The sequence below is a fragment of the Pantherophis guttatus genome, chromosome 3, assembly GCF_059756535.1.
Source record: "Pantherophis guttatus breed Tessera chromosome 3, ASM5975653v1, whole genome shotgun sequence".
NCBI classification, from domain to species: domain Eukaryota; kingdom Metazoa; phylum Chordata; class Lepidosauria; order Squamata; family Colubridae; genus Pantherophis; species Pantherophis guttatus.
The window spans coordinates 23,885,075-24,143,753 of record NC_142065.1 but is presented as its reverse complement, the minus strand read 5'-3'; the positions used below and the strand labels follow the sequence as shown (position 1 = coordinate 24,143,753).

At 39.6% G+C, this 258,679-nt stretch overlaps 5 protein-coding genes, 2 long non-coding RNA genes and 3 other non-coding genes across 31 annotated transcripts in view; 8 read left to right on the top strand and 2 right to left on the bottom strand.

Annotated features, from left to right (window-relative positions):
• Positions 1 to 41,624, bottom strand: part of PREX1 (phosphatidylinositol-3,4,5-trisphosphate dependent Rac exchange factor 1) — a 231,675-nt gene extending 190,051 nt beyond the window's left edge. The window contains exon 1 of one of the 2 annotated variants that reach the window (XM_034413827.3): positions 41,121 to 41,624. In XM_034413827.3, the coding sequence (XP_034269718.1) occupies positions 41,121 to 41,312 (192 nt within the window). In that variant the 5' untranslated portion in view covers positions 41,313 to 41,624. The remainder of the gene's footprint in view (positions 1 to 41,120) is intronic. The other variant, XM_034413826.3, reaches the window with a different exon arrangement.
• A 42,342-nt stretch (positions 41,625 to 83,966) lies between these two features.
• Positions 83,967 to 142,414, top strand: ARFGEF2 (ARF guanine nucleotide exchange factor 2). Of its 5 annotated transcripts, none has more exons than XM_034413823.2 (39): positions 83,967 to 84,345; positions 93,908 to 93,938; positions 95,542 to 95,665; positions 96,145 to 96,291; positions 99,434 to 99,613; positions 101,093 to 101,312; positions 102,709 to 102,777; positions 103,074 to 103,237; positions 104,569 to 104,699; positions 105,561 to 105,795; positions 109,985 to 110,084; positions 110,716 to 110,855; positions 111,219 to 111,327; positions 111,983 to 112,184; positions 112,729 to 112,840; positions 113,971 to 114,176; positions 115,237 to 115,321; positions 115,410 to 115,581; positions 116,935 to 117,086; positions 117,469 to 117,597; positions 118,022 to 118,180; positions 119,685 to 119,832; positions 120,711 to 120,810; positions 121,554 to 121,594; positions 121,680 to 121,849; positions 122,534 to 122,685; positions 122,789 to 122,961; positions 126,329 to 126,489; positions 127,009 to 127,139; positions 127,242 to 127,371; positions 128,595 to 128,730; positions 130,054 to 130,192; positions 130,280 to 130,334; positions 130,609 to 130,717; positions 131,662 to 131,792; positions 132,012 to 132,180; positions 136,178 to 136,316; positions 137,497 to 137,614; positions 138,072 to 142,414. In XM_034413823.2, the coding sequence occupies exons 1-39, from the start codon at positions 84,207 to 84,209 to the stop codon at positions 138,246 to 138,248; spliced, it is 5,385 nt and encodes a 1,794-aa protein (XP_034269714.2). In that variant the 5' UTR covers positions 83,967 to 84,206; the 3' UTR covers positions 138,249 to 142,414. The 5 variants fall into 5 exon arrangements, 4 of the variants coding, with proteins under 4 accessions (XP_034269714.2, XP_034269713.2, XP_034269715.2 ...); XM_034413822.2 differs by having other exon boundaries at positions 102,706 to 102,777; XM_087889117.1 differs by having other exon boundaries at positions 83,976 to 84,161; positions 102,706 to 102,777.
• Positions 142,415 to 145,429: 3,015 nt separating this feature from the next.
• CSE1L (chromosome segregation 1 like) lies at positions 145,430 to 173,146 on the top strand. Its single transcript, XM_034413814.3, has 25 exons — positions 145,430 to 145,755; positions 149,738 to 149,830; positions 150,480 to 150,622; positions 151,525 to 151,626; positions 152,917 to 153,062; positions 153,187 to 153,277; positions 153,597 to 153,704; positions 155,085 to 155,177; positions 155,374 to 155,541; positions 155,635 to 155,764; positions 156,520 to 156,585; positions 156,814 to 157,016; positions 157,907 to 157,991; positions 158,286 to 158,347; positions 159,007 to 159,143; positions 159,505 to 159,608; positions 160,121 to 160,218; positions 161,870 to 162,020; positions 163,004 to 163,212; positions 163,747 to 163,844; positions 164,053 to 164,138; positions 166,597 to 166,678; positions 168,004 to 168,150; positions 169,806 to 170,037; positions 172,664 to 173,146. The coding sequence occupies exons 2-25, from the start codon at positions 149,746 to 149,748 to the stop codon at positions 172,751 to 172,753; spliced, it is 2,916 nt and encodes a 971-aa protein (XP_034269705.1). The 5' UTR covers positions 145,430 to 145,755; positions 149,738 to 149,745; the 3' UTR covers positions 172,754 to 173,146.
• A 1,463-nt stretch (positions 173,147 to 174,609) lies between these two features.
• On the bottom strand, positions 174,610 to 177,012 carry LOC117663579 (uncharacterized). The gene is made up of 2 exons (XR_004590748.2): positions 176,874 to 177,012; positions 174,610 to 176,787 (listed from the first exon to the last, which is right to left on the bottom strand). It is a non-coding gene; the product is annotated as an uncharacterized LOC117663579 (long non-coding RNA).
• Positions 177,013 to 177,029: 17 nt separating this feature from the next.
• On the top strand, positions 177,030 to 210,445 carry STAU1 (staufen double-stranded RNA binding protein 1). Of its 16 annotated transcripts, none has more exons than XM_087889110.1 (18): positions 177,072 to 177,596; positions 182,719 to 182,789; positions 186,244 to 186,335; positions 188,724 to 189,002; positions 191,000 to 191,124; positions 192,507 to 192,663; positions 195,545 to 195,683; positions 197,722 to 197,887; positions 202,023 to 202,121; positions 203,609 to 203,821; positions 204,246 to 204,383; positions 205,069 to 205,215; positions 205,574 to 205,646; positions 206,575 to 206,891; positions 208,205 to 208,327; positions 208,674 to 208,759; positions 209,294 to 209,349; positions 209,439 to 210,445. In XM_087889110.1, the coding sequence occupies exons 4-18, from the start codon at positions 188,798 to 188,800 to the stop codon at positions 209,444 to 209,446; spliced, it is 2,052 nt and encodes a 683-aa protein (XP_087745236.1). In that variant the 5' UTR covers positions 177,072 to 177,596; positions 182,719 to 182,789; positions 186,244 to 186,335; positions 188,724 to 188,797; the 3' UTR covers positions 209,447 to 210,445. The 16 variants fall into 16 exon arrangements, with proteins under 16 accessions (XP_034269710.1, XP_034269711.1, XP_034269709.1 ...); XM_087889108.1 differs by having other exon boundaries at positions 203,591 to 203,821; XM_034413818.3 differs by lacking the exon at positions 186,244 to 186,335 and having other exon boundaries at positions 177,046 to 177,596; positions 203,591 to 203,821.
• A 3,013-nt stretch (positions 210,446 to 213,458) lies between these two features.
• LOC117663575 (uncharacterized) lies at positions 213,459 to 218,009 on the top strand. Of its 2 annotated transcripts, none has more exons than XR_015732982.1 (5): positions 213,459 to 214,044; positions 215,131 to 215,251; positions 216,585 to 216,654; positions 216,785 to 217,371; positions 217,906 to 218,009. It is a non-coding gene; the product is annotated as an uncharacterized LOC117663575 (long non-coding RNA). The 2 variants fall into 2 exon arrangements; XR_004590747.3 differs by having other exon boundaries at positions 213,913 to 214,055.
• LOC117664420 (small nucleolar SNORD12/SNORD106) lies at positions 213,713 to 213,807 on the top strand. The gene has a single exon (XR_004591048.1). It is a non-coding gene; the product is annotated as a small nucleolar SNORD12/SNORD106 (small nucleolar RNA).
• LOC117664419 (small nucleolar SNORD12/SNORD106) lies at positions 214,966 to 215,056 on the top strand. The gene has a single exon (XR_004591047.1). It is a non-coding gene; the product is annotated as a small nucleolar SNORD12/SNORD106 (small nucleolar RNA).
• Positions 216,417 to 216,508, top strand: LOC117664421 (small nucleolar SNORD12/SNORD106). Its single transcript, XR_004591049.1, has one exon. It is a non-coding gene; the product is annotated as a small nucleolar SNORD12/SNORD106 (small nucleolar RNA).
• Positions 218,010 to 235,627: 17,618 nt separating the features above from the next.
• Positions 235,628 to 254,632, top strand: LOC117663574 (somatomedin-B and thrombospondin type-1 domain-containing protein-like). Its single transcript, XM_034413813.3, has 5 exons — positions 235,628 to 236,485; positions 242,838 to 243,032; positions 246,264 to 246,342; positions 248,300 to 248,476; positions 252,886 to 254,632. Exons 1-5 carry the CDS (start codon positions 236,248 to 236,250, stop codon positions 253,001 to 253,003), a joined length of 807 nt encoding a protein of 268 aa, XP_034269704.2. The 5' UTR covers positions 235,628 to 236,247; the 3' UTR covers positions 253,004 to 254,632.
• Positions 254,633 to 258,679: the final 4,047 nt, after the last annotated feature.

Sequence of the window (258,679 nt, the reverse complement as noted above, 5' to 3'; positions counted from 1 at the left end):
GGAATGTTAAATTGTATGTATGTATGTATGTATGTATGTATGTATGTATGTATGTATGTATGTATGTATTTATTTATTTATTTATTTATTTATTTATTTATTTTTCTTCAACCGGGTATTTTCCTACGTAACCAAGTTTGCAGCCATAGCTCAGTGAAATCACATCCACTATCCTAGGCTTCTTCAGACAGCAAGCAAGCATTTCGCTGCCTATTGGGAAACTAATATAGATCTATTTCAGAGTGATTGGTCCTCATCAGTTAGCCACTGGTGCTCATCAGTTAGCCATATATATATATTTCTGTATTGTAAGCCATCCAGAGTTGTTCTTCATAGCGAGATGGGCAGCATATATATTTAATAAATAAAAATAAATGATCTGTAAATAATTAATGGTTTAGCATGTGCAAATCAACCCAACTGTTTATTGATTATTTAATCAATTATGATTAAACAAGTCATGGTATTGGGGCATTAAACTCTCTTCTGGTGATGCTAAATGTAGTTTACTTTTAAGATTAATAAAATTTGTGAAATTGGTTAAATTATTAATAGCAGTTTTAAAAGATCACTTTCTGCCATTTTCAGAAATTGTTTGGAGGCATCTTTTAGAGATGCTGTATGATGGACATGGCAAGAGTGTGTCCAAACGGGCAAGTCAGCTGCTGCAACCACACAAAGCCAGACTGCATTTTTATATGCATCACATGATTTTTTTTTTAAAGGAGGGGAAGGGAAGGCCTTTGATCACAAGGTCACAACCATCTCTTGGGGTTTTTTGTTTTTGTTTCTGCTTTGAATGCCCAACTAATCTCTAGTGGAGCATCATCAAGTATGCATACTGTATATATGTATATTTGTAGGTATGTATTTATTTCACAATATTTTTACAGTGTTGCAAACTCACTTGGGGCCACGTGTAGACTTGCAGTCTCTGTTGGCCACTCTTGGCTTAGTGCAGCATATAAACACAGGAAATGCCTGGGTTCACGTAAGAGATAATAATGCTAACTAACTGTAACATGTTAGATTTCTACTTCTGCTAAATACACTAAATGATTTGTAAGAATAATAAATGGGAGATGGATGGATGGATGGATGGATGGATGGATGGATGGATGGATGGAGATACATTAGACAGACAGATTCTGCAACACCTATGGGTTACAGGGGGATAAAGTTATACAGACACAGAAAGAGAAGCTTCTGTTAAAGATTCAAATTAGCAACAACTTTAAATGTGCCTAGGCTTTAAGTAATCACTTTGAAGTTACAACTTGTCTGCCCTTTCCCCCACAGCTTGATATGTATTCTCCAGAGGACATATTGAAACAACTGCATTAAGAATAGGGACAAAATTAGGAGATTTGTGAAAAGTTGGGAGACAGTGATTGATGTGTAAATCAACACTTTCATCATGTTCTTCCAGAGGGAAAGCAAGCTTTATTAAAAGAAAGGAGTAAGACTGGCTCTAAGCCATTATACTCTTTTGGAGGGAGAAGGTGGATGATACAATCTTGGAAAAAAACCACAATTTTTCAGAAAAAAAAGGAGGGAAAAAAACCACAATGTATTTCTCTCATTTTTTTTTCTTAAACTGCAAATATTTTGAACTATCCAGCTAAGATCACGAATAGAGAAAAGGCCAATATGCAACCTATTCAAATCTAACCTGATTTAATAGTCTAGTTCAGTGATGGCTAACCTTTTTGCCATCGCGTGCCAAAAATTGGGGGGGGACCACGGGGGGGGGTGTCACGCACGTGTGTGCCCACACCCATAATTCTATCCGCCCCACAAAATGGAGGGAGTGGGGGGGGGTCGTGCATGTGCATGCTCAGGTCCATAATTCTATACGCACGCACCCCCCTGTACCCCCCGCTTTTGGCACTCGATGGCACAGTGGGCCTGGTAAGCCTGTTTTTATGCCCTCCCCAGGCTCCAGAGACTTTCTAGGAGCCTGGGGAGGGTGAAAACAACTTTCCCACCCCCCCCACCCCCAGAGGCCCTCCGGAGGTCAGAAATGGCCCGTTTGCCAACTTCCGGTGGGCCCAGAAGGCCTGAAAATCAGATGGCCAGTGCACGCATGTATGCCAGAGCTGAGCTCGTGTGCCCACCGATATGGCTCTGCGTGCCACCTGTGGCACACGTGCCATAGGTTCGCCATCATGGGTCTAGTCCTCTTTTGTCTACAGAAAGCACGTGCTAAATTAGGTTGAGGCATGTGCTCTGCAATAAAGCCAAAATATGATTTGCTTAGGTTGCCATGACATGTACCGTACAAACTCAACTCTAGCTTTTAAATCATTATTTAATTATTTAAGATGGTTATGTACAAACATAACCCATTGTAGCATATTCAAAAAACCCACAGCTTAATGTAGTGCAGGAACCCAGCTACCATGAATGTCTTAGATAAGCAGAAAGCCCTGGCTACATTCATAACCTTGTTAAGCAGACTACAGAAATGCCCCCTTTATGGAAGAGCACTTGAAGATCACTGGAAACTATAACTAATGCAAAATGCAGCAGGCAGCATATTACTTGGGACAACCTGGTATTGTCATACCAACCCTGAGGGAGCTGCATTCGCTATGGGTTTCATTCCAGGCACAAGCTGGAAAGGTGGTGATGATCACCTGGGACACTGTTCCAAAGGACTAAAACTGCCACTGAAGAACGATACCTTGACTGCCCTACTTCTCCTGTCTATGGAGATTCTCAGCCATCCAGGCTGTCCTAAAGGTGTTATTTTCAAGAGGCAATTGGACTTTCTGGTTTTTCTTTGAAGACCTTTCGCTTCTCATCCAAGAAGCTTCTTCAGTTTCTGACTAGATGGTGGGGAATGGAAGGATTTATACTCCTTGCAGACAGCTGGTCATTTGCATTCTTTGAGTAGTTAAGGCCACCTGGAGGTTTATCTATGTCATCAGAGTCACCCGAGTAGTGCAAATGGGTGTGGAGCCTTCTTGGAACTATGGAAAGGGCTGTATTGTAGACTGGAAATAGATGTCGTATCCCTCCCCCTCTGTTGAGAAAGGTCTGTTCAATTTTGACATAGATGGTCTCTTTTGCCCTCTTTCAAACCAGCAGTCCTTTCTGTCCAAAATGTGGACTTCAGAGTGCCCTTTGTCTTTTAAATGCAGATGGACTGCTGAATCTAGTCCTGATGGGTTTGTTCTCCTATATTGTGCCGTGTGTTTATGATGTGGTTGTTTTGTTTCCCCAATGTACAGATCTGTACATGGCTCACTGCATTGTTCTGCATATACCATGTTGCTCAGTTTGTGTCTGGGTGTTTTATCCTTGGGATGGACAAGCTTCTGCCTTAGTGTATTCTTGGGTTTGAAGTATGCACGTATGTTGTGTTGGCTGAAGATCCTCCTGAACTTTTCCGATATTCCTGCAAAGTATGCAATGACAACATTGCTTCGTTTATTGTTCTCTTTGTTGTCTGTTATGGAGGAGCTCCTGTGGCGTCTTTTTTGAGATTTGATGAAGACCCACTTGGAATAGCCACACGTTCTAAGTGCTTCCTTGATGTGTTTTAGTTCTTTTTCTTTCCTTCAGCTCGGTGGTGTAGGGTTCTGATGACTCCTATTTTGTGCTCCAGTGGCTAGTGGGATACACTGAAATGGCTCAGCCAATTACAATTTGCAGGACAATGAGGTCCTGCAGATAATATGCCAACCATCCCATATAGATTAGTTATCAGCACTCTAGATTGCAGTTGAAAGCTTGCTGGTGAGCATTGTAAGGCCTACCACACTGGCATAATATGTTTCTACCAGATAGGTTGAACTTTGACCCTACTGCAGCCTCTCTCTGACTGATCCTGAAGGGCAGTCCCTTGTAGAGCATGTTGCAATAGGATAGTAACAATATTCAAGATTATAAACCACTGGTCTTTAGATGTACATTGAGAATGGAAATTGAGATGAATCTGGATGTTCTGGTGTTATAGGGCACTACAGTTGTTAGGACAATATGAATACATTGAAGTTATGTTAATACTATTTATTAGTAGTAGTATCTGATATATTTGAGAAAATTTTGAATTATTGTGTCTTGCTGTATGCTGCTTAGTGTTAGATGACTACACTGGCATAAAAACATTTGAAAATAAATAAACGAATATAACATTTTTAGACTTTATTGTGCAGCTGTAGTTCTCCTGCATTCCTTGGAGAAAGGAATGAAGAAGAATATTGCTTCACATTTCTGAGTATTTTACAAAGCCCAAGATGATGGAAGGTTCATTTGTCCACTCTGCTCCCAAATAGGTTGCTGACTCAAAATTAGCTCTTCTGGTTACACACTGAACTAGAAACCAACCAACCACATTTTAGACTAGCACACTACACTATGCAAACCCTCCTCGTGTGTTTATTTGTGTCTTAAATTATCATGCTGATTCAAAATGTTGGCTGACTGTGTCCACCTGAGTAAGAATAAGATAAAAATAGAGCAACTAAATATATGTAACCTATAAATAAAACACTTAGGTATCATTCTCAAGTAACACAATCGAGAGTTGCAGGTATACACATATCCTATGTTTAGCTGGATACTCACCTAATCTAAAGAAAACAAACTTTTAGTTCTCATGAATTATATTACTCTTTATTGTGTCCATCTAGAAATGGGACATATGTCAAGCTAATAACTTTGAAGAAGCAGTATTCTACCAGTTGAAAAAATAACTTGCTCACTCTTTCCTACTCATTTTTAGTATTTCTAGTAGCACAGTGTATAAGTGCAGTATTGCAGGCAAACTCTGCCCACAACCTAGAGTTCGATCCCGACGAGGCTCAAGGCTGACTCAGCCTTCCATCCTTCCAAAGTCGGTAAAATGAGGACCCAGATTGTTGGGGACAATATGCAAATGATGCTTACATTGTAAACTGCCCAGAGAGTACTGTAAAACACTATGGGGAGATATATAAGCCTAAATGCTATTGCTTTTGCTATTTTTGGGGGAAATGTAGACTTAGGCTACTGTTTAATATTAATCCTTATGTCCATACATGACTCATTAATTGCTTTGTCAGAAAGTAGCCGGAACTGTGAATTAAGATTGCAGTCTAATTCACACTTGCTTGAAAATAATGGAATTTGCCTCTGAGTAGGACTAAATTAAGATGCATCCTTTCATACCTTCCAATTTTTATTCCAGGGCTATGGGCAAGGGTTCCGTCCAGTTCTATTTTTACTAAGCAATCTTTCCAGCATGCAGAGATGCAAACATCAAACCTTATTCTTCTCTATCTTACAAACAATGCCCTCCAAAATATGCACTGACTAGGTTTGCACATTGTGTTAGGCTTTTGTTTGTTTGTTATTGGTTTAACAGATTATGGAAATCCAGCCACTTGTGGTTCGTTCAATAAATGTTTAACCTTAGCTGATTACAATATAGAAACATGGCCATCAAGTCAGTGGTGAAATTCAATTTTTTTTTACTACCAGTTCTGTGGGCGTGGCTTGGTGGGCATGATGTGGCTTGGTGGCATGGCTTGGTGGGCATGGCAGGGGAAGGATACTGTAAAATCCCCATTCCCACCCCACTCTGGGACCAGCCAGAGGTGGTATCTGCCGGTTCTCCGAACTACTCAAAATTTCCGTTACCGGTTCTCCAGAACCTGTCAGAACCTGCTGGATTTCACCCCTGCATATTCTACAGAATTTTACTTCCAAGAGATATTAAACTGTGGTCTTTCTTTTCAGGTACTAATCCAGAGCCACACTGCAAAATAAGCTCTACCTGGAATTAGAAGAGAAGTCAATTCGACATTTTTAAAAATTAAAACCATGCAACTTTTATTTCCACAAATTTCAGTTCCTCTCTCTGATGATGACATCCAGTAAGCTTTGATTCATACTTAGCTTACTTCTTGGTTGTGTTTTGCAATGTCTTGAGAAAGATGCAAAGTTTCTGTCTTGGACAAAATCCTGCTTTTAGAACAGGAACACAAGACAAGCTTACCTAAACAGCTTTTGCTTTTTCTATATTTAGAAGTAATGAAAAAAGATAAAAAATGTAATAAAAGTTGTCAGCTGGAAAGTTGATCAGCTCTTAAAAATTCCACGGTGCCTTGATCAAAACAAGACAACAGTCCAGGATCTGCTCTTCAACTTCTTCTATCGCTCAAAACCCTTCATGGTTCTTACGGGGCTGCTATAAGGTTTTTCTCTTTATTTCAGCAGCAGGGAGTTCACAGACTATAGTTGATCCAGGCCAGGGGCATCAAATTTGCATTGTCATGGTGGTGTCACATGACGTATCGGGACTTTTTTTTCCCCCCCTTCGCTAAATCGGGCGTGGGCGTGGTCAGCACATGATGCATCCGACCCGCGACCTGCAAGTTTGACAACAATCAGTCCAGGCAATCAGTTTAGTCCCAAAAAATCCTGCTGTTTGGGGCTAAAATTAATCCTTTCCAACTATGGCACAAAATGGGTGTTCATATAATATGCTAGGGCCCACTTCCCAACTCAATTATTTGTGTCTTGTGAACTGAACCGTTCTCTATGTCTGGTAGCAATACTAACTCAGCAATGCCATGTTGTGTCCAAGTCACTCAAGTCACTGTGCCCAGAGTTGCAGGCCCCAACCTTTGGCTACAGCTATCAAATCAGGCTACAAAATACAGACCACCGGTACATGGTGGCAAAGAAATTCTAACTCTATCCTTAGTTGCTATCTAGTTCTTGCTCTTTAGAAGGCCAGATCCTGAAGATGAAACTCAAACACTTTGGCCACCTAATGAGAAGGAAGGACTCACTGGAGAAGACCCTAATGCTGGGAAAGATTGAGGGCAAAAGAAGGGGATGTCAGAGAATGAGGTGGCTGGATGGAGTCACTGAAGCAGTCGGCGTGAGCTTAAATGGACTCCAGAGGATGGTAGAGGACAGGAAGGCCTAGAGGAACTCTGTCCATGGGGTCACGATGGATCGGACACGACTTTGCACCTCACAACAAAGTTCTTGTCCAGATTTTTACAGCCACATTCAACACTCCCATTCTTAGGTTTTATATGCTTACTCTTCCAGGCCAGGCTTTCGATTCCTTTCCCCACTTCCCATTTTCTTCATTTCTTTTTTCCCCTGCCGGAAGGTTTATTTTTTTAATCTGTAGTGATGGAAACAGGGTTAGTGCATTACAAAAGTAGTCATCCTCAACTCACCCCATGTTGACATGGCTAGCCAGCAAAATTAGTTCAACTTTTTTAGGATTAAATAGTTGGGTCCCCTGACCCACAGTTTTTTTAGTTCATTCATACTAACGAAGCCTCCATAAGCCAGTACCTGTCCTATATAAACATGGCCGTTATGTCCTAATGCAGGGGTCACCAACCTGTGGGCCATGGCCCACTAGTGGACTGTGAAGGATTTGTAACCGGGCCATAGAAATAGCCGGTGAGTGCACGCAAGCACATCCTCATTTACACAAGCAGCGGGCGAGCGTTCCCATGCTCCATTTAAGTGAGCGGCAGGCGCACAGGCGTGCTACTCACACAAATGGGAGATGGGAGATGTGTGTGCACTTGCTGGCTGCTCACAAGGAACCATTCCCTCCCCCTCAAGTTGCCAAGCATCCTAATTTTATTCACGTGACCGTGGGAATGCTGCAAAGGTCGTAAGTGTGAAAAATGGTCATAAGTCACTTTTTCGAGTGCCATTGTAACTTTGAATGGTCACTAAACAAACTGTTGTAAGTCGAGGACTACCTGTGTGTGTGTGTGTATATAAATTATTTATTTATTTATTTGTCAAGCATATATAAGATAACAGGTAAAAGTATAAACATAATTTGAATACATGAAAAGAGTAAGAGTAAAAAGGAATATTAGGACAGGGACGATAGGCACCCTGGTGCACTTATGCACCCTTACAGACCTCTTAGGAATGGGGTGAGGTCAACAGTAGACAGTAGACTTGCAGGTTTTAAAGTGATAACTGTACTATAGGCATATGACGATAAAAACTAATAGACTCCCAAACTGCACTTATGGTCCCACCAATTTTGAACTGAACCCAAAATATTAAGTTGTCCACTCCAACATTAAGTGATAGCTTTGTTTGATTTTGGCTTAGTGTGCTATGTGCAGTAAAACTAGCCATTCTGGTTTGTGAACCATGTTTATGGTGTAACACAATGTGAACACAAATTACAAATTATCTGACAAATCACTGTTAAGGTAAGCAATGAAGATCCAACCATAACTGTATATTATGACTGAGTGGTTTGTAGTCAGCAAGCATTGTGACTGAAGAGATACCTTAACAAAGTGACTGATCTTCATGGCTCATTCACACATGCAAAGCAACAGGTAGTGCTGTAGTCGTGAAGCAATAAACACCCATATGACAAATAATTCCTAACTAAAATCAGGAGGGCTGGAAACAATTCTGTCTCCAAATTCCTCACTCACCCCCAACACTCTACTCCTCTGAATAAATGAAGATCCTTGAAACACTTTCAGATAAAGGATGAATATCTTCTTGAGCAGAAAACAACTGTGAAGTCAAACTATCACTCTTTAACTTCAGTTATCACTTCCTTCTTAGTTTGGGAAGGAATATCAGTTAAAATCACAATATTTTAACTGGAGCCAGGTTTATCCAATCTTGAATCATTATTCTTATTTTTTATTGGTTTTTTAAAAATTTTGTGTTATTTATTCTCAGTATTTTACTTCGATTGTCATGAGTCATTCTGAGACTATTTTGAGGAGCAACCTAGAAGTCAGTATATAAACAGCCACCCAAGAAGTAGCTTATCTTCGTCAAGACATTACTAATTTCTGTTTAGTGCCCAAGAATCTGCCTGTCTCCTCTATCTGATTGCACATCCCTACACACTAGAATGCATTTAGTTCACAGATCAATACACAATACATTCAATCACAGCACTCATCTATGTGGCATGCTATTGCTTTCTCTGTTGTTTTATTGTGCTTGATACTGTCTGACCAAGCTAGGTACGTGACACTAAAAGTGTTACTTTAAATTCTATTAGTGTTTTTACATCAGCAAAGAAGTGAGCATGATTAGAACCAATGAGTAAAGTTTAACTCTTCCTCTTCTATCATGGCTAGCAAAAACCTCCTTCTCATTCAAATACTGGGAGAAATGCCAACTGGATTTTTATTCCAGTGTGTAAGCACAGTTTTAGATGGAACAATTTCCATCTAAATTATAGAGTCACTTAGGTGAGATGGAATAAAACCATTTCCACGAAGGGCAACTAAGAAAATCAAGTTAAAATTTGTCCCGTGAATCCTTTCCCTTGAGAGTCCAAATCCTGGTCAGATTTCCCTATAGCAGATCTTTACATTTGGAAAAACATATGTTATAAGATTATGGTGATATAGTATTGATAAAATAAACCACTATAGGCTGTTTCATTTAACAGACTAAACTGTAAGCCACAGGTTGAAAACAATAATAGCCACATTCATTATATATGCTAAGACCACATTTGTGTGGGCTGCTAAGAAATGGGTCTTCCTTGTGGCCTCACTCATAGTTTGATACCTGGAAAACTAATCTTCTCTTGCTAATTTCATGAAGCAAAAGTAATTTCTAGGGGTTGTAAGCTGGAAAGTTCTATGTATTAAGGAAAGACATGAGAGAGATGGAGACATGGAATGTTTTTTATTCTTATAGTTCTCCTATAGGGCATCTGAATGAAAGAAATTGCAGCCTGACTGGCAATATTATTATGGAAAGAGTAGAATTTTTGGAAGTAATGCAGAAGTACCAAATCTGTGGTATCTCAGTAATTATTTGAGTAAACCAAGTAAAGATGTTGCAAGGAGAAATTGGGGAAATCCAAATTTCACATGCACAAGGAAAGTCTGCTGCTATTAGAAGCATTTTAAGAAAGTGTTCTTGATTAGGGACCTATTCAAATCACTCTTGCAAATAACCCTCCAATGAAAAGGTCACCATCTCTTACTTGTGATTTATGGTGGATTATGTCTATGATTCACGATCCCTGTGACATTTACTCAAAAGATGGTTTAAATTATGCACAATGATAGCAATTGCACATCTCTAACGTGCTCTTCAGCAATGCTCACAGGGAAGTTACATAAAGTTAGTTTACTGTTGTTTGTGTCTCACTACAGATTCAGCCAATACATTTCATTTATGGCTCAAAATGTTGCATAAATCTGTGTCACCGAGTTAACTGAGGAAAGTACAAGTCACCAAATGAAAGCCAATTAAGCAGGGTGTTTTTGGTCAATTTACTTAACCTAGTGAACCTTTTACCCAGTCTTAGCAATTTCTTACCGGATCTGGCAATCCAGCAACTGTGGCAATGGATCTCTTTGTTTTGAGAAATGCAAAGTCCCACCTACTTCCTCAAATTTTGTCATTTATCTCTGTAAGCTCTTCATTACATTATGGGCCTCTTCCCCACTGACAAGACAAAAGTCAGTGGCAACAGCTTGGGCAATACAGCAGATCAGTTTGAGACACAAGTTCTGTCACTGTCAGGCTGGGTCAACAAGCTTTATAATGGAGCACCTTGAATTCTCATTTCTTTGGAAGACTGACAAGAGGGTAATTACACTTCTGACCATGGGAAGGGATTGTGGGATTAGAATGGTTTTATGTCCTAAATTGCCTAGGATTCTAGTTTGCATTCTAGTTTTTGGACCTAGAAATGGCCTGGTTAAATAAATTATGCCCATCATATTTTAGCCTTACGTGCTAGTTTATGGAATTCGCTCACGTCAACCACACAAGAATAAATTTAGGAAGCCAAGGGTAAAGTATATAATGCAAACACAACCTACAATCCAGGAATGGGTTCTACTTACCTTTACTACCGGTTTGCAGTGGGGCCGCGCGCATGCGCTCGCTTTGCTCGTGTGCGCTCTCTTCTGCGCATGCGCAGAAGCATTTTGATGACATTGGAGTCGGTGGGCGGAGCCTCCCACCAGTTTTACTACCAGTTCTATAGGGGCAACCCACCACTGCTACAATCAGAACTTACGGTAACTTATGTCAGTTTATCTGAACCCTAGGGTAATGTATCATCTGATTCAAAACAAATTATTATTTTATATTTGTAAGCATTCGTTATTCTTTTAAGGAAATGATAGGAGATCCAGAGATACCCAAAATTAGAAACGGCATCCTTGCAGCTCCCAGACAGACCAAAATCCAGCCTTCCCCCCAATCCTACACTGAACACCACAGATTTTCTCACTTGGTGTGCTTAAAAAGAAAGTCCAAGCCATCCATTGGAAAAGGAGATGATCAGGTACTAACTAAATGGAATGACTGAGAAAATAGGACTACTTGTTTATATGCTAAGAAAGTATCTTATCCACTGTTAGTCCTAAACCACAATGGTATTTGATGCAAATACACTCCTCATGTAACAATTCAAGTAATGCTACTTGTTTTTCCCCATAGAAAGCCAGGCCAATATGTTATATGTAATAGTGCTCAAATTTCCTTCATATGCTTTTGTTTTGCTATACTGGCTGTTTCTTGTATGAAGAGAAATCTACAGCATCAGGAAATCAATTCACACACTTCTGCAGCTTTACAAATAAAGGGAGAAAAGGAGAAATGAATCTGCTGTGGTAATTATACTTTTTTGGTAAGTAGTGGTCAAACTACATTTTACACTTACTGCCTAGCACAACACTTTGCTTTTTGAATTTCTTTCATATCTACCCTCTAGTGATGAATTTATGGTTTACAGCAAGCAAAAGATGTCTTGCATCCTTAGAAATATACCCCATCCCCAATAATCTCTGCTGATCAGTTATGAGTAATATAAAAAATTAATCACAGAGCAATTTTTAGGCTAATTGCAGTTGTTGGCAAAGAAACGGATAAATATATTCCCCACAATCCACTTTTCTGCCCATGAAAACTCTTTCATTGCCTGTAAATTTCTTTTTTAAAAAATCAAAAGGCAAGGTTGCCTGGCATACAACCTTTAATGTTTTGTAAACATGATAACTGATATCAAAGGACTGCATGCAGTTTTAAGTTTTAAAATAATTTTGATGCGTGTTAGATGATAAATACTTTCTAACAGACTACCATATGAGTTAGTTAAGATATGATAGCAAAACATGGTTCATCACTACAGAGAAACACCCTGTATTAACCTTGCCATATCCTGAACATACAGTGCCTAAACCTATATACATTTCTGCAAATATAGATTTGCCCCAAAGATAACATTCAACTCTTAGGTTGCCTCTGCAAACTATACAGGAATTAACCACCAGTGATAGCTTCTCTTCTAATTTTCTTAGCTATAAAGTTCCTCTGTCAAATTTCTACCTGCAAATGGGTTGTGGTTGAGACTGAAACTGTTACTTGTATACAACCCTATTTAACCTATTTTTAGTATGCATATCGGGTGTGACCAGGAACATATGGTAAATTAAACTTGGTCAACAGGACTTTGTTGGTTTATGCATACTTCATAAACTGCAGATAATACTGAGCATCACTATTACACATTTTACAAAATATTTCTAAACATTTTAATGCCATATTTAGCTATTAACAAATCAAGTATGGCAAATAGAAATACATATTTATAATTGTAGGCTGTTTTATTTATGGTTTGTTTAATAAGGCCCAGTGGCTGACTTTACCCATTAGGCTAATATGCAACATTAAACCAACATCAAGCACAATGCATCTGGAATGTACAGGCAGATGGGTTACTATACGCATTTATCATAATAGAAAACCCTTGGATCTCTGAGATTAGGATCCTGTCATTCTCGTGTTATCTAGCTATAGCAGAACTGCAATTCTCAGAATTCTTAGCCAACCCCAACACATTTGGGATGGAATCAGATTGAGGAAAGTTGTTCTGAACCACTATTTAACATTATGGATGGCACATTGCAGAAAATCTGAGATCGCAGTCTTGTATGAGAAGAAATCTTTAATATGTTAAAAAAAAAAAAGAGCACCCTAACTTGCTTTTTAACCACAGCTGTCAATCAAATGACAGTTCTGGCTCCTAGACTTATCAAGTCATTTAAAGAAAACATCTGAGAAAAAATTTTTATTTCCTAAACAAAATATCCACATATTTGCTAAATTACCACCATCGTTCATTTATAGATAAAAACTAGGAACTGCATTTAAATTGTGTTTATAATTTAGCTTGGAAAGCAAACAATGCAGTGTCTACAGAATACTTAATTTGGACATCACCATTTGTGATGGAGAAGAGTCGTTATCACAAAAGCAAGGGTTATCTCACTCTTTTAAGTCTGGGTTGAGGTCTGGTTTTGGAACAAAATCCTATTTAGTTGGTCTGATAGATAATCTCCTGCAGAAGAAAATACAGGAAGTGTATCTTGATTAATGCTAATGATCACTTGTACTGGTGATACTGTTCTTATTGGTGGGATAGTCTCAATAGCAAATTCAGACAACAAGCTTAATCGGGACAAGCAAATATTCAGTAATTTCTGTATTAAAACATGCTAACTAAGTTAATATTAATTTGGGTTACGTTTTTTATTCTTGGTTAATGAATTGCATGAATTCACACTGTTCATTTAATTCAAGGTAGAATATATTGCACAATCCAGAAAATAAGTTAATTCACCAACCTTGTTAAGTTTTCTATATGAATGCAAGAGGGGATTCATACTGTATGTTTGTGTCTCTGCACCCTGGCAGCCATGCTATGAGGTGCCACAAGACACTATATGTCCCTTATGACTTTGTCTACAAAGCTGCTGGGGAAGATCATCAGGCAATAGGCTGAAAACAATTTATCTATCCATTACTTCAGAATCAAGAGAGGTTACATGTGTGCTGAATCATGAGAATGCAGAATAGGGGGAATTGATAAAAGTCTTCTGAGTGGTTTTTCCCAGGTAGCATGGTCTAAAATATTTTTTTTTCTTCCTAGAGTTTTCCTGCAAGTATACGCTCCATTTATTTATGTTTTTGCTTCAACTCAGAGTTGATCCTTTAGTTATCACAGGAATTGACTGACCGGCCTTTTACCTGACCATGACATCATGTCCCATAGTCACCCAGCCAGCTTTCATGCCCAAAGCAGGACTAGAACTCACAATCTCCTGGTATCTAAATCATTAGACCAAATTGATGCTCTTTGTTCTAAATGGATTGTCCTTACTCAAAAGAGCAAGTCTGGGATATCCCTAGAGTCATCATGGTCACTGGAGGCCCGGGTAATATTTACAGCCAAAAACCGTTACCAACTTTGGTTGGTACCTCAGCTATACCCTAAACTGGAAAAAGACAACTCTGTTCAGAGTTTGGAAACCTCATGTTTAGATCACTCTAATATTCTGTATGTAGAGCAGGACTGTCAAACTCAATTTAATTGAGGTCCATATCAGGGTTTTGACCTCGGGGCCCCGAATGGGTAAGGATGGTGGGCATGGCCAGCTCGAAGTCCTGCAGCCCTCTGCCAGTGAAAATGCAACCTGGGAGGACCGTGCATGGCCCTCCCGGACTCGGTTTTCATTGGCAGAGGGCTGCAGGAGCCAGTCGCAGCCAAAAACGGAGCCCGGGACAACAGGGCGAGACCCTCACGAGCTCCTTTTTTGCTGGCAGAGGCACTGTGTACTTCACTGTTTCCAGGGCGGCCCTGCGGGCCAGATCTAAGCACCCCGCGGGCTAGATCCAGACTGCGGGCCTTGAGTTTGACACCCCTGATGTAGAGCCATAGGCACTTGGTATGACACATGTGATGTCACTTGCATTCCATGTGTAGAGTGCCTCTTGCACCTGAATCACAAGCTGCAACTGGATCAAAATGCAATCAGATTGCTTATTGCAGGATTTGCCCAGGTACCCACTACATCTGTATGAACCCATGTACTATTACATCTTTTAACCATCCATTAATTTATTTCTATATTTATCTCTTTCCTATATTATGGATTATTTGCAACCCGTTTCAACCCAACTTCTAATACATTTGTTTTTTTTTTTATTTTGCTTCGTTCATTGTATTGTATTACATTTCTTTTACTCTAACCCACTTTGAGATGCAATGGCAAGAAAAAAGGTATAGAAATATAAGTCCACAGCCCATCCAGAATTTGCCCATGACAAATGAACTAAGCCTGTAACATTTTTATTGTAGACATAAGAAAGGACTGAACTAGAGCCAGCCAGCTGCCCGTTGCAAACTTCATTTATGGACAAATCTCAGAGTCCCACAAATTCTTTCTAAAAAAGTTTGGGGAGGGGAGGGGAGGGGTGAGTGTTGATAAAGGACAAATGTTATGAAAAACATTGTGGAATATGTATTTGTAGAGAAAAAAAAAGAGCAGATTTTTAATGATGTTACAGTTACCCTTGTTCTTCCTTCAAAAAAAAAAAAAAAAGTGGCAGAACTTTCTGTACTGAAGTTAGGAATAAACACAGAAACATCTGAAGCAAAAGGCTCCTAAAAGGAAATGACCCCATTGCCATCTCTAGCAAGGGTGAAATCAGATCTTTGGGTGATTTGCAATCCACTGAGAGGGATTGCTGACCATCTTTTTCGAGCAGTGTTTCTCAACTTCGGCAGTTTGAAGATGCATGGACTTCAACTCCTAGAATTTCCCAGCAAGCCACATGCTGGCTGGAGAATTCTGAAAATTGAAATCTAGACATCTCCAAGCTGTCAAATTTGAGAAACATTGTTATAGAGTGAGTGTAAGACATATAGAAAGAGCATCCATCCTCCTCCCTAAAACAATTTGATGCATGTTTACAAAGAAATACATTCCAGTGGTCAAGTGCAAACACTGCACTAACCCATAATGTGATTTGTTTGGCCTACCTAGAAATTTGGAGATGAACACCCCAAAATATTTGGAGAACACCTGTTTGGAAAGGACTATTTAAATCAGGGGTGTCAAACTCAAGGCCTGGGGGCTGGATCCGGCCCGCAGTGTGCTTAGATCAGGTCCGCGGGGCTGCCCTGGAAACAGCAAAGGACTGGCCTGTGGTGCAGTGGTGGGTTGCACCCGGTTCAAACCAGTTCACAAGAACCGGTAGTAAAACCGGCGGCAGGCTCCACCCACTGACCCGGATGTCATCAGAAGTGATCTGTGCATGCGCAGAAGAGTGTGCGCATGGACACCATGTGAACCGGTAGTAAAGGTAAGTAGAACCCACCCCAGCCACAGTGCCTCTGTCAGCAAAAACGGCCAAAAACAAAGGCCTCCCGAGCTCCGTTTCTCTGGCAGAGGGTTGCAGGTGGCTGTCGCAGGCAAAACAGAGCTCAGGAGCCCGTTTTCACTGGCAGAGCACTCGGGCCACCACAGGCATGCCCGATACTAGTGACACCGAGCTGGCCACACCCACCCTGGCCACGCCCACCCAAGGTCGAACACAACCCTGATGCAGCCCTTAATGAAATCGAGTTTGACATCCCTGATTTAAAGGGATCATAATGCTACTTTGTGATTGTTTGTTAGCCTCTTAAATATTTGTAAATGGGAAAATGGGAGATATATATATATATATTCCCTGAAATAAATTTTGTAAATTAGAGTCTTTTTCTTTTCACTCATCCTGTTGCAGCAGTATTATTTGGAGCATGGTAGTAACTTATGTGTGATTTTTATGACAGGCAGATGCACTTGACATTCCAAAATCTCTGAGCACAAAGTAAGTTGGGTGGCCAGTAATAAGGAAAAGAGTGGGGCTTACTTGTTAAATCAAGAGGTGACCTAAGGCCACATCATGGAAGCTTCAGAGATTAACTATTTGGTCATGCTGCTAATTTAGTTCCAGCTGCCTGACAAGACAGCTGTTCAACTCACTAAATGCAACACAAACTAGGTCTCTAACAGGTGGAGTTGGCAGATGCCAAGTGCAACTGAAGCACTGATTTTCAGCAAATGAAGCCACTGTCAAAGTTGCAGGAGTGGCAGATGTGGCAGAGTGCTAAAGATCAAGTTTACACACACACACACACACACACACACACACACACATTCCATTTTTAAAATAATAAACAACCACATATAATCCTCAGCAATTTTTCATCCAGGCTGACCTCCAAAAAAACTAAACAGGAATAATAATTGGATGAGAGATGCCTGGTCTATGAAGATAAGATTTTAAAAAAAAAAACCTTAGATGAAGACATTGCCAAACAATTTACTATTGTCAAAAACACCAAAGATGGACTAAGGGTTGCGCAAGGAGGATAGTATCATTACATAACACTTAGTGTACATGTAATATTTGGGTTATTCAAAGTGTTTTACAAAGAACATCTCAGTAATCTTACAAGTTTGTAAATTGGTCTGGTCCATACACTGTGCCAGACTTTGTTCATGGTTTAGCATGCTGTGGGAACACAGTAAAATACAGCTTACGTAATAGACATGGTTTAGCAAGTAGTATTAAGTATCATGTACGGATCCAGTTTTATTTCCATGCTATATTGGGGGGAGGGGGGGATAAAGCCGAGAAAGAAGAGTTGCCAGAGCCAAGTTAATTAATTCACATCCAAAGCAATAACTAAACCCAGAATAGCATCACAATCTTATTTATTCAAGTATCAGTTTGATCAAATAAAGTGGGTTTATTTCACCACAATTACACTCAGAGCTACAATCTTATGGCCCTTATAGATTACTGGGTTTGAAAATAAAAGTTGCTGTGGAATTGGAATCAGCATACAGATACCAGTAGTGCCTGTCAACAACTCTTTAATTCTAACACACCTTTTCTCAGGCTGATGCTAAGCTGAGGACATGGGGGAAAAATATGGTTGCTTTAAGAATCTGCATTTGAATGCCAGATATACATCACACAGATAAACATCAGCTAATGCTAGATAAACATAGCACACAACCTAAAGTACCTTTTTTTCCCCCTTTGAATTCAAAATGATGTCCAGCTACTGTTTGGAACACAACAGAACAAGTTAACATAGTTTAGGCATTTCAGTTTGACTCTCACCATCTGGAGATTCTAATTATGATCCCCTTTGAAAACAACTTATTTTTACATCAAAAGGTACATTATGACCCTAACCTGAGTAGCAGCCCATATGAATAAGGAATTGTGTGGTGTGATCTCCTTTTGCTGGAACTTAAGAACCTTCCAGGGTGAGCTCCCATTACTTGTCCCAGCTTCTGCCAAACTAGCAGTTCAAAAGCATGTAAAAAATATAAGTAGAAAAATAGGGACCACCTTTGGTGGGAAGGTAACAGTGTTCCATGCGCCCTTGGAGTTGAGTCATGCCAGCCATATGACCACAGAGACTTCTTCGGACAGCGCTGGCTCTTCGGCTTTGAAATGGAGATGAGCACTGCCCCCTAGAGTCAGGAACGACTAGCACATATGTGCGAGGGGAATCTTTACATTTACCTTTATAAGAACCTTCAAGACACATGAACAGATCAGGAGTATCTTACTTCTGAAAAGGAGCACCTCTATGGGCTCTTAGTAGGTCTTCCCCATTACCTAATACCAGACCCTTAGAAAGGACTATCTCAGATTGCTACTCTAAGTTCATATGCCATTGATGTTAAGATTTTGACATTAATCAGATTCTACATGGCTACCAGCTCTTAAATAACACAATGCTTTGCACTTAAAAAAAAAACTTAAAATCTTTTCCTATACACCATATTTCTATAGAATCTTCACATTTTGGAAAATGCAATTCCAATACAACTAGAGAGGGTTAGATTGAAGAAAAGTATTTATACTTTTTATTAGACAATGAACCAGGCAAATCGCTGTCTGAAAATGAGAAAAACCCAAGTTCAAAAATGATGCTAATCTACGACACATCTCCTTGAATGTTTCAGGTTCAATCTGAAACCAGAAAATAAAACATTTTAGATACCAACTATAGGAAAATATCTCTCCCAAAACCACTATAGTCCCTATGCAATTAGATGGGCTATTCAATTTAATATAAAAACATTCCCATGTGTATTCTGAGTAGGCGGTCTCAATTAAATAACACTCCTGGTTCCTGGGAAGGACTGCAAACCTGTTACAATTCAGCATGTCTTCACTTGAATCTAGAAAATAAATTATGCTATGCATATTCACAAGACACCGGGCTTCCATTCGAAAGTCAGGTGTTTGAATCATCCTGCAGGCAAGCTAACTGCCTATCCAGCCATACCTAACTCTTTTTGGATTTTCCCAATGTTTGCATATCTTTGTTACTGAGTGTGGATATTGACTGATTGATTATGCACCATCAAATTGGCATCAACTGTTAGAGACTACATAGATTTTCTACATGATGATCACTCCCTAATCTGGTCCTTCAAGTCTTTCAATCGTAAACCCATTGCCATTGTAACAGAGTCCATCCATCCTGCTATTGGTCCTCCTTCTTCTCTTTCCTTCCACTTTCCCTAGCATTAGAGTCTTTTCTAGAGAACTATCCCTTCATATAATGTGTCCAAAGTAGGATCGTGTTAGCCTCATTATTTGTGCCTTGCGTGAGAACTCTGGGATTATTTGCTTGATCAACCATTTATTTATTTTCTTGGCTGTTCAAAGTATCCTCCTTCTCCAACACCAAAGTTCAAAAGTGTCAATTCTCTTCCTGTCTTGCTTCCTTAAAGTCCAACTTTCCCTTCCCTAAAGACTCACATGGAACACCATATCTGATCTTTATATGTATAGAGATATCATGAAATTTAAATATTCTTTCCAAGGCTTTCAAGGCTGCTCTATCAAGTTGTAGTGTATTTCTTGTTCCTTTAAAGGTAAAGGTTCCTCTCGCACATATGTGCTAGTCGTTCCCGACTCTAGGGGGCGGTGCTCATCTCCATTTCAAAGCCGAAGAGCCAGCGCTATCCGGCCACATGTCTCTGTGGTCATGTGGCCGGCATAACTAAACGCCAAAGGCGCACCGAACGCTGTTACCTTCCCACCAAAGGTGGTCCCTATTTTTCTACTTGCATTTTTTTTTACGTGCTTTCAAACTGCTAGGTTGGCAGAAGCTGGGACAAGTAAGAGGAGCTCACCCCGTTACGCAGCACTAGGGATTCGAACCGCTGAACTGCCAACCTTTCGATCAACAAGCTCAGTGTCTTAGCCACTGAGCCACCTTGTCCCTGACATCTTGTTCCTTTACGTATTACAAATATATAAAGACAACCTTTATGAGGTTTACTTCATTTATTCATTTATTTAGTTCAAAAATAAAGTCATCCAGCATGCATGATTGAACCACCTTAAGCTGTAATTATAGCAAATAACTATTTCATGTAATTAGGGATTTATCTGTCACATTGCTCTGTATGATGTTTGGCCATTTCTTATTAGCAAAGTCAGCTGTATAATTTTTCTAGCATGATCAGTTCCTTTCTTGTCACACCATGGGAATTTAGCTCTGCTTTTTGGCTTGGCTATTCCAAACAGTACATTTGTTCATCCAGTCTCGTAGAATTATTTATATATTTAGGACTATTATCTTGCTTCCTATGCTCCATTCACATGCACGTCAGCTGATGGGCAGAGGACATGATACCCTTCAACAGAATCCATGGTTCCTATAATGATAGCAAGTCACCCAGGTCCTGAGACATCAAAGCAAGATCCCTGGTGATTATTAATAGAACTTTTGTACTATTTAAGTGATATTATTCTAAGCATTTAAGAGTGATTTTTGAAAGAATGATTGGAAAGATTTATGATTGTTTCAAATCTTTTGCATTTCAAGGTATGGGTATGATTGTGGATAGGTGGAACGCCAGATCTTTGGAAAAGAAGTTCAGAAATGTTTTTGTCTAAGGCATAACATGCCTCTAGAATCTATGTAATGAGAACCTTGTGATGTGGGAAGTTAAAATCTGCGAGAGCAGGATTGGCTCAAATCAGTCCCAATTGTTTAATGAAATATTCATACAACTGGTTATAGTTATCTCTTTAATTGAATTAATTGAACTGGGAAGCCTATTGGTTTTTCATTCTGGCAAATTATGTGTTGGATGATTTTGTTTATGGAATGAACAAATGACTAAATTAAACAAGCCTCACATTTTGATGCTATTTTTTCACTCACGTTCTCATTATATATTAGTAGGATCCACGTGAAGCTGTGACCACATTTGGGGACAAAATTCAAAGATTCAGAAAATCCTAGCAAGAAGAAATTCTTTTTCACAGAAGAATACATGCAAGAACTCAATTTTTCTGTCTAATTCCCTGTGATCTACCAAAGGCTAAAGATCAGTTGCTGATACTCAGCATCTTGTAATTTGACACCTACCCCTTTTAATTAGCAGGGGTCCACATTTTCCAGAGGGAAAACAAAGAAGAAGCAAAAGCTATTTATAATAACTATGAAAACATTCTTGATTTCTAGCTTGTGCATTAACCACTAGACCAAACTGGATCTGGTTGAAGGTTGTTCTCTCCAGGTCAATCTTTTATTCTTCCCTTAACTCGTTTTTCTATTGTTTTAATTGTTACGTGGCCCCCAGAATCACCTGTGGTCAGGTACCCTTAGAAATATAATTTATAAATTAATAAATAGTGGACCTACAATTTGCTGCTTCATCCTCTTTCTCTTTGATTTTTTTTTTAACAGAGAAGTCTTGTTTACTTCCTTCCTTATGATTTCTCTTCTAGCTCTCTTTAATTCAATTGTTTGGTTGATCTTTCTCCTCCAGCATCATGTTCCATTATAGGTACTCATACCATATCTCACACCATATAGTACTTGCCTTTCACTTCTTCTTATAGTCATTCTGTTTTAATGTGTTTTTCTACTTTCTCCACAGTATGTATATATTTTAGGTTTTTATCTTGCCCACACACTTATATTTGCTTTTCACCTTAAATTCTAATTTCAAACCATATAATTTTTCTTGCTTCAAGATCCTGAATTTATTAGTTGCTTTGTTCCATATTTTTCCCATTCCACAATATTTTTTTGAGGTATAGTTGAAACTCTATGAGACAAGAGCAAACAAATCACTGTGCAGAAAATCTGGATAACCACTTAATGGCAACTTAGAGGAAGGAAAATCTGATCCTTTACTGCTATCTCGTAGTTCCCCAGAATTTTGCACTCCACATATGATAGCTTTATTTCAAACTTCAAGAGGCCCATGGATAGGATGCTGTTTCATGCCTGTTCCACTTTCTTCTCTTTGCATCTACATAATACCTGTCTGCACCTATATAATACCTGTATTTTTTTCTCACATTGGGATTGTCCATTGAAGTCAAATGCCCAATGAATAAAGAAAGCCTAAACAGTAAAAACAAAATAAAACTTTTGAAACACATTTCAATCAATTCGTGCCCTGATTCAAAAGTAATGATCGGATCAGTTCAAATTCTCCATCAATTTTTACATTCCTTCAACTATCTGACTCCTGGCAATTGCCCCTATTCCCTCTTCTCCAAAATGCTACAGTTCAATGACAAAACTAAGTACAATATTCCAGATGTGGCCATGCACTATATCATATCCTCCGCTTTCTTCCTCAGCAAAAAGGCCACCTTTGAGATGAGATCTGAAGTTCTGTTTATAAAGCTGACCTTGAGAGGGGCTCTTGTGCCTGTCACAGGCTCAGTGTAGTAATGAACAGTGTTGCTGGTCCAACCAGATTTTTCCCTACTAATTTGCAAATAATAGAAGCCAGTTTTGGCAGCACAGCAGGCATAAATGTATGGATTTTTGGTTTTTTGAGCAGAAGGAAGTCATCTATAGCCAAAAGTTACAAAGGAAAGGAAAGCTATCTGCAATGACTGCCACACAAGAGGAAAAATGGATGTGAAACACACAATGGCAGTGTACATTGTTTGTTTGTTTTTAGCATTTTAGACTAGCCACTCCATATATACCCTGAAACTCTAATACTAGGTGAATATATCCATCCACAGATCTTCTTGTCAACCAAGGTCACATAACAGCACTATTGCTGTGTAAACACAGATTAAGTGTTCCAACCCAGTTCAAGCAATCACCAAGCACTAAATGAACCACATATTCTTCTCTGACACGCACGCACGCACACACACACATGCACGCACACACATAACAAAATGCTCTGGGTTTTGTGTGACTAAACCAGCACTGTGGAAGGGCTTATCCAGACTCCCCTTGGGGAAGGAAATGACCCCAAGTGCTGTGAAGAAAGGTCAGCATCATGATGGACATTTTTGTAACAAGACTAAGATAGACAGATTCAGAAATATGAAATAGGATTAACAGATGTTAAACAAAGGGGATCTGAAGACTAGTGTAATATTTGGGCTAACCTGTTGAATGTTTTTTTTTCCTTTTATTATATATTAGAAGTTGAGTCGATTTGATTATTAGATAGAGATCTCCTCATCTGAAATACTTGTTTATATATTTTTGTTGTTAAATAAGAATGCAAAATTTTATAACTATAACACATTATGTAAGAGGAGAATTTATCAGGCTTTTTGATTTTTCTTTTCAGCATCCAGTCAAGATGATTTTTTTTTAATATGTTTAATGTCAGATGTTTCTGTTACTTTTTTTCCCCTTTATGTATACATTTTTTCTTCTTGTTGTTGTTACTGTTTGATCTTTTTTTCCTGTTTTGTATTTTATTTCTATTGATAAAACATAATATATACCGTATTTTTCATACTTCTCCCCTCCCAAAAGTGGGCGGAAATGTCTGTGCATCTTATACAGCGAATGTTGCTGAAGCCCTGCCCACCCGCCAGCCCCCATCTGCTGGCCTCTGCCTCCCAGCAATTTGCCTCCTTGCAGCAAACAGTCTGGTCAGCTTCAGCACAGCCTGATTTAGCACGAGCAGCTGATTTGCAGTTGGATCGGCTAGCCCATAATACCGCTAATCAGGTGTTCCAGGCTGCGGGAATCACCGCCGTCCATCGCCGCCACCTATCACCGCCTCTGCATACCCCTTTTTGGCCTCCGCGCATCCCATTTTCATCCCATTCCAGGCAGCAGGGATCACCACCGTCGCTGCCTATTGCCGCCGAATGGAGGTGGCAATAGGCGGCGGGGATGCCTGCCACCTGGAACAGGCCAAAAACGGGATACACAGAGACCGAAAATGGGGCGCGCAGAGGTGGCAATAGGCGGCAGTGGCGATTCCCGCAGCCTGGAACAGCTGATAGGCAGTATTCCAGGAAGCTGATCCAACCGCCAATCAGCTGCTTGTGCTAAATCAGGCTGTGCTGAAGCTGACCAGGCTGTTTCCTGCAAAGAGGCAAATTGCTGGGAGGCAGAGGCAGATTTTTTTTTCTTGTTTTCCTCCCCAAAAGCTAGGTGTGTCTTATGGTTCAAAACATCTTATAGTGTGAAAAATACAATACATTAAAAAAAAATGAAATAGGAGAAAATAAGAGACGAATTCCAGATGTCAGGCAGAAGAGAAGCATCTCAGTAGCCTACTATCCAATCCAATGAACTAGATTTCCCCAAGCTTGATGGGTACTTTCTGCATGCAAAACATGGATCCAATTACAGAATAAAGGTCCTTTCCTAAAATAAGAATGACATTTAATATTGTAGAATGGTATGGTACTACATAGTAGTGGTGGGCATCTTCTCATAGGAGGAGGATCCCACTTTGCATTCAATGGGAACAAGTTACTTTGAAACAAATATGGGTGTGCCCTTAGTATCTTCTCTGTAAGTCCTTATATCAAAAATATTTCCCTCTTGGATTACACTGCTGTTGAAGAGACCCATATAACCCTAGGAAAAGGTGCATTTGATTCAAGAAGTGCAGACAGGTATTATGTATGTGGCCTGCATGCTCTGAAGCACCTTTGATGCTCTGAACTGAACCTTTGACTATGAAAAGCAATGCAGACTTAATGCATAGTATCCACTAGTTGTCATAAAGGTCATGAAGTTGACTGGCTTTTAAATGGAAAAAAATGATGTCTATTTCCAGTAGGAATGTAGGTATTGGTGGGCTGTCAGGAAATTAATTCTGTGGAATTTTGTATGAAAGACTGGAATATATTTCTGGATATTGCTACACTGGCTTTATATGCTGTGGATCATTAAGTTAGGAGAAAATGTATTTCGCTATTTAGGGTCAGAAATGTGGCTTCTCACTTAAAGTCATAGCAAGAATGAACTGCAATGGTGTTGCGAGCTGAGCTTAGCCCTGGGTGTGACAACTTGCATGAGTCTGGCAGCCGTGCCAAATCTTGTTGATTTGGTTAAGCATGTTTTATGAACATAGCCAATTTCCAATCTTAGCCAAACCAGGGAATTTCTCTTTCAAAATAATCTTGCCTGGTACCAAAGTCTACCTTCAATATTTCCCAATACTGGGATTCCATGGAAATGTTTGTACTTCAAATCCAACCTATGGGCTGCTGGACCAAAGCACATTAAATGATGCTAACTACAAAAAAGAAAGAGTAATATTAATTCAGCTGAAAGACTGAAACCTGCCCCTTCCATTTTTTTTTACATGATACTCGGCATGTTGAATATTTTAATGATGGGTCCCTGTACTTCCTGTGGAGTCTTGATGAAGCTTCTGCAAAACAACATCCACTGCATTGGCAGCAGGGTGGCAGCAAAACAGCCAATGACTGAAGGGAAGACAGAAAAGAAACAAATATCAAGCAAATATCAAAGGCTCAAAGTTTTCTAAAAGTCACAATCTTTTACTTGGGAGGAGCTTTTGCAGCAATTTCAGGTAAGGAGGAAACAGATTGAACCTTGATCACAGTGGCATAAAACTGTGAACAATCTCCAACATATTCTTGTTATAAGTCATTGTTACAGGGTGGAGATTTCCTGTGCACTGTTTACTCGTTCTGTTACACATTATGTAGGTTCAAAACTGCATTAAGCTATTGCTTGTATTAACCTCATTTGCTGAAAGAATTGCAATGGCGGATAAATGAATTTTATTTATATCCTGTGTTTATTATTTTTACAGATAACTCAAGGTGGCAAACATACACAATACCGCTTCCACCCCCCTATTCTCCCCACAACAACAATCCTGTGAGATGGATTGGGCTAAGAGAGAGTGACTAGCCCAAAATCACCCAGTTGGCTTTCATGGCTAAGACAGGACTTGAACTCACAATATCCCACTTTCTAGACTGATATTTTAACCACTAGACCAAATGGATCAAAAGGCATGGTTTATCAATCACAACTGCCTCTTCTTACACTTCATACTGGCCCACAATGTGATTTAGTTTAGTGTATTATTCAACTCCAGGCAACTTATATTATTTCAGAAAATATAGTTAAGAAAACATTGGCCTAGCACACAGGTGTCAAACTTGCCACATCATGTTGCCATCACGTGATGTTTCACAGTATTTTTCCTATTCGGGGAGCTGGGGTGGGCGTGGCCTGCACATTATGCATCCGACCCGCGGACCATCAGTTTGACACCCCTGGCCTAGCATAACATATAAACTCAGCTACTGAATCTTCATGAAAGGGCAAATGGACAACCATTTTATACTGGGAACAAAGAGGAAGTGAAAGTTAGATCCAACAGACTGACCCAAGAAAAATTTCCAAACTTTGCCCCTTATTTGGCTAACTTACTATCCAACCCAAAGTGAATATTTTTTTAGTAAACTGCAGGTCTGAGATTTCATGCTCAATTTCCAATGTTTCTAATTTCTAATAGTACCCGCCAAACACTTCAAACCATTTTTAGGCATGGATTTAGAATTAAATGACAAATGAAAACACAACCTACAACAAACCAACCTCTTTTGAGTCAAATTTCATTTATAAAGGCTAAGATGAAAGTTTTGAAGATGAAACTCACCTTGTCTTCCATGCTAATTTTCATCAGAAGCCTCAAAGCACATCAACGTACAATATCTCTAATTACAGCTGGCCCCAACAGTTTATCTTTGGTGCATACGTTGTTTTTCCTAGCTGACTTTGTCTAATATCAAAAAATCCTGAGCAAGCTCAGGCTTGGTTAGTATCGGGAATGATAATCAGGAAATCCCAGGGCTATAGGTTAGATTAAGAATTGAAAGAATATTCCAGAATAGGGAAAGGGCAAAGTACTTCTGGATTGCTGCCAAAGAAAGAACTTGGACACGTCCATGAAGTCACAGGAATCTAACACAATTCAAGGGGAATTTTACCTTTAACCATTTCTCCCTGTTCAAAATGTTAATTCAATATGTCCATTTATTTTAGTGTGGCTAGTTATTTCTCTGAAGACAGGCTTTGGCCTGAATAGTTGTACACTCATTCAGGACAAAATAATAGATTGCAAATTTGAATTAAATAGATGCCTCTCATTCACATCAAGTGTGAACAGTAGTTTAGCAGGGGTGTCAAACTTGCGTCGTCATGGCGTCGTCACGTGATGTATCGGGACTTTTCCCCCTTCGCTAAACTGGGTGGGGGCAGGGCCAGCACGTGACGCATCCGGCCTGTGGGCCATGAGCTTGACACCTCTAGCATAAGGTGTTATGGTGCTGGACTAGAAATCACAATTTCAATGTCCTACCTTAGACATCGAAAGTTGGCTGGGAAATTTTGGGCCAGTCATTCTCATCTCATCTGAATCTACCTGACAGGTTGTTGTTGTTGTTGTTGTTGTAGAAAAAAATAGAATGCAGAAACATTACATATACTACCTTGAATTATATAAATTAAAGGCAGAATGTACATCTAATAATAAAATTGCATTGTACATCAATAATTGATAAATTAGACTAGAGCTCAGTGGTTTTTGCATATCTGCAATTTTAGCCTTTCTTTTTGAGACCTAAAGCATGATCAAAATGGAGAGTGGGTGTTTGCATATCCATATAGTAAGTTTTTTCAAAGGTTACAGTTAGTTCATCAGGGCAATACACCTGTATTTTCTCTTCCTTCCTTCTTCACAGCAAATCACTTGGGTAAATGATGGAGGTAGTAATCTATGAAAAAATAGCTTCTGCTGGATCCTCTACTCCATGGAGCTTTTTCACAATCTCAGTGGAGGAGTCTCTTAATCACACAATCAAATGCTCATGCTGCCTACAGGTATCTCACTGACTAGAGTACTGTGGCACAAATGGGAGATTGCCATGAGCAGGCACAATGCTAGTACTGCGCACAGACTCTCAAGAACACACTCTGGTCACCACACAGACGGCAGTAGCTGTCACACCTCCAAGTTAAGAAGTCACACCTCCAAGTTCATAAAAGAGTGACCCAGAAAGAGAAGCCAGCATGAGCAAATGTGATACAAATCAGAGCAACTCTCTCCATCATCAGCCCAGTGAATTCATCTGAAGGAGCCTTGGTGGCGCAGCAGACTAAAGCACTGTTAAGTAATACCAGCTGCCTGCAATTACTGCAAGTTCAAATCTCACCAGGCTCAAGGTTGACTCAGCCTTCCATCCTTTCGAGGTAGGTAAAATGAGGACCCGGTTTGTGGGGGCAATAAGCTGACTTTGTATAAAAAAGAACACCGTTTAGGAGGGGCGAAAGCCCTACTAAGCAAGTATATACAAAAGTATGAAGGCTATTGCTTAACGCATTGTAAGCCGCCCTGAGTCTCCGGAAAAGGGCGGCATATAAATTGAACCAAATAAATAAAATAAATAATAAGATTGGTAGCTGCCAGAAGGACTCTCATAATTCGGCTGACCCACCATAGCCACACAAGAAGGAGAAAGAGGTACCACTATGGAAGGAGGCACTCATGAGAGGAAGACAATGACATGGGCCAGGAGTCTCCAAACTTGCCAACTTTAAGACTCGTGGACTTCCCAGAATTCCTCAGCCAGTCATGCTAGCTGAGGAATTCTGGGAGTTGAAATCCACAAGTCTTAAAGTTGCCAAATTTAAAGACCCCTGACAGACTATGGAACCTAAACCTTTAATTCCCCTAAACTCTAAGTCTCATTATTCAGTTTCATTGTCTACCATTTCTATCTGAACCTCTTAACCTTTGAGAATAAAAACAGCACCTGTATAACATTTTCCTCAAGGAAACCAGGAGTGACAATTTTACCACTTAAACTAATTTTATTCCGTCATAGATATGGCTTCCTTACGAAGTCCTTAAGTAATTTACTACAAGTCAAAGGCTAAACAAGAGCAAAGCCTTTTCAAATAACTGACAGAAACAGAAATAAATTATGTAATGGGGAAAGACCAATGAAATCTCTTCCCCAGGCTTTAAAATATCATGGAGCAACCTGAAAGAAAATTGTCAAATTTTACAAGATGGTTCTACTGTTGCTTCCCTACATATCTACAGACACATTTATGCTAAATATCACTCGTTCTAATTTAAGGCAACTTTGAGGAAAAGGTCTTGTTAACTGAGGACACAAACAAGAATTCACAGAGGCACAAGCTGAAAGGCTGAATAGAGCTCTGAGCAGATCACTATAAAACCACAGGATGCATCACAGAGCTATACAGATAATTATCTTGCTTGGAACGAGGCCTTTTGCTTGTTGTGAGAAGGCAGTTATACGAGACTTTATTACAGAACAGTAATTACCTGACTCCTCTTTCATCTGGATAACCTACAGCATTTTTACAAACCCTAATGAACAAACCCTCATAAACCTGCATGAGGTAGAGATTATAATCTATCCCATTTGGCAGATGGGGAGGAAATCAGCTCAAGTACCAGGAGCAGATTCAAGAATGAAGCCCAGGACTTCTGCGTTATCTGCTTTCAGAAGTGCTCAGATGCCTTCCGGCCAATGCGGCAAAGAGAAGGCATGAGAAGTGGCAACAGCACTGGAAACCAAAACTGTAATTATTACTTGGCCTTGATCAATCCAAAAAATACAAAGCTCCACGGTGAATGCAGAGGTCAAGGCCATTAACATCCACATGGATTGATTGGAGCATAAACAAAATGAAAGCTGTAGCACTCAGGACTGACTACAAAGGATATGCTCCCTAATAGGAAGTAAAAACATAAAAGGCATGGAAATACCAAGGGAAACCTTTATTCCAGTCTAAGGAAGGGGAAGAGGCAGGCATGCTTGCTCTGATAGCTGATTTGCATTCTGTTTCCTCTGCTTTCTCATTAAAACAACAACAACAAATCATCTTTAAAAAACAGCTCCAGAATGTCAACACTCAGTTCAGATCTCACTGAATCAACTGGACATAAATACTACACACCAACCTGAATTTCAAAGTCATTCATTTGATTCCTTTAATATTAACCAGTTTTATGGTGATGGTTTGATTATTACAATTATTTTAATTCGTTCATTTGAGTAAAATTGGCATTGACTGGTTTTATGTACTATGTTAAGCCATAATATGGCTTGATTTGACACAATGTCTGGTTTATTGCAATTTACAGATTATGGTTTAATTCAGGGCCCCCAATGGACGAGCATCACTCTGGAGGTGGTTAACAGACTAAGATCCCACCTCTCCTTTTATGCACCTTGCTCCCTTCCTCCTCATCTTTGTCAAATTTAAGTCAATGTCACTGTTTATTGCTTTGATGTTTTAATGTTTTTATTAGTTTAGTTTTAATTATTCTAATTTGCCTAGTTGACTCCTGGTAAAATGGGTAGCATATATGTTGAATAAGTAAACAATATAGCTAGTATGTTTGCATGATACATGGGCCCTAGAAAACTGATTTAATTAAATTCAGGTTAAAACATCATGGCTTATTATGTGTGAGATCAGGTACAAGCCCCTAAAAACATGACATGATATGCAAGATAACATCCTCCAAACAGCTTTCAGCATCCAAAAAACATGGGCTAATCTATAGAGACTACAATTCTGCTTATGTTGTTTTAAGAAATCTATGAGTGTCTTTAAAACACTAATAACCTGGTTGATCCACAGGAAGAAAAATCCATAGGTACTATTTGGGGGAAAACAAAAAACACACTAAAGAACATGCAAGCATTCAAGAGTTTGAGGACAAGTGTCAAGTGTTCATGATAATTAGGATGAACCAAGGTGTTGAGGGATACATAGGAAAATAATTGTGTTTCCAGAGCTCAGGAAACAACCATCTGTTTTCTTCCCCAAATACTAGGTATGTCCACAGTTATTTTCCTATGGCCAACTTTGAACTCCAGATACCATGGCTGAAATATCTGATGAAGCTGTTGGATTTCCTTGCATCTTCCTCAATCCCTGTTTATTATAGTATCTTTTGTTACTAACAGCATGAAGAACACAAAAACTTACATACGCTGGTATGCCTTTCCAGATGCTCCTAAAATATCCATGCCAGAAAATCCTATTTCTAATTAAAACACAGAAATAATTCACTGTCCTCCAGAACATCATTATCATACTAGTAACACATCCCTCAGCCATACAGCAGAATCACATCAGTAATAGTGGACTGAAGCACGAGGTTGGACTAAGTTGGAGTTGATAATTTCCAAGATACCTATACTACAAGCCTTTGTATTTACGATTCTATGACAGCCCTTAAGACATTTATACATTGGATTGCAGACATTTTAATCTGTGTTCATCAGAGACCTACAGCATCAATAGCTTCAATGAAAGAATGAGCTGTGAGGGTCACCAAGTTTTCTTGAGTATTTAAGCAAGACTGCTCTGGAAGGGAAGATGCTTGTAGGAAATCAAGCATTTTGAACAAAATAAGCCACGCTTTCAGAATAGGAATATATGGTCCAGCTGCCTTTCAGATAAATGCCCTGTGGCAAGTGCCAGGCTCATGCATCTGATCTATACTTCAGCAATAACAAAAACAGGAAAGTACATTTCAACCTGCCCTTTTCTATATTTTACTCTCCTTTCCTCCCTCCTAAAGCCACCGTGCACACTTGTTTTATACCAATGTTTTTCAAACTGGCAACTTTAAGAAAAGAATTTTGCTGGCTGAGGAATGCTGGGAGTTGAAGTCCACACTTCTTAAAGTTACCGAGTTTGGAAAACAATGTTTTACAGAAACCAGATGGTTCGCCTTCTCTGGACAAACAGCTTTATTATCAGCACCTACTGAACCTAAGAAGAGAGACAAGAACTGTAAGGCAGGACACAGGAAATCACCACCAAGAAGTGACCAAGACAAACATTCCTTGTAATGGTTCAAAGGCCAATTGCAGCAGCTAATCGCAGATGGGAAAAAGAGCATCGGGCCATGCACAGAACAGCTGCTCCAGATTACATAGCATCCTAAATACCAAGAAGCTAAATACTCAGCCGAGTTGCAGAACAAAATATTTTTAAGGCAACGGATGTGGTTTTTACTTTATCTGATAGCAGGCATGTGTGCTAACGTTACACACTTATACAACAGGGAATGAAAGAAGTCAGGCCCCAGTCTAGCACAAAACGTCCCAACAAAATAAAATGGCAACAATTTTTTTTTTGCTTTAATTTATATGCCGCCCTTCTCCGGAGACTCAGGGCGGCTTACAGTGCGTTAAGCAATAGCCTTCATACTTTTGTATATTTATACAAAGTCAGCTTATTGCCCCCACAATCTGGGTCCTCATTTTACCTACCTTTGAAAGGATGGAAGGCTGAGTCAACCTTGAGCCTGGTGAGATTCGAACTTGCAGTAATTGCAAGCAGCAGATGTTAATAACAGTGCTTTAGTCCACTGTACTACAGGCTCTTTAATTGATTTAATTTAATTGATGCAAACCAAGATTTCTGTGGATGCTAAACTCAGCGTTATTTACATCAGTCTAACGTGATGCTTGGAAACAGGAATACATGAAATGATTGATTACGTATCAACAGAATTGATGAATGTTTGCGTGGGGAGCAGTGTGATCATTTTCATATCCCAGATCTTTCATATCTCTATCTTAAAATATCGCCTGTCAATAAATTTCGCCAAATAAAGATTAAGTTTAACCTTTCATGTAATAATCGCACACAGGGCAATAGTCAGATGACCATGATGAAGTGCAATCCACCGTGCTTTAGCCAGAGAAATGTTTGCCAGAATAAAATTCACTGCCCTTCTTCTGTCACAGTAACACAGTTGGCAAGTAGTGCTCACTTTTAATATCAGACAAGCTAAGGAAAGCATTGCCTGTTGGCAGAAAACAACTATCATTCATTCTCCCTAATTGGGCAAGTGTAGGTGGGTTCTTGGCAAAAATTGTGAAAATATTGTTTTAATACTGGAGTAGCTTTTTAAAAAAAATCAAACCGTTTTTGTTGTGAGCTAGGAAGGAGACAAAAACTATGTCATAAGGCCAAAGCATTAAAAATAGGGGTAGGTTGCAGTTGTAGCTACAAGTATAATTTTTTGGCAGCTAGGGACCTTCAATAGCAGGCAGTAGCAGGGCAGTAATGCAAATGGGCAGACCTAATACAGATAGTCCTCGAGTTAAAACGGTTCATTTAGTGACCGTTCAAGGTTACAACGGCACTGAAAAAAGTGACTTATGACTGTTTTTCACATTTACCACCGTTGCAGCACCCCTATCATCACGTGATCGAAATTCAAATTCTTGGCAACTGGTTCATACTTATGACATTGTTGTGTTCCAAAGTCATGTGATCGCCTTTTGCGACCTTCTGACAAGCAAAGTCAGAAAGCCAGATTCACTTAACAACCAGGTTATTAATGTATCAACTGCAGGATTCATTTAACAACTGTGGCACAAAAGGTCATAAACTGGGGCAAAACTCACTTAACAAATATCTCACTTAACAATAGAACCTTTGGGCTCAATTGTGGTCGTATGTCAAGGACTACCTGTACTTTGTGCTAGTTTGGGCAGGAAGGATCTTTCAAGGGTTTTCAGAGAGTTCTAGTTTAGGTATTTTAAGACTGCAGATTGCTAAAAAGTTCTGTTAAATTTTGGCAATGTAATCCTAACAGGCTTTGGCATTTATAAAATACAGTAGAGACTTGGGGCATGTATACAGGCCAGAGGCTATCTTTAAAGATATAGATTAGATTTTTGCATTTGTGTGTGTGTGTGTGTGTGTGTGTGTGTGTGTGTGTGTGTGTGTGTGTGTGTGTTTGTGTATTCCAATTGTTTTCAGCTTTCCAACTTCTGCTACAGTTTTGTACTCACTGAAAATCTAGTCCTGAAATTTAGCAATTGGAAGCAAAAAAGTTTGGGGAGATGAGTATATATACACAGTGCTTCTCAGTTTGTTCATCAGACACTAGAGATCCCAGCCACTGAATTCTTCAGAATCCATCAAAAAAGAATAAATAAAAATGGGTAAAGGGTAAAAAAAAAAAAAAAAAAAAGAATGCTGCAACTTTTTGAAATTCTGTGATTTCATAATCCAAAGGAATCTAGCAGCCCTGGATTCAACTCAGATTCAAAGATGCAAAGCAGAACACGGTCAACTGCCAAGCCAAGAAAGAAGCATTTTATAATGCGTTATTGTAAAATCGTGTTAATGCATGGAGCTAAAATTGCATTATATTCCACAGGCTCAAAAAAGAGGCTGCACAGCTTTCTTGCAGGGAATATGGCAGCTTCCTTAGGGAACTCAAAAAATGTTGTGTATACTGTAACTTTCAGGCTGGCCGCTCCTACCACCCCACCCCCACACCTCTTGCTCCCCCTTTTGACCCACAGAAGTAAAATAAAAGTGGTGGGATCTGTCCAACAAAACAAATAAAAAAAGGGGCCTTTTGTATCTGCAAGAAGACCCCCGCTCAGCAGAGGGGAAAAGGTCTCCAGGCATACACACAGAGAAACCTTTCCCTTCGCTGCTATATGGCCACATGCTATTCTTCTAAGAAAAGTTTTTTTTTAAATCTGCAATTAACACAGCCTGATTTATAGGCAGGTCTATAGCATCAAACACAGAAAAGGATTCTTTCCCATTACCACGGGAGCCCGGAAGTCCTTGGAAAACTCCTGACTCCCTACTTATTGAATTGGGCTCTTTGCTCCTTCGGAGTTATTTATGGAGACAACGAGACAAAATCTGGGACTTGTATGGTAAATGTTTAACCAGGGGGGCCCAGCCCCAAACGCAAAACACCAACTCCTTCGTTCATCCCTGTGGTATTTTGTTGTCACAAGTCGAAAAAAGCTTTCTGGTGTTGTGTAAAGCTTTCTGGCATTGCGCTAACATCTTATGCTTTTTTTTCCCCTCCAAAGCGGTTTCCTTTGTTCCCAATTTCAAGCATTGTGATAAAAGGAGGAGTTTCTAGATAATCTGAGGAAGGAGCGTCCACAAACTAAATCTGCTTCCTACCAAGTTGAGGGCAATGTCACATTCTCATGTATTAAACCAGGCAGAATAATATAAGCATCAGTGGTATACTTGGACAATTTTGAACAGTGGACTTGGTGTCCAAAGGTGCTTTTCCAAAAGGCAACTGGACTTTCTTGCTTTTTTTTTCTTTGAAAACATTGAAAACCAAAGAAGTCCAGTTGCCTTTTTAAAAAGCATCTTTGAGTCAACTATGACCTGGATCAGGGGTGAAATCCAGCAGGTTCTGACAGGTTCTGGAGAACCGGTAGCGGAAATTTTAAATAGTTGAGAACCAGCAAATACCACCTCTGGCTGGCCCCAGAGTGGGGTGGGAATGGAGATTTTGCAGTATCCTTCCCCCAGGAGTGGGGAGGGAATGGGATTTTGCAGTATCCTTTCCCTGCCACGCCCACCAAGCCACACCACGTCCACCAAGCCACGCCCACAGAACCGGTAGTAAAAAAATTTGGATTTCACCACTGACCTGGATGATTGAGAATGTCTGTAGACAGCGGACAGGCAATGGCTCTCAAGATCTCATGAATTTCAGTCAATTTATAATTCAAAACTGAGATCCGTGCTCTGTGAAAAGTGCTCCAGAGAAGAGGGGAGAAAGAGAGGTTTTCCAGCCAGCATTTATTTCTCTTTCCTAAATTAGGCTGTGAGCACTCAAAAGAGTTAAATACTGATAGTGGGTTTTGAAAAAGCTGTCTCATACTGTTTCTACCATTTTCTGTGGAAAACACAGAACATAAAAATATGTCCTTGAGGAACTGGTCTGGTCAATGGATTTTTGCTTTACAGCTCCAGGACACCAAAAAACAAATCCCTCCGTGAGATCTTGTCAGCTTTGAAAAAATATTCTACTCTAGAGTCTTCCAATTGAGCAGTAGCAAATAGCATTTTCTTGGATTCCTTCTCTGCCCACTGATACAAACTTCAATTGTGCGAGACTCGGAGTATAACCTGACATGGCTTGTGATTTTTTTCCCTGAAAACTTATCAACTACAAACTTAGGACACATGATTTTACTATTCATAGGCAGAATTAGCATGCTTGAACTGCATTTCCCAAGCTCTTCATTTCTGGTAGGCTAAAGCACACAGGGCTTAATTGGTATAGCCAGGTATTTAAATATTGAAGGTATACACAGCGCTCTGAAGCAGGATTACCATTAGCCATCACCAATGTACCCATACAGCCATGTACCAGTATAGCACTACTGGGCTGCATCTGCATGACATGCTGAATTACAAGCTAACCAATCCTATTTTAGCCTAATAGGTTCTGTAAATAGAGGCACTGTCTATAATTTGTCTTAGGTACTCAGGATAATTACTATAAATGTGTAAAATGTGGCCTAGTTAAAGATGTGAACACAGCCACATATCTGTTCCCCAACTCTCTATTTTTTTCCACCAATTCTTGAATGATAACATAAATGTAGGTTCGTGTTCAGTACCCAATGATATTCACAATATATTGTGGAATCAACCATTGGCTGGACTCCCACATTATACTAAGGATAAATTGCTTGAATTTGGCTAACTATTTACACAGACCCAGAAACACAAACAAAGGGAGCAAAGTGCCCATTCTATTCACAACAAGAAGAACGATTCCATACAATAAAAAACAGACACTTATTAAACTATGATTTGTCAAAACCAAACATGCTGCTCACATTACTCCTGGCAAAGAACCGGTGGCAAATAACCTGATCCGCGAACAACAAAACTCTCTTCTTCAATAACCAGAATACTGACGGATGATTGATTTGTTTTGTCTAGGCAGGGCAGAATAGTGATGGTTGAGTAACAAGTGCTTTTTATAGAAGGACATTCCACTGAAACAAAACATCAATAACTTGAAGCCAAAAGCCACTTTAATTGACAGTTTTGGAAGATTACATACTCTTGATGTCTACAAAAGAAAGCCAAGATTTCAGTTGCTATTGCCCCTTCAAACAGCCATATCCTTTTCAGCCAACAATAATACTGCTGAATTCATGTATTGCACTTATAGAAAATATGTATAATATTTTGCTTTGTGCATGGTGGAATAAGTCATGATTTAAACTACTATTAGCTAGAGTCACACAGTACCTTTACGCCAAAACATACCATGTGATATTGTGACAATGTACTGTGCAAATCAGAGAAACACAAAAAATAAAAATAAAAAGAAGAAATATATAACCTGCAATCTTCAATAGACACAGCCATTCATTTTAATTTTACCCCCATCTTATTTCAGGTTCTCACAGAAAAATGAGGGATTACACAAAAAACTTTATCCAATTTTATGCAGTTAATATTTTTTCTGAGAAAAACACGTATTTAAAATATTCTTATGCCACATTAAAATTATCTGAAGATTAACAACATTTGTAAGTTTTCCATCCTTCTTACATGTTTATATTGTTGTTATCCTGTATAATGAATAGTTATTTGTATGTTGCATGTTTACTGTTCTTGCTTTTATGGTTTTGTTGATTGCTTGATTTATCAAATCTGTGAAACTGCAACTGTTTCCCCACAATCTTAATAGTTTCATTATAGATTGAAGATAATTATGTAAATAATTCAAAGAAAATGGGAAGATAATATCAAAACAGGGGCTACACACTGTCATATTATCTATAATCATACTGTGATGGAATCGTATTCAATTGTTACAAATCAGCCTCTGATGAAAATGATTGGGGAGAATTGCCTTCTGCACTAGCTTGGAGGGTGTACTAAAACTGTAAACTGGAAAGCATAAACTGAAACTACTATATTGGATTGCAAGTTACTGAACAGTAAAAGATTTATCGTCACAATTGATATCACTTTAAAAGATTTTCAGTATAACAAATACTAAATTTAAGAGCCAGTTTGGCGTAGTGGTTATGACATCAACTAGAAACCAGGAGACTGTGAATTCTAGTCCCAACCTAGAAACCAACTGGGGCCATTCACTTTCTCTCAGTCCTAGGAAGCAGGCAATGGCAAAACGCTTCCAAAATCTTACCGAGGAAACTGTAGGGACTCATCTAGGCAGCTGCCAGCAGCAAACAAAACAAAACAAAAATGACATGAAGGCACACATACAACCTCCTCCCAAAATATAGCTTTTGAGAAATGGAAGTTCCAAGAACAAGTTTCTAGCTCTTATGATTGCAGACAAGTTCAAAAACACCTGAGCAAAAACTAGAGAAAGTTATGAAACCAGATACAAATTTAGGCAGAAGATATATTCCAACATAATGAACTCATTGTAACTTAGCTGCAAATGAGCACCGTTGTGCATCTCTTGCAAATAATAATGGCTTGCAAATTATGGACAATGGATAGGAAATTGTTCTTGTTATAAGAATGTTGAAGTTCACTTGAATATTTGAAGATAAAACACAAAGATTTCTCTGGTGTGTCAAGAAGACAATATCCCTATTTTTTTAAACCACAGGAAAGATACACTACCTCCCTACTCGTTGAAACTGGAATGGGTCACAATTATATTCATTTGATGCATGGACACAACTGGAACCAGAAAAAAGAAATGTGATAGTATGTACTCTTGTTAAGCTGCCACTTTGTCCATGCTACCAGGAAATACTGTTACTATTAAGAAAACAAATATTTTATTTATTTATTTGTCCTCAATATACAATACATTTGACAAATGCAATGCAACAATATAGTATATAATAGAGTATACAATAAAAAGAGTGTACGATAAAATTAATATTGTATTACAAATTACTGTGAAATCCATTTGCTTAGGAGTAGCCAGAATTTTAGACACAGAATTTCAAAATATTAGGCCATGGTTTCCACAAACCTGATCCAACTTAAAGCAAGCAAAGAACAGAGCTTCTTCCATAATTTGTAAAGATTCAGGGACTTTCATGTTGATATTGATGGTTCTTCAGACAACTTGATCTCTTTCTGGGCTCTAAGTAAGGTAACAATAAACTCACCCTTGAGTGAAGTATGATTCATGATGACTACATAGGCGCATGTAATTTTTTGGGCTCAATATAGAAATAATCTGTCAATGCCTTCTCCTCTACAGTGCTTTATTGACTCTACGGTCTATCCCAGATATCCTCAAATTTCCTGGTGGTCTCCCATCCTAACTAAGAATTAGGTCCAGTCCAGCTTTCTAGCTTAGCTTTTTGAGAACAAACATATCAGACAGCCAAGTGTCGTGATCTGCAGTAAATTAAAAAATTAATAGTGGGAGGGAGGCAGTAACAATGAAAACGAACGCAATAGGAAAAGATGTCTAGCATTTTAATGACTAAACGTTGCACCTGACTTGTTATGGCTTTAAAAGAGCTCACTGTAGAAGCTTTACCAATAGTTAGTCTGAACAGAACCAGACAGTGTATAAATGCAAACATTGCAATAAATGTTTCCTTAAAATTATTCCTTAAAGATGGGTTGCTTTTGCAGGACATATTGTTAATTGCAGATGAGCCACACTAATTCCAAGTACACTGTTGTTGCTAATGAAGAGGCTTTCCAAAACTAACACCATTATAGATGTTTTTAGGCAGTGCTCAAAGCTAGCTGTTTGTTCCCACAGTTTTAGAAGAGCATGAGGATAGAGTTAGCCACAAAGCAATTGGGTGCAAAGACAGAAGAAATGTTTCGGAATGCTGATGAGTTTCAACTGCCACGGCTGCAAAACTAAAAGGGAACGGTTCACGGAAGTACTAATCTGGCCAAGAAATAAAAATGACCCTGACATGGATACAAATAGCTGGATTAATCCAATAAAAGTACATAAGCAATCCAAAATTCAAGCAACAAAAGACCATTTCTAGTAAGACTACAAAGGTGCCTGGAATTACTTTTAAAATAAAAGGCAAAAGAGTCTCAACATAAGCCAAGATTTTACTGCTGAAAAAGTCGCCCAAGTCTAAACCATGCACCAACAAGCTTCTCTTGGAAGGGAACAAAGTCAGGGGGGAAAAAGACAGCGCTTTAAAACAACCCTTCAGACAAGAAAGGGTTTTATCACTCCACTTTTAAAAAAATCCATTAGTAATACTATATCACTGTTGCTTGCAAAGGGCTCCCCCTTACGCCGAACCAGGCACCTGATGAACTATATGCCAGACCAATCAACTGCCTGTAAACATCTTGAAGGCTTCTGGATCTTGAAAGGGGTGATTTAAAAACCACACCAAGCCTCCCTGCATCAAGGGTCAGTTTTCCCACCAGGAGGCAAACGCTGTGTCGCTTCTTTACCACCCACTTAGAAGCCCACCAGTAGCAATTTTCCAAACGCCCAAGTGTGCCGGCTGCGCATTCTGCCAGGAGCCTAAAGGTGGTGGTTGGGGGGGGGGGAGGGAGGGGGAAAGCCACATGATAGATGAGCTCTCCCGTGTTGACATCCCGGCTTGCAAATCATCCCCGCCTCTCTCTCAACCCAAGACCGACGACGGACCGTCGTTGCCCCGTCTTCAACTTCTGAAGGCAACACCCTCTTGCCACCCAGAATCCAAGACCTTCTTTTTTTTTTTTTCCTTTCCCCCTTTTGGGAGACCAAAGTCCGCTTTAAACCAGCAGCCGCAGGAACCGAGGCACACGGTGTCCTCAGCTGCCCCTCCAGCCCACTTCGCCCGGCTGGCCCCCTTTGGCCAAGTTGGCCGCTCCAGGCCCTACAGGTGATGCCTCCAGGTCACCACGGGAGCACGGAGAGCACACAATCTGGCGGGAGGGTAGACTCCAGAAAGCCCCCGAGGCTCCGCATCGCCTTTCCAAGAGTACAAGACTGGCGCGGCTACACACGGCGCCGGCCAACTTCGCAGCCCCATTTCGCAAGGCGGCGAGAGTCTCCCCCGAGGTTGGCACCTCCGCGTTCGCCTCAGCGGGTCCCACCCGCCGCAGCCGATCCACAGCTGCCCTTCCTCCTCTTCCTCGCCTGCCCCCCCCACACACACACACCCCAGTGACCCTCTTCCCCCACCCTCCCCCCGGTCTTTCCGTGCCCTCCGTAGCTCACGGCGCTTACCGACTGCAAGAAGCGCAGGGTGCCCACGTAGTCCCGCTCGGTGCCCAGGATCTCGTTGAGGACGCAGAGGCGAAGACGCAGCTGGCGGTCCGTATCCTTAGCCGGTTCCGAGGGGAGAGCGCCGGTGCCGGGGGCCGCTGCCGTTGCCGCTGCCGCCACCGACGGACTTCCAGACACCGACTGCACTTCCATGGCTCCTTGCCTGCCTCACCTTCCCCGAGGTCGTCCCGGCTCCGCTCTCCTCACTCCGCGGCCGGCTTTTTAGGCGCCCTCCATCCCCCGAGGCGCACGGCAAACGCAGTTCCGACGAGTCGCCCGCTCGCCTTACCAGCCGCCGGCAGGAGAGCCGCGCTGGGACATGGCAAGAAGAAGAAGGAGGCGGCGGCGACGTCGGCTAACGAGGAGAGGAGCGCGAAGAGCGCTTGAATGGGAGAGAAGCGAGCAGGGAGTGGAGCGAGCGCGCGAGGGGGGCGTGACCGGGGCAGCGGGGCGGAGAGGAGGGTCGGCTCCGTCCGGGCCCGGAGGCAGGGGCGGCGCTCTGAGGCGAAGGAGGGACGAGCCCAAAACAGAAGTCTTTGCGGCGAGGAGACACAGAGAGAGGCGCAAGGCCGGAACAAAGAAGAGCGGCGGTCGGGGAAGCTGCAGGCTCGGGGAAGATGCGGGGATTTTTTTTTTACCATCCGATGCAAACCAAAAACCAAGAAAAGCTTCGGCCTGCCTTTTGCCCTTCCCACCCGAGGAGGAAGTCGCCTTGCAAACTTGTTTGTTTGCGGTCGGTTTCTCGTGCACTTATTCTTCGTCTTGCCCACCTCCACACACAAACACACACACATTGGAGCAAAATTGTTGGCCTATGGTCGGCAGGGATACAAAACGCCCGCCTTGCGGTACAAAATGATACCCTTTTTTTTTTTTGCCCGCTTTTGCTGAATGAAAGGAGGGAAGCCTTCCCTTCCCTGGCGGGATGTTTGCAGCGTGCGGTGCTTGTTGCACACTGCCTGCTTCTTCTGCAGGGTTGGGGCTGCATTTGGCTGCGCGGAAGTCTGGTTCCGCAAAGGCTTGCATGGAGAAGCAGCGGCTGCTTACTTTGCAAGCCAGCCAGCCAGCCAGCCTTAAGACCTGGGAGTCTCACCATTTTTGTTTTTCCTGCAAGCAACGAGCAAAATCCGCCTCGCGTGGAACCTACAAATTCGGGAGGTGTTTTAACACACTGAGAAATTGTGAGAAATTGAGGCACAAAAGTAATTAAGGGCTGATGCTGCTTTGAGATCCTTGACGCTCAGAGATGGATCAGCAAGGATTTTGGACTCGTTTGTTTTTTAACAAAACCAACTGCAAAGTTAAGGTCCGCTGAAATATGAAGCTGAGAGAGTATACCACAAATGGGCTCTTATAGTAAAACTCTGATCAGTGTGGGTGCTCTAAAACAGTTTCCTGGGCATAAAACCCTTTCATTAAGCACTTCATTAAGTGCCAAAAATGTCAAGATAGTGGCCACAACCATATAATTGGAAGGTCCGCCTTTTTATATGTAGAGGCGCTAATTTAATTTTTTTTTTAATTTTAAAAACCTCAGCAAACATCCCTGCTTTAGTGACAATTATGCTATTTGATCTGTACAGATGTTGACTTGGAAGCACAACATTATCTTCATTTTCTGAGCAGATTCAGGTAATGTCAAAAGAAGGGGGGAAGCAGCAAAAATGCAGAAATCCAAATGATGCCACATTCTTTATTCCTACAGACCCTGTCTAGTGCAGCGGTCACTAACTGGTGGTCCACGAGAAAATTTTGGTGACCCGCAGAAAAATTGTTTGCATTTTTAATATTGCACTAAATCAGGGGTCCTCAAACTACGGCCCCTGGGACAGATATGTGCAATGAATATTTGTTTTGCTGCAGAGAGCTTCCCCCTTCAGGGTTTTTTTGTAGGAGTTGGGGGAGAAATTCAACCTCCTGGTGCGGGGCTTTGGGTGAAGGCTGGAGGGAAGTGCCGCTGGTGGCAAAGAGCTGGAGGGCCTTGTTCCAGTGGGACTGCCTCATGGCCTGGAACTGGCTGCCCATCTCACCCCTCTGAGCCTTCTGGCGACAGTACCTGGCCTTGCACTCCCGCAGGTCTTCCCTCTGCTGAGCCTCCTTCTCCATCAGATCCAATTTGACCTGAGCCAGCTGTTTTGTCAACTCTTTTTCATGGTGGCTGCTTAGCTCCAACAACTGCTTCCTGTAGGGGGCCTAAGGAGCCCGGGTGGGGAGGGGAGGAGTGGCTGGGAGGGGAGGGGCGAGTAGAGGCCAGCAAGGCGCCCCTCAATGTGAGTGACATCGAGTGACATGCCTACCCATTCACATGATCACCTAGCCACACCCACCCAGCCAGTCATTAGGCAGATCATATTAGTGGTCCACGGGATTTAAAATTATGAATGTAGTGCTGAGATCCGAAAGGTTGGTGAACCCTGGTACACTAATTTCCAAGTGCCCAAATTATGACCACATTACTATGAGAACACTGCAACAGGCACAAGTTCCAGGACCAGTCATGAATGTCCTTTTTCTGTACTATCTACCATATTTTTCGGACTATAAGACACACCTACCTTTTTGGTGGAAGAAAAAAAAAATCTGCCTTTGCCCATTCGCCGCCATTGTTTGCCTATTCACCACGACCCATTCGGCGCTGTTGCAGCCCGTTCAGCACAGCCCGTTCGATGTAGCCCATTCGCCACAGCCTGTTCGCCGCCGCGGCCCTTGCAGCACAGCCCGTTTGCTGCAGCCCATTTGCCGTAGCCCATTCAATGATGATGTGGCCTGTTCGACGATGACGATCCCTGCCACCTGGAACCAGCTGAAAATGCGACGCACGGCCAAAAATGCAATGCGTGGAGGCCAAAAACAGCCAAAGGGGGGGCAGTGAGTGGGCGAGGCTTCGGCAACATTCGGTAAGACATACTGCAATTTTCACCCACTTTTAGGGGGGAAAGTGTGTCTTATACTCCGAAAAGTACAGTAACTTTGAACCGTCGCTGAGTGGTCAATAAGCAAGGACTACCTGTATTGCTCTCATATTATTCTTGTTTTTTCCCGTTTTTATCTTTCTACAATAAATATAGGAAACATATTATGTATTTATAGTAGTGCACAAATTTGATCAACAAACAAATACATACAGCCTAGTACAGTATGAATGCCTTGAGCTTGGTTGTCACCTGGATTTACTAGAAACTATAGGAAAGTCAGTTTGGTCTAGTCTAGTCGTTAAGGCACGAGACTAGAAAGCAGGAGATCTTGAGTTCTAATCCCACTTTAGGCATAAATGCCACCTGGGTAACCTTGGTCCGGTCATTCTCTCTTATCCCAACCGACCTCACAGGATTGTGGTTATGGGGAAAATAGGAGGAAAGTGTATGTTTGCTGCCTTGAGTTATATAAAATCAATCAATCAGTCAATCTCAAGGGCTTCATTTAGGGGTGAAGTCCAGCAGGTTCTAACAGGTTCTGGAGAACAGGTAGCAGAAATTTTGAGTAATTCAGAGAACCGGCAAATACCACCTCTGGCTGGCCCCAGAGTGGGGTGGGAATGGAGATTATGCAGTATCCTTCCCCTGGAGTGGGGTGGGAATGGAGATTTTGCAATATCCTTCCCCTGCCACACCCACCAAGCCAAGCCCACAGAATCGGTAGGGAAAAATTTTGGATTTTACCCCTGGCTTCATTCTGTGCTTTACTGAAGTGCTTCCAGTTAATCAACCCCTGTGTTGAATTTTGAAACCATGGGAAGAACACACTCCCTGCGGGGAGTGACATATTTCTAGGCTGGATCCCTGCTATATCTTCTGATGCAGATTTCTCCCGCTCCCTGGAAAAAATGGCTTTTAGTAGTATTTCCTCACCTGGTGTTACACTAGCACAGTGATGGCTAACCTTTTTGCCATCATGTGCCAAAAGAGGGGGTAATGGGGGGGGATTGCACGCATGCGTGCCCACACCCATAATTCAATGCGCCCCGTCCCCCATGCATGCGCGCGTGACCCTCCCCGCTCCCCCCCCCCGCTTTTGGCATGCAATGGCACAGTGGACCTGGTAGGCCCATTTTTTTGCCCTCCCCAGGCTCCAGAGCCTTTCTAGGAGCCTGGGGAGGGCGAAAACAGCCCTCCCAACTCCCCTGGAGCCCAGAAACAGCCTGTTTCCTGACTTCCGGTGGGTCCAGAAGGTCTGAAAATCAGTTGGTCAGCGTGTACAGTGCGTACATGCACGTACATGCTGGACTGAGGTAGGGCAACGCTTGTGTGCCCACAGATATGGCTCCGTGTGCCACCTGTGGCACCTGTGCCATAGGTTCGCCATCACAGCAGTAGCACTTGTTAGATTGCACTTAACCATCTTTAAAGATTGAAGGATCCGAAGCATTGCTTCTGCACTTGTGTGAACATTTCTTCCTCCTTCCTTCCTTTCGTTGATCTACATCCTTGTCAATCAGAGAGTTAAAAGACGGTTGAAGTACAGTTGTAAGCCAAGAGGTGATAAATAAGTGATCCTTGAAGAACAGGTTTGATTAGACTCTTGATGTAATGGTTCGTTTCATTAGAGGTTTGATTGCATTGAACACCCTACTCTTGATGACATTGCAGCAGCGCTTCAAATTATCTCCCTTTCATCTTTGCCACAGGTTAAAAAAAACAACTACCCAACCCCTGCAGAGACACACAGATGTATTTCATGAAATGAAATGCTAGTATCAATAAGATTTTAGCAACACCTCACACACGTCATGCATCCTAGAAATATGGTTTGTTGATTTTGGATTTGGGTTCTTTAGCTGGTAAACAATAAATGGAAACATAGCATGGGATGGGATGTAGTGTTTTGCGTCAACTTGGGGATCCACTTTTCATTTAAATCAAATGATGCACTTCAAAGGACTGATGCAATATGAAGAGAGAGAAAGTTGAGAGAGATTTGGAGAGTAATTAAAGACTAATACAGGTGTCTCGGAGTAATGTACTGACTTTGCACCTGAAAACCTGTTCAAAATGGGAAACAGCTAGATTTAGGGCTTATTTTAGGGAGTGAATTCAAGACTTAAAATATGAATTTAACTCCTTAAAACAGTTCTCCCCCCCCCCAAAAAAAGGAAGTTAGGGTATCAGGATATGACCTATAGATATAGATATACACTATAAATAGAGAAAATCTCCTTTGTCCAAGTAGGGGGTGATAGAAATCATGTAAATTGTTGGCAGAACATAATAAAAATCTATATCTCTGCTTGTGAGCTAAAGAGGAGGTGGAGTGTATATATCATTCTGAGATCCTCCTATTTCAAAGATGTTTTAGATATACTCCGGCAAGTACAAGTTGTCCTCTCCAGAGATGTTAGCTGGATTCAGACAACTAATGATCTATGACTAAGTTTACACATGCTACTATGCAATAACATTGGTTTGGTTATGGTTTTATATAACGTACGCAGCCAGTCCACTATGGACTCCTGGGGCTACCCTTGAAGTGTATCCGGATTCCGGAACTTCAGCTGATGCAGAAAGTAATTGCGTAAGACGTTATCCAAAGTTGTGTTATCTTTTATGAAAAGATAAGTAACAATTGGCAAATATCTTCCATATTGATCCCTATAAAATTCCTTTTCTTGCTATTTTCTTGCTCCATGCACTGGGACAGGATTGCAACTACATCAACAGCCTAGCCTGGGATAGCCATATAAAACTGACTATCATTGGTATATTGGTGATTCTGAACCCTAAACTATTGGATGACCTCTTCCTGTGACTTTGGGTGGATGTTAAATGGAGGGAGGAGCTTATCCTTGAAATACGTGATAACGAATCAACCACCAACTCCAGGCTCTCTTTCCACCACCGCCCGTCAATTGGAACTGACCACTGAGGAAGGAACAGAACCACTGCAAATCAATACCTTGCCTCAAATCTCCAAACCCTACAGATCTCCCAGAGGGATATTATGGTGGATGGTATCAAAGGCTGCTAACATCAGAATCGGAATCAATATACCCCATTCCAGTCCTGAAAGAGGTCTGCTACTAACAACCAATTTTGTTTCCATTCCATGTCCAGGCCTAAAAATCAGCTTCTTCTAAAGAGCTCCGTAGTTGACTCTTCACCATGGTTCTCCATCACCACCTTCTCTGATGTTAGCCATTTGAGGTAGAAAACACCAAGTACAGCATAGATTGAACTAGAGTAGAGTTTCGTGGCAGGCAGGTGGATGACAGGTCTGCCTTTAAAATTTGTGAAAAGAGGGTGGGTGATGCATTATACCCCTGGGGGAGTTGGGTCCAGGTGTATTGTTGCTCCTCCCACATAAAGGCAACCAGATATTGGGAGGTTGGATCCTTTTCACTATTTTGGGGTAAAATAATAGAATCTAGAAAATCTGATAGATCTGTCCCATCTTACACCAAACAAAATTAAGGCAAGGGTATTTTATATGCTTTCTTCTTTTTCAGGACTGAGTAATTTTTCATGAAAGTCTCTGCTTAAGGATTCACTTATTTTTCTCATTTCCAAGGCAGCTCTATATTTTTTTAACATCTAAAAAATAAAAGTTTGAGACCAGGCAGCAACCTCTGCACTACTTCCTACAACATTTTGAATCTCCAAAGACCTACGCAAGGGTCCTCTTTGTAGACTTTAGTTCAGCATTTAATACCATCATTCTGGACATTCTTCTAACTAAACTAAATCAGGTACCTGAACACACTTGTAAGTGGATCATAAGCTTCCTAACAGACAGGAAGCAGCAGGTGAAACTAAGCAGAATCACATCAGATATCTGTACAATTAGCACAGGGGGGCCCCAAGGATGTGTGCTCTCTCCACTTCACTCTATATACCAATGACTGCATCTCAATCCCATCTGTTAAACTACTGAAGTTTGCAGACGATACAACAGTGATTGGTCTCATTCGAGACAACAATGAATCCACATACAGACGGGAGGTTGAACAACTAGCCTCGTGGTGCGATTGGAACAATCTGAAACTGAACACACTCAAAACCATAAAAATGTTGGTAGACTTTAGGAGAAACCCTCCCATATTACCTACAGTAGACAATACTACAGTAGACATACAGTAGACAATACTACAGTAGACAACAGTATCAACAGTAGAGACCTTCAAATTTCTAGGTTCTATCATATCTCAAGACCTAAAACGGACCCCTAACATCAAAAACGTCATCAAAAAAGCACAACAAAGAATGTTCTTTCTGCGCCAACTCAGGAAGCTCAAACTGCCCAAGGAGTTGCTGATAGAGTTCTACAGAGGAATTATTGAGTCTGTCATTTGTACCTCCATAGCTGTCTGATTTGATTCTGCAACCTAACAAGACAGACACAAACTTCAGAGGATAATTAGAACTGCAGAAAAAAAAATTACTACCAACCTGCCTTCCATTGAGGACCTGTATATTGCACGAGTCTAAAAGAGGGCTGTGAAAATATTTACAGACCCCTCGCATCCTGGACATAAACTGTTTCAACTCCTACCTTCAAAACGACGTTATAGAGCACTGCACTCCAGAACTACTAGACACAAGAATAGTTTTTTCCCGAACGCCATCACTCTGCTAAACAAATAATTCCCTCAACACAGACAACCTAGTTACTAAGTCTGCATTACTATTACTATTCTTCTCATCGTTCCTATCACCCATCTCCTCCCACTTATGACTGTATGACTGTAACTTGTTGCTGTATGCTAACGATTTATATTGATTGTTTCCTAGTATGATTTGATGGCTTATTTGTACCCTATGACTATCATTAAGTGTTGTACCTTATGATTCTTGACAAATGTATCTTGTCTTTTTATGTACACTGAGAGCATATGCATCAAAGACAAATTCCTTGTGTGTCCAATCACACTTGGCCAATAAAGAATTCTATTCTATTCTATTCTATTCTATTCTATTCTATTCTATTCTATTCTATTCTATTCTATTCTATGCTAATTATCTAACATTCCTGAGTCCAATAAGGGTTTCTTAAAGAGGAAAACTTGCCATCACAGTAGCAGAAGAGAAATAAAATTTCATCTCTATTCTCACTACAGACTAACCTGAAAGGTGGGTACATACCTGTCCTTGGTCAGTTTTGTTTTCATTTACATAATTACATGATTATGAAGAAATGTTTAAATGTTTGCAGCAATATGCAAAGTCTCTGAATTATGATCTGACACAGACACAAACAAACAATCAGAGCAAATTTCTGTCTGCCTTTTTATGTAATAAACAAGGATGACAGGTATAAGTATATGAAGATTTACAAGCATGTAATATTAATTTGGATTGAACAAAAACATTACATTTGCTCAATTTTTTTCCATACTCAATATCTACATTTCTTCCTTTTATAAAGGATACTCTTCCCCTAAGCACAGTACAGTTTAGTTTAAGGATGCGCTTAATTTGTAGAAAATGTGAAAAGTTTTTCACATTAAAAGAGAAAAATCTATAATTTGCCAGCATGAGGTTTTCAGCTGTAAAGCCAGACTGGCGGCCAACATCTATTCAGCTATTGAAGTTCACAGTGCCTGGCAACAGACGAACAAAATGTACTTTTCATTCTTTTGCTTTTAAAATCAACATTTTAAAGATTATTTCATATAGGGTAGGTTGCTAATGGCATAATGCTTGCAGAAACTGAAAGCCATAAGCATGGCCTTTTTAAAACAAATACCCTCTGTCAAGTTTTTTAAAATAAAGAAAATAGAATAAAAATGTTATCCTCTTATTTTTCACTTTTGTTTCAGTTTTCCAGGACTGGTCTTCATTCTTCTAGGAAAATGTTGCCAAAACATATTTTTCCACTGAAAATACAGCTTGGAAAGGATTATTGGGGGGAGGGCAGGGAAGTAGCTTATTTTAACGTATTTATGTGCTGCCAAAGAAGAGGAATGCATCACTTCAAAAGAGATGAATTCTAAAAGATAGAATCCAGATATGCATACAATTTGAATATATTAGGAATAGAGTGAAATGGAACAATTTGAATATATTGGGAACAGAATGAAAAGGCGTCTCTGCTACCAATGTATTTATATTAGAATACAGGTGGTCTTCGGCTTACAACAGTTCATTTAGTGACCGTCCAAAGTTACAACGTCACTGAAAAGAGTGCCTTATGACCATTTTTCACACTTAAGACCACTGCAGCATCCCCATGGTCACGTGATTTACATTCTGATGCTTAACAACTGGTTCATATTTATGACGGTTGCCTTGTCCTGGGGTCATGTGATACCCTTCTGACAAGCAAAGTCAATGGGGGAGCCAGATTCACTTAACAACCGGGTTACTAATTTAACAACTGCAGTGATTCACTTAAGAAATGTGACAAGAAAAGTTGTAAAATGGGGCCAAACCAGGGGTGAAATGCTTCCGGTTCGAACCGGATCGCCCGATCCAGTAGCAATGGTGGCAGATGGTTCGGAGAACCAGTAGCAAAAATCCTTGCCCCCACCCCTCATGCCCAGCTGAGCCATGGGTTCATCAGAGGCTTTTTTTTTTTTAAAGCATTTTTTCTTCAGCCGAAAAAATGCTTTTAAAAGTAAAAAAAAAAGAAGCTTCTGACGATCCCGCAGCTCAGCTGGGATCGTCAGAGGCTTTTAAAAGCATTTTTTACAACCTCTTCTGCTGAAGAGGTTGTTAAAAATGCTTTTAAAAGACTCTGACGATCCCAGCTGAGTTGCCTGATCGTCAGAAGCTTTTGTTTTCTTTTAAAAGCATTTTTCTTTTTGCTTTTAAAAGAAAAAAAAAGCCTCTGACGATCAGGCAATTCAGCTGGGATCGTCAGAGCCTTTTAAAAGCATTTTTTTTACAACCTCTTCGGCCAAAGAAATTGTAGAAAAAATGCTTTTAAAGGAAAAAAAAAGTTGGCCACGCCTACCCAGTCACATTACACCCCCACCACCAAGCCACACCCACAGAACCGGTAGTAACAAATTTTACATTTCACCCCTGGGCCAAACTCACTTAACAAATTTCTCACTTAGCAGCATAACTTCTGGACTCAATTGTGAGCGTAAGTCAAGGACTACCTGTAATACAAAATAGAGTAGTAGCAAAGACTGTTTAAACAACCTGAGTGCCTGATCATTTTGCAGTCTGATCAGACAATTGCCAACATCAAGAACTCTTGTTTTCTCTTCTTAATTGGAAGGACTGTGCAGTTTAAGTCTATTTTAACTATAAAGCTCATGATATCTCTTCAAAGTAAGAAGCCTGTAGTCCCAAATAGAGACTACAGGCTTGTAAAAAGGGAGAGTGGTTTTCTTTTCAGATAGAAAGGAGTGCATTATACATGGCCATTCTATAGAAAAGTCACTGACTTTTTCGTCAAAGAGTCAAAAAAGAGAACAAAGCTTTTTCTCACAGGAACTATACTCCTTATTTTATAAACTCCCAACTAAATAGAAATCATGTATATTAATTTGTTGTTCCAGCTATTAATATCTCTCTAATTTTTTGCTTCATGATGACATTCTTTTGCTGCTTTTCTAAGTGCAAAAGCGGCTGAGAGACCATTATATGATTCTAAACTACCTTTGGATCTTGGAGTATAGTTGAAATTAGTCCTGTTGCCACAATTCAGCCTGAGACAACTTTACCTGGACGATAGAGAATCGTCATCAGCATCCTGGAATATAGATTGCTTATGTTCTAAGATACAAAAAGAACTTCCTGACGTAAAGTACAATTGCATTATCTTCCAGTAGATAAGGGGTGAATGAAAGACTGCAGATTCCTTAGTAAACCCTATTGTATTTAGCTTCCAAATTCAGATGGTTTTTCTGTAGTCCAGTTGGAAAAGAGGTAGACGAATAAACTACCAATGAAGGAGCAGACGCTGATGCATTACATATTGTATTAGCAGAAACTTTTGGATAAGAGGATGCTTGGGAAGTTCCCCAGTGCCAGGGAAATCAGAAGATTCCGTCAGTTCAAATGAGTATAAAGATGTATTTATTTATTGTTTATTTATTGGTTCAATTTATATGCCGCCCTTCTCTGGAGACTCAGGGCGGCTTACAATGCGTTAAGCTTGCAATGTATTGCAAGCTTAAGCTCTCTACAAGAATCTTACCAACTAACGGTCAAGGGAAATGAGCGGGAGATAAGAGAGGCATTCAAGGTGGGTGACACTTAGATCTCTTGCGAGCACGCAGGGACTGGTGACTTATGGCACATTTGACCTCTCCCTCAGGCTCAGTCTCTTTCATCTACACATGTAAGAAGTGCTTCTTCACGGTAAAAAGTAACAAGTATAGTGCTCGACTTACAACCAAACTGGGATCAGAATTTCCATTACTAAGCAAGGTGGTTGTTAAGCGAATCACCCCCGATTTTATGACCTTTTTTCCACAGTTGTTAAGTGAATCACTGCAGTGTGATTCAAGTGAATACAGTGAATCAAATGATACAGTGATACAGTGAATCAGGTGCAGTGATTAAGCAGATTTGGCTTCCCCCATTGACCTTGCTTGTTGGAAGTCTGCTTAGGGAGGTCTCAAATAGTGACCCCCAAACCTTACAACTGTCATAAATACATGCCAGTTGCCAAGAACCCGGATTTTAATTATAAGACTCTGGGGATGCTACGACAGTCATAAGTGCAGGGAACAGTTATAAGTTAGTTTTTTCAGTGCTGTTGTATCATGGAACGGTCACTAAACAAATGTGTAAGTCAAGGACTCTCTGTATAATCCCAACCATAAGAGCATAATCATTTGCACATTTGTGCAACTGACGTGAACTGGCCCCTAGGGAAACTGTCACTGCTGTAGCATGTTATTTAATAAACACTAATGAGTCAATATTAAGGAGCTATTTTGAAACCATGTTGTGCAAATTGTAGGCAGGCTGAGCTATAGTATCCAATTATTAAAAGCATCTATTTCAATTTGACCTACAATTGCATAACAGAGTAGGACGGCAAATGTATTTATAAACAGTATTACGAAAGAAGCAGGTGTGTGGTCAATTCACATGACCATCTTGGCAGGAGACCTTTTCACAGGTTGCTCTATGTTTCTCTATATATACCTTCCTAGTAGAATGATAACAAATATCTCTTTAGTATTATATTACTAAATAAATATAGCTCAGTCCTGGCTTATCACAAAATTGTGTGGGAAGGTAGGGTGGGGAAGATATATTAATGTTGATATGAGACACTATGACTATTGGATGGGGGTTCACATACCACACTTAGCCATTATTTTTAACCATGGTTTGTTGTGTGGGATACTTAGTGCTCATGGTTTGTTGTCTTAGTTGGAAATGCCATGTGAACAAACTTATTAAGTCATAGAGAATTAGTGTATTCATCATACGAAACCACAACCAAGCCACATCATGACATAGTACAATGCATAGTCTGCATATGTCAGTTTGAGTAACAAAGCTAATAAATGATCAAAAAGAAACAGGAAGGCAAATCCTTCTGGGGACCTGCAAACAAAGATCAGACATCAAGCTGGATCTGTTTCACTCTCATAGTCCACTCTGAAACCTCTAGGATTGACTGCAACTGAGAAGCCATTGCTATCTTAATTATCTTATTCAACCATGGTTATAGGTCAAAGACCATCCTATAATTATTCCACTGCAGTTCCTTCTCTGTGTATTATGCTTAGTGTGTGTGGATAGAAAAAAGTGCCAATAAAGATAATCACCTCACCTTGCCCTCCCCTCCTCTCCTGTTCCCTCCCTGCTTCTCTCCTTCCACCTATCCAATCCTATCCTATCCTATCCTATCCTATCCTATCCTATCCTATCCTATCCTATCCTATCCTATCCTATCCTATCCTATCCTATCCTACCCTACCCTACCCTACCCTACCCTACCCTACCCTACCCTACCCTACAGCACTTAGTAATAGTACTTAGACTTATATACTGCTTCATGGTGCTTCACAGCCCTCTTTAAGTGGTTTACCGAGTCAGTATATTGCCCCCAACAATCTGGATCCTCATTTTACTGATTTTTACCTCATTTTACTTGGAAGGATAGTAGGCCGAGTCAACCTTGAGCCAGTGAGAATTGAACTGCCAAACTGCTGGCAATCGGCAGTCAGCAGAAATAGCTTGTAGAATTGCATTCTAGCCACTGCGCCACCATCTATGTGGTGATGCTATGCTATGCTATGCTATGCTATGCTATGCTATGCTATGCTATGCTATGCTATGCTATGCTATGCTATCCTATCCTATCCTATCCTATCCTATCTTATCTTATCTTATCCAAACTTGTTAATTTTTCAGTTATGCCAAAGTTTTGCTTGGAAGCACTAAAATATTCCTGGGAACACTAGCTACAGTATTTGCAGATGAGAGCAAAACTCCGCATAACACAAAGTAGTGCTATAAGCTAATTCTCAGACTTCTGGTTTAACAGGCAGCATCTGCTTTCCTTCTCTCTTGCTATCCTTTGCTTTTAAATGTTTGCGTGCAAGAGCCATGTGCATTTGCAGTCCAAAGGAGAAGTCAGCGATTTCCCTGGTTTTCCTCTTCACATCAGCATACTTAGAATGGTAATGAAATATACAACCACATAAACACAAGCAAATACATGAACATCTGGTCAATCAAAGTTCTCATTTGCACCGGTTTTGCAAGGAGACAGGTTCATTTAAAGAGTGAAAAATTATTTAGAGGAAAGTGATAAGCAGGATGATAAATCAGTTAAAAATGACTTTAGTAACTGAAAGTCTGTCTAAATAGTAACTTAGCTAACCGAAGCGGTTCCTCCCAGGAAGGATGCCACTTTAAAGCAGAAATTCTGTACAACATATGCATCCTGTCTCTAGTCACATGAGCTGCTGAAACCCAGATGAACTGACAAAAGAAGACAAGGCACCAATTAACATCCTAGTATCCTAAATCTTTCTCCTGATCTTTGTTGTTCGGATTCAGCTAGCAGGAAAGCTAGCAGGAAAACTAATTTTTTAAAAAAAATCTTACTTCAGTTTTCGTAGTGAAGTCACTCCAGTTTTGTTACCGATTGCAGAAGTCCAGCACAGCATATGGCTCTCTATGTATCTACTCCATTACAAGAGGGAATTGATCTGAGATAAGTGGAGAATGTGGTTTACCCTGCCTACTTCATGTAAGATGGTGTATTTCTTCCTAGTGAGATGTGCTTTTTTCTGAGTTGCGGTACAGTGTTTGTATTTCAATATCAGCGGTTTCATAAAACAATCAGCACCAAAGTCCTAAATGTCTTCTTTAAAAACAGATGAAATCTAAATTACAGTAAGAGAAAAGTCAATGTGGAATACGCCTGGAAACAGGAGCTGTAATCATTATCTTAGCCTTTTAAAACCATTCAGTTTCTTCCAGAAGATCTCCAGCAAGGAAATTAATTAGTTCTGTTGTCAAACTGCTCTTATTGTCAAGAGCTTAATTCCCATGCTCTTAATGTCCAATTTAGCAAAGTCTAATTCTGCCCTTTGGGGCAGCAAGGAACAAGCTTTGCTCACTTCTCTGCTTCATCTATTCAGGCACTGAAGAATACTATCATATCTCTTATCAGGGTTTTTTGTGGGGGTTGGTGGTTTGTTTGTTTTTTATTTTAGATGAAATAAGCTCTGTTCCTTTCACTTTTGTTTCAAAAAAGATTTGTTTTCCATGATGTTAGAAATCTTTGTGGGTTTTGTCCCAGCCCATTCCAATCTCTTTTTGAAAATGTAACTTCAATCAGAATACAGCTGGAAGGGATCTTGGAGGTCTTCCAGTCCAGCCCCCTGCTCAAGCAGGAGACCCTATAGCTGTGATGGCGAACCTATGGCATGGGTGCCACAGGTGGCACGTGGAGCCATCTCGGTGGGCACGCGAGCTCAGCTCTGGCACGCATGCATGCGCTGGCCAGCTGATTTTCGGGCCTTCTGGGCCCACCAGAAGTCAGGAAACACACTGTTTCTGGCTTCCAGAGGGCTTCTGGGTGGGGTGGGGAAGGCTGTTTTTGCCCTCCCCAGACTCCTAGAAAGGCTCTGGAGCCTGGGGAGAGTGAAAAATGGGCCTACCGGGCTCACCATGCGATCACGTGCCAAAAGCGGGGGGGAGCATGGGGGGGCAGGGTGCATAGAATTATGGATGTGGGCACGCATGGTGGGGTCACACACCACGCTCCACCCGCTTTTGGCACGCGATGGCAAAAAGGTTAGACATCACTGCCCTATACCGTTCCAGACAAGTGACTGTCCAGTCTCTTCTTAAAAACCTCCAGTGATGAAGCACCCACAACTTCTGAAGGCAAGCTGTACTGGTTAATTGTCTTCACTGCTAGGAAGTTTCTCCTTAATTCCAGGTTGCTTCTTTCCTTGGTTAGTTTCCATTCATAGTTTCTTGTCTTGCCTTCTGGTGCTTTGGAAAATAAGTTGACCCCCTCTTCTTTGTGGCAGCCCTTCAAATACTGGAATACTGCTTGAGTATGTCACCTCTACTCCTTCTTTTCTCTAGGCTAGCCAAACCCAAATCCTGCAACTGTTCTTCATATGTTTTTGTCTCCAGGCCTTTAATCATCTTAGTTGCTCTTCTCTGCACTTTTTCCAAAGTCACAACATCTTTTTTATAATGTGACCAAAACTGGATGCAGTATTCCAGATGTGATCTTATTAAGGATTTATAAAGCGGTACTAATACTTCACATGATTTTGATTCAGATTCTATACTTCAGTGGATATATGTTTTCCCTCTGAGTTAAATATTTTTGAGGGGCAAAAAAACCACAGGATAGTTACTAATAAGAAATGCTTATATCATGCCACAACTGCTATCTGCATAAATTTTTATGAATAAGGCTGAGCACTTTTCTGTTCAAGCTACAACCGGAAATATGAGCAGAGTCAAATAACTGGCCCATTTATTGTATATTTTCTATCCTGACTTAAAGCAGGAATCTAAGATAGCCAGGTTTTTAAAAAAGTATCCGGTGATAGAAATAAATGCTTGGGTCCTCTGTATGCTACGTCTATTTTTCAGTCACTGGATTGCAGCTTAATAGCAAAATTAAGGGAAAATATGAGAGGTCCTCTCTGTGCTTGGTTGTTTTCATAAAGATATTTCATTAACAAACTAGGTTAACATCCAGCAGTGAAATGCACCTACCTTTGCTACCGGTTCGGGAATGTGAATGCGCGCACCTCTTCTGCACATGCACAGAGCCTTCTGAACATGCGCAGAGGGTCAAAAAGGGGATGTAATGACATCCCGGCGGGTGGGCGGAGCCTCTCGCCGGTGCTACCGGTTCATGCGTGCCAGATAGATCCGGCCAGATTTTACCGCTGGTAACATCATCAGTGCTAGTGCTGAAGGGAGTAGGGTTTGTTCTTATTTTAGATATGAAGCCACTATATATAACTATATAATTTGAGAAAAACTCACTCGCTTCTAGCACTGATGATGTTACCTAGTTTGGTAATGAAACGCCTGCATGAAAACAACCAAGAACTCCATAGTTTATTTTATTACACGAAGTTGATGGACTACTCTAGAAAAGCCCCCTTTATACTAATCTTCAAAATAAAAAATTGCCAAATAAATATTTTAAAGTCACAATTTTAGAAAATAACCTAAAAATAAGAGATAAAAAATATCTGACAATGATTATTAAAAGAACAAGAAAATTACATTTAAAGGTATCTTTATGGAGAATTCAGTATAGTTCTGATATGTGACCTGAAAATCCTAAAAACCTTAATTTTGTCCTCCAAGTTTGTTTGCAATTTTTAAAAGTAATATAGAAGACTGGAAAAGAGGAGAAGGGGGCTCCATTTTTAAAAAAACAAAATCATTTTTATGATGTCACTAACACTCACAAGGTGATCTCAAACAGGAAATATAAATACACATCTGTAGCTCAGCTGGCATCATATAAGTATGAAGAGATTCCCTATAACTCCTCACTCTTCAAGTGAGAAGCTTTTCAATTGTTTTAAATTTAACTTTCAGAAGAAATGAGCAGATCTCCAGGGTTTTCCAAAATGGAAGAGTATCTGAAATTTCATTTTGAATAAATAAGAGTATTAAATTAAAGTGTTACATTAAGCACAGAATGCTTTATCATAAAAAAGCATTTGCAAGGAAGAATTCAGTAATCTCATGAAAGTAAATCTAATTTTATTATTTTACGATACTATTAATCCGCTTTCATTTTCCCTTCCATAGACATTTCCCTGAAAACAATGGAATCCACGTATTAAATTTATCTTATCAGTCAGAACATGACAAAGCTTTCTCAGAGCAATCATATTTTGAAATATCACATAAGCTTTAACAAGATAATTCTCAGTTGATAAATTAAACTGTAAGGAAGAAACTTGCAAAGCCTGCCACAGTATGAAGCATATGTATTTCTGCAGAATAGCAAAAGAGATTAGAAATTATTAAACCAAATAAGAGAAGACTTTTACTGTTTTTAATCCTTTACAGTTTTCTGAAAATAACTAACACTATTATTTGTCTCAATAGTACAGTTTTCTAATTGAAATTATGCCTCTCAGGAAAAATATCCTTTTTGGATAAAGCTTTTTGTTCCTGGGTTTCTCATTAATTTGAATGACATTGAAACCCAAGCTTTTATAAGATTTTAAATGCACTTTAGTATTTACCATGGATTGCTTTAGTATTGACAATAAGGGTGAAAATGTATTGTAATGTAGTTACCAGTTGGCATTCTGGATCTTAAAGCATTCCTGGTCTTCAGAAGCTGAGTTTACATTTATTTCTTAAGTCTAGAAGATTTTTAAAATCATATTCTTCAGCCAAAAAGGAAAAAAGTGGAAGGAGTCCAAAAGCTGTTTACAAAGATCAATAATCAGAATAAATAAATTACAATCTAAAATAATGAAAAGAGAGAGTAGAGATGAAGAAGATTGAGGAGAATAGTTGTTCTATGAGAGATTAATGGTTTCCAAATTTGATATACAAGCAAAGAAACAAATTCAGATGTTGAGTCAGTCTGGGGAAATGGTTAAGATATTGGACTAGGAATGGGGGATCCCAAGTTCAAATTCCCCTACTTCCTTTAATTATGGAAGTTTGCTGCCAAGCTTTTATCCTGGCATTATTTTATGCCACGTCACATCACTTCACGGAATTGTTTTTGTTTGGAGAAAAAAATGTGAAAAGAGTGTGATAAGACCTTGACCTGCTGCAGGAAAGGTGAGATACCAGCTGAATGAATGTCTACGATAACTTTATACTTGTGATGACAGACTTCCAGAATGGAAATCTATTCAAAAAGCCAGGATCCCAAAATTGCTTATCTCTCTGTGGAGGAAGAGATATGATTCAAAGGGCCAAATTCAAAAGGCAAAATGTTGCTTGAGAAGTGAGAGCCCACATAGCACTGGATGTGAATACCTTAAGCAGGTAGGTCCTTTCCTGTGCTCAGTAGCTGCCCTTTGCAACTGACACACAAACTTGAGGAAAGATACTGAAAAAAATTTTGACCTTTCAAATTTGACTTGCTGTCCAGGCTTCCATGCAGTGACTCTGCTCCTCTTTTTCTGCCTGATGGAATGAAAATTAATAGTTGAGGAGGGTCAGGTCAAGCCTGTTAAAGTAGCTTCTTGTTGCCTCCCATTTCTTTACTGGAATTCTGCAATGTTTTATCTCTGCACACACAAACAGGCATTGTGAAGATTAGGAGGAAAAGGGATACAAAAATAAACTGAAGCTATTGAAAGTTGTGATTGCATTCATTGTATTGATTGTATTGATTCACTTAACAACCAGGTTACTAATTTATCAACTGCAGTGATTCACTTAACAACTGTGGCAAGAAAGGTCGTAAAATGGGGAAACTCACTTAACAAATGTTTCATTTAGCAACGTAAAGTTTGGGCTCAATTGTGGCTGTAAATTGAGGACTACCTGTACTGTACACTACTCACGACATAAAAAAACAAAAAAGGAACAGCACTGCTTTCATGGACAGGAATGATAGAGCAAAGATACTGGATACAACATCTGCACACAAGTAGTGAATAAATAAATAAATAAATAAATAAATAAATAAATAAATAAATAATTTTATTTCTATACCGCCCTTCTCCCGAAGGACTCAGGGCGGTGTACAGCCAATTTAAAAACACAACACACAACAATAATTAAAAATTAAAATAATTACATAGATTTGGCCGATTTAAAACCCCAAACATTTAAAATACCCCAATTAAAATTATTAAGTTGATAGCCCTGCCTGGCGGAACAACAGGGTCTTCAGTGCGCAACGAAACACTCGGAGGTCGGAGATCTTGCGTATTTCCGGGGGCAGTTCATTCCACAGGGCTGGGGCTCCCACAGAAAAGGCCCTCCCCCTGGGTGTCGCCAGCCGACATAACTTGGCTGATGGCACCCTGAGGAGACCCTCTCTGTGGGAGCGGACTGGTCGGTGGGAGGCTATTGGTGGCAGAAGACGGTCTCGAAGGTACCCGGGTCCTATGCCATGGAGCGCTTTAAAGGTGGTAACCAACACCTTGAATCGCACCCGGAAGACCACTGGGAGCCAGTGCAGCTCGCGCAGGAGGGGTGTCACGCGGGCACAACGAGTTGCGCCCATAACCACCCGCGCGGCTGCATTCTGGACCAGTTGGAGCCTCCGAGTGCTCTTCAAGGGGAGCCCCATGTAGAGAGCATTACAATAGTCCAGCCGGGAGGTGACAAGGGCATGAGTGACCGTGCGCAAGGCGTCCCGGTCCAGAAAGGGCTGCAACTGGCGGATCAGGCGAACCTGATAAAAGGCCCCCCTGGCCACGGCCGTCATATGCTCTTCTAAAGACAGCCGTGTGTCCAGGAGGACACCCAGATTGCGAGCCCTCTCTGTGGGGGGCAAAGATTCACCCCCAATAGTCAGTAATGGCACCTGCTGACTATATCGGGACGCCGGCAGCCACAGCCACTCGGTCTTGGACGGGTTGAGTCTGAGCCTGTTCCTCCCCATCCAGACCCGCACGGCCTCCAGGCAGCGAGACATCACATCAAGGGCATCGTTGGGGTGGTCTGGGGTGGAGATGTACAGCTGAGTATCATCAGCGTACAGATGACACTTCACCCCAAAACCACGGATGATCTCACCCAGTGGCTTCACATAAATGTTGAACAGAAGGGGCGAGAGGACCGACCCTTGTGGCACTCCCCATGCGAGATGCCTAGAGGTCGACCTCTGCCCCCCTGCCAACACGAACTGTGAGCGGTCGGAGAGGAAGGAGGAGAACCACCGCAGAACGGTGCCCCGTATTCCTAACCCTCTTAACCGCCGCAGCATGATACCATGGTCGATGGTATCAAAAGCCGCTGAGAGATCTAATAGGACTAGGACAGAGGAGCAACCCCTGTCCCGAGCCCTCCAGAGATCATCCACCAACGCGACCAATGCCGTTTCTGTGCTGTGCCCCTGCCTGAAGCCCGACTGGCACGGGTCTAGATAGATAGCTTCATCCAGGTGCCCGGGCAGTTGTCGTGCCACCACACTCTCAACAACCTTCGCCACAAAACGAAGGTTGGAGACCGGACGGTAGTTAGCTAATTCAGCTGGGTCCAGGGAAGGCTTCTTGAGGAGGGGCCTCACCACCGCCTCTTTCAAGGCGGCGGGAAAGGCACCCTCACTCAGAGAAGCAGTTATAATCCCCTGGAGCCAGCCTCGTGTAACCTCCCGGGAGGCCAGTACCAACCAGGAGGGACACGGGTCCAATAAACATGTGGCGGCACTAATCCTACCCAGAACCCTGTCCACATCCTCGGGAGCCACAGGATCAAACTCCTCCCAGATAATATTCTCAAGGCCTGCCCCTGTCTCCTCCCCTGGACTCATCCAATCGGAGTCCAAGCCATCCCGAATCCGAGCGACTTTATCATGCAGGAATTGCACAAAATCCTCAGCGCGGCCTTGCAAGGGATCTTCCCGCACTCCCCCCCGAAGAAGGGAGTGGGTCACCCTAAACAGGGCGGCTGGGCGGTTCTCTGCAGATGCGATAAGAGCGGAAGAATGGTTAGATTTCGCCGCTTTTATCGCCACTAGGTAGGTCTTGATATAAGACCTCACCTGTGTCCGGTCGGAATCAGATTGACTAGTCCTCCAAATGCTCTCTAGGCGTCTTTTCCGACGCTTCATCTCTCTCAGCTCCTCAGAGAACCAAGGAGCCAATTGAGATCGGCATCGGGTCAGAGGCCGCAAAGGCACGACGCGGTCCAAAGCTCCGGTGGCCGCACTCTCCCAGGCGGCCACCAGCTCTTCAGTCGAGTCGTGTGCCAGAGTCTCAGGAAACGGCCCAAGCTCCGTCAGGAACCTTTCGGGGTCCATCAGGCGCCTGGGACGGAACCATTTGGTCGGTTCCGTCTCCCTGCGGCGGGGGAAAGCGGTAGGAAAGTCCAAGTGAAGGAGCGAATGATCTGTCCATGACAAGGGTTTGATGTCTAGGTCCCCTCTACCAAGATCATTCAACCACTGACCAGAGACAAAAATCAGGTCCAGAGTGTGTCCCCCTATGTGAGTCGGGCCTTGAACTAACTGGGTCAGGTCCATGGCCGTCATGGAAGCCATGAACTCCCGAGCCGCCTCTGACGCCTCACCCGCAGACGGAAGGTTGAAATCCCCCATGACAATAAGTCTGGGGGTGTCAACCGCCACCCCGGCAATGACGTTGAGTAGCTCGGGCAGGGTCGCTGCCACGTGGCAGGGAGCCAGGTACGCAGTCAGCAAACCCATCTGCACCCCACGGCCCCACTTCACAAAGAGGGACTCACATCCGGCTATCTGAGGAACAGTGGTCTCCCTCGGACAAAGACTCTCCCTAATAATCACCGCCACTCCCCCACCCCTCCCCTGGGCCCTTGGCGGATGACGGAACAATATCAGTTAGACTTTGTAGATAATCCTTTAATATGACGGTTATCCAAATTTTTGTTCCAAACACTGACACAGACTTCAGAGGCTAATTAGAACTTCAGAAAAAATAATATTACTACCAACCTACCTTCCATTGAGGACCTGTATACTGCACGAGTCAATAAGAGGGCTGTGAAAATATTTACAGACCCCTCGCATCCTGGACATAAACTGTTTCAACTCCTACCCTCAAAACGACGCTATAGAGCACTGCACACCAGAACAACTAGACACAAGAACAGTTTTTTCCCAAACACCATCACTCTGCTAAACAAATAATTCCCTCAACACTGTCAAACTATTCACTAAGTCTGCACTACTATTAATCTTCTCATTGTTCCTATTACCCATCTCCTCCCACTTATGACTGTATGACTGTAACCTTGTTGCTATCCTTAAGATTTATGTTGATTGTTTCCTAATGTGATTTGATTGCTTATTTGTTCCCTATGACTATCATTAAGTGTTGGAAGTGTGGTACCTTATGATTCTTGATGAATGCATCTTTTCTTTTATGTACATCGAGAGCGTATGCACCAAGACAAATTCCTTGTGTGTCCAATCACACTTGGCCAATAAAGAATTCTATTCTATTCTATTCTATCAAGCTTTATGGTCAAGTTCAATCTGAAATCAACAAAGCAAGCAAACAAGATAAGTTGCTTGTGGTTGGTGATTGGAATGCCTAAGATGGAAATAGTAAGGAGAAAAATGTAGTTGAGCTATAGAACCTAGAGTGATGCAGAATAATGTTTTATCGATTTATGCCAATCCAATGATTTCTTCAATGCTAAATCAGACTTCAAAACAACCAAAATGATTCCTATATCATGGATGTTCCCAGACAAAGCATACTGTACAGAACTCAAAATGATTCTGTTATTGACATAAGAAGGTGGAAAAGCTTCATTATAACAGCAAAGAGGGGGCTGACTATAAAAAGATCATGAATTGCTCATGTGCAAGATCCAAGTCAAGCTAAAGTTGAAGAAAGCCAACCAGTTTCTATGATCTTGAGCATATATCCACCATTCTCAAGAATATCAGGAATCACTTCAAAGACCAGAACTGATGGCAGAGAAATAGAGGAACTGTGGAATGAAATGAAAGAGAAATAAACTGGATATAAGAACAAATGATGGAGACTGCCAAAAACTGAAGAGATGACAAAACAGAGAATGATGAAGATCTCTAGAAGGAATTTAACAAAGAATTTCAAAGAACTGTTACCGTAGAAGAAACAAAAAAAATCACCATTAAATGATATCTGTAAAGGCATAAAATATCAAAACAGTCTGAACTCAAAAGGATTTTCCAATGCAAATTGGTATGTTAAAGAATGCCAATAGATAGATGGTCACTGGTTTAAAGAATATTATACAATGGAAACAGTATAGTAAAATTATATACAGTAGGGAGGTCAACATCCAAGATACTTACAAGAACATTCAGTACTAAAATATGAAATTAGATGAACTTTCTGATTATTATCAATTTGCAAGGCTACAAGAATTGATGGAATATTTAGAGAAATATGGCAAACAATAGAAGAAAAATCAGTACCTCTGGTGAACATCACAGTAGATCAACAATCAATGCCTATTTCTTTGCCAATACCAAAGAAATGAGACTGTGATGGAATGTGCACTTGGAGAAGGAATGGCGAAAGGGAAATCTTGGTAGCACTGTGCTTTCCCAGGGAGGAAGCAACACATTCTAGAAAGAGGCCCAAAATAAGAGATTGCACAGTTCCAACCTCAATGGGGGAGAGAGGAAGAGTTTGGGGGTAGCCATACCCTAGCATCTCATATATCTATTAGGTTAGAAGGTTATAGCTTTAGTTTGGCAAGATTCGGTCCATTGGCATAATAATTTGACTTGATTGGATTTCACTGTGTTCTCATTGCGCTTGGGCCTGACAGAGACTTAACACAGTGTGCATACTATCATATAATACCCTTAATTATACTTGCTGGCAAATTAATGTTCGGCATCATCCAGAAGATATTAGACTAGAGCCTTACATGGATGGAGAAATCTGAGATGTTCCAGCTGGATCTAGAAAAAGATGAGGAATAAGACTTTTGCTGATGCATGCTGGATAAGAGGTAAATATTATCATAGGATAATAGGTGTTTCATTGATAGAAAAGTATTTGATTATATCACTCATGTCAAGCTGCAGAATCTCCTTAGGAAAATGACAATCTGAGAATATTTCATTGTCCTCATGAAACCCATACATAGCTACAATTTTGACTTGGCATAGCGAAATAGACTACAGTAAAAAAAAAGAAAAAAAAGAATCATGATTATTGTAAATATAAATAAGGCCAAGCTAAGGGAAATAGGTTCAGTATCAGTCTTAGAATGGAGAGTAAATATATTGAAATGACAGATGATTGTTTCTTTTAGGATTGCCTATCAATTGTAAAGGAACCAGAAATGAAAAACACAGGTTCTAAAGCCAAGCAAATGTTCTCTCCAAAGAAGCTAATTCCTTCCTAAGTTGTGTATATTTTAGAATCGAATTTCTTGCTCCTAGCCAGCAGTTACATAGAAGCACTTGCTTTGTGCAAATAGTTTGCTTAAATAATACATTAATCTGGGGGCACCGACAGACAATTTTAGGGACAGCTTTAAGGATGGGAAATTGCAGCTTGTAAATTTTCTTCATTTTTCCGATTTCATTTTTCCAACTACATGGTTTCCCTCAATTTCCCAGACTGGAGCAGACTCTTATCAGTAATAGAATTTATTTCAGCAGTGAAATTGAATGTATAATTCATTGTATCAGGTGGAACTCATCCTATCTTTATTTCTCCCATATCAAGGGAATAACCCACAAGTAGTAGAATGTAGTCTGGATTCCCAAGAGGGAGGACCCACATTCCAGAAGAGCAAGAGGCAGCAATGTTTATATAGTTAGGTTGGGAGGAATTGGGTCAAGAGAGCTCCTCCCTAGAAGTTCTCAGAGGTACATCTTTAATGATGCAAGTAGTAGCTTTAATGATGCAAGTAGTTTGGCAAGATTTCTGCCTATAGGCAAGGAACAATAAAGGAAACTGCTTAGAAGTAACTTTAGCCTGCATGGCTTTCTTGGTTTTTGGAGCCTGACATCACTTTTGGTGTGGGACATTACTGGGGCAACCCCTTTTGATTCTTGGATTTGGATCATTAACTGAAGGTTAGTATCTTTTTAGTAGCATTTGATCCTATGAATCTGACAAGTTTCACTTGCTTCTCAAAGATACGTGCAGAAAGTTGGGTTTCTCCATCCTTCCTATAATAGTTTTTTGAGGGCAGGAGGGAGCTTCCTTTTGATGATGGGCTGTTTCACTTGTTTTTTGTCGTTCATTGCTATTACTTTTGCTTGCGAACTATAGTTAGTTCTTAGAGGAAGGGAGATGCTGCCCCAGATGTCTGCCCATGGCTATAATAAGAAATAGAATAAGACAATAAAAGTTTTTGCTAAATAGGCCTTATAGGGAAATGATGGAAGGGATGCCCTTCTTCTTTATTGACTTCCTGGACACTTTAAATAAAAGGTGTTTCCTGTTTTCTGGTCTAAGAGCAAAAAATACTAACTGAATGGAAGTATTGCCAACCTGTCTAGGATTTCTGTCTGAGCTAAAGAACATAAAGTGTTTTAATTCAGAGTGCTTTTTTAATTTCATTCTTAAAAAGGCATTGGTAGTTGTTGAATGTTCAGTAACATATGTTATGAGTGCCACCTTCATTTTATTTATTTATCTGTCAAACGTGTACAAGACAGCAGGTATAGGTATAAACATAAACAAAGGAAGGAAGTACAGATAAATGGGGACAGTAGGACAGGATGGTAGGCACACTGGTGTGCTTATGCATGCCCCCTTTACGGACCTCTTAGGAATGGGGTGAGGTCCACAGTAGACAGTTTGAGGTTGAAGCTGTCAGGGTTTGAGGCTATAACAACTGAGTCGGATAGACCATTACAGGCGTTGACCACTCTGTTGCTGAAGTCGTATTTTCTGCAATCGAGTTTGGAGCGGTTTACCTTGAGTTTGTATCAATTGTTTGCCTGTGTATTATTGTGATTGAAGCTGAAGAAGTCATTGACAGCACATCGATGAACAATTGGCTGTGTTACATCTTTTGTGAAGTCCCCTGTCTGAGCTTTGGGCCTCCATCGCTGCATTTTGGGGATGTATATGACTGCAGATCTTCTTGCGCTGCGAGATTCCCCCTTCTCGCAGATGTGGCCCTCCTCACTATCGAGGGCCCACCTCAAGGAAGGGTTTTGGGACCCAGAGAGGTGGCATGTGAAAACGAGGGGATTGAGGGGTTTTCTAACAAAATTTTTAGTCAAATTTTTAAGGGGTCCTAGGGAGGGGGAGGGTCAGATTGGAATTCGGGCTGTGGGTATGGGGGATAACCCACAAGGGGGAGGGGAGGGTCTGGCAGTGAAGCGTGGCGTGGGGGATGGGGGACCCGGGATCGAGGGGGGGGTTAGAGCTTGGGGCCATATCGTGTTAGGGGAGTGCGCACTCGCTGTCTACGAGCGGTGGCGTGCTCCGGCCCCCAAGGCTCTACTCGCTCCTCAGGTTGCATAGATCCTCAGGACCCAGGCCTTCGGCTGATGCTGTGCAATGCCAGGTCCGTAGTAAATAAAGCCCCCCCTCATCTGTGATCTTGTTCAGGAGGGGGGTGCGGACCTGGCAGGTATTACGGAGACCTGGTTGGGCCAGGAGGGGGGGGTTCCCCTTGTTGAAATGTGCCCGCCAGGTTTCCAAGCATTCCATCAGCCGAGGTCACAGGGGAGGGGCGGGGGGGTAGCGGTTATCATTAAAGAAGGTCTGAGACCGAGGGAGGCCACTGTTCCTCAGATGGCCGGCTGTGAATTCCTTTTTGTGAAATGGGGTCATGGGGTTCAGATGGGTTTGCTGATCACGTACCTGGCTCCCTGCCACGTGGCAACAGCCCTGCCCGAGCTACTCAACGTCATCGCCGCGGTGGCGGTTGATACCCCTAAGTTTATGGTCATGGGGGATTTCAACCTGCCGTCCGTGGGCGAGACGTCAGAGATGGCTCGGGAGTTCATGGCTTCCATGACAGCTATGGACCTGACCCAGTTAATTCATGGCCCTACCCACACAGGGGGAAACACACTGGATCTGGTTTTTGTCTCTGGACAGTGGTTGAGGGATCTTGATATAGGGGATATAGTTACTGAACCCTTGTCATGGTCAGATCACTCTCTCCTGCATCTCGACTTTCGAACCGCTGCACCCCGCTGCAGGGAGGCGGAGCCGGTAAGATGGTTCCGCCCCAGGCGCCTGATGGAATCTGACAGATTCCAGACGGAGCTTGGGCCATTTCCTGAGGTTCTGGCACACGCCTCGACTGGAGACCTGGTGGCCGCCTGGGATAGGGCGGCTGCTGGTGCTCTGGATCGGGTCGTGCCTTTGCGGCCTCTGACCCGGCGCCGATCTCAATTGGCTCCTTGGTTTACCGAGGAGCTGAGGGAGTTGAAGCGCCGGAAAAGACGCCTAGAGAGTAGTTGGAGGGCCAGTCTTCTTGAATCTGACCGGACACTAGTAAGATCCCACATTAGGAATTACTTAGTGGCGATAAAAGCAGCGAAATGTAGTTATTTTGCTCCTCTTATTGCGTCATCAGATAATCGCCCGGCCGCCCTCTTTAGGGTGACCCACTCCCTGCTCCACCAGGAAGCGCGGGAGGAGCCCTTGGAGGGTAGAGCCAAGGATTTTGTTCAGTATCTGTATGACAAAATCACTCAGATTCGGGAAGATTTGGACTCCGACTGGGTAGTCTCAGGGGGAGAGACAGGGGCAGGTCTTGAGAATGTTATCTGGGATGAGTTTGATCCTGTGACCCCTGAGGACGTGGACAGGATTCTGGGTAGACTGAACGCGACCACTTGTTTATTGGACCCGTGTCCTTCCTGGTTAGTACAGGCTTCCCGGGAAGTGACACGAGGCTGGCTCCAGGGGATTATAAATGCTTCGCTGAGTGAGGGTGACTTTCCCGCCGCCTTGAAAGAGGCGGTGGTGAGGCCTCTCCTCAAGAAGCCTTCCCTGGACCTGGCAATGTTGGTAAATTATCGTCCGGTCTCCAATCTTCGCTTTGTTGCGAAGGTTGTTGAGAGTGTGGTCGCGCAACAGCTCCCCCAGCACCTGGATGAAACGACGTATCTGGATCCGTTCCAGTCGGGCTTCAGGCCCGGGTACAGCACGGAAACGGCATTGGTCGCGTTGGTTGATGATCTCTGGAGGGCTCGGGACAGGGGGTGCTCCTCTGTCCTGGTCCTGTTAGATCTCTCAGCGGCTTTTGATACCATCGACCATGGTATCATGCTGCACCGGTTGGAAGAGTTGGGGGTGGGAGGCACTGTGTTGCGGTGGTTCTCCTCCTTTCTCTCTGACCGGTCGCAGTCTGTGTTGACAGGGGGACAGAGGTCGACCCCGAGGCCCCTCATATGTGGGGTGCCACAAGGGTCGGTCCTCTCGCCTCTCCTGTTCAACATTTATGTGAAGCCGCTGGGCGAGATCATCCGTGGTTTCGGGGTGGAGTACCATCAGTACGCTGACGACACCCAGCTGTAAATCTCCACCCCGGATTACCCCAACGATGCCCTTGAAGTGATGTCCCGGTGCCTGGAGGCCGTACGGATCTGGATGGGGAGGAACAGGCTCAGGCTCAACCCATCCAAGACTGAGTGGCTGTGGTTTCCGACGTCCCGATATAATCAGTTGACGCCATCACTGACTATTGGGGGCGAATCATTGGCCCCCACGGAGAGGGCTCGCAACTTGGGCATCCTCCTGGATTCACGGCTGTCTTTAGAAGAGCACTTGACGGCCGTGACCGGGAGGATTTTTCATCAGGTTCACCTGATTCGCCAGTTGCGTCCCTTTCTGGATCGGGACTCTTTACGCACGGTCACTCATGCCCTTGTCACCTCCCGCCTGGACTATTGCAACGCTCTCTACATGGGGCTCCCCTTGAGGAGCACCCGGAGGCTCCAACTGGCGCAGAGTGCGGCCGCGCGGGTGGTAATGGGAGCGACATGGCGTTCCCATGTAACACCTCTCCTGCGCGAGCTGCACTGGCTCCCGGTAGTCTTCCGGGTGCGCTTCAAGGTTTTGGTTACCACCTTTAAAGCGCTCCATGGCTTAGGACCCGGGTACTTGCGGGACCGCCTACTACCACCAATAGCCTCCCACTGGCCGGTACACTCCCATAGAGAGGGGCTCCTCCGGGTGCCGTCAGCCAAACAATGCCGACTGGCGGCCCCCAGGGGGAGAGCCTTCTCTGTGGGGGCACCTACTATCTGGAACGAGCTCCCCCCAGAGATACGGAGGATCGCGGATCTGCGCACCTTCCGCCGCGCCTTAAAGACCTTACTATTTCACCAGGCCGGCCTGGCCTAATTTTCCCCCTCTTTTATAAAAGATTTTTAAAATTTTAAACATCTTTTAGTATTTATATATTCAATTTTAAATTGGTTTTAAAAGTTTGGGGTTTTAAATTTGTCGGGGCCAAAATTATTTAATTTGATTTTATTCTATTTTTTAAATTTTGTATTGTATGTGTTTTTATTGTTTGGCTGTGCACCGCCCTGAGTCCTTCGGGAGTAGGGCGGTATAGAAATCTAATAAATGAAATGAAATGAAATGAAATTGACAGGTAGGACGTTGTAGCAGATAATTTTGTGTACTATGCTTAGATTATAGAACAGATAGAACTGGCAGATAATGCTTCAGAGGTTGGTTTCAGCAGGTTCTGTCCAGTTCTGTAGAACCGGTAGCGGAAATTTTTAGTAGTTTGGAGGACCAGTAGTAAAAATTCTGACTGGCCCCACCCCCATCTATTCTCTGCCTCCTGAGTCCCAGCTAATGGGGATTTTGCAGTAACCTTCCCCTGGATAGGGGAAGGAATGGAGATTTTACAGTATCCTTCCCATGCCATGCCCACCAAGCCACACCCACCAATCCATGCCACGCCCACCAAGCCACACCCACAGAACTGGTAGTAAAAAAATTTGAAACCCACCACTGCTTTGCTTGTCTATGATCCTCTCTTTCTAGATAGATTACTACATAATATGTAAGCTTCCATCAGCTAGGTGTTGGTACAGTGAAGAATATATTTTTTCACAAAACTAGACATGACTTGGAACAGTATAGTATTAAACTGTTGTAATCTTTTCTTTTGTCAGATAACTCATTGTGGTTTTGTCTAGTTTGACAGATTTATTCCCTGAGATGCATGTAGTGAATCTAGTCTTACTTCCATTATGCATCATTTTTTTTAATTGTTAAATTTATGGTCTTTCTATCCAAGAGGCTCGAGGCTGCTATAAATAGTAAAATGTAAAATATAAATCAGGAAGATAAAACATCAATGAAACTAGTTCACCTTTATATGAATTACACAATTAGGATTGGCATAATAAATCAGTTTACGATGCCAGAAGCTTTTCTAAATAACTGTGACTTTTTCCAGGACTCATACTAAATCAGATGATTGGTTCTATGAAGCCAGATCAGTTCTACACCCTGGATTTTCAAAATGTTTCTTGGTACTCCTCAGGATATCTATTCCACCTATATTTGTTTCCGGGGGGGGGGGGATTAGGAAGCAGGAAGCAGTGCAAAGCAAATCTGTATTTTCAGCAATGCCTCTTGGCCTTACGAAGCCTCAGAAGATAGTTGATTTTCCTCCTGTCTAGTTTTTTCATGGCCCAATTTTCATGACTGTTGGTAGCTATGGGAAACATGATAATGCAGACTAACCTGCATTTGGTTGCCAGACTGATATCCTTGCTTTTTTCATGCTCAATTAATGCTCATCATTGCTGTGTGACCCAGCACTATTCAGCACTTAATTTCTGGACTGCATTCACTGCTTTGATCAATCTGCAATCCTAGGAAAGTGAACTCTTGCATGCATTCAATCTCTTTACCATCAATTGTTATTTTGACATTTCCATTCCACACATTGGTCACTGTGAGTTGTTTACTAGAAAGACTTCAAATGGTCCTCTTTTTCTTAAAAATAACCAGCAGTCAATGCAAAATAACCTTTTGCATTGACTGCTTGCTTGACCTAAGCTGGGTCATTTGCTCTGCAAAACTACAGTATTAACGGGTTTATATGTCATTACCCAAAGAAAAACCACTTTTACAGATACCCTTGACTTACAGCTGGTCATTTAATGACCATTCAAAATAAGATAGGTTTTTAAAAACGTACGAACAGTCCTCCATGTTATGCTTGCTTGCTTTCCTCCATAGTCATGTGATGGCATTTGAGGCACTTGGCAATCAGTTCTCGTTTATGACAGGTTGCAGCATTCCAATCATGTGACCACAATCTGTGACATTTTTTTTGGTGTTTGGATATGCTGGATTTGCTTAATGACTACATGGTTCACTTATTGACCACATGATTCACCTAACAACCCTGGTGTCAGCCATCGTAAAAACCATCATAAAATCGAGTCCAATCACGTGGTGTCTCGACTTACAAGCACAATGACTTACAACCAAAATTCCAGACTCCATTGTGGTTGTAAGACTGTCTGAACCCAATTTGGGGCAATTTACCCGTATTTGGAGTATATTGCTCTAGACTGTTTCCTACTTAATACAGCTCGAAACCAAGAAACAAAGCAATTACAGTAACAGTAGAAACCTTGAGTCTCCCAAAGACTCAAAACTCAAAAAAAAAAAACCCTCAAAAAAAAGAAGAAGACTCAAAGACGCCTTTGGTATGACCTAAGCGTACCTCATAAAATTATCTGCTACAATGTCCTTTCCTGTCAATGACTACTTCAGCTTCAACCACAATACACGAGCACACAATAGATACAAACTTAAAGTGAACCGCTCCAAACTCGATTGCAGAAAATACAACTTCAGCAACAGAGTGATCAATGCCTGGAATGCACTACCTGACTCTGTGGTTTCATCCCAAAACCCCCCAAATTTTAATCTAAGACTGTCTACTGTTGACTTCACCCCATTCCTAAGAGGTCTGTAAGGGGCATGCATAAGAGCACCAGAGTGCCTACCATCCCTGTCCTAATGTTCCCTTTATTTGTATTCATTTTATGTATTCAATTCATACTTATACTTATATATATTATCTAATACGTATTTGACAAACAAACAAACAAACAAGCACAATATACCTGACTTCCCTTGTTTACCAACTTTGGGTTAATGATGTCTTTCTTTCTTTATGAAAGAAGCATATAATCAGGGAAATTTAATTCAGCAAAAGCCAAATATGCAGAACTGAAATGACAAATGCTTCTTAGTTTATAAAAAGGAGCAGGTTGCTGGTGATGGGGAAAGAATAGCAGTGGGAAGTCATGCAGTGAGAGCACTTCTTGGCATTGTAGGAAGAATTTCCTCTTTTGTGTAATTGCCCAGTATCTGCTACTCTTGCAATACTGGAAATATTCTTGAGTGAGCCGCTCAAGTCACAATATGGATGCCACAAATGCTGTTGACTGTAAAACACACACACACACACACACAAGCAAAACTAGGCACTTTCTTCTACACCCAGAATAATTTTACCTTGACTATAAAGTACTTTGCTATCTAGGGTTGCACAACCATCAGCGGGACTATTATAATCTTAGGTGGCAGATTCTGGCAGTGGGTAGTAATGGTAGAGCTAGTCCTCATGAACAATTCAGCTATTTCTTTCAGTTGAAAGATAGAACCTGCCTTGTCCTCTGCCCTCAGTTATCCTGCTGCTTTAAGTTTTAACTGCCAATCCACTCAGCAAAGCTATTCAACAAGGTCATCCACGGGGAAGATTTAAAAAAAAAAATCAATATGGTGGCCACCGCTACATAATTGCCCCCCACCACCACCATTTTTCTACATGCCTGTCAAAAGAGTTCGGGTTTGACCACACATTTGTGACCATCATCTTGATATAGCAGTATCAGGACAGTTAGGATTTCCAGTAATCAGTTTGATAAAGATCACTAAGTCACAGATAGTATACATAGCAGAAAAGCGGCAGTGTTTTAATTTTGTTTCCGCTACGTCAGGGCATGTCTAAATAGTTAGGAAGCAAAGTTTAAAGCCAATCACATCTCCTTGAAGTTTTTTGAAATATTTCTTAGAAATGGTGGATTGCAACATTGAAGATATTTTCATTTAGCAAGGTTTATTCTCAGCAATAGTGCATTGTTTTCAAACTCAGAATAACAGAATAACAGAAGGGATCTTGGAGGTCACCTAAAACTCCTGCTCAATCAGGAGACCCTATACCCTTACAGACAAATGGTTGTCCGATCTCTTTTAAAAATCTCCAGTGATCTTATCTGAATAACGGTAAAAGTAAAGGTTCCCCTCGCACATATGTGCTAGTCATACCCGACTCTAGGGGGCAGTGCTCATCTCTGTTTCAAAGCCGAAGAGCCAGCGCTGTCCGAAGACGTCTCTGTGGTCATGTGGCCGGCATGACTAAATGCCAAAGGCGCACGGAACGCTGTTACCTTCCCACCAAAGGTGGTCCCTATTTTTCTACTTACATTTTTTATGTGCTTTCAAACTGCTAGATTGGCAGAAGCTGGGACAAGTAACAGGAGCTCACCCTGTTACGCAACACTAGGTATTCGAACCACTGAACTGCCGACCTTTCAATCGACAAACTCAGCGTCTTGGCCACTGAGCCATCGTGTCCCTGTCCTTATCTAAATAATAAACCCTAAATTGATATTACCAGGAGCCTAATAGCTATTAGGTCTTCGTATTAGTGTTGTGTTTCCTTAGTTTGGAATAAAATTTTGAGCATTAGAAGCTCAAATAAATTGTTTCATTATTAGTAGCACTTTCATGACCTAAAAAGTATTTGCTGCTAATCCTGCAGTCAACCACAATCTATCTAATCTTTTTACTTGTAAAACTTTTAGTTTGGAAATTTTAAAAATGGAGGATTATTTTAGGTAAGGGAAAATTCTATTTCTGCGTAGTTCGTCTTGGTATACGTCATCAGTGTGAAGGGAAATTACTAGCAAGGAAGAGATGGCCTTTGAAAAAAGTGTAGAGCATATGAAAAAGAATTAACTTTCCAGTGCTTTGGATTAAGACATAAGCAGCTGGAGGAAGCTGAAAAACAGAACAGACTCATTTTTACAAAGCAGAAATAAAACACACTTCCTCACACTTTAAACTACTCTGACAAAGCAGGAAGAGAAGTTACTCACAAGCTGGTTTTTTTTTTTTTTAAAAAAAAGTTCATTAATGGAACAGTACAAGGAGTTGCCAAATCTGAAAAACACTGCACTAAACTATAGTACCATTTGATAAGGTTTAGCCCAAAATGTTAGATCGTGGTTCAAATATTATGGGAATCCAACTATGATGTTAAACAAATCTGTGACTGTTTCCAGATGAGTTTTTTTATAGTGGAATTATAATATCTTGCCACCAATTTGTACAGGACATCAATTTTTCTTGCATCCAAATTAAGGCCAATGAAGTTATTTATGCAAATGAGACAGAACAGTCCAAAACTCTTTCTTCCATCTTTTACACACATATATACATACGTCTTTGTTTATTATTATTGATATGTTTATTGCTCACACTTAGGTCATATTTGATGTGTATCTGTGCTTGTAGTTGTAATCACATGTGTCTCAACTTTAAGGCAGAAATTCAAAACACGTTTTTCTTCAAAGAAAATCCTAGTGTGTTTGGTGGCTTATCATAGCCTTTATTGCTGAATTGGTAAACAGCTTTTGCAACTCTTGAAATTAGCGGAACTATATGAATGAAGAAGTTGAGAATTATGCTAGAGCAGGAGTAGTAGGACAAAGCTGGCTATCATAAATTGTTTAACCAGTTCAATGGTGCCCTCATATGGAAAAAATAGGAATACTGGAAATTGTTTTATGTTGTTTGTTTTTCTGAATAATGTTAAACCTTGGGGTTTTTTTTTAAGCATGAAGGCAATGTCATGAGACCATATGAGGAGAGCCTTCTCTGTGGGGGCACCTACTATCTAGAACAAGCTCGCCCCGGAGATACGGAGGATCCCGGATCTGCATACCTTCCGTCGCGCGCTCAAGACTTTCCTATTTCATCAAGCTGGCCTGACCTAAGTCTTTCCCCTTTTAAATGGAAATTTTAAATTTGGTTTTAAATTATTGGGGTTTTAAATTTGTTCAGCCAAATTATTTAATTTGTTTTAGTCTATTTTAAATTTTGTATTTATATGTTTTATTCTATGGCTGTTCACCGCCCTGAGTCCTTCGGGAGTAGGGCGGTATACAAATTCAATAAATAAATAAATAAATAAATAAATAAATAAATAAATAAATAAATAAATAAATAAATAAATAAATAAATGACAGAATAAAAATAGTTCTGTGATATTGAATGCTGAAATATAGGGCTAGGATGTGAGCCTGATTTAGTGGAACTCTTTTTCAGGGAAAAAAAAACCCCTTATGTTTAACTCTTAGGACTCTAAGAGCACATCCTCACATCCCACTAACTTCAGCTGAAAAATGCCTCACTGATCTTCCTTTCAAGACACAGCCAGATGACACAGCCTTCCTTTCATCCCCAGATCACAGGTAAAGCCAGCTAACTTTGGGGTTTCTGATCTGATGTGGAAGTGGTTTTCCATCGTCTCCCAACACACCTTGGCATGATATTTTAGTAGTGACTAAGGTGATGACAGGGTCCCAGTGATATCAGGAGCTGAGATCTGCCCAAAACCTATTGGCCAGTTTCAGCAAGGGAGGGTGTGCTACTCCCTAGTGCAGTGATGTCTAACCTTTTTGCCATCGCGTGCCAAAAGTGGGGGGAGTGCGGGGTGGTCATGCTCGCATGTGCCCACACCCATAATGCAATGTGCCCCACCCTCCTGTATATGTGCGACCCCCTCCCCCGTGCTCCACCCGCTTTTGGCATACAATGGCCCGGTGGGCCCAGTAGGCCCATTTTTCGCTCTTCCCAGGTTCCAGAGCCTTTCTAGGAGCCTGGGGAGGGCGAAAACGGCCTTTCCCACCCCCTGGAGGCCCTCCGGAGGCCGGAAAAAGCCCGTTTGCCAACTTCCAGTGGGCCCAGAAGGCCCAAAAATCAGCTGGTGGAGCTGAGCTTGCGTGCCCACTGATACGGCTCTGCGTGCCACCTGTGGCACACATGCCATAGGTTCGCCATCACAGCCCTAGTGATTACGAAGGAAGAGTATGATTTATATTTGGTAAGTTCTCAGTGAATTCCTGCAAGAACAAGAAAAGTGGCGGAAGACTTGGAACATAGAGAAGATTGATCTAACAGAGTTGGAAGGGACCTTGGAGGTCATCTAGTCCAACCCCCTGCTGATGCAGGAGACCTGTACTAGGAATTCAAACTGCCGAACTGCCAACCTTTCTGATCGACAAGCTCAGTGTCTTAGCCACTGAGCCACCTAGTACTGGGTTTGTTGGTTCTTCCAAAAAGCTCCAGAAATATAGGATCATTTGGTAAGCGTCATTCTCTTGGAGTCTGCAGTGAGTCAAAGTAATGTGAAAAATGAGGTGATGCACCTGAGAAATAATTTCTGCTTCCAGATTCCCTGTGACTTACCAATATTCCACACAGGACAGCTAGTCTGGTATAGTGGTTAAGGTATCAGGTTAAAAACCAGGAGACTGTGAGTTCTAGTTCTGGCTTGGAAAGGCAGTTCGGTGACCTTAGGCCAGTGAGGCGTAGGAAAAAGGCAATGGCAAACCACTTTTGAAAAACCTTGTCAAGAAAACTGCAGGGATCTGTTTAGGCAGTATCTGAGAATTGGATACAATTGAATGGAAGAAAAAAACCCCATACACACATGAAATCTGGGCAGGGAGGATATGATTGAAGGAGTCATGTTTTTCTTTCCAAAGTTGGCCTGTGACTTATATAACCAAGCAGGAGGTCTTTCTTACTTTAGCAGAGCTACTCCATATGAATGCTGACATGCCTGCAGCCTCGTGTCAAGCTTCCCACCAGGGAAGCTTCTGGGCAGAAAGAAAAAGGCACACAATGATGCTGTAAATTCCAATATCGTGTACAAAAGCTAAGAAGTCATAAAGGAGGAATTCCAGTAGTTGCTGGATATTGAATAGGAGTTCCATTTGTACTGCAATCAAAATTCAAATTCTTGCATCATTCCATGCAAAGGAAGCAACTCTTCATTGGATGAGAGGCAGACTTTCCATTATTCCTTGATTTGGTAATGGGTGGATTTACTATTAAGACTGTTTGCCTATGTTCATGTGAGAATTCTCTCACAATCACACAGAGAATCTCGGTGCACCTACCCTCCCAGATCCCCTGAATGACAATGATGCTTGTCTTTTCCTCTTCCAGCTCCAGTCCATTTTAAAGGCACTGACTGATGGATGGTGTCCCCACTGACAGAAAATGTGTCAATTGTTGTACTTTGCTTGTTTTTCTGTAAACAGAAGAATGCCATTCATCAGCTTCCTTAAGAGGCAGAGCAGAGATAAACCTTGGGGACAATGAAAATACCATTTCAGACAATCTCTTCTTAAAAGCTTCCAGTGTTGGGAAATCTCTGGAGGCAAATTGTTCGAAATTGTTCTGGCAGGAAATTTCTCCTTGGTTCTAAGTTGCTTCTCTCCTTGATTAGTTTCCAGCCATTGCTTCTTGTCCTGCCTTAAGGTGCTTTGGAGAATAGCTTTACTCCCCCTTCTTTGTGGCAACCACTTAGATATCGGAACACTGCTATCATGTCATCCCTGGTCCTTCTTTTCATTAAACTAAACATACCCAATTCTAGCAACCGTTCTTTATATGTTTTAGCCTTCAGTGTCCTAATCATCTTTGTTGCTCTTCTCTGCACTCTCCTTCCAATGCATAGTCCAGCCCATCCTTAATTGCTTCTGGACAATCCCAATGATTAGAGAAGGATTAGAAGAGTGCAACAACCAAGTAATATGATAGCTGACTTAGGAGGAGCAATGGAGAAGAAGGTGATGTAGCTCCTCCCTTCTTCCATCCTTCCATTCATGATAACCCTCTATAATAGCCACTATTGGGAACCCACATGATCAGGCTTATAGAAGGCATGAGGTAAAGGGGAACTTTACACTATTTGTGGACAGAGGTTCCAAAATGATCTTGCGCTTTTCTATTTTTGTGTCCTATAAAGAAAATCTAGGTGCTATATCAGTGGTGGGTTGCCCCGGTTCGGACCGGTTCTATAGAACCGGTAGTAAAACTGGCGGGAGGCTCCGCCCACCGACCCCAATGTCATCAGGACGCTTCTGCGCGTGCGGCCCCGTTGCGAACCGGTAGTAAAGGTAAATAGAACCCACCCCTGTGCTATATGTTATATGTTATGGAAATTCATATTCAGGGAGCATGAAACTAAGCTGAGTGGAACGATATAAAATTACTTTGCATATCAGAACCATCAATTATTTCTGTACAGTAAAATTTTTGTACTTCTGTTTTCACTCCTTGCTTTTATAACATGTTAAATTCCTGGCTCCTTTGAAGCTAATTTTCCCCAGTCTTATTTCAATATTCCAATCAAGTCTCCTCAAACATTGGAAAACTTTTTCCAGACTTTGTAGTCAGTATGGTTAATGGTCATTAAATTCCAAAACATATACTAGATTTAGTAAAGCTATTCAAACCCATACATTATATTGAGACCAGGGAATAAACTCAATGTAATCTTTGGAACTTAATTCTAAATAGGCCAAAATCTATTGCATTAGAATTGCAATAGAAATTGGTATAATATTTAGGAATATATTCGGTGAAAATGGCACATACATATGATAGCCCAAAATTATTAGAAGGTATAGCTAGTAAAATTAGGAAATTTGTTACTCCATCCATTTTTTTTTTTTCTGAAGCAGTTTTGGAATCTAGAGAACAGACAAATGCTTGGAGAAATATACAGTACTTTAGAGCTGTTTCTATAATCCAAAAGATATACTTTAGAAATTGAAAATCATAAATATATAATGATGTACTCAGCTCTATAGCTTCTGGCTCGTATAAATGGAAACACTAAATTGATTCCAGCAAGGATGAAAGGAATTCAAGTAATTTTTGAATGAGCACAATTTTACCCTTGTACAGAATCAGTTATCAGATAACTGTTTTACATTAAAAAAAGAATCTTGATATACTGTAAAATCTGACACAATATTCTATAATAGTAGAATTTATATAGCCAGATTGCACATACCTTTATGTATTTAGCAATTCACATTTTAATTTGGAAGTGTTCAATAAATATGTATTTCCCATTTCAGTTAAATTGCAAAGTAATTAATCTTTTGCTATGTTATTTCATATTTTTTTCAGGGATAATACACACCCCAAATGTAGTATTTGGGGTTGAAGCATTGCTTCCATCCATTTCATTTTATTTATTTTGAAAGTAAACATTTTCTTGAATTGAGGTCCGCTCCTGATAAGTACGTGAATGTATTTGTATTTATTCTTGGCAATCATACAGAAGTTATCTATGGTTTTTATACTGCCATCCATTGGTCATCTCAATTTTTGCAGCCCAGATATATGGTAGTAGCTCCATAAGGAACAATTCATTCTATTTTTCTTACTGTAGTTCTCCCCTCCTCCCATTTTTCTCCTATATCTATATTCTTTTCTATATTATCTTGTGTAGTGGAACATCTGATATACATACATATATGCATATATAAATGAACAACATACATTAGACAGAAGATTAAACGTCTCAATGCCCTCTCTCAGAAACCCTATGGATCTTCAGTTTGGCCCTGCTTCTTGATTTGGGATAGTGGCTTGGCAGAGCCCACTTCCATCGCTTTCTCTACCTGATCCTGATGTAATAATTTATAGTGTCACTATAAATGTGGCAGTTCAAGCCCTTCCTTGGCCATGAAAGGCATCTGGATGACCATGGTCGAGTCACTTTCTCTCAGCCAAATTCACCTCAGAGAGTTGTTTATTTATTTTATTTATTATTCGTATTTCTATGCCGCCCAACTCTCCGGGGACTCGAAGAGTTGTTGTGGGGAAAATAGGAGAAGGAAGGTGTGTTGGATATTAAGTTATTTCTATAAATAAAAATATGGGCTATAAACAAACAAACAAATAAAACATAAATAAAATATGATTAGAAGAAAAAAACACTTCTTCCTACCTCCTGGATATCCTACTTCCTAAAGAGTGAGGGGGCAAAAATCAAACTTTTTTTTTAAGAAAAAAAGAAGCCTATAAAAATATATTTTAACTTTAAATATTAAAATGAAACTATTTTGTACTAAAAAGGATTAAAGCACTTTTCAGGGATTAATGGCTGGAATTTAAAAAATAATAAAACACAACGGATAATAGAATATTCTGAGAAGACCACAAGATGGTGCTAGTATGTTACAAATGGGATTTTTCTGTCCCAAAATCCCAGTAAAGAAATGGGAGACTCCCAGATATTACATCAACATCACCAGAAGATATTAGATTTAAAAAAAAAAAAAATCATCAGGCACATGAGTGAAATATGAATCAACACTGATATTAAAAACCCACTTTCTTAATTTATATATAGTTTTAAAGAATCTTAAGCTAAATATAAACACCATAAAAACAAATCAGAATCCTAACATAACTTCCTCACTTGACTGTTATTTATTTCTACAGAAATAAAAGACTAATTAAACAGAAATTTCCTGTAGTTTTTTTTTTCTCAATATACCTGGGCTTCCCCCAGATTCCTAGATATTCTGGCTGTTTATCAGAGGCTGTTTGAAGTGATGACGTACCTCACTTGTTTTCTGGCCTCTCTCCAACAGTTTCTTTTAAAAGGAACAAACCCACGTTTTTTCCTTACCCATCTTTACAAATAAAATCTCTCACTATGTGATAAACAGTATTTCTCCCTTATGAAGACGTTGATTCTAAGAACTCTTCTCCATTGCCTTTAATGTACTTTCCTGCCATCCTTGACATGTAAGGAAAGTGGAAAATGTATACCAACATTATACCAACGGTATAATGTATGCAAGGTAAACACTTAGGCAAGGTCACTTTTTCCTACTGTAGGAAGAAATATCCTTCTGGGTTCGGCTCCAAGTGGGGAAAAAGACACTGGAAACATGGAGACTGCTTGGAAAGATGGTTTAATGGTGGACAGGATCACGTGGCTTGAGTTCCTGAACAGAAAAGGGCCGAGATACAGCGAGTCCCCGGGTTTTATGCTCTCTCTGGCTTTGAACTTCCTGGGGCCCCGAAAGAGTATTCTGATTGGTTGTCAGACTCCCAGGGGATGGGGGGGTCTTAGCTAGCCTTGCTGGCTGATGAAAGCCATGGCAGGTGCCATGTGGCGAGTTTCTGTTGCTATTGTGTTGCAGATGGGTCCTATTGTCAAAGATTGAGTTTCTGCCTCAGGCCCATTAACAAAGGGGGGGAGGCAGGAAGGTGGGAGTTGCTTTGTCTTTAAAACATGCTTCTCCATTTCTCCTCCAGGGAAACATAATATTCTGCCTTTTTAATATTTCTCAAAATATTTAATTCTTCTAGGAAAGGGGTGGGTGCTATCTTCCTACACTATGGTTAACATGGAAGGTAATACAATTGATGTTTTTACATTAACCATCACAACTTTTTGTTGGGTCAATTTGGCTCTCATGTGATCTTCTGCCTCTAACAATGAAACTCTAACTGAAGCTCTAATAATGAAGAGAATGGACCACTTGACTCTTTTCAATACAGGCATCCTATTAACTCTTGTTAGCTATTGTCCCAAAGATTTGTTGGAAGAAATCTCCGTCTAGGTTCTGCTCCAAGTGGGGAAAAAGACACTGGAAACATGGAGACTGCTTGGAAAGATGGTTTAATGGTGGACAGGATCACATGGGTTGAGTTCCTGAACAGAAAAAGGGAGGAATACAGCGAGTCCACGGGTTTTTATGCTCTTTCTGGCTTTGCATTTCTTGGGGTCCCGAAAGAGTATCCTGATTGGTTGTCAGACTCCCAGGGGGTGGGGGTCTTAGCTAGTCTTGCTGGCTGATGGTCACATGTGCTTCCCAGGTCACATGTGGTGAGTTTTGGTTGCTAGATGGGGCTCATTGTGTTAGTTTCTGTTGCTATTGTGTTGCAAATGTCCTTTGACAAAGGATTGGGTTTTCTGCCTCTGGTCCATTAACAAAGGGTGGGGGGGCAGGAAGATGGGAGCTGCTTTGTCTGTAAAATATGCTTCTCCATTTCTCATCCAGGGAAATATAATATTCTGCCTTTTTAATATTTCCCAAAATATTTCATTCTTCTAGGAAAGGGGTGGGTGCTAACCTCCTACAGGTTCTCCCCCCCCCCACAAAGGAAATTGGACTTTCTTGGGTTTTTTTTTTTCTTTAGAAAATGTTTTCACTGAAGTAAAAAGCACCTTTGGGACATATCATGTTTATACTTTTGTATGTTATCTTATATATGTTTGACAAATAAATAAAATAAATAAAAAAGGGTGTGTGTATGCATAAGTGCACCAACATGCCTACCGTCCCTGTCCTAATGTCCCTTTTTATTCGTATCCATTTCATGTATTCATAATTCATGTTTATACTTTAATCTGTTATTTTACATATACTGGACGAATAAATAAAATAAATAAAATAAACCATGATCTGGATGATTGAGAATCTCCATAGACATTTGTTAATAATTGCACAGCTATCTGGAGATCCGAACTAGACCTCGCTAAAGAAAAACATGATGATGATGATGATTGATGATGATGATGACTGGACCTTTTAACTCTTTCTGTACAGCACCCCCACCCATTTCTTTCGCGCGCGTCACCACTTCGCAAGGAAGAACGCGCCAGCAGCTCATGAGCCCCGCCCACTGCTCCTCCCTGTTCTCTCCCTCCTCCCAAAGCCCCGCCTTCTGATGTCACTAACTCGACAGGGCGAGAGAGGCGTTCCACAAGGTGGCTCCCGAGGAGGGAGGTCACGTGATGGTTTCAATATGGCGGCGCCGTGTTGCTGTCCAACCTCAATACCTCCACCTCTGAGGGAATCGCGCTCCTTCCGGCTCATGGAGTTCCTCCGCGGCCGGAACCTTTGAGCGCCAATCCCGCTCCGGTAAGGGCAGGCCGGGACGAAGGTCTTTTTAAGTGCGAGAAAGCCATGCAGTTCCCGGCCCGCGAGGAGAACACTCGGACGAAGAGTATGTTCGTCTCACGGGCCCTCGAGAAAATCCTCTCCGAGAAAGAGGTGAGGCGGCCCCCTCACGGACAGCTGAGGAGAGCTTGCCAAGTGGCACTTGGTAAGTTGAAGGAGCGAGCGGAGATCGGCCCTTGGACGTAGGCTTGATTAATTCGGTTTCTCCACAGCCAGCCCCGCCCGCTGCCCTCGCAGGGCTCCCCGGAGCCTGTCAGGTGTTGGAAGCGCAGCTGACGGTAATTGGCGCTTCCATTTCCAGTCCTCCTCCTGCGCCCAGCGACTTCCCCCCCCCCGGAAGGCATTCGAAGGCAGCAGCGACCAAAGGGCGCTAGTTGAGCCTGAGGAAGCTTTTCTGCATTATCAACTCCCAGGCTATCTAAAGCTCACCTTTAAACGAGCCAGATATGAAACTCCATTAACTCTTGTCTCCGGTTATGAAAGGTGGTTCTCCTCCTCAAGGCATCCTCATACGTGTCTTGCCCTTTGGTGGAATTCCTGGCTCAGTCAGCTGACAGCTTCTGTAAAAGTTTCACATCTTTGGGTGTGAATTTGCAGATTTGCTTCTATGGACTCTATAATAAAATCCCTCTATAATAACTACCAGCTTGGGACCCGGCTCAGGATTCTAGAGTCATAATTCCTCAGGCTCAGTAAAAAAAAAAGTCTAATTGAATGGGTTATTCCTTACACACACACACCACACACACACACACACACCACCATATAGTGAGGATCTTTATATTTACAGGAACTCTGTCAAGTGTCTGGGGATTCATAGATAGATACCTACATGCAGAATTTTCCTCGCTGCCTAGTTGCTGTGTAATAATGTCAACAAATTAAGACAGTTGGTGGAGTCAGGACTTGTCATCATAACCTGCTCTGTAAATTAACCCTGCCACGTTGGATCCGCCCTGGTTTGTAAATAGCTGACTGTACTTCAGATCTGGCAGGAAGTGTAAAATTATTCTCTGATCAGGTTAAATTTGTACAAGAAAAGATTTCTCTTTGATTCAGGAAATGAAAGCAAGGTTTGCTTTGCTTATCTTACTGTAGCATGTGGTGCTGCTTGCTATGAAATTCCTGGAGCTAAGCAAAGACCATTTTTTTCAGTTTCTGATCAAATGGATGGGCTGTGAGGTTTTTTTTTTTTTTTTTTTTACAATTTTTATGACCCCAGTAATATTTTTTGGAATTCTGATTGGACAATATCTCTTAATTCAAAAACAATGAATTTACTAAAAAAATAATTCATTGGGGGCAAGAAAGGATAAAAGAAATCCAGATTTTTTTTTCCAAATAATTATTTGGAGTTATTCAGTGAGACTTTTATTAAAAAATTCACAATTAGTATGCATTATATTATTGTATGGTCACTATTTCTGGATGTTTTCAATCCAAATATAAAAGACAATCTGACAAATTTTGAATGACAGTTAAATTTAATAAATGTATGTTTTAAACAAAGTGATCATTGAGATTTTTTTTTCCTGAAAAATATGTCAACACTGTTTTTAACAGGCTGTCTTTATAAAAATTGCACAACCCTGTGGATAATGTTCAACTTAGCCTTGAGATTGATTTAAGCTGCATTTTTTGCACATATATTTAGGAGTAAGTCCACTGGACTTGCTAATCTGTTCTCATATTGCACTCATTTTTTAACTATGAATCATATTGCTTTTCACATAATTCACTAAGCAATCAAGCAAACATAACTTAGTGCAGAATTTATAAATGTGCAGGTTTAGCCATGGCCAAACGTAATTGTCTGAATTCAATTTCTGCTTTCAATAAACTAGTACATGAGAACGGAGCAGTGTATCGCTAAGCAATCTGCTTGCTTAACTAATCAATTATAATTTATTTTCCACTACAGTTTTATCTTTTGCATAAAAATAAATTGTTAAATTTATATTGTATGCTCAGTTTTTGTATATTATTGTCTTTTCAGCTACTTATTATAAAGCTGTCAATCTGGTATTCAATTAAAATATTGGCCTGTTCATATTGCATTTGTGCAGCGCTTTGATTGTTATATAAATACTATGTATTATAATTATATGAATGAGAAGGAGAGAGATCACTATCATAGAGACTGAAGATACTAATAAAATTTTGTATTAAAATTGAGTATATCAGTGTACAGGGTACTTGGTTGTTTCCAATAGTATACATAATATTCTTTATCTTTTCTGCAGTTCAGAACTGGTGATTACTGATACATTTACAGGTGTAGTGACTATATATTTCAAACTGGCTCCAAAACTGTTTATGAGATAGTGACTGAATTAATCAGTGATGTGAATACTGGCAAGGAGTGTTTTGATATGGTGTTCTTGATGTTGCAAACCTGTTTGCAAATTTCTAAAACTTGATTGTATTGTTTTACAATGACTCAGTCTCATTCCTTTTTGAAAGGATAATTCATAATAGTTCTGGGGCAATATATCTTGTTCATGGTTGTCATGTTTCACATTTTATCTTATCCCATGTGCAATTCTGCAAAAATGTGAAATTGTTAATACAAATTGTATATTTGGGGGGATTTTTATCAAGAGTATGTTAATGATATCTAAATCTCTCTCTCCCATCACCCAATTTGATTTCTGAATTAATGTTTGATATTTTTTATATATTAAATTTATCAATTTATATGCCACCCATCTCCCTGATAATGCAACTCTACAAATTAAAAATGGAAAACTATGCAATGGATATCAGCAATGGATTGGAGGAAAATAAATTAGTAAAACTTAATTTAGTCAGACATGGTCTTGATTGATATTAGATGTATCAGAAATCAGATCAAACACAAAGAATTCATTTTCTATTGGGTAAGGTTGGTTATTATTTTCTTCCAAAGATTCAAGTTTGGACCTACTTCTACATTGATCCCTGAACTTGGATCCTCAAGTTCTGAGGTGATCTTAGATATTTATAGAACTAAGACTAGTGTACTAACAGATCTGAACCCAGAACAGTAAGGAGGTAGAAGTTAGAAATGTTAATATATGGAGATGATTTAACATGTTAAAGGACTTAAATCTTATTTTAATGAAATGAAATACTGGCCTATCCTATGAAGAGAGTGTTCTTAGGAAGCTCAAATGCTATTGTTTCGTACAGGTTATGCTAAGGATTATGTTGAATGAACAATCTAAGTAGAGCTAGCAAGACAAAATTATGCTTTTCAGTGAATCAAGGCATCTATAATGAATCTAGTTCATTAATGGTAGTTAATTTACTTATTATTTGATTACTTATTATTATTTGCATGTCCATCCATCTTGCCAAAGAGTTTTTTGCTGCATGTAATTTTGAAACTCAAACCAAGATTTCATGATAGATTAAAAAAACCTGTGATACCTTTGTAGCACTTGTCTTATTTGAAGATTATTTGAGAGTCTTAGATATAACATTACTTTAGATCAAGGGTGTCAAACTTGCCTCATCACGTTGCTGTCACGTGACATTTTGTGACGTTTTCCCCTTTGCGGAGCTGGGGTGGGCGTGGCCTGTGTGTGATATGCCCGGCCCGCGGGCCGCTAGTTTGACCCCCCCTGCTTTAGATAGTGAGATGGATGGTGTATAAATTGCATAAGTGGTAAATGAGTAAAATAAAATAACTCCTTTTAAAAGAGATATGTGTAAGTACAGTATTAGACGATTTACTGTAGAAGTACCAAGTGCTATACAAACCACTATGCAAGCTGAAAGGCTTCAGCTGCAACGTGATTTTATTAAGCTGAAAAATATTCCTTAATAATGGACAATAACTATATATTATTGAAATATTCTTTGAAAGCCACTCATTCTTTAATTCAAAAAACTTGTTTTGACTGCCAACATTGTTTTGGTATTCTGTAGCAAATAACACTATTTGCAATTTGCCCTATTCCACTTAACTGCCTGAAGTTCAGAGAAAACAATGAATAACTTCCAAAACATCTATGAAACTAGATGAAACCATGGTAAGAATCTTACCGCAGCTGACAGCATACCACTCAAACTGGTGGCTCCAACTGCCATTGGTCACTAAAACTGTTCTTATCTGCAGTTCTGCAGATACAGGAAGAAAGGAAACATGATAGAAGATTTCTTTGAATTTTTTTCTGGTAGCAACCACATACTGAAAGTACGTGTTCCTTTTGTACTGAATACATTGTTGATCCAAGATTTACTATAAAATATTTATAACTTTTTAACGGTGAATGTAATGTTTTCCCCAAAACATACATCAAATTATATCCTAATATATTTCAGTCTGGAATTGAAACAATCACCATGTGTTTTCAACTCCTGAACTAGTTAGGTGCATCTGAATTTTGCATCACAAGGAACATGAAGTTTTAATCTAATTTAGAAGTAATCATTCTAATATTGCCAAGTACGAGTTGTTAAAATACAGCTGTTCATTCTTTTCACAAAATAGTTGTTGTGATTGAGTTTCCAGTGAGTTTATCAGCATTTAGAATTAGAAATTGAGGGTTCTGTTCTAGCTTTCAAGTGAATCATGTTGGCTTTCTTTTCCATTCCTATTTTCTCCACAAATTAAAATTAACTGTATTATGATGTTTAAAATTGCATAATAGAAACTATGTGGAATTAATAACCTTAATAGTAACTTATATTATTTATGGCTCTGAAAATAGGCTTATATCCAATTACGCCGCTTGTCAGAACCACCATTATGAATTATCACCATGAAACTTTAGTAGTCATTATTTATGCTTTATGCATGTCATATTCTTTTGACTGGACATAATTTCTGCAGCTACTCATCTATCATATGTAAGTTAACATACCAGTTTTTTTATTTGTTAAAACGTATGCTGATCTATGATATATTTCTTACTTTTACTATATTAAACAGGCTGCTCTTTGAAAACAAAATGACTGTGTGCATTTAGACCGCTCAGATCTGAGAATATTCCAACTTCCCCATTCAAAGATGGTGCACAATTTGGGAGGGGGTGTCTTGTATCCTTATGATTTATATTGACTGTTTCCTAATATGATTCGATTGCTTATTTGTACCTTATGCCTATCATTAAGTGTTGTACCTTATGATTCTTGATGAATGTATCTTTTCTTTTATATATACTGAGAGCATATGCACCAAGACAAATTCCCTGTGTGTCCAATCATACTTGGCTAATAAAGAATTCTATTCTATTCTAACCTGTTTCCCCCAAAATAAGACATCCCCTGATAATAAGCCCAATCGGGCTTTTGAGCACATGGCAATAAGGCCAAGTGTTTATTTCAGGGTTCAAAAAAAAACATAAGACAGGGTCTTATTTTCGGGGAAACATGGTGTTCTATTCCCAGACACACAGCTCCTGTCTAACGAGTAGGTGGCAGCTCTGCACAGGAAGGTTTTTATCCAGCTTCATCTAATGTGCCAATTGAGCCAGTTGCATCAGTTCTTAGAAAAGGGGCCCTCAGACAGCCATTCATGCCTGATCACCGCACAGCTGGACTATTGCAATACTTTCTACATAGGATTGCCCTTGAAGAGCTGGTCCAGAATGCAACAATGTAAACAAAGATGGGCATTCCTCAGTATCCTCATGTAACACATCTGCGACCTGCACTGCTTGCCAGTTTGCTTCTGGGTGTGATTAAAGGGTGTTGGTTGCCACATATAAAGCCCTACATCAGGTGTGTCAAATGTACATCGTTACTTTGTCATCACATAATGTATCACGACTTTTCCCCCCTTAGCTAAAATGGGGGTGGGCCTGGCCAGAGTGTGATGCATCTGGCCCACAAGCCGCAAGTTTGACATTCCTGCCCTACATGATGTAGAGCCTGCCTGTCTCCAACAGTATCTGGTCAGTTCCATCTGGCAGGATGGTGCACTCCCAAGTTCCATAGATAAACAGTGCCATTTGTCTGGGCCCTGGAAGATGCCTTCTCTGTAGCAGTACCTACCCTGTGGAATGAGATTGTCCCCAAACCTTTGGAGAGAAGGCATGATGGCCCTTTCTTCCTTTCTGTTGCCTTCTGGGTTTGATTTCTTTGCCATCGTTGTTCTTTTCTGTTATGCTGTTTTTGTATTTTTTAATTTGTTCTTTGTTTTTAAGTGTTTTAAAAATTGTAAGCTACCCTGCTTTAGGTTGTGTTTAGCATTTTTGTCCTATACTGAATGCTTCCCAAGGATCTGGGATAAGCAGATGATGTTGTATAATAATATTAAAGATATTGTTGAAGGATGTAAGCTGCTTCAAGTAAACTTCCCTTTGCAATTGACTGATGATGATTTTGTCAGTGCTGAATGATTTGGATTGCACCCAAAGCACCTACTGTATTACTATCTTTGCTTTCTTTTGTCACCAACTATTGGCAGATCTTTATATTTTGTGATTTTTCTCCAGTTCTTTCTCTTCTGTTCTGTTGTTGCAGGTATTGCAATGTTCACTATCCAGAGTTTTTTTTTATTTATCTTATCAACAATTGTTAAGTCTTTGGGTGTTGTGCAACAGATGCTTGTCTGATTGAATTCTGTAGTCCCAGAGCACTTTAGCTTCTTTATTTTCTATTATTTTGTCTATTTATAGTCCCCCCAGGTTTTTCATCCAGACAAGTTATATTTCTTGCAGAAATATTATGGTAGATTACAAGATCAATCAGATGTTTATACTGGATTTGGCATTCGTTATTATGGAAGGCATTATCTATCATTTCATTTTTTAATATTATTTTTTAATAAAGCAAGCAGCTTCTTTAAAAACACTGGTTCATAATAAAGCAATATGGTTCTTAGAATCAACATAATAATCACAATATGGTAATCACATTTGAGGTATTTTCATTACATTGAGAAATATAGGGATGTGGAAGCAGAAAAGCGGAAAAGCTGATGATACTGCAGTCATAAAGCCTTTCTGGTCAAAATCCTAAAATTAAATAGAAGGTAGACATACATTTAAATAACTTAGTTTCTCTGCAAGATTTAGGTTAGAATTTGGACTTCTGGGACAAATAAGCAAAACAAACAAACCCCATCTGATTCTCTCATTTTTCAAAATATCTAATCTAGTCTAACAGAGATGAAATGTCTATGCATGTGTACAGTTTGTGTGTGCGTGCATGCGTGTAAGGAAGAATATGATAGGTGAAGCAAGAAAAAACCAACATTAGGTAAGAAAGTATTGTGCAATGCCTTCTGGCAAATATGGTACAGTTTTCCCTAATCAGATTGCCATGCTGCAATCATAATTTAAACAAATCTGTCTTGGAAAGTAGCCAGTTTAGATTTTTTAAAAACTAGACTTTCCAAGTACAGGCATCAGTGAAATGGTATGAAAGTTCAGTGCCACGTCATCATATTATAAAGTACAGTAATATGCAGAATATATTTCTGAAAGTTTTTAAATGAGTATTATAATATTAGAGCAACAGCATATTAGTTACTGGCTTCTCAAGCAGATGCCATTTAAAAGTTTAATGGAAACAGATATGTTAAAATACCATGCAGTAGTATAGTTCAAATCTTGATATTATTTGCAGTTAAACTTTGCAGCAGAAGTTGCATAAAAAAATATGGTTGGGCAAATATAATGGGTCATATTGTTTAAAATTATAAATGTACAGAAGGATAATCTACTTATAATTATACTGAATACCAAAACATTCTTAACTAGCTTACAAAGCCAATAAGGTTGTGACTCACCTCATTTTAGAAAATAGTAAAGGATTGGTAATTGAAGGGACATTGATTTTTAGATAACTTGCACTGGAAGTTCAGGACATACTTTTTAAGTGTATTCTGGATGATTACATGTTGTCTTTACTGTAAGACACTTGTCTTAAGATTAAGACAGATGATTTTATGTGTGACCATAAGACTAGATTAATATTTTCTAAATTTTGGTTTCCTATTGTTTTATCTGAAAAAATAAGGCCCAGTCCTCATATCATATGAGATAAAATTCTGCCTTTTTTATCAAATGATAAAACTGGGGACTTGCAATTGTGAGCAGTTTCAATATATGAGGATGAAGGTTCGTTCTCCAAGCTTGTGTGTTGGTTTCTGAATGTTTCGTTACCAGGCTAGGTAACAAGCTAAAATGTTAAACTCTGCTGAAGATGTTACCTAGCCTGGTAATGAAACGTTCGGAAACCAATCCACAAGCTTGAGAACGAACTTTCACCATCATCCGACACCTGAGCTATAGATATTCGCCATTGTTGCAAATTTCAATATATTCCTGTATTGCTGGCATTGTATGTGTGGATGGGACAATGCCATTTCAAGGCAGCAAAAACTGAGACACAGCAACATCTTAGTGCTTCTCTGCAAGAGACAATCAGGGCTCCCACTGGAGAGGATTCTTGGCTTATCCTACCTCCCACTTCCAAGGATCCTGTGGTAGTTGCATGCTGGCATGATTAGGTAAGGAGTCCAAATGCAGAACTGCCAAAGTACCAGCATTGAGATTTTGGAAGGCAATTGAAATCAGCCATTGTGGCAAGCTCAGAAATGTGGAAAAGTACTAAAAGTTTATTTTACTTTTTTGTTAGCCAAGAGAAGAAAAAGATATATGTGTTTAGGCATAGACCTATGGAAGCAGACAAGGCAATTTCAGGCCGGAAAGTGAGCTTCTTATTAATTATTTAATCTCTTGGGTGAAGAGATCCATGAACTTAATTAGCTCATAGTTCTCTAAAAACTCTGGAAATTGGTAAATGCATAAAAATACCCATGCTTAATATCGGATACATTTTACACTAGCTTCAGAAGAATTAGAGGACAAAGAGGTTGGTAATTTAGAAGTGTCCTTATTAAGTAAATTACATGATAAACAAGTTCGATGGTGAAAGAAGGTAGCTTAGATCTTCAAATACATATTATGATCTATATTATTATAATTAAATCAGAGGTACTTGCGGCACTTCAGAGATTACATTTATTGTCTTATAAACTTATAGGGGTCACAGACTGCTAATAAAATACAGTATAATCTGGGCAAGGCATATGATGTATGCATTCATTTATTAATATTAGATTTATTACTCTTAAAGTTTTGAGAAGACTTTCCTGCTTTCACTGCAAAGCATTAAATATAAATCCAAATGTGTTTCCACAGTTGTGATACTGAAATGTAGATTGTTTGCTTTGTTACTGTGTGTATTACTTAAATTGTTTTGAGAAATCTAGGCAAACACGCTTTCCCCACAATCTTCAACATATAGCTAGGAACCTTACCAAAGTAACAATTTGCAGTTCAGAAGCTAGTATTGACACACCCATTGTAACATTGAAGAAAGCATATAACTATGAAAATAAGCTGAGATTTTCATCCTCCGTATCATATCTTGTACACATTGAATATTATAGCATCACCAACTCCAGTGGTCTCGGTATGCAATCACATGGGATAGATATAGTTTCTGGGATCCAGTTGACATGTTCAAGAAAGTCTGGAAGCATGTGAATAGTCTTAATAGTCATACAACACCATAACAAAACTGAGGGCTACTATACTCTATAATTTCTAGAAAAGTGTTGATAAAATTAGCCTAACACTTGATAAAATTAGCCTACTATTATGTAGAGAAATCTTTGTTGGTACCATTTATCTCAAAAACTCAAAGTTATTTCATCAGTATCTTAAACTTTCAACATATAAAACATAGATTTCTTTTTTTCCTAGATGAAATAAAAGCAGAATTAGAAGAACAAAGGTAAGTAAATTTTCTGACAAGACAATATGTTAAAGACTATTGACCATCTCATTTGAGGTATTTGTACCGTTTGTTAAACATTGCAAATAGATTGGCACTTGGCATACACCAAAATGTTATTTTGTTATTTTGATAAGCTATATAAAGGTAACACTTTGATAATTCCTTCTGCTAGTGATATGTTTCCTTCTAGAGGTAGATGTTTCCCATTTGCATCGAGACAGGGAGGAGCAGGTGGACAAAAATAGTTTGGGATGCTGAAGAAACTTTTAGAGTTTCAGAAACTTATTTGCAACTATATAGAAAAAGTGAAGGATTTGAGGAAGGGATGCATGTTTAAGCAATTCTTGTGGCTATGTATGGTCTACTTAAAACTGTCATTCTGTTTCAGTTACTAGCAACGACTTCCACACTTCTGAAAGATAATGCATACCACTTCCTTTCTTTTCAACTGGAATTTCTTTCCATACTTACAATTTATCTATTTTCTGCTATTCCTTTTCATCATTTTTCATATCAGCCGTAAATGGCAGGGACACAGCTAGATTCTGTTTATTATATGTATATGCCTTTCCAATAATGTTGGTTGTTAAGATTTTCTGAATTTCAGTTTGCCTAATGATATGTTTTGCTTGTCATTAACATAAATCAATGATTTTAGGAAGAATCCTAATGATTTTTTAACAGTTTTATGTTTTAGTTGATCATTATTCATTTTTTTAGTGGTTTTCTATTATCTTAAACTCCATAATCATATGAAAAAATAATTTTGTAATAATATTACATAAACATGTTATGACTTTCATGTTTTTAATTTATAATTTTGAGGTTGACAAAAATTTTACTTTATCTGCTTGTATGATGTGAGAATCAGTCCCTTTAAAAAAAAGAAATTTTAGGCACAGAAGTGATGTCTAATAATAGTCTAAAAGACTATTTTAGTGGTAGCAGTATCTGTTTGACATTTTCTCACCCGAAACCTAATGATTTTGTAACGATCAGTTAAAGTACTTGAACTTCTAAGTTAAATACAACAGTGAAGAAATACTATCAATTGGTTTGCACAGCAAAAGTATACCATATTAACATAACATATTTGATAAATGAGAGCATAAATTGAAATCTTGTTTGTCTTCTTGAGACAGGTGTTTATTCTGTGCAGCTACAAATTACTGTCTTCCAAGAATGACTCTGTAAACAAATTTTCATCAGAGAACAACCCCAATTGTTTGTATTTGGGGTGGAGTTAAATTGTCATCTTGCAAAAGGGAACTGGTAGTGACTTAATGTTATAAGAAGACAAAGATTCTTTGTCTTTGTGCTGAGTTTTAATAAGCATGGATGTTGAAGATTATAGCCCTAGGCTTCAGTATTTCAGTTGCCTGCTGACAAACTTAATTCCAAGCAGGTATGAAAAAGTGTAAGCTTTCTTACTCCAAGTAAAAACAATTGGGGTAAATAATAATTGATGAAAGTATTGAGCCAGTTAGATATATTTAACATATAGAGGATAGTCCGATACAGAACTGGCACTAACTCTAATGTGAAAGTAATGGATCAATTTATCACATCAAAATAATTTTCTTTAAATTTTTCTAATTAGCCAAGGCAGTGAAACCATACCAAAAGCAAATTTCATTGAAGCTGATAAATATTTTCTCCCATTTGAGTTGGCCTGTCAATCAAAATCTCCACGGATTGTCAGCACCTCTTTGGATTGTTTACAGGTATTTTTTAAAAATTTAATCTGTTATTGCCTTGAGGTAAATCGGTTTTACTTGCTGAGTTTATGTTGTACTATTGTGTGTATGTGTGTATGTGTGTATGTGTTAATATGTATGTTATTGTGCTGTAGAAGGAATTAAAACTTGATTATCCTTTCCTTTGAGCAATGTTTTGAACATTCCTGTTTGATATCTGTTGGTTTAGTTTTTTAAATGCTTTATTTTCCCACACCTGCTTAAAATATTTTGCCATTTATGCCTGATGTAGTTTTTTTTTTGGGGTGGGAAATAGAAGCAGATTGATTTTTTTTCTCAAATTCCCTCTTTCCCTCTAGCAGAACTTTAATAATTGTAAAGTTCCATCCCCTTCCCCGATTTATTCATGAAGATGTTCTGGTATTTTGAATACATTAAGAGATCTAAGGCATTGAGGGCCTGAAAATGAGCTTAATACTGTGGGCATATATCTATTTCTTGCCTAGAAACTCATTGCTTATGGACATATCACTGGCAATGCTCCAGACAGTGGAGCTCCTGGAAAACGTCTGATTGACCGCATAGTTGAAACAGTATGCAACTGCTTTCAGGGTCCTCAGACTGATGAAGGAGTACAGTTACAAATAATAAAGGTAATGTCTTATTGTACCTTTTAGAAAATTGGATATTTTGTTAGTCTCAGTCTTCTGTTATTTCAAGAAAATCCTTATATTTATTTCTTTTTATATTCCACAATATTGATGTATCTCTTTGTATTTATGACTATATGCCTTATTTAAGAAGTAAGTTCCTTATGGAATATAATAAAACAATTTTTAATATTTTCTGCCTCCTCAGTTATTTTGCTAATTGATGTTGCATTCTATGCATTCACTTTCATCTCATTTAATTCGCTGTGTTTCTCATTTGACATCTCATTTACTACTGCCTGTTTTTAAGTGACTAATTGCTGCATCAGTGCCACCACTGTTTTAAGATTATTTTCAAATTAAAAAATTCTTGTTGTGAACGATCTTATTTGCCTTGATATTATCAGTATAATAGATGAATAGTTCTTGAAAATATTCCATATATTTCAAAATGTTTGTCAATGTTTTAAATATGTATATATATTTTCAGCAACATTCTCTTTTAAGGACTTAAAATTGAATTTGAGTTACATATAACATTGAGCCAAATGTTATTTTTCTGTATGTAAGCAAAAACAAATTGGTAATGGGAAGTATTGAGAAGGAAGGTATTGGGAATAGGGAGAAAATCTCAGACTTAAAATATAGTCCTATATACAGTGAGCTGGAAAGTTAAGTTCCCATTGAAATTTTTTGGTCTTGCGTTTGAACAGGCCAAAGTATATGGGTACTTTCATCCAATGTGCTAATTCATATAAACTGTAATTTACTGGCTTTATTCATCAGCATGGCAGTTCACTCAAAATGCCTCATCATAATCAGATCACACTATAACATAAGATGATTTGAGAATAGAGCCAAAGATCTGTAAGAATGTAACATTAATTAATAACAACCCCAACGATGCCCTTGAAGTGATGTCCCGGTGCCTGGAGGCCGTGTGGATCTGGATGGGGAGGAATAGGCTCAGGCTCAACCCATCCAAGACCGAGAGGCTGTGGTTTCCGACGTCCCGATATAGTCAGTTGGCGCCATCTCTGACTATTGGGGGTGAATCATTGGCCCCCACAGAAAGGGTTCGCAACTTGGGCGTCCTCCTGGATTCACGGCTGTCTTTAGAAGAGCATTTGACGGCCGTGACCGGGAGGATTTTTCATCAGGTTCGCCTGATTCGCCAGTTGTGTCCCTTTCTGGATCGGGACTCCCTACGCATGGTCACTCATGCCCTCGTCACCTCCCGCCTGGACTATTGTAACGCTTTCTACATGGGGCTCCCCTTGAGGAGCACCCGGAGGTTCCAACTGGCGCAGAGTGCGGCCTTGCGGGTGGTAATGGGAGCGACATGGCATTCCCATGTAACACCTCTCCTGCGTGAGCTGCATTGGCTCCCGGTGGTCTTCCGGGTGCGCTTCAAGGTTTTGGTTACCACCTTTAGAGCGCTCCATGGCTTAGGACCTGGTTATCTACGGGACCGCCTACTACCACCAATAGCCTCCCACCGGCCGGTACGCTCTCATAGAGAGGGGCTGCTTCAGGTGCCGTCGGCCAAACAATGTCGACTGGCGGCACCTAGGGGGAGAGCCTTCTCTGTGGGGGTACCTACTATCTGGAACGAGCTCCCCCCGGAGATACGGAGGATCCCGGATGTGCGCACCTTCTGCCGTGCTCTAAAGACCTTTTTATTCCACCAGGCGGGCCTGGCCTTATCTTTTCCTTCTTTTTAATTATGCAAATTTTAGTCTGTTTTTAAATGATTGGGGTGTTTTAATCTGTCTGGGCCAAATTGTTTAATTCGATTTTACTTTGTTTTTAAATTTTGTATCTATGTATTTTTACTGTTTGGCTGTTCACCGCCCTGAGTCCTTTGGGAGTAGGGCGGTATATAAATCAAATAAAGTAAGTAAGTAAGTAATTCCTGTTTAAGTGGATAAGATTATAATAGTATCATTTTAACAACACACAAGAGTACAAGTTCCTAGATACATACAAGTTCTTAGATACACAGTTCTTGAACATTTACTTTTCCACTAGTAATATAAAAGCAGTACTATATGAGCGTAAGAAACAGAAAATGCAAGCTATAAACATATAAGGATTGTCTTCTTTCATTTATAAGTCCTTTATCCATAAGGTAAAATAGTAATATGATTTATTTGAAAAAAATCTGGCATAAAATAGTTGCTACAGATCAGATGGCATTTTCCCAAGCAAGAAATTGCTTCTGTCTTTGGGGTCTACTTCCTGTCTTCTAAAAAGAAGGATTCGAGATACATATACCCTGTTTCCCCAAAAATCAACTCTAGCATGTTTTTACATGCGCCTAATATAAGCCCTATCCCCAAAATAAGCCCTACTTAAGAGCCTGCGCAGCTCCACCATCACGCAGGGGTGGTGGTGGAGCTGCCCCACGCGCCCTGCACCGGCTCACCTCAGGGTCTCTGCAGCCAGGCCATCCACGCCTTGTAGTGGCAGCACCGGCAGCCATGTGCAGCAAGAGCCCACGTGGCCGTTGGCCCACTTCTTCTGCTTGCTTGCAGCCACAACGGAGCAGAAGGCCGAGTAGTGTGTTGGTGCCGCGGCCGTGAGGTGAGGCAGGTATCACGGCGTGGATGGCCTGGTTGTGGGGGCCTTGAGGTAAACCAGTGCGGAGCATATGGGACAGCTCCACCACTACCCCCGCCTCACCTCGTGGCTGCAGCACCTGCATGTCACTCGACCTCTGTTGTGGCCATGAGCAAGCAGAAGAAGTGGGCTGGTGGCCACACGGGGTCCTGCTGGACAGGGCTGTTGGAACCACTGCTGCGAGGCGAGGCAGGTGTCAGGACATGGGTAGCCTGGCTGCGGGAGCCCTGAGGTAAGCCGGTGTGGGGCAGCTCCACCCCTCTCTTCACAGTGGCGGCACTAGAAGCAAGTGGGCCACCTGTACATGGAAAAAAAATAAGACACCTTCCAAAAATAAGCCCTAGTGCTTACTTTGGGGCCCAAAAGAAAATAAGACCCAGTCTTATTTTGGGGGAAACACAGGTATTGTCTCTTTTTTAACCCTTATTTCAAAAACTATTTAAAAGTGCCGAGTAATACATATTTAAAAAAAAGATTTTGCCAATTTTCATTATTACAATGTCTATGTGCCTTTTTTCTCTAGGCTCTTCTCACTGCTGTCACATCTCCATATATAGAAATTCATGAAGGAACAATCCTTCAGACCGTTAGAACTTGTTATAACATCTACCTGGCCAGTAAAAATCTCATTAATCAAACAACTGCCAAGGCTACTCTCACTCAAATGCTGAATGTCATTTTCACACGGATGGAAAACCAGGCTGTATGTAACAAATGTTTCTCTCTCTCTCTCTTATATAGACATCTTTGAGTACCGATATATGCTACTGTTTTTCTTTTTTTATATTCATGTTATACATTATTACTCAGTTGAGAGAGTTTGTGGGGTTTTTTTTATTTGCAATCTGCTTATTTTAGAATTTGCACCACAGTTATCATCTGTTTGCCTCATAATGGTGGGATATTGTGCTATCAATAGCAATCCTAATTAGAAAGGATTCCAAGGGTGGCAAAAACGGAACTTGGTAATTAAAAGTTTTAGGATTTAGGATAAACCTTAAAACTTCTGCTGTTTTCTTCCCCTCTTATTTACATAGTATGCTCACTTTTTCTTTATTTGGCATATTCACAAATGTGATATCGTCTGAATCAGTCAAAAATCTAGTTAGTAAAATTAAAAAATATATCTTTGAGTCTTTAACACTTTAACCTGTTGTTTCCTATCCAAGTGGTTGATAATTATGTTCAAATTCATTTTTATTTTTTTTTTGAATTTGATTTATATGCCGCCCTTCTCCAGAGACTCAGGGCGGCTTACGATGCGTTAAGCAATTTAGACATGATGACAAACTATGAAAAGAGTTTATGATTTAATTTGGATGACTTATCCTCCAAATCATGTATCCCATCAAAGCTAATTCTCTGTTGGCTCAGCTCTGTTCCAAAATTTACCAGAACAGATGCAATTTCTTTTCATTTTGTGATGGAAAATTAAAATGTAATCCTAAATAGACTTTACAGAGCTTAAAGAGAAAAGGGAAACCAACCCTGCTCCAAAATACCTAAGAAAATAAATGATTAGCTCTATATCTACTGTATGATACAACCATATTCACTCGTGTCTTGATCGTTTCAGCCTTCACTATTTCAAAAGCTTTAAGACTAAAGACGGTCCCTATTTTAGCTTACATGGTTCTGGAAGATGCAGACTATAACTAATGTTGTTTTTCCTATGTTGAAGATCAGATTAAAAGGGCATAATAAAAATCAACCCCTGATTTCCTTAAATTGAGAAAATACTTTCTCTTGGCTCTCTTTCTTCTTCTTCTTTTATCTCATATTTCTATTAATTTACATATTTCTATTAGTTTGCATTAGTTTGCATTTTAAAAAATGTTTTAATAAGACAATGTATTACAAGAAAATGTATTACATATGAATACATATGTAATATGAATTTAACTGCCTAATGACATAGACTTTGGGTATTATTTTAAGCAATTAAAAACATACAACACCCAGGTAGCCTGGGCTAAACACACCCACACACACACACACACCCACACACACACACACTTTTCATACTGCTGTTGTCCTGGAACATTAAACAAGGCATTTAAATATGTGGGAAGACCGAAACATTTGGAACCACTTTACAGAATTTAGTCAATGTTTCTTTCTGTTAAATATTTTTGGTAACATATTTTGATGTATGTTGTGGAAACACTTTCATTTTTTTAAGATACAAGAGACAAAAGAACTAGAAAAATCAAATCAACAAAAATCCCAATCTCCTATGATTCATACCGTGTCAGGGTCTCCTAAATTTGGCCGACTGAAATATAGTCAACAAGAAAGCAAACCCTCAACTCCTGTGAAAGCAGACTTGACTAATGGAGAGCCTGAAAAAAAAGAAAACGGAGATGACAAACCACAGGATGATTCCACTTCTGCAGTACTTGGTAAATAAAATTTTAGTATGTGTGGCTTAAATCTTTATGAAACTCTGGTTCAGTGCCAAAACTGCATTCCACTCACTTCGCCTATCGTGTGCTAACTTCATTATAAAGGTCATGGTTTGAATTTTGCAAAGCTCTCCATTACATCTAAACAATAAACCATGAAACTGGCTTAATCAACAAATCATGCAAAATATCTAGTATCTGAGGATGGCCTTGAGGGACAAAATGAAGAGCTGCTACTAAGGCAATGATCAGGCAAGCATGGCTTGAATCCATTCTAAGAAATTAATTTGAGTAAATGACCCAGATTACCCCCTCCCCCGGGAGGAGGGGAAGCACATTCAGATTTGCAAGATTCTGTTACTGTAGCTGTTTTAATAAAAGTAATTTTAGAGCTATATGGCATTGGTTTTTTAGTCCGATATATCTCCTAAAGCTAAGAGTGTTCAACATTAAGTCAAAGAACCCTAATTTAGATGTAATGGGGAATTGTAGCTCAATACAAATCAGAACTGTTGCATCCAAGCCAGAGATGATTTGGGAAGGGGAAAAAAAAGAAAAGAAATGTAATGCTATGGCACTGATATAGCTGCGTAAATCATAGTTTTGGATAATTCTTCAAACATAATCAAAGTGAAGTAAAATAATTACTCTAGAATGGCAATTTTGATTTATATCTCTTTCTTAAGAGAGTATACATGTACATTTTGATGAATTCATTTTAACATTCCATTGTTTTTCTTCTGTTGCCCATTTTAAAAACTCCAATACACAAAGTATTTTTAAAAAATGGTTGTCTGAAGGCAATAATCGTATCAGTACATTAAAATAAAGTATGCAACAACTTTAGGATTTCATCATTTCTACCATTGTTCTGTTTATAAAGTATATAAGGTATGATTATCAGTATAATTTTTCAGATGGGCTCTAGCTTTACACAGCTATTGATTCTCAGTGATTTTTAATAGCTCAACACTGAGCAGGGTATATCCATAAAATGCAGTTCATGTATGTTACAATTATGTGACATTGTGATATTCTCAAACTATATACAGTAGCATCCGATTTGCTTTTGAAGATGGTATACAGGTGTCTTGCACATTGAGAAATCTCCAGGAAGCTTCTGATAATTGTAATCACATTCTGTGGAGAGGCTTATTTCATGAGTAGTGCAGCAGCTGTCCAAGCTGGTAGTTACAGTTGTCAGATGAGGCTAATTGCCAAATTGAGGAAGTTTATTAGTCTCCTGTGCAAATTGGACATGAATGGTCAGTTTTTCCTAACTAGGCTTTATGGATTTACAAAACAATACAGGGAGTAGTGTTTTTTTAAAAAAAGAGATAATCAATGGCAACTTTTTTTCCAAATAACTTCTTAATATATATTTTATCAGAAGAAGAAACAGATGGAGGCAAAGAAATTGTTAAAGAAATCTTGGAGGATGTGGTCACTTCAGCGGTTAGAGGTAAACTTTATTTGGCTAGGTCTCTGTCTTTCTTCTTGCCTTTTTAAAAAGAACATCCTCATTCTTAACTTTCTTCTTTAGGATAACACACTTGGTGAGAATAAGTTAAAACCAGAACTAATTGCCTTTTCACATAAAAGATTCTGTATCAGCCTCTAACAATTCCCATAACATTAGAGGAAAACTGACTCAGTACTTCAGCAAATTTCTATTCTCTTAGTGTTTTCTATTGACTCTCTGAATTAAATTCTTTACAAAATGCTCAGTATGTAACTATGGCAAACATAATTCTTCAGCCTCTTTAGACGAAGAACTTCTGAAGCAAAGTCTGCCTGAATCAAGTAGGATTTTGTCTGAGCTGGGAACTGCAGTTCTTGCCTCTCCAGGTGGCAGTCACGAAAATCAGCAAGCAAATGGAATTTCAGATGATAGACAGTCTGTCTCCTCCACAGATAATCTGGTAGGGGTCTTCATCATATAATAATTTGAATGTAAAACTCCTAACTTTTGGGAGAAGGGGGATTGTTTGTAGGGGCTAGGATTGGAAAAAGCTCTAAAATATTTGAAAGGGCAAACTTAGCTTCAAAACAAACAAATGGTCAAAACCTATGGATTTCATTACCAATTTATCTGCTTAGATTGGCATTTACTACTATGATAAAATAGATGCTGCAGTGTTTTGCTGAACCATGAATTTGGAGAAAATTGTAACAAAATTTAAAATTTATTTTGAAATATTAGCCTAACAATCTGTTATGCAGTTAAATTGTACCTTATGTCAAAGCTTTTAGATTTTTTTTTTAATTCCACCTTAATTACTTTTATAAGCAACTCAAGGTGGCACATATGCCTAATACTCTTTCCTCCTCCTGTTTTCCACAATAACTCTGGGTTGGGCTGTGAGTGAGTGACTGGCTCAAAGTCATCCACTGGTTTTCATGCATAAGGCTGGACTAGAACTCACAGATTTTGCCTAGTTTTGCTCCATTTATTAATTAGCTGTAGCTATGATTTATTAGCACATCCAAAAAAATTAGTTGTACTTTGTTTTACTAAGATAGCATTGCATAAGATTTCCTATATTCTTATACTATGATGATTTAGTTACTGTAATGATAAATATAATACATATTGCTGTATCATAGGTAAGCATACATGAATGTGCTGCTTTTTTATAATGCATTTTTAATCCACCACAACTGGTTAGATATAATATACTGTATATTTTAATTCAGGTGCTTGGATCTTAACCTTAAAAAATTTCACACTTTTAATAGAAAATTATAATATTAGAAAACCATAACAAAACAATAAAAAATACAATAAAAAAGTTCAACAGGAATGGAAATAATATAAATATATCTACTGTAGTTAGCATTAAGAAAAGGTTTGAGAACTGACAGAAAAATTATGAACATCTTTGTTGAGCTTACACATTAGTTAATATTCTTTTATGTCATCTTTATTTAGGATCTGACTAAAGTATTGTAGGCTGAAATGATTCACATTCAAATTTAATCAATACCTGTCTATTTGAATGCTTCATTAAATTGAGCGACTGTGTTTTTCCTGGTATTTAGTTGGAAAAAATGGAAAATGGGCCATTATTCAAGCTTCATGAATCTGAAGACACACACACATACTGTTGAGTTACATGTTCATTCTTGCTTAAGGTTCAGTCTCAAAAAAGTTGTTCTGCCTTTTAATGTTGGAGTATAATCATCACTAAAGAGTCAAACATCTGTCAACTTTAGCCATCCTAACTAATTCTTCTGTGGCTTTGATGTTTAGGAAACTGATGTCCCTGGGCCTCAGACAGCTGCCAAGTTCTCCCATATACTTCAGAAAGATGCCTTTCTTGTATTCCGGTCATTGTGCAAACTTTCAATGAAACCACTTGGTGATGGGCCTCCAGATCCTAAGTAAAAACTAAAAGAAAATTTCTGATTTGTATTCTCTCCATATGCTAATACAGATATCAGAGAACAAAATTAATCACTTAAAATTTGATTTTACCTATTCATAACTGCTTATGTAGAAATCCTAAAGTATTTTAATAAAAAGAAGAAACATTCTCTTAATAATTTAATTTACTTTCTGACTGAATCCGCTGTTTTCCCAATGACATGTAGTACTAAGATTGTATATACTGTATAATCATCCACAGATATGAAACTTGCACACTTTGCTTTTCTAAAGTGATCCTTAAGGGCCAAGCCAAGACTATCCAATTACTGAGTTTAGGTTCTTGCAAATACCAGTGGGCCAAACAGTTGCTTTTGGACCTATAGACTTGTGTGTTTTATTCTCACAATAATATGTGGATTAGTTATTGAGTTATTGGTATGGCTGCTAGAATAGAAGATGTACAAATGTATGTGTGCGCAAAGAAGAAAAGACAATAATAGAAGTAGCAGAGTACATGAAAAGGCATGTAGTGAGATTATTTTTACAAAATAATTTGCTTTATTTCTTAGTTTAGTTAAAACTAAAATGGAGTCTTGTAAATTTTAGTGCCTTTAATAAAATAATCTTCGTGCATTGCAACCGTCCAATGCTGCAGTGCTATTCTCAATGGCATGTCATAAAATAAAAGTTGGATGTTATTTCTCTTGATATCTATGGTGAAGTGAATTAGAATCTATCCATTTTTAAATATTCACAAAAGTGGGGACATGATCAAAGATTTTGAGATTTCATTATCAGAGTCATATTTCAGAGTAACATTCCATAAGTATCTTTAGCAAAAAGGAGAATGTTCTTTTCTTTTTTTTCTGTTTAAGATCTCACGAATTGCGTTCTAAAATAGTATCACTTCAGCTTCTGCTTTCGGTTTTGCAAAATGCTGGTCCAGTCTTCAGGACACACGAAATGTTTATAAATGCAATCAAGCAATATCTCTGTGTAGCATTGTCTAAAAATGGAGTGTCTTCTGTTCCTGATGTGTTTGAGCTCTCTCTTGCAATCTTCCTCACCCTTCTTTCAAATTTTAAGATTCACTTAAAAATGCAAATTGAGGTAAGAATGTTTTGATTTTTTTCTTTACATTAAGGGATTTATATTCTTTTTTGGTTAACTTCGTACTAAACATCACTGGTTCTGTATATGGTTTATCTTTTGCTTTTTTCGACCTTATCTTCGGATTTTTGCTGGTATCAGAAAGGGAGGAAGCATAGACATCGAGAGTCTTGAACAATTTATTTGTAATATTTATACAAGTGGATGGGACGGACCATCTTCTCCTTTGTTTCTGTAACTCTGGACTGGTCGCCGTGAGAGGGCGGTCATTGTAACTCTCATCCCCCTTTTTATGACTAACTTATTTTAATCACAAGACTTTCCCATCATTGTAAGAGGGAGATGGTATTCCGATGTTCTATTATATTAGCTTCCTTTTACAATTATCTACTTTACCCTTTTTGTCTTAACCATCTGTTTTAAACCATCTTTAACACCTTAAGAAGAAAATGGCCTTTCATCGCCTCCAATTCTATCTCACCTCCGATGTATTCAATAACAGAACTCCTAGCACTGCGAGATTCCCCCCTCTCGCAAGTTTGGCCCTCCCAGTTATCTAGGGCCGCCCTCAAGGACGGGTTTTGGAACCCCGAGAGGTGCTATGCTAAGAACCGGAAGCTTTGGGGTTTTTTAGATAGTTTTTCAAATTCTATTTTAAGGGGATCTGGGAGGAGAGTGGTTTCCAATGTAAATAATGAGGCTGGGGAGCCTCCCGGGAGGGGGGTGGGTTGTATGGGTTCAGGGATTAACCCGCGAGGGATGGGGTCTAGTCCATCTGAAGAGCACGGCGGAGGAGATGCAGAATCTGGGGCCAAGGAGAGGGTTAGAACTTGTGCTGTTGATAGACATTACATCAGTACTGTAGGTGGGAGGGGCAGATATGGTGGGAGTAGGGGGCCACATCAAGTTGCGGGAGTGCGCGCTCGCTGTCTTCAAGCGGTGGCACGCTCCGGCCCCCAATGCTCTTCTCGTTCCCCAGGTGGCACAGACCCTCAGGCCCTGGGCCTTCGGCTGATGCTATGCAATGCCAGGTCCGTGGTAAATAAAGCCCCCCTCATTTGTGATCTTGTTCAGGAGGGGGGAGCGGACCTGGTGGGTATTACGGAGACCTGGTTGGGCCAGGAGGGGGGAGTCCCTCTCATAGAGATGTGCCCACCCGGTTTCCGGGCATTTCATCAGCCAAGGTCACAGGGAAGGGGCGGGGGGGTGGCAGTTATCATTAAAGAGGGTCTTAGTCCGAGGGAGGCCACTGTTCCTCAGACGGCCGGATGTGAATCCCTCCTTGTGAAGTGGGGTCATGGGGTGCAGATGGGCCTGCTGGTTACGTACCTGGCTCCCTGCCACGTGGCAGCGGCCTTGCCTGAACTACTCAACGTTATAGCCGCGGTGGCGATTGATACCCCTAGACTTATGGTCATGGGGGACTTCAACCTGCCATCCGTCGGTGAGGCGTCTGAGGTGGCTCAGGAGTTCATGGCTTCCATGACGGCCATGGACCTGACCCAGTTAGTTCATGGCCCTACTCACACGGGGGGAAACACGCTGGACCTGGTTTTTGTCTCTGGTCAGTGGCTGAGTGGTCTCGAGATAGGGGATATAGCGATCGAGCCCTTGTCATGGTCAGATCACTCCCTCCTTCGCTTTGACCTTCGAACTGCCACACCCCGCTGCAGGGAGGCGGAACCGATGAGGTGGTTCCGCCCCAGGCGCCTGATGGACCCGGATAGGTTCCAGACGGAGCTTGGGCCATTTCCTGAGGCTCTGGCACACGGCTCAACTGAAGACCTAGTGGCTATCTGGGATAGGGTGGCCGCTGGAGCTTTGGACCGGGTCGTGCCTTTGCGGCCTCTGACCCGGCGTCGATCTCACCTGGCTCCCTGGTTCACCGAGGAGCTGAGGGAGATGAAACGCCGGAAAAGACGCCTGGAGAGCAGTTGGAGGGCCAGCCGTTCTGAATCTGACCGAACACTGGTAAGGTCTCATATTAAGACCTACCTGGTGGCAATAAAAGCGGCAAAATGTAACTATTTTTCCGCTCTTATTGCGTCATCAGATAATCGCCCGGCCACCCTGTTTAGGGTGACCCGCTCCCTGCTCCACCAGGAAGCGCGGAAGGACCCCTTGGAGGGTAGAGCCGAGGACTTTGTACAATATTTGTATGACAAAATCGCTCAGATTCGGGAAAATTTGGACTCTGACTGGGTAGATTCGGGAGGGAGGATGGAGGCAAGTCTTGAGAATATTATCTGGGAAGAGTTTGATTCTGTGACTCTGGAAAACGTGGACAAGATACTGGGCAGACTAAGCGCGGCCACATGTTTATTGGACCCGTGTCCCTCCTGGCTGGTGCTGGCCTCTCGGGAGGTTACACGAGGCTGGCTCCAGGGGATTATAAATGCTTCCTTGAGAGAGGGTGTCTTCCCTGCTGCCTTGAAGGAGGCGGTGGTGAGGCCTCTCCTCAAGAAGCCTTCTCTGGACCCAGCAGTGTTGGCTAATTACCGTCCAGTCTCCAACCTTCGCTTCATTGCGAAGGTTGTTGAGAGTGTGGTAGCGCGACAGCTTCCTCAGTACTTGGATGAATCGGCTTATCTAGATCCGTTCCAGTCGGGCTTCAGGCCTGGATACAGCACGGAAACGGCATTGGTCGCATTGGTAGATGATCTCTGGAGGGCCCGGGACAGGGGTTGCTCCTCTATCCTGGTCCTATTAGACCTCTCAGCAGCTTTTGATACCATCGACCATGGTATCATGCTGCACCGGTTGGAGGAGTTAGGGGTGGGAGGCACCGTGTTGCGGTGGTTCTCCTCCTTTCTATCTGATCGGTCGCAGTCTGTGTTGACAGGGGGGCAGAGGTCGACCCCGAGGCCCCTTATATGTGGGGTGCCACAGGGGTCGGTTCTCTCACCCCTTCTGTTCAACATTTATGTGAAGCCGCTGGGTGAGATCATCCGTGGTTTTGGGGTGAAGTATCATCAGTATGCTGATGATACTCAGCTATACATCTCCACCCCGGACCACCCCAATGATGCCCTTAAAGTGATGTCCCAGTGCCTGGAGGCTGTACGGATCTGGATGGGGAGGAACAGACTCAGGCTCAACCCATCCAAGACCGAGTGGCTGTGGTTTCCGACGTCCCGATATAGTCAATTGGTGCCATCACTGACTATTGGGGATGAGTCATTGCCCCCCACGGAGAGGGTTCGCAACTTAGGCGTCCTCTTGGACTCACGGCTGTCTTTAGAAGAACACTTGACAGCTGTGGCCGGGAGGTCTTTTTATCAGGTTCGCCTGATTCGCCAGTTGCGTCCCTTTCTGGATCGGGACTCGTTAAAAACGGTCACTCATGCCCTCGTCACTTCACGCCTGGACTACTGTAATGCTCTCTACATGGGGCTCCCCTTGAAGAGCACCCGGAGGCTCCAGCTGGTCCAGAATGCGGCCGCGCGGGTAGTTATGGGAGCAGCATGGCGCTCCCATGTGGCTCCCCTCCTGCGCGAGCTGCACTGGCTCCCTGTGGTCTTCCGGGTGCGCTTCAAGGTCTTAGTTACCACCTTTAGAGCGCTCCATGGCTTAGGACCGGGGTACTTACGAGACCGCCTTCTGCCACCAATAGCCTCTCACCGCCCAGTACGCTCCCATAGAGAGGGGCTTCTCAGGGTGCCGTCAGCCAAACAATGTCGACTGGCGGCCCCCAGGGGGAGAGCCTTTTCTGTGGGGGCACCCACCATCTGGAACGAACTCCCCCCAGAGATACAGAAGATTCCGGATCTGCGCACTTTCCGCCGTGCCCTCAAAACATTCCTGTTTCAGCAGGCCGGCCTGGGCTAACTTTCCCTTTATATTGCTTTTTGATTTTATTTTAAACTGGGATGTCTTGAATTATCTAGGACCAGAATGTTTAGTATATTTTAATTGGTTTTTTATTATTAACGTTTGTATTACATGTATTTTTATCGTTCGCTGTTCACCGCCCTGAGTCCCTTAGGAATAGGGCGGTATATAAATTTAATAAATAAATAAAATAAATAAAATCTCTCAGATGTAATGTGTTTCAAAATGTATGTATATAATTTCAGCATTTTTTAAAACAATTTGAATGAGTTTGACAAAGAAAGAACAATGCATACGCATTTGGAATTACGCTTATACTACAAATATTTTTGCTGCTTTTTACATGTGTGTTCAACAGGTGTTTTTCAAAGAGATCTTCCTGAACATTTTAGAAACTTCTTCCAGCTCTTTTGAGCACAAGTGGATGGTTATTCAGACTCTGACTAGGATTTCTGCAGGTAATTTGCTAATGTCTTAATCAACCTTCATTTTCTGCTTTCTTAAAGACATATATAAAGGAATATATGCGTATAAATGTAGGCATATAGGGGAGATTTCCCCCCCATAATTTCTTGTAATCTTATCCTGGTGTTTGTGTCTAAGCTTTTCCTATAAATAGTTGCATGAAGAAACAAAGTTAACTGATAATGTGGGATTTTGCAGTAATGAATATATTTGCACCATTTAATCTTCTGATTTTCTGATGCATGTTTACGTCTGTCTTTACATCTGTTCAGGGGTTTTACCTAAGTATTGAAATCAGCCTTCACGCATGGCTACATAGCACCATATCCAAATTACCATTTAGAAGCAGTCTTACTAAAGGTGCTTTGGATATGAAGGTCAAACAAGGGAACAAAAGGGACTTTCCGGATTTGCATGAAACATTTCCTCCCTTTTGAAAGCTCAGGTCCAGGACTTTTTTAAGGTTAGGAAACATTTCAGTCCTGATATCATAATCCAAACAATCGGCACTCCTTTTCTTCAGTATATTTTCTTGATTGCAATGGAAAATGCCTTGTGATATTGTATTGTCTCTCTAAATCATTGCCAGTCAACTGAATTTCATAAACTGTATTTCCGTTTTAGATGCCCAGTGTGTAGTGGACATATATGTTAACTATGACTGTGACTTGAATGCTGCTAATATCTTTGAACGGCTTGTAAATGATTTATCTAAAATTGCACAAGGACGTAGTGGACATGAGTTAGGCATGACACCACTGCAGGTAGGATCTTGTTGTTGTTTTATTCTGAAATTATTCACCACAATCAGTAACACTACCTCCTAAATGCATAGATGTTTAGTATTAATATATGTTTGCTTCTTTGCATTAGTGTATCCCTGTTATTCTATTAACTTGTGTATCATAGAGTTTATGAGTATATTTACCTTGGAGATAGATCCAGACTTGAGTAACTGATACTGATAGAAGAGATAGCACTATAATCTATGCATTCTTAAATCATGATTGAGTTTATTTTGCACCAATCCATGGTATTTTTAGTGAATCAGCACTGCTCTTCCTTTAAAATAAAGCTAATGACCATTTTCAATATTAGTTGATTGTTCCCCACTCTTCTGCATATAGGAACTAAGTCTAAGGAAGAAAGGTCTTGAATGTTTGGTCTCTATTTTAAAGTGCATGGTTGAATGGAGCAAGGACCTATATGTGAATCCAAATCATCAGGCCAGCCTTGGTAAGAAATCCAAAAACGTACTTTTTCTTGCTTTCCATTTATTAATTAAGTCTGGTTTCTTGATCATAGAGCTTCACAAAACTAGAATTTTCTATGGTAATTTTTGTAGTGCTGCTTGAAGGAGGTGCAAGTAGGATATGCCAGTTTTTCTCTATTTTTCTCTATTTGTGAGAAATATTGAGAAACGTTATAGGAATTGAAATTCAACATGTCTGGGGGTCAACGTTGTAGAGAAAGCCAAACTGTACTTTTATGAGCTAGCAGGATTCTGGTTTCAATTAACTAGCAACTTTTTGAATTTCTCAGTTGGGAACTATAACAGAGTTACCCCGTGGTAAGATGGGTGGTCCATGAATTTTACGAACAAACAAATAAACAAACATAAGAATAATTATAATGACAAGCAAGTATTTTTCTCCTGGAGCTCCCACATATGAAAAATCAGTTCACATTATCTTGATCTATTAGCTCTGTGGACTATTGGGAAATTTGGAGATTGGGAATACTGGTAGTCTTCATTGGTTGAGGGTTTTACTTGGAACCCTGACATTTACACCTTGATTTTTATAGTTCTGGTTTAAGTTTGCACAGTAGTCTAAATGCATTTCTCTCAGTTGTATGTAGGTTTTGAGTATGTCTTTTTTTTTATGTGCAGGCCCAGATAAACCTTCAGACCAAGAAATAGGGGAAGGAAGATGTTTGGAAATTGGGGGGCGAAGAAGCAGTGCAAGTTCTTTAGATTCAACTGTATCCTCAGGAATTGGGAGTGTTGGAATGCAGTCTGGTATTGTTGATGATCCAGAACAATTTGAGGTCATCAAGCAACAAAAGGAGATAATTGAACATGGGATTGAGCTGTGAGTTGAAATTAATGCTGGAGTAGTTTCCAATCAGTCTTTTTCTGATAGATTTGGAAAAGCAATCTTCCTCTGTTTCTCTGCCACAGAGAAAACTCTGTGGATGTGTAGGTAAAGTCCCCAGTAATTGAGTTTAGTTTGACAGAGACTTTATATTCTGTAGTATTTTTAATTATACAGTGCATTCTGAAAAGGGATCAACTGAGGACAATGATGTGGGGAAATGCTTTACTAATATTTGTGCAGTTTGTAGAACCTTTTTAGAGTTAAAGAGTCTTTCTGTGCCACTTTAGGATGGGTCATGTAATAAATATAACTCATTTTCTAAGTTCACTCAACACATTGAGTCATAAACTCAGCTCTGTTAGTCTGGATTTCCATGATATGTCAACAAAGGCACAAAAAGTAAGTTAAAAATGTTACACATATGTAACTTCCCTACTTCTGTTAAACTTGTTTCATGAAGCCAGTCTTGCACCAAGAGTACAAGAGTCACAGTTTACCCTTTTTCCTCTGCCTTCTCTGTCTTACCTCCATCAAATAGATTTAACAAGAAATCCAAGAGAGGACTACAGTATTTACAAGAGCAGGGAATGCTTGGAGAAACAGCCGAAGACATAGCACAGTTTTTTCATCAAGAAGAACGCCTGTGTTCTGTAAGGCTAAATCTTACATTAACGAAACCCTTGGTTTCTTCAAATTGCGCCTTGCATTTTCACGTGATTCTCACAGGTTTTTGTTTTTCATGGTATCAGGGAATCTAAATATTAGACTAAATATTTACTAGTTGTATTTAGATGCTTCCTCTTACCAGAGCCTAAGAACATTGATGTCCAATTTGGCAACAAGGTCATCCTAACCCTCTGGAGGTTGTTACTCTGGCAATCAATTACAGAGTCATTGTGAGGAATATACTGAGCATCTGACAGATAAAATTGCTCTGATTCTCTCCACATCAGATCTTGGCCTTGAGTAGGACTGACTCTGTTTCAGGACCTATAGTCCCAAGGATGGGAGGTTCTATCTCCTGGTTGTTTTAACAATAATGATACCGTATTTTTCAGAATATAAGACGCACCTTTTTATCCCCCAAAAGGGGGTGAAAATCTGGGTGCGTCTTATAGTCCTAATGTAGCCCCTATCTACTTGGAAGGTAGTTGGCCTCCGTGTGTCGCATTTTCCGGTGGTTTCAGGCGGTGGGGATCCTCACATTGCCAAAAATGAGCATCGCATTTTCTGTCTCCGCACGCTGGGAGATGGGTGACGGAAACAGTTAGGGTGCTGCTTGGAACTGGCTGAAAACTGCCGCCGCCGCATTTTCATGAGGGCGCGCAGCTGTGCAAATTGCATCGGGGAATCGGGGAGGAAAACGCCAGAAAACGCGATGCATGGAGGTGATGCTCTTGCGAAGTGGGTGCTTCTGCGTGAAAGGTGTAAGGCAAGGTGGCTCACTGCCCAGCCTGCCCCTTCTCCAGACAACCCAGGCTGAGGATGGTCAGCTTCTGCTCCTGGCCCAGGAGACGGATCCGGCCAGGAGGGAAGAGAAAGTGAGACTGCCGAAAAGGAGGAGGAGGGTGTACAGCTTTGCAAATTGCTTCAGGGAATCGGGGAGAAAAATGCCGGAAAATGCCATGCATGGAGGCAATGCTCTTTTTCCTCCCCAAATATGGAATAAAACCAGTAGGAATAAAAATAATCCACAGTAGCTAAGATTATAAAGTTTTTTAAATGAAGCATTAATAATACTCTTTCTTCCATTTTTTTTGTTTTTGTTTTCTCATGTTAGAGCCAAGTGGGAGAATTTCTGGGAGATAGTAACAAATTTAACAAGGAGGTGATGTATGGCTACGTAGACCTGCTTGATTTCTGTGGAAAGGACTTTGTCTCTGCTTTACGCATATTTCTGGAAGGATTTCGGTTACCTGGTGAAGCTCAAAAGATTGATAGACTAATGGAAAAGTTTGCTGCTAGATATATTGAATGCAACCAAGGGTAACTTGAAATATATGGTGTATGCTGTGTAATAGCTAAAGTGCTGAAAGAGATCAGGGAGACAAGGTGCAGGTCTACTCATGGAAGCTGTTTGATGACTTTAGACCAGTCACAAGACAGGAAATCTAATGAATAAATACACAGTAAATATTATAATGCAAATGACTGCATTTTTTTTAAAAAAAGCCTCCATTAAAAGAAAACTGCGGAGATGATTAACTATGGCAATTGCCTTGCTACCTAGTTTCACAAAGCAGAATATGCTAATATTTCTTTTTTAAAAAATAAGCACAAATTATTTGTCAGCTACCCTCAACCTGGCATTCTCCAGATATGGAGGGAATTGCATCTCTTAAACTTTTAGCCGACTTGGCTAATATACCCTCAAGACATCTGGAGGTTTCAAGTTTTTTTTTTAATTTGATTTATATGCCGCCATTCTCCAGAGACTCAGGGCAGCTTACAATGCGTTAAGCAATAGCCTTCATACTTTTGTATATTTATACAAAGTCATCTTATTGCCCCCACAAACTGGGTCCTCATTTTACCTACCTTGAGCCTGGTGAGATTCAAACTTACAGTAATTGCAGACAGCTGGTGTTAATCACAATGCTTTTAGTCTGCTGAGCCACCAGGCCAGTTAAATTTTCAAGTTAAAATTTGTTTTGTCTGTTTAAAATAAAATTGTGACTACGGTTTTTTCAGTTAGATACATATTTTAAAAGCAGTAATGTTACTCCAGAATGCAAGCAAAATTATAGAAAATGATTTTTCCCCCCTAGAAGTTTTCTGTTTATTTTTTGTGGTAGTTCTTTTATACAGTGAATTACTGAGATAGTAGACATTCACAATTATCAAGTTCCTGTTTCTCTGTACTGAAATTGGTAGAAAACCAGGAAAAACCTCCAGATGATGAATAAACAATTTCTACTTTTCCGTATGAATGACATTTTTAAAATGAGTATTTACAATAAGAATCATTTTGTATATATGAAGGGGGTAACAGAGACAGACCTGTAATATTCTAAAATCCTGCTTTTTTCCCCCCTTTTCTTTCCAGCCAAACTCTCTTTGCCAGTGCCGACACTGCTTATGTTTTAGCATATTCTATTATAATGCTGACAACAGACTTGCATAGCCCTCAGGTAAACATGTAAAGAAAGATTTTGCCAGACAGTACGGTTGAGTTTCTAGGAACTTAAAATCTTCTTTACTGATGTTTGAATTTAACAGGTAAAGAATAAGATGACAAAAGAACAATACATTAAAATGAACCGTGGGATCAATGACAGCAAAGATCTTCCAGAAGAATATCTGTCTACAATCTATGATGAAATAGAAGGAAAGAAAATTGCAATGAAGGACGCAAAAGAATATGCAATCACAACCAAATCTACTAAACCAAGTATGACTTTTTCCTCTAAAAAAATACTTACCTTTTCTTAATATGCCATTACTGTGTGGATTAAGCAATTAAATTGTTGTGAGTTAGTCAAATCTTCACTTGTTACACTGGGCCAACATAATTTGTGACCACTGTTACCTCCTAAACTGGTAATGTAAAATAAATATCTACTAAAACTTCTTGGATGAAGAATGTTTACAATATTTAAAATCATGCATTTAAAAACTTGAATCTAACCTGGCCATGGGCATGGCAACAATAGCCTCTTCTTTTACCTGATCCCCTGGCATTGCTTGGGAGTCAACTTGGAGACTCCCTCCCCTTCTACCTGTCTGGACAGTTCTAGCCTGGATAGTTGCTCCTCAGGATAGGAAAGGGAACAGGCAGTGGACTAGGGATGAATTCGAGCAGATGGTTAGACCCTGGGTCTGTTTTATATTCCTCCCACATCACAAATCTCAGGTTATCACTTAAGAAATGTCTGGCAGTTTTGAGAATGAGATTATTCCAAAGTGGAGGTTGCTACTGCTATACTTCTATTTGACCAGGCAGCGTGTCTGATAATAGAGAGTAATCATCCAGAATGAGTCAACCCTAATAAAATAACAGCAATGGAAGCCAATACTAAAGATTGTAGGAGTTCCCAGGAGCAGGTAGGGCCTGTTTAATAGAAGAATAACTTTTAACAATAAGTTAATGATTATAACTTACCTTTGGAGTGTATTGGTTATTTTATTGCTTATAGGTAATCCTTGACTTGAAGTCTGAATCTCCTGCTTGAGCAGGAGGTTGGACTACAAGACCTCCAAGGTCCCTTCCAGCTCTATTCTGATTGACTTATGATCAACATTTTTGAGTCCAAAATTTCTGTGTCTAAGCAAGATATTTGTTAATTGAGTTGCCCCATTTTACAATATTTCTTGCCAAAGTTGTTAAGTGAATAATTACAGTTGTTAAATTAGTAACACAGTTCTTAAGTGAACCTGGCTTCTCCATTGACTTGACTTGTCAGAAGGTTGCAAACAATGATCACATGAGCCCAGGACACTGCAACTGTCATAAATATGAGTTAGTTGCCAAGTGTCTGAATTTTGATCACATGACCATGTTGCTGCTGCAGTGGTCGTAAGTGTGAAAAATTGTCATAAGTCACTTTTTTCACTGCCATTGTAACTTCGAATGGTCATTAAACAAACTGTTGTAAGTTGAGGACTACTTATATTCTAAGTTGGGTTTCTTTGGGAATGTAGAAAGTATATCTTTACCTAAAGTCTATAAGCTGTCTTGTTTAGAATTGTGTGTGTGCGTGTGTAAGTGTTTAAAAATACATTTGGGTAACAAGATATTTTTCAGGTGTAGCCACTGAGAAGCAGCGACGGTTGTTATACAATCTAGAAATGGAACAAATGGCAAAGACTGCTAAAGCCCTCATGGAGGCAGTAAGCCATGCAAAGGCACCCTTTACTAGTGCAACTCATCTGGATCATGTCAGACCTATGTTCAAAGTAAGTATGCAATTAAACTTAAAGGTATGTAATACAATTTTCAAATATGCCAAATGTAAAACTGAAATTATATCTGCAAAGTGTCTGTTTAATAAGTGGGGCATTTAGAATATGCAGTGGCCCATCATGAGTGTAAAAGACAGGTTGGAAATAATGGAAATAATGTATTAGATATAATGTAATTTTGCTATAGGCAAAATTTTAAAAAAATATTTCAAAACTTATTTTATTTCCTGGTTTAATGTTAGGGTTAGGAGAAGCAGTCACTTTTTTATATTTTTTATATTTTTTATATTTTTTACGTATTACTCTTTGGTGCAAGATGCATTTACATGCTAATAAATTTAAAACTATTTCTTTTTCTCTACCCTTCCAATGTTAGCTTGTATGGACTCCATTACTTGCTGCTTATAGTGTTGGTCTTCAGAACTGTGATGACACTGAAGTGGCCTCATTATGCTTAGAAGGAATACGATGTGCTATCCGAATAGCCTGCATTTTTGGCATGCAGGTTGGTATACTGTTGTCTTATGCAATACATACTGTATACAATGTTAAAGTCAGAGTTGCAGCATCCTGAAATTATCAAAAGAATATTTCTTAGCCTTGGTCTAAAGTTGTGTAAAAATCTAGCAGTTAGAAGATGTGCCTGATATGCCAAATCTCAAATTAAGTCCTTGGCTTCTCAGAGGGTAGAAAAATTCCTCTGGAGCCTTGTAGAACTATTACCTGACACTGGATAAAATTTATGGCAGTTTCCTCTTTAATTCTCTTAATTCAAATACTTATTCCTATGTTTCATATTCTCCCATTCACATCTGCATATCAGGCTTCCATGCTTAGCTAGCCTTATATAACTTTGTCAGCCCATATCATCTCTTGACGAAATTTTTTATTACAATGGTTTATTTCAACTTTTTTTTTTTATATTTTAGCTTGAGCGAGATGCTTATGTTCAGGCACTTGCTCGCTTTTCCTTGTTGACTGCCAGCTCCAGCATCACAGAAATGAAACAGAAGAACATAGATACAATTAAAACACTTATTACAGTGGCACACACTGATGGCAATTATCTGGGAAATTCCTGGCATGAGGTAAATGTCCATCATTTGCAACTTTTTTTTTTTTTGCTGGTTTCACATATTTATGTCCAGTTCCTGGCAAAAAATTCCCACTGAGGAAAATGATTTGCTTAATGACCACCACATTTGTTTAACAACAGCTGCAAAAAATCAGGTCCAGTTGCATTATTGCATGATTTAACAATTGGTATGCCTTATGATTGCAATTCCAAGCTCATTTATGGTCGTAAATTAAGGACTACCTGTAAGATGCTATTTATCAACCTAGAACAGAGGAGTTGGCAGAGGAGGCATATTGTGGAATTCCAGCTGGCGGGGTACAGGAGAAGTGCCTTCTCTGCCATGGCTCCTGCCCTTTGAAACATGTGGCCTCCTGAGCAGGGGTGAAATCTAAAATTTGTTACTACCGGTTCTGTGGGCGTGGCTTGGTGGGGGGTAGGTAATGTGATTGGGTGGGCATGGCCAACTATATACACACACACACACACACACACACACACACACACACACACACACTTTTAAAAGCATTTTTTATACAACCTCTTCGGCCAAAGAGGTTGCAGAAAAAAATGCTTTTAAAAGCCTCTGATGATCCCAGCTGAGCCGCACGATCATCAGACTTTTTTTTACTTTTAAAAGCATTTTTTTGGCTGAAGAAGTTGTAGAAAAAATGCTTTTAAAAGTAAAAAAACAGCCTCTAATGATCGTGCGGCTCAGCTGTGCATGGTGGGGGGCACAGAGATTTTTGCTACCGGTTCTCCGAACCACATGCCGCCATCGTTACCGGATCGGGTGATCCAGTCCGAACTGGGAGCATTTTACCCCTGCTCCTGAGGTGAGATTTGCTACCATCCTCCCAACCTCCTCTAAAGGGCCTGAAGATCTACTTCTGCCAGCTGGCTTGGGGCCCAATGGGGAAATATCACGCTGGAGATGGTTGATATATCCCACCTCACCACCACCACCCCCATACATTCTGTGTCCTCCCTCCCCATCTGTCAGTCATAACCTGTATTGTTATTGTGCTTAAATATATATGTATATTTTTATTGCTTTTAATGGTGTAAGCTGCCCAGAGTCTCCTCACAGCAAGATAGCCAGCAAACACATTTAATTAATTAATTATTATTAATAATAATAATAATAACAACAGTCATTTGGTCAAGGGACGATATTTCAGATTTTTTATCATTACTGCCCATAGCTAGCAATATCATTATGTCGATAAAATAGATGGGCAAATATGCTTCTACCTATTTTTGGAAACGGGGGAAAAAGGTTTAAGAGACAAAGCAGGTACCATAAGTTATAACACCAAAAATAGGAAAGATCAAGTCAAATTTTGAAACTATATAATACACTTAAAATATTGTTTATATAGAGAGTTATTCTTCAGTGAAGATTAGAACAAAAAGGGAAGATTTGCCTATATGAAGTTTACCCTAAATTTTGGAAGTTCTTCATTTAGAAAGTTTGTTGTTACTGGATTTAATAATACTCAATTTGCTTTCGTTAGATTCTAAAATGCATCAGCCAGCTGGAGTTAGCCCAGCTGATAGGAACTGGAGTTAAAACACGCTACCTGTCTGGGTCTGGTCGTGAGAGGGAAGGAAGTCTCAAAAGTTTCACATCTGGAGGAGAAGATTTCATGGGACTTGGACTGGGTGAGAGTTTGACTCCCTTCTTATACCTATAATTATGCTATTTCTGTCAGAGTATTTTGCCACTGCAGGTTTTTAAAATTTATACTGGGTCTAGCTATTTTAACCTAATCGCACGAATGCTTTTTTAGGTAATTTATGATCATAAGAAATTGAACATACCCTATAAATCATTTTTCATTTTAATATTAGTCGTGTGTCATTCTATGAAACTCTTAAAACTAAAGTCCCCTTAGCTGCTGAATCATATGTAATTTTTACATGTAATGTAAAATGTATTATATTAAAATGGTTACCTCAGTCAGCCAGTTGTGTAATTCTTTCAACATTTCCCGCTATTTTTCCAAACTGACCTACCGTATTTTTTGGAGTATAAGATGCACCGGAGTATAAGACACAGCTTGGTTTTTGGGGAGGAAAATAGGGGGGGGGAATCTGCCTACCAGGTATTCATCTGGTTAGCGTCCTTAGTCTGGTCAGCTTCAGCACATTAGTTAGCTGGTTTTGAGCGCGGGCGCAGTTTTTATCCCCTGCTTGGGGATAAAAAACCACCTTCTAAAGCACAGCTGAGAGGGAGCAGCAATGAGAGAAGCAGGCAAAAAAAAAAAAAGCCTAGTTAGGGCTGAAAAAAAGCTTCTAAAGCACAGCTGAGAGTCGGAGGTGGAAGATCGCTAGCGCTTCATTAGGGCTGAAAAAAAGCTTCAAAAAAGCTACAGAATATAAGACGCACCCAAATTTTCAGCCTCTTTTAGGGGGGGGGAGTGTGTCTTATACTCCGAAAAATATGATATATGATATTGAATCACAGTGAAATAGCCTTATAATGGATCCTAATAGTGACTTATCTTTTATATATAACACCTTAAGTTTGGTCTCTTTAGGTACCTTTGTTGGTGGAAGTGTTGATAGAAGACAAATAGCCAGCATTCAGGAATCTGTGGGAGAAACCAGTTCTCAAAGTGTGGTGGTAGCAGTGGACAGGTGTGTATTGTTTCTGAATGAAATACAATAAAATATTTCAGTAGGATGTAACATTGATTTTGGGATTCATATACTATTTAAATACTTTTTAAATAAATTAAATAAATTGTATCATAATTTGGTTATATTTCAGTCAAAATATGAGAATTAACATTGGAGAAAATGTTGATTGTTTTTGGGTCTTTCCACTCCAACCCAAAATGCCAAATAATACTTTAAAGTTATAGTTGACCTATAATCTGAATACATGTAGTCCTCGATTTAAAACAGTTCGTTTAGTGACCATTCAAAGCTAGCAATGCCATTAAAAAAAGCACCATAGGACCGTTTTTCACATTCAACAACAGTTGCAGCATCCCCATAATCACGTGATTAACATTCAGATACTTGGCAACTGACTCATATTTATGACGGTGGCAATGTCCCGGGGTCATGTGATCATCTTTTACAACTTTCTGACAAGCAAAGTCAATGGGGAAACCAGATTCGTTTAACATGTTACTAATTTAACAACTGCAGTGCTTCACTTAACTGGCAAGTAAGGTCATAAAATGAGGCAAAACTTACTTAACCATTGTCTTAGTTAGCAACAGAAATTTTGGGCTCAATTGTGGTCATAGGTCAAGGACTACCTGTACTATATAGAAATTCTGTTTCTTCAATGTAGTATCAAATTCAGTATTGTACCATGTACTTAATATTCTGTATGTTGAGGATTAATACTGCTTCTCTGCTTTTCATAGGATATTCACTGGTTCTACTAGACTAGATGGAAATGCTATAGGTATGTTGAAAAATTTCTGATGAAATGAAAAATAACTTTATCAGACCTTATCATATTTTACATGCCTTATTTCTTAATCTTTTAGTTGATTTTGTTCGATGGTTGTGTGCGGTTTCCATGGATGAGTTGGCTTCCCCTCACCATCCCCGGATGTTCAGCTTACAGAAAATAGTTGAAATCTCCTATTATAACATGAATAGAATTAGACTGCAGTGGTCTAGGATATGGCATGTAATTGGAGATCATTTTAACAAGGTATTTTAAATTTTAAACACTGCAAAACGTCTTTGATACAATTTAGATATGAAAATTAATTTGTATGTACTTGTTTCAATTTAAGACCTATAGAGTTTTTGTGGCAAGTTCTTGTACCGGATGGAATACCGATTTGCATTATAAAATCTTGGCATGGAATCATCATAATGTACCCTGCGTAGCTCATACATGGATCATGACAGAAAATGTCAATTTGGTACCGGTTTGCAGTGACTCAGATCTCTCAGCCTGGAGACTTTATGTAGCAGATAGGCAAAATTACACATTCCTTGCATAAACATCTAATAAATATCTAATATCTGTACTACAATTGGTTTATATAATTTTTTGTTTCTTGATGGTTTTTGCATATATTTTAAATGTAGATTTATTTGTTTGTTTGTTCTATGTGTATTTGCCTTAAGCTACAAATATTTTAAGATTACTTAGTTTTGAGTACTTAGCTCTGATATATTTGTACCTTGATTAGAATTATGTCAACAGAATTTCCTGAAAAAATACAAGTTTAGGATATGGATTATCTTTTTTGGAGAGCTTCAAATCTGGATTTACTCTCATTATGTCTGTTGCCTAAAGTCCAAAGACAGATTGATTGGATTTCAGTAGTCTGATCTGTCTAGGATTCTTCTTCTTTAAGGGAATTCCTATTTTTCTCATTTATAGGTTGGCTGCAATCCTAATGAAGATGTGGCAATTTTTGCAGTTGATTCTTTGAGGCAACTGTCAATGAAGTTTCTTGAAAAGGGGGAGTTAGCCAATTTCCGATTTCAGAAAGACTTTTTGAGGCCTTTTGAGCATATCATGAAGAAGAACAGGTCTGTTATTCCTCTTGAAATGTAAATGTTTTCTTCTGCTTATTTAGCATGTATTAATACTATGCAGAAAAAGTTATCTAATAAAGTAGTATTTTCCCTTTAGATCCCCAACTATTCGGGACATGGTAATACGCTGCATTACTCAGATGGTGAACTCTCAAGCTGCCAATATTCGCTCAGGGTGGAAAAATATCTTTGCTGTGTTTCATCAAGCAGCATCTGATCATGATGGGAATATTGTGGAGTTGGCATTCCAGACAACAGCACATATAGTTAGTAAGTAAATGTTATGAAAACTAATATCCCCAAAAGAAATCAATAATGACCATCTTTATGGAGGGGTGGGGGAGTGGCGGCGATTATTAGGGAAAGTCTTTGTCCGAGGGAGACCACTGTTCCTCAGATAGCCGGATGTGAGTCCCTTTTTGTAAAGTGGGGCCGTGGGGTGCAGATGAGTTTGCTGACTACGTACCTGGCTCCCTGCCACGTGGCGGCGACCCTGCCCGAGCTGCTCAATGTTATTGCTGGGGTGGCGGTTGATACCCCCAGACTTATTGTCATGGGGGATTTCAACCTACCATCCACAGGTGAGGCGTCAGAGGTGGCTCAGAAGTTCATGGCTTCCATGGCGGCCATGGACCTGACCCAGTTAGTTCAAGGCCCCACTCACATAGGGGGACACACTCTGGACTTGATTTCCGTCTCTGGTCAGTGGTTGAATGATCTTGGTACAGGGGACCTAGACATTAAACCCTTGTCATGAACAGATCATTCTCTCCTTCACTTGGACTTTCCAGCCACTTCCCCCTGCCGCAGGGAGACGGAACCGACCAGATGGTTCCGTCCCAGGCGCCTGATGGACCCCGAAAGGTTCCTGATGGAGCTTGGGCTGTTTCCTGAGACTCTGGCACACGACTCGACCGAAGACCTGGTGGCCGCCTGGGAGAGTGCGGCCGCCGGAGCTTTGGACCGCGTCATGCCTTTGCGGCCTCTGACCCGATGCCGATCACAGTTGGCTCCTTGGTTCTCTGAGGAGCTAAGAGAGATGAAGCGTCAGAAAAGATGCCTAGAGAGCATTTGGAGGACTAGTCAATCCGATTCTGACCGGACACAGGTGAGGTCTTATATCAAGACCTACCTAGTGGCGATAAAAGCGGCAAAATCTAACCATTTTCCCACTCTTATCGCATCTGCAGAGAACCGCCCAGCCGCTCTGTTTAGGGTGACCCACTCCCTTCTTCGGGGGGGAGTGCGGGAAGTTCCCTTGCAGGGTCGAGCTGAGGATTTTGTGCAATTCCTGCACGATAAAGTTGCTTGGATTCGGGAAGGCTTGGACTCCAACTGGATGAGTCCGGGGGAGGAGACGAGGGTAGGTCATGAGAATATTATCTGGGAGGAGTTTGATCCTGTGGCTCCCGAGGAAGTAGACAGGGTTCTGGGTAAGATTAGTGCCGCCACGTGTTTATTGGACCCATGTCCCTCCTGGTTGGTACTGGCCTCCCGGGAGGTTACACAAGGCTGGCTCCAGGGGATTATAAGTGCTTCCTTGAGTGAGGGTGCCTTTCCTGCCGCCTTGAAAGAGGCGGTGATGAGGCCCCTCCTCAAGAAGCCTTCCCTGGACCCGGCCGAATTACTAACTACCGTCCGGTCTCCAACCTTCGTTTTGTGGTGAAGGTTGTTGAGAGTGTGGTGGCACGACAGCTTCCCCGGCACCTGGATGAAGCTATCTATCTGGACCCATACCAGTCGGGCTTCAGGCAGGGGTACAGCACAGAAACGGCATTGGTCGCTTTGGTGGATGATCTCTGGAGGACTCGGGACAGGGGTTGCTCCTCTGTCCTGGTCCTATTAGATCTGTCAGCGGCTTTTGATACCATTGACTATGGTATCATGCTGCAGCGGTTGAGGGTGTTAGGAATAGGGGGCACCGTAGTGCGGTGGTTCTCCTTCCTCTCCGACCGTTCGCAGTTTGTGTTGGCAGGGGGGCAGAGGTCGACCTCGAGGCGCCTCGCATGGGGAGTGCTGCAAGGGTCGGTTCTCTCACCCCTTCTGTTCAACATTTATGTGAAGCCGCTGGGTGAGATCATCTGTGGTTTTGGGGTGAGAGTCCATCAGTACGCTGATGACACTCAGCTGTACATCTCCACCTCAGACCACCCCAACGATGCCTTTGATGTGATGTCTCGCTGCCTGGAGGCCGTGCAGGTCTGGATGGGGAGAAATAGGCTCAGACTCAACCCTTCCAAGACCGAGTGGCTGTGGCTTCCGGAGTCCCGATATAGTCAGCTGGTGCCATCGTTGACTATTGGGGGTGAATCTCTGCCCCCCACAGAGAGGGCTCACAATCTGGGTGTCCTCCTGGACGCACAGTTGTCTTTAGAAGAGCATCTGACGGTCATGGCCAGGGGGGCTTTTTATCAGGTTCACCTGATTCGCCAGTTGCAGCCCTTTCTGGACCGGGATGCCTTGCGCATGGTCACTCACACCCTTGTCACCTCCCGGCTGGACTGTTGTAATGCTCTCTACATGGGGCTCCCCTTGAAGAGCACTCGGAGGCTCCAACTGGTCCAGAATGCGGCTGCGCGGGTGGTTATGGGTGCAATCCGTTGTGCCCACGTGACACTCCTCCTGCGCGAACTGCACTGGCTCCCAGTGGTCTTCCGGGTGCGATTCAAGGTGCTGGTTACCAGCTTTAAAGCGCTCCATGGCATAGGACCCGGGTACCTTCGAGACCGACTTCTGCCACCAATAGCCTCCCACCGGCCAGTCCACTCCCACAGAGAGGGTCTCCTCAGGGTGCCATCGGCCAAGTTATGTCAGCTGGCGACACCCAGGGGGAGGGCCTTCTCTGTGGGAGCCCCTGCCCTGTGGAATGAACTGCCCCCGGAAATGCGTAAGATCTCCGACCTCCATGTATTTCGCTGTGCCCTCAAGACCCTGCTGTTCCTCCAGGCCGGGCTATCAATGTAATGATTTTAAATTAGGTGTTTTAAATTTTGGGGGTTTTAAATTTGAGCCGATACTATTTAATAACTTTAATTATTTTTAATTGATGGTTGTCTTTGTGCTTTTAATAGGCTGTACACCGCCCTGAGTCCTCCGGGAGAAGGGCGGTATAGAAATATTATTATTATTATTATTATTATTATTATTATTATTATTATTATTATTATTATTATTATTATTATTATTATTATTATTATTATTATTATTAATATAGTAGAAATAATAAAATTTGAAATAAACTGTTTTCTTGCTTATGCTACACATATATTCCTCATTTCTCTTTACAATATAAAAATGAATATGGGCTGGGTGCCAGTTCTCTTCAGACTGTTCAGATTACAAGAAAATTCACTGACAAAAGAATGATTTACATTTGCATGAAACTAATTTGTTACTTGACTGCCACTGTCTACTTGCTGGCCATGTAAATATAATTGATTACAACTTGTAAGATATGCAGGCTTGGTATAGCTGGTCAGCTTTCAATACTGCGATTCTTTGACTTTTTATTATTATATCGAAAATCAAATGTTTCCTTCTAATTCATATGATTTCTTTGAGTATCAGCTACCCAAGATATCCAATAGTAATGTAATTTTTTTTAATGGCTTGTTTTTCCTTTTATTTTCTTCTACAGCTACTATCTTTCAACAGCATTTTCCTGCAGCCATAGATTCATTCCAGGATGCTGTCAAATGTTTATCAGAGTTTGCCTGCAATGCCGCCTTTCCAGATACTAGTATGGAAGCAATTAGACTTATTCGTTACTGTGCAAAATATGTTTCTGAAAGACCACAGGTATTTCTTTTTTATTTGTATTTCTCTGGATTTTTAAACTCCAAATTAATATTTCAAGAGAGTTTTTAGAAATTTCCACATTATTTCTTTCCTGGAGTCTTTAAAACGCCAGCAATTTTTAGGACCAGCACTTACTGGTTTTTCCTTTTAAAACTGAAACTTGCCATTATTGACTTTAAACTGGTTTACAATTCTGGCTAGAGAATACCAATATCATGATTTAGCAACCTATGCTTTTAGTGAATGAATAATATATTTTCAAATATAATTTAAGAAGGCTTACATCTCCTATCCTAATTAATTCCAAACATATTTATAAATAAATACATTGTAAAACAGGTTTCAATTTTGTATTACCAGGAGACATGTGAATTTCTTTTGAAGTGTAGATTTACATGCGTTTAAAGTCTTTTTTAAACATTTTCTGATTTTGTTTACCTTTTTTTATCAATTTTGCAGCCAGATCTGATTAAATGGTACTGTATTTGTACTGATTTATCAGCTCGCATCTGTTCACAGGTTTTGAGAGAATATACAAGTGATGACATGAATGTAGCACCTGGAGACAGGGTTTGGGTTAGAGGATGGTTCCCTATTTTGTTCGAACTTTCTTGTATCATCAATCGGTGCAAGCTAGATGTGCGAACAAGGTAATGAAGTGTTGAGATTATAATTGCTAGTAAAGCATATTTTCTCTTCATTCTTTTCCCAAAAGATAAATTTCTGATGGCTGTTTTTTTCTCACATTGTAGGGGTCTAACAGTTATGTTTGAAATCATGAAGAGCTATGGCCAAACCTTTGAAAAGCACTGGTGGCAAGATCTATTTCGAATAGTATTTAGAATATTTGACAACATGAAGCTTCCAGAGCTGCAAACAGAGGTATTGAAAGCAATGCTATATTATCTAATTAGTTTAGAATGCTTTAAAAAGTTACATAAAACAAGAATAAAAGCCAAATATAATAATATGTTTCTAATGGTTTGTTTGAGAAAGAAAGGCTTTAAAATTAAAACGTTCAATCTAGTATTTTCCCTGTGTGTTAAAGTTTCATTGCCACAATCCCCAGTTAGCACAGTTCTAATATTCAACATTACGAGAGTTAGAATATGTCTGAAAGGCAACTGGTTGGAATAAGCTTAAATTGTAAGATTTTTGTAGTGCAGAGAATAAATCTAGCAAAAAAATGAAGACTAACTCCCCCATCCCTCTATCTTTTAGATAGGACCCAGGTCAAATCCAGTTCATCACGTTGCCTAATCCCATCAAACCAAAATTGACCCTCCCTCTCCCAGACAAAGCCCCACTGCATTCCTATTTAAACCAAAGAAGAGTCATTTTGCCTAATAATAGAACTGACTCCAAAGACATTGATAAGGGCTGGCTTAGCTTCAGCCAATCAAATTCCTAAGGTTTCCAACCTTATATCCCATAACTTCTATAAAATATTGTGCTTTTCCATTGTTCAGGGTCCCTTTCTTGTAAAGGAGCCATCTAATGATCATTGTAATCAACTTAGTGCTTTGTGTTGTGCTCTTTCTCCACAGTGAATGAATCCACAACACTTATTTTGGCATGGTATGTGAAAGGATATAGTGATGTTTTCATTCTTTAGTTCTTGAATCTTTGTCAAGTGGAAAAGGAATATCAGGCACTCTGTTCTTCAGAGGGCCCTCCAGTTATCATTTACACGGCAATGTATGGTGATTCTGTAGCTAATTTTTTAAAAAAAGAATAAATCCTTAGAATTTTGTAGTATTGATATAAGTATAGGTGAATTTAAGAGCCATGGTGGCGCAGTGGTTAGAGTGCAGTACTGCAGGCTACTTCTGGCAGTTCGAATCTCACCAGGCTCAGGGTTGACAGCCTTCCATCTTTCCAAGGTGGGTAAAATGAGGACCCAGATTGTTCGGGGCAATATGCTGATTCTGTAAATCGCTTAGAAAGGGCTGTAAAGCACTGTGAAGCAGTAAATAAATCTAAGTGCTATTGCTATCTGTAAACAAGGGCGAATTGAATATTTTTATTAAAGTGATTATTATATAATCACAACCCTTCCCTGTTAGCAATCAGAAACATACAACCCTTGATTCTTGTCTCAATAGAAATCTGAATGGATGACTACCACCTGTAATCATGCACTTTATGCAATCTGTGATGTATTTACCCAGTTCTATGAAGCACTGAATGAAATTCTTCTTGCCGACATATTTACACAGTTACACTGGTGTGTAAAACAAGGTAGCTTATTTACATATGTGTCACTTTATTCTGAATGAATATTTTGGGAGTAGTGGTGTGTGAAATTAATCTTCCTCTTTTTCCTCCGTAATTCCATGCATTTCTAAAAAGGATGATTCTGAAAAAAGCTCTTTATTTTTTGAAAAAGACAAATTACAGTGAAAAAGAATAGTATAAGTTTTCTGTTTTGCTAATGTGGCATTGTATTGATAACAGTATCTCTTCCTTATTGCTTCTTTAACAAATCATTTATTGCATAACATGTTCTTTCAGTAATTTAGGAGATGGTCTTAAATGCTATGTTACATGTTAAATTGCACATGTTCTTTTAAATAATTTTTACAAATGTTATATAATGCCTGGATAATCAACATTTTTTGTTTGCAATCAAGCTGCAGAAGTAAGTTCTTATTTGAAAAAATGAACTCATAAGCACTTTATATATACTTTAAAGGCATGTTCAAATAACAAGTTTTTTCAGATTTTAAAAATAATGAACCTCTTTCTTGCTATTAAAAGAGACAAAGAATGGCTTTTGCAGTTCTATTACATTCCATTTTCCCCTTTAAAGAAAAATTATTGTGAGCATATTTTTTTTGCCCCTTCTCGTATGTTCAGTATGAGACAATGGTAATCATAGTTTCATATCAAGAAATACTTGCAGCTTTTGGTTTAGATTTTCTATATATCAACATTGCTGGAATGCAAACATTGATGCAAGGACCATAGTAGCATCCTATAAAGCTATTATCAGATTTGGAATAGTATACTTTTTCTTTTTTTCCTTCTGTTCCTTGAAACAATTTATCCTCTTGCTTCTTAACGTTAGCCATGGTTTTCTTCTTTTATATTTATAGTTTTGGGGTACATGGATATGTATGGAATAGATTTAAGCAACTAAGCTTGGTTCTTATTTGGGTTCCTTAAAAAAATACCCAGACTTTGAAACCATTGAAATCTGTGAGTAGTTTGTTCCATTGATTTCAATGGAAAGTAAATGTAGCTTTTTTTTTTTAGTTTTCAAATGGATTTTGGATTATGTTTTCAGGGAACTGAATGATTAGAAAACACCATAATTCTATATTAGTATATAATTAGTATATGAAGAATGCTAGGTAATCAAATGGTTGGGAACTGTTTTGGAGAAGAAAGATAGCAGTGTCAATCTCTCACTATTGTACTATCAACTTATTTTCAGTTGTGCAATAGACTTACCATTAGGAACCATCTTACAGCACAACTAGTTGTCAACTCAAACTTTCAAGTCTCTGATATTATCCTGATAAATGTTCTTGCTTTCATTTATGATTTAATTTTCTGTAGACAATGAACAGTTGGCTCGATCAGGTACGAACTGCTTAGAAAGTCTGGTAATATTAAATGGACAAAAATTCAGTCCTGAAGTTTGGGACCAAACCTGCAATTGTATGCTAGAGATCTTCAAAACTACCATTCCTCATGTGTGAGTGTACAATATTTCTTTAATGTAAATTATGCCAGTGTTTTAGATCCAGCACTATTATCTGATTTAAGCATTTCTTTTTTGAAGTTTGCTGACATGGAGGCCAGCAGGAATGGAAGATGATTCATCTGAAAAACACCTGGTACGTGTTTCAGTTTTTTACCTACTAAAGATAGGTGACAGCTTCCTGTTTATTGACATTTAACGTGGAAATAAAAATTACAAGACTATTCGTTTTCCTGTTTCTGAGAATCTGTTATTTCAAGGTATTAATCACATAAACAAGGGAAAAATAATGCCAAGGAGCAGCTATAGAATACTTTTATTGTGAAATGTCTGAAAAATTTAAACTGTCTTGAAACTGAGATTTGTGATTAAGATGTAAAAGAAGTTAATGCAGATATATTTTCTATTAGGAGGTAGACCTGGATCGCCAGTCTTTAAGTAGTAAAAATGCTTCAGAAAGAGGGCAGAGCCAGTTTTCAAATCCCACAGATGACAGCTGGAAAGGAGGCCCTTATTCAAGTAAGTTTGCATCTCACATTGATGCATACCTTTTTATTCCAGCCCTTTGGGAAGTAAATCCTCAACACAAATTAAGAAGTGCAACTACGTTTGCCGCAACAGCTAATTTTTGGTACATTAAGATACTGTTGTTGCTCCCTTAGTCTCATATCTGATTTTATAGTATTACAAAGGGTCAGAGAAACAATTATGGCAATTTATCACAAATTGTTTTATTCACCATGATTCTGCCTGTCCTATAAATGCTTTGAGGAAGCACTTGCTTAAGGCCTGTCAGTGCAATATGTAGGGCTTCTCTGTGGCAAACCTCAAAATCTTGGAATGTGCTGTGTTGAGAAATAATTGGCTCTGAAAAGTCTCCTTTTAAAGTAAATGTTAGATCTGAGATTGTGGTTGCTCGTGATTTTATTATCCACATTGTGTTGGTTGGAGGGCTCAGAGTTTTACTTTGGATTATTTTATGCTTTAGTGTTAACTGCCCAAAGTTATTTGACTAGTGTGATATAAAGAGTTTCATTCAGTAATGAAATAAATAAAACAAGGTATTCTCTACATCACCTTGGCTGAACCAATTTTTAGAACAGTTTCTCAAAATCAAATTATGCTGGTTGATTGTTTCAGCCTTTGATTGGTTAATTTAATGCCTAAGTTTAAAAGGCCATATAGTAATAACCAAGTTTGGTTTTTTACATGTACAGGCGATATAATTCTACCATGGGTTTATTTTTGAGATATATTAAAGAAAATGGCATGGAAACTATTTAGAGATAATAATCATTTTCACCAACAACACAGTAGTAGAAGAAACTCATTTGTGCCTAAATCTCTTAAAACCTAATGAATAGCGTGCACTAACTTGGAAATCTTATTAAAAGGGATTGAGGCTTTGAAGTACGAAAATTATTTTTTTTAGAGTAAAATCTAAATATGATATATTATTTCAGACCAGAAACTCTTTGCCAGCCTCCTCATAAAATGTGTGGTCCAACTGGAATTGATTCAGACAATTGACAATATAGTATTTTACCCAGCAACAAGTAAGAAAGAAGATGCTGAACATTTGGCTGCTGCTCAGGTAAGAAATCTGCTTCTTTGATTAACAGAGCACTCTCTGCTCTCTTTGTGTAGATGTGGGATTCAGTGATCAAAATATTAATCTATTCAAATATATTTGAATTAAGATCAAAACAAGGATCTGCTCTATTGAAGCTTTTCTGGAAATTATGTAATGCTCTTTAAAGTTTGAACCCTTTTAACCTGTGTCCTTAACTAATATTTTCTATCCTATCTTTAGAGGGACACACTAGATACAGATATACACATTGACACTGAAGACCAGGGAATGTACAAATTCATGTCTTCCCAACATCTGTTCAAGTTACTGGATTGTCTGCAAGAGTCCCATTCATTTTCAAAAGCTTTCAACTCAAATTATGAACAAAGGACCGTCCTATGGAGGGCAGGTAAACATAAAATAGGGTGGAAGATTTTAGAAAATGATTGTAACAATTATACTGGTTTATACTGCAATCTAAAGTGACTACTGGCATGAAATTTAATTTAATTTAATTTAATTTAATTTAATTTAATTTCGAATTTATATACCGCCCTTCTCCCTGAGGACTCAGGGCGGTGTACAGCCAAGATAAAAAACATAGAATACAAATATTAAAACATTTAAAAATATATATAAAATTTGGCCCAAAAAATTAAAAATCGCAGACTAATTAAAAGGACTTAAAAATTTTAAAATTTCTTCTTAAGCCAACCCGGCTTGCTGAAAAAGATAGGTTTTCAGGGAACGACGGAAGGCATTGAGGTCCTGGATTCTTCTTATCTCCGGGGGCAACTGATTCCAGAGGGTGGGAGCCCCCACAGAGAAAGCCCTCCCCCTGGGGGCCACCAGCCTACATTGTTTGGCTGATGGCACCCTGAGGAGGCCCTCTCTGTGGGAGCGCACGGGTCGATGGGAGGTCATCGGTAGCAGCAGGCGGTCTCGGAGATAGCTAGGCCCTATGCCATGGAGCGCTTTAAAGGTGATAACCAACACCTTGAAGCGCACCCGGAAGACCACCGGGAGCCAGTGCAGCTCGCGCAGGAGTGGTGTTACATGGGAGCGCCATGTTGCTCCCATCACTGCTGCATTCTGGACCAGCTGGAGCCTCCGGGTGCTCTTCAAGGGGAGCCCCATGTAGAGAGCGTTACAGTAGTCAAGGCGAGAGGTGACGAGGGCATGAGTGACTGTGCAAAGGGAATCCCGATCAAGAAAGGGCCGCAACTGGCGAATCAGGCGAACCTGATAAAAGGTCCCCCTGGTAACAGCCGTCAGATGTTCCTCCAAAGACAGCTGCCTATCCAGGAGGACTCCCAGATTGCGAGCCCTTTCAGTGGGGGCCAAAGACTCGCCCCCAATAGTCAGTGATGGAGTCAACTGACTATATCGGGATGCCGGGAGCCACAGCCACTCAGTCTTGGAAGGGTTGGGCCTGAGCCTGTTCCTCCCCATCCAGATCCGCACAGCCTCCAGGCACTGGGACATCACTTCAAGGGCATCGTTGGGGTGGCCTGGGGTGGAGATGTACAGCTGGGTGTCATCAGCGTACTGGTGGTATCTCACCCCAAAGCCACGGATGATCTCGCCCAGCGGCTTCACATAAATGTTGAACAGAAGGGGCGAGAGGACCGATCCCTGCGGCACTCCACAAATGAGAGGCCTCGAGGTCGACCTCTGCCCCCCTGCCAACACAAACTGCGACCGGTCGGAGAGAAAGGAGGAGAACCACCGTAACACGGTGCCTCCCACCCCCAACTCTTCCAGCCGGTGCAGCATGATACCATGGTCGATGGTATCAAAAGCCGCTGAGAGATCTAATAGGACCAGAACAGAGGAATAACCCCTGTCCCGAGCCCTCCAGAGATCATCAACCAGCGTGACCAATGCCGTTTCCGTGCTGTGCCCAGACCTGAAACCTGACTGGAACGGATCCAGATAGGATGTTTCCTCCAGGAATTGTGGAAACTGTTGCGCGACCACACTCTCAACAACCTTCGCAATGAAGCGAAGGTTGGAGACAGGACGATAGTTAGCCAATATTGCTGGGTCCAGGGACGGCTTCTTGAGGAGAGGCCTCACCACCGCCTCTTTCAGGGCAGCGGGGAAGTGACCCTCACTCAAGGAAGCATTAATAACGCCCTGGAGCCAGCCTCGTGTAACCTCCCGGGAAGCCAGTACCAACCAGGAGGGACACGGGTCCAGTAAACATGTGGCCGCACTAAGTCTCCCCAAAATCCTGTCCACATCATCGGGAGTCACAGCATCAAACTCCTCCCAGATAACATTCTCAAGACTGTTCCTCGTCACCCTGCCCTGATCTACCCAATCAGAGTCCAAATCCCCCCGGATCTGAGCGATTTTGTCATACAGGTATTGTCCGAAATCCTCCGCCCTGCCTTCTAAGGGATCCTCCCGCACTCCCAGATGGAGCAGGGCGCGGGTCACCCTAAACAGGGCGGCCGGACGATTCCCTGATGACGCAATAGAGGCAGAAAAGTAGTTAGACTTTGCCGTCTTTATCGCCACTAGGTAGGCCTTAATATGCGACCTTACCAGTGTTCAATCAGATTCAGCGAGACTGGCCCTCCAACCGCTCTCCAGGCGTCTTTTCCGGCGCTTCATTTCCCTCAGCTCCTCAGTAAACCAAGGAGCCACCCGGGATCGGCATCGGGTCAGAGGCCGCAAAGGCACAACTCGGTCCAAGGCCCCACCAGCCGCCCGATCCCAGGCGGCTACCAGGTCCTCGGCCGAGTCATGTGCTAGATCCTCAGGAAATGGCCCAAGCTCCGTCTGGAACCTATCAGGATCCATCAGGCGCCTGGGGCGGATCCATCTAATTGGGTCCGCCTCCCTGCGGCGAGGGGTCGCGGTTTGAAGATCTAGGCGAAGGAGTGAGTGGTCAGTCCATGACAAGGGTTCCATGTCTATATCCCCTATAACAAGACCGCTCAACCACTGGCCAGAGACAAAAATCAGATCCAGAGTGTGACCTCCCCTGTGAGTAGGGCCATGAACTAACTGGGTCAGGTCCATGGCCGTCATGGAAGCCATGAACTCCCGAGCCACCTCAGACGTTTCACCGACAGATGGCAAGTTGAAATCACCCATGACTAAAAGCCTGGGTGTATCTACTGCCACCGTGGCTATCACGTCGAGTAGCTCAGGAAGGGCTGTTGCCACGCGGCAGGGAACCAGGTACGTAAGCAACAAGCCCATCTGAACCCCACGGCCCCACCTCACAAGGAGGGACTCACATCCGGCTATCTGAGGCACAGTGGTCTCCCTCGGATCCAGATCCTCGTTAATAATAACCGCCACCCCCCCGCCCCTCCCCTGGGCCCTCGGCTGATGGAATGCTCTGAAGCCTGGTGGGCACATTTCAACCAGAGGGACGCCACCCTCCGGGCCCAACCAGGTCTCCGTAATACCCGCCAGGTCCGCTCCTCCCTCTTGTATAAGATCGTGAATGAGGGGGGGCTTATTAACCACGGACCTGGCATTGCATAACATCAGCCGAAGGCCCAGATCCTGAGTATCTAAGCCACCTAGTCTCCAAGAGGAGCCATGGGGACCGGGGCAAGCAATTGCTCTCAAACAGCGAGTGCGAGCCCCCAACACATGATATGGTCCCCTGCTCCCGCCATATCTGCCCCTCCCATCTACCGTGCTGATGGTACAAACCTCATAGGTATCGTCCCCCATCCCTTTCCCAGTCCCTCGACCAACACCTCCCAAATCGTTACCCTGTGCCGGGCTCGGCTCTGACCCTGGTGGATTTCCCCCCCCATCCCCCAGAGTCTTCTTCCCAATTTCTCTAGAAAGATCATTACAAACCCCCCTCCCAGAACCCCTTAAAATCTTAAAAAATTTCCCTAAAAAACCCCACAAATTCTTCCTTGCTCCATGCCATCTCTCTGGACTCCAAAGTCCGTCATCGAGATAGGCCCTCGATAATGTGGAGGGCCAAACCTGCGAGTGGGGAGAATCTCGCAGGGCGAGGAGTTCCGACACCGAATACATTTGTTACTGGGAGTAGTTATGGCTTATAACCAGGGGATCAACCATGATGATTTAAGAGTCCAACGGAAAAGTATATAAGTCTTAGGTAGTATACATTGGAAAACGCCACTGCCTTCATGGTAGTGGGAGGAGTCCAAGAATAGTCCAGAAACGATGGAAATAATAGCCGAGGCTGACTCCCTCAATACTCATACCTAAGGTAAACTTCTCCTTTCGGTTAGGGAGGACAGATAGAGCAATGCCAATCCATAGGCCCAAATTATTAATGTATAATATTATCATACAATGTAACATACATGAGAGTAGAATTTACTTAATGTTCAGATGTACAGATTATTTCAAGTTTCAGTTTCAAAGTTGTTAAGCAGTATGTCATTAATTTTCAGGGTTCAAGGGCAAATCAAAGCCCAACCTTTTAAAACAAGAGACCAGCAGTTTGGCTTGTTGTCTAAGAATTCTCTTCCGAATGTATGTTGATGAAAACCGCAGAGATTCCTGGGACGCTATACAAGAGAGGCTCCTGAAGTAAGCTTTGTTTCTAGATTTCAAAGTAATATTGAGATGACAATTCCAACACAATTTCTTCAGGATTTCAGAGGCGACATACAATTTTTCTGTTGAATCATTTTAAATTGGGGAGCTTAAACAAAGCATGCAAAGGAAAACTCATTCAGATTTGATCCTTCATTAAGAGCAACTGGGAAATTTTTATGTGAAAACAATCTGGATATAGGTATCCCATGATTTTTTAAAACTTGAGTTATTTATTAGCAATGCCATGAAATTTCCTAATCCTGAAAAGTGCTATCCTGACAAAATACTATGTCTGAGTTAGAATGTTCTGAGATTTTTGTCCACTCCTTTTTATTACATATTTACTTTTTTCTACTGACAGACCAAGTTTTCTTAGGTAGATAATCCTCAATATCTATGTATTTCTTGATAACATCTGCTTTCCACTGATTTACTAATACTTTATAGATAGTCCTTGACTTGCAAGTGGTCACATAATGGCCATTCAAAGTTATGATGGGCCCAGAACAGGTGCTTTATAGCCCATAATGTTCAGCATTATAAAATATTGTGCCACACTTGTGCACTCTGCAGGGATATGACCACATTTTGGTTGCTTAGCAACTGGCTCAGTTTTATGACTGGTTGCTGCATCCTGTATTCATGTGACTACAATTTGATATGTTTTTTTGCCAATTTCGAAGAATGGGCTGATGCTTAAACTACAGCCGTCACTTAACTACTATGAATTTACTTAATGACCACAATGATTCACTTAAAAGCCATTGTAAAAATTGTCATCAAATTGGGTCCAGTCATATGACTGCCTCAATTTATGACCATAACAATTTTGGAAATCAGTTCCCAATTGCATTCATAAGTTTTACTGCTTGTAGTAAAAATAGAAATGGAAAAAACTTATTAATAAATTAATTGAGGCTATTTAAATTACTTTTGAAAGGAAAGGAAATCTTATTAAATGCAGGTTTGAAAAATATTAATACCCTTGAATTTCATAATCCAGATTTTTAAATATTAAATATTGATATTATGTCACTTTCTGTTCTTCCTTCTTCACATATGCACCTGAAAACTTCTTTTGATTCGAGCAGAACTAGCAGAACCCACTTCACTGAATTGCCTGCTGTTTTCTGTTCTGTGGTTCTGAATATTCACATGTTCTTTTCTCTAGTGTGTGCAGTGAAGCTTTAGCCTATTTTATCACTGTGAATTCTGAAAGCCATCGGGAGGCCTGGACCAATCTCTTGTTGCTACTTTTAACAAAAACACTAAAAGTCAGTGATGAAAAGGTAAGAGATGTTTACTTCAGTTTCAGAAGAAAACACGGACCTTTTACAGGCTGCTGTAGCCCCCTTCAAGTGTAGATTGTGTGAGGAGTAAGGCATATAGGATAGGCAGAACTCAGGCCCTTACCTGATTGGGGACAATTTATGTTCACTGTTGAGCTACACTCTTTGACAGTGAAAAAGTGATAAAGAATTAAGGCAATGATATTCTAGTGGCAAGTTGAAGGTGTAATAAGAAATAGGTTGCAGTCGATAGAATTTTGAGAAATTGCTGGTGAAATATTTTGATCAAGACCAGTTGAAGATGTGGAGTAGGTTTTACAGAAGCATATTTTTTAAATGTGGATATTGCAGTGCCATTCACTGACCGTGGGAATTGTACCTTCAATTGAACCGTACTGCTTGGAGAAACAGACTTGTATAATTTCTTACTTTTTCTCTCCTCTTTCTTCCTCCCAAGTTTAAAGCACACGCATCAACATATTACCCCTACTTATGCGAAATAATGCAGTTTGATCTGATCCCAGAACTCCGAGCTGTGCTGAGGAAGTTTTTCCTGCGCATTGGTGTAGTGTTCAGAGTCTGGATTCCTGAAGAACACCTGCGAACAACAGGGACTCAATCCCTTGCATGGTAGTTCTGTGACTGCTGTTTACCAAAGCTTGAATAATGCTCAGTTCACTGAATGAAAGCATAAACAAAGCAAAGAAAAACTGATAGGTCTCCAAAGAAAAAGAAACTACAATAATGTGAACAGCAGGGTTATATTGGTCAGTCTGGTATTTCTGAAGGCTCTTTCATTACTACTATAATTCTGGCTGTCCTATAGGAATAGCTGTTCACATTTGACAATTTATTGCAGTAAATGTCAAGTCATTCTTACCATTAAGCTTGTCTGCTCAAATTGATTTTGCAGTAATTCCCTCTTAATACCTTCCAGCTGTTTGCTCATAAGCTGTTGGAAATGGTGAATGAAGACCCTTTATATATAAAGTTTGTGATGTTAGCAAATGTATTAATAAATATTTGAGAAGATGGAAATTTATTTGAAAATTGGCTGGAGCGTTTCTCCACCAAGAATGCATACAGTTGAAAATGACTTGGTGCTGTCTCTTCTTTCAATACAAATTTGAATGATTTGGTGCTGTCTATTGTGTATATCTGTAGCAAGATGATGACTAGGCAGTAATATATGTAGTCACCCAGTTAAAATCCAAAGCAGTCTTTTATCTCCATATCCCTTATTGCTAATTCTGCCGTACCTCGCAGAATGTAAATGGTAAATCATTTTCAGAGCAGCACCATATCTTCTCTAGGGCTGATAATTTTTCATCATATGAAAATTCCCTTGTTACTGGGTTACTATCAATAAAGCAATCTGCAAAATGTATTATGAAGGAAACATCCTCCCCAGAAATTGTAGGAAAAAACCAATTCACACTGCCTTTTAATTCAATTATTTTATCTCTCATGTCTTGAATGTTTAAGAAGTTTGAAAGCTTTGAAAAACGCTTCTGATTCTTAATCTCTAATGATTATTAAATATTAAGCAAATGACAAACTCAAATTCAGTGATTAATTTTGAAGTGCACATTGAATAAATCAAAATTTATACTCGTATTTTCCTTTTGGAGTAATGTATAGATTAACATTTGGGTAGAAACTGTCTATCTTCAATGTGTTTTCAGATATTTCTATTTTTGCTGCCAAACTGTGAGTTATGGTTGTTTTAATGGCTTGGTTAATGCTTTATTATTATAAGTTGTATAAAACAGAGGAGTCTGGTTCCTATTGGAACCACTTGATTTATTAATATAAGTGCACATGTACTTGTGAATGAAGCCTGCTTTCTGGGGCCAATAGGAAGCAAAGTCATCATTCTGTACTATTGGCTCTTCAGAATTTGGGTCCAAGGAGGGATTTTAGTATTATAATTATTATAAGACTAAGTTACTATTCTTGGCCCGATAAGAAATAGTTTTGTAAGATATGGCAGGCAAATTCTGTATAGTTGTAATAATGTAATGGTTTCTACAAGAGGGCAGGAAGGAGGTAATTTCTGTCCAAATGTATTAAAAATGCAAAAGTATTAAATATACTTTTTCTTCTTATTGGCCTGTATTGAACTGTAAGGTCTTAGTGAAGTGGGGAGCAGGGAGACATGGTAGGTGGGTGACATCAGCCCTAAGGAAAAGTCCTGAAAAGGTTCGATCAAAGGTGACAAGTGTGATGAAGAAAGTGAAACTTCTAGCTCTGTAAATTGAGTCTGGCTACTAACACTGTTATCATAGTTACAATTAGGGAAGAGCTATGGCAGGATTTTCTTTTAAATACTAGTGTGCTATCTCAAAGAGTTTCAGTAATAAAGCGGTATAAGTTTTCCTTTTTTTTTTTTTTGGGCAATTCATAGACAAAAAGTTTCTGACATTTTAATTTCTCTACCAAAGACTTTTGTACATAGCAAGTGAAAAATATTGTTTTCTGTGAAATATGTTGGAAAACATATAAACAGTTCATTAGGAAGGATTGTGATAAAACATTAGCTTACTTATTTAGTTATTTATGTTTGCAGTGAAAAGGGATTTCACTGTGTGCGGAAAAAAAGTTATTTATTTTTATATCTTGTTATTTTAATCCTTGTACTGACCAGAATTCTTCTTTAATTGGACTGCTTTTCCCCATTTCTATAATTCTGATGTCAATATGTTCTGCAAATACAGCACAGTCTTCATCACTCTCTCTCTCTTGGTTAAATGTTTTCTGTTCAGATGTGCACCTCTTTGACTTCATTAAAGAAGCATGGCAACACTGCAAATAATGTTTAGAACCTGAATAAAAAGTGCAATATGCATAGGGTTTAAAATAGTTATCTTCCAAAGTTTTGCAATGTAAAGCACTGTGAAGAAGCTTCTTTTGTGTGATCTTTACTTATACACAGAATAGTCTGATCATAAAACTTAAAGTCTAGTCAGTAGTATTAAATTATTCATTTTCTTAGGAAAGCTTTATTTAGCAGCCAACAGCTACATTTTCAAATGGCTAAGACTTTAATTAAAAACATAGGTGGGAATCTAATAACCATGTAATTATCATGAAGGGTAGCACGTGAGTATCTGTGTGCGTGTTTGTATGTGTTTGAAGATGTTCCATAATAGCCTTTCTTTGTGATATTCCTGAAGATTGTGAAGAATGGTAATAATGGTACATGTATTATTTGAATGTGTTTTTATAATGACTGTGGGCATCAGTACTGCTTGGTTTTGGCAACACCAACTTCCATGGACAATCGTAATAATGTTAGGAATATTCTCTAAAATTTTCTATGGTAATTGATTTGAGATCAGATCATTGAACAGGTTCTGCAGGGTAAACCAATGTTTCTTGTATCATTTATAAAGTTTTGTTTGAGCTGGCCACAATAGAATTCTATATCATGAATCCAGTGCAAGATGAACTGTCTATGTGACACACAACTCCAGTGTACAGGCAGTTGTTGATCTCTTAGCAATTGTAGTAAACCTTAGACTTGCATGTCAGGCTATAGTTGCCTCTTCCCTCTCTGATATGAATCTCCCCTTCCTTTGTCAGCATTAACGTTGCTTTGATTTTATACCTTCAGTAGCAACAATTGTAATAAACACGAAATAGATTCCTTCTGAATCTAATTTGCAACACTGATTCTACCAGGTTTGCAACACTAATTTAAAATAATAGTTTTGATTACCATTAATTGTGGCCACAGCTAATAGCAGATAAAGTATTAATCTTATCATTTCAGCCAAAGAAGAACAGGAATACAGAAATAGTAGTAAAAAAAAAGAGGTAAGAATGTAGAACCCTGCCTCACTTGGTCATTCAACACTTGGTCTAATATGTACTCTTATATTCTGAAATAATTATGGTGAAGTCATGCTGAAAACATTGAATATACTGTGCAAAAAAAGTGTACAGAATTATATGTAATCTAATACTTGAAATACTTGGAGAAAATATTTTACAGTAAATGGGCTAGAAAAAAGCCCAGCAGTAGCAACAAAGCTCAGCATCAGCATCAAAGTGACTTCCAAAGTGATTGCTCCCCAGGTTATCAGGTGGAGCAAAGCATAAAACATTGTTTTATGTTTATATCACTTAAAAGTTTAGGAAGAGGTAGCATTACGTATATTCTAAAATACCAATCCCAGTACAACATTTTCCATTCCCCTATTATAAATTGAGAATGAGGTTGAAAACCCACTTATTTAAAAACTGCAAATTTGCACATAAGGGCCTTTTAAAAACAAACAAACAACATTGAGTAAAAAGAATAATTCACCACTGTTATACTCCCACTGAGGTTAACATAAGTCAGTATAAATTGCCAGTGAAATTTGTCCCTATTAATAAATACGTTACAGTTCAATCAGATGGTGTGATGTGATTCTTGGCTTAAAGCAAAGCAACAGAAAATTTTGATTTGTGAGAGGTGCAGTTCTTTAAATGTCTTGATATTTTTGTCCAGAATATCTCTTTGCAACTTTAAATAAAATATACTTTGTGCAAAATGTATGTTTTATCTATATAATGCTTAAAATTAGTTATAAGCTACTTTTTTTCTTAAGAGACCTTCTATTATGAAGTACATTTAATATCATTAAGTTAATGAAAAGCATTCCTTGCCCGATGGATGTATACATTTTTGAGAGAATAGCATAATTATATACTGTAATACAAAGTTATGTAAAGTTTTTATATAAAATATTATGAAGAATGTTGTATTCCATGCTTTAATCAGGTGGTAAATAAAGTTTAACATCAAACATATTTTTTTTTACCTTGTGATTAAAAACTTATTTCTACTATTTTTTGTCACCTTGTTAAGGAGTAAAGGTAAAGGCTATTAGAATAGAGACATTGTTTATATTTCACCTTCAGTATTCAGAACCTCCTTGAACAGGCATAGTTTCTGACCAGTCAATTATGACCTAAAACGTGATCTGTTCTCCACACAATATTTCTGACTTGAAACTGTTCTGTAAGGAGGAATGAGTTAAAACTGACGCACAAGACTGATCAAAAGTTATTGGAAAGATTTAGTTGCAGTTACAGGTAGTCCTCATTTAGAGACCACTTGATCTATTACTGTGCAAAGTTATGATAGTGCTGAATGAGAGGGACTTAATGATCAGTTCTCATAGTTGCTGCTATAGTGTCCCCATGGCAATTTGGGTGTTTGGCAACTGGCTTACAATTACGATATTGCAATATCTCATGGTCACGTGATTGCCATTTCTGACCTTCACTGATTATTTCCCACAAGCAAAGACAATTGGAAAGCTGGCAGGAAGTTGCAAATGGTGATCACATGGCATTGCAACCACCCTGGATTTGCATAATGATGTCAACTGGGATTGTTGGAACTGCCATTGTAAATTGACTCAGTCATGTCACATTGCCTTTTATGACTGCATCACTTAGCGACAGTTTTTAGTCCCAATTACTGTCAGTAAGTGTAGTGGAATCTCCACCTAGAGTTGGAGGGAGAAATATGAAGAGACCGGCCAGTTTAGAGATACTGCACAGCAAAAAGTAATTGCAGACCTGACTTCCCCCAAAATCCCGGAAATCCTTAGCTGGCTGTTCCCAAGGCAATGCAATCAGACCGGTGAGAGTCCTGTAAATAGGCAAGAAACAATAAAGAAGCGACTCTAATCAGTTCACAATGTCACTGGTTCCTTTGCACCCAAGGGTTAGCTATATTGCTGCCAGGATGTGGGGGCACACCAGTTACTGAACACAAAGGTTCACATTTGCCACACACAAATATGTAGTGTTGGATCATTTGCCTCAATAAATAAAGGAACAAGTATGTTTTTGATTCATTTGAGTCTTTTTATCTAGTTTTAGGACTTGTATGAAAAAACATCACACTTTAGGTTATATTTATGCAGAATTATTGAAAATTCAAAACATTCCCCAATTTTTATGCAGTACAGTATACTAGAAGAGCACTCTTATATTTATGGAACCCCCAAAATTGCTGATAAAAACCTGCACTTTGGAATCTACTCCTTTATCAGACCTATGAGATTAGTACAACTCAATAGTTGTACTATCGTAGCAATAGTGATTTTGTAATTCTTCTGTGACTGTCAGCAATTAGTTTTGAGGGACTGGAGACAGGATATCAGTTTACTTTAATAAAGCATTAATTGCTTTATTTAATTGACTAATTAAATAAACCAGAGTTGCCAGATTCATAGAAATGAAAACAGAAGCACCAGCATCAAGTTCTGAATTGAAGAAGCTTCTTGGATTACAAGAGAAACATTTTGAAGGAAAATACCAAGAAAATCCAGTTGCCTTTTGGAAAAGCACCTTTGGGGACAATCATGACCTGAATGATTGAGATTCTCCATAGACAAGCACCAGTTATGTTTGATAATTTTCACCCAGTATCCAACCTGTCCTTTTTAAGGAAAGACACTGAGAAAGTGATAGGGAATCAAGTACAAAGAGTCCTAGGGGAAGCATATTAATCTGGATCTTTTTCATTTGGTTAGAGTTGTAGGGCAGTGACCTCCCAAAGGAGATGGCTCATGTCTTAGAGATATCCTGCTTAAATAGCAAATAAGTACTTAAGAGTTAAGTAAGCTTTGGCTGGTGACCCATTTACAATTCTAAAGCATTTTTTTTTACTTCAGTACGGGTGACTTGATAACCCCTTGGACTATACAGCAACATGCATTATGGGGCATCCTTTGGAAAAAACACAAAAGCAGCAGTCAGTACAAAATGCAGCTACCAGATTATTTTACAGTTGCTTGCAGGCAGTTCTGGGTTGGATGACAGCCGTCAAATCTGAATCCTGACAAGACTGATGTTATGAATCAGTGATTCTTTAGGGTTAGGAACCGGAAAAGCAACCAATTTTAGATGAGTATCTCTCTTTCCAAAATGGTGTAAAGTTAAATGAGCTTTCCTCGATTTACAGACTTCCCTAAGGGTCCCTTTATTAAGACACTTTGTAAGACTGGTTTTTTTTTTTCATTTTCCATTAACCACCCCAGTGTGAAGGAAAATAGATGTGGTTAAGTACAAGTAGTCCTTGACTTACAACCAAAATTGACCCCAAAATTTATGTTGCTGAAACGTTTGTTATGAGGAATTTTGCCTCATTTTACAACTTTTCTTGATGCTGTTAAGTGAATCATTGCAGTCGTTAAGTTAGTCTCACAGTTGCTAAGTGAATCTGGCTTGCCTATTGACTTTGCTCTTCAGGAAGTCACAAAAGGTGATCCCAGGACACTGCAGTGGTCATAAATGTGAGTCAGTCGCCAATTGTCTGACCATGGGGATGCTGCAATGATCATGAGTGTAAAAAATGGTGGTCAGTCACTTTTTTCAGGGATGTTGTAACTTTGAACGGCCACTAGCTGAACTGTTGTAAGTCGAGGACTGTCTGTATTTCTAGGAAGGGGGAAACAAAGACTTTTTACACCAGGCTGTTAGTGTGCCCTGTTTATCCATCGTTCCCCATAGTCTAACACAGGGGTCTCCAACCTTGGCAACTTTAAGCCTAGCGGACTTCAACTCCCAGAATTCCCCAGTCCAGCTTTGCTTTGCTTTGCTGCCTGGGGAATTCTGGGAGTTGAAGTCGCCAGATTTAAAGTTGCCAAGGTTGGAGAGCCCTGGTCTAACAAACTCTAAGCCAGCCAAAAGGGCTGGGTTCCCAAAAGTCATGCTAAAGCGTGGTTGCCAATTTATGGACCGGCGTGTAACTCACACCCACCCCACAACGGTCACATGACTGAAGGCTCGCCCGGCGGGGGAGGAAACGCCAGTTTCCTGTGCCTTTGGGGACCTCGAAATATTCCCCTCAGTCTTCGCCACCCCGCAAAGCCCTTCTGGGACGTCCCTGCACTGAAGAGCTCTTGGTCAATCTGGATTCAGAACTAACCCGCCCGTGATTGGTTGCCGGTTTGGAAGATTCTCTTGTGGATTGGCAGCGCCGGGAGGACGGGGGAAGCTGGCCCCGCCTCTTGCGTGGTGCCGTCACCACGTCGCCGCCGCCGCTGCCGCCGCGCCGCCTCATCGAGGTTTGAATGTGAAGCTGAGCCCTAGGAGGAATTGCTGCTCGATCGCACTGTCAGGGGACCCGTCAGGTAAGGCCGAGCCGTTAAGCGCGATCCGTCGTCCTTTGGCGTGTGGCTGGGCCTCTCAGGCTCCGGAAGAGAAAGCCGCGGAGAGGAGGGGCGACCGAGGCAAGCCTAGGAGTCTGGGGAGATGGTCGCGAGTGCGGGCCCATGGCCCAGCAGAGGGAGGTGCCTCTGAACCTGCGGCGTCTCTCTTGGCCTGCCTCCTTTTGCCTACGCGTGCCCTCGTTGGCTCCTGAGCCTCGCTCGCGGCAAAAGCAGCCTGTTGATTGGCTAGCCTCGCCTGTCACTCTTTCTGGAAACGAGATAGCGTGAACCGAGCAGCACGATCACTGTCTCTCTCTCTCTCTCCGTTTCCCCCCCTTTTATCGCCGAGCCTTTCCTCTCGCCTCAACCCGTTGGAGATGGGGCAGGACTTTCAAGGGCGGGGGAGGTTTCCCGTCCCGTTAAGGGATCTGTGGTGGGGTTTTTTTTTCTCCATTTCCTGAGGCAGCAACGTAGAAGGATGCCAGCCTTCTTTTTTTTTGTTTTCCCTCCCCCCCCCCAAAAAGAAAGATGCTCTGTGGGCTTCTTCTCGGGTAAAAAAACAGCAAAATGCTGATGCAGACATTGAAGAAGAAAATACCCTGCACTGGGCAGAAGCTATTTTGTTTGGTGCTAATATGGAGGATTAAAGCTCTTGGCTAACGTTTTCTTTGCAACAGCATTTACTGGATTTGGATTTGTTCCCTCAAACAGTATTTGGGGCGGAAATAATTCTTCTAGCCACTTGGTAAAGGGAAGATTTAAATCAGCTGCAATTTATTCCATATGTATGAATGGCTACTTGAAAATAAGCTTTTATCTACCTTATAGCAACATTGCAGCTTATTTGCAAAAGATGGTTGGGATACTTGGTTTATTGATGTAACATTCTTTCCCCTCTTTCCCCTTTTCTCTCCTCCTCCAAGCCCATTTTTCAGAAGGGGGGGATGATGACCCCCAGCTATTCTGAATGGTATCCCTTCCTTCTAGTTGAAACATAGTTTACTAATTTCATTTATACATGTTCATTTTTTTATTGTTTTTGCTCCTGCTTCCCTAGTGTCTCTACCAAGGTTTAAATGAATTGGTCCACTTTGGGGAAGGGTGCTGAACTATAGAGGAATTACAATTAGCTTTCAAGAACAATAAATAGGCCCATCGCTGATAATGTGTTAAAATAGGGGGATATTTTATGCATAAGCTTAAGTTGATTTATATATTCCTCCTTTGTAAAAAGATCAAGAACTGTGTGCTTAATAATGAGAAAAAGTCTGGTTAATAGTAACAGCATGGTATATATCAGTGATGGCTAACATTTTCCAGACCAAGTGCCCAAAGCACGTGGGTGTGCGAATGTGCAGCCGAACTCCCATGATGCAATGCGAGTGTGGCCCCTGCGCATGCGCTCCACCCCTCATGCATGCATGCACGCCCACCCACACGTGCTCCACACATGCATGGTGAGACCCAATGACCAACTGGCCAGCGGGAGGAGCACACATGCACGGGCGAGCTGAACTGGGGTGACGGCTCACGTGCCCACAGAGAGGGCGCTGCGTGACACCTGTGGCATGTGTGCCATAGGTTCGCCATCACAGGCATATACCATATAAAGATTGCTTTTAAAAATTAATGTTAAAATAATACATTAAAATGCAGCGATTCCGAATTGAGATATTAAATAGCTATCAACCAAAGATTCAAGGTATTGTCAAGTTATACCTAAGGGGAAGGTCATATTTTTTTTAAAAAAAAATAAAGCTGTTCTTTAAAGTTGATCATGGCCAAAACCTGTCATAACAAAGATTATGGAACAGAATGTTAAAATAGTTTCAAGTATGAGTCTATAAAAATCCTGTTTCTTTAAAACAATGTAATAATTAAAATGAACATGGATTTTGCAAAATCTTTTGTCATGTTTTTGATTGGGCATCTTTCTGAGGTGATATTTTGTGGAAGTTAAGATATGTCAACAGCATTTCCTTGGAGTATTCCATGACAAGTTTAACTAACAATGAGTTAAGTATAAGTTGGGTGACATTATATTTAGGTAAACAGATCGCTTGTAACTAGGCCAATAATTCTTAATAATGGTCCATGGTCAAATTGGGGAGAGGGATTAAGTGGAATGGCACAAGAATCTGTCCTGGATCCTCTAATCTTCTGACCATTTTAATGAGTTAAATGCAGAGATGGAAGAAATATTTAGCAAATTTGCAGATGCACACATTTGTGTAGTTAACAAGAAGAAATAAAAATGCAAAATAATATTAATAGGTTGGAGAAATAGCTTAATGTTACAATAAATATAACAGGTACAATAATAGTTGGTTGCAAATTGAATATGAGCCCAGTAGAGTAAAAGCTGCAAAGAAAGGCAAGGATAATTTTACACTACATCAACATATATTTTTTAAACCTTGAGAAGTAACTACTTTATTCTTTCTGCATCCTCAGATCTCACTTAAAGTCCTATAAACAGTTTGTCAACAAAGAAACTGAAAACAGGTTACAAGAAGATCAACAGATTAATTTGTCTGGGCCAAATTGTTTAATTCGATTTTACTTTGTTTTTAAATTTTGTATCTATGTATTTTTACTGTATAGCTGTTCACCGCCCTGAGTCCTTCGGGAGTAGGGCAGTATATAAATCAAATAAAAAAAAACACAGATATCATTAGAGGGTTAAAAATGTTCAGAAGGAACTAAGTATCTTTAGCTTTGAAAAAAGACTCCTGTAAAGATGCCATAGCACTCTTCAAATATGTGAAAAGATGCCATATCGAAGGTCAAGTCCTGTTTTGTATCATTGCAGCCCTAAATAATAGATCTAAATTGCAAAAAGGCAGATTCCAGCTTCTTCACAGGGCAATTAACTGGAAAGATGGTAGATTTTTCTTCCATGTTCAAGCAGATTCTAGAGAGGCATTTATCTTTGTCTTTAGCTTGACTTCCCAGGCTGGAGGTCTGGGAAGGATAGCCCAAATGCTTACTTCCAACCTTTAGTTCTAGTCAGAAATAGATAACATAATGCAATAAAGAATAAATAGATAGGAACTGGAACTTGGTTTTAAAAATACAGCTTAAGTGTGATTCAATATAGTTTTCCGTACCTTGAAAAACTTGAAACAGCTTGAACTGAAAACACAACCAATCTGTGTGTTTGAAATGAAACAATTTCAATAAGGTCATGATGAATCTCATTCCTTCAGGATAAGCAAGGTCAGGAAATAGGAACAGCAGGGATTTCAGGTACACCTTTATTATAGGGTATAATAATAGAATCTGTTAGAGTTTTTTGCTACTGTATTTTATATCAGTTTCAGAATAAAGACGATCATCATCTACTAGACTTATTAAATTGTATACTATTTTGAGATCTTACTTTCCAATCCAATATGGGCAAGATTGAATTAGGTTAAGCAAGGTTTTTGCTTATGTACTTTTAATTTCACCACAATGTGCACTTTTAATATTTCTTCCAAAGAATTGGGAACATTTTCCAAGCAGATATGAGGCACAATTAATAGAAACAATGGGATAACGAGAGCATCAAGAACCTGAAGTCTGGTCTATAATATTGGATATTACTGAAATCTTAGTCCACATGATATCAGATCATGAAAATTATAATTTACATGTCAAGAAATCTATTATACTATTTTGTGTATGTTTTTATTCACAATTATAGGTTGCGTTTACTATTGGCTAGGAGACCATACAATGATTATGTGTATAAGTGTGTTTTTATTGACAGGACATTTGTCAGTTTAACAATGGGATTAATCCTAATTGAGGGCAAAAAGAAGACTGATTTGAAGTTCCATCAATGTGCGCTCTGTTGCCAAAATGATATTTTTTAAATAATACATATTGTAGTGTTCGTTTTGTTGAGAATAAGGTAGGTCCTTATTTTTCTTAATATATAGCATTAACAGTTACGGAACACTATTTTGTTAACTTTTAGGTTTGGTTATGGAGCTGAGTGATGCCAATTTGCAGACTTTAACAGAATACTTAAAGAAGACGCTAGATCCTGATCCTGCCATAAGGCGTCCTGGTAAACCATTTAAAAATTTAAATTGTGAATAAAAAACTTGAAACTGCATTAAATGGCAGCCTATGGTAGTTTAGAGCACAATATTAGCTGAGTAGTTGAATTCTCACATTACTTCTTGAAAAATTGAGTTCATTGAGTTCAGAAAGGCACTGTCCTCTGCTTCAGTACATCCCCTATAATAAACTCTCACAATCTGTATCACTTTTATTTCTTACTCATAATTTTATTCAGATGTTTTAAACTATTATATGGATATAATTTCTTCAAAGGCATATAACTTCTTTATATATGAAGACACTTCATTGTACTTCTGTATACTGTTAAAAAACACTAGTACAGTGATGGAAGTGAATCTATTTTATTCCTATTCAGTGATTTCGAGCACTATAAGAAAGTAGTCCATAAGAGATGTCTTTTCAAAATACAATATTTGGAGTATAAAATCTAAGAACACCATCCTGTTCTGTGCTTAGCAGCTATTGTACATTTGGAAACATTTAATAGTAAAAGGATGACAACTGTACAGTCAGTATAAAAATATTGATTTCAGTTTATTATCCTTACCCAGTCTTTTTATTTCTTTTTGATATTAAATAATAGGAGTTTGTCAGTAATAAAATTATAAACTATATTTATATTTTTCTTACAGCGGAAAAATTTCTTGAATCTGTTGAAGGAAGTCAGAATTATCCATTGTTGCTCTTAACACTATTGGAAAAATCACAAGATAATGTCATAAAAGTTTGTGCTTCTGTCACATTCAAGAATTATATTAAAAGAAACTGGAGAATTGTACGTATTTTTAATTAATGAAATTTTATTATATGTTAAATATTAGATATTAATATGTTAAACATATGTTTATTATATCCCATATTGGTTGTTGGGATTCTGTAAAGGACTTGTAGGAAATCCAGTAGGTTTTGTGCTGCATACTATTGAAAGTAGAATCAGTTTTATACCTGCATCTGAGAACAATAACTATATAAATATCTCCCTTATACATCCATCGATATCCACACTCAAATTGATTATATGATCATGCATTCAAAATTTGCTTGAGTTCCCAGGTCCTATGGCTAATGCAGAAGTCTTCACTTAGCAGGTAGCACAAGCATAAATGGCAAAAATAAATTGTCTAGCCTAGAGCTATCAAACTCCCAGCCTGTGGGCAGGATACATCACGCACTGACCACACCCACACCCATTTTAGCAAAGGGAGGGAGAGTCCTGATACGTCATGTGACGCTGCCATGAGAACGTGAGTTTGACACCTCTGGTCTAGCCCTTTTCCCCCTTTAGAAAGGGGAAAACTAACTAGAATGAAACTATTAGAAAGGACTAATAGTTTCAGTCTTACAATTTTAAGTTTTCAAGAAAGTAGAGAACCCGCCAGTAGATGAGGAATGTGGACCAGAGATTTGCAACTTTGTTTTGAATATAATAGGATTTGAATATAATCCTTTGAACTTTGAACTTAAAGTTGATTGAACTTTAATTTTATAACCGTTTCAGATTTTGCAGCAACTAATATTAATTCAAAATTATATCAATCTATCCTGACAAGATGATTAATTAATTAGGGATTAATATAGAGATAGTATTTGTTTCCTATTTATCCTCCTTATGAAACAAACAACTTAGCAATATCTAGAAAAGGCATGGCCTTAGATTAATTAATACTTTGTTTGCAGATTGAAGATGAACCAGACAAAATATGTGAATCTGACCGGATAGCTATTAAAGCCAACATCGTACACCTGATGCTTAGCAGCCCAGAACAAATTCAGAAACAGGTAAGGTAACTAAAAGTGAAATTATGTCTATTATTTTGCAGGGAGATTGATTGTTACATAAGGATTTTAAAGAATACTAGAGATATCAAAGGACATCTAGTTCAAGTATGTAAAGACCAAGAATATTTAAGAGCAATCATATATGTATTAAATATATTTAAGTCAAATGTAAAAATTGGTAGTGTGTGTCTATTGTACTTAAAATTAATGATAACATTGGCTCATCTAACCTGTTTGAAGCATGCTATGGATAGTTGATAATGACTAATACTCTAAAGCCGCAAATCAATAAGTGTCATATGGCTTAGGCCTAGAAAGCCATTGAGAAAAAAGATGCTGATTATATTACAATGACAGTTTTAATAATTTTGAAAGTACATTTATTTCTATTCAGTGCATGATTATCAAAGTAGCATGCTAATTTACAAAATAAAATTAAAATAAGGCAAGAGTACTCAGTGGCTCTTTCTTAAATGTAACAACTTCCTCACCAAATATTTCTCATTGGGGATAAAATAGAATCTGCATTGTCATTCCACGTTTGTTGTGTTTTTCTCCACTCAGTATTAACAAATTATTGGCCTCAGTGTTAAAGATGTCATGTAATATTAAACATATGTCACTGCAGAATAAAGATTTATAAGACAAGTTTAGAATCGGGTAATATTAAGACATTGTATGAAAATTCCACCATTTTTTAATCCAAGAATGTTTTTGTTTTTAATTTCCATATGTAGTATCATTCCCTAGCTTTGTATAGTAAAAATGGCTTCCAGGTCTGACAAGGGTATTGTTTTAGTTAAAATAATAAATATGTGCGCAGTTGATATAAATATACATATTTATATGGCCACCTACTTGACACATTAGTCAATGTGCCATAACATTTTTTAAATAAATAATTGTAACAATGAAATATAATACAACATAAGAAAACATTTTGTGCTTGAGGCAGTTCAAACAATCAATGATAGTCACTTAAGATAGGCTCCAAAACCCACTGACCCAATATCTAGGGGAAGAATCAGCTGCTTTAACAGCTTTTTGAAAGGCAGACAGATGAGCTCTTCACACTTCAGCTTCCTCCAGCAGTGTGTGCTGGGTGTCTCTTCTGCAGCCTGATGTCATGGCCAAGATCTGAAGAAAAAGAGAGGTAGAGACATGTTTAATGTTTTCAATAAGAGTGAAAACAATAGAGTGTGTAATTGGGTCCTTTATTCAAAAAAAAAAATTCTGTATTCCATTTAGTTAAAGCAGCTATTTATCCCTTTATTTATTCTCTTTTTGTAGTTAAGTGATGCTATTAGCATAATCGGTAGAGAAGACTTTCCTCAGAAATGGCCTGACCTGCTAACAGAAATGGTAAATCGCTTTCAGAGTGGTGACTTCCATGTTATTAACGGAGTTCTTCGTACCGCACACTCTCTATTCAAAAGGTATGAGACACGGCTCTGACTCTCCTGTTCTTATTTGCAAGTAAAATTGCTCTGTTGTGCAGTAATTGGGTTCTGATTGACTTTGAGTGTAGTTTACTAACTTGAATTTTCCTTTCTTTGTTAGGTACCGTCATGAGTTTAAATCAAACGAACTGTGGACAGAGATCAAACTTGTCCTTGATGCATTTGCACTACCCTTGACAAATCTCTTTAAGGTACAGTTTTGTTTTGACATTTGAATCTCCACAAAAACACTTTCATCTTCAGAGCACAGTTTAAGCATACGCTGAGTACCGTGAGGTTGTGATTTCCACATTACTACTTTGAAGGTTAACTTCCTAGGAAAATTAAGATTAAAAAAACTACTGATATTGAAATCATTACTTTTTTTTAAAGTAGCACTGTTAATATTCAGACTTTTGATGGCAGTGCCTGTGATTGCTTTGCTTCTTTTTTAAATATCTTACTTTTTCATTTTAATAGAAAGGAAGCAAAAACATTGTTTAAAGTTATTATTTATCTTTCCTTTTCTAGGCCACCATTGAACTTTGCAGTACTCATGCAAACGATGCCAGTGCTTTGAAAGTTCTGTTCTCCTCTTTGATTCTTATTGCTAAGTTATTCTACAGTTTAAATTTTCAAGTAAGCCACCTTTATATTTTATTTATATATTTTATATTATAGTATATTATATATTATATTATAATTAATAATATTGGTCCACCCATATTGGCATAGAATTCAAGCAGCTACAGTTGATGAAATATTTTGGTGATTTTGGTAATTTTAAAAAGTCTTCATTGGTTTTTGAGATAATGAAATGTTTTAAAACAATCTGAATAAAGGTAAATGCTGGCTATATAAATTACATGGACAAAGTCTTTCTTATTCAGATGAAAAATAGTGTGTATATCATCTTTTAATATTATACATATTTACATTTAGTTTCTGCTTCAGTTCATTTCAGTAAGAACAAGCATGATCAAAATTTATGTATGAAGAGCAAAGAGAAGAATTATAATGGATGTTAACAGTCAGGGTATCAAATTTAGAAATAGTAGATGGACTATTCATCTATTCATCAATAATGACGTCAAGACAAAGGCTACTATTTTCTGAGTTTGCATAATTTCATGCTCACTGCCCTTAAGTGAGGGAGTATCTTTTGAACAAAAATGATTTGTTAAAATACATTTCTGATTCATTCTGTACTGGAACTGATAATCATGAAAGAAAACAATATACAACCATTCAATTTGCATTTCTGAGAAACCTTGAATTTCACCAAAAATGTCTTATCACATTAAAAAAAATAACAAGGCATAAAAAAATAACAATAGCCTAGTGCTGTACAGTTATACCTCGGTACTCAACTGCTTTAAAATTTGTCAAATTCTATGCAAAACTCCACACATTTTGACACAAAACTTTTGTTCCCGTGCTTGTTGTTTGTTTGTTACTCAATGCACAAGCTAGTACTTGTCATCAACTGACTTCCTATCCCTTCCAGCTGAAACATGGGTCACATGGTTTGTTTGGTGCTCGTCATTTTTAGTGCTCTTTTCGTACTTGCCTCCCAGAACTATTAACGATGAATACCGAGATACCACTGTATTTATATGTGTTAACATTTACTAAGTGAAACTGGAAGTTAATAAGTGTCCTGAATGATTAGATAGGATACCAGAATGCAGCTCCTTTGTTTCACTTTCTGGTAAATCACTGTTTTTCTACAATGCTTGACAGCTACTTTGTGACTGTACTAGCATCCTCTCCATCATCACAAACATTTTCTTAAATTTCTAATGATATGTTTTCATATGTTCATTGTTTCAAAAAAGTTGAGTCAGTTATACTAATCAAGAAATGAAAAGATTAGAATAAGTGTAAAAAATATAATTTGGATTTCGTAAATTCCCTTTTTATAACTCTGTTTTAAAAGCTTTTCTTTGAGCAGGTCCTGCCATAAATTATTTATCATAAAAATGATTAAAAACAAGAACTTATATCTTCACTCTGTAGGACCTTCCTGAATTTTTTGAAGATAACATGGAAACTTGGATGATGAACTTCCATAATCTTTTAACATTGGATAATAAACTCTTACAAACAGATGTAAGTAACATGATAAACATTTTCTTAAGTTTCTCTGAAATGATATTCATACTCAGTAGTAAAAATAGTATTACAACTATATGTTAATTGGTAGCAAAATTTATATGGATCTTTCATGTGATAAGGCACATTGAAATGTGAATAAAATAAGTTAAGGAGGGAAGTGATTGATGATTATTTTTGTTGGTGATGCTAGGATGAAGAGGAAGCTGGACTCCTAGAACTTTTGAAATCCCAAATTTGTGATAATGCTGCTCTGTATGCACAAAAATATGATGAAGAATTTCAGCCTTACTTGCCTCGTTTTGTTACTGCAATTTGGAATTTATTGGTTACAACTGGTCAAGAAGTTAAGTACGATCTGGTAAGCTTAAGTGCCTGGCTTTCTTTCACCATGCTTGAAGTAAATATTGTGGTACTTTTTCAAATAATTTTTGTTGATGTCTTTTTCTTGTAGCTGGTAAGTAATGCAATCCAGTTCCTGGCTTCCGTTTGTGAGAGACCCCATTACAAGCACCTGTTTGAGGATCAGAATACACTGACAAGTATTTGTGAAAAAGTTATTGTTCCCAACATGGAATTTAGAGGTACATTTATTTTTGATATTTCTATACAACCAAATTAAATTCTGTACAACCAAATGACTTCCATCACTTTACCTCAAAAGATAAAGCATTATTAAACAAATTGTGGGGTCCTTGGTGCTTCCTGAGCTTGTTTGTTTGTTCATTGCCAACCTAGATAATATCATCAATGGAAGTGATCTTAGGGTTTGCTTCCTGTTTATATACAGTAGTTTGTCCTCCCAATAGTGGTGTGGTTTTCTCCTTAATAGTTCTGTCATTATAGTATTTTCTGCTTGATTTTTTTGTCATTGTTAATCCCTGCTTATCTAACTATTGACTGCTGGAGAAGATTCATTCTGGATATTTTGTTTCCTTCTTAGCTTTTTTATGGTTTCATTTGAATGGTGTATAAGTTTGGTTTTTTCTATATCTAGTGATTATACAAAATTACTTCACAAATCATGCATGTGGCTGTCACTGGGTGCTGTTCCTTGTGATTCTTGATGAGTTTATCTTGTCTTTTTATGTACACTGAGAGCACATGCACCAAAGACAAATTCCTTGTTTGTCCAATCACACTTGGTCAATAAAGAATTCTATTCTATTCTATTCTATTCTATTCTATTCTATTCTATTCTATTCTATTCTATTCTATTCTATTCTATTCTATTCTATTCTATTCGGTTGATAGAACAAATTATTATCAGGAATATGTACTATTAAAAACAAATTAGTTTTAACCAAGTATTTAATCTTTACAATGTTATGTCACCTAGCTGCTGATGAAGAAGCTTTTGAAGATAATTCTGAAGAATATATTAGAAGAGATTTGGAAGGATCAGGTAATTGTTTTGATAGTGGATAAACAGTAGCAGTGGATAAATATACAGTGTGTGTGTGCGTGTGTGTGTGTTCCCTTTTTTGTTGTTGTCAGCCCATCCTTATTTAATCTTCACAGTGTGATAAATGTTATTCAGTAATATTAAAAGCATGTATCCAAATCAAGAGACAGTGATGCTGTTTTAAGTATAACCTGCCATGCATTTGATCTTTATCTTTTTCTGGTATAGATATTGACACCAGACGCAGAGCGGCCTGTGATCTAGTAAGAGGATTGTGCAAGTTTTTTGAAGGACCTGTAACGGGGATCTTTTCCGGTTATGTTAATTCTATGCTACAAGAATATGCAAAAAATCCATCTATCAATTGGAAGCATAAGGATGCTGCTATTTACCTTGTAACATCTTTGGCATCAAAAGCTCAGACACAAAAGGTACTTGGTTTTGATTAAAAATTAAAGGATATAATAATATTTGGATCCTTATGGGAAAGATAATATCAGTTCCTTTTTTTATTTCCGTCATGTTGCTCTCTTTTAACCTTTAGCACACTTCTTAAAGGCGTTAGCCCCGTGGTATATGTTACTTGCAATCTTTTAAGTCTAAAAGTCAGACATCATGGAATACTTAGTCTTAGAGATTGTCTATATGGACATTGCTCAGATTACCTTCCGCCCAGCCTGAGGTAGCTATTCCCCAGTGCTCAGCAAAGAAGATACTTATTAACCATTGTTGGGATCTGAATAACACTGTTTCCGGTTCAGCAAAATGGACTGTGCTGGAAAAATGTAAGGTGAAACATATAGTAATGATAGGTCCTGAATAAAAGCATTGTCTTGTAGAGCTGGAATGAATAAAACTTTGGTGAAATGGAGACAGATATATTCCTGGTTTTCAGTTGATTTCATTTCTTTTCAGCAGTAGAGTCAGATTGATCACTTCATTCATTGGAGAGATAACAGAAGATTTCTACAGTAAAATTTGTCATGGTCATGCAGATCTTTTAAAATCTCAGTGTTCATTCACTTGTGAATAAATTGAATTAAGTGGGCCTACTATTTGCAGGGTTTCTTCTGAAACCCAGAATATATTGCTAAAGTACCATGCCTAATGTACTTTATGCTGGCACAAGTATAATATTTCGTTTAGACTAGAGGGTTGTTTCTGTTTTATAGTTTAAACTTTGAACCAGAACAATAAGACAGATAACTTACAGAAACTGCTAGGAACCATTCACAGCATATTTCAGCAATTCATATTTAAATTAAATTATAAATTAATTAATACAGACTTTTAAAAAGTGATTTCCTGCTTCCCTCTATAGCATGGGATAACCCAAGCCAATGAACTAGTGAATTTGACAGAATTTTTTATGAATCATATTCTACCAGATTTAAAGTCTCCTAATGGTAAGTTTAACATTTTATACAAAATATCTTCAATATCCCTTAACTAACCTGGATATAATGTTGGAGCTGTGCATTGTATTGCATTGCATTGATTTCTGTAGCCACCCATCTCAACAAGTGACTGAAGAGTACATCATAAAATTGTTATTTGCTTAATTTACCAAATAACTCTTGTTATTAATATTAGTGGAAATCTTGCTTCTTCTGCAAGTTGGGGACTATGCTGAAAAGTAAGATTCTAATATATATGTCTGTGTATGTGTATTTATTTATAGAAAATATTTAATTTTACAGTAAATGAATTTCCAGTGCTTAAAGCTGATGGCATCAAATACATCATGATTTTCAGAAACCAAGTAAGTTTTTTTAAAGTATTCATTAGCTTTATATGCTGCCACCTCCCAATGATTCTATTGCTTTATCAATCTTAAAATCCATCATTCTTGTGATATAACTTGGGAACTCATGGAAGCCAATATACAGGAAGTGCTTGATCTTCATTTAAATAGGACACTGCTCCCTTAATTCTTAAAGATCCTTATCTTCAGTATAGTAGGTCTCAGAGCCCCTGTTTTCTTGTATATTATAAAGGCTAAACCCAGGAAGACAAAAGCAGTAGTCAAAACAAAAAGAACCACTGTTTAAACATGGGGTATTTCAGTCTTGCCAATATTTGACATTTCTAATCTTCTGAATGTTGAGTTGAACTTTGGAAAAACATATAGAATCTGAAATGCGGAATGTCTTTAAGAGTCTTGCTGATTGTATTTTTTTCCATATGGTTTTTTTAATAATTAGACCATCTAAATATACTTTTACTTCATTCATGACTCTAATTCTTTATATAAATTAAAAAAGCTTCATACAGTTGTGACTAAAACTAAAGTATTCTGTGCACATTTTTAAAATAAGACAAATTTTTAGTGTCGAACAATGAAATATTTCACTTGTACTTCTATCAGATGAGTTGGTATTGTTTCTAAAATACTTTATCTGTATGTATTTTATTTTGTAGGTACCTAAAGAACAGCTCTTGGTGTCTATTCCTCTCCTAATCAATTACCTTCAAGCAGAAAGTATTGTAGTTCATACATACGCAGCCCATGCTCTTGAAAGATTATTTACAATGAAAGGAGTTAACAACACCACACTGTAAGTTTTAGACTGGTTATAAATGTACTATACAAAACATGGATTTCTTGCTTTCTTATTGCTGAGGTTGGGAAAAAACCTTGATTTTTAACATTCTCGGTCTTTAGAATCCTATTTTCTAAAATTATCCACATTAATATTTATTGCTAATTTTTACATTTCTTAAACTAAAACTTGATTGAACTTCAGTTTTAGAGGGATATAAACATAGCATGATTTTCTGTTTCTTGCAGTTTTGTCCATTGTCTAGTGCTTCCTGCTTTCTCTCTTTTAAGAGAAAGTCAGAATATCTGTCTCCTCAGGGTATTGATAAGTAATCAAAAGACTACTAGGGATATTAAAATATTATCATCTTCTACAGAATTTCAGCTTCAGAGATGGTTCCGTGTGTTGAAATGCTGCTAACAAATCTTTTCAAAGCTCTGACACTTCCAGGGTCATCTGAAAATGAGTACATTATGAAAGGTAGGAGCCTATAAGAAATGAAATGGTAGAATAAGTGTAAAATTCAAAAACTTACAAATATACTGCTGAGTCAGGCCACAACCCATTTTGGTCTAGATTTTTGTTTCATTCGATAATGAATAGTACTCAGATGTTTGCAAGCAGGAAATGGAAAAAAAATAGCCCTCTCCTTTTATTGTTTTCCTGCTGTTGATATTTGGAGGCATGCTAGAGATAATGATTCCTCCAAGTTGATGTCCTCCAAAATGTAGTGAGTATCTTGATAACATAGGATTATCATGTTTATCATTTCCTCAGAGTGGAAACAAGCACAAAAACTGCAACTTCCAGGCTAAATAATTTTTCTCTAAAACTTAAATTATATGCTTATTTGAAACTTATCAAAAATGATGTTCAGTTTATCTTGATGCAGTTGACATGATGTAAGCATTTTTATGCAGTTTATAAATTTAGGTTACAAAAAATTGCAGTTATTTCTGCCTTCATTTTAATATAAGTTTCTGAATTTTCAGCTATCATGCGGAGTTTTTCTCTTCTTCAGGAAGCCATAATTCCATATATCCCTTCACTAATCACTCAACTTACAGAGAAATTACTTGCTGTTAGTAAGGTAAGGAAGAAATATATTTCTACTTGTACCGCCTGTTGCTTTTTCTATTTTATCAAAATGATTAGATGAATTGCCATACATTTTCGTATCCCTCATGACCAGTTAAAGTAACAGCTACATTTTAGATTGTCTTTCTATAGAAAGAAGGAAGATATTCAGATTTGCTAGAATCTGAAAATCTGCTAAAATAATAAAAGTATTTAGGGTTGCTATAAGATAATAGGCGGAGGAGAAAGATGACATGAAGAAATTTTAAAACAATATAGGGGGATCCCCCCCCCAATAGGGACAGTATAATAGTAAAAAGAAAGGTGTATTTTCCTATATTAGATCTGTAATATTTCTTAATGTTATGGAATTTTTAATATATACAATTGTTCTAATTATTTAATTTATCTTAGGCTAACATTAAGTGAATTTTCCGTTCTAACAATTGCTCCCTTAACAATGTACAGCTCTTAGCAAAAAAAAAAAAAAAGTTTGCTCAAGTGTAGGAAGCCTTCAGTTAATACCATCACTTAAAAAGCGTTATTTGATCCAAAATAATGAGTTTCAGTTCTTGTGCTGTGACAGAGAGTAGCTGTGAAGATAGACATTTTGTACACCCACCTTTTCTGTTTTATAAATGGGCAAACAAATTTCCAGAAAAGTTAGGGAGGAGATCCTGTTGTTCAAAAGGTGAAACAATTTTTAAAAAACCCTACTGGATGAGTAGAACGTCTGCTTATTGGGATCTTGGTCATTTTATGAAATTTTGTCTCACAAGTGAAGGTGAATATACATGTCCCAGGATAATGTTGCAGGATCCAATCTGGGTCAGTCACTGGGACCAGATGTTTTATCTTCCGATCTTTCGGACTTGTGTTGGAGCCCATCCTCAGGGAACTTCTCACAGAGGGAGAACTTCTCTTCACACAGAGAAGTTCCCTGACAATGAGCTCCAGGACAAGTCCGAAAGCTCAGAAAATAAAACCTCTGGTCCCAGTGACCGACCCAGATTAGATCCAGCAGCTTTGTTTCTTTTTATTTCAGTTCCAAGTAAAAGTTTTAAAATGTATTATGGTTTATATTACAAAAATTTATTTTTTTTAAGTATAAGCAATAGAAATGGCCAAAAGTGGCTGCTCCTTTAGCTCTTTACTCCATATGATTTTCTGAAAGAATAAATTTTAACAATTGTAGGGCGTAGAAGATTCTGTATGAGAGGGGAAGCGGGCCCTGCGAGTGCTGGGCTGGTGTGTATGTGTGCATAGCTCAACTTGTGTAAATTGAGCTGCACATGTATGTGCATGCACACCCAGCTGCTGCTCGGGCAAATCGAGCTGTGCACGCACGTTGGCCCACCACTCACGGGACCCGGTTCCGAATAGGCCATGGCCTGAGGTTGGAGGCCTCTAATATAAAATACCTCAGTAATCGAAGACCATATTGATACTTTTCTCTGATGAATCATGGGAATTCTAGTCAGATACGAACTAAATATTGCCACCTGAAGCCATTAATATATTTATAATGGGGTATATCAGTGGTAACTGTTGCAGTTTGAGTAAAATTCTCATAGTCTGTGTAGTCATGATGGCATCATACACAGTGGTAGACATTTTCCCATTTTTATTTTATGTATTTTGTTCTGTTCATATCTTGGTTTTAGAATCCAAGCAAGCCTCACTTTAACCATTATATGTTTGAATCAATCTGCTTGTCGATACGGATAACTTGCAGAGCAAACCCCGCAGCTGTTGGAAGCTTTGAAGATGCTCTATTTATGGTATTCACTGAGATTCTACAGAATGATGTGCAAGGTATAAATAAGCTGTTAATGAACCAATGGACTGCTCATTTTAAATGATTTATTTTTAATCTATCTATATCCAGACCTTTTTGTCTTTATATTGTCAGAAAGAGTTGAACAAAACATAGTTGTATTTACTATGATTTATAGCCCATCTTTTATTCAGGCTTGGCATGTAGCTGAACTCAGGGATGTACTGTGGGTGTTCAGACTCACATGTGAGTCTTGTGGAATGTATCAGGGCTATGTATGAGCTTTGTAGAAAGGAAATGGCATTTTCTTAAGTCAAATCTTTATTCAAAAATGGATTTCCTTTCCATAGCTGTTCCATCTCTCTGTAATATATCATAAAGTCTTTTACTTAAAATTCATCTTAATTGGATATCAGCAACAACAGATGATCATTGGACTAGTGATCTGAGAAAGCATATTTTTTTTGCCCATGATGTAACCTGAGCTAGTCAGCCTCTAATCCTTTAGATCAGTGATGGCGAACAGTGAACAGTGATGCCCAAACCGGAATGTGCATGCGCACCGGAGCCCCGGAAACCCGAAGACCAGGTGGCCAGCACGTGCACGTGCATGCGCATCAGCCAGCTGGTCTTCGGGTTTCTGGGGTTCCGGTATGCACGAAGATCAGCTGACACACCAGAAGAGCAGCTGGCGACGGTGCGCATGCGCACAGAGAGAGCTCTGCATGTCACCTCTGGCATGTGTGCCATAGGTTCGCCATCACAGCTATAGATGCTGTTAAATATCTATATCCCACATCATAAACCAGGTTGGCTCAAACTGTTGGGACTTCAAATTTTCTAGTATCATGACATCCATAGAAGACAAACTGGATGGACCTGCAGTGTCTCTGTACAAGGCAGCTTCTTAAAATGCTACAGAAATTTTGTAGCATGAGATTACTTTCTGGCATTACTGTGTGTGTGAATATAATCTCCCAATCACTAGTCCAGGCTATTAACTATTTCCTCTTCTTATCAGAATTCATTCCATACGTATTTCAAGTGATGTCTCTGTTGCTGGAGATGCATAAAAATGATATCCCATCATCCTATATGGCCTTATTTCCACATCTGCTTCAGCCGGTCTTGTGGGAAAGGTCAGGAAACATACCTCCTCTGGTGAGACTTCTTCAGGCCTATTTGGAGAGAGGAGCCAATACAATAGCAAGTGCTGCAGCTGACAAAATTGTACGTATAAACTCAAATGAGAATGATATTTTTAGATTTCTATGTATTGGGGGTGGGGTGGGGTGGAAGAGTTACTGTCTGACAGTACATTCATTACAACTGTAATTGAGCCTGGAATAGTGGTTATAAGTCCTGCCTGTCTTTAGGCTAAAGACCGATCTTTTCTGGTTTGAGATCTGATGCCATGTATTCTGTTTGGGTCAAAACTATTTTTTTTTTCATTTTATATTGAAAATATATTTTATTGTATTTTGTATATTATAAGCCATCATGAATGTTGTCATAATGACATTGTACAAAGTTGATTAAATAAATGCTGTTGAACCCACAGCTGATAATACTGAGCATGCTCTAATTTTTAGCTTTGTTATGCCAGAGTTAAGGAAGTAAACTTCAGGAGTCTTTGATTATTGTACTTGAGCAACCTCTGATGCAAAATTTGAATTGGATACAATTTTGTAGTTAAATGGCTCCTTCATTGTGCTTTCAATTGCCAGTAACCAAGATTGTTTTGCTTTCTATTTTAATTTATAGCCTGGATTACTAGGAGTATTCCAGAAACTTATTGCTTCTAAACTTAATGACCATCAGGGGTTCTACCTTCTGAATAGCATTATAGAACATATGCCCCCGTAAGTATGGACATCCACAACCTGATTTTTGTAATGGGTGTGAATGATTATATTGGCATTATTGAAACAATGTCTACAATGATGCACTAAATGGATCATTGAATAATGATCTATTTCTATTATTCTGATTATTCTAAATGAATAATCAGATTGCTGTGATTATTCTAAATGAATAATCAGATTGCTGTGTTTTTTTTTATTTTTTTAGTGAATCCATTGATCAGTACAGGAAGCAAATTTACATTTTGCTTTTCCAAAGACTTCAAAATTCCAAAACAACGAAGTTTATCAAAAGTAAGTTCTATATAAATGGCCTTTATGGTTTGGGAAATTTATTTTATTTTTTTATTTTATTTTAAATTTATATACCGCCCTTCTCCCTGAGGACTCAGGGCGGTGTACAGCCAGAATTAAAAAACATAAAATACAAATATTAAAAAACAATTAAAATATATATAAATTTGGCCCAAAATTAAAAATACAAACCAATTAAAACATTTAAAATTTCTTCTTAAGCCAGCCCGGCTTGCTGGAAAAAGTGGGTTTTAAGGGCACGGCGGAAGGCACTAAGGTCTTGGATTCTCCTTATCTCTGGGGGCAACTGATTCCAATGGGTAGGTGCCCCCACAGAGAAGGCCCTCCCCCTGGGGGTCACCAGCCTACATTGATTGGCTGATGGCACCCTGAGGAGGCCCTCTCTGTGGGAGCGCACGGGATGATGGGAGGTCGTCGGTAGCAGCAGGCGGTCTCGAAGATAGCTAGGCCCGATGCCATGGAGCGCTTTAAAGGTGATAACCAGCACCTTGAAGCGCACTCAGAAGACCACTGGGAGCCAGTGCAGCTCGCGCAGGAGCGGTGTTACATGGGAGCGCCATGCTGCTCCCATCACTACCCGCGCTGCTGCATTCTGGACCAGTTGGAGCCTCCGGGTGCTCTTCAAGGGGAGCCCCATGTAGAGAGCGTTGCAGTAGTCAAGGCGAGAGGTGCCGAGGGCATGAGTGACTGTGCACAGGGAATCCCGATCAAGAAAGGGCCGCAACTGGCGAATCAGGCGAACCTGACAAAAGGTCCCCCTGGTTACAGCTGTCAGATGTTCCTCCAAGGACAGCTGCATATCCAGGAGGACTCCCAGATTGCGAGCCCTTTCTGGGGGGCCAAAGACTCGCCCCCAATAGTCAGTGATGGAATCAACTGACTATATCGGGATGCCGGGAACCACAGCCACTCAGTCTTGGAAGGGTTGAGCTTGAGCCTGTTCCTCCCCATCCAGATCCGCACAGCCTCCAGGCACTGGGACATCACTTCAAGGGCATCATTGGGGTGGCCTGGGGTGGAGATGTACAGCTGGGTGTCATCAGCGTACTGGTGGTATCTCACCCCGAAGCCACGGATGATCTCGCCCAGCGGCTTTACATAAATGTTGAACAGAAGGGGCGAGAGGACCGATCCCTGTGGCATTCCACAGATGAGAGGCCTCGAGGTCGACCTCTGCCCCCCTGCCAACACAAACTGCGACCGGTCGGAGAGAAAGGAGGAGAACTACCGCAACACGGTGCCTCCCACCCCCAACTCTTCCAGCCGGTGCAGCATGATACCATGGTCGATGGTATCAAAAGCCGCTGAGAGATCTAACAGGACCAGAACAGAGGAGCAACCCCTGTCCCGAGCCCTCCAGAGATCATCAACCAACGCGACCAATGCCGTTTCCGTGCTGTGCCCAGACCTGAAACCTGACTGGAACGGATCTAGATAAGATGTTTCCTCCAGGAATTGTGGGAACTGTCGCGCGACCACACTCTCCACAACCTTTGCCATGAAGCGAAGGTTGGAGACAGGACGGTAGTTGGCCAATATTGCCGGATCCAGGGACGGCTTCTTGAGGAGAGGCCTCACCACCGCCTCTTTCAAGGCAGCGGGGAAGTGGCCCTCACTCAGCGAAGCGTTGATAACACCCTGGAGCCAGCCTTGTGTAACCTCCCGGGAAGCCAGTACCAACCAGGAGGGACACGGGTCCAGTAAACATGTGGCCGCACTAAGTCTCCCCAAAATCCTGTCCACATCATCGGGAGTCACAGCGTCAAACTCCTCCCAGATAACATTCTCAAGACTATTCCTCATCACTCTGCCCTGATCTACCCAGTCAGAGTCCAAATCCCCCCGGATCTGAGCGATTTTGTCATACAGGTATTGTCCAAAATCCTCCGCCCTGCCTTCCAAATCATCTTGAGGATGGCTTCATAACAATTAACATGTTTTTTTTTACTTCACTTTCAGTTTGATTTCTGAGATGACAGAATAACAGAGTTGGAAGGGACCTTGGAGGTCTTCTAGTCCAACCCCCCCTTCAGGCAGGAAGCCCTATACCATTTCAGACAAAATGATGAAAGTAGCATGGGCCATAGTACTGTATTGGGATTTCAGAGTAGCATATTATTCCATGTAAAGTTTAAAAATTGTGGCAAGTAAAAAAGGGTTTGAAGAATTGTTTTTAAGGAGAATCCTAAAAGCCAGGAACATTGGGAGTGAAATGATGAAACACACACCATGACATAGAATCTGTGACTTATATACTTGCATCAGATGTTGGGATATAATTATATAAAACCAGGATTTTCTCCCTTATCCTCATGTAACACTTTGTCATAATCTTAATTTGTCCAAGATAACTCTGCTTATAAAAGAGATTGTACCAAATGCTCATACTGTTAGTCCTGTCTTTTACAACTTTTAATTCTTTTCTTTTTTAATATAGGTTTCTTAGTCTTTATCAACTTGTACTGCATAAAATATGGAGCAATAGCGCTTCAAGAAATATTTGACAGCATACAACCAAAGTATGTTTTTAAAAATACAAATTATTTTATACTGAAGATTTCTAACTATTGTATTCTTAGGGCTAAATATAAATGTTAATGCCAGTAATTTGATAATATAATTTCACAGAAGATGCATCCAGATTGCCTATCCCTGTTTGTTATTACTGTCAGATATTTACTCCTTAATAAGGAAATGTGTGTGGAAGATTTATATTATTTATTTATTTTATATTATTTTATTTATTTATTTTATTGCTTTTTAATTAATAAAGAAAAAATAAGCAAAAACAAAGATAAGAGTGATGGAAACACATTGTCAAACAGAAGAAAAGAAAAAAATCATAAAAAATATTTTTCACTTTGTTAAAAGCACTTTTTATGAAGATTTGTATTTCAAGTGAATTGTGGGGATGAAATGGTGCAACTTTGTGAACACTTTTCAAAAATGCTTACATTAAAACATACATCTATAATGGAGCTGAGGGCCAAGATTTTTCTTTGCCGGATCTGTATTCCTGTGTGCAGGTTTTTCTTTTTCCACACATAAGAGTGAAGTAATAAAATGGAAGAAAAATATGTACATCTGGCTATATCACTGGAATAAGGGTTAAACTTGATCCCTAATTTGGCATCCCTAAAATGTCCTCAGTTTCGGCCAGAATCATTGAGAAGGCATTAGTCTGTTAAGAGTTAAATGTACAAAAAGTATCTACAAACAAAAAATGTTTGTAGAGAAGGGATAGAATAAAAAAAGCTCATAACAAAACCACTTTTACCTGTAAACTACCAGTTATTGAGCAAAAAGAAGTTATACCAGTTTCACTGAGGCTTTTAGCTTTTCTAACATGGTAAAATGTACAACTTAACAGAACTATCATTCTGATATTGGCTAAAATTTCTGCTTAGTCAGAAATTCTTATTGACACTTTGGATGTTTGAGTCCGTGACATGCTTAACTTTGGTGAGGTGAGTGATATAGAAATGGGATGAATAGATAAATTCCGTATTTTTTCTATTCATGATGAAAGTTAGTTAGAACATTGGGAAAATATAGATAGTTCTGGGTATATTGAAATGTGAATGAAGTTAACTATTTTTTAGCAAAGAAGCAAAAGATAAAAAATAATCTGTTCTATGTATTCAAATAGCTGAAGATTTTGGGAGATATATTTATGATGAGCCCTTTTAAAATTGAGTGGGAAGTAACATACTTCACTTATTGAAGAATAAATGAAATGGGTTGACAGCTGATGAATTTGTTTAAAATGTAATATAGTTGGGTTTTGATTTACTCTAGGTACTTACTAAAATAAAAATACATTTATTTCTTTTGCATTTAATAGGATGTTTGGAATGGTTTTGGAAAAAATCATAATACCAGAAATACAGAAAGTATCTGGGCAAGTAGAAAAGAAAATCTGCGCAGTTGGCATCACAAAAATACTCACAGAATGTCCTCCAATGATGGACACAGAGTACACAAAGTTGTGGTAGGTACAGTCACTGCCTTGATAATTAACCTTGGTCATTAATTCTGCATCCAAAAATAATACTGTGTTTAATTTAGAATCTGCTGCTAAGGTAGCAAGGATTATACAGCTATTCCTTTTCCCGCATGGCAACATCACTAACTATATTTACCAAAGCCTTTAAACATAGCCAAATCAAAAATCCCATTAGTTTTCTGAAAGAGACTCAACTGTACGAGAAGAAGAGGCAGAACCTGGGGGTGGAGTTAAAAGAAGGATCAGCCTAGAATCCCTAAGCAAACACAAGTGAAGTCCAACTCTCCTTGAATTTAATTGACCCTTATGTAACTGCAAGCAGGTGTTAACCGTTAATTGAGAAGGTTCTTGTGCATAGGCATGACTAGCAATAAATTACATGTACACCTGATTTTTCATCCCTGACATTAATCTTCTGAACTCACTCAAACATTTTCAAGATGGCATCTGAATGACAGACTGCAGCAGCAGCAGATCAAGCAACACTGGACACTGTTCTATGTTGCCAGGGTGGTATGGTAACCAAAAGGCACAATATGTCAGCCATTATACTCCCATTGGTGCAACAAATGCAAAATTTGGCACAACCTCCACCTCCCAATAGCCCCAATACCTGCACCTGATCTGGCAGCATTGCCAATTTTATAGGGGACTTGTGGCAGCTTGCCAGAAAGATCTGGAAGAGTATCAGAAAGGATAAGAACTCAGATTCCAAAGAGGCCATGAAAGAAGGGGAGAGCGGCCACAATGATGCCATAGAAGAAACGAGTGATCCTTGCAAATGTTGAATGCACATTCCATAATTGAGAAGTAGTAAAATGATTAATTGCTCAGGTGAGAAAATGAATCTAAGTAAGTAATTTGGATTGAATAATACATTGAATGAATAGAAAGCTTTCATTTTCACAATTGGAGCCTCATTCATTTCCCAGTCCGTTGTGTCCTGTTGTATCAGATTCAAAAGTATCTCTCAGGTATTGGGGGGAGGGGAGGGGAGGAGTCAGAAAATTGATTGCATAAAAGGTTTTACTTTTCTGTGGATCCAGCCTAGTGTTAATAAAGGGAAACTACACAATTATAGTCTACAGTCAGACAGTCAAAAGTAATGAAATCTTCAGTAGGAGTAAATAGTGTAAGCAAAGCTGAACTGAGGTGCCGTCACTTTACAGAACACTCCATTCTCAGCCATAGCTTCAAATGATATTTAACATTACTAAGATAGAAATGGAGAGTGGTGGTTAAGGCATCTGGCTATTAACCAAAAGACTGAGTTTTTTTCTAGTTCTAGTCTTGCCTTAGACACAATTGAATGGAAGAAGAAAAAATAGAATTTATATTTTAATGAAATTTAAAAAGAGACTTGAATTACATGAATAAATTTGAGATAGGATAGATAGATAGATAGATAGATAGATAGATAGATAGATAGATAGATAGATAGATAGATAGATAGATAGATAGATGTGTATGTGTATTATTTGAGCATCTTTAGAGAGATAGGCTGTTAGGTAGAGTTTTTAAAGATACTTTTCTAAATTTTTAACTGCCATAGTTGTATCATTGTTAATCCCTTCTCTAGCTATGATAAATGAATCTCTTCTAACAAGCAATTTGATGAAAGGCATCTTCTGGTTTTTCAGGACACCCCTCCTTCAGGCCCTTATTGGCCTTTTTGAATTGCCTGAAGATGACACCCTTCCTGATGAGGAACACTTCATTGATATAGAAGATACTCCAGGATACCAGACTGCATTTTCTCAGCTTGCCTTTGCTGGGAAAAAGGAGCATGATCCAGTTGGCCAAATTGTGAATAATCCCAAAATTCATCTTGCACAGTCTCTTCATAAATTATCTACTGCATGTCCAGGCAGAGTAAGTTACTTTAATGTGGGAATGTGTATAGAGCTCATTGAATGGTTGTTAATGGAAGACTACCTGTATTTTACATTTTCTAATCTCTCCTCGAAAATGCTGAGGCCAAAATTATAAAATTGTTCCTTGCATATGTGAGAGCCATCTTGACTTACTTCCTCAGAATTTGCAAAAGTGATAAAACTTAGGATGCCATTGTGTTGCAAGGGTAATTTCCTTAATATAGCTTTGTTCTCACATTATTCAGTTCGGAAACATCTGACAGTTTCAAATTCCAATTAGAAGTTGGAAGGCTTCTGAATAGCGACAACACATAAGCAAAAAAAAAATCTGGCTGCCACAAATGCCAAAGGACATTGAGGAGCTGTTGCTAAATAGGACAAGCAAAATCACATGTCATGTTATTTTGAAGCACAATGTCATGTTATTTTGCAAAGCAATTTTGAATGGATCAGGGGTGAAATGCTCCTGGTTCGGACCGGATCAGGCGATCCGGTAGCGATTGTGGCACTTTGTTTGAAGAACCAGTAGCGATGGCGGCGCGAGGCTCCGCCCACCCGCCTGGGTGTCGTTACATCCTGCTTTTAAAAGTAAAAAAAAGGCTCTGACAATTGCATGGCTCTGTGATTGTCAGAGCCTTTTTTGAACCTTTTTAAAGCATTTTTTTACTACCTATTTGCCCAAGCTGGTCGTAAAAGAATGCTTTTAAAAGGTTAAAAAAAGGTTCTGATGGCTGTGGTGCACGATCATCGGAACCTTTTTTTTTTACGGGGGGTGTGTGTCTGTTTTTGCTCCCAGGCTTCCCTGAAGCCTGCTAGGCCGAAAATCGGGGGGCGGGGTGGGGGGGTTGTAGGCAAAAAATGGGGGGGTGTAAGCCAAAAACGGGGTGGGGTCCGTTTTTGAAAGAGAGAAGAAGAGAGAGAGAAAGAAGGGAGGGAAAAAGGAGAGGAAGGACTACAAACCTGGCACTAGACGCAGCTTCAGAGGATAATCCAGGGCTGGAAGGGACCTGGAGGTCATCTAGTCAAACCCTGCTCCAGCAGGACATTCTTAGTGAGTTTCTGTCTTTTGATCCCTCAGTCACATGGTTACATAGCCACGCCTACCCAGTCACATGAAACACCCCCAAGCCACGCCCACAGAACCGGTAGGAAAGAAATTTAGATCTCAGCACTGGAATGGATGCTCATTGAAGTAAAGCATCCATATGAACAGCCTTCCTATAAATATTTTTTATTATTACACTTACATACTGTCCATCTTGCTGGAGGCAACTCTATATGAAATACAACTCTTTGATACAATAACTTGTGGCAATGCTGAAGACCAGGGTATTTCAAGGAGTTTAGTGACATATTTTGATTTCTTCATATTTAGAAAAGTTCTCAACTTACGACTATAATTGAGCCCAACATTTCTGTTGCTAAGTGAGACATTTGTTAAGTGAATTTTGCCCCATTTTACTACCTTTCTTGCCACAGTTGTTAAGTGAATCACTGCAGTTGTTAAGTTAGTGATATGGTTATTGAATCTGGCTACCCCCTTATTTTGTTTGTCAGAAGTGATAACATGATTCCCCACCCCCCCACAACACTGCAACCATCATAAATATGAGTCACTTACCAAGTGTCCAAATTATGATCACGACTACAGGGATGCTGCAGTGGTCATAAATGTGAAAAATAGCAACAGCACCTAGTCTTATATATGGCTTCACAGTGCTTTACAGCCCTCTCTAAGCGGTTTTACAGAGTCAGCATATTGTCCCCAACAATCTGGGTCTTCATTTTACCCACCTCAGAAGGATGGAGGGCTGAGTCAACCTTGAGCCTGGTGAGATTCGTACTGCCAAATTGTAGGCAGCAGGCAGGCAGCAGAAGTAGCCTGCAGTACTGCATTCTAATCACTGTGGCATCTCGACTCTTAAAAATGAAAAGTCACTTTTTCAGTGCTGTTTTAACTTCAAATGGTCGCTAAACAAACTGCTGTAAATCAAGGACTAGCTATATAAAAGTTTAGAGCTCATCTCCAACTAATCTGCTTGTTTTTCACCCTTGCTATAAACAAGAGGAAATGGCGAGGGGGGCAGGGAGAATCTTCACAGAGCTGCAAAGCTTTTATCATTTTTGAAGGTCTCAGACTTTCAGTTCCCATACCAAAGTCATATGTCTCTTGGTCATGGTGCCAGGTTTTAATAATATCCTAGGCATTTAAACTGGGAAGTTCTGCACAGAACCTAGCATTGGGTACTGTATTTCTGCTATCATTATTGCAGCTTGTAAGAGACTGAGCTATCTAGCTTGGTATGTATTCTTGTTATGTTACACTTTTAAATGTTTGCTTGAGTTATTAATACATAAATATATAATATATACATCTTGAAATCTCTTTAGTCATTGGTGTGGTCATTGTATCTGTATCCAACAGAATCAGTTGCCTGGACAGCTCATTACTGCCCTGACACTTGGCAAAATATAACATAGTATGGCCATATAATTCACAGGGTAGAGACAAATAAATACTTGGGGATTGATGGAACCTAGGATGCTTACTTGGAATAATAGATTTTTGTTTTAAACTTGTAATTTAAATGCATTTCAAATATATATTGCTTATGTCTTTTAAGGTTCCGTCAATGCTAAGTACCAGCCTGAACGCTGAAGCTTTGCAGTTTCTTCAAGGATATTTACAAGCTGCAAGTGTAACATTGCTCTGACATTTTTAATCTGAGTGGCAGAATTTCAGAGTTACATCAAAGAGCACTAATATTGACTGCCTTCTAAACAAAGCTCGGACAAAATGAAACGAGTTGCTATTTCAGAAATACATCACAGAATTATTGCTTGATGCAGAAGCTGAATGTGTTCATAAGGAGGAAGTGATTTTCCTTTTCCCTGTTTGTTTTCAAAGGGAATAGTGTTAGAAGTTTATAATTTGGGATTGATTGCAATTTCACATATGCTGTGATTGGATAACATTTTAAAATATACAGAATACTGGCTGCACACTCATGTTGTCACATATTCTTTTTTCCAGTTTGTCATTTGTATTTCTTTTGTGTCTTCTAAAATTTATCTAAATTGTGAATAAATAAGTTCTTGTTTAAAAAGTATTTGTCTAGTAGTGTATGTGTAACTCAGTACCATGCCATAACCACACTTCAACTTGCTTTACCTAATGTTGTTCATAATGGAAGTTAAGGATTTTTGAAGAGCTCTTTCAAAGAATTCTACCTGTCTTTATTAAGGAAGACAGTAGCTTAATACTTTACCTTTGAAGAATGTATTGCTGTAAAGTATCATTGAAAATAATTGCTTTGTATTATTTGCCATGCAGATGTTTCTTACTAAGCAACTTTACAGGTACTCCTTAATTATGATCATAATTGGGGCCAGAACTTCTATTACTAAGCAATGTGGTTATAAAGTGAGTCATGCTGATTTTATTATCTTTTTGCCATGTTCATTAAGTGAATTGTGATTCTTAAGCAAATCTGGCTTCTGACTTTATCAGACTTGGGAAAATTGTAAATGGTGATCACATGACCCAGGAACGCTGCAACTGTCATAATTATATGCCTGTTGCCAAGCAACCAAATTTTGATATGATCATGGGGATGCTGCAACAGTTGTAAGTCACTTTTTTTCAGTGCCTTCATAACTTCAAACAGTCGTTAAACGAATGGTTCTATGTTGAGGAATACCTGTAGCTTAGTTTTTTTCAGCTTAATGTTTGAATGCTAAATCTCAGTTTAAGATGTATAAGTATCTTTGGAAGAACAGTTATCTTTCTAATTATGCCTAGATGTCTGCAAAGCTAATGTAAATAAGGTTTGGGATGAGAAAACATTTAAAAATGGTTGGAATTTGATGTATTAAGAAATGCTTTAAAATTTACTCTATAGAAAGATTGCCTATTTCTTGTGCCGCTTATATAGTTAAAATGCATGTTCCTACCTGAGTGTAAAATGTACTAGGAGTCTTGTTTGGGTTTTAGAGTTGTATGCAGCTTTAGGCATTAATATGAAATGCAATTTATAGACCGGATGCTAGATCAGTGAAAAGGTTGAAGATACATAATGTTGATCTGTTCCTATCATAAAGCAGATTAAGTCAAGCATACAATTATCAAAGCATTTTAGGACAGGTTATTTTCTTTAAATTAGAGGTCCCCAGCCCCCTGGTTGTAGCCCGGTACTGGACTGCGCAAGCTGCAGGTGAGTGTGTGCACATGTGCAGCTCCACTTGCATGTGTGCATTCACCTGCTGCTCGCACAGAACCATCGCCACACACACACACACAGGTCTGCCAAGCCAGAAAGTTTGTGACAGCTTCATCAATGTAGCTTTGTCAGCTATTTTCCCCAATGTCCAGTTATGACAGTTAAGAGTAATGATGGCCATTGGAAGCAAACTGAGATACTGTAGTGGTTAAGTTGTTGCCCTAGTTCTCCTCCCACTTAAAGCATGAAAAATTGGCTGGGTGATTTTGGGCCAGTCACTCTCACCCCAGTTTAACTCACAGGATTATTGTAGGGGAAATGGGAAGAAACATAGGTAGTCCCTAAACAAACACGATTGAACTCAGAATTTTAATTATAAATCGTGGTTTTTGAGTCATGAACTCAAGTAGATTCTACCACTGTTATTATGGTCATATGATTGTAGGTTTGAATCCAGCTTATCCAATAGGCTTTTTTGTTGGAAGATAGCAAAAAAAAAAAGAAAGAAAGAAAGAAAAAGCAATCCCATGACCGTGGGATGCTGTAACGAAGTCATAAATGTGAGCTGGTTGCCAAGTGTCCAAATTGTGGCATGTTGATTGCATTTTTGATTACAGCATTTTTGTAAATGGCAATGTTACAGGAAATTTATGCTTTATTTTGCAGCATATCCCTTGATATCCACCAGATTGTCAGGCCCAGCTTTCACAGATTTAATTTTCAAGAACGGAAATAGATATGCTGCAAAATAAGGCATAAACCCCCTCTAGCATCATCTTTATTTACGAAAATGCTTCTGTTTCCCCTCAGACTCTGAGGCATTCTTAGAAAACAAAATGGTATGTAAATGGAGTTTGATATTTGAATGATGAACCTAATGTTTTATTCTAGCACAAATGAAAATCTTGAGGCCTGAAGGTAATAAGAATTGTTTTGTGCCATCCAGAGTCACCTCAGGTGAGATGGGAAGCTGTATAAATTTGATTTATAAATAAATACTGTTTATACATTAATATAGCTATATGATTTAGTTGGTTTTGGCTTTACAAGAAGTGTGAACCTCAGCCAAATTGACAAATCACAATTAAACATCTTAATGCCTTAATGCCTGAATTAGTAATTAGGAAAATTGTACCTGCCCCTTTCTCTAAATTTCCAACCAAAGTTGCAGAATGGTCATTTTAAAGCCCCAGAAGCAATACCCCAAAGTTGGCATTGATGTGCTAAATCTAAATTAAATATTTTGTAAAATATTCCCAAACAACAAAATGTATGTCTTAACAGGAGCCTTTTTCAATTTGGTGGAAGCTTGAGAGTCCTTCCTAAAAACTAGTCTGGCTAAAAAACAAAACAAAACCCCAAAACATAACTTCTTTCTTCATAATTCTTTCCTGCCAAATTCAGAGAGAGGCAACGGGAAGGCTTCCCCTTTTACTTTGATATTTGATAATAACTGGGGTTAGACACAACAGATCTCATGACCGGCTAAAAGGAAATCTAGAATCACGGCCAAATTTTCACTGTAGGCAAAAGTGATTATTTCTGGAAGAAGAGCGGCGTTTTAGAGTCGCGCTTGGCGAGAAGCGCACCGGCTTGGTTTGAATCAATACCTGAAATGAACAAATGGGACTGAGAGTTCGCTGCAGTCTCTACCGCTGAACACTTGGGCCGCTTAGCGCTATTAACTTGCAGCGCTGCCCCCTTTGCCACATAAGCACTTTACGATAGTCTGCTGCCCTCGATCCACTTTCGTTAGAGCAGCACCCTTAAATCAACTGCTTTTGAACGCTTGGGGAAACTACAAGACCCAGAATCCACTAGGGCTACCCAGGGATAGAAGTAACTTGCTCCTTCCCCTCCCTAACAAATCTTTCTCATGCTTATAAAGATTCTATTTATTTTCAGGGAACAATAAAAAAGGGGTGTTTGTTTTTTTTACCCGATTTAAATTGAGCCAGGTTTAATTAAGAAAAACAATTATTAGGATGGCGTCTCTAAGTCACCTGAAAGAGGATGTTGATTCTTGATCTTCAATTATTTCGCTCCGAAGGGGTGGGGGGAAAGAAGGAAGTGGTTTGCAACCCTCTGTAGGATTATTAGAGGAATAAAAACCCAAATTCTAGAGCTGGACAACAAATCCAAGTTGAAGTGGAGCCTGGCGCCAAGGCACTTCATGGGCACGCCGCTGAGCAACAACACGGAACAGCTCGCCGCTCCCTTCATCCAGAAAAACTTTTTAAAAAATGTCTCAGTCCAAATATTACCCCGGGTTTTCTTGGTTGTCTCCTATCCGAATACCAATCAGATGCGACCCTCCTTCGCTTCTCCAGATCAAGCTGAAGCTGAAAAACAATCAAATCGGACGCAAGGCAGCCTGTCTTCAGTTCTCTTGCACTTTTTAAAATCAAGCGTTGTAGACCAAATGGAAAACTGCATCCTCTTCTGTTTTATTATGGTTGGCCAGAATACAATGTATTGTATTATTTAACTTCCGATCCTAGCTTTATTTTCCCAGGGCACCAAAGAACCTGTTAAAAAAAATAGAGAGCAAGTGAATCTCTTTGTATTTAAAAGGAGCCCCCCCCCCCCCCCGACATCGTTTAGATTAGCAAACCGAGCTCCTGACAGATCCACGTTCTGCAAAGGGCAGCCTTCCCGAACCACACCAAAGTATCCCTTTTTTCCAGCCCACTACGACTCCCACCCAAGAATGCTCGGGCGTGCAGGACCTGCAAGCCACGCCCTCCGCGGGCGAAGGTAAGGAAGCAATGCACGCTGGGAAATGTAGGGCTTTAGGAAGCACGTGGCAGAAGATGTGTATAGGACAGGATGAAAGAAAGATGAAAGAAAGCTCTCTCGAGGGAATGGAGCATGCTGGGAAGTATAGTTTTTTTTAAAAAAAAAAAATGCCGTGAGACACTGACAGACGGCAACGTGTTCTTGCTAGCTACCCTGGAGCATGCTGGGTGTGGTAGTCATCCGGGGAGAGGGGGGGAACGATCCGTGCGACAATGTACAACTCTTGAAAAGCCGGCCGCTAAATGGAACCACGGCATGCGTGGTGCTAGGCGGCGCTATAAATAGCTGCCAAGGCCACGGCTCCTCCTCTTTCTCCCTCTCTCTCTCCCCCGTGTGGTGCCGTCACTTCCTTCCCGGCCGGAGCTGGCCCCGCTCATTCTCTTTAGTGTTTGCCCTGTGTCTGCTGCCGCTGCGACTCGCTCGCTTCCCTCCCCTTCCCCGGACCCCCCTTTCCTGGGAGCTACCAATGGACTGAGCCGCCCGATAGCCCGCCGTCAACACGAGCCGGCCCGGGAGCCGCAGCCCAGACCAACATCAGGTGAGGGGGGGGAGAAAGAGGAGAGGGAGGGGGGAGGGAGGGGGCGCGCGACTGGGGGATGTGGGAGGGAGAGGCCTCGGCCGGGCCTGCGCCCAGGTTGGGGCCTAGCGGGACGGCCAGCCTCGGGCCACCGGCAGGGGGGTGGGAGAAGCTCGGGCTTCTCTGAGGGGGCGGCAGCGTAGCTCCAGTGCTGCCGGCAGGTGGAAGACGCGAGGTTGACTGACAGGCGCTCCTTTTCCTTCCCCCTCGCTGGAAGGGAGAATCCGCGGGAGATGCCTTCGGGGATAGCGGCTCGTGTAGCTTCTCTCTTCGGGCTCGTCCCTTGCCTTTCCTCTTCCTCGTGGGCCCCGGCCCCGAGGTGGGAAAACCCAGCGCGTCGGGTTGGCCGCTTGTGGAAAAAGAGGCCGTGGACCGCGGGAGGGTCTGAGGCAGCGCAGCTCTCTCTCTCTCTCTCTCTCTCTCTCCTCGGCATCCTAGGGGTCGGTTTGGGTTAGAAATCCCATCCTGGGAGAGAGAAGTAAAACCGAGGCCTGGTTGTAACTTTAAGTGTTCGTGTGAAGTGTGAAGCACCGTAACTCGTCTCTCTGGTCCTCTGTATACACCCGTGCTCGGTGTGTAGGTTTCTTTTCCTAGAGCCTGTGCAGCATTTTTATCTTTATGTGTAACGGCAGTTATGTGTGGGCTGTTTTTGGCGATTACCAGATTTCTTGACCTTTTCATATTCGACGCAGGATAAGAGATGCTTTTTCTCTGCAGAATAGCTGCTCTAATGTCTTTCCTCACTTGACACTGCAGCAATTGCAAAGTTGAAACTATTACTAACCTTAAAACAAATGGAAGGGGGTTCCCGGCAGAGAGTTGAATTTAGATTCTGTCTATTCAAGTCACAGTTTTCCTTGGATTCAGATCCTGGAGTTTATTCTGCAGCATAAACCTCTGAAAGCTGGAAGGTTTTATCTCCTTTTTTAAAAAAAAGGCTTTGTGTGCTTTCATTTGACATGCTGTAAGGTATTCAGCTCCTAATGGAAACTAAGGGCTTAAGGGTTCTAGATGCTGAAGTTTTCCCTCACAAAAACTCTTTGTGTTGTTTCACTTTAGGGAGAACTAAGCATTTGCTAAACCAGAACCACTTTTAAAAAATAAGTGGGATTTTGTAAGTGCATCTCTTGCTTTGCTTTTGACAGGGTGGGTTGAGGTTTGGTCACACTTGGAGAAGAATAACAAATCGGCAAAGCTTTAGTTAGTTAGTTTCCATTCATTGATTTCTGTAGGCTTAGTAGGCATTCCAAAGGGTAACTTTGCAACAGGGTACAAAAGTGTTCCAGTAGTAAAAATTCCATTGCAACTTGAAGATAGAATCTGGAAATATTTTATTTGTTCTAGGGGGAATAATCAATCTATTCAACTAACATCTGAATAATTTGAAGTTTGGTAGGCTGGGGAATTAGAAAAAAAAAATCTTCAAAATAGCAGTGGCAAGCCTTTTTCACATCACATCAAGAAAACTACACGTGTCTTTGTAAGTCAGGCCCAGTTCAAAATATGATTTTTCTCTCAGTACTATTTTTAACTTTTTGCATTGCCCTGACAAACTGTCTTCTAATGAAGTGTGTATAACTAAGACAACACAAATTGTCCAAAAAAGACTACTTTGTAGTCAAGAGACCATAATCAGAGTGTCTTGAATGGCACTGCATTTAAAAAAACTGTTCAGATTTTGAACATCATTAACAATACTCAAATCTTCTGCTAACCTTCCAGATTCCACTTTTTGGTGATTGTTTTACTGCAGATACTTAATAATTACAATAATGTATGGGTCTGGTTGCAGTTTTATTATTGTAAGCTATCCAGAGTCTTTGGTTTGGGGTAGCATGTAAATGGAAATATTTCAATTTTGAATAGGTTTGAACTACATTGGACATCATTACATCAAATTAAGCTATTAATTTAATAATCTGGGAAAATATGAAATCCTAGGCACTTTATAGGGAATAAGTTCTATTGAACTTCATATGTGTACAGTTGGGTTGTGAAAATTAACATTAATGAACTTCCCTAAGTAAATATACATATATTCTGGAATTAAGAACGCACATTGTTTAGATTTAGCAAAAGCTGACTAGATGTAGCTTGTATATCACTTGATTAAATCAGATGAATAATTGCTTACTGTATGAACTGTCTCTGTTGAAGAGTGTTATAATTGATGATAAAGACTTATCTTAATGCATCCATTATGTTAAGCATAATGTTAAGCAGCCACTTCTAAAGCTCTTGACTTTTTTATGTTTTCACAAGCACTAATTGTAAACTATTTTTAGTTCTTGATTTATGATTCTTATGTTTTGGAGTAGAAGTTTTGGATGTCATGAAAAAATAATCTATTTCTTATTTGTTTGGCTATTAGAAAAGAACAAAGCAGGACTAAGCAAGTTTGATGCACTAGCACATAACTTGATAATATACCAGTTGAAACAAAAAAAATGAACCTACTTAAAAACATGAGAATAGGATAGTTTTCGGGAAAGATTCTATAAATTAAAGTCTGTGTGAATAATAGTCATTCTTAGTAACTTAATTATTTTTCTATTACTTGAGAAAACTAAATAGATTATGTACTAACTAAACTCATAGGGAACAAATGAAATAGTACTAAGTCTACTAGATATTCCTATTTCTAATAAGGAATATAGTATGAGACAGGTGCACATTTCCTTATCATGAGTTAATGTATAAGTAATATGCCATACTTTGCCTTGTTCTGTTGTTATAATCCTTGAAGGGTCACATCCTATCAATTGTTCTGCTTCAAATCTCTAAATTTATGCTTAATATATTTGCCAAATGTATGCCATGCATGCAAATTCATTGGAAGAAATCAGGAATGGTTAATGGAACCAGAAGGGAAAAGCAAAGAAAACATTGGCTTGATAACATCAAAACTGATGCAAAGATGAACATCCAACAATTGAAAGAAGCAGAGTATCATGGAGAGCATTTGCCTATACAGTTGCCAGGAGTCAAACACAACAGAATGGTTGAAACAACAAAACCTGAGCTATATTGATTTCCCTAGTTGCAAAAGCATTATTGTTCTTTATTTTGGCCCTTGAAGTAACCAGAAATGTTTTCCGTGTATGCAGATGTTGGTATTAAATAATGCTGCAACTCAATAAAAACATTACTAAAAATGCTAACACACACTCTGATATAAGTAATGGAATTGGCAATACCACCAACTAGACTTTCTTGCTATTTTTGTTTTGGCCAGTCAAATTGCTTTGATTTCTAAGTATGTCTGTGTACTTTCTGTCTAGGCTAGAGAGGATAAAATAAGACAGTTGAAGTTACTTATTACAATAATAGAACGTCATTCATCAACAAATATTTGACCACACACACCTGCTGAAATGAATGGGAATAGACCAAGAATATGTTTTCATTCATTTCACTTCTTTAAAATGCACCACATTCATGTGCTTCCAACAGACTCCTGTAGTATCTGAAAGTATGCTCTTGCAACAAGAACTTGGCCAAACCACATGTTATGAAATGGCTGTAACTCCTGTCTGCAGAGGGGAAAGGGCCACAGGATCAATTAAAAATAATTCCTATGAGGGAATAGCTAGTGCACCAATCAGGGATTTGGTTGAGCTATGATGACAGCGTTGGTGCAGCCAGGAGATGCTCAGCAGCATACCTTTTCTAAGGGCAATGATGTTTTGTGGTGGTGAACTTAAGTTTTTAAAAACACCAATGGGCTGTGTGTTGTTCATGCCTGCTTTAGATAGTCATTGCTTAAAAAGTTATTAAATGTTGCAGAACTTCCTTATAGTTTATGTCTTTGTGAAGAAAGTATAGGTTGGGTTCAGAGGCCTACCTGAGAAATAGGGTAAGGTAAAGGTTCCCCTTACACATACATGCTAGCCGTTCCCAACTCTAGGGGGCGGTGCTCATCTCCGTTTCTAAGCCAAAGAGCCAAAGAGTTGTGAGGATCTACATATTTCCTTCTGTGATAATCTATTCATGAGCTATGTAATGAATATTATATTTTAAATTTAACTGATCATTAGTTTAGAAAACTAAAGGCAGTTTACTAAGTAAGACAAATGTGAAATTTGTGTGTTGAGAAATCAGCAACATTTGAGCACATACACTATCACTAGATAAAATAGTTTAACCTATGCATAGTTAAATATTACAAAAACAATTTATGTATGAACTATTAATATATACACTATTAATGTGCTAATGTATTAAAAAAACCGAGATCTTTATAGCAATTGTATAGAACCATTGTAAAATACATTCAGTTTTCCTTTAAGTGACTATAAAATGCAAGATTGTTCATAGTTATATATGTACATGTAACTCATAAGTAGTGGTGTATATCAATTTTGACACAAAAGGAATCCACACCAGGGATGCATTGGCCAGTCTACAGCTGCACATTTAAGTCATATACCTATTCCTACACATGTTGCTGATTATTTACCCTTCCAACATATTTTACCCAGCCTTAGTTAAATAAAAATTGAAACATAAGAAATCAGAACACAATTTTTACAAGAGTAGATAGGAAGCTGTGGAATTCAGAATCAAAGCTTTCTATTCTAATTTCAGAAAAAATAAAATCTGTGGATATTAAAGAATAATATGAACTTTAGAGATCATTATGTGTCTAAATGCTGATTTATGCAGGATTAAAATGAATTCTATAGTTAATACTAAGAAGATACAATTGATAAGGCAAAGCTGCCAAAAGCAAAAGCAAATAAAATATATTTGCATGGGATATTTTTGCGGCATAAAAACAAAATAATGTGTTCTCTTTTTTAAAAAATAGCTTCCTAATCCTAAAGAACAGGCATTAGATATCGTTAAATAATGATTATCACAAAAATATGGTATAATGAAATATGTCTTTGGAAATATAATGGCTTATTTCAGATAATACCCTGAAAGAAATTAATATTTTATTAAATTGTACATTTTCCCATTGTTCCAGGTAATGTTGATGAATAAGGTAATGTAATTACTGTGCAACATTCTTATAAAGTAAAATAGTATGAAAATCATATAGAGCATATTTGTAACTGTCCTTTTCCTTTTGATATAGGCAATTTCCATCATATAAATATTTTCCTTGGAACTAACACCAAAAGTAAACTGTCCCAGGAACACCAAAAGGTATGGGAAACTTGTATTTGGCGTATAATCCATTAACTCTGCATATTAAATTCTTGCCAGTTCTAATAATTAAATACTGGTCAAAAGATAGTGTCACAATTTGGTTTGCTTGCTTAGTTGCGAAACTGATTCCCTGTCTGCACAGCCCACAGTGATACATGATTCCTTATTTATCACTCTATCCTTTTTTTTGAAACACCAGGCATATCTTGTTCCTAGATTTCTTTACAAGCTGCTCTAGTTTATATATTTACAGTGGTGCTTAAAAGTTTGTGAAATATTTTGCATGTTCAATGTTTCTGTATAAATATGACATAAACTGTAATCTGTTCTCTACACACTGCAAGTTCTAAATATAGATACAGGTAGTCCTTGTATTATGACCACAGTTGAGCCTTGAATTTTGGTCATAAGTCATTATGCTTGTAAGTTAAATCACTATGTCACTGGACTCAATTTTATGACCATTTTTATGGTGGTTACTTAACTGAGTACCGTGTTTCTGAATCAAATCACATGGTGGCTAAGTGAATCATGTGGCTGTTAAGCAAATCTCATAGTCATAAGTTTGAATCCAGTTTAATGGGGGGGGGTTGCTGGAAAGCAGCAATTTAAAATGTCACAAAACACCGCATGGCGGCAGTCATAATTTCAGTAATGGGTTGTATGTAACTTTTTTTTAGTCCATTGTAAGTTTGGAAGGTTAAGTGGCCAGCTGTAAATCAACAACTGCCTGTAAGGAGAGCTTAGTTAAACAATGAGTCAAAAAAAATAAAATACTTGCTTGTTGTGTCCTTCCAACTCTCTTTGAGTTGCTTTGTTGATGACATGGGCAGTAAATAAATAACTGCCATGTATATCATTGTCATTCAGTGTGTTCTTGATGGTGCTGTCATGAACATTTTTCCATTATTCCAGGTAATGTTGAATAAGGTAAAGATACAAGAATTCTTTAGATGGGGTTCTTTGGGACCTCCCGGAGGATTAACATGCCTTGCTCTTGGTGTGATCATGGTTGGTTGGTTTTACTATCCTAAGGAGAGTAAAATGGCATTAAATTGCCTTCATTTGTACATGATCTGCTTGACCTTTGCTTGATTTGAACTGAAGGAGCCCAAATTCTTTGGAAATAGTTTTGTAATACTGTAATAGTTTTGAGCATTTCTTTTTTCACAGAAACCTCCTTTGTTCAAGCCATACATATCTGAGTGGTGAAAAATAAACTTTGATAGTGAATACCAGAATACTGTTCTCTAAATAAGATGGGACCCACCCACCCCCACTCACATCTGATTGTCATCCCATTGATTTATTGAAACAACTGGCACTAATTTCCAAATGAACTGGTAATCCTAGAGGTTCACATTCATCTGCCATTTAAAATACGTAGCTTTGGATCATTTTCCTCAATAAATCAATGAACAAGTATTAACATTTTATTTAACTGAGTTCTCTTTATCTAGTTTTAGTACTTGTATAGAGAGTAGATCGTGTTTTAAGTAACATTTATGCAGATACATTGACAATGCAAAACGATCCACAAATTTCTAAGCACCACTGTATTTATGTACTCATTATCTCTTCTCTCCGTTTTTTTGCTTTTCACATACTTGACAGCTTAGTTGCATTTTGAATCTTGGACTTTCTGCTTTTTATGAAAATACTGCTTGAGAATAGCTATGTCAAGGGAAGAACATAATTCTATTTTTTTTTTTTTTTAAATCTAAGCATTAGTTTTGCTTGCCAGTCACAGTACTTTCATTTAGGAGTTCCATAATTCTCATTCATAACCATTGAAATGCTAGACAAAATCTGTATTAAATATATATATATATATTTATTTATATGGGAAGGCCAAATATAGAGGCAAGAATAAATATACATTTTAAGAATATATTGTTGACAGTGATCTTGGAATAGTGAAATTGATGTGAGCCTTCAGCAGAGAATCTGTTTTTATCCTTTGGTATATCCAGGTGACTCAGTGCTTCTAATGTGCCAATGAGTCATTCTAGATTATTTGATAGAAAACATTGAATGTGCGTCAAGATAATGGAATGCATATACATTTTCTGAAAAGGACATTATAGAGTATTGCACTTCCATACTCATTTTATAGAACATTCAATTAGTGTAATTCTTTCAGTTTTAAAAAAGCAGCTATAGATTGTGGTGGTAGTTCTTGATAATTTCGGGCTCTCTTATGTAAGAACACTTACCATTTGTAGATTTATTTCAATTAAAATGGAAAATACAGCGTCTCTGCTTTCATGGTTCCTGGAGAGAACTTCAAGCAATGGAGCTCTGCTACAAAAAAATATATGAATGAAATACTACTTGGTCATTTCTTTCTGTGAGTCAGAAATTGGCTCCACCATGTGGAGATTTATGATGGAAGTCAAGGAAGAGTTACTTGTGGTGCTGTTGTGTCAGTTTTTAGAAGTGATCTTCCTAGTCTATTATCAACATCTTTATGTAGTTTATAATACTTTTCCTCCAAAACTATACAGTACAGACATTACTAACAAACTATCAAGTTGCAAAGTTTTGCCAATATAAACAAACCTTTCTGCACCTGGAAATCAGGAGAAGGCAAGAAAGAGTCAGGTTCTGGCGTGCTGCATACATATGCAGCATGCCAGAAACTAACCTTTTGTTCTCTCCTGACCATCAGTACAGTTCTAAAATGTTCTGTGTAATATACAGTAGATTAATTTGTAGAGCTTTACAATATAATATAAATAAACTAGGACGGTCTCTATTACTGTCTCTCTATATTGCCTGTATGATGGAATATTCTGAACATTTCAAATATTTATAGATTATGAAGAACAGCCATTAATCAGTCTAATCTAATTAAGGCTACCTTAGTATCCTCAGCTCCCATATATAGTCAATGAAATACAATCTTAAAATAGTCTTAAAAGCCAGGAGATTGGGAGCATTTTTATGAATGCAAACTGAATATATATATATAGGCACAGACCTATAAATTGCAGGCTTATCTTAATCCACATAGGTCTTTAAAGGTGGCGTCCACCTCTTTGAATTGAACCTGGAGTAGACTGGTAATAAATATAGCAATCAAAGCATAGATGAATTGTAAACAAATTTATTATACCAAATTAACAGACAAGCCATCCCATTTTGGACTAGTTAAAGCTTTTGAAAAAGAACTCGATATACAATGTGCCATCTTAACCTATATGTAAGGTGAGAAGGGCATTAGTCACTATTACCAAGGCATCCTGACCCCATAAGGTCCACAATTGGCACATCAGGCAAAAATGGCAAAGGCACCCTAGCACAGAAGCTTTATATTCAGGAGAATCGCATTGGGGAGGAGTGCAATCCCTATTAGAACCAAAGACGTAACAGGGATTGAGCCACATTGATCACTGACAAAAGCAACATTGATTCAATAATTTGATCTGAATTTGTTTTACCCATCCAGACCTAGCATGTTGGAGCCCATTACAGGTAGTCCTCGACTTAACGACCACAATTAGGACCAGAACTTCTTTTGCTAAGCAATGCAGCCACTAAGTGAGTTACGCCTAATTTTATGACCTTTTTTGCCGTGATCATTAAGCAAATCACAGTCATTAATGGATCCAGCTTTGCCATTGACTTTGCTTTTCTGAAGTCCCCAGGAAAGTTGTAGATGATGATCATGTTTCCCCAAGAATATGCAACCATCATTAATACATGCCAGTTGCCAAGCAACTGAATTTTGATCACATGACTGCGGGGGCACTGCAGTGGACATAAGTGCAAGAATCTGCCGCAAGTCACTTTTTTTCAGCACTGTCCTAACTTTGAATAGTAAAGTGAATGGTCATAAGTTGAGGATCATTAGTATATTATCTGTCATATAGGTGGCATTGTTAATATATATCATGGGGAGATGTGCAGTTTAAAGTAGAGCTAAAGCACATTAGATATTCACATGAGCCATTTCATAATATATTTCAGCCCTTGGAGGCCAGTTTTAGTGGTAAAAAAGTAAAGTTAAAGGAATGTTGTTGAACTATGTGTCTAATCCTGCTTCAGTGATTTAAAAATTTTCCCATTATTTATGATGAACCCTTATTTATGTTTCCAGATGTATTGGGATTTTTTCTCCCTAATCTCTTTGGAAGTGGCTGACAGCCCTTCCAGGTAAAGTAGGTGGGAAATGTAACTAGATGAACTAACTACCTTATTGTTGTAAGGCTACATTAACAGAACCTTGCACGTTTGAAGGCAGAGACTTCATCCCACTACTTTTACTTGCTTGATCCATTAGGGTGGATCCTTCCTGAGGGTTTTTCTTTTTCCTTTTTGGTGACCTTTAAGCCACAGCCTCTGTTGTCTGATGGTTTCCTAAAAAGCATCTCTTCCTTTCTTTACCCAAGGTCATTCATACATTCTTTTATGCCAGTATTAGCATGATGAATAATAGCAACAATACAGGTTGTCTTTGCTTAACAACTACAATTGGGACCAGCAAATCTATCACTAAGTGTCACAGTAATTAAACAGGACATCATATGATTGTTAAGCAAGTCGTTAAAGAGATGTGACTATGACTTGCGATTTTATTGATGGCTTCACTATTGACTCAGTTTGTCGGAAGCCTGTGTAGTGCCTGAATGATGGTTTTTATTATTATTATTTTATTATTCATGTTTCTATGCCACTCACTCTCCGAGGACTCTGGGCGGCTTACACCAGAGACAGTATACTAAATAGCATATTGCCCCCAGCAATCTGGGTCCTCATTTTACCCACCTTGGAAGGATGGAAGGCTGAGTCAACCTTGAGCCGGTGAGATTTGATCCGCTGATCTGCTGAACTAGCAGTCAGCTGAAGTAGCTGCAGTACTGCACCTTAACCACTGCGCCACGTCGGCTCTATTCTTGCACAAATGCAAGATGCTGCAACAGTGGTAAACACATGCCAGTTGCAAAGCACCCAAATATCAATCACATTGCCTTGGGGAATGCTGCAGTGGTCGTAAATGTGAGGACTGATCATAAAAGTATTTGTTCAGGTCTGTCATAACTTTAAACAATCACTAAAAAGATGTCATTAAGTGAGGATGTCTGTATTTTTGAAGGAAGATTTTAAACCATTCCATATAGCAACTCATTCTCTTGTTTGCAACAAATGCAGCAGACAATCATTCCCATAATTTGCTCTATTAATGTATTTTTGCAGTATTGCACCCACCCCCACCCCCCACTTTCTACTCTCTTGTATAGAAAAATTGACTTGTCCAATCATTACAAAATAATTTTCCTGTTGTGGTTGTCCAAAGAAAAAATAATAATAAATACTTTAACCAGTTTTGCCTGGTTTGCAGCCAGATGTCAAGAAAATGTGTCCATAGTGACACTTGCACCTAGAACTGTAAGAAAATACATGCTGTGCTTGTCATTGTAATTTTCTTTAACTTGGCATACTTGCTGTTATTTGTCTTATTTTTGCTACTGTATAACTTTAATTTGTTACAGCAAAAATGATACATAAAACAAGAAAATGAAATGGGAAGTAGAGATACCTTGCAAATTACTTTGTGTTTGACACATCCATTCTAAATTTGGCATCAGTTGTGAAAGCCTGCAAAGTACTTTAAAATAAATAAATGCTATTAGCACTCAACGTTTGAGCAGCATTTATATTTCCTAAAGCTGAAAATAGGTCAGCTTTATAGTTTTGAAGAAATATATGACTCTTCTTTTATGTGTTTTTGAACCCTAGCTGTAAATGGATTTATTGATTTATCCAGCAAGAATGATTAGCTAAAAACTATAGGTGGTTTGTTCCTTGCAACCAAAATATGTTAATTCTTTTATTGTGTTGACAGGCCTTTCAACTGTATATTTAATCAGAAAATAAGAAGCACCTGACTGACATAAAATTTCATTTTTCCCCCTTTATTCTTTAAAGGTACAAATTCAAGCACTTATACAGAAAAAAACCCTGCATTCAAGGCCAAGTTTATCTGCACTGTTTAGGTTTGAATGGAAATAAACATGTCTCAAGTTCAAATTCAGAATCCAACTGCTACTCTTTCTAGCAGCCAAATACTAAGCAAGAACCAATCTCTCGCACAGCCTTTGAGTATTCCTTCTCCCACTAGTTCTTTGCCCTCTGAAAATGCGGGTAGACCTATTCAAAATTCCGCTTTACCCTCTGCATCTGTTACATCTACTAGTGTTGCTGCAGGTAAGCTTTAAAATATCTTTGATATTCTTTGATAATTTTTGCTATTAATCTTTAATTTAAAACAGGGTTCCCCAACCCTCAGCCCATGGACTGGCACCAGTCTGCGGCATGCCAGCAATCGGTCCACACAAACAAGCAAAGCCCCATCTGCAGGATGCAGGCAGCATGCAAAACCAGGCCCTCTCCGGCCCATGGAAAACCTCTCTCCAAAGTTTGGGTTGGGGGGGGGGGGGGTGTCACTGGTTTAAAACATTGGCTTTAAATTATGTTTTTAAGGGAATATTTTTAAATAATTGAAATTATTATAAAGGAAGTATTGCATATGATTGAAATGTGTGAAAACAAGTGTTTGCAAAAGAAATGTAGTTAAACATTTTTCTAATTTCACTTTATAAATGTTTTCTATCTTTCACCACTTATCAGTAAGTCGGGGGTTTGTTTTGGTGCAGTTTTTTCTGCTCCAGTATATAAAATATGCAAGAATACATCTTTAATGACACTTTTTAGGCAATTTGATTTTTGATCTATATTTTGGTTCTATTAGCAACTGACAAATTATGTGTCTTATTCTTTAAATAGTCTTTAATGATTTTTTTTTCCTGTAATTTTTTTAAGCATTAAACCTGAGCAAAGCTTCTAAGGACAGATTAGTATCTAGAAGTCTGAATAATTTCCTTCTGCCCCAACCTGTTCTACTGCTTAGACTTACTAACTTATCCCTGCAGCTCTCTTTAATCACTGTCACAATAAAGGCTGTATCTTCTAAATCTTGATTTAGACTGAAAATATTAAGATCTGTACTTGTTCTTTATTAATTATTTTCAAATTTTAATTAAAAGTTTAGCTACACTAAGCAGGAATGTAATTGTTTTAATTTCAGCTTGGTACAGTGTGTAAACCTGGCCAATGTGGTTTGTAAAGGATACTTTTAATCCCTTGTGCAAATCCAGCCAATTGTGTTTAATAAACAAAGGTTTAACAATTTATGATTTAGGCAGATGTAATGATCATTTGTCACTATGAAGAATCCATCCAAATTAAGGTTGAAAGTCATGCTTAGGAAGAGCTGAATGCCTCCATTATATGCTAGTTTTTGAATTTGATAAAGTTTAATACAATTTAAAAACCCTAGTATTGTTTCCAACTCTGGAAATTTTAAAAAGCAAGAAATAAAACCTTGATAAAATCGAGTCTTGCTGTACATTACTAGTTTTCTTGCAATTAGAGCTGCAAATCAGGAAGCCTGAAACCTGTTTCCTGTTATATGATTCTAATCTCAAAATACTGTAGACCAGAGGACAAAAACATCATGCATTTGTGACTTGGATCACCTTGTTATTATCTGAAATTTATGCTGTGGCTTAAATTCTAATTGGGATGAAATTAGGTGACATAATAGTAATGCTGTACACAGAGCGAGGCACTAAAAAGTTGTCTTTTTAAAGGAAGCATTGGGATTGACTGAAAGATGAGAACTGAAATTTTGTGATTTTTAAAAAAGCATTAAAAAATAATGCAGATAACAGTGAAGACAAGTGAATTCTTGGGGTGAGAGCAGCTCCAAGGGCAGGTTTTACTATTATGAATATGCCGTTGTAATAATGTTTCAACCAAATATAAACTACACAGCCTCTAATCATCAAAGCAAGGCTGTAGAGGCATAGCTTATTTTCTTGCCAAACAAATTAGCTGTTATTTCTGTTGCCAGAATTTGTAATAGCAATACTCATTGAGCTTAAATATTGCTTTCAAGCTTAATTCTATTTTGACATCTAATTTGTCTAGAGTGAATCATCAATTAATTTTTCAGTAGTTAAGGAAATCAAATGCAATTGGCATGTTGTATAAAAATATGTTTTAATAATTGAAGGCTTATGCAATATATGACACATTTCATTTTCTTAAGTTTACATAATATCACTAAGGGGCCAGGCAGTTTTTTTGTTTTATTGGAGGGATTATTACAAACTGTAGTAACACTTTATCTTATGTTTCAGTTTCTTCTAACATGGCAAACCCCAAAGAGAAAACACCCATGTGTCTTGTGAATGAGTTAGCCCGTTTCAACAAGATTCAGCCTGAATATAAGCTTTTGAGTGAGCAGGGTCCAGCTCACTCGAAGGTAAAATTGTTTCTATGATGGTCATGTATTTAGCAAAAGGGGGATCTCTTGGACAAAGAGACTTTGTGTGTGTATGTGAAAGAGACATACAGAAAGTTTACATATAATCTGTGGTATAGCTATATTAGTTTGAGATCCTAGGGTTTTTTTAAAAAGTGATAGAAAATAGCAATAGTAATTGATTCTACTAGAAGCCTAGTTTTTAAATACATCCCTTGCAATATATTAAGGAGGGTATCCAGGAGAACAGATCCTCTTGGCAACAGTGGAACCTAATTTGAAATTCTGAGCTCATAGTTAAAAATAGCATTTAGCAATAGTACTTAGACTTATATAGCACTTCACAGTGCTTTACAGCCCTCTCTACGCGGTTTACAGAGTCAGCATATTGCCCCCAACAATTTGGGTCCTCATTTTACCCATTTCGGAAGGATAGAACCTGAGTCAACCTTGAGCCTGGTGAGATTTGAACTGCCAAATTGCAGGAAGCCGGCAGTGAGCAGAAGTAGCCTGCAGTACTACACTCTAATCACTGCACCACCATGGCTCAAAAATGGAAGGATACTATGTGCCTTTTGTTTATTTTGTGCTTTTGAGTCAGTTTTTAACTCCTGGTAACTATTTGGGTGTCCCTGCAGTTTTCTTGGCAAAGTTTTTCGGAAGTGGTTTGCCATTGCCTGTTTTCTATAGTGACGGAAAGTGACAGGCCTAAGGTCTCCAGGTTTCTAGCCTGATGCTTTAGCCACTATGCCAAACTAGCTTTTATGTTCCTTGTGTAGTTACTGATTTATAGTGTTTTACATTTTCACTGTGAAATACAGCTAATCAACATAAAAACCTTTATATTACACCTAACTATAAATTTGTTACATGTTTCAGCCAATCTTTATGTTACTTTCCACTGGTTTCTTTTATTTTGGTTATGCACAGTAATAGGAAATTATATAAACAAAATACCTACTGAATTATTGTAGCATAGCAAATGAGGTTAGATTAAAGACATAATCCTAACATACTTTCAGATGTTAGTTACAAAATAGGTCCCAGATCATGTATTTAATATTTTTTACCTTTCAAAAATAAACACATTCTTGGAAAGATATACCCGTATGTAAAGACAGTTGGAGAGATGAAACCCATAGAAAAAAATGAGGCCTTTCTTTATTAAAAAGTAGATGGAATTTGAAGCAGTTCACTTTTGCTAAGTAATTTATACATATTCTATACAGCAATCCTAAACTTTAGAGTTAAATTATCACTGTGTTATACTAATGATCTATGGATTTTACAACTTTTAGCCTTTATGTTTGAACACCATATATACAGTATATTATCTATACATGATCAGACAGCGAAAGTTAAAGCTTACTTTTCATTTCTAGGTGTTTACAGTGCAGCTGACTCTTGGGGACCAGCATTGGGAAGCTGAAGGAACTAGTATTAAGAAAGCTCAACATGCAGCTGCTGCCAAAGCTTTGGAAGGGACAAGATTTCCTAAACCTACAGCTCGCCCATCTCGCAATGAAGGAAAGAATCCAGGTACAGTATGAGCTGCTGTCGTAAGAAAGGTAGAAATTTCAGTGACACATAGATTATTGCCAGAACTTGAGAATTTTGCTTTTTTGCTTTTAAATTAAAGTATAATCTTGTGCTACATTAACATGCTTTAAGAAAACAGACAGTATTCTTGCCAATTTTTTTCTTTTTTCTTGGCATTTTAGTGTCAGAGAAATAGATGTATATGATAAATTAAAGTATGGTAATTGCTAGATAGAACTGAACTCATACTATGTAAAAATGAATTGTCTGTTTGACAGATGTAAATATTCAACTTTGAAATGATCACATTGATTTTTCATTTACAAATGTGAAATTCAGTTAACAAGAATTCCTCTATCCATTGATTTATTTAGCATTTAACTCCAGAAGTAGATCACATATATTAATATTACCCAATTATGTTTAAAAACAAAGAAATTTTTTTAAAAAAATACTGATTATGATAGACTACATTAAAACTGAACATTTGGAGTGGTATAAATGATACTTTTTCACATAGGTTTGCTAAACAGCAAGTACGACTAAATAAAAATAGTTATAAAATTGCAAAGTATTCAAATGTATGACTTTCCATTACTGAATGATTCAGTATCTTATTTGATCCTATTTTGAAATGTAATCAAGGCAATATCTTTTTACAACAGAACAAAAAAAGTATCAAACCCATTCATGACCTTTTAAGATTCACTGATAATTTTCAAGTCTGTTTAAATAGATAGAAACTCTTTCATAGGAAAAAATAATGGCCAGATCTCTATTTATTTGACCCAGTTCAGGTTGACAATTGCAAATCAATTCAGATTTACATGTCAGTGTATGTGACTGTGCATATTTAAATCACAAGCAGCAAATATCAGAAACATAAGAGCTTTAAGGGGAACATTTTGTTTGATTGAGTAACCTGATAAATTTTTAAAATCTAGCCTACTGCTGCCAGAGTCATTAAGGTATATAGCATGATGTGTTCTTTTACTAACTTGAAAATTAGATCATTTATAGTGTGCCTTTGCCTGTTATTGTTGTTGTAATGCCAAGTTTAGAAGATGACTGCAGAATTTGTTTTTCATAAATTGTCTTTGCTTTCCTTGAAATCACAAAGCAGTGTTTAAGAACATGAAGTAGCTGATCTTGAAAACTTAGGCTAAGAAACAAAGTGCTCTTTTAGGAATGTTGTGGGCTTTTCGGTTTCATGTTAAAGGAATTAAATTGTTGTTATTTTATCCTTCCTTTTTATGTAAGCCAATGCCCTTATCTCCTTTTTTCCCCACAACAACCATATACAAATAGACTTCACTAAACTACTGCACTGTTTAACAACTGTTCAGTTACAGCAGCACTGAAAAAGCAACTTTATGAACACTTCTCACATTTATGGCTGTCACAACATCTGTATGGTCACGTGATTGACATTTAGCTGCTTTGCAACCAGCAAACATTTACAACCATTGCAGCATCCCATGGTCACATGATCATCGTTTGTGGACTCCGCAGCTGATTTTCCAACAAGCAGAGTTAATGTGACATGTAACATTGTAAACACATTGTGCTCAAGTGATGTTTTGTTTAATGAGTGTGTTACTTAACAACAGAGATGCTGGCCTCAACTGTGGTCATTAAGCAAGGACCATCTTTATAATCCTTTAACAATGGATTTTTGAAAGCCTCATTAGATTTACAGGGCTGATTGTATAATTTTTGGATGCTGACCTTAGGATAACATTGTTTTTTCCCCTCTGTTGTTCCTGCACTGCAATTACATGCCCATTAAGGCCAAACTATCTTCAACTAACTCTGTAATTGTCCCCTTCCATATCTGGCTCCTTGTCTCTTTTCCTGTTTTGCTTTAAACAGTTTTGAGGCTATAAAATAAGAAAAATTACTGTTTGAAGTACCCAGGGCAATGTATTCTGGGGGCACTGAAAGTTTTGTATGTAAGCCTACGTCCTGTTCATCCTTACTCTTAATTCTTTATCCTAAAGTATTTCATATTGCTTGGTAACTATTGTTAATGTAAAGCTGTTGACTAGATGGGCTTTTTAATGATCTGCTGGTTTTGTCTGTGAAATTAGAACTTCAGCCTTGAACTCTTGCTTTTTTTGATAATTCTATAATTCTTTCACAATAAAACATTGATATTTAGTCAAGGCAAAATAATCCATTGAGACTCTCAATGTGGGTTTTGAGATCTTAGCTGGCAACCAGAGAATTTCATTTATATGCTGCAGTCTCATTCATTCCCATGTATCTCTTTGAGTTTTCAGAGATATGTACTAGGTTGCAGCAAAAATACATGCCTCAGAAAACACTAGTATCCTTGGAAGAAGCCTACTTATTACTCTTTAGGTTTATGTGGAATTCTGATTTGCAAACATTGTCATAATATGCATACAAGAAATGTTTGGCTATTATGCCAGAGCTGAGTGCAAGCTAAAGGAGCCATGTGTTTATACTCAGTGAAGTGAAAAAAAGCATTTGTGTTTAATCAAGCATATATAATGCAAACCTCCTTGGTAATATATAACTTTCAATATCTGCTGTACTTTCCCCCCCTGCCCATGCAGTTCAAGACTTTCTAATTAAATGCTTGTATTTGAATACTGTTTACAAATATCAGGCAACCTATGTGCTATATAGGAAGAATGTCTTGAGATATCATTTCCATTAACACTTTTTAATTAAAACAAGTATCTTCCCTTAGCAAATTTACATTAAGACTTGCAATATAGTTACTATCCATCATTTTACATAGAAGTCTTGTTCTTCTCCCCCTACCCCCAAAAGCCCCCTCAGGTTACGTGTTCTCAGCATTGCATGAAACGAAAGAGTTTCACTTTTAACACTTGCTCTGTCTTTGTTTTAGATAGTGTAACCCCCACAGTGGAGCTGAATGCGCTTTGTATGAAATTGGGAAAGAAACCTATGTACAAGCCTATAGATGCTTACACAGAGATGAGGTCCACCTACAACTACAATATGAGAGGCGGTGCTTATCCCCCACGGTAAGTCATACCTCAGCACTTTTATATAGTGAAATCCTGCGTTACCCAAAACAGTTTTGCTTCTGAAGAATATTTTCTTTTTCTTTTTTTATTATGAAATTTATTTGCCGCCCATCTCGTTTCAAAGTGACTATGTTCCAATGGTCTTCCCAGAAACAGCAAGTTTATGCATGAATTAACTAAATATATACTTAATGGAAATCTATTGAAATACACTCTGATGAAGTCACTGCTAGAGCACTGTAATTTACCTTCAAAATTTAATGGTGCAACCTTTCCAAGCATAAATATGATAATAGGTGGATGATTGAGCTGACATAGCTTTTTTCCCCTCTTTTTGGATAGGAAATGCAAAAAAAAACAAACAAACAAAAAAAAACTGAGAGCCAAACTATATTAAGATAACAGAATATGGGTGGAAAAAACCTGCACTCTTTGTTATTTGGGAATAGCACTTAGTGGGCAAAGCATGTGTTATATTGTTGAACAGAACCTCATGCTTTGCAGTGTTCTGAAAAGAATAATATACCCTCTTTCCCCAGCATTGAAGCCTGTCTCCTGTTGTCCTGGGCCAATAGACTTGCTCTTTCCAGTGAGAACCGCTTAACACATTTAAAATCCTAAGCTTTTTAAAAATCACCTGTCCATGTGTATTCAGAGAAACTGTTTGGTATTTTCCACCTTGTACCAGAATAAACGCTCCAGCAAAAATACTAGGATTAAAAATGAATATTAAATAATTCAAATTAACAAGAGGGTGCTGGGAATTTATTAATAACTTTAATGCTAGTATGTTTACATTAGTAAGTTTGATGTTTATAAAGCCACCCGGAGTTGCTTTGAAGCAAGATGGGCGGCAAACAAATCAAACAAATAAACAAGTAAACAAAGGAAGTGGATGCCCAGGCACTTTAACAGAATCATGTCTTTAGTGCCTTTCAGAAGGCCAGCAGTGTTGAAGCCAATCTAACCTCTGGTGGGGATGATGTTCCAAAGAGTGGTGGTTATGGTAGAAAAAGATCTCCTCCTGGGTCTATCAGATGGCACTCTTTGATAGATGGGACCCGTAATCGGGGAAAGGTGATCCCTCAGATGACCCCACACCATTCCAAGCTTTATATGTTATTATAAGAAGCAAATTGTCAACCAGTGAATTGAACCCAGAAAAATCTGCCAACTAATACAGTTTACAGAGCATTTTACACTAAATTTGATGGAGTCATGGGCGAGCCATTAGTTGCCCACTTTTGTGGATGAAACAAGTTTTGTGCAAATGTATTCACACATGTCTTACTGCTAGATTGGCCTTTCTCTAGCTTTATTAGCTACATTACAGTCCTGAATGTTAGGTGAGATGGTCTTAGTATGATTACTACCCATGGGTTTTATAAGTGCTTCTTTTCTATTACATTATGAGCTCTGGAGCCAGGCAGTATAGGTTTTTTCAGATTATAATTTCAGAAGTAGATTTTTCCTTCATTGTGAGGATGGCTTGAAGGAGAACGTTGGGACAACAGGTCTTTGCAACACATCCACTCTTTACTATAGAAAACAAACCTACACACTAAATTCAATACAGCATGTAAGCTTTGAAAGAATTATATGGATGTCACCCATGTTTTAGAGAAATCACTGGTTCTACACCAAAATCAGACGGGGAATGTATTAAAGACATGAAAAAAAATACGTTTGGGCTGGATTCATGATGTTTTTGTTTGTTATTGGCTTTATGTGGAGACAATTCTGTAATTATACAGTATTGAACTAAGAATCCTCCAAAGGGGCAACTCTTAAGAGTTCCCTTGTCCAAATTGGCTGGGAATTCTGTGAGCTGCCATTCTTGTATGTTTCTGAAGTGAACCAGTTTGGATAATCTGATAACAGTGTGTGCTATAGTCTGTCATTCAAACATGGAAGGGCCAACCATTGTGCATTTGGTTCAGTATTGGCTTTTATTGTAAGCTCTTAAACTTTGTTTCCTGGCAGAGTAACTTCATGTGGACTGGAAATCTGAAATGTAAAATCTTTCTGTTTTTAGGTACTTCTATCCATTTCCTGTAGCACCATGGCTCTATCAAGTAGAGCTTTCTATAGGGGGACAGCAGTTTCATGGGAAAGGTAGAACACGACAGGCTGCTAAGCATGATGCAGCTGCTAAAGCACTGAAAATCCTGCAAAACGAGCCCCTGCCTGAGAAACCAGAGGTAGTATGTCTGGAGCATTATCCAAGTCCATTCAAAGCTTTTGATTATGCTTTGAAGTTCATTGAAAATAACAGGGTTGTTCTGTTTAAGTTTGTGCAAACGCTGTGGCATTGATATTTGAAGACTTACATGATTTTTTTTGGTAGGGACATTTATCCTGTTCCTGTGGTGGCTTTCCCAGTTTAGCTATAGTGAATCCATCATGTACTTCTAGCTAATCAAAAATAAATCTGTTATCTGCTGTTACAGCATCTGAGAGACATGTAGGTTGACTGCAGAATAATCAACATGTTAACAAGTAGAACTTGTTTTATTATAGGCACAATAAACAAAACACTACTTTTGTTTACTTAAAGTATCTTTAGGCTGTATATTGGGGCCTGGTGGTCTTCCAAGAGAGCTTAAAAGATAAAAGTAGTACATTCAGTATGGATGTGTAATCTATTCTAGTGTGTGGCTAGTCAGGGACAGTAATCTTGAGAATTGATTATAAATTAGCAGGATAGGAAACACTGCTGGCTTAGCATGAATCTATCTTTCAGTATTCATAGGCTTTTACATTGCCCAGTGTTGAAACATTCTCTCTCTATTTCTTGTAGCTTAGGCCTGGATTTACATACTGTGTTAAGTTACATTTGTTAATCGTTTATTCAAAAAAAATTGCACTTTGATGAGTTCACTCGATAAAATCATGCTTTGTTTATGAACTACTGTGGCTAGCATATGATGCACTTTATCAAAACTGAACAACATTGAAGCCAGTACCTTACCAATTATCCTAATCGGTGGGTAACTAAATTACATTGATGGCAAAAAAGGTGTCTAGTAAACCCATCCAAATGCAGTATGTTGGTAAGTCATAAAGCATTGCAGAAATAGGATACTTTCTCCCAGGAAATTTATTTAAGTAATAACCATAGCAGCCAAGAATTCTGTAATTCTATTTCATGCAATGCTGGTCAAAAGTTATTAATAAGGTTGTCTCTTTTTTAATTATCTGGTTTGAATCCTTCTGTAATTATCAATACTTAAGCTGCACCACAAAATTCTATTATTTATTTGAGCTCTATATTTTAGTTTACAGGAAAAAAAATGTAATTGTTTGCAGCAGAACTGAATTATTGGTACTATCCACATGCATTTGTGAAAGACGATTGATGTATAATTGTTTAATTTGGTGTACTTTTAGAAGCTGCCTGTTTAGCCTAGTACTAGTTTTTAGAGAGACATTAGTATTTTTGCAGCATATTAAAATGTGTTGTGGCACCTTGAAGTTTAACAACATTCATTATTACATTAGTTTTGTGGATAACAGTACACTTTATCAGATGCATGAGTACTGTCCTATATGAAAAGTATTGTGCACTTCCTGGCCTGTGATCTCTAGAAACTTGCTTTTGTTAAGCTAAGGTACCACAGGACTTCTTACTATAGCTAGTAATGTGCTAGTTGATAGCAGTTCTACAGGTTCTTTGGTAGGGTGCTTGTCTAACATTGCTATCAAACTCCTCTAAACTCTAAGATCAAAATCTGTGAACTTGTCACTTCTGTATTCAAAGCATCCTCTGTATGAAAAGCTATGCGTATACAGACACTTTCTAAATAGCATCAATCCTACTTGTTTTTTCTTTGTCTACCCACTTCATTATTACCTTGTAGCAGTATAATTCTAAAGAATTGCTGTTTGCTTCGGCTTTCTTGATGATCCCCTTCATCCTGTATGAAGCTATTTTGCATGAAACTAATTTGAAAGGGAGGAGGTTGTGCTTGTGATGTGTACCATTGCATGGCATAGCAATATTGTTTTGCTGCTGTAAGTGGAAGAGCATGTGTAGCATATAGCTGCTTGCTATGAGTTGCCTGAACAATGTGTTCAGGCTTCTGTATCCGTAATGATTTTAATTAGGCTTAAAGTCCTTCTATGTATGAGCAGAAGCTTGCTTGATTTGATTTTAAGTGGACAGCATAAAAATAGCTGATATAAAACATCTATTACCTTTGTCTCATAACCTGACTTTCTCTCATGGTCTCCCTTATTCAGAATTGCTTGAACAAATAATTATTCTCCCAAGCATCTTATTTGCCAGTATTACTGAAATATATAGAAATATGCATGGATTTGCTTAAATATCAGGTGATTAAATTGCAGTGGAAAATTTGTTCAGGAATTGAGAATAAAGAGAGTTCTGACAAATAAATGTCCTGGCTTTTAAAATGAAATATAGGCTTTGTCTTTCTTGCCTATATATTTCTAATGCTTTCAGAGAGCAAAACCATTCTAATATAAAAGCTAGAACAAGGAGGAAAGCACATTTCCATCAAAACTGACACAGCAAGTTTCTATAAGTATAAACAAAGCCCCACGCTCATGTGCAGACTCATGTACCCTAGTTGGATAATGGAAACATCTGCAAACATATAATCAAGCTCAGAGAGCACCAAGAATTCCACAGTTCAACCGTAAGGTAGTCAGTCAAATTGATCACTGTAGTCTGTATTGGAAAATTAGGTATTGATTTGAACTACCCATTTTTTAGAATTACTTTTGTGATTATATTTTCAAATATGATGTAGCACATTGGATTATATTAATGAGATTTAACATTGCTGGCTTGGACTGTAGCAAAGCTTGTACATTTAAAGTTAGGATGACTACAGTAAGTTTTCTTACTTGCTTAAAAATTCTTTTAAATCTCTCTGAAACTTGGAAAAGGAGTAAAAAAAAATGTAAGCCATGTCCTAAATAACCTAGTTTAGCCTCATGCTGACAAAAGAAATCTGTTAAACTACTAATAAAGTCCACAGATTTCTAAGTTAATTTGTTCACTGCTTGTACTGTTTGAAAATTCTTCCTGAAACATTCCCTTGTTGAATTTTGAACCTCTTGGTCCAAGTCTTTTCCTCTGCTGGAAAAAAAATAATTAGTTCCATTTTGTGTAATACTTAAAAAATTTGAAGACAGTTATCAGTTCAAATTCTTGAGATGTGTGCAGAATTATTATCTGCCTTTAATTCTGCCAGATTTTCAACATGTTTAATTGTAAACTTGGTGCCAAGTATGGAAACTTGGAAACTTTATATTGGGCTCAAATTTCAGCATTCTACGAATCTGGGGTTTTTTTTTCTTTTCCTTATATTTTTAAAATAAGAGTGTGTGTTGGGTATGACTCAGACTTCCATCCTTCTAAGGTGGGTGAAATGAGGACCCAGATTGTTGGGGACAATATGCTGACCTTGTGAACTGCTCAGAAAGTGTTGCTTATATACTGCTATGAAGCAGTATATAAGTCTAAATGCTATTGCTATAGCATAGGTAGTAATTCCAAAAATGAAGTATGCACTAAACAGGATATGCAGAGTAATTGAATCTTTTGCATACTTTTTTTCCTTAATATACAATTAGCTAAAATTGAAGAAATACTTGGCATTTTTCCAGGTTTCAGAAATTGCATTGATTTTGCCCCAAATAAGGTTAGTTTTAATATTTTAAGTATAGAATAAACAGTTGGAAAAGTTTCACAATTGCAGTAAAGGAAAGGAGTTTATGCCTTGTCTATTAGAATCGTGTGTTCCGTTCTACATGCTTTAAATGCCCATACTGCTGTTAGTTTGTAATATAATGATAGGTTAAGAGCAAAGGACTAATGTTAAAACAATCCAGGTTCAGAGCTCCCCTTGGACACACAGCAATAATTACAAATAACTACTCAGAAAGTAGTTGAGAAAGGGTAATATGTATAGAAAAAAAAACTTATTGGTCTTTGTTTACATAATACATGCTGAATTGTATTGTGCAACAATACAAATACAAGCAATACCTGCTGAAACTCTAAAGTTTCTTGCCATTTTTTTTACATGCTTACCGCAAGCTGTTGCATGTATACATCAAATATCCTTTCCTTGTATGTATTCCTGCATCTTTCAGAATATTCACAGATTTTTCAGACAATAACTTTTGGGCACTTCACTTGCATGTTAGGTAGTCATAGTGAGACATCCCTGAGCCTTCAATTTAATCTGCCTTTAAAGACATGCTTAACATTCCTATACTAACCCTCTACTGTGTGTAGTAGTCTTGTTGTTAGTGAGCTAGTATGACAGCTGTGCCTCTTCAATGTAATTGTTCTTCTCTTAGATAAATGGGAGAGAACCAGATGATGAAAATCTCAATAAATCTGAAATAAGCCAAGTGTTTGAGATTGCACTTAAAAGGAACTTGCCTGTGAATTTTGAGGTAGGTTTAGTTAATTGCTCTAAAAGCGGTTTTATTTTAGCATATTGAAGGCAGTAAAACATTTGACAGGGATAATACATTTGGGTCAGATCTGACTGACCTTTAAAACTGTATTAGGGTATGTTTCTTTCCTGGGTCCAATAGTTAAATTGTTTTCCCTCTTAATAGATTACAGGTATGAAAATTAAAAGAAATAATATGCTGGCAGCAGCTAAATTATTCCATAAAGAATAGAATAGAATGAAAGATGCCACAAGTATCCTGTTCTAATACTTCACTGTGTATTAATAAAGTTCATTAAATTATAGGATATACAAATATATTAGCCCGAATTTAAAATTTAAAGATGAGCAGAGGATAATTTTCACTTGCATGTGGAATTCCTGATTTTTGCTGCAATCCTTAGACCAGGGGTGTCAAACTCACGTCACGGAAGCGTCATATGATGTATCAGGACTTTTTTCCCCTTCGCTAAACCAGGCGTGGGCATGGCCAGTTCGTGACGCATCCGGCCCATGGGCCGGGAGTTTGACAGCCCTGCCTTAGAGTGTGTCCCATGTTATTCCAGAAGGGTCTCCAAGTCCTTAGGAATAGCTGAGGAGGGACTGCAGTGTGAATGGGAGGGGGTGTCAAAGTGTGAAAGGGGAAAGTCAGAAATCTCTTTCGGCAAAGGGATGTTTATGAATGATTGCTGAATCTATTGGCTGTGTTGACACATAATGCCCAAAAGTAGTTTACTGTACTGTGGATCAACCACAACAAAAACCACAGTTTGAATTTCTATTTCTGGCAGTGGAGATAGTAGAGGAAAAAAGATGGGAAGCTTTGACTCATTTTGATTTCAGGCACATCAATAAAACTATGTTTTAGTGTGATGTCCAAATGCTGCCATTGAGTTCGATACTTCTTGAACATTAGAATTTAAAGATCACAACTGTTGGATGATATTGGCATGACAGTTTTTAAAAGGTCACATATATTCATGTTTAAGAATGCACAGTACTATATTTCTGATATTGTTTGCATGAAATATAAAAGTATAAAAGAGTATTCAAATGTATCTCTTAGCAATAGCATATGATTCTTCATTGTGAATTAATATTCGGATATTGATTTAATGCATGCCCAAGTGTAGTTTTATTTTTTTTTTAAAAAAAAACTTAAAATTTTGTGCTGGTCAAAATATTTACATCATAAGTGACTAAATTTATTACAATGACAATAAGATAGCAAAAACCATGCAATTAAATGTGTAGATATGTATCTGTGTTTAGACTTTAATCTGAAGGGTTGCTATAATAAACAGGTTTTGAAAATACAATTATGTCCTAGTCCTGTCTATCAAGAATGCCGATTGATTGCCCCTTAATACTTCCCCCACAAATTTCAGTTTAGCTCTTGTGAATGAAATTTTTTACAACTATTGTACTTTACCATTTTTAATAAGTGTTTATCACGCTTTCACTCAGTTTTTACCTCTGAAACAGGTGACCCGGGAGAGCGGTCCCCCGCATATGAAGAGCTTTGTAACAAAGGTATCGGTGGGCGAATTCATGGGTGAAGGTGAAGGCAAGAGCAAGAAGATTTCAAAAAAGAATGCAGCTATTGCAGTCCTAGAGGAGTTGAAGAAGCTGCCTCCCCTTCCTACAGTTGAGAAAATGAAGCCACGAATCAAAAAGAAAACGAAAACAATAGTCAAGGTGAGAGAAAACTACAACTATCCAAGGAAATTTCAGAGGTGAAGCAAAGGAATCTCGGCTTGCATTATTGAATATTGTAACTCTCAGTTGCTGTTGTCATTATGCTACTCCTATAACGCTTGCATTGCTATATGTGCTTGCTGCCCTCTGTAAGCCAAGTTCTCTAACTCTTTTTCAATGAAGACTTGCTAAGTAGGCATTTCTTGTTCTTGTTTGGCCTGCATGTTTAGCCTTATGCAGAAGTTGGTCATAAATGTGATGTGGTAAGTACATTTGCTTGGCACCTTCAGATTATCCAGGTCTCTATAAAATCAAGAATAAAAGTGCACCCATGATCCTTAAGAGTGTGTAATGTGACTGTGCTGTGTTACAATTTTTCTTGACAGCTGTTAGCTGATGTCAGCTTTTTCTGTCCAAATTGCAGACGAGTCCTGAATACGGCCAAGGTATGAATCCTATTAGCCGACTGGCTCAAATACAACAAGCAAAGAAAGAGAAAGAGCCAGAGTATATGCTCATCACAGAGCGTGGGTTGCCAAGGCGTCGGGAGTTCGTTATGCAGGTTTGAACAGTTTGGCACTCTTTTTTTTTGTGCATAAATTAATTCTAACAAATTCATTTATTGAATTCATAAATGCTGTTAAATATTAATATTTTAGTTCATTTTTCTGTGCTAGCATCCAGCTGACCTTGTCTGGGCTCAGAATTAGGGAAGGTCAGGTCTGGTTAATATTCCAGTACAGAATACTTAATTAATTTACCTACTTGGTATGCATACTTATTGGGATAGTATAGAACAGTATAGAGATTTTAAGAATCTAGACTTATTTGCAGCATTGCAAGAAATTTCTAAGGGAGATCATGACATGGATTTGTCTGTGTTATTTGTCCTGCAGCAGATATAATAAATGAGATGAAGGCAGTGAGTGGACTAATTTATCTTTCCATTTGACATAGCTCTTCTGTCAGATTATATTTACACGAATATGTCACGAACGATCATCTATGTGTCTGTTTTATATAAAAAGATACAAGAGCCGGTTGGCATGGTGATTAAGCTGAACTGGGAGTGAAGTAACTTGAGTTCTAGTTCTGCCTTAAGCACTGAAGCCAACTGGGGAACTTTGGGCCAGTCTCTTTCACACCTAGAAAGAAACCTCTTTTGTGTTGCCAGGAGTCAAGACTAATTCAAAAGTGCAAAAACAAAACAAATTGGAAAAAAAACTTTGTTTTTTCTGTAATTCTAGGTGAAAGTTGGCATGCACACAGCTGAAGGAATGGGAACTAACAAGAAAGTAGCCAAACGCAACGCAGCTGAAAACATGCTGGAGCTCTTAGGATTTAAAGTCCCCCAACCACAGCCCCCAAAACCAGCACTAAAGACAGAAGAAAAGGTAATACAAGATTGATTGATATCGTTATTTATTAGGAAGTAATAAAGTACTATTAGGAAGTAATACCTAAATTTAATGAACACTCAACTCCAGCTAACTATAGGTACTTTCCATAAAAAAATCAGACCAATAAGAAAGAATATATATATATATATATATCTCCAATGTTTTTTGCACAAGACGATTGAAATTACAGCTTTCATTGGTATTCACAGTAGAGGGAAAGCAAATGTGAAATGACCAGGCTGAGTTGTGAAAGCATATTAAAACAAGACAGGAAATTTATTATTTTGACTTAGAGTCTCATCTTCTGCATTCAGGTTAATACAATAATAAATCTGAATATATTTTCTGTTAGACGCCAGTAAAAAAGCCAGGTGATGGAAGAAAAGTAACTTTTTTTGAACCTGGGTCCGAAGAAACTTCTAGTAGTAAGTGACCTTAATTTTCTTTTACTTCTATAATAATTACATTAAGTGGATTAATTTAAATGATTAAAATCAAGAAATAAAAACTTATAATAAATTGTTGATATAAAACAATTTAAAGCAAAATATAAATACATTCTATAAATACTATAAATTTGAAAACATGAATCTAAGAGGATAAATATGTTATTGTTTTGAAAAATAAGAGATAGTACATTGGTTATTACGTAGATGCTTATGATTAGATGAAGATACATTAGAATTACTTGTATGTGTGTTTATATAGTTTGTCATACTATTTGCTCTGCAAAAATTAACAAAAAGATAATCTCAAATAAAAACAGATTATTGGCAGCAGTGAAAGATAAATGTTCTCAATGACATAAAGGCAGAGATCAGATAGTTAAGTAGGTATTAATCAGAAATAGACAGTTTTTCAAACAAATATTTTTGATGGTTTTCCAGTTATTGATTCAGTCTCTAAACTACATTACGTATGCACAAGCTGTAAAATTGCTTCTCCCCCATGTGGGTCATAAAGCATAACTTAAAGCATGATACATTGCATTCAGGTTCATTTTAAATCAAGTTAGTTTTTTGAAGAATATACTGAATTAATAGGGAATTCATTATAAATTTAAAAATTGAATTTGGTCCATTCTGATTAAAAAATGAGGGATTGACAGATCACTTGCATTGTATCCTGAAAATGCATTTTCCTTAATTTTGTAAGCTGCTTCTAGTCTTTTGAGAAGATCAGCATTGAAAATCATTCAAAATGATATTAGCCCTGAACTATTCACTCTTGTTTTGGGAAAAATGGATTTGATTTGCAACATCTTTTCAGACTTTATATTCAATGATCTGCCAATTTCCAGGTAAGCAAATTTGCCTGTTAAATCTCCACTGTTGTATTCTGTCTCTTTATTAGGTAATAAAGAGGATGAATTTAGGATGCCTTATCTCAGCCATCAGCAGCTTCCTGCTGGCATTCTTCCCATGGTCCCTGAGGTTGCACAGGCTGTAGGAGTCAATCAAGGACATCACACCAAAGAGTTCAGTAGAGCAGCCCCCAATCCTGCCAAGGCTACAGTGACAGCCATGATTGCAAGAGAGCTATTATATGGTGGCACTTCTCCTACTGCTGAAACCATTATAAAAAACAGTTCCTTGGGCCATGTTCCCCATGGGCCTCTCACGAGACCCTCTGAACAGTTGGATTACCTTTCTGGTGTTCAGGGAATCCAGGTAAACTAAAAGTGGATTATTTCAATACGTCTCTGTAGGGCTTGGTAGTTGAACAACTCACTCTGCAACAAACCGTTTTGGAAGAGGGTTTAAGTCAGCCTCTCTTTGTGAAGGTTTTTCTGAGTAATCTTGGCCTATAGCCGTGATGGCAAACCTATGGCACGTGTGCCAGAGGTGGCATGCAACACCCTCTCAAATGGCACGCGAGCCATTGCCCCAGTTCAGCTCCGCCCTGCTCTACCACACATGCGTGCACGCATCCCACTGGCCAGTTGGTCTTCAGGTCTCTGCGTGCACATGCGGGTCCATGTGCGCATGCACAAGGGGGGTGCATGCGGGGGGGCACATATGCATGCATGAGGGGGTGTACGCACATGCATGCGCACGCACTTTGGGCACTCGGTCCAGAAAAGTTTAGCCATCACTGGTCTATAGCATAGATGACTGTGGAGGCTATTCCTGTGCTACTTTATCTTGTTATATTTTATTTTGCGCTCTCCCTTTACCAACTCATTTTTCAGCATTGCAGTTGATCAGCCTCCATCCTGATTAGGATGTAGCAAGGTCTTTCATAAAACTTTTCCAAGAGGACTTGTTAGTTGAGAGATTCTTAAATTTTTCTATTTATATCTTGAATTAGTTTGACTTCTATCTAATTACCCAATCAGCTCTTGCTAATCTTGAGACCATTGCAGGGAAAGATTTCACTCTTGGGGTGCTCCTAATGTGGAACAAACTTTTAATAGAATTATAGAATTATAAAACTCACATTTTTACCCACATCATAACACCTTGTGGACTGGGTCCTTATTAACATCACTACCAGTTATTTGAGATTCTCAGCTGTAAGATGGGCTGGCAGTCTAGCACCATAGGCTAAAACTCCTACAACTTCCATATTGTCCTATTAAGGTTTAAAAAATTTAAAACACACTTTTTGCATGGATCAAACCCGTTGAGGTAGCTCAATTTTGACTGGGCTTTTGCATGAGAAGTTACCAGATTTCTTAATTTTTAAAATTGTGTGCAGTGCTTCTTGTTTCTATGAGTGCTGATTATTTTGCTACCATAACACACGTTTCCTCTTGCAATGTCTTACTAGTTATTAATTAAATGTCTCCCCTCCTACTTTTTTGCACTGTATTTGGATATGAGTTTTTGTTTAAAAAAAAAAACTCTGCAGTTACTTTTCAGTATGACAGTACTTAATATGCCTGAATCTCTTGAATTTCTGCTGGTTAAAGTGTTGGGACACTCACCACAGAAAAAAGATCAGGGACACAATTAAAAATAATCATTTTTTCCTTTGTAAGGTGGAGTACAAAGACTTCCCCAAAAACAACAAGAATGAATTTGTATCTCTTATAAATTGTTCCTCTCAGCCACCGCTGATCAGCCATGGAATTGGAAAAGATGTTGAATCTTGCCATGATATGGTAAGTGTACTATAAGTATTTATTGTACAATACCTCCCCTTTTCACACTGTGATAGAAAAGAACAGTTGTCACTTGTATTTATTTATCCTGCTTCTAAGAAAGATGTCTGCAGAGAAAAGTTAGTATTGGACAATTTAAACTACAATAGATTTGTCCACAAGAATGTACTTTCCCAACTTTCAGTGGGAAAACTTAAGGATGTGCTAATTCTGTATCATCAGAGGAACTATTTTTATTTGATTCCCAGCAAATCCAGTATCATTGTCTAATAAAATTCTAATCAAATATGGTAATAGTTGCTCTTCTTATATAACTAATTTGAACGGGCCACTTTCCCTATTCCAGGCTGCATTAAACATCTTAAAGTTGCTGTCTGAGTTGGACCAACAAAGTACAGAGATGCCAAGAACAGGAAATGGACCAATGTCTGTGTGAGTGAAAACATTTCCCATAATCCTGCAAAATCTGGGCTGTTGATTTTTATTTACTATTTTAGGAAATTTTTGTATAAATATTTGCCTTAGTGTATTTATGTGAAAAGTCACAAATAATGGAGGTTGAATATAAGAAATGTGTATCTGTTTAATTTTATTGTTTTAATATAGTTTTATATGTTTTAACTTTGATTGGAAGCTGCCCTGAATTAGTTGGAAGATGGGCGGCTATGTAAATATTTTAAATAAATAAATAAATATATGTCCCAAATTATACGTCAGCATTATTTATTTATTTAAGCAATTGACATGCTCACCCATCTCATTGAATACAACGTACAACCCACCAATTAAAACAGTGTCACTGCTGTGATCATCTTTCTTTGGATTACAGCAAAATATTCTGCCATTCATTTTTCCCTGAAGGTTTTGTTCATGTTAATTAGGTACCCCCTTTGGATGAAGTAGATTATATTGCTCTATTGGAGTAGGTTTTGCTTATCGGATGTTACTTAATTGTATTGTTGGCAGTGCACGTAAAGCAAATGGACAAACATATAGCAGTAATTTGCTGTCTGAGAGAAAAGGTGGGTCTTACCATCAACTTTTGAAGAACTGAATCTTCCATCGTTCAAAACATGGCTCTCTTCTAAAAAAGGTTTTTTTTTTTCTCCAGATGCGTGAAGCAAGAAATGGAAAGTGACCCTCTCCTCAAACCGGCTAGCTCAAACACTTTGGGACAAACACTGGACACCACTGCCTAAACAGGCTTGACTGGACCCAAACCTGAAAGCACCAGAGAAAATCAAATGCTTCCTAATAATGTAACCTAACTGTTTTAGAGTGCTACAGTTGTTACAACCCACTGTAGTGTCTAAATCATAACCGTTGCTTTTCAAACAGTGATAAAATTTTTAGTTTCATTGCATTGTTTTGAATGACACTATAAATTTTTCATTTAAAAGTTTCTTAATTGTACCTAGAACTATAGCACAGTTTAGAAACTTGATTGTCTGACACACTTATCTATGAACTAACTTGGGAAGATCATATCCATGTATGTGTTAAGTTTTTTTTTTTTTTAATGAAATTGTAAAAAAAAAAATTCACTGGAAAAGGTGTGCCTACCATTTGATTATCAAAAAGTCAGTAAGGTGAACCTCGCCCTAAATCTCAGACAGTTGAAGAAATAATTATACATTTTAGAATTTTAAACTTCATTTGATCACTTTGATTTCTAGAATATTTTGATGGGTTAGGGAAGAGGGAGGGAAACCTGAATGCAACAGAAGCTTAAATGGTCGCTTATCTTTGTTTTTTAAAAAATGTGTGTGTGTGTCTGTATATAAAGGCACACCAACTCAGTACAGTACAGGATATGATCTCAATGTAGTGCATATAAAGCTGCAGATTGATTTTCCTGAGTGCTTTATACTGTTTAATTACATCTCCATGTAGGGCTGAAAAAAATTACCTATGTTTATATATAAACTGTGTTGCTTTTGATGTTGTGTTTATTGCCCACAGCAATGTGGGCAATAAAGTTTTTGCATATGGTCCAGGTAAAGCACGATAGCATTGCAAGTTAAGTACTGCTTCAGTTCATTGTTTACGCTGGAATTTTTTCTCCCCATGGAATGTAAGTAAAACGTAGTGTTTGTCCAATAAATGGTAAATACTAAACAAGAGGAGAAATTGTTTTTTTATTAAATGTCGATAAAAAGTTTCTTTTTTAACTGTGGCAGGTTTTGAATAATGTAACATAATGAGTGAAAATTTAAAACTAATACATCATAACTGGTTGTGAAGTTATTAAACAATTTATTCAAAATTATATATACCTTTGTAAATACTAAGCATAGCGTATACACACACACACACACACACAATACATACATACTTTTCTAAAAATACATTCTAACTCTTAAAGAGGTAAACAGGAATCTCCTTCCAAAATATGAAACGAGTGGAAGCCCAGATTGTTGCTTACTTGGGATCATCTTAGACTGATCTAAGATTGGGGATGAACAAGAAGCAGCATGCCAAACAGTGGCTGAAGCCAGGACAAAAATTAAATGTTACATGTTTTTGTTAAAATTAAATATAATTAATAAGGTGACTACTGAAACTGGAATTGTGCAATGTTCCCTGAAGAAAACAACCCCTTGGGCCTTTATCTAGACAAGTCCTTCCTGTTCAGACCACCTGCCCCTTCCAAATGAAGTCCATTGTCTTCAATCAAATTTTAGGCTAATATTTTGCAACAACTGGCCCAGCTGGAAACTATGACTAACTGCAATAACCATGTAATCTGTTGAACCTAAGTAGAGTTACTATAAAGTAAGAGAAGCCCTACCGTAAACCATGCTAACAAAGCATACATTCCCCTTGGAGTATTAAATAGTTCAGATAGAGATCAGTGGGAGCAATCTAAGTTAATTACGATAAATTGGCATATCCTTGCTTGGTGCCATCCTTTTATTCACAGAGATAGTTGAAAGACTAGATACCACATATGTAATTACTTTGCTTTTCTCAAACCCTTTCCAAGCAAAATGGATGCAATGGTTGAATTACCTAAATCAGGGGTTCCCAACCCTGGGGGAGCAAGACAATATTTCAGGGGAGGGGTGAAAACTTGGGTTTAGAAGTTCAAATTTTATTTACTTTTGTAAGAATATATCAGAAGCGTTCTAGGGGTATAGAAAAGGTTGGGAACCCCTGAATTAGGTAATCTGAATCCATGTTAAGACTAACTGACTTCCTTCCTTCCTTCTTTCTTTTCTTCCTTCCTTCTTTCCTTCCCATCCATAGTTGTCCATGTTCCAAACATCTATTCACAAAAATAATCCTGTGAAAAGAATGGGCTGATAAAGGCTCAAAGTCATCCAGTACCTCCATTCATGAGGGTAGACTTGAATTTGGGTCTCCTTTTAGTCTCTCAGTTTTATCTACTACTATTGGATATTGGTATTGGATTAATGTTTTGGATCTTTGCTACAAAGGAGATCTTCAGCTGCACTTCCATGTCTCTAGTTAAGTAAGATACACTACAATCCAACACATCTGGAAGATGCCCTATTGCGGGGGTGTCAAGCTGGCAGCCTGCAGGCCGGATGCATCACACGCAGGCCATGCCCACCCCAGCTCTGTGAAGGGGAAAAATGTGAAACGTCACATGACGGCAACGTGCGGTGAATTTGACACTCATGCCTTATTGGGAGGACAGTACAATCTATATTGGTTGGGATCTGCAAATATGAAAGTGTAACGTTATTACCTGCTTCCATAACCATGAAGCATTTTGCATTTAATAAAGACATAGTATGAGAGTCCCAGCATCACTGATTCTTCTGGCTTTCAGTTCATGCCTAAGAGCTTCATGAATTCAATCACAGATTTGCTAGCACAATAACCCTAAGGAACATTTTTTAAAATTGTTAAAACACCTGTACAATTCCTTGCAGGATCTTCTAAGCGAGTGGTTCTCAACCTTCCTAATGCCAGGACCCTTTAATACAGTTCTTCATGTGGTGGTGACCCCCAACCATAAAATTATTCCTAAAACCATTGAAAATATGTGTTTTCCGATGGTCTTAGGCGACCCCTGTGAAAGGGTCATTTGACCCCCAAAGGGGTCGCGACCCACAGGTTGAGAACCACTGTTCTAAGCAAAGATCTGTTGCTTAGGGTAGACTAGAACCTGGGTCTCCCATCCTGGTCCAACAATTTTAACCCAGTATTTCTCAAATCTCAGCAACTTTAACATGCAAACTCCAATTCCCAGAATTCTCTAGCCAACCCCAGAGTTCAGAAACGCTGCCTTAATCATTCATGTCAATGGATGCTGCTTCCTATCCAACTCCTTTGAATGTTTCCCATTCAACTTTTTCTGGGGACTTAAGGCAGCGCTATTTTGCATTACCTTTCTTAAAATGTAGAACAGAACAGATAACTTCACACAGCAGTGTTTGGTTGTTGTTTTTTAAAAGAAAGATGCTTATGTATTATAAGATTTTAATTTTTTATGAGTACTTCGGTATGCAGTAGCAGGATTGTGGTTGCTCTGAGAAGCAAACAAGATTTACACTGGTCTCACAGCCCATTAAACGTATTGCCCTTGAATTTATTTAACGACTTTCTCTATTATATTTTCTTTTTGACTGTGCAAAAATAGGATAACCCTCACAATAAACGATATGATAACCCATAAAGTCTGTGTTCCTTACTAAAGGTATGTTTTCTATTGAACTTCGAGAAATATTCTTCAGTAAGCGAACGCGACTGAGCTTACTACTAGTCTTATGCAGAATAAATCCTTACATATTTGCCACGTTTTCTCTAAACGTGTTTGCGCGTTTGCCATCGGAATAAAGGATCATTGCCCGTTGCCAATTCTAACGATCAATGCGGTATTTCAGCGTGATTAAACCACGTAGTATTACGTTCAGGGTCTACAAATCAAAGTTGCAAAGCTAAAGCGGTGCTCTAAAATTTAAATCCTCAAGTGTGATTGGTCCCCATAACACCAGCTACCTACCTCTCAAAGAAAAGCACGGAAGTATTAACATACTTACACCAGGGCCTTTGAAAAACTACATTTCCCAGAATACCTTGGACAGACATGCGCACCAAGCTGCTCTAGTGTATATAAGGACGCGACGCAGACGCACGCGTTCTTTTTGGAGACTTTCTCAAAGGTAAGTAGGTGGGATGTCTGTGGACGGTGGAGCTTGGCAATCCGTCGCCATCTGCCACATTCTTCGTTGTTCGCGAGGTTTTAGCTGCCTCACCCATTTCTCCTCTCCCCTTTTCTTTTTTTTCTCCCTAAATTATCCCGGTTTACTTTCCTTTAAGATTATGCAAAACGTATTTAGGAGTCTTCCCCCTGCATTCTTCTCTCACGGTACTCTCCTTCCCAGGATGCGATCTTGGCGCTTGAAGGTTTAATTTGGTGCTCATGATGACTTAAGACTTTTTTCCCCATCAGAGCGGAAGTGTTGAACTCTTTGCTTGTTAGCCAGAATTTGTCTGACTGCACCGATTGTACCGCGGGGAGTAAGAAGGGGGCTGGCTGGGAATTGACAACACTTTGCTTTTGTTAAGGATGTGGAATAATGTTTCTATCTTGGATCTTTTTTGTGTTTTAGGCCAAGGGAAGAATTCAGCGAAGGATGTATGGAGGAAGCTCTTGCAAAACTGCCCAAGTTGAAAGATGTGGAATCACCTAAAGTGCCATCATCAGTTCTGTGGCGGGACATTTTTTTTAAAAAAAGGGACATGTGAGTTTCAGGTGCTTATTATTTTTAGTTGGATGCAGAAACATGTTACCAACTTACAACAGTGAAGGGTGAATGATCCATATAGAGGTTTTTGACTCCTGGCCACTGCCTATATGTATCCCTGCAGTTTTCTTGGTAAAGCTGGCGGAGGAATTTTTGGGAATTAAAGTTGCCAAGGTTGTGAAACGCTGATGTGAAGAGTGGCTCTAAACCATTCCATTCAGTGGGTGGATGGCACTGAGGCATTCCCTGCCAAGCTTTATGCTTTTAAGCAGCACCACAAAGCATTTTCTATTGAGGACACAATGATGTTCCTGTTTTTATCTCCTTTTGTAAATCCTGATTAAAGCTTGTTTGATTACCTTGCATATTAGCTGATTCATTTTTGTAAGCAGAGTTTTTAAAAAGTACTTTATAGATGCTAATTTTTACATTTTGGGTTGCTGAAATTTCCATAGGAATCCTTTCAAAAGCAATCTGGAAAACATAATGCATTGGTGGATAACCATTTTAATTAAATAATTTAAAATACCTGTAAATTGTTGTTTACATGTCATTTTAGAATAGAATGAGCTGGAAGAGACCTTCGAGGTCCTAATCCAGCCCCCTGCTCAAGCAGGAAAACCTGTATCATTTCAGATAAGTGACTGGAGTCTTAAAAACATCCAGAGATAGAGTGCCCACGATTTCTGGAGGCACGCTGTTCCACTGGTTAATTGTCCTCGCTGTTAGGAAGTTTCTCCTTAATTCCAGGTTGCTTCTCTCTGATTAGCTTCCAACCATTGTTTCTTGTCCTGCCCTCTGGTGCTTTGGAAAATAATTTCCTTTGTGAAGGCTAGATTAGCAAATAGGGGGGAAACTTTGAAATAAGGAAATTGCAGTTATGGTTGGGAATACTCCCTCCTCTAATGTACTTTTAGAGCTGATGTATATGATGACTAAAGCTTTTTTCCCCATCAGAGCGATACTGTTGATCTTACTGTATTAGCCAGTCTTTGTCTGATACATCAGCTGGGGGTACCTGCTTATTCTTCTGCAGGCAGACCAGCCCATTATGTAACTGATGGGTCTTCTGTGTCATTTTAGGATTCAAATGAATCAATGAAGAAATAGCAGGATTCTTGCACCAGATCGATGAAAAAGAGGAGTCACGTAAACCTAAGAAAAATTGAGCAGGTTGTTAAAAGCACATCCAGTAAATGTAGAGGTAAGAATGTTTTTATGTTATTAAATTTACTTATTAAAAGTAATCTCAGTATCCTGTTCCCTAAATGGAACATTCAGAAGGACTCTGAAATGTTATATTTCCCTCCTGGGCAATGCTGTTCTGACAGGTGGTTTTCAAGACAATTTAGTTCTAGAACAACTTTCAAACCAGAAGGGTTGTATTGACCTGGTCCTAGAGGAAATAGCAGCATTTTGGAGTCCTTTGGAAGTGAATGCTTTGCATCTCCCTATATAATGACTTTGTTGGAGACTGTACCATAGAATATTCTATAGCAAATTCTGCCTCTTCCAGGACCTCATGGGAGAACACAACTTTACAGATAAAGACTGTAAAATGTGCAGCATATGAATTATCTGGTCAACCTTGTTTTAAAGGTTTTGGAAAAGCTGCATTACTTTTTTTTGCAGTTAAAGAATGAGAGGCATTAAAAGCTTCAAGTTGAACTCAAATTCTTAACACTCTCAATGGTTCAATGCACTTTTGAGAAAAAGTGAGTGGAAAGAACTTAGAAATTCTAGTTGAGATTGATAAAATCTGTTCATAAAGCTGGCTCAGGTGCACACATTTGTTGCAAATTGACTGAAAAGGCAGTTCCTAGGAAATCATTAATTATTCAGCATTTTTCTTTAGTTCTCTCCGCTGAGAACTGTATCAGTGAATGGAGAAGGATACAAGCCAGAGTTTGGTTGTGGCTTGTTTGAACTGCCCATTGTTTTGGCAATGTGATGTATTCCAGATGCTTGGGCTTTTACTCATTAGCTCTAGTCAGTATGAGCAGTACCTGGGAAATTCTCCACTCCTGATTTAAACTGCTTAGAATTTGTGTAAGCTTGCATTGGGCATTCGTTGAAAACAAAGCTTTCATTGACTCATAAGAAAAAGGGTAAGAAATGAGCCTGGGGCTCATATTGTGCTAAACTGGTGCAGTGTTGCATGTAAAATAACCTCAATTATAAAATTAATACTTTGACTAAGAGTTTGATTGCAATTGCCAGATTTGTATAGTTTTTAAAACTGCCACAGAACTTAATCAGACTGTAATTGAAGGAATCAAAAGATAATAGATATTCTATGTGATAGTCTCCTATCAAGCGTGCTTGAAAGTCCAGGTACTCTAAGACAAAAGGACTGCAAAACGTGTAGCTCAGTGGTACATGATGACTATTTCTTTTTTCCCCATCATATCGACTATGCTGATCAAGCATGTGTTCTAGCCAAATAGCCTGATTCCACTGATGTCCAAGTCTTAATGTTGCACTTTTTTATATTTGAAGCCAGAAGGAAATCTTAATTCATGTGGTTTATTTTTCAGGAGAGTGGTGGTTGGCACTGGTGATGAAAGAAGCTGCATCACATTTTTCTGGGATTGCTGGTCCAGAAAGGTTTGTTTTACTTAGCATACAAATGTGTGCATTCATACCTTTTTTATAGAATTACTATGGAACAGTATATATTATATCTTTAAAGTATCCACTGTATGTATGATGGGCTACCATATCTCATTTGATACAGATAATGGTGCCTTTTCTCTTACTGGTCCATAATCAACAACTTCCAGGCATCAACCATCTCTCCCGATGAAATCATCAACATTTCCCGTGATGGCCCTGACTTCAAGAACAGTGATGGCTCGGTGGCCCCACGCTTCTGCAGAGTCATTTGCAAAAGTGAAGCCAGCAAACGTAAATTCATCTCCACAGTAAACTCCCTCACCAAAAGCTGCACAAACCATAAGAAACTTCGTTCACGGCCCGACCTGTTCATCCTACAACATGCCTGCGCCTGCGAGCTCCGCTCTGAGCTCAAAAGACGCCAGGACCAAGGAGAGATTAACCTGTACATAGACTACCGCAGTAACTGCATCAAACACAAGACCAGATCCTGCGTCTCAACAATTGCCCCCAACAACCAGAACTAGGAATGCATGCCCCCAACTTCCTCCAGGTCAACCCCTACTGACCTCAAATGCAAGCTACTTAATGCAAGAAGCCTCACATACAAAATACCCGAATTCCTCCTGCTACTAAATGCAACTGTATTCGACCTTATTTTTGTCTGAGATGTGGTTAAATGTATCCTTTCCAGACTCCATTATTACAGTAAGTGATTATCACGTTTTGTGGTCTGACCGTGAAAATCGTAGAGGGGGTGGTGTTGCAATCTTCTATAAAAAATCCCTATATCTGAAAAAGATTAATGTTACACAGGAGCTTGCTCTCCCTGAGATTTGTCTGCGAACTGTCCCTAAATTCCACAGTTCATTTCTTGCTATGTTACAGAGCCCTTGATTACAACCTTGGTCATACGAACAAACTAACTGCACTACTAATGTGGGCAGCTTCCTGCCCTCACTCAGAAAAAACAGGCCGAAAAAACTCTCGAAAACAGGCCCCAAAAAGCCTCGAAAATGGGCCTGAAAACAGGGTATGCAGAGGCCAAAAAATGGTGGGCAGGCGGGGCTTCAGCAATATTCAGTCTATAAGACGCACAGACATTTTCACCCCCTTTTGGGAGACAAAATGTTTTATAATCCAAAAAATACAGTAAGTTGTTGGTGGAAAGTACTTAGGGTTTTTAGTCATTTCTGCTACCTTAAACTCATTCTGAACATTTTTTTCCTTTTTTTAAAACAGATTCTCGACTGCCGTGTGATGTTTACGAGCAGTATGTTGCCTGGAAGTTAATTTGAATTCAATGTTGATGCTCAATAAATAATTTGCACTATAGCAACATTAAACGGTGTAAGTCTTCAATAGAGAACAAACTCAGTTTTTTTCTCTCTGCTGAGGCAGGCTCCCAGTTCATACATTCAGAGATGGCCCCGTATGAGCAGGGGCTGTAGTTGTTTGCTGGGATAATTAACAAAGGATGTATCTTGGTAGGACAGTTTGTACTGTAGTATGACATCATCAAGTAGCAGAACCTTGGAACAATTGAGTTAAAAGTAGGTTGATATTTAAGCTATGATCCCACATTTCTTAAATTTGTTAGATATCTTTTTCATCCAAGAGCTCAAGACACCATTGTTGTTGTTAGTTGTGAAGTCGTGTCCGACCCATCACGACCCCATGGGCAACATTCCTCTAGGCCTTCCTGTCCTCTACCATCCTCTGGAGTCCATTTAAGCTCACGCCGACTGCTTCAGTGACTCCATCCAGCCACCTCGTTCTCTGTCCCATTCTTCTTTTGCCCTCAATCTTTCCCAGCAAGACACCATACATAGTGCTTTCTCTCATTTCCCCCCAGTGTTGTAGGTTGGACTGAGAATGATTGGCCCAAAGTCACCCATTGAGCTGCTGAAAGTGGGCTAGAATCTGGATCTCTCCAGTGCCAGTTCAGCATCTGAATCGCTGATAAAATGAGCTCTTGGGTTATACAACTGATACAGCACAGATAACTTGTAACCTGAGAACTTTGCAGGAAGAATGTCAAAATGACAGTATTTGCATATTAAGCTGAAATGGTGTCCTGATGTAAGATCATTGACAGTCAAGGTTGGGATTTATTTTTAATAAATTTGGGGATAAATTTATTCCAATTTATATAGCTGCCCATCTAATATATGACTTTAGGCAGCTTAAAGACAGATGTCAGTTTGCCCAGGTGCCTTGAGAGAATTTTTCTTCTGATGTGTATAAGCCGGACTGCAACATTAGACATGGCAGATAACCAAAGTAGGTGCTATTTGTGTTCCTAGAAGAACGCATGTGCTTCTTTGCAGTCTGAGATGCTGCACTGGGTAAAATGGTACGTTTTTGCTGAGAGTGTAGATCTAAACAGCCCTCTGAGTATGAGGACGATTGGAGCTTAATTGCTATTCATGTTCACAAAGAAGCTGGCAAAATAAGTGTGTTTTTACATAGATGCAGCCAATGCCATCAAGAATGGATTATAGCGGCTCCCAACCTTTTGGGCACCAAACGTTCCACAGAAACGTTTTTCCATGGACTGGAGAGGGTGTGGGTTCATGTGCTGCCTGCATCCTAGGGATGGGGCTGGTTTGCGCTGCCCAGTTTCTGGCATGCCATGGCCTGGAGCTGGTTCAGGGGTCAGGGACCCCTGGATTATAGGATGAGCCAGGCATTGGACTGAATGTTAAATGCATCCTTAGTGAAGCAGCAAACTTGTTTTTACAATTCTAAAACCGTTCTATAATGACGGTTTTCCCTTTATATAATTTAAATTTTGATAGGAAGACAAAAATGGTTTAATAATACAGTATACAAAAACCTGCACGGCAACACAACTTAATTTTTAGTTATCACATAGACATCAAATTTGTGATCTTCCAAGTCATAAAATACCCAGTTGTCTTTGTCTCTTGGCTATTGGCTCCCTTATGCTTTGTAAATCCAGGGATCTTTGGAAAAGTTTTGACATCAGGGTAGACAGCTGAAAAGTTTCCTTCTCTATCTGATGCTAATGTTCACAGTTAACTATTGCTTTCAAAATTATCATCTTGTATATAAGTAGATGTTATTTAAATATGGAAAATTTAGCACTCCTTCACAAGATTTCACCCCTCTTAAGGTAGGTCATGATTAACATTTACATCAGTGTTTAAAGCTCACCTAATGTGATGTTAAGGGGCGCGGGGCTCAGTGGCTAAGATGTTGAGCTTGTCGATCGAAAGTTGGCAGTTCAGTGGTTTGAATCCCTAGTGCCACATAATGGGGTGAGCTCCCCTTATTTGTCCCAGCTTCTGCCAACCTAGCAGTTCGAAAGCACGTAAAAAATACAAGTAGAAAAATAGGGGCCACCTTTGGTGGGAAGGTAACCGTGTTCCATATGCCTTTAGTGTTTAGTCATGCCAGCCACATGACCACGGAGACTTCTTCGGACAGCACTGGCTCTTCGGCTTTGAAACTGAGATGAGCACTGCCCCCTAGAGTCGGAAACTACTTATGTGCGAGCGGAACCTTTACCTTTAATGTGATGTTTCTCCTTAGCAATTTTTAAAATGTGTGTACTTCAAGTCTCAGAATTCCAGAACACTGGCTGGGATTTGAAGTTAGAAAGGGCAGGATTTAGAGATAATTTATGACTTTGAAAATATCCGAATTTTTTTGAGCTTGCCTTTGGCCAAATTTGCTTAATTGCTGTATGATTCACTTAAGAACCATGGCAAAAAAGGTAAAATTGGGTGTGACTCACTTAACTGCCTTGCTTAGCAACAGAAATTCCTGACTACCTATAAAAAAAGCCTCTACTCGAGGCATGTGATGTTGCTGTTTGTTTAGATGTGGGAACAAAGTAAATGATTCATTATAGGTATGGTACTTTGCAGGGAAAATTTTAAATAATTACATTCCCAAGGATATACTTAAATAGATTTAGTTACATAAGTATGTACCTCATGCATTAGACAAAGTTCAGTGGGGTTGCTTTTCTGTGGCTTCGTCTTAAAGAGCTGCTGAATTCAAAAGCAGATTTACACCTTAGCTTGATACTGCCCCAATATGAATTATGCAATTAAAATAAATCCCAAACACAGTGCCTGCTTTTAGCTTTTTGTTTTGGCTTTGCATTTTATGTTAAGACTTCAGAGGGTGCTGTTTGCCCACTTTTTGCTCACATGCAGAGCACTTGCATCAAACAGTTGACTATTTCACATGCATTTTGCTTTTCATTTGGATGGGAGACATAATTGGTTTATCAATAACCTATTTTTATGTTTTTACTTTCTATTAATGGGAGGAACATACCAGGGGTGGGTTCTACTTACCTTTACTACCGGTTCGCGACGGGATTGCACGTGTGCACTCGCTTCGCTCGCGCCAAGCTTCTGCGCATGCGCAGATCACTTATGATGATGTCAGGGTCAGTGGGCGGAGCCTCCCACCGGTTTTACTACTGGTTCTGTAGAACCGGTCCGAACTGGGGGCAACCCACCACTGGAACATACCCATTTACTGCATGTCCTTTAAATTGCAGAGTGAAAGCTATTTTAGGTTTTAATGGATAATTCAAAGCTATTCTACTTCTCTGGAAGAGTTTTATTTACACAGTCATTAAACAGCATTCTTAAGGAAGAGCCACTGACAAACTTGGTGTTGCAGTGAGATGATGCAGTCATGTTGTGCGTTGTGATGCAGGTTGACATTTTTGACAAGACTGGTGGAGTCTGGATCGGTAAATTGTCTCTCTTTCTAAAATATGCCTGGTTTAGAAAGCCACCAATCTAGTCAGCTTTCTTTATTGTGGCTTTGACAGCATGTGATTCATGCTAATTGAGTCAAGAACCAGACCTTTTTGAATTATTGGAAGCACGCTACTTGTGGTATCTCAGCCCTTGCCTCAGGAGTTTATCTGCAAGGCTGTTTCATTAGCCCTTCCCCATTGATTAGTAGTCTGATGTAATGGTGAAATCCAAATTTTTTTACTACTGGTTCTGTGGGTGTGGTATGGTTTGGTGGGTGTGGTAGGGGAAGGATACTGCAAAATCCCCATTCCCTCCCCACTCCAAAGAAAGGATATTGCAAAATCTCCATTCCCATCCCACTCTGGGGCCAGCCAGACGGTATTTGCCGGTTTTCCGAACTACTCAAAATTTCCGCTACTGGTTCTTCAGAACCTGCTGGATTTCACCCCTGGTCTAATGGCAGAAATGAAGAGGAACTAAAGAGCCTCTTGATGAGAGTGAAAGGAGAAGGCAAAATTTGGCTTGAAACTCAACATTTTTTTAAAAAAAATTTAAGATTATGGCATCTGGTCCAATCACTTCCTTGCAAATAGAAGCGGAAGAAATGGAAGTAGTGACTGATTTTATTTTCATGGGTGCCAAGCAGAACTGGTATTCAGCTGGTTCGAGCCAGTTCGCTTGAACCAATAGCGGAAATCACAGGTGGGCCCACTGTCCGCCCTGCCTTGGCTCTATGCCATCCTATTTAGGCACGTATTTGAGGCCAGGCACATGTGCGGAAGGTGCACAAGCAAAGTGCAACATCCATCCAACTTCACCAGGAATAACTTCCCATTATACTTCAACTTTGTTTTCCTTGGGTCTCTTCACCACCTCTCCCAAGTCTCCACTTTTAGGCTTTTAATGCTTTCTAGGTAAAAAATTGGATGAAAAAGTCATGAGAACAGACGTGAAAGTCCCGCTGGCACAAGAATTCTGGAAGTTGAGGTCCACAAGTCATAAAGGGGCTTAGTTCCCTATCTGTATTCTAGGGTCGTGATGGCAAACCTATGGCATGTGTGCCACAGATGGCACGCCGAGCCAGATAGGTGGGCATGCGAGTGTTGCCCTAGCTCAGCTGAAGCATGCATGCACACGCCAGCCAGCTGATTTCCGGGCCCACTGGAAGTCAGGAAATAGGCTGTTCCCAGCCTCCAGGGGGTGGTGGGGAGGCCGTCTTCACCCTCCTCAGGCTCCAAAAAAGCCTCGAGCCTGGGGAGGGTGCAAAACGGGCCTACTGGGCCCACCGTGCCATTGTGTGCCAAAAGCAGGGGGAGCACAGGGGGTTCATGTGCACATGCGTGGCGGGCGGGTCGCATTGTATTATGGGTGTGGGCATGCGTGTGCGCAACCCTTCTGCGCTCCCCCCACTTTTGAGACGCGACGGCAGGTTAGCCATCACTGTTTTAGGGAGTCAGGTCATTCAGCAAATTGCAGCCTCCTCCCTCACCCCATGGTAATTTTCATGTCATCTTGCTTAGAAATTGTTATTGCTGAAATCTATCAAGTGAGCAGATTCCCCCTGAGTGAATTTCTTTGCTATGTTCTCCATAGTTAAAATAATTAGAAGCCATTCAAATTTCTCGGCAGTAGAATATTTATAAAGAGCTAAATAAAGGGGGGGAAGGAGGGGGATTTCTGAGTATGTGACAAAAAGCACATTTCTCAAGGGTTTTTAATTTGTGCGGGACTTCCTGCATTTGTTAGCATTTTTGAAAACGTCCTGCCCATTTCCGTTCTTGTTGCTATTTTTCTGAACCTCTCCTTAGTGCATCTAAGGGTGCGCTAGGGTGGGGGTGATAGAATTAAATAAGTTAGCCAAAGTTGTATAGCATCACTTATTTAATTTATATACACACAAATATTACACACACACACACACATACACATACACACACATACATATATTTCACCTTTGATTCAGCATTGAATGCTGGTGACTGACTGGACAACTCCCTGCAGTTTTCCTAGCAAAATTTCAGAGGTTTTCCCTTGCCTCTTTCCTAGGGCTGAGTGAAAGTGACTGACCCAAGATCACCCAGCTGACTTTGTGCTTCAGGTGAATTGGAATTCCTGCTCTCCCACCTGATCCCTTAACAACAATACCAAACAATCTCTCCATAGTTGCCCTATATTACGTTGTGTTATTTTCCTGATCATCATACAAATTCTAGAGGCAGGAGAGGTGGCCTGGAATACCATGTTTTTTAAGGGCTATACAGAATTTGCTGTAATCTACATAGTCAGAAGGGACGTGGTGGCTCAGTGGCTAAGACATTGAGTTTGTCGATGGAAAGGTCCGCAGTTCAGCGGTTCAAATCTCTAGTGCCGCGTAACGGGGTGAGCGCCTGTTACTTGTCCCAGCTTTTGCCAACCTAGCAGTTCGAAAGCACGTAAAAAATGCAAGTAGAAAAATAGGGACCACTTTTGGTGGGAAGGTAACCGTGTTCCGTGCACCTTTGGCGTTTAGTCATGCCAGCCACATGACAACGGAGATGTCTTCGGACAGCACTGGCTTTGAAATGGAGATGAGCACCGCCCCCTAGAGTCGGGAATGACTAGTACATATGTGCAAGGGGAACCTTTACATAGTCAGAAATCTTGATATAATCAGTAAAACAGAGATGCCTTTTTGAAACCTTGCCATTTCCATTATTCTTTGAGTGTTATCAATGTGATTCTGGATGCTTCTAAATCTGGCTGATCATATTGGTTACCAATGGTCACTGACAAGGAATGCTGAATATTATAATTCATCAACATCAGCAAGGTAAAAAAAATAGTTTATCAGTATTTTCTAAATCTCAAAAGGGTGTCTATTTTACTTTGCATTCTCATCTCTTCATGCACCTTCATTTTTAATGGCCATTTTCTATTCAGAAAATGCATAGTATGTTAGAAGAGACACATAGATCCTTCTGTATCTTAAACCTATCTTCTGGAGTGTTGGCTCCATGATGGGAGGGCCCAGAAGGGCCGAGGAGCTGATAAGAGGAGCAATGAAGGAAGAATAATCTTCACAAAACTCTTTGGATTGGGGGCATGTACTGTAAACATTCCCCACCATTATATACCAGAATGCTTAAAGCCAAGCAGAAACTTTTAAATTTGCTTTTCCAGGGGATTTTATTTTCCAAGAAAAGAGACTGAAAGGAAAAGCAAGAGGCCAGATAGTCCAATGGCAGTTTGATAGCAGCTCCTTCAATCATTTGCTTTTCTGCTGGGTCAGTGAAGTGAACACTTAATTAGCAGAATGAAAGGGATGCTTAATGAAGAAGAAGGCCAGGCCATTTTGTCTTTTTTTCTTACTGTGTCCCCTACCAGCATGCATATAATAAAAGGGCAATATTATTGCACAGAATATGAAACCAAATTATTGTGCTCAGATAACATTGAACATAAGTGTTCCTTGCCCTACTAATGACTAGAATTCTAGAATTTCCCCTACTATAACCAAAAATTATACCCCGAGTCTTTTAAAGTAATAGGTCTCATGGGCAGCATGAAAGGTTCTTGGGAGCAAAGGAATATTTATGCCATGGTTGAAGCGCTATGACAAGGGAAGTTGTTAAAATGCCAGTGAAGGAGAAATGCTCTGGAGCTAAGTTATTCCATGTTCAGAACAAGTATTCCTCTCCATATATTTAGGCTTCTTTCCAGCTGTCAAAGAAGGATAATTCTGTTTATGGGTGTGATTTAATACTTGTACTACCTGCCGCTTTCTATTGCAAACCATTTTGAAAAATTAAAATTCTATTTAATCAACACTTAAAAGCTGTATATCCACAATGAAAAGTTTCCTGAAGAGGAAATACAGAAAACTGGTTCAAAAAGATGAGAGCCAAAATATCCTTTGACCATTTATTTATTTATTAAATTTCTATGTTACTCATCTCACTGATAACACCGACTCTGGCAGCTTACAATATGTTAAAAAGTTTTTTTTAAAAAAGGTCCACAGACCAGGGGTGGGTTCCACTTACCTTTACTACCGGTTCGCAGCGGGATCGCAGCACATGCGCAGATCACCAATGATGATGTCGTGCCGGCTGGGTGGAGCTTCCCACTGGTTTTACTACCGGTTCTATAGAACCGGACAGAACTGGGAACAACCCACCACTGCACAGAACCATTAAAATTAAAAGAATTAAATAGAAAAGCAAAACACTAAGATGGGTGACTTGGGGGTGGGAACTTCTCTAGTCAGTCAGCCATCCACAATGTAGAAGGCCCCTATTGGGGTCCTAGGCCAGTGTTGACAAACCTTTTTGGCACCGAATGCCAAAATGGGAGTATGCACGTGTGTCAAAAACCAGAAGAGCAGCCGCCCGGTGCGCATGTGCATGCCGGGAACTTTTTTTTATTTTTTTTATTTTTTATTTTAATTTGATTTATATGCCGCCCTTCTCCGGAGACTCAGGGCGGCTTACAATGCGTTAAGCAATAGCCTTCATTCTTTTGTATATTTATACAAAGTCAGCTTATTGCCCCCACAAACTGGGTCCTCATAATCTTCCAGTTTCCAGCACATACATGCGCACCGGCCACCTGGCCTTCCGGTTTCTGGTGCGCATGCACACGCAAAGACCAGCTGGTCGGTGCGCATGCGTGTGCTGGAAACCAGAAGAGCAGCCACCTGGTGTGCATGTGCACGCCGGGAAGATGATATTCCAGTTTCCAGCATGCACATGCACACCGGGCAACTGCTCTTCTGGTTTATGGCATGCATGCGCACGAAGTCCAGCTGGCCAGTGTGCATGCATGCACTGGAAAGCGGAAGATCATCTTCCCGGTGTGCATATACGGCTGCTCTTCCAGTTTCCAGCACTCCTGTGCATGTGAAGACCAGCTGGCCGGCGCACTGGAACCCAGAAGAGCAACATGCGATGGATCACGTGCCCCGAGAGATGGCTCTGTGTGCCACTTCTGGCATGCATGCAATAGGTTCGCCATCACTGCCCTAGGCAAAGCCTGATTAAAAAATAGTGACTTTTCTTGCGGTTCTATATAGAAAAGAGATGCAAGCCTGCAGGTAGCATGAAAACCTAGGATCAGTGGTGGGTTTCAAAAATTTTTACTACCGGTTCTGTGGGTGTGGCTTGGTGGCTGTGACAGGGGAAGGATACTGTAAAATCTCCATTCCCTCCCCACTCCAGGGGAAGGTTACTGCAAAATCCCCATTTCCTCCTGATCAGCTGGGACTTGGGAGGCAGAGAATAGATGGGGGTGGGGCCAGTCAGAGGTGGTATTTACCGGTTCTCCAAACTACTCAAAATTTCCGCTACTGATTCTCCAGAACTGGTCAGAACCTGCTGAAACCCACCTCTGCCTAGGATCCACAGGTATGCCTCAATATGGATCACAAGCTCTCTCTCCAATTCCTAGGCCATGCACAAGTAGACTTGTTAATGATGGAGAGGAAAGAGAAGTCTTTATTATTCCCCAGAAGACAAACTTGTACATTTGATCTCCACTGTCTTGAACCGGCACATGTTTCTCCCCACCCCTCCTCTCCATTTCCCTGTATTAAATATACAAATAAAAGAATTAGGTGTTTATTTAAACATGGGAAAGTCTTGTAGATGCCAAGGGAGGTCTCTGTGGACGTGCTGGGAATCATGTTGGAGACCCCAGTGTGGACTGCAAGAAATGGTCCTTCATTTGGTGGTGACCTCAGCAGATTTGTTTAGGTGTTATTAGGTGGCCGCCCTGAGAAAATTCCAGGGGGTGGGGGGGAAGGGCTGCCATGCTATGGTCCATGGAGTTGTGAAGAGTCAGACATGATTAATTAGCAACAACAAAAAGAGGTGGCTGCCTTGATCTCAGTACGCATTGGCCCCAGTGGTGAAATCTAAAATTTGTTACTACCGGTTCTGTGGGCGTGGCTTGGGGGGGGGGTAATGTGACTGGGTGGGCGTGGCCATTTTTTTTTTTAACTTTTAAAACCATTTTTTCTACAACCTCTTCGGCAAAGAGGTTGTAAAAAAATGCTTTCAAAAGGCTCTGACGATCCCAGCCGAGTTGTCTGATCGGCAGAGGCTTTTTTTCTTTTAAAAGAAAAAAAAGCCTCTGCCGATCAGGCAACTCAGCTTGGATTGTCAGAGGCTTTTAAAAGATGAAAAGGCTTTGCCAATCAGGCAACTCAGCTTGGATCGTCAGAGGCTTTTAAAAGCATTTTTTTCTACAACCTCTGAAGAGGTTGTAGAAAAAAATGCTTTTAAAAGCCTCTGACGATTGCAGCTGAGCCGTGCGATCATCAGATGCTTTCTTTTTTTACTTTTAAAAGCATTTTTTCGGCTGAAGAGGTTGTAGAAAAAATGCTTTAATTTTTTTTTTTTTTTTTAAAAAGCCTCTGATGATTGCACGGCTCAGCTGGGCATGGGGGGGGGCAGGGATTTTTGCTATCCCTATTGCTATTGTGGATTCTGCGAACCACCCGCCTCCATTGCTACTGGATCAGGGGATCTGGTCCGAACCGGGAGCATTTCACCCCTGATTGGCCCCTTCCTCCTTTTTATTCCCAGCCTTGCAGGATCTCAGACAGAAAGGACCCTACTGTCTTTAAGTCAGGTAAAGGACATTCAATTTGGTCTTGCTCAATGAGCATGTTGGAAGTTCGCCTTCACATCTGTAGAAAACAAAGTCAAAGGGTTTTACTTGTTTTTGTTTTAGAAGAAGTTGAAGTTGATGAGTGAATGAGACTGGCAGAAATTGTAGGCCATCTGGAGAGCACTGGGCTTATGAAATATTTTATTTCCATTTTCATCTTCCTTCCGCACCAGACCATAAATTCCCTCATACTGTGAAACCACAGGCATTCTATATTCCAGATCTTCAGTGTGAAGTTGCAGTAATTTGAAACAAACGAGAATTAAAAATCCATATGCTATGGCAACTGTTCCTTATTTGTATAACCTAATGCCTTTTGGACAAGCTCAAATATCTGCAGATATTCAAGTATCATGCTGAGGGTGTGTTTCCGGGTAGGTTTCTCCTGTTCCTGCTGACATGAATTCAGGATATTGCATGAATATCTTTGCCTGGAGCACCCCAACAATTCTGCTGGTGCAGCCAGCAAAGAACAATTAACAATCACAAATTCCAGCAGCAGTGAAAGTGAGAATAATTGTTCCTTTCTATCAATCCCCAGCTGCCAGGATCTTCCAGCCAAATCATTTAACAAAAGACACTGGAGTGAGAACTATTGGGAACTGGGTCAAAAGCAATTCCACCACTATGTAGCATTCTTAATTAAGACAGAAAAAGACTTCTCAGCAGGGACTGGCACTAAAGATTCCCATGCCAGATGATCAGATAAAGTGCTTGGTGAGGTCTCAGCAAATAAGTGTCTTTTTTTTTAAATAAAAAAGTTAATGCCACTATCGAAGCTTGCTTTTACCTCTCAGTAAACTGGGATGATATCCTTTCCTGTAACAAAATAGGATCTCTAATCTATTGGACAAAAACTGGGAGATATGATTAAATTAAATCACGGCTGCCAGAAAATCTAGTTGCCTCTTGAAAAAGCACCTTTGGGACAATCACGACCTAGATGACTGAGAATCTCCGTAGACTGCCTTAGTTTTGTTTTAGGGACATGAAGGTAGCAAAATTTCAGTGTCCAATTCTGATGCACTTTTGCAACTGATTAAAAATAAAGTACGATTTACCTGCTTAGGTCTGAAAGGTGGAAAATTTGGGTTTTTTCCCCATTAAATGAGTTAAATTGCATTAAGTGTTAATTGCACTGTTAAAGAATCATTATCAACTGTTTGTTGTTGTTGTTAGTTGCGAAATCGTGTCCAACCCATCGAGACCACATGGACAACGTTCCTCCAGGCCTTCCTGTCCTTTACCATCCTCTGGAGTCCATTTAAGCTCACGCCGACTGCTTCAGTGACTCCATCCAGCCACCTCGTTCTCTTGTCGTCCCCTTCTTCTTTTGCCCTCCATCTTTCCCAGCATTAGGCTCTTCTCCAGTGAATCCTTCCTTCTCATTAGGTGGCCAAAGTATTTGAGTTTCATCTTCAGGATCTGGCTTTCTAAAGAGCAGTCAGGTTACTCCAACTGTTACAAAGATGCCTTTTTCCAAAACATTTCGCTTCTCATCCAAGAAAGTTCTTCAGTTCAAACTTGTTGGATGAAAAGTGACACATTTTCAAAGAAGAAAAAAATAACCTAAGAAAGTCCAGTTGCCTTTTGGAAAAAAAACATCATTTGGACAACCATGACCTGAATGATTGAGAATATCCATCATCATCCAACTGTTATACTTTTTATACTTATGTAAAAAAAAATGTACTAGTTTGACTTAATATGTGTAACCTACAAGTATATTAAATGTGAAAACTGAACCCTATCCAAGCATAAGTTATAAAACACTGTAATCACAAACATTTATGTTCTAATAAATATTTTTCTTTAAGCAACACTCATTTTCCATGACATACCTCTCTGACCTTCAAACTAATATGATTGAGCAGGACAATTACAGGAAGGAGGCTATTCAACTGGACTTAATGAAGAAATCTCATCTAATTTTTTTTGCAAAAGGGTTTGTAAAAGATCTATGGATAATTCCTTTACCACATGCACTTACCCAAAAGGAAATATTATTGTGTGCTCTAGCTGCTAAAATTTGGGGTTCCCTGAAAGCTATTCATTTTTATTTCTTGCTTATTTAAGTACAAATGCCTGCCTATTGTTGTGATCCGCCAGCAGCCTGTGGAACTGGCAGCAGAGTCGGACAGTGAGGAGGTTGGGGAGGAACATGGGCCAGTCCTGAAGTCTGGGGAAGGCTCAGACGAGGGCTCTGCATCGGAGGCAGAGAAAGGGCCATCTGGGAGGTATGTGCTGCCTCCGGAGACTCCAGAGTCGGACCTCAGAGAGGCAGAGGAACAGGGGGAGCCTGTTCCCAGTGTGTGCATGCGCAGAGCTGCCAGAAGGCAAGAACAGTTGAAACAAAAGGGACAACTCAGGAGTAGGGCTTGGAGATGATTGGCCCCTCCCATAAGACTTAAAAGAGGAGCAAAGGCACGTGGGCCTTTGCAGGAAGCAACGTTGTTAATTCTGTTCAACTTTAAAGTCTGAAGCTCTGTTTGATTCTGGACTCCGTGTGGTTTTTGCCAATTAGGTCTTTGGCAGCGTGTCAAGGGAGATAAAGGTGGGTGATTTATCAGCCTTATCCCAAAGGACTCTTTACAACTATTTGGGACTCATCTGTGAATGAACAGAATTCACAGCTGTTGCAATAAAAGAGGTTTTTGGAACTACTCGTGTGTTTTACTGATTCAGGAAGCCTAGGTCAGAACACCTATTTGAAAAGGTCTAAATAGTGAAATCGCCTGAAGAATTATTTTGTTCTCTTGAATTCTCAAACATATTTTGGACTAAGAGTTATCCAACAAGTTTCAGTTACTGCTTTATTATATTCCATCTGTCTGCCCATTGAAGATAGCCTATAAGCTTTGAAACAAAATAGAAAATAAAAAAGTACAATAAACAATTTTTAGACTGAATAATTTTATTAATACATGTATATGATTATTCATCTCGTATACATGTCTCTGGGTGACTCAAACAAAATAAAACACAACCCATAATTAAAAACATGAGTAACATAAAATAGTTGCTGAGAATAATCTCAACATCCCACAATTAATACCAACAAGAAATAAATTATGGATTACATCAAATGGTGGATACTAATAATAATAATTGAAGCACTCTTTCAAAATTTCAGTCAGCCCAATAACACTGAATGAGATGTGTTCAAAATATTCACATATATTCACATTGGCAACATGGAGAATCCTGACAGCTGCTTCACTCATCAACTTAACCAAAGTCTTTATGACTGATATGAAATGACAGCTGCACAGCTCTGCCTTTGTATATAAGAAAATAATTAAGTGAGCACTAAAATTCTTTTGGAGCACTGTCATAGGGTCTACAAAAGGTTAAAATTAAAATTCAAAGAAAGGTTTTGATTTGTACGGGTCAGTGGGGAAAAAACAATTTCTAGAATTTTAAACTCAATATATTCTCAATATATTAAAATATTTTTTCCTCTTCTCAAATATGGACTGATACAAGCTTCAAATCAACCACAGAGGTAGCTGATTTACTTAATTAATCAGATAAGTTTTAAAATTATATTTGGCTGTTGTAATATCTGCTACAGTCAATGATCAGTTGTTCAAACTTCAAGTCTTGTATAGACTATCAGAAAAACTGAATATATGAATATACTATATATGAATATATGAATATATATATAATATATGAATATATAAATGAATATACTTCATTTGAACCATGAGTAACATAAACCATGAGGAGATGCCAGCAGGTTCCATACAGAAATTAAGACAGTGGTGTACAGTCTTGCTGAGAAAATTATACTATGTACTAATTACATGATTTTAAAAGAGTATGTAAGAACAAATTATTTGATGGATAATATGGATAAGTCTCTTTCTTCTCTTAACTTCCTTCAGGGCTCAACTTGATAACATTGGAAAGTCAATGAGAAAGTTGTTGTTACCATTAGTAGACTTTCCCTATCACTTTCTATAAAAACACCTATTAGTGATCAACATGTCTTGGGGCAGTATGTCATTAACATGGTGAATTTCCTGCCAGTTAGTTCATGACTGAACAAACCTGCCTTGGCCTGAAGATCACATGATGATTTGTGATATGTCCTCTGAGCATGGCATGGGTAAGGCGAGGTGAAAATGCATGCAATCAAAGCAGAAGGGTGGCACCTACAGACTAGAAGCAACATTATTTTGGAATATCATCCACTTTTCTCATAAAATAACCCTGTTGCTCTAATATTATGTTTAATTTCAACTTCATTAGAGCTGATCCACATGACCAGTTTGTACCAGTGCAGGAAGGGGCCACTAACCGTAAAGTTACATCCAGTCCCTTCTTTTTTCTGCTAAGCACTGAGAATAGTCTTTTTGACTTGTGCAAGCTCAAACAATGCTCTCTAGTTTACCTGTGTACATCATTTCAATGTCAGCAAATGCTGCTACTCAACTGACTTGCATTGCTCTGGCAGGAAGGGCCCGCCCTTCTCTTCATCAGTTGCCGATCTCCAGACACATTTTTTTTAGACGTTCACCGCGGTACAGTGAAAAACTAGGCTATTGTGCAGAGAACCGTGGAATAATGGTTCTGTTGTTTGCTGATGAAATACACTCTGCTTACCCCCATTCATTTTAGCAACCTTTCACAATTGCAACAGCACTGAAAAAGGTGACTTATGACCGTCCTCGCAATTCCGACTGTCGTAGCATCCCCATGATCACCTAATCAAAACTCAGGCGTTTGGCAACCAACATGTATGTATGATGGCTGTAGCTTCCTGAGGTCGTGATTTATTTGATAAATAAATAACTAAATAAATAAATCGCCATTTGCAACCTTCCCAGCTGGCTTCTGACAAGCAAAGTCAATGGGGGAGACCAGATTTAACAATCACATGATTCGGTTAACAATCGCAGTGATTCACTTAACAAGTATGACAAAAAGGTTGCACAATCAGGTGTGATTTACATAACAACTGCCTTGCTTAGCAATTCTGGTTGCAATTACAGTCATTAAGTTGAGGACTACCTGCAGTTAAACACTGGGCCAGGTCCCCCCCCCCAAAGTTTTATGAATTCATTGATGAAGCAATGAAAAAGTGAACAGTGAACCATGTTCCATTCTGAATTTTTTTCTCTTTTTCAGTATCTGTTTTGAGATGCAGTGAATTCTGCGAGGTTCGCTTTTAAGTGTATCACAGAATGCAGCCTAAGCATTTATAGGTAGTGCTTGAGTTATGATGCCAATTGAGATCAGGATTACTATAGCTAAGGACAGAGGTTGTAAAGCACAATCTGACGTGACTACATGGCTGAGCGACAGCAATGTCTTTCAATGGGAAGAGGCGGGAGTCCCAAGTAAGGAGTGCAGGGGATTTGAGGATGTTGGGGGTGGGGGGGGAGCTGCCGCAGGCGGCCACTAAGGGAATGAGTTGGTGGGAGGGCTTTGAATGTGTCGGTGGAAGCCGTGGGGGAGTATGGAGTGTAGGTGTGCAGTACGGAGGGTGTTCAGGTGGGGGCTGCTATGGAATATGGGAGCTTGAAAATGGCAAGAGCGACTTACTGGAGCGACTTGCGATCTACCCTGCTGGCTTCCCCATTGACTTTGTTTTCAACATTTATCTTTTTAGATCCTATGAACAGACCTTCAAATGTGCACATGCTAAAGAAAAATGCACCACAATATCTTTTATGGCAGCCTTCCTTAAACTGGTGCCATCCAGATCCTTTGGATTTCAACCTCACAATTCCCACTTAGCCTCTGGCACCAGGCGCTGAAAGGTTAATCTGAAGCTACTTTGCAGGGCATATTCTGGGATAAAGAAGCAATCTGTACAGTAACTGCTCGTTTGTGAGTCAAGGATCCAGTTGGGAACTGTCACTGCTGAGCTAATTGCATAAAACAACAGAGTCTGGCTTTTTTTGTGCCTTGAGACTGGGGAAAAGGGTAATTGGGTCAAACGGTTTTAAGATCTACTGGCTTAGTCAATGATGAGGTTGATGGTGTGGTCTGGAGATGGCATCTTTCCAGTTGCTATTAATCCCTTCAGGTTGCATCAGGCCTGTCTTTTCCCTCTGTGACCATTTCAGGTTGGGCATCAGGATTAAGCAGAGTCCTGCCCACTTGATGCAAAGTGTTGGTTACCTCTTATGCAGGCTCCTTCTGCATCTGGGTTTATGAGCTCTCAATCACTTGTTCCCTGGTTACTTCTTGTTTGGATTATTGCAATGCGCTCTACATGGGGCTGCCCTTGAAGAGTATTCAGAAGCTACAATTGATACCGAATGCAGCAATAAGGACAGTTCTGGATAACCCTAGGGTGGTGCATGTAATACCTCCTTCACCATGTGCCCTCCTCCGCTCCTGTAACCAGTCAATCAGGCTAGTGTCTGTCAATTCAATTCAATTCAATTCAAATCTTTATTGTCAGTGCACAACATATGTGCGATGAGATTGGTTGAGCTCCCTCAGTGCACCCCCCCCAACGCAATACAATTGCGTTCTGTCTTCACAGTGAAGACAGAACATCCCTAACCCAATAAATCATATTAACAAGACATCCAGTAATATTGCACCAGTGTGAACATGTTACACGTTGCGCCCAGTGGTGAAATCCAATTTTTTTTTACTACCAGTTCTGTGGGTGTGGCTTGGTGGGCGTGGCTTGGGGAAGGATACTGCAAAATCCACATTTCCACCCCACTCTGGGACCAGCCAGAGGTGATATTTGCCGGTTTTCCAAACTAATTTTCCGCTACCGGTTCTCCGAACTTCTTAATCTCCGCTACTGGTGCTCCAGAACCTGCCAGAACCTGCTGGATTTCACCCCTGATTGCGCCGGCCCTGCAGTCCATCATACTACATAGTTATGATGTTATTTCTCATTCAGGAGTCTGACAGCCCATGGATAAAAACTGTTCTTCAGCCTGTTTGTGCCGCTGGCTATACTTCTATATCTCCTTCCCGATGGTAGGAGGGTAACAAAGTGATGACCAGGGTGAGAGTTGTCCCTGTATATATATGTGTGTGTGTGTGTGTGTGTGTGTGTGTGTGTGTGTGTGTAAACAGTCAAGCTAACAATCATAATCAAAGGTTCAGAAAACTATATTTTTTTCCTTGTATGGAATAAAAAAGTTTTCATCAATTGTGGCTGACTTTTTTTACTTGCTTTCACACCCACACCTGGATGCCCCTGCAGGCTAATTTGAAACAGAGGGTTAGCACTCCTCAGGGTAACAGTCCCATATGCCATATCCTTCAGCACACCTGCCCCCAGTCACCCAGTGCCCCCAGAAGAGCAGTTGGAGCCTCTCCCAGTTGGAAGGGAAACAAAACCGGCAAAAACGCGCATTCCTTAACTTCTCCAATACGGAAAACTGTTAAGAGGGGTACTACTACTCATCCGCCCCATGCTCAGCAACCCAGCGCTTGCAATTTTACACCAACCTCGCTTCTCTGCCAACCTCCCGAATTAGAGGAAAGCTCTTTAATGTGGATCCCCTGGCAGCGTCCCAAAGTCAAAAGAAAATCCCGGCAAAGTGCGCTGCCTCCCTTGGCAAACACGCCTTACTTTTAGAGTAACGGCTTCCTTCCACTCCAGCCCAGTCCAGGTTGACTGGAAGGCGTCGCGACCGACTCGGTTCCTTTGAGCGCGCCTGAGCTGAATCCACAGAAAAAGGCAAAGGTTAGGTAGAATATAGGCGGGGATCCCTCCCGCCACCTCGGGCAGGGCTCGTGGGCAGTAATCGCAGGCTAAGTCAGGAGCTCGAATTCCAAAGATCAACTTTCTGGCCTTTTCTTGCGCGGATCCTCAACTAGGAGGTTGAGGCGCAGCCGCCCCGCCAACGTTGCGCAGGGAACTGGCGGGGGTGGCTCGGAGGTGGCACCCAAACTTTTCCTTTGGGGGCTGCTTTCATATTGCCCGAAACGCGCGGGAAAAAAATCCTCTTCCATCTTAAAACAGGATTAGCGTTCCTTCGCGGGTTCCCTCCGCGCGTGGGCAGCGGCAAAACTTGGGAAGACGTCGCCCCGGGGCTCTGCTGCTTTTTTTTTTTGGCGGGGCCGGGGCGCCCTCACTTACGTCACCTCAGACTTAAGGCGGGTTGCGTTAAGCCCGCAGGAGGGTGGTGCTAGGCGCTGCACGGCCAACCCGCGCCCCGTTTTGCTTTCCTTTCCAACCGGCCGGGCCACAGCCATGCCGGTGACCCGCGGCTCTCGAAGCCTGGCGGGCGCGCTGCTCTTCTTCTCCGCCCTGTTGGCCGAGGCGGGAGCGGCGGGTGGCTGCGCCGAGCTGGGACGCTGCTGCTCGGGCAGGAGCCTGGAGTGCGCGAGCGCCGGTTGGAGACCCGACGGATCCTACGGGCTCTGCTATTGCGACCAGGCTTGCCTTTCCACCTTGGATTGCTGCAGCGACTACCGGCGCTTTTGCCCAGGTGCGTCTCCGCGAGGCCCCGGGGTGGGTGGATAAGCGGGCCTGAGAGGGCGAAAGGCGGGTTCCCGCCTGCTTCTCCCACGCTCTTTTCTTCGGAGCGCTTCTCTCGGCCGCGCTACGGTAGCAGCTGCCGCGCCTTGGAGGCTCCGCTGCTGCGCCTTGTGGGGCGAGTGGCCTGGCGACTCTGCGAGTTAGAGACAGATACAGATGATGAGAGGGTTGGAAGGGACCTTGTAGGTCATCTAGTCCAACCCGCCCCACCCCCTCAGCAGACTTTACCTGCCGAGGAGGCGCCGTGGTTAGAGTGCAGCACTGCAGGCTACTTCAGCTGACTGGTAGCTGCAGTTCGGCAGTTCAAATCTCATCAGGCTTAAGGTTGACTCAGCCTTCCATCCTTCCGAGTTGGGTAAAATGAGGACCCAGATTGTTGGGGGGGGGCAATATGCTGATACTGTATACCGCTTAGAGAGGGCTGTAAAAAGCACTATGAAGCGGTATATAAGTCTAAGTGCTATTGCTATTGCTATTACATCATTTCTGACAGATGGCAGTCCAGGCTCTTCTTGAAAGCTTCCAGTGATGAAGCTCCCTCAACATTTTTTATTTTATTTTATTTTATTTTATTTTATTTTATTTTATTTTATTTTATTTTATTTTATTTTATTTTATTTTATTTTATTTTATTTTATTTTATTTTATTTTATTTTATTTTATTTTATTTTATTTTATTTTATTTTATTTTTTCGTATTTCTATGCCACCCACTCTCCAAGGATTCTGGGCGGCTTACACCAAAGACAGTATACTAAATAGCATATTGCCCCCAACAATCTGGGTCCTCATTTTACCCACCTCGGAAGGATGGAAGGCTGAGTCAACCTTGAGCCGGTGAGAGTTGATCTGCTGAACTAGCAGTCAGCTGAAGTAGCTGCAGCACTGCACTCTAACCACTGCGCCACTTCGGCTCAACATCTGAAGGCAACTTCTGTTCCATTGGTTGATTGCTCTCACTGTCAGAAAATTTCTAAGTTTGCCCAGCCCTGTTGAATCCGTCAACTCCCAGAATCCCTGAGCAGCGGGGAAATCCAGGAAAACCAGATATTTCTAATATCTGAAAGAATAAGATCAGGGATGAATGCCCTAGGAAAGTGTACTTTTTGGGGTTTTGGTTTTTTTGCAATGTTAGTTTCTCAGTCTCCATACAAATGGAGCAGCTGAGAGAAAATTGGGGCTGACTGGAGTAGGCCACAGGTTATGCTTACGGAGATATTGCTTATTTTGTCTTGCTGTGCCATTGGTCCCTTGGCTAGAAATGAGAGATTGTGTCTTCCAAGAGTGTTTCATACTCACCATGGCCCATGGAGATGCTACAATGGTCAAAAGTGCCAGTTTTTTCAGTCGCATTGTAACTTTGAACAGTCACTAAACAAATAGTTGTAAATTGAGGATTACCTGTACATCGCCAAAAAGCTAATCTAAGCATTTGCCAGGAGCTAACATTTACTGGAAGGCACTATATAGACCAGTGATGGCTAACCTTTTTGCCGTCGCGTGCCAAAAGTGTGGGGAGCGTGGGGGGGTCATGCGCATGTGTGCCCACACCCATAATTCAATGTGCCCCGTCCCCCCCCATGCATGCATGCGCGGCATCCCCCCAATGTTCCCCCCGTTTTTGGCACGCAATGGCACGGTAGGCAAGGTAGGCCTGTTTTTCACTCTCCCCAGGCCCCAGAGGCTTTCTTGGAGCCTGGGGAGGGCGAAAACGGCCTTCCCTACCCCCCCTAAAGGCCCTCTGGAGGCCGGAAACAGCCCGTTTCCCAACTTCCAGAAGGACCATTTTTCACTCTCCCCAGGGTCCAGAGGCTTTCTAGGAGCCTGGGGAGGGCGAAAACGGCCTTCCCCACGCCCACGGAGACCCTCTGGAGGCCAGAAACAGCCTGTTTCTCGACTTCCGGTGGGCCCGGAAGGCTCAAAAATCAGCTGGCCGGCGCACGCATGCATGCTGGAGCTGAGCTAGGGCAACGCTCGTGTGCCCATCGATATGGCACCACCTGCCACCTGTGGCACGCGTGCCATAGGTTCACCATCACAGATATAGACATTCAGGCTTTTACTGGAATTTTATCCCACAGGTCTTCACATATGATGGCCACATTAGAACGCATTTAGCTTTAGAGCAATCTTGGCTTGGCAGCAACTGTGGCAAGAAACGTCATAAAATGGGACAAGTCTCACTTAACAACTGTCCTGCTTAGGAATGGAAATTTTGGGCTCAATTGTGGTCATAAGTCAAGGACTACCTGTATATTTCTTTTGCCTGTCTTTACTCTATACAGGATAGGTTGTCCTCGACTTACAACAGTTTGTTTAGTGACCGTTCAAAGTTACAACAGCACTGAAAAAAGTGACTTAGGACCATTTTTCACACTTATGACCGATGCAGCATCCCCATGGTCACGTGATTTACATTGAGATGCTTGACAAGTGACTCACATTTATGACGGTTGCAGTGTCCCTGGGTCATGTGATCCCCTTTTATGACCTTCTGACAAGCAAAGTCAATGGGGAAACCAGATTCACTTAACAACCATGTTACTAATTTAATAACTGCAATGATTCATTTAACCAATGTGGTAAAAAAGTAAAATGGGGCAAAACTCACTTAACACATTTCTCACTTAGCAACATAAATTCTGTGCTCCATTGTGTTCATAAGTCAAAGGCTACCTGTATTTTGGTTTTTTTTTCCATTGACATTAATGTCTCTAGCTTCAAAGCATTTGTTTCATTTTCTGGTGACCACCAGAAAAGTTTTGCAAGTTCCATTATCCCCAGCCCAGAGGGAAATGCTTAGCCTGAAAATAATTATTGAAGCTGCTCTTTAGGAGAGCTTTCCAATTGGTGCCTTGGAGATATACTGGGAATCCTGAAAATCACAGGCCTGATCTATGTGGATAGTATTACAGTTGGGAAGGCCATGAGGACTGGAATCTTGGTGTAAGATATAAAATCAAAGAAGCCTCAGGCTATGCTTAATGCAGAATCCTGCTGTGTTATTCTCCTACTATAACTGTACTCTCCTTTATTCCTTGCAAGTTTATGAAACTTATGATAAAAATGATTTATGTACCAACAGACTTATAAATGAATTAATTTCCATGGTTCTTCCTCCCCACACTGGTTTAGTTTTTATTACAACCATTGAACTTTATTTTTTGATAACCAATCAAGGATTGATTTAAGTACTGTATTGTATCTTCTAATACTGCCATCTTCTGGTGTTCTATTGGTATAGCCCAATCTTTGGAGTAGTAGAATAAGATCAGTCACCTCAATGTTTCTTGTAAAGGTCAGTGGAATGCTTGTTTGCAGAGTAGTCTATGATCTTTATATTTGATTTCTCTCTCTCTCTCTCTCTCTGAAATTCTCTAAGCAAACTCACTTAAATCCGGTGTCATCTTGCTTTGCTAAAGATCAAAGTGATTTAGCCCAGTTTTCCCAATTGTCTCTACCTAAATCTGCAGTTTATAGACTTCTCAGCTAGCACTGCCAAGTGCTTTACTTTGGGTTCAGCAGGAAAGCTCAAAAGATTATTCCTTTATTAAAAAAACAGTGAAACTGTATACAGTACATGCAAGGAGAGCCATGGTTTATTGTACTGCAAGTTTTATTGACAGCCACAGTTGGCTGGGTTATCAGAGCCAGTGAAATGGAGTATAAGATGTCAGGGAAGGAACAAGGAGATTGAAGCAGGGGTGAAATGCTCCCGGTTCGGACCGGATCGCCTGATCCGGTAGCGATGACGACGGGTGGTTCGGAGAACCGGTTGCAAAAATCCCTGCCCACCCGCAATGCCCAGCTGAGCTGCGCAATCATCAGAGGCTTTTTTTTTTTAATTTTTAAAAGCATTTTTTCTACAACCTCTTCGGCCGAAAAAATGCTTTTAAAAGTAAAAAAAAAAAGCCTCTGATGATCGCGCGGCTCAACTGGGATCGTCAGAGCCTTTTATAAGCATTTTTCTACAACCTCTTTGGCTGAAGAGGTTGTAGAAAAAATGCCTTTAAAAGGCTCTGACGATCCCAGTTGAGTTGCCTGATCATCAGAGGCTTTTTTTTCTTTTAAAAGCAAAAAAAAAATGCTTTTAAAAGAAAACAAAAGCCTCTGACGATCAGGCAACTCAGCTGGGATCATCAGAGCCTTTGGAAAGCATTTATTTTACAACCTCTTCAGCCGAAGAAGTTGTAGAAAAAATGCTTTTAAAAGTTAAAAAAAAAAAAGTTGGCCATACCCACTCAGTCACATTAACCCCCCCCCCCACCACCAAGCCACACCCACAGAACCGGTAGTAACAAATTTTACATTTCACCACTGGATTGAAATTCTAGTTTAATTCCTAGCCACAGAAGCCAGCTGATGACTCTGGTCCAATTACCCCCTTTCTGCTGTAATCAGTATCGGGCTCTGAAACAAGCTAGCTGAAAAACAAAACCCTTTTGGCATCATGTACTGATACGCTTTGCTGAATTAGGTGAGCACAAAACAGGCTGACCCTGCCGCTAAGGGAGATACACACTAAGAACGACAACAACTCTGTCAGCCTCACATAGTTGCCCTTGTGGGGAAGATAGGAGGAAGGGCTGTGTGTGAAGCCTTGAGCTCCTGCATGAAAGGTGGGATAATTTTTTTTTTAAACCAAACAAACCCTGGTTTACGAATTTCAGTGACTGGATTTATGCCATGCACTAAAGTAAAACCACTTTGTGTCTTGGAGGGTTTTGAGAAGCGAATCAATTTTTGAATTTGAAAATGCAGAATAAAAAAATCTTGCAGCTGGCTAGATAACATTGGCCCCATTATTATGTTTCAGCTTCACCGATTCACATGAATGTTGCGGGGATAAATTGGAGGAAGGTGCACTGCTTTGAACTCAGAAAAGATGGGATATAAATGTCATAAAGATGTAGGTGAACATGGACTGTGGCGCTTCATCTTGTAGCTGGGAAATCACATTTATGAATATTCCCCCTATAAATGAAACAACCTACCCTTTAATTAGAAAATCAGAACAGAGACATTTAGAAAGTCTTTTTAACTTGTGGAGGTTTTGATTTTTGTTCAGTCTATCAGCCTCAAGACTTGCTTCTAAAATACTATCTATATAACAGATAGTCCTTGATCTATGGCCATAGTTGTGACCAGAATCACTGTGGCAAAGCAGGGCAGTTGTTAAATGAGTTGCACCCAGTTTTATGACCTTTTTTGTCATTGTGGTTAAACAAACTGCAGTTATTAAGGGAATCAGGCATTTGTTAAGCAAATCTGGCTTCCCACATTAACTTTGCTTGTCAGAAGCTGGCTGGGAAAGTTGCAAATGGCAATCAGATGTCACTGCAACCATTGTAAATATATGCCAGTTTGGCCAAGCGTCCAGATTTTGATCATGTGACTGTGGGGATGCTGCGATGGTCATAAGTGCAAGGACTGATTGTAAATCATCTTTTTCAGTGCCATTGCAACTTTGAACTATCGTTAAATGGTTATAACTTCAGGACAACCTATAAACCACAACATGCTCAGATGCTTCCTTAGCAGGAATGATTTGAGATTCTCTTTCTGGGATGTTGACCTGATACAGCATAGAAGGGATCTCAGTGTTGTGGCCTGTTGGCCTCCGGCCACTCCAGAATCAGAGGAGGAGGAGGAGGAAGTGTGGGAGTCAGGGTCAGCATCAGGGCAACCTGGGACCTCCGAGGGGGAAGTGGGAATGGAGCTGGCAGAGAGAGAGAGACAGAGGCGGAGCCTGAGCCATCCGTCAGCCCTCAGATGGAGAATCAACAGTCCCCAGGTCTGAAGGTGATTGATGAAGAAGAGGAGGAACAGCTGGGTCCAGGGCCTGACGCGCGGCTGCGCAGAAGGCAGAGGAGAGGAGAGCAGGGGAGAGCCATGGGCCGATCCTGGGGAAGGAAGAGCCACCGTTGCTAGTGATGTAGGGGCAGGTTCCAAATCTCGTGCACGCACGGCACTTCTGCACATGTGCAGAAGCGGGTGGGCGGAGCCTCCTGCTGCCGCCACTACCGGTTCACCCGATCCGGATGCGAACCAGTAGCAACCCACCACTGTAGCGATGCCCCACCATAGCTCTGGGGATAAAAGGCAGGGGGCGGAGAGAATAGGTGTGGCAGACAGCTATTCATCTTCCGGTGGACTTGTTAGCCTGCGAGAGAAACTTTTTGCCGGGGCTGCCGGCATTCCTAATAAAGGAATCTTCTGAGTTCACGTCAGAGGGTTTGTCGTGTTTGGGGAGCTGGGTCAGAACACTCAGCTTTTAGAAGTAACTTCTTATACTTTCTGCAGAGGCCTCCTGCCTGGTCTCTGACTGGAGTGAATGGAGTGGGTGTGCTGAACACTGCAAGGCAACCTACCGCCGCCGAAGGAGATCTGTGATCCGGGAGCCCAGAAACGGTGGAGAAGCCTGCCCTGCTCTGGAAGAGAAGGCTGGCTGTTTGGAGTATTGGACTCAGCAAGGAACATTGTGCAAGGACTCCATTCGTAAGTGGGGAAAGGCAGTTCAAATCCTCCTTTAAGTACTTTTAACCACAGTGCAAATTGTTTTGGAATATTTATTATGGCTGTTATTTTTATATTGCATAATACTAAATGTCAATTTGAGAGATGGATCTGATTCCGCTAAGCACAGAGATTGTTTCAAATAACAGCTGGATCTTACATGGGCCATTTCTGTGAAAGAATAAGGAAGGGGGGGGGATAGGCAGATTTGGGTTCTTACGTGACATGGACTAAGTCAGTGCTGTAATTCCTCACTCTATAATTACTTTAATTGGAACTTACCTTCCATGATGCTATTGCAAGACTTTCCCAAGTGCATAAAATAAGCAATATTAAATATAATTTTGCTCTCACTTTAGCCTTTAGTTTCCAGCAAAGGGCAACTGCCTTTGGGATTAGCCCAGAGGTGGGTTTCAGCAGGTTCTGACCAGTTCTGGAGAACCGGTAGCGGAAATTTTGTGTAGTTTAGAGAACCGGTACATACCACCTCTGGCTGGCCCGAGAATAGATCCCCATCTATTCTCTGCCTTCCGAGTCCCAGCTGATCAGGAGGAAATGGGGATTTTGCAGTAACCTTCCCCTGGATTGTGGAGGGAATGGAGATTTTACATTATCCTTCCCCTGCCATGCCCACCAAGCCACGCCTACCATGCCACACCACTCCCATCAAGCCACACCCACAGAATCGGTAGTCAAAAATTTTGAAACCCACCACTGGATTAACCCTGCAAGAATCAGCATGCCACATCTGGACTACATATCATAATTATTGGGAAAGGCCTCTATGACCAGGTAGAAAGCATCTCCAGGTAGATGGGACCTTTCCTACCAAGTTTAGGAACAAATCAGGAAGAATCCAATCAAGAGTTGCTGGGAATTAGTGAAGTTGTTGCTCTGCACTAAGTATCTTAAAAGGTCATTCACACAACAGTAAGCAGACCTCTGCAGAAACCAAGAATAGGACAAAGAAAAAGAATTAAAAGAAAGGAGATACTGGCAGACTATCAGAAATTATTTATTAATGGTAAGAGCTGTTAAGCAGTGGAATGATTTATCTAGACCAGCCCTGTTTTCTCCCCATTGGAAGTTTTCAAGACGTTAAATGATTACCTGCTGAAGATGATTCATTGTATTCTGGCGTGAAGAGGGAGGTTGGACTAGATGATTAATGAAACATTCCAACTCATACATATTTTTATGATCTGTTCTAGCATTTTAGAAGATATGCTGAGAAAGCTATGGCTGTTATATTGACATGAATTAATTAGCCAAAGTAGGAATGGTATTGTACCCTTATGCCGATTGGGTTGTAATCACGATGAAGTATCATTTCCATCTGCATTTGCACTTCATCCTATTTATCTTATCACTTCCAGTTCTTTGATGAACCAAGGAACCAGGCTGGACTTTAGAGTTCTCAATTTTTGTGGAGTCTGTTGGGATTCATAAAACTCTTAAGGGATAAACCAGTTTAACAGATCCACAATTCTTGCGGAGGGAAAAGGTTACTGCCTGTCTGATTTATGATAATAAGGATATAGATCCATATTTGGTTTTGAAGCTTTACAACACCAGTAGTATTTTATGCAAGATATGCAAGCTAAACAAAATGCACAGGTACAGTATATGTGGTACCTCGCTCAATAGTAGTAACTGTGAGAGGGGTCCTAGTGGACAACCATTTAAATATGAGCCAGCAGTGTGCAGCAGCTGCAAAAAAGCCAACACAGTTCTAGGCTGCATAGACAGAGGAATGGAATAAAGATCACGTGAAGTGTTAATACCACTTTATAATGCCTTGGTAAGGCCACACTTTGAATACTGCATTCAGTTTTGGTCGCCATGATGTAAAAAAAGATGTGAAGACTCTAGAAAGAATGCAGAGAAGAGCAACAAAGATGATTAGGGGACTGGAGGCTAAAACATATGAAGAAGGGTTGCAGGAACTTGGTATGTCTAATTTAATGAAAAGAAGGACTAGGGGAGACATGATAAGAGTGTTCCAATATCTCAGGGGTTGCCACAAAGAAGGAGTCAAACTATTCTCCAAAGCACCTGAGGGCAGGACAAGAAGCAATAGGTGGAAACTAATCAAGGAGAGAAGCAACTTAGAACTAAGGAGAAATTTCCTGACAGTTGGAACAATTAATCAGTAGAACAACTTGCCTCCAGAAGTTGTGAATGCTCCAAGTTTTTAAGAAGATGTTGGATAACTATTTGTCTGAAATGGTGTAGGGTTTCCTGCCTAAGCAGGGGGTTGGACTAGAAGACTTCCAAGGTCCCTTCCAACTCTGTTATGCTATGCTGTGCTATGCTATGCTATGCTATGCTATGCTATGCTATGCTATGCTATGCTATGCTATGCTATGCTATGCTATGCTATGCTATGATATATGTTGGGCCAATGGGATATGCTCAGGACAGAATGCCTCTTCAGATATTGATGGTTACATGCACCACAACTTTGTCTTTGCGGCTCAAGGCTGTTGGGAATTATAGTTCTGCAACAACTGGAGAGGAGCACAGGTTCCTCATCTCAGACATATGGAAATACTTGTATCAAGGCAGCTATGAAACCTTGAATTGGCTTCTAGAGTATCAGTGAATACGGAGATCCCTTAGGAAAACAGTCAGAAAATGGATAGGCAGTTATACCGCTATATCAGCAGAATCCATGACCTGACACTCTAACTCAGGAAGAAGAACAAATGGGTTTCCTATTGAAGAATTTGGTGCAAGTGAAAGCAGTGCTGTTCCTCAGCTGGTCCAATATGAGAAACAATTAAAATTGTTTTTTTTCCCTAGTCAGTGTTAAAAAGGTAAAATATCTTCCTTAAAAACCAAAACACGGTTTAGACCCAAATAAAATTTATGGTGATCAATTCAAATGTGTTGTATTTCTTTCTACCGAACTATGGTGGATTATTAAAATAGCTTCCTTCCTTCTAAAATGATAATAAGCAGGCCTGTTCCAACAAGAAAGAAACGGGATGAAGATTTCCCAATTCTGCAGTGGATGAATAATTATTTGTGATCTGGAATTGTGGGAGAAAATGTGTCTTTGGTTTCCCACTTGCAAACAACAACAAGGCATTAAGCTCCATGAGCCTCCCAGTCTTTCATTATTCTGCTGATATAAATGAGTTTGAGGGTGCAGTTTTCACTGACTGTGGTTGTTGTGGTTTCTCCCCCCCTCCCCCTTCATATAATCAGTCCCAGCATTAATAACCACCGGAGGCTACGGAAAGGCAAGGAGAAAACGTGCTGTGCTCAGCGGGAGAGAAAGAGTTGGGTAAGTTCTGTATTTCGGCATTAAAAAATCTATTGTTTTGCCTCCTTTAGTCGCACTGAACTACATTGTGAATAATAGTACTGTAATTAACAATCTCAATACTGAGAGAGACTTTTATAGTCTTAAGTGCATGTCCCTAACCCTAATTCCTCTCCCAGCAGATCTTGCCTTCTCAGTCCCCTCACTTCTACTACAGATAGTGTCAGGGTTTCAAGTAACACCCACAACAAAAGAAGATTCTGAGGCTTGAGTTTCCTCAAAGTTCCATTTTATTAGAGATGTCATATTGGCACATCTGGAAAACCCGAATCTGAAAGTTTCCAGGTTTTCCCCACCCAAGTGAAAGTTCAAGTCGCTGTCCAGCACCCACATATCCATCACATGGTCCAATCATCCACCGTCCAAACTAGAAATACATCCCAGTCATCCAACTCCAGGTGCCAGGGCAAGGTGTCCTTGACTCTCTGAGAAAGGAATGTTATTTTGACAACATATCACCCATATTCTATGCAATCCCCCCTCCCATTTTCCCACAGTAGAAAATGTAAATGTGGCAGGCATGAAGGCCCAAATGTAAAAGATGGCTTCCAGATCTGACAGGTAGTCCTCGATTTACAACCAGTTGCTTAGTGACCATTCAGAGTTACAACGGATCTTCCCAGGGCTACTTACGACCTAAATTCGAAGTTCTGACAGCTTCCTCGTGGTCACACGATCACAATTTGGGAGCCTACTGGCCCTCATTTATGGCTGTTTGCAGCATCCTGCAATTGTGATCATGATTTATGATCTTTTTGCCAGAAACCAGAATTTACTTTTTGTTTCTGGAGAAAACCAGAAACCGTGGAGGACAATGGATTTGATTAATGACCACTGTGTTCACTTAGCAACCCTGGTGGTTCACGTAACCACCACCACAAAAAAGTCATAAAATTGTGCATGTTCACATGTAACCTGCTTAATGGCCAGTATGGCATTACATTATTAAAATTTAAATTAAAGAACAGTGCAATGGCCTAGAGGCATCAGGAAGGGCATCTGGCCAGTAAACACTCAGCTCCATTCAGTTGCCCTGACTCCACCCTGAAAAAAAAGTAATTATTGGGTTGTAATGAAAAAAAAAATTAAAATTAAAATTAACCTAATCCTGTTTACTATATAGGTATGTTACTGAAAATGGTTTTAGATCCCTGGTAATTGGAAAGAAGACTTTTAATATAGGATCCACCAGTAAGAATCACTTTGTCATCTAATACATGACATTGATACAGGAAGCAGAGCTGGAAGTAAAGTGGTCTTTAGATTGTGTTTTCCAGTTTAAAGGTGAATCAGAAGGATTACATGACATGTACACACAGAAGAAAAAATGTTGGGCAAAGTATGTAAGTTTTTCTTCAAATATGACTACAAATAAAAATATGACTACACCTGCAGCCTAAAGCAGAAGCAGTTTTGCTGTTTATGTGAATTATTATAGGTCTAAGATTGCAGCCCATTACACACTTTTCTTGTACTGAATTTCCATTGAATACAATGAGACTTACTGAAGAAAAGAACAAGAATCTTGGGGATCAAATTCAAAATTTTTCAGTCTTTCATTTTTTTTCTCATAAAGGCAACCAGCTACTACTAGGACATGGAGTTTCTCCTGTCATGTCCATCAGTAACTGGAATAGCACAAAGCTAAATATGTCCTGGTTTCCCAGTAACCATATGAACATGTCCATGCAGTTTTCTTGACAACACTACAAATCTGTTCTGCCGATAACTTCTTTTGGGATATTTTTTTCCCCAGTTCCTAGTCTACTCTTCAATCCTACAATTCCCTGGTTTTATCTCCTCCAAGGGTTAATAACCTAATCTTGCTTAACTTCAGAGCCCAGACAAGGTTAGCTGGGTAAAACGAAGGAGCATTCTGGCTTCCAAATTGCCACTTCTTTGATCTCTTCCACAACAGGTATTGTGTTGAGTTCCAGCTCATGGACATCACAAAAGGCTGCCTTCATGGGAACAGTTCCTACACTCATTGGATGAAGTATCTCAGTGAAGGACACACAGTGTGTGTGGAGTGTCAACATCCAGCCCTCGATCAGAAGAGTCTACACTGCTCTGGGGATGGGAGTGGAGCTAAGAAGTAAGAATCAATTATGTCTTTTGCTTAGTGGGGAAATGTGCACTGGATCATTTTAAGTTCATGTCACTCAGATTTTACACTGCAAGAAAGAAATAATATACGAGTGAGATTGAAAAGTCCTGGGTAACTATTAGAGGGATTGTTGTTGCACATGTCCTATGGCTCTGTGCTGGAGCTTCTGAAGATGCTATCACAGAAAATATGTTAAATTTGTTATGCTATAATATGAGCTTGTTCATACATGCAAAAGCAAAACCTGGTTAACCTATATTTGATGATAGATTCCTTGGTCTTGACACCAATAAAGCAATGTATCTGAGTTAATGTGAGAGGACTCTGTAGATGTGATGAACAAGCCATGCCATCAGGTTTTGCTGCAGTAACTGGACTATTAGTTGGGGAGGTCAAAAGGTCAAGATGGGTAGAACCATGCAATCAAAGCTTCACTCCTTTTATACATGTTTGAACATGTAAAAAACCAACGGGGCTTTGATTGTGGCCACCATTTTGATTTTTTAAAAATCTCTCCCCCATTGATATCCCAAATAGTAGCTACTAATAACATGTACTTGTGAATTAGACATGCCTCAAGAAGACAGCAGGGAGCCAGGAGACAGCAAAGGTCAACTGGGGGGGCAGAGTGCAGGGTGATGAGGGTGACCATGGATGAAACTGGGGTGGCTGCAGCTTCCCAGGGCATGGCAAGATACCCCCAGAGCTGCATGGTTCTGGGCTGAGGCAGAGGGGAGATAGGTGAGGGGGGGAGGAGTTGGAGGCAGCCCCTAATCTTACTGAGGCTCAAGCTGGGAGAGACTAAGGCCAGTGCTCACTTAGCAACCTGCACTTCTCGGTTAACAATTGGGACAATTAGGATTGCAGTCACTGCAGTCATGCAATATCTCACCGTACAACTTCAGCACTTAGCGACATAAATTACTAGCAGTACAGGGGACCCTTTGTCTCCTAGCACACTGTCATGCCCCCCGTTGGAGTCTGAATCTGCAGTGGAAGATGAGCTGGAACAAGAACTGACAGCGATTGAGAGGGCAGCTCCGTTGGCCTTGGAGGAAGCTGGGGAAGGGCAGAGTCAGTGCAGGCAAGGATTTTTGGAATTAATAAGGCCTGCAGGCTGGGAAGAACAGAGGCAGGATGAACATGAGAGACGGAGCTCAGATGAGGAGCAAGGACCATCCCCTCCTGATCCAAGGGCTCAGAGAGTGCAGAGAAGGCATGATCAACGCAGAGTGAGTAGGCTACTTGTGAGGAAAGTGCCCCGCCCATCTTCACCAGGCACACCTGGGGAATGAGACTTAAGGAGACACTATGGGCAGCGGAAACGAACACTGAGTTCTTGAAGTGTTGCATGCTGACATTTGAACTTGCCAAGAGTCCTTGCATTCCTTTCAGCATTCTGGACTAATTACCTGGATCTTTTGTTCCCTGAACTCCTTGATTTGCCAAATACATTTGGATTTATTGCCGTGCAGCCTTGGTGCAGACAGCGCTGGGCTGGACTAATTGCAGCCAGAGGCAGCTTGAGATTTGTGTGGGGGTTTGTTATCACTCTGCTCTGGGACAGGCCAGAAACGTGGGAGCGTTTGGGGAGATTTCGAGCAATAGAGGGGCAGTTTGAACTCCCAGCTGTTTGTGTTATCTCTCTGCCATGCCCTGGGTCATCACACACACACTGTTGCTGAGCTCGCATCTATAGTAGTCTATAATGTACAGCAGTTAACTGCTTAATTCCCTCTTGAACTTAAGTTGCTTTGTTTCAGGACTTGAAATAAATTTTGCTTTATACATGAAATATGTTTATTAGAAGCAATAGATGTGTTTAGTACAAAACTAAAACCCATCAGATACAATTTATTTATGATATTAAAGAAGAAGATTAAGCATTTTCTGCATGCATGATTTCAGTATATAGCTGCAAAATTATTTCAGTAGAGCCCAATAGCAGCAAGTATAACTGTCAGCTGAAGCTATAAAATATAATAAAAATCAGGAGTGGGTTCTCCTTACCTCTGCTACCGGTTCGCAAGGGGAGCGTGCGCGTCCGGGCTCGCTTCACTTGTGTGCGCATGTGCTTCTGCGCATGTGCAGATTGTCCATGATGATGTCCAGATGAATGAGTGGAGCCTCCCACCGCCATTACTACCGGTTCTCAAGAACCAGACTGAACCGGGAGTAACCCACCACTGGTGAAAATGCAAATGAAAGTTAAAGCCTGATATAATTATGTTCTGCCCAGAAATAAATGTATGAGAAGGTGAAACTGAAAATGGAAAATGGCTGTGCAGGTTGGGAATTCTAGGAATTGGAGATCACCAATACCTGGATTGTGCCATGATTGGGGAAGATTGGAATATCCCCTTTCTCCTCACTCTTCCTTTGTTCCTTGAATTCAAAGCCTTTATACCAGGAATATGCTATTATTATTTTTTTCAGATTGAAGGTCATAGGCCTCTGGCTACCCTTTTGGGGACCATGTTTCAGATAAGTCAGGACAAAAAAAAAAATTAAATGTGATTAATTAAAATTAGACTGAATGCATTTATAAATATTCAGTGAATTTGAGGACAGTTTTTGGAGTATCTAAGGGCCACACAAGTTTTTGAGTCACCCTGATGCTGACATACAGTAGAGGCACAGATTATGCATGCCTCAGTTATTCCCATAAGTTTTTATTTCTTTTTTCTATGGGACAAACATTCAGGGTTGATTAATTTTTTGCTGTTTGGATCTGTTCCTCTTCTTTTGCTCCCTAAAAAGAAGCAAAGAAGAAAGTGTAATACTGTTGAACTACAGTTTCAACCCAGCCTCCAGGGAAATAGTTTCCCAGTTATGAAAATGGCTTCATGGCTTCAGGATGTCAACTAATTTAATTCGCATGCGAGTATGGCTGCAATGTTTTGTTGAATCAGCTGAGCCATGTCTGGAATGTCTCGTGAGGTTTCATTTGGTGCAACTGGAGACATCTGTCAATATTCCTGTCCTCCTTGCTTCTTCCTGAAATAGACTTAGAGACATTGATCAAATCTACTAGGGGATATGGTGACATGAAGATCTGTCTGCCATGATCACTTGAGAAGATAGAACAGTTGAAAAAAGTCTTGAGAATGGAGGGCGAGAGGAGAATACACTCTGAAGATCATTCATCTATTCAAAGAATTATGTGAAAGGGTAGGATGGCTGTGAGATTTCCTTTTCCTTTTTAATGGCAAATTTAGGTGATGAATGGGAATAGGACTGGAGCCAGAAAGCAGCCTGGAAAAACCCATGGTTTACAGAAATAAATACCCCTTCAGCATCACACAGATACTTCACATTTTTAGTACCTTGGACAAATTGACTCTAAGTTCATATTGTGCCTTATCAATTTATTCAGTACATATGGGCTTAAGAAATAAATTCTAAAAGCTGCAGTCAATTTGTACACTGTACATCTTTGGGTACTTAAACAGACAGCCTTTAAAATGAGGAAGTAAAATTTAGTTTTTTTTTTTTAATGAAATGCTACTGGAAGGTTCAGGCCTGATTAAGCACTACTGACATTTGCAAAAAGCATGTGTTAGAAAAGCCAGTGTCTCTTGCTTGCAAAGATTAGCTGTTCCTTAGGAATTGCAGGAAGACATGGGAGTTATGGAATGCAGGTTTGCAACAGATGATCATGTGCATAAAGCTGGGGAAAGAAGGAAGGAAGGAAATGCTTGTCTAGGAATAACCTGCCACCATCGCTGTCCAGATTTGCGACAGATTAAAAGCCAATCTGCACATACTACCTTGATAAAGTAGGGTCAAAGAAAAATTAGTTTTGCAGCCAAGATTTCTTCATCATATGTTTCTGCAATTGGATCATAAAAGGTTCTATCATGTTATTAGGAATATAAAGGATCTGATTCAGAATCCTTAACTCAAGAAAAGACAGTCATGTACACCAGTGTTTTCTCATCCTTGGCAACTCTAAGATGAGTGGACTTCAACTCCCAGAATTCCCCAGCTAGCTGTGCTGATGGGGGAATTCTGGGAGCTGAAGTCCACCCATCTTAAAATTGCCAAGGTTGACAAACATCAAACCTACTAAGTATCTATGGAGATTCTCAGTCATCCAGGTCACGGTTGTCCCAAAGGTGCTTTTTCAAGAGGCAACCGGACTTTCTGTTTTTTCTTTGAAGACATTTTGCTAGAAGCTTCTTCAGCTCTGAAGAGAAACACTTGGATGAAAAGTGAAACATCTTCAAAGAAACATCAGAAAGTCCAGTTGCCTCTTGAAAAAACACCTTTGAGATCAATCCTACTAATTTCTGCTCTTGTTGGCAGTTGCTCTCAGGTATTCATGGCCCTTTTATCCTTCTGTCCTTTTAGAAATGGAAATACCACTTCATGGCATGCTTCGTTTTGTTTTACAGGAACCAGCTACTGTACTGGCAGGCTGTGGGGAATCCGAGATGTAGAGGGACCTGGAAGAGGGTTCGTCAACGGGACACTTGCATTTGTCCTTCAGTTCACAGCTTCTTGTTCATCTGACTTTCATTTAATGCCACCAACATTGATTTTATCACTACTGTAGTCCTCATTTACAGAAATTCAGGGAATAAGATGGAATCTGCTGCGTGGACTTTTCAACATTCTTCCAATGTCTGAAGCTCTACCTCTCACTCCTAATATTTTATATTTCAAAGTACATTGAATAGCAGGGTTTAAAGAAGAATCACTGTAAGAGAGACCCAGGATTGTAAGCTTTTGACCTGAAGGCAGAGTCTGATGAATACAGATAGATAACCTTGTCAGTGCTCAATTTGGATCACCCTCAAGGTGCATAAAGCAGTTTCCTCTGAAAATTAAAATATTTCAAGTTGAGCTAATGTTCACCTATTGCTCACCAAGTTCTCTTTCTGAGTTTATCACTTCTTCCATTTCGACAAAGCTTATCTGCCTAAGACAGCTGCAGCAAAGCTGGAGACAGTCAAAGAGGAGCAAAAGCAATCTAATCTTTCTGTTCTATGTCCATCCTCGGACTTTTATAATCTCCTAAATCTTGTATCAAAGCCTGAGCTTAGGGAATTTTGGCAACATTTCTCAAAATTAGCACAGGATGGTTTCTGTATGAACAGAGATAAAGCACGGATGTGATGCCGATCACAGAACTCAGCTTCCCAAGAATCTCTTTCCCTTATATTTCAAAAAGCAAGTTTTTAGATTTTATGGCTGCTGCCAAGCTATGCTTGGAACTTTTAATACCTGCTGTAAACATGGAAGCTGTAGATTGTTGGAAATGATTTCCAGGCTTGTAACTTTTGGCTTCATGGAAAGTCCCCTCTTTTATATTTAAATTGCAATAGCTGAATAAATAAATGTATACTGTAGTTGCAGTATCCATATTTTTATACCATTTGCACCAGCAATAGATTTCAGGGTTTGTACTTTTATACAGAATTTCATAATTGTTTTGCATGTATTCAACTGAACTGACGATCTGAGCTAATCCTCTATATTTTAAGTCATCTGCTTCATTTTTGTGAAACTGGAAAATATGCTGCTTGGTTTTTCAGTCCCGTTCTCCTTCCTTAAGTTTCGGCATAAAAGAAAAGGCCAAAGGAATATTGGTATTTGGACAGTAATGATTGATGTGGCCCCTAGAAGGTTAATGGCAGCTTTAGGGAGGCAATTTATATTGGGAAAATTGCCTACAAGAATGACTAATCTGTAGATGCACTTCCTCTTCACAGTTTCTTCCACTGGGAAGCCCAATCATGCATATTCTTGCTTAATGGATCCGTGTTTTTTGCATTTCTACGCCTCTCTGTGTCTTCCTTTGATTTTGATGAATAAGAAAATAAGACATCTTTTGATTTGTCTGATCAAGGTAGAATTCAGATGTCTCTGGACTAGCCTGGCTTTTCACTCATTGACATGTGGGGATGCTCTAGGGTAGGGATGAGGCAATTAGCTGCAAATAAATTGGACAATATGTTGAGATCTTTTCGTTTCTTTGTAAGAGGGGCTTAAGTTCCTCTTATGAAAATGAGTTCCTTGGTGTCATCACCCATGGCTGCAGTATTTCTTGAAGGGCTCCAAGACAGAGCAACCTCCCTGAAAGAAGTTTCTGTTCAAAATTATGACAGTATCTGATTAAAGAGTTTAAGAAACTTGAAATTTGATTTTTTTTTAATGAAATGCTTTATATAGACAACTGTATGTGCTCTGTTAGTAATATTTGAGTGGGATTATACAGTTAAGTAGCAATAGCAATAGCACTTAGACTTACATACCACTTTACAGTACTTTACAGCCTTCTCTAAGTGGTTTACAGAGTCAGTATATTGCCCCCAACAATCTGGGTCCTCATTTTACCCACCTCAGAAGGATGGAAGGCTGCGTCAACCTTGAACCCCACTTTACCTCAGAAGGATGGAAGCCTGAGTCAACCTTGAGCCTGGTGAGATTTGAACTGCCAAATTGCAGGCAGCCAGCAGTCAGCAGAAGTATCCTGCAGTACTGTACTCTAACCACTGCGCCACCACAGCTCATAATGTAAATTATGGCTAGGGCTCCTATAATTAAATGATGATGATGATTACATTGCATTTTGTTGGATTGAGACTTCTTGCCACTTTTCTCCAGTTAAAATTGTTTCCTATATATATTCTGTGGCACCATGGTGGTAGTTAGAATGCAGTACTACAAACTGACTCTGCCCACTGTCAGGAGTTCGATCCTAACTGGCTCAAGATTGCCTCAGCCTTCCATCCTTCCAAGATCAGTAAAATGAAGACCCAGATTGTTGGGGGCGATATGCTGACTTTGTAAACTGCTTAGAGAGTGCTGTAAATCACTATAAAGTAGTATATAAGTGTAAGTGCTATTGCTGTACTCTATACTGTGCCTTCCAAATTCAATCAGATAATTGTTCAGAAGGACATTGTGGTTGATTAGATTGAAAGTGCCTGAGAAGTTCAGGAAATGTAGCAGAGTGGCATGATTTATTCTACATAAATAATTTTCCAGAGAGATCAAAGCTGCTTCCATCTGCCAAATGCAAACCAGATGCAAATAGATCTAAATGATCAGAATCTTCAATACTGCTTAAAAGTGGAGGCCACTATTATGTTTCAGTAATTTACTCCTCAATGGAAAATTAGAATCCAAACAGGGATTGAATATAAATTTGGTTTCTTTATTAATTTATGATCACTGACTGATTTTTGCATGTGTCTTCTAAGAGGAACTATATTTCAAACCTAGCATTGGCAGATTTGAGAAGCCAGGGTGGACAAGGACAAGCGATGAAATGAATCTCCAAAGCTTTTGTGTGCTTTGGCTGTTGAAGCTGATGAGTAACCATAGCAACATTAGCAAGTTTGTAGTGTAGTTTCTTTCATTTTAGATTCTGTCCAAACATAATGCTTCTAAGTTGGAATAAGTATGTGATTACTGGAAAAATGCACAATAAACTTCACATTCCAGACCATCATCCCTTCATTCCAATCAGAACCTAAGTGAAGGCTTTGAGGGAAAATCCCCAAGAGACTGCAAAGAAGTATTAGATCCACCATTCTCAGAAGTCAGTCTTTCTGTTCTCCATTCCAGAGATTTTAAGTAGCCACAATTTCCAATTTGACCAAGTAGGTATAAAAACACTAGATCCAACGTAGCCCTATTGTAAGTGCTACTCAAGACATTATATGAGATGAGTCCACATCAGTGGTGAAATGGTGAAATTCAGCCAAATCTATCGGGATCGCGCGATCCGATAGCCCTGGCGGTGGGAGGCTCCGCCAACCCGCCTGGACATCATCATGCCCCGTTTTTGACCCTCTGCGCATGTGTGGAGGAGGTGCATGCATAGCGCACCCACGTGCATTTACATTTGCGAACCAGTAGCGAAGGTAAGTAAATACCACCCCTGGTCCACATGTGATATCCACTATAAAATATTGATTGACATCCAATAGATAATAGCAAGATATCAAAGAGAGGTCCTTTAAATCCTGCTTAGGTTCACTTCTATCATTTGTGCCAATAATTGTGATTGTGAAATAGCGGGTTAGATAGTACATAATAAAAATCTCCAGTCTATCTTCAGATCTAGGTATCAGATGGGGATAGAAATTCCCATTCCATTCCAAGCCGATCTCTACTCCACATTAAGCTGGTGCTACACAAAATAATTGATAGAGTGGCAAAGTGAATACCTGCTTTTTTTTAAAGAAGCCAGACTGGCATATTTATTAACCCGTAGGTAGAATACATTATTATCCAGTAGGTATAACATTAACAGCCAGTGCTTGGCTATTCAGTGGACCATCTCCCCAAGTGTCATTAAGATCAGGTTGGATTTACTCTGAATAAAGGGTACACGTCTTATCTTTAGGCTACAGGCCAGGAATTGAGTTCTATTGAGATCTGAACCAGAGAATATTGGGATCATTTTCTCTTTGCAATGTTGAACTCACAAATTGGAATTGTGTTATGTGCATATAGCTATGAGGAGGTAATTTGTTAAAACAATTAGAATCATGCAGTATGTTATACGGGTAGTCTACAGGGAGATGCCCAACTCATCTAAAGGGCATTATGAGCCACGGTGGCGCAGTGGTTAGAGTGCAGTACTACAGGCTACTTCTGCTGCCTGCCAGCTGCCTGAATTTTGGCAGTTCAAATCTCACCAAGCTCAAGGTTGACTCAGCCTTCCATCCTTCTGAGGTGGGTAAAATGAGGACCCAAATTGTTGGGGGCAATATGCTGACTCTGTAAACCACTTAGAGAGGGCTGTAAAGCATTGTGATGAGGTATAGAAGTCTAAGTGCTATTGCTATTAAATTGGAGTAGTTTGATAACTGTTTACTGTAGCATCTGAATAATATCCAGCATCTGAAGAAGTTACCTAGTTGGGGTAATGAAACATTTATAAGAAAACAACAAAGTTCAGAGAGCTCCAAGAACCCCACAGTTCAACCCTGAGTTATAAATATTCTCTTCTATTAGAACTTTAATCATCAGCTATTGGATAGTCAGGATATGGAAAGAGCTGTTTGTAGCGACGAGAGCATATTTTTATGGATTGGAGTGCTTTTATGTGAGACTCTTCTGTTTATTTATATGTGTATAAAAATGGTTAATGTACAATGCAGCAGATTGGCAATATGAGATTCCAATATAAGTTCTATCAAATACAATGTTGATTTTATAATATATCTTCTGTGTGGACATATTAGGCAAGAAGCCAGCAGAGTGTAGTCCAAAACCAGGCAATTGCAAATATTCTTGCTCAGTATTACCCTCCCTGTGAAAGTATTGTTTTGTGCTTGAAACAATAAATGTATACAACTAGGACTTCAAGGAACACAGCTGTGAAGAAATTTAATGCATGAAATTAACACTGCGGGGGAAAAGAGTCACCTCTATTCTAGTTGTCCCCAAATAAACAATTCTTGAAATTGAGCTCCTGACAAGAAAAGTGTGTGTAGAATTGGCTTGTCTTAAAAGTGCTGCTGAGCCTGAAGAACAAGGATAATTCTAGGTCTCTTTGCAGTCCACGAACCTTCTAAAGATCATGTGCTTCAAAGTTACTCAATTATTTGAAAGGTGAATGTTTTATAGTCGTTTCTGTGCAAACAACCTCCCATCTAAGGGCAGTTCCTAGCTTTCTCCTGATCTGCTTGGTGTGATTGCAATGCTTTTCTCATGCAATTAACTCTGGAGTAGGCAGAGCTCTTGTGCGATAGAATAGAATAGAATAGAATAGAATAGAATAGAATAGAATAGAATAGAATAGAATAGAATAGAATAGAATAGAATAGAATAGAATATTGGCCAAGTGGACACACAAGGAATTTGTCTTTGGTGCATATGCTCTCAGTGTACATAAAAAGATACATTCGTCAAGAATCATAAGGTACAACACTTAATGATAGTCATAGGGTACAAATAAGCAATCAAATCATATTAGGAACCAATCAATATCAATATCAATAGGAATTGTATCTATTTATCTCTCTTTCATGTGCATGGAGCCTATATTGCAGATAGTGCAGTCATGGTTTTGTTGGGGTGAAAAAGATGTCACAATGCACAACAGAGGTACAACTAAACAGGACTATGCCATGCCTTTGGAGCTGCTGCCTATCTGTGGCCCCACCCACACCTATAGGAGTGTGGTTTGGCTGCTCTACCAATAATTTCAATCAAGGCTTTCCAACA

What these genes read in the sequence shown, in the direction of transcription:
- CSE1L (XM_034413814.3), top strand. Translation starts at nt 149,746, where the DNA reads ATGGAGCTGAGTGATGCCAATTTGCAGACTTTAACAGAATACTTAAAG. An exon ending in TCATGATTTTCAGAAACCAA is followed by an intron (nt 158,348 to 159,006) that starts GTAAGTTTTTTT and finishes TTTATTTTGTAG; the next exon opens with GTACCTAAAGAACAGCTCTT. An exon ending in ACAGAGTACACAAAGTTGTG is followed by an intron (nt 168,151 to 169,805) that starts GTAGGTACAGTC and finishes CTGGTTTTTCAG; the next exon opens with GACACCCCTCCTTCAGGCCC.
- LOC117663574 (XM_034413813.3), top strand. Translation starts at nt 236,248, where the DNA reads ATGCCGGTGACCCGCGGCTCTCGAAGCCTGGCGGGCGCGCTGCTCTTC. An exon ending in CTACCGGCGCTTTTGCCCAG is followed by an intron (nt 236,486 to 242,837) that starts GTGCGTCTCCGC and finishes TACTTTCTGCAG; the next exon opens with AGGCCTCCTGCCTGGTCTCT. An exon ending in GATGGGAGTGGAGCTAAGAA is followed by an intron (nt 248,477 to 252,885) that starts GTAAGAATCAAT and finishes TTTGTTTTACAG; the next exon opens with GAACCAGCTACTGTACTGGC.
- STAU1 (XM_034413815.3), top strand. Translation starts at nt 188,798, where the DNA reads ATGGAAATAAACATGTCTCAAGTTCAAATTCAGAATCCAACTGCTACT. An exon ending in CACTAAAGACAGAAGAAAAG is followed by an intron (nt 205,216 to 205,573) that starts GTAATACAAGAT and finishes ATTTTCTGTTAG; the next exon opens with ACGCCAGTAAAAAAGCCAGG. An exon ending in GTCCGAAGAAACTTCTAGTA is followed by an intron (nt 205,647 to 206,574) that starts GTAAGTGACCTT and finishes TCTCTTTATTAG; the next exon opens with GTAATAAAGAGGATGAATTT.
- ARFGEF2 (XM_034413822.2), top strand. Translation starts at nt 84,207, where the DNA reads ATGCAGTTCCCGGCCCGCGAGGAGAACACTCGGACGAAGAGTATGTTC. An exon ending in AACCAAATCTACTAAACCAA is followed by an intron (nt 115,582 to 116,934) that starts GTATGACTTTTT and finishes GATATTTTTCAG; the next exon opens with GTGTAGCCACTGAGAAGCAG. An exon ending in CCTGCATTTTTGGCATGCAG is followed by an intron (nt 117,598 to 118,021) that starts GTTGGTATACTG and finishes TTTATATTTTAG; the next exon opens with CTTGAGCGAGATGCTTATGT.